The following is a 288358-nucleotide window of genomic DNA, read 5'->3' as shown; positions in this document are numbered from 1 at the left end:
CATTCGGCTAACTGAGCTGAGAAGGGAACCTAATGGAAAGATTTGGGGGAAGCTCAATGAATTGCAGAAAAATTTAAACCAAGACTCAGAAAGGACCAGAACTGAGAAGTTTCAGGGACCTCAACAGCAGGAGTGAACACAGCACATGAGCGGGGCACCTTCAGTAGGATGGATTGTGTTGTCCAACACTTGAATGCTTACTTGCAAAAATGAAAAGGGAGATGTTCCCTGAACATTGCAGGCCAAATTATAGAAGTTTTGTTGTTGTTTACTGTTTTTTTGTTCTGTTTTGTTTTCTAGAAGTTGTGGTGTGAGATCACCTTGATTCAGTCCTTCAGGTTCACACTTCTCTAACGATGGCTGGCAGCCTGCAGCTTGATGTGAATGGAGAGCTAGGAGAGAATATTGTCTTCCATTATCATTCAAATGGACTGAACAGGAAACCGAGGTCTTGGCCCCAATCTCTGTTTAAACATGAAATCAAGGCTAGAACCTCTAAAAACATCTACGACTGGAGCTGTTTCTTTGTATCTTGGAGCTCCCTTCTGGGAAATCTGCCTGCCTCTTTCATAACCTGCTTCCATGTAGGAGGACCCTTGGGCACACTCCTTAGTTCTGCTTGACTCCTGGACGTCTAGGCCTATTGGGTCTTTGAGAGAGCCCAACACAGGGTAATCCTCTTCCCCAGCAAGTTGTGAGCCAATTTAGAAATAAAAGTAGACAGCAAATGAAAGCAAAGGCGCCTTCCTGTTTAATGATAAAATTGATCTAAGAGACTGTGGCTTAAATCTAGGGGAGAGAGGCTGAGGTCTTCTTAATAGTGAGCACCAGAATCACAGATATACCAGTCTCAGTTTCATGCAGCATCTAATCACATCAGGCTTCTTCTCCAAATAAGTCCCTCTTGATTTGGGGGAAAGGCCAATTGCACCTGTTAAAAAAAACAAAAAACAAAAAAAAAACCTACCTCAAGAAGGAACAGAGGAGAATGTATGCTGCCTAAAGGCAGCTTGTTCCAAAGAGGAAGGTTAAGGATGGAAACACATCCATCGGAGAAGTCACTGCACTTCTCCTGGGGAGGAGTTATTAAAAGGGTAGGGAATGACCTATCGATGGGCATCGCCAAGTGGAGGCTAAATTTCATCCCCCTCCAACAAGACCCTAGAACAGTCTAGAGAGAGAGAGAATCCTCTCTTGTCTCCCGAAAGCCTAACTTCACCAGTTTCCTTCTTGAGGGTACACCTTATGTTGTGATGATCAACATGAGGAATGTCTTTCAAGACTGTGGCTACTTAGAACAGCGTGCCCTTAACGTACAACTTCCATCCTAGAGACATATAACCCAGAGTAGGAATGGTGTCTTGTTTTGATTTGCTGTTTTTATCATTTTTCGGCTTGCAAGGGTATCCAGTGGACGTATTTCTTACTTCACCCATTTTTCTGTTCTTCATCTGCCTACCTGCCTCCAGTTCCCAAGCAATCAACACCATTGTCTGCCTATAAAGGATTCTTTAATATGTTTCTAATGTATTAGTTTTTTGCTTTTTAAAAACAGCTTAATGAGATATAATTGACATCATGACCTCACGTTCATCATGACACAATGTATAAAGTGAACAATCAGATCAGTTCTGACAATGTATATACCTATGCAACCGTCACCACGATCATGATAGTGTGCATCACCTGAAGGATACAAAACCAATATTCCTCATACATCTTTGTAATCCCTCCCTCTTACCCTTTCTATCCCCTGCTCCAGGCAATCACTGATCTGCTTTCCGTTGCTATAGATGTGTTGCCATCAGACTGTTTTGTTAGCTTCTTTCACTCTGCAAAATTATTTTGAGGCTCACCTATGTTGTTGCGTATACCAATGGTTCATCTTTTACGTTGCTGACTAGTATTCCGTGGCATGGATATGTAAGTATCTCCTACTTTTCAAAGGTTCCCATTCTGCCCCTTCACTTTTATGAAAGACCTACTTTTCTACTCGTTTTTGCTAACCGAAAGAAACCTGAAGAGAACTTTTGCTTTTACGAAAAAAGGAGAAAAGCAAAAATCGCATTCTGTGTTTGTTTTGCGGTGAGCTGTTACAGAGGCAATGCACACCCTGATCAGCTAGAGGGGCCCGGCAACTACACTCTGTGTCTCAGCGTCAAGCCACCAGACCTTTGAACTGTGTCTGTGAGCATCTGTGCTTTATCTTGATTATTGTGTGCATCCGTTAGCAAGATGCGTCCTAAGGTATCAGAAAAGCGTAAGAGAAGTTATTTTGGGGTCTGGGAAAACTCAAAAATGTTTCCCTATAAATGAATGGAAATTGCTTCTTCCCTTTACTCCATTTTGGCATATGAAACAATTCGTAGGAATGCTCCACTCTCGGATAGCAAGGGAAACCTGCACCACAATATGTTTATCCATTTACCTGTTGATGGACATTTGGCTTTCACAAATGAAGGAGCTACGAACATTCAAGTACAGGTCCTTGCACACGCGTATGCTTTCTTTTCTCTTGAGTAAATACCCAGGAGTAGAATAGCTAGATCATATGGTGGGTTTATGTTTAAGTTTTTAAGAAACTGACAAACTATTTTCCAAAGTGGTTCTAACATTTTACATTCTCACCAACAATGCATGAGGGTTCTCATTCCTACGTATCTTTCTCAACCCTGGATATAGTCAGCCTTTTTAATTTTAGCTATTGTAATTGGTGTAACTGGGTATCTCATGGTTTTATTTTGCATTCCCTAAGGAAAAGTGCTCATTTGCCATTCCTATATCATCTGTTCACCTCTTGTTCCCATCTCTTAACCAGGTTTTAAGGTGGGTTATTTGTGTCTATTATTGTCCTGAGGGTTTAAAAATATATTCTGGACACAAGTCCTTTACAAGATACAAATATTTCCTCTCAGTCTATGGCTTGTGCTTTCATGCTCTGAGCAATGCCTTTCTTTCTTTTTTTTTTTTTAAATATAATTTATTGTCAAATTGGTTTCCATACAACACCCAGTGCTCATCCCAACAAGTGCCCTCCTCAATGCCCATCACCCACTTTCCCCTTTCCCCCACCCCCCATCAACCTTCAGTTTGTTCTCAGTCCTTAAGAGTCTCTTATGGTTTGCCTCCCTCCCTCTCTGAAACTTTTTTTCCCCCTTCCTCTCCCTCATGGTCTTCTGTTAAGTTTCTCAAGATCCACATATGAGTGAAAACATATGGTATCTGTCCTTTTCTGATTGACTTATTTCACTCAGCATAATACCTTCCAGTTCCATCCATGTTGCAGCAAATGGCCAGATTTCATTCTTTCTCGTTGCCAAGTAGTATTCCATTGTATATATAAACCACATCTTCTTTATCCATTCATCAGTTGATGGACATTTAGGCTCTTTCCATAATTTGGCTATTGTTGAAAGTGCTGCTATAAACCCTGGGGTACAAGTGCCCCTATGCATCAGCACTCCTGTATCTCTTGGATAAATTCCTAGCAGTGCTATTGCTGGGTCATAGGGTAGGTCTATTTTTAATTTTCTGAGGAACCTCCACACTGTTGAGCAATGATTTTCAAAGAGTAAAAGTTTTTAATGCTGAAACTTTAATGATTCATCATTCCCCATTTTTTCTTCTCCAGATCATGTGTTTGATGTTGTATCTAAAATATCTTTGCCTGTGGTTTATACTTTTATAGTTTTAGGTTTACTTGAAGTCTATAATCTATTTTGAGTTAATTTTTATATGGTTCTAGGTATAAATTCAAGTTATTGTTATTGATTTTGTGTATGTCTTCCAGCATCGTTCTTTGAAAAAAATGATTCTTTCTCCACTAAATTGCCTGTGTTGAATATTACTTGTCTGTATGTGTTTTGTTCAAATACCCATCAGTTGTTATATGTGTGATCAATTTTTGTACTTTCTATTCTGTTCCATTGACCTATTTGTCTATACCTATATTAATGCCCCAGTGTCCTGATTACTTTAACTATCATGTGTATAAAGACTTTATAGTAAGTCTCTATAACATAGTAGTGTAAGTCCTTCAACGTTGTTCTTTTTCAACGATGTTTTGGTTATTCTAGGTTATTTGCATTTCCATATGAACTTTAGAATTGATTTTCTAATTTCTATTCCCCCAAAGCTTGCTAGAACTTTGATTGCTATTGCATTGAATCCACAGATACATTTGCCATCTTAATAATATTTTTAAACTAAATTAATTTTTTTTTTAGAGAGACAGAGAGAGAGACAGAGTGAGAGCAAGTGAGGGGCAGAGAGAGAAAGAGACACAGAATCCGAAGCAGGCTCCAGGCTCTGAGCTGTCAGCACAGAGCCCGACGCGGGGCTCGAACCCATGAACTGTGAGATAGGACCTGAGCTGAAGTCGGACACTTAACTGACTGAGCCACCCAGGCGCCCCACCATCTTAATCATATTAAACCTTGGGGCACATGGATGGCTTGGTCAGTTAAGCATCCAACCCTTGATTTCAGCTCAGGTCATGATCTCACAGGTTTGTGGGATCAAGCCCCACATTGGGCTCTGTGCTGACAGTGGTAGAGTCTGGCTCTCTGCACCTCCATCTCTCTCTCTCTCTTTCTCTCTCTCACTCGAAACAAACAAATAAACATTTTTAAAAGATGATATTGAACCTTAAGACCCATGACAAACATATCTCTCTCTATCTCTTTAGGTCACAATTCATTTCCCTCAGAAATATTTTGTAGTTTTCAATGTACGAGGCTTGCTAATCTTTTGCCAGATTTATTCCTAATATGTTATGTTCTTCATGCTATTATAAATAATATTTTTAAATTTCAATTTCAATTTGCTGACTTATAGAAACACAATTGATTTTGCTATTGATCTTTTACCCTTCAAATGTGCTAAATTTGCTTATTCAAGGAGTTTTTTGCAGATGCCTCCAGGTTTTCTGCAGAGACAGTCATGCACTCTACAAAGAAAAACATTTTTGCTTCTTCTGCTCCAAGATGAATGCCATTTTGCTTGCCTTACTGCTCTGCCTAAACCACCAGTGCAATGTTGAATAGGAGTATGAAAAGTACATCTTTTTCTTCTTCTGGAACTTAAGGGGAAACCATTAAGTCTTTCACCATTAAGTATTGTGTTGGCTCTAGGTTTTTCTTAGATGTTCTTTATTAGATTGAGCAGAAATTCTCTGCTTAGTTTGCTGAGAGCTTTTACCAGGAATGCACATTGGATTTGGTCAAATGCTATTTTTGCATGCATTCAGATGATGTGGTTTTTCTTTTTTTAGTGTGTTCGTGTGATTAATTACCTGGGCTGATTTCAATGTCAAACTAAACTTGCATTCTTAGGATAAACCTCACTTGGTCATAATGTATTATTCCTTTCGTATATTCTTGTATTTGATCTCCTGAAATTTAGTTTCAAAACGAGGTGATAAATATCTATGTTCATGAGGAATACTGATCTGTACTTTTCTTATTTTGTAACGTTTTTGTTTGGTTGGGGAATAAAGGTAATAGTGGGCTTACAGAATAAGATGGGAAGTATTTCCTTCCATTCAATTTTCTGGAAGAGGTTGTGTAGAATTAGGATTACTTATTCCCTAAATATTTGGTGGAATTCATTACTGATGCCATCTAAACTCAGAATTTGTTTTCTAAGTTTTCTTTCTAAGCATAGAGGGTTTTTAACTATAAATTCAATTTTTTTAAATAGATATAGTGCTAAGAGCAGGCTATATATTTCTTCTTTGGTGAGCTTCAGTAGTTTGTGTCTTTCAAGGAATTTATCCATTTCATCTGTGTTGTTGAAGTTCTTGAAATAGAGTTGTTGAATACATTCCCATTATCCCATTATCCAGATCTATAATAGGCTTTCATTTCTGCCTTCCTGGCCTTTATGGTATTGTTTTCATCATTTTACTTATACATAGGTCATAAACCCAATAGTACATTGCTATAATTTTCATTTAAATAGTAAAGTGTTTTAAAAAGAAATTTAAATAATAACATAATAAATCTCACGTATTTTTCTTTAGTTTCTTCATTCTTTTGAGTAGATCTACATTTTCATCTGGTAACATTTTCCTTCTACTTGAAGGATTTCCTTTAACATTTCTTGCACTGGGGTGCTGCTGGTGATACATCCTTTCAGCTTTTGTATGATTGAAAAGGTATTTCATTGAGTGTGGACTTCTGGGTTGAGAGTCATTTTTCCTGTAGTATTTTAAGCATGTTGCCTCACTGGCTTCTCATTTGCATAGTTTCAGTTGATGGATTTGCTATCTACCTTGTTTTTGTTTGTATGTAACATGTGGCTTTTTTCTACCTGCTTGTAAGCTTTTCTATTTATCACTGCTTTCGGAAAGTTTGATTATTGTATGTCTTGGTACAGTCTTATGTTTCTTGTGCTTGGAATTCATTGGGATATTTGGATGACTTTTGTGGGAAGATATTTTGAGACAATGCCAGTATTGTTTCCTAATTAAACCTCTACACACGGGCCTTGACATCCATGGATGGCTCGAGCTGAATCCCATAGAAGTTGGTCTTAACACATAATCCGTTTTATTTTCCAAAGGCATCAGTTATCCTATGGAAGATTAGTTGTTCTGGCAGTAACTGCCCTAATCTCCATTGAAGATCAATATCAGAAGGAAAACCATATTATAAAAAAGTAATTCTACTCATTTAACCATCCATCCATCCATCCATCCATCCATATGTACATACAAATTCCATTCATCCAGTGAATATTTATAATACTTTTATATGTGACAGGCAGTGGAAACACAAAAATCATGAGACAGTGCTGACATCTAATAATGTCTGGCTTTAGCAGGGGAAAATAATGTCAACAATTATTTACAGTTCGGTGTGATTGCAACAATGTATTATAATGTAGGTAGGTATAAAATATATGAAGTTTCAAAGGCATATAAACTTTATTAGCATATAAAGGAAGGTTTCCTAGAGAGGTAATATTGGAGCTTGGCTCTTTAAGGTGAGTAGAAGCTTGGGAGATATTTGATGAGAGTGAGAATAAGCAGAATGTTCCAGTTAGAAGAAGCAGCATGGGATAATGCAGGGTAAAAGGACATGGAAGTAGTTCCTGGTCTGCAGGAGGGGGAGAGTAGGGAGGGAGGAAAGAAGACTGGTGGTAGGGCAGGAGGAAGAGACTGGAAGAAGCCAAGCTGGTGGGGAGGAAAATTGCTTTGATCATGCTAAAGAGTGTGGTTCTTACTCACCAGGGTTCCCTCTAAAAATACACATTCCTGGGTCCTGTCCTAAAGCTATTAAATTAGAACCCCCAAAGCAGATCTGGGAATCTGTATCTTAAGAAACACTGAAGGTTTGGGAGTTAACTGCTATAAGTCAAAGGGTGCTACTTAATGCTTTAAAACAGAGTACAATAATCATGTTGGTGTCTCAGAAAGATCACTGCAGGACTCATGGAGGATGACTTTAAAAGCAGAGCAAGTGGACACAAACATGTGGAGCACAGTCACAGCACTTCGCCACTTATTTGCCACATGCAGAGTGCTAAGCCCTAGCTTTGCTGGAGCTGATCCTGGCCGAATTTAAGGAATTTGTGGAGAAGACTTGATCGAAACCGCCCTCATTGTCTCTTGCCTCTGATTAAGTCAGGCTGAAAAGATGATCTGGGCATGAAGATGCTCGAGAGGGGGCTGTTAGAAGACACTGGCCAACAAGGCTTGCCAAATGTCCCTTTGTTGACTCTGTGTATTACTCGATGTTCACTAGTAAGAGCTGTGGATTAGCACTCAACATCTGCTTCACTCTCTTTCTCACGTGATGGCTTTCAAACCTCTCCTCCAACTCAATCCACAGTAAGAAAATCATCGTACGTGCTGTCCAGCGCCCACAAATGCTTGTGTTGCACAAACCAATACTCAACCTTACTGAGTTGATGCCCTCCACGATTTCTATTCTGTTCTATTTCATTTCTTCCAGGGCTTTTATGATTAATGAACGATGGGTCCTTAGCCCCCACGCGAAGGCAACTGTTGTAACGTGATTTCCCATATAACAGAGGCTGGAAGGCAAAAGACATTTTACTGCTTACTGTGGCTAGAATTCCAGATATTTCTAGGCTCTACAAACCAAATGCTTTCATAGTGCTCTTGTTACTTCTGCTGGGCAAGCACGTGACAGAAGTGGTTTGTCCTTCTTGCACTGCCAGCAGAGGTTTTGTCGTGAGCATAATCATCTTTCACAGGTACCAAGAAGAAAGACGAGGGGGCCTGTTTTTGCTGGTGACATTTGTATCAGGCACAGAATGGTTCTTGGGTCTGTAGCATTTATGACTTCGTAAGCATAATCAGAAAAGTTTCTAACTGCAGTGGCTTCAAGACCAAGGCCTGAAGAGTCCTGATCTTAGAGTGGTGGCTGTTACTATGGGGTGCTTGGGGAGAGGAGAGGAAGGTTACCAAAAACTCCCCCCAAAGACTTTCTGTCTGCCCTTCCAATGATTCTGTGTGCCTTAAAACAAAACAAAACAAAACAAAACAAAACAAAACAAAACAAAACAAAAACAACCAAGCAAAACAACCTGCGGTAAATCTCTACCTGTCTCAATTATCTAGAGGAGATTCTATTCTCTGCCAGGGACTTTGGACACCGAGTAATCAGTCTACTAAAGTACGAATGAAATACTAAGACATGGGTGCTCAGGACTTTCCTAAGGTTTCACCCATCAAAAATGATCTGAGTCCAGTCACAAAATGAAAGAGAAACAGCTGTATCTAACATCATGAGTCCATCTTAGACACACAAGGTTGAACAAAAGTAGCAAAACATACAAGTGTGTGGTTCTGTTTATATAAAGTTGAGAACATAGGCAAATGGGGCCATATTGCTCATAGATCCATCTATACTTAGGGGCTAGATCAATAAAGAAAAGATGTCCACCATAAAAGTGGGGAGAGTGGGCATGTGATTGGTAAGGGTCATGGAGAGACGTCTCGGATGCTGGCTATGTTCTATTTTTGACCCAAATGGTGATTTCACAGGTGTTTGGTTTGTGTACTTTCCTGTATGTGCGCTGCATCTTATCTTCTCTCACTCACACAAAGGATGAACATCTGAATAAACAAAAATTTTAATAGGGATTTACACACCTTCAGGGTTAAAAAATAATTGATGATCATCCAGGCCATCTACTCATTTGATGCTTGAATCTCCCTAAGACTTCTTCTGTCCTCTGCTTGACCTCTTCTGAAGAGCTAGACTTGGGTAGATGGTACTCATGAGAGCAGTAACACAACCAGGCAAGTAACAGGCGAGCCCCCTAGCTTTGTTGTCATGTAATTGTGATTGTCCACCCTCTTCCTTCAATTCCCAACTGCCAGGTCACTGCAGAGCATATTGAAAGACCTTGGAATGCTCAGCAAATCTCACAGTGAACCTTTGCACCCTCAGGACATAACTTACTTCTCCCGGATCCTTAGGTATCGGAACTTCTTTTATTCAGCAGGGGATACCCATTTTTATTAGGATTTGTTATCCATTTGTTATCCATCCAACAAATATCCATTGTTATTTGGTATTGCTGACAAGAGGCAAGTAAGACAGCAATTACCAATACAATTAAAGAGAAAGGGATACAAAACCTATGCGTTACCTTGAAGTATGTATTGCTTTCTTTTTCAAATGAGCTACTGAGTTTGGGAAGGGGTTTCGGGAGAGCAGAAATGAAGGATGAGACAGAAAGAATACTCCACTCTGAATATAGTCTCATTTTCTATTTTCGGACTCTACAGGATGACCTGGTGAATTGAGTAGGTAAGAGACAAGTGGCCTGGATCTAAATGATCGTCCAGTGGAGGGAAAGATACAACAGAAAGGTTTTTACTGCTCTGGTCTTCAGAGAGAGATGCAATCTATTTTGGGGCGGGGGGGGGGGGGGGAACCAATGTTGTCAGGATTAAAGGTTAATGCCCTAAATCTTTTCAAGCAAAAGGTGTTATGTCGGCTTTAAATAATACATTCTTTTTACAAGTTCAATTTTTTGTTTTTAAGGAAACATAGCCTTTGCAAGAGAATTTTTCCAAAAATTTTTCACCTTTTCCTCCTGCCTCACAATAATTTAAAGATTTTTCTGCTGATTAGAGATTCCTTAATAAACGGGCATGATACATAAGGATAATATGTCTTTAGTTTGTCCATCAAATATCTGCTAAGTGAGTAACAGTGTACAAACGAAAAAAAATTATGAAAGAATAAATAACCATTTGGAACTAGGTAGTTCTTTTTGATATATACAAAGGTTACACATTTTCATGAGAATGACTTTTGACTTCTGAATTACAGGTAATGATTCTGTTATAACAAAAGATAAAACTAAGTAAGTAAAGCTGCCTCTCTCCTCTATGCAGGCAAAAGAAAGTTGAAAAATGAAACAATTATCTGGATAATTCAGACAAAAAATCAACTATTGAGGGAAAGGAGGCCCTTTTTTCCTGGCCCAAATTAATTTGAGCCATCCAATAACATGACCCGCTAGAGTGGAATTTGGCATTAAAGAGGCTTGTCTTGGCTCCTGTCCAGCAGGGTTTAGTTACTGAATTCCTTAAAGGACATTGTTCAAACATGGTCTCCCATGTAACTGGGTTCCAAAGCATGAGCTGCAAGAACCTTGACATCACCAGGCGACTCCAGGGTATTACTCCCTTGGATCGAATTATCCAGAAAATCACTCTCATTCCAGTTCACCTTTCTGCCTTAGACAAAAGTTAAGTGTATTGCCCCAAATCTGCTACATAATAATTACAGGCGAAAGCTTTGCCTGCGAAGTCTGTTCATAAATATGATCTCAGTTCCTAGACTGCATAGATAGAAACCAATGGGCAAAGGGTGACGGCTATTTGGTAACCCCTCTCTCACTACCTTGATCTTCCACATTTCCATTCCTCTGAATGCACATTTGATTAGTGAAATAATTGCATCGATTTCATGAAGGGTAGAAATCACGGCACTTGAACTGCCTACTATTCTAACGTGTCTTGCACGACTCTTAATTTGTTCCCTGAACCCTCGCTTACCAACTGGAGAAAACACAGGGCGGTCTTGCTGAGAGTAACCAAGTTGCAGAAATAGCAACTGTGGCCTTTTGCTTGCTTTCCTAGGGTTTGCACAGCTTTGCTGGCCACGTCTGAGCAAGGTTTTTTTGTAAAATGACCTGGGGTTAGGCATTCTGCCCATGTGCACACCTGGCAGATCGAATCCTCCTATGCTTGGGAACTCGGATCCATGCTGAGTTCCCATTTTCTCTGACTGCAAAACAGACAGGGACCAGCTGGTGAGTGCTGACACGACTCACACTACTGGCGAGAACACTACTTCAGTGTTCTGCGTTTGCTCATTATTTATCAATGGGGAGATATTTCTCCGGAGAAAAGCATGTCCTTTGTCTTCCGACGGAAAGTCCGTTCTTCCAATGGGAGATGACCTAGAGAGGAAAAACTGATAATTCATTTCCCATGTGGAAGTTTTCATTTTAAAGGTTTGAGTTCAAATAAAAGAAGTGAATTGTGGGCCTAGAAAGATCAGATACCTAACTTTTTGCCAAAGCGATGTGATTTCTAATAGCTGATCATGCCATCTCTCATCAAGCAGGCTGCTTTTATCACCAAGCACATATTATTGTTGTAAGTACCATTAACTAAGCGAATGTAACTTCACACCGGAAATAGTTACTCACATCGTCAGCCTCAAGGCAGCAAATAATTCAGCGCTGTGCTTGAAGTGTTCATGTAGACAAAGCACTTTCCTACATGACCCCATGGGCCTCTCCTGAGCCTGGGGAATGTGGGGGATAGAAAAGTGGGGAATCAGGCACTTAGCTAATAAAGCGGTGAGAAGGATATTTTAATGCCGGCCCTTTCCTTTTCGATCTTCCACAGACTTTCCATTCTTAGGTGGGATAACATTTTAAACGTGTAAAAAAAAAAAAAAAAAAAAAAAAAAAAAAAGGATTTTTTTTTTTATCCTTTACCTGAAATTAAAAACTCTCAAGATCTTATTCTTTCCTCCTCTTCTTTTTCTTCTTTCCCTCCCCTACTCTGTCTCCTTTTCTTCTTTTCTTTTCTTGTTCTTCTTGGTCTTGCTAGATCGAATATCAGGGTCCCTTTGCTCTTTGAATTATTCATGCTACTCTGATTAACATTGTATTCATATTCATCCAAAGAAGCTTATTGCGCTTAAGTTTTCCAACCATGAAACTAATGGAGCATAATGGAAATGTAACGGATACTTAGCTATTGTCCTGAAAATAGGTCTCATTACAATTGTAAGTAAGAGATATTAAAAATAACCGTAAAGCGGGAGGCATATTTATGCTCTTCTGAAGAAGAATAGACTTATTTATAGGTGGGGAGACATTCCGTAAGATAAGCGGAAATTAATCACATTGCTGAAGTTTTCAAAGAGGTTAGAGTCCAAATTAAATATAGAAGGGCAAACCAGTTTCTTCCTCTTGCGTGTTTTAATGAAGACTAGAGAGGCTGGAGAAATATTTATATTCTTTTATTCATATTTTCAGGATTGCCTCATGTCTCGATTCTTTTTCAAATCACTCATTTAAGTGAGGGTACTTCAAAGCGAGTATGGGTATTGTCAACTCCTCGTATCTTAAAAAAAAAAAAAGAAAAAGAAAAAAAAGGGGAGATTTAATGGGGCTGGAAATTTAAAAACAACAGATGTACTCAAAGCGTGATTACTGCCATGAGTAAGACATAACGGGGGAGTTTCACCACTTTCCGTAGCTTCGGTTGACGGCTGATTGTATCGTAGAGAAACTGGAGCCCCAGAGTAGCGCTAAGACCATCTCTAGGAAACTGCTGATTTCCCTTGGAGTGCAACAGATAAGGAGCTGTTTCTCTCTAAACATAGCTATCTAACTGCTTTGTGGTTAACAAGAGACCCTGCAAAGAATGATGGGTAATGCATTTAAGGATGAATATCAAAATGTGCTCTGTGGTGAGAGAAGACATTGTGCTCCCAAATGCCAGCTGTGTCACGCTGATGGAGTTCAAGGGTACAGGGGGACTTCGAGTCCTCCACCAATGGACGACGTGGAGAAGTGAGCCGGACTCCAGAATCCAAGGTCAGAAAGAGACTCCCAACAGCACAAGTGTGCTGAAGTCAGATCTCTTCCCTTCTGGCCCCAGATTTTTTTTTTTTTTTCTCTCCGCAGAGCTACATAGCTCAGTCATGACGCCTTGAGCGAGAAAACAACGTCTTCAGACAGTGGCTGAGATAAGAAAAACGGGGCGAAGCTGAGTCCCAGGCACAATGGTGTGCATGTTGATATCACTGAATTATGAACTATTTCCTTTTAATCCAGTTTCAAAAGATGACTTCCTCCATATGCAATTAATTCCCCATATAACTAGAAGGAACTGCATATTTTAGAACAGTTGTGTCATCAGGATGAATGTTTAAACAATCTCTGTGGTCTCTTTCCCACAAACTGATTTAACATGTATATAAAGAGGCTTTTGGAATGAGCACTTTACATTTGCTTCTCAAACTTCAGCGTCTGTTTTCAGTAAATATTGAAGATGAAACTTCCCTCATTCATGCCTGGAGGACTGGCCAATTGCAACCGAGGAATGCAGTTCTTGGGCTCTCATGAATAAAATTCTTCAGTTGTGAACCTAGTCTTTCTCAGGCCATGTCAACAGGGCCACAACAGAACGGATGTAGGATAAAGCATTCATGGCAGTTGACCGAGCTAGTCACAGATTAATATTCTAATTAATACCCAAAACAGTGAGAGTCACACAGACCTGGGTTTAAATCCTGACTCTGGCACTTACAGATTGGATGACCACATACCCTTGTTTGCCCGTGGTGGCCCCAGTTCACTCTTACTGCTCTGAGGTAAATGAATGGCCCCCCTTTCAAAAGTGCCCCAGCTTGAGCCAGAATGTCTATGGTCACCCTACTAAAAGCGATACCCAGCTTAGGTCTCTATGCCCTCACTTTCTACGGGTGCACCCGTATGTGTTGGGGATCTATCCTAGAGACATATCGCATAGGCCAAAATCATCCAAACTGATGATGCAAATAACTCACCGTTAATTCAAATGCAACCGTATGCGTAACAACATAATTCACCGAATTTTGAAGGTGTGGGTTTTCTCCCCGCATACTGGTTTTCTCTTCTTTTCCCATTTCAAGTAGGAACCAGTTCCTTCCTTCAGGGAGTTGTGCAGGATGAAAGGCAGAAGCCCCAGAAATCTGTGGCTTTTCCTGTTTTTTCTTTGCTTTCTCTTTTTGTAAATACCTACAGCCATTGAGGAAATGAGTGCCCCAGACTCTAAGGAAGAGGGACAAAGCATGGGGGGGTGGGGAGGGGAGGGAGTCAGAGAGAAGCTCTTCTACAGAATGGGGTGGCGGAGGATTGCAAACACCACAGAGAAGGTGAGCGGAGGGGGTGGTAACTAAAGCCACGGGCAGGACCGCCAAGGAATTTGCAGGACACAGTGGAAAATGAAACCATGGGTCCCTTGTTCCAGTCTGAAGATGGCAACAGCAGAGCATTAAAACAAATCCGGGGTTCTTCTGAGCACCAGGTGGTGTGAAACTACACGGGTCCCGTGGCCATGCAGCTGCAAAGGAGGTGACTTCTTGGTGTGCCGAGAGGGAGGCATCCTCCACAAAGCCCCCTAACCCCCAATGGTGCCACCAAAATCCAGGGTACCACGGCGGGCCTCATGGTGCAGATGTCAGCGGTGCCTTGACAGATAGGACATCCCTTCCTCAATCGTCCTCATTTCCCGAGTAAACCTTCTGGTGTGACTTTGGGTAGGAGAGGGCGCCCTAACAAGGACGAGATGGATGCTCTTGCCACTTTAGAGGAAGGATGGAGGCTGAGAGTCAGAAAACAAAGTTGATTTAAAGAAATAAAGAAATTGATATGTTTTGCACACTTCAGTTTGTGGACTAAAATTTATTCCACATATGCTTTTATAAATATTTAAGCATATAAAACCAAATGTTTAATATAAGATCCACATTGTAAATATTCCTTTGAGAGTCTTTTTCTGCATGGACTGGAATGGCTGAGCTTCTTAAAATATAAGTTCATGAAGTGGAGGCAAAGATGCCCGCTTTCTTGGTAAACCTCCATGAAATACCCACAGGCTTTCTTCGCTGCTGCAAGGACTTTGATCTGCATTTAAAATTCAGATTGTTTGTCTCAGACATTTTCCTTATCCGTTTCATGTGCAAAAAGCTCTGGGAGTCACTGAATGGTAGGTTCTGTGGGATGAGAAGTTCCATGGTTTTGGTTAACTGTGTATGTGAACACCTTACGTATGACGGTAAATGCTTTTTGGTTTTTGTTGTTTTAAAGAAAAGGCGATTCTTTGTATGATATTTGAGCAAGTTAGTTAACGTGCTACAGTATTTTTGTCTATGAAACGAGGATCATACCTGCTTCTTGGGGCGTTGTCAGAGCTCACTGGACATGACTCCGCCATGTTGGCCACACAGTGGTAACACAATTTCTAGCTCATATTTAGCTCATGGTTCCTGGGTTGTTACCTCGAACGTACCTGCTCACGCTCTCTGTCTCTCTGTCTCTCTGTCTCTCTCTCTCTCTCTCTCTGTCTCTTTTTCTTAGTTGTAAACAACAGAATCCCCAGCCACCATAGAGTTCTGGGAATTTTTTGGTTTTAACACCAAGATAATTGATTTGTCCCCAAAAGGACAAATTAGCACCAATTTCCTCAGATACCCAGGGATGACAGAACAGATTATTTCATGCTCCTGCCAGCCACTCCAGGCCTTGGGCAGAGAGTGAATCATTGAGGATTAGAATAAAAAAAAAAAAAAAAAAAAAACACAGAGATTGTAGTCTTTAATGACTTTAGAGACTTCTGGGGATGCCCAAGGAACTCCCTCATGCATGGGGTCCCAGACGCCTCCTCCCCATTCTGCCAGAGGAAACTCCAGAGGAAACTCAACTCTGTTTTATATATTGTCCATCTAAGTAAGATTTTGTTTAATGGAATGGCACAGCTAAAAAACGAAATAAAAACATTTGAATATCACTGATCTGGTCCAACCCCCACCTCTTAGAGTTGATGAAATTGAGAACTAGAAAATTACGTGTTTAATCAAGATCACACAGCTAGTTAGTAGCAGAGGTAGGAGTAAATGGAGGTCAGCTCCAGCCCTGTGCAGTTTTCCTTCTAGCAGACTGCCTCTTGCAGAAAGATGAAGCTAAAATCACAGATGTTTCGGGGTCAGGATTTACACCTTATGAATCAGCTGTACAAAAACAGTAGCTTATTTGTTTTCTATAACTGATTTAATCTTGCTCTGAAGCTCTCGTTCCTACAGATGGCAGGAATAAACTTGCTAAGGAACAGTCTCTTCCAGGGTGAATAAAAGGGGAGGGGGGCTGAATTTGCTCTTGTCCATGGTGAAATTCCCTATCAGAGCCGATTCTCCACCTTCTAAGGACCTTCCCTCCTCCCTTCTTTCCAAGATGGTGACTGGATAATGGGGGGATTGATCCTCAGGGAACAGGAGGAGGCAGGTCTTTCTCAGATTGTCTTTCTCCGCCGGCTCCTGCTGTTCTACAGCTGAGTTGTGACTCCTCTCCATCTTTGGGCACCAGCCTCTGCCCTCCCTTCATGTGCTTTGTAAGTGTCTGCAGCTGGTGTAATTTGTGGTCTACTCTCAGCGAGGGCCATCTATGGTGACAGCTCCCAGGGAGCAAGGCCATCTCTCCCTGGGAAAATTCTAACCATGGTACCAGTGCCATGGGAAGGCCGTCATCAGAACAGAACTGACCCCCGTTGAGGAAAGCTCCTCTTTATCAGGCACCTAAAAAACTGGAAATTCATTACATTTCACATACATCCTTCCCTTAACTCTTCCTTGAAGTAAAAAATCAAAAGCAGACATGTAATTATTTTAAAAGGTAGATCTTCTTGTTAAAGGCAAGTGAGTAAAAACATTTATGCCCTTCCTCTTCCTAAAAATCCAATGAAAACAATAAAAGGAACAAAAATAGGAGGGAAAAATGTCTCCAACATGAATGAAACAAGGAACCAGCTACAATCCCAAACCACAGACTATATTGTTTGGGGTTTTGCCAAATATTGTGGGCATGGATGGAGATGAGGGAGGCACTTAATGCTGACAAATGCCTCCTTGGATCTCAAATAGGATCTATATTTCTCTAAAATTGAGTGGGACGGCCCTGAAAACTCAAGCCACTGATCCTTTGTTTGGAGAGGGGAGATTGAAGTACGTGAATGAGACATGGGAGAAATGGGGACTTTCCTTAAGAGATACCGAGTTTGGGATGTTACAGATTTTTCACTTCTTTGCGCCTTTCTGAGTTTTCTGAAACTTGTTATATGAGTGCTTTTCGCCAAAAGGATAGCCATTCTAGTAAGCAAAAGCCAAACACAAACCAAAACAAACAGAAAACCCCAAAGCAACTAGTTTTATCAGTTGTGGGTAAAAGGATTAAAGGATAATTAACAGCTACATCAGAATTCTTCTTGGGGAGAGACAGTCTCTATTATAATACCTTTATGGGTAATTGAGTATAAAAGACAAATCAGATCCAGAGTCTGGAAGAAGATGGAAGGCTAGAGTGAAAACCAAATTGTTCTGCATTCAAATCTGGGCACAACTAGTAGGGCTTGGTGGAGATTATGACACCTGAGAGGCAAGCAGGAAAAGAAGAGGGAAGGGACCCAAGAAACAGTGGGCGTGGTGCCAGGGGTTGTGGTGCTGTTAGAATCTCTGTTAGTAGAAGTGGCCAAGAGTCTTCCTAACCTTGAGAATGGGGAGGTCTTTAAGTTATTGTCCTTACCGTGACACAAAGACCTCCTTCAACCTTCTGCTACACCCACAAGGGTCTTGGCTTTGTTTCCTCTGTTATTTATCTATCTATCTATCATCTATCTACCTACCTATCTAATCTATCTCATGAGGTGGGGTAGAAATAAAGGGAACCAAAAAGATGAGATAGCACTTGTGGATAGGAAATGATGGTAGAATTATAAGCTCTAAATCAGGGCTGATTTGGAAAAGCCACAAGCTCCTCCCACTCCACAACCCCACCCACCCACAGTCTATTCCAAACTGCTTCTACATACCTGCAAAGGGGTTTGAGCTATTTTCATTGGTACCATACTATAAGCTTTGGGTTGAGAAGAAGGGTGGGACCATTTGGATAGAGATCAAGTAAGAAGTCATTATAAGGACATCCTATCTACACACTCACCTTAATCCTTTCTAGACCACTTCTCCTCTCCTCTCCCAGTTCATTCACCACATGTAAAAATAAGGAAAAAAAAAAAAAATCCAACAGATGATTCTTACTGGTATCTGGAGACTGTTCAAGATCTCAGTCCTTGCTAAGATATCTGACTACTATTTTGAGTCCAGAACATATTCCTTCTCATTATAGTCTTTCTTCCTCTGAAGAATCTTCTATTTAAATAGTAAGGACTTCTAGTAACACTAATTTTTCAAACTATTATCTATTGAAAGCCCAAAGTTCCAAGACAAATTGTCTCTCAACACACCCATTAAAAAAATAGTGGAGAAAAAAAACAGGACAACCAAAGATTTGTAAAATTTCCAGTTTAAAAAATAGAAGAATGGGAGACCTCGGCAGTCATTAAGCAATAAGGAAATAATCAGTCCTGTTGAATAAGAATAGCGATGACTTCCAGCTCAGGTATTTACTTGGTTGGTGATTCTAGAAGCTGCCCTCTGGGATGAACTCCCTGCTAATTATCCCATGTTAATTCATGCTTGGTGAGTAATAAAGAACATAGCTTTCTTGGAAAATACACACCTTCCATACACTTCTTCATGCTGGTGCAGAACTAGTGGCCTAGGATTAGTTTTAAGGATAAAATCACAGGCGGTTGGCAGCCAGGCTTGAGGTGTCTTTGACAATGGGTTTCCTAAAAATCTTAGTTGCCCTCTCTTCCACTTCCTGTCAACTGCATGTGCATACAGACACAGCCAGAGATCCTGTGTGGACTGTGTTTAAATAGGAAGATTCCCTCTCTTTACATGTGACATTAGTGATCTGTCTCTTCCTACTCCTTCTTCGATGCCTGCTTCTTTGAGACAATTTGAAATCATAACTTTTCATGGTGAGACACCCCTGAACCTGAAATTTTCCAATGGGTCTGAACAAGGTTTTTTTCTGAGAACTTTTCTTTTTTTAATTTTTATTTTAGAGAGACAGAGAAAGAGTGCGAGTGGGGGAAGGGCAGAAGGAGAGAGAGAGAGAGAGAGAGAGAATCCTAAGCAGTCTCCATACTCCACATGGAGCCCAACTCATGATGCCACAACCCCAGGATCACAACCTGAGTCAAAAATCAAGAGACACTCAACTGACTGAGCCATCCAGGTGCCCCTCTTACAGAGAACTCTTAATTGATGAGATAAAGTCACACAGCATTTCCAGCTGAGGCTACTAGCTTGATGTCATTGTTTCTAAGTGCTTTTTGGGGGGATAAAGAAGTGGTTGTCTTTGTCAGCCTTTCAAAGCTCCAGATCTTGGGGATTTTCTCCACCTTAGGTTGTGGCCACAGTCAGAGGGCACCTCCTTTAGGAAAGCAGTAATGGCTAACCCTAGCACTTGGTGCATGACAAAAGATACCTCACCTCTACCCAACTGTGGCTCCCATCCCCAAACCCAATTCCACGTTTTTAGATTTACCTTACTTTCACTGACCAAATGTGTTTATTAGTGTTTCTTTTCTTTTGCCTGCCTGCCTGCTTTCTTTCTTTCTCTTTCTTTCTTTCTCTTTCTTTCTCTTTCTTTACTTCTTTCTCTCTCTTTCTTTCTTTCTTTTAATTGCAAACTATAAAATCCATGCTGCTTTAAGCAAAATTCATTAAAAGTTATTTATTAAGATGCATTGGGAGATCTGAAGAAGAAGAAGCTCAAGGCTAAACCCCGAGGAATGCAGCTCAGAACCTCATACTGAAGGGATATTGCTGCCACCACCACCTTCACCTGCTCAGAATCCAATCTGTTTCCTCATGTTGCTGACTTCCGGGTCAGAGTTTCATGTGGGTGTTTGATTGGTGGATCTTAGGGCACATGCCTGCTCTTTGGCTGCAAGGGATGCTGGGAAGTTCTTACCTGGGAAAGTAAGACTGGTGTAAGAAACTAGGAAAATGTAGAGCAGGGGTATGACAGAATGGCAGGTATCTGTTAACGGAAAATTTCTTGTTAAAGTTTATTTACTTATTGTGAGAGAGAGAGAGAGAGCGCGCGCGCGCACACACAAGTGGGGGAGGGGCAGAGAGTGAGCAGAAGAGAGAAACCCAAGCGGGCTCCTGTGCTGTTGGCATAGAGCCTGACTCAGGGCTTGGGGCTCAAACTCACGAACCATGAGATCATGACCTGAGCAGAGATCAAGAGTCAGACGCTTAACCAACTGACTGAGCCATCCAGGCACGCTGAGAATTTTTGTTTTTTTTTTCATGAACAATTTTTTCACAAGACCCCCAGAAAGATTCAGGCTTCAGAGCCACTACGTACCGCAGAGAGTGAAGATGAAGCATGAGGCTAAAACACAGTTTGGTTGAAGGTCTATAGAAGGTAGATCTCTGGGTTCCCTCATCCACCTCTGTGCAGCCAGGCATTTATATTTCCACCCTTCCGGTCCTCTTCTCTCTCTTCTTAGAAGACTAGACATTTGTTCTCTGCTGAAGTCCCATGCTCAGGGATGCCAGGCCGAGAGGAGGACCAGGCCAAGGTGCTAAACTGAAAACAAGGAGATGAAGTTAAATCTTGCTTGGTAAGTGTGGAAATGATCTATTTTCAAACCCTGAAGTGATACTTTCGGCTATCTCCAGCTATATTCCTGATGCAGGCATATTAGGAAACTCCGCTCTAATTCCAGGCATCTTCGCTGTGGGCTGGGGGAAGGGGGATGGAGTGGGTTGTATTGATCATTTGCTTCTTCTCTCACAACACACAGGGATGGAGTTCTCATTCTTTTCTTCCAGGAATCTGTCCTCTGCCTGTCCTGCTATTCCATTCCACGCCACCCGGTGAGGCTCCCAAGAGTGTTCTGCACAAGCCTGTTTCCAGTTTAAGACGCAAGCAAAATGGTGTCCGGGTTATATTTAGTTTTGTTTCCACCACAGGTAACCTAGACATCCTAGAAAGACAGCCAAATTATCAAGCACAATAGCTAATAGCTGAAATAAGCACACTTCTCTTCCTAACTAAAGTTCAGAATTTTATGGGAGAGAAAAGATGGCTTTCCCAGGTTCCAAGTGTCCAGGATCCTGACGCCGCATGCCATCTGGTGGTCTTAATCTGTATAGCTCCGGAGTAACTCCAGAGAGGGAACAAAGGGAGCCCTCACCTCCTTCAGAGGCGGAGACTCCAACAGGCCTTCTGCTACCCGTTTTAGACATGAACACGTCCAGACCACCACCTTAAGAGGAATGAGGAAAATGAGGGCTATCCTATTTGGGCACGTATCTCAAAATTGTCATCATCCGCTTAAGGTTCATTACCACAATGACATTCCTACTTATTTTCCCAGGTGTTGTAAAGTTTTGGGATGGGAATAAAATATCACTTCTAGAAACATAAGTTAGAGCACCCTGTATTTTACACCAACCCTCCTCTTTGAAACACAGGGCGTCTTTTAAGGAATTGTGTCTCAGAGTCTATCCCAGCCTAATGTTGTAAGACTGCATCCTACCGAACGATCTTCCTTGGGTTTCAATCTTTTGTTTCCTGCTGTGGCTTTTTCAGTGGCTGCCAGATAGCAGAGACATGCAACCCACACCTTCTTAAATAGAAAATATCACTAAATAATCTTAAATAATGGAGGCCAATTCTACTTTTTTCCCTGTTCCTTGTATTAAATTGCCTTTCTGAGAACAAATAGGGTTGATGGGGGGTGGGAGGGAGGGATAAGCATGGGTGTTGTATGGAAACCAATTTGACAGTAAATTTCATATTTAAAAAAATAATAAAAATAAATTGCCTTTGATCAAAATTAAATTATTTGAGCAAAGCAGTGCTGGCCCAGTCTCAATGGGGTACCTAGAAAGACATGGTAAGGCAGCAACAGGTTTACTTTCAAAGTTTACTGCCAACCTTTTAGAAACCCAAACACAGGGGCGCCTGGGTGGCGCAGTCGGTTAAGCGTCCGACTTCAGCCAGGTCACGATCTCGCGGTCCGTGAGTTCGAGCCCCGCGTCAGGCTCTGGGCTGATGGCTCGGAGCCTGGAGCCTGTTTCCGATTCTGTGTCTCCCTCTCTCTCTGCCCCTCCCCCGTTCATGCTCTGTCTCTCTCTGTCCCAAAAATAAAAAAAAAAAAAAAAAAATGTTAAAAAAAAAAAAAGAAACCCAAACACAAACAAACAAAAGTTTCTTTCACGGGGCACACATTTCTATTTGATCCAATAATCCATCAAAATGAGTGACAGAAAAATCACAGATATTCCTGCATATGAAAAAATATACTTAAGTCTGACCATTGTTTGCAAAATTGTAGCACCAAAATACACTATCAACGCTGAAAAGAAAAGAAAAGAAAAGAAAATGGTAAAAACAGTGTTTTCATAGAGTCTATGGCCAACCTACATGCAAAAACTTAGAATTCCAGAAACTAAGCCATTAGCCCAGAAGTGGAGAAAATTCCTGAGTCTTGTTCAATCAAGTCACTTTGATAACACGCACTCACTAGCTTGTATAAAACTAAAATATCCAATAGATTCTTTCCCTTACATCTTGTACAGTGGATACAATGAGCCATTAATCGGTAAAGTAATTGGCTTGGCATCTGCCCTGGCTGTTCCCTGCAAGAACATGCAGGTCTAGAAAACACCACAAGAAGGCTTGGTAGTTGGGGAAGAGGCGCAGTGGAGGGCAGGCGGTGGCACATGGATGTTTTCCAATCCTGCACAGACCACTGATAGAGCCTTCGATAGGCCATCCTTATTCCACACTCAATGTATGGCGACCATAATGGCCAAAATGCAGATTCTGAATTCTTGGGTCAGTTTTGCTGTTTTGGTCTCCAGGTACAGAGAGACAATAGCAGGTGGGAATAAAGAGGTATTGAGGTCTAGGTTGGATATCCTGAAAGCTGAGTTCCAGACCCAGTGTTGCCAAAAGTTAGCGGAGAGCCTTTCAGAAGCTGATTTACCTTTCCAAGTTGCAATTTTCTCGTCTTCCAACTCCTACTCGTACCCCTTTCTCACTTTCCCCTGCCCGCCCCCTGCACCTTTCCAGGCTGGGGAGAGGATGGGGAGCAGCAGAAAGTTCCGTGAGCTCCCTTCTCAAGGTGCTAGAGTAGTGGGCCCAAGTCCAATGGAGTAATTTTTAAAAACACATGACTGACCCGTCCCCCTCCCTGAATTTGGGCCAACCCATTACTTGTCCCTTCCTTTCTCAGTTTTCCTTCTCCCTCCCTTGGGTTCTTTCCTGTCCTTCTGTGTCTATATCCACAACCTCCTTTCCTGGTACCCAACAAATGCTCCCAATTCTGTTTCACTTTGTTGGCCTAAGATGCAATATTCCCATGGCTGTATGTTATGCCTTTTTAAAAATGTTGTGTGGATGGGTAGTTGAACTTACAGCAGAAAGTAGGGAAAATATAGAAAGGCCCATAATAATGACAATGATAATGATGATGATGATAGCCATGGTTTTATCGAGCACTTGCTCTTTGCCAGGCAATGTGGAAAGCATTTCACATGTATTCATTCATTTAATTCTCCACTAGATAAGTGCTGCTATTATCTGCATTTTGCAGGTAAGGAAACTGAGGCACCGAGATGTTAAATGACATAAAAGAGAAAGTTAAAAGTTACCCACAAAATCATGCTGAGAATAACAATAACCACCCTGAAATCCTTATTTCTGCGTGAATGGAAGGCCCCTTGCCTCATGCATACATTTATTCTCTAAAAGCAATTTTGAAGCAATTCTGTGCTGCCCTGGGGCCAGCTGTGGATTTAAGGACCTTTCCTGATAACACATTTGAGGCATGACCTTTTTTCATTAAATGCAGAGGGGACTTCTGGCCAGTGGAAGGAAGACGTAGACTGAAATTCACCGCCATCCTACATCCTACATCCTTACTCCCATCTGGTCATTCCAAAGACAAAACTCCAAAGAAGAACACAAGATCTTGCCAATAGCCAGCCTTGGAAATGAAGGTATTATAAATAGCAATCAAAAAGTGCCTACTACGTCTGCCCTGAGAGCAGTCACTTCAGTAACTGATATGTGTCCCAGGAGAACAAGTGTTGTCTTACTCCCATTAGTGATGGCAGAAACTGTAACACACACACACACACACACACACACATACCCACACACACTATGCGTGTCTGAGAACAGGGAAGTGCTCATGATGGAGGAGAATGAGAACCACTGAACAGAATGTGTGTGTGTGGTATGATGGCAAACATTGTTTAAAAAAGGGGGGCGGGGGGACCCATATGCATTGCAAAAGTACTGGAATTTAAAAAAAATAGAAAAATGAGTGATTCTGCCTGAGGAAAAGTTATAGGGGATTTTTCTTTTATCTTTTTTTTTTGTTTTTTTTTCTTTTCTCTTCTCTTTTCTTTTAGATCCCCAAATTTCTACAAAGAACGCATATTATTTTTAAGCTCAAAATGGAGGTCAATGAGGTCATCTTAAAAAAAAAAGGCTCTACAAGTCGATTAACAGTTGAGTCAGTAGATTATATTCAAGCGAAATTCAGAGTTCTTATTTTGTAAAAGGGAAGAAAACTAATATTTAGTAGCTAAGCATTTTCTCTTACATTACCTTAAGCAAGCTTTGTAAGGCTTTGTTTTTTTGAAGGTTTGTTTGTTTGTTTTTTAAATTTTTTTCATGTTTATTTATTTTTGAGAGAGAGAAACAGAGACAGAGCATGAGAGGGGGAAGGGCAGAGAGAGAGGAAGACACAGAATCTGAAGCAGGCTCCAGGCTGTGAGCTGTCATCACAGAGTCCGATGTGGGGCTCAAATGAACTCACGACCGTGTGAGGTCGTGTGAGATCATGACCTGAGCCGAAGTTGGACGTTTAACTGACTGAGCCACCCAGGCGCCCCTGGCTTTGTAAGGCTTTGTAAAATCAGTATTCTGTAGCTGTGGGGACATTAAGTAATGTGCCCAAGGTCACTCCCTGAGAAGGGGCAGAATGTCCAATTCCTACTGACTCCCAAACTCAGATTCTGTTCTCCAGACCAATGGTGTTCCACTATTTTATCTTCTAACACAAGTATAGTAACTATTTTCCTCTATGGTTCTTGGAAGCAGCAATGGAGAGAGAGTAAGGATGGGGAGTGAGGCAGGCGGTACCTCTCAGAACTAGCTGAAGGCTCCCACGTGATCTGGATTTGCTCTGACTCTATCCTCTGTCCCCCCGAAGATGTGGAAGTCTCAGGGGACCCATTGAGTCACGAACATGATTTCCAGGACAAGTGAGAAGGACCATCAGCAAAACACGTCTCCAGAGACATCCTTTGGCTTAAGAATCTCTGTGCCTTTGGCTAAAATGCGCTCGGCTGGTGTAAAACTGAATTATCCAATAGATTTCTTTCTCTGAGCATAAAGATGCCTTAAACCCTATCACTTTTAGCAACAAATAAGTTTGCCAACTTCTCTCCCAAGTGGACAAGAGGGTGACTATGAACTCCAAGGAAGACACATACATGGAAGGCAAGAAGGGCACCGAAAAGCCACGAGATCTACATGCCCTTCTTCACAGCCCTGCCAATGGCTGGCCTTGATTATAATATTTAGGTTTCTGTGTTTATATCTTGTCAAAGGAAAGCAGAATATCACATTCTATCAAGTCACTTGAAAAGAACCACTGATTTACAACTCCGAGGCACTAACAGAGTGTTTGATTTAAAGAAGTGTATCTATGTAACTGAAATAAACATACCACACTCCAGAAAGTCTGTAGAGAGCTTCTCTGGGAGTAAATGGCAAAGAAGAACCACGACTTGTTTATATTCCTTCCCTTGCCTACGGGTTATCAGGGCCTTTTTCATCACCTTGGAGGGAAAACAAATGATCAAAAGATGGGTGACCCCTGTCCCTTCCCTATCTCCTTCCTGGTATGTCAAAAGGCTTTCCAGCAAGGCAGGGCAAGCTAATTATTTTCTTCTAATCAATCAGCTATTTTAATGATGTGTGACACTCCTGATCTATCAGTGCCATTAAGATAATGTCTGCTCTGTTGGGTGGCAGCGAGTTTACACACAGTTGACTAGCCAGCCTGGACCCTCTACAAATCCAAACTCATATTCATCTGGGTATGTATTCCAGGGTCTCAAGAGGGAAAATCAGACTCAGATTCCCCTGTCTAGGTGGAAATGACTTGAGGAATTATTGAAATGTAAATCTGCCTCCAAAGGCCTACCACAGAATCTGAAATTTCCACTTATTCCTTTGAGGATTTTTAAAAAATTGTTACATGCATGTATGCACGTACATCGGTACGTAAGTATGTACGTATGTACTTATGTATGTATTTTTGGGTCTTCGAGAGAAGTCACTGTTAAAAAAAAAAAAAATCCCCGAACGTACTGAGGTGTTACCATTTCTTTCCAAAGTACCTCAGAAATCTTTGTCAGAACAGCCGCCTTTCAGAATGCAAAGACACAAAAAGAAAGATCCGGAATACAGTCTTGGTGTCCCAGCTGTACTACTCCGGGGAAGGCGGATATCAGTGGGAGAGCAGGAGGATCCTTGGGGAAGGAGTGGGAGACACAGTGTTAAGAGAAGGTGGGAAATTCTGACAGGAACAGGGACCTTAGTTAACACGAACACAAACTCAGTTCTGCTCACCAGGTTGCTAGAAGTCTGCCCTTCAGATCGTCCATATACTAAGCAGAGAGTGAGTCCTCATTCTCACGGGCCTGAGTTCACAAGCACAGGCCAAGCAGAAGTCTACTGGTGGCCACCGGGGAGAGAAAGAGTGGAGAGAGTGAGCGTGGCTGTGCCACAGGCCTCGGCCTTCCTGACAGCCTCACCCCAGGGCAGGCCGCTCCTCCTCCTCCTCACTTTCTCTTTGGCTTCGGCACTCTAGCAGTCTCAGGAAATCAGATGGGGAACTCGCTGGTCTCCGTCTCGCCAGCTGACAGTGGCCCCGACCAGATGTTTCGCCGGAAGTTTTCACACCCCTCTCCCATTAGGCGGTAATGGCACTGGGGCTGCAGGGGGAGGGGGGGGGGTGCTGGGCTGCTGGGCCACAGCTGGCAAGCAGCTTTTGTTCTGGATGACTTCAGCTTGAAAATCTGCCTTGAGAATGTTCTCCTCTCAAAGGAAGGGAAAACCCTATCAAGGCATGGACACAGGCTGCTTTCACCTCTGAATGGGGCCGGTGCGGGGGAAGGGTGCCATCCTCCCTGTTCATAGGCAGCTCTTTGTTCGACGGTGGGGGGTGGGGGGAAGGATTTGGGACACCACCATCAACCCTGCCGCTTGGCAGAATTCACCAGGAGTGGCCAGCTTGCCCTGCATCCTGTCTCTCTCTGTGGTGTGTGTAAAACTCTGTGGGCTCCTTGTAAAGGTATGTATACTCAATGTCTCCTGTCCTCAGAGAGCTCCCCATTACAGCATAGGGGTACAGAAATATGAACACAGAATTACAACAAGGTGTCAAAAATGCTAATAGGGATCTATGTGTGTGGTGTGGAGACACAAAAGAGAGATAAGAGAAAGCCTCACAGAAGAAGAAAGAGTGGTATGGGTCTTAAGGCAGAATGAGTAGGAGTTTGGAAATCGGGTGAGGGGAACAGGAAGTCCAGACAGAAGGAGCTATGTGTGCAAAGACACGGAGGAAGGGGGAAACTGTGGCCTATACAACTGCCTGTACTTTCTGTGAGAATGAAGGGGAAAGAAGTTCAAAATTTATTTACTGCTTTCCTCAGGAGGCCTGGAAATGCCTAGCGGGAGGCCCAGGACTCCCACCTGGAGAACCTGTGGCTGCCAGGGCCTGAACAGATCTTACCTCCTCCCTCAGGCAGCCCTCCAGCCCAGGCCCCTTCCTCTTCACAGACCTAGCGAAAGAAGCATATCGGTTCTAAGACACTACGACTGCCACTGCTTGGGCTGGAGCATTTGGCTACGTTCCTGGCCTCTCGCCCCCTTCACTCCCAACTCCCTGATAAACCACAGACAGCCAGCCCGGGTTTTTTGCAGGGTTGGGGAGCGGTGGAATTGATTCCCCCACAGTCAGGGAGAGTTGGGGGCTACCATGTCCCCTTCGCAGACTGCACGAACCCCCATCTTGGGTTAGGGGGGCTCCGTCAGCAAATGACTAGGAAACAAATGGAAAAAGATACTCACCTTTATGAGAGCTCAAAGAAATGGTAATTTCACTGCAGAACGTCCTCAGAGCCAAAGGTGGCTGGGTTGGTGGAGACCCTGGGAGACTGAAGCGGTGTGTCTGGAGAGCAGTTCCAGAATCTGTAGCTTGAAAAATGCTCATTTGCTTTTGCTCAGTAATTTCCCTTCTGGGAATGGGTCCTAAGGTAACCAGCAGACATGGCGGAAGAAAAGATTTGTGTACAAAGCTGTATCTCATAGCCTGTTACAACTGGGGAAATGGAAACAGTCTAACAATAGGGCAGTGGTTATGGAATTCAGCGTCCCCTGTAGGAAGATTACGAGGCTTTAAAAAAAGATGCTTGAAAAAAAAAAGCCTTAATGATGTGGGAAAATATGCATAACGTTATATCATGCCCAATTGTCTTAATGGTAGAAACAACTCCACCGAGGAAAATTGCAAAGAAAGAAATTTAAAAGCAATGTGCCAAAGTGACACCTTGATTGGCTATAAATCTGGCACGTTGGGCTTTTTGTTTTATTTTTGTTATTTTGTTCTCTCTTTTCTTGCTTCTCTGTGACTTTCTGAATTTTCTACGTTTTTCTTTCACAGAAAGAAAAAATAATAATAAACCAAAAAAAAATCTATTGGAAAAAAAAATTTATTTACTGCTTTGGCAAATATTTCCTGGACACCGTCTTATGTTTCAAGCAAGTATGGTGGGGAAACACAAATGAATGTGAACTTCCTGGAGCTTATGGGTGGACAAAAGAAAATAAATAAGTACATAAATTATAAACCAGGGCAGCTGCTTTGAAGGAAGTACAGTAGTCCCCCCTTATCCACAGTTGCATTTTCTGTGCTTTCGGTTACCCGAGGTCAACTGTGATCTAGAAGCAGACGACCCTCCTTCTGACAGACTGGCGTGTCAATAGCAGCCTAATGCTATGTCACAACGCCTACACCATTCACCTCACTTTGTCTCATCACGTAGGCATTTAATCATCTCACATCATCCCAAGAAGAAGCATGTGGGGCGCCTGGGTGGCTCAGTCGGTTGGGCGGCCGACTTCGGCTCAGGTCATGATCTCGCGGTCCGTGAGTTCGAGCCCCGCGTCGGGCTCTGTGCTGACAGCTCAGAGCCTGGAGCCTACTTCAGATTCTGTGTTCTCCCTTCTCTCTGACCCTCCCCTGTTCATGCTCTGTCTCTCCCTGTCTCAAAAATAAATAAACATTAAAAAAAAAATTAAAAAAAAAAAAAGAAGCATGAGTACAGAACATTAAGGTATTTTGAAAGAAACCACATTCACATAACTTTTAGTACAGTGTATTATTATAATTGTTTTATTATTAATGTTAGTCTCTTACTGTGCCTAATTTATAAATTAAATTTTATCATAGGTATGTACATATAGGAAAAAATAGTCTGTATAAAGTTCAGTCCTATCCACAGTTTTAGGCATCCAGTGGAGAGCTTGGGAACATATCCCCTACAGATTAGGGGCGACTACTGTAATCAGAGTTTATAATAGAGAAAAAGAAAGCAAGGGAGGGTTTGCCTTAGACAGGATGCTAGGGAGGCCTCTTGGAGGTGAGGGGGGATAATCAGCCAGAGAAGAGCCTTCCCAGCTGCAGAAACAGCCCATGCAAAGGTCCTGAGGCAGACAGAGGTTTGGAAAATTTGGGAATCAGAAAAAGTCACTACGGTAGGGAGAGAAGAAAAAGGTAGGAGATACCTTTGATGAGTTCTTAAAGGGCTAGATCATGCAGCGTTTTGTAGATCAAAGCAAAGGGTTTGGAGTCTTTTTAAAGCACAAGGAGAAGATACAGCATTGTTCTAAACAGAAGAGAGACATAATGTGAATTTAGCTGAGAAAAAACTTCTGACTTTTGTGTGACGAATATATTGAAGGAAGTCAAGAATAAAAAGAATAAGAATAAGAATAAGAAGAATAAGAATAAGAATAAGAATGAAAATTCCCCCTAGCCCGCTAAGAGCTTATGGTGACTCAGCCAACAGTGGTAGCAATAGATATGGGAGAGGTGCATGGATTTGTGGTATTAGTTTGTCATTTTGGTTCTGTTTCCTGTCTCACAGTACTTTCTCTCTTTTGGGTGTCATAATTTAAGCTCCTCCAAGAACACTACACCATTTACCTTTATCCTTTCACTGTAACAAGTACGTGATAAGTGTCCTTGGTCTAGAAAAGAAGGAGGAGCCACAGAGAGCTGAGGTGGAGACTCCAGCCCAATGACCCCTCATCACAAGAGACTCTTGGAGCTTCCCCGGCCTTCTTTGCCCATCCATCTCCTTGTCCAGCCCTGTCTAGCGTGCCCACCTCAGGCTGAAATTAGAGAACTGTTCCTGGAGAAGAGTAGCTGAAGCCAATCTCCCGCCTCCCAGACACAAAGTACTCATTAAAAGCCATTCCTCCCATAGTCTTTCTTGCTTCCTGGCGTCTGGGTAGAAGACACTCACAGGCATTTCTGCGCATGAGCAGCGTTGGCACATTTCCGGGATGTGTTACATTGTCTCGTCTCCATCCTTGACCCTGAGGTCTGGCAGATTACCCATTTACTGCTGCTCCACATGTCCAGGGACATGTCTGCAGAAGGAGATCAGATTGCTTTATAATTTATAAGGTGCCTCCCTCTAAAAATCTTTGAGGGAAGCCTCGGTCATTGTCAGGATCCTAATTCAGTCTTCAGAAAGTCTCCACACAACCTCCCCTTTTGAGAAATAGGAAGATTTATGTCATATTCTCTTGTACGAGACTTCATCGATTCTTTAAATATGCTTTGCTGTGACTAGAAAATGATTATCCCAATGTGCGTGTGTGTAATTGCCAATACGTAACACATTAGCGTTTATAAATCAGTTTCGCATACATCTTCTTTTACTACAACCCCATTTTACAGATGAGATGAGTCTCAGAGAGGTAAGGTTATGTAGTTATTGGCATATAACTTGTAAGTTCCAACAAGTATAGACTGTGTCTGAATTTTCTCCATTATATCTCTGAAGCCTAACAGAGTGCCTGGCACATAGTAAGTGTTTGATAAGTATTTGAGGAATTAACCAATAAATGAATTAGCGATACCTTCACACGGCTGGAATTAAAATTCTGAATTCTAGGGGCGCCTGGGTGGCTCAGTCGTTAAGCATCTGACCTCAGCTGAGGTCATGGTCTCACAGCTCATGGGTTCGAGCCCCTCGTCGGGCTCCGTGCCGACAGCACAGAGCCTGCTTGGGATCCTCTGTCTCCCTCTCTCTCTGCGCCCCCCCCCCCCCCACTTTCAGGCACATGCACTCTTTCTCTCTCTCAAAAATAAACTTTTTTTTTTAATTCTAAATTCTAAGTAACACATGTCCAGGCTGTATCATGTTTTAGTGGCTTTACCCATTTGGCTTATCGTGGACTGAATGCAGCCATGCAGAGAGGAATTCCCAGACTAATAAGGGTTTCCCACCCTGCTTTAGCTCCATGTCCCTTTGCAGTGCTCCCCACCCCCCACACACACCCCCACATCCCAGCCCTGTAAAATGTGCATGTGTTCCCACAGGCCGTTTGCACACCATTTTGTGGAGCTCACAGTCAAAATCCCTACCCAAGTTCAAGACTGTCTTTGGAGAACCTTTTGCCAAAACGGATGTGTCACGGATAGTAAGTGCCTCTGATAAACTACGTGTCCCTGCCTCCTGCTGGGCTTCCAGGAGGAAGCCAGGAAGGAAGGAGACACAGAAGTCCCCCCAACGTGGTGCTCTTTGTTGCATCCACAGGGAGACAACAAGTCCCCCCACGAGGATTTCCAGTTGGCTTGGAAAGCCACGGGATAGCCAAGTTTGGTGAAACGATTCTTTCAGACCCTCCGACTCAAGAAACCCCAGAGCAGCCTGCTGTTTAGCTGACTAGCTTTTCATTGATTTCTGAGGAATGAGAGAAGGTTGATTGTACATTTAAATCCTTGCTGACCCATGGCGAGGAGCTGAATAGCCTGGCATGCTAGGCTGTTCGTGTAAATACGATCTACGTCGTGACTGATTTATCCTCGGAGAGGTTTGAAACCCAGGCCATCTTTTTGCCCCTTCCCCCCACTACTCTTCTTGGTAAACACAAATAGAGTGGTTTTATAAACACTCTTTTAATAAACCCCAGAAACCGCGCCAAAACTAGCATCCACAATCCCGCTTTCGGGAACCGGCCCCCTTCCCTCAGATCATTATTCCTTGTGAAAATACCACATTCGGTTAAACAGACTTGCTGGTGTGGTCACATAAAATGGTAAGACGCAAAATAAAAAACCTTTTGTGTGCGGGAATGAATGAAGTAAAATAATTCTCCTGCCAGCTCAAATACATCTGAACATCTCCGGAGTTCCCTGACCTTCAAAATAAAGATGAATTTGTGAAGATTAGCAGTGACAGCCATGGGAAGCAGAGACAGATAGCAGAGCCCAGCCGAGCTTTTAATGAGGAAAAAAGAATTCAACCATTGAGAAGTCGGGGGGCCCCAAATCCTGTATATAGCAACTGAACATAATGTAAGCTTCCCATATCCTGCCTGCTACCACTGTGCCCTCACTTTAGAGAGGCCAAATTTTTCCAACAGAATGAAAATCGTGGGCTAGCCTTATATAGTATATATACTTTTAAGCTATCAGAGAAAATGTACAAATACGTGTGTAATGTAACAAAAATAGGTACTTGGCAAAATAACGCGTAATGAAAACATGCGTTCGTAAGTCCCTGTATGTATAACGTGTTACAGAAACTTTTAATACTGGCGCAAGCTTGAAAGCAAGAAATACTGACAGTCCTTAAGGCTCGTCGTGTGCCAGGCACCGTTCTCAGCATTTCACATGTGTCATCTCGCTTGATTTCCACAACGCCCCCAGTTATTATCGCCATTTCGCAGTTGAGGAAACAGAGGCACAGAGAGGGTAGGCAACTTGCCCAAAGTTATACAGCCAGTAAGTGGCAGAGCCGCTTTAATTCCAAGCTGTCGGAATCTAGACTCTGTGCTTTTGATCATTACTCTAAAACAGAGCTCGAGGTCCAGGTGAAGACGGAATTCTCCATGGGCATGTTGGAGCCGGAGGAGCATCATTTGTGTAGGATGGGTATTAAAAGCACATACCCTATATGTACTGCAAAGCGGAAGCCCAAATTCTGCCCAAAACCGGACACCGGGATATTCTGTTTTGATGTAGCCCTGGGAAAATTCTGTCCACAGGTTAGGGCCACAGGATATGGCACCAAAGAGAGGAAAGTCGTTTGTGCGCAACAGAAACCCTGAAACCACTCTATTCAGGAGCGGGTTCTGAATTCCCACTGCGTAACACGGGGATGAGGCATTAACGTGAAAACCATTCCACAAGCGCACTTTTGACCTCCCCCAAAGAGATGCCTCCAGTGGAAAGCAAGGCTTCCCGAGGATGAGCTCAAAAGCACAAAAGGAAACAAACTCCCATGACAGACAGTGAGCAAACAAATACACAACAATAGCGATACCTGTGCAATCTGAAAGAGATTTTAATTAGTGTTTTCTAAATATTCAAGGCAAAAAGAGAGAAATGGGCAAAAAAGAAATGCTTTGGAGAAATCATGGGAATTTTTTTAAAAAGCAAATATAAGTTCTAGCTAGGAAAAATACTGCCATTAAAAAATGTATACAGGGGTGCCCGGGGGGCTCAGTCGGTTAAGTGTCCGACTTTGGCTCAGGTCATGATCTCACGGTCCGTGAGTTCGAGCCCCACGTCGGGCTCTGTGCTGACAGCTCAGAGCCTGGAGCCTGTTTCAGATTCTGTGTCTCCTCCTCTCTCTGCCCCTTCCCTGTTCATGCTCTGTCTCTCTCTGTCTCAAAAGTAAATAAATGTTAAAAAAAAAAAATGCGTACAGCCTTAGCATATGCGTCAAACAGCAAAATAGAGCTGAGGAGAAAATTAGTAAATTAGAGATTGTGAGGAGACCATCCAGAACGCAGTTCAAAGGGAAAAAGAGCTGGGGCACACAAGAGGGAAGAGGAAAGATACGGAGGTACAGTGAAAGGTCTGACATGGGGTAAAAATGTTTTCAGACATAAAGGCATAAAGAAAATTCTGAATCCTCACATTGAAAAAGAACATGGAATCCAAGGGCACCTGGGTGGTTCAGTTGGTTGAGCATCTGACTCTTGGTTTCGGCTCAGGTCACAATCTCACAGTCGTGAGATCGAGCCCCACGTTGGGCTCTGCACTGACAGTGAGGAACCCGCTTGGAATCCTCTCTGCCCCTCCCCCACTGGCGTGCACTCAAGCTCTCTCTCTCTTTCTTTCAAAATAAATAAATAAGTTTAAAAAAAAAAGAACATGGAATCCAAATATCATAATCAAGTACAAATCCATACCTAAATGCATACTGCTGAAACTGCTTTTATATAAAAAATAAAGAGAGAGGCCACCAGACAGAAAAGACATATTACCTTAAAAGGAATGATAGTCAAATTAAAATGATGACTGACTTCTCATCATCAGTAATGGATTCCAGAAGACAATTGCATAATCTCTAAGGGCCAATGGGACATAGTTGTCAATTTAGGTTTCCAAGGGACCACTCTTAAACGATAGCAAAAAAAAAAAAACCTTTTCAGACTTCCAAAAACTGAAGCAGTTTTCTACTCAGATCTTCATGGAAAGAATTACCAAAGGAGATACTTCAGTGGGAACAAAATGTAAAGCAGAGGAAAGAGATGCAGGAGAAAGCACGAACAGAGAAATAAGCAAAATACATAAGGGAATGCAAATGAGTATCGACCTGGGACATTCAGTGCTCTGGCCAGCAGTAATAACCAGAAGAGACAGTGACACTGTGGAATTAGGGAGTTCTCGTGTACTTGCCTAATTCAGGAGAAACACAGACACGGATGAAATTCACACTTTGAAAACTACGTCATAAATATAACAGTATAAAATACGCTAATCAAATGGGTGCTATTTACTATTTTCTAGTCTGTTAACCAGTCGTTCCTAAATCCCTTGAGATGCTTTTTAAAAACAGATTTACAGCCCCCACCCCTCCGCCTTTGATAATTCTGGTTCAATGTATCTAGAGGGAGCCTTTGCTTCTGTATTTTTTAGTTTACACTTCTATTTTTTTTTTACACTATTTACACTTCTCTTTTTTTTTTAATTTTTTTAACGTTTATTTATTTTTGAGACAGACAGAGCATGAATGGGGGAGGGTGAGAGAGAGAGAGGGAGACACAGAATCTGAAACAGGCTCCAGGCTCCGCACTGTCAGCACAGAGCCCGAAGCGGGGCTCGAACTCACGGACGTGAGATCATGACCTGGGCCGAAGTCGGATGCTCAACGGACTGAGCCACCCAGGCGCCCCCTCCCCCTTTTTTTTTTTTTTTTTTTTTGAGAAAGAGAGAGAGAGCACGCGCGCGCATACGGGGGAAGGGCAGAGAGAGAATGAGACACAGAATCTGAAGCAGGCTCCAGGCTCTGAACTGTCAGCGCACAACCGGACGCGGGGCTCCAACTCACGAACCCGTGAGATCATGACCTGAACCGAAGTCGAAGCCTAAATGACTGAGCCACCCAGGCACCCCTGCTTCTTTATTTTGTAAAAGCTACCCAGATAATCTTGCTGGGCAGTAATAGCTATTACTGACTAGCCCAGTAGGCCTTACTCTACAGGTTTTTTCTCCTTGGGTCTCCAAGATGGAGAAACAAAGCGGGGGGGGGGGGGGGGGGGGGGGGGGGCACGGGTTTTACCCTTTCCAAAGGGTTCCACCCTTTGGAAACTCAATGCACCACAAAAGAAGCTCCTGCACCATAAAAGAATCCCTGTCCTGGGATTATAATGGGAAAAGCCTCTTTAGTCTCTCTGGCATGTAATGTTTTTTCCAGGTGATTGGTTTGAGGAGGTAATTTAGTAGATCCTGATAACTGAAAACAAACTATTTTGAAGTGATGATTTAAATTGTGTATTGGCAAGAATTAAATATTTAGGCACAACGACTGTGTGAGTCAGAAAGTGATTTTTGCAATGACGTAACAACTGCCAGCATTCTGCATGCAATAGCCCAGAGGTTTAAATGCTTGAAGGGATGAGCAGTGCTGCTTGTGAGAAAGCGCTTTTTAAAACTAGGTAAGAGCTCTCAGCTCCTTCTTTAGCCTGGGTGAAAAGTATAGGTCAATATCTGAGAGTCCCAGGAAAATACAGTGTGGCTGTAATAAAAATGGGATATCACTTACCAGATCCTTGTGTTGAGGTCCCATGATCTATTTTTGAAGAATATTTATCAGTGGAGCCCAGTTCCCCAAACTCAGCAATAGATGCCCTACGTATAAAGAGCCAAAGTCTAGGGAAATGCAAATTTGCCTCTTTTTCTAACACCTGTTCTACTGAATTTACAGGATTAAAAAAAAAAAAAAAAAGATGTGTAGTGTGTTATGTTAAAGCCCTCCGCCTTTTGTTTGAAAACCTTGGGGTATGGGAATAGTTAGAATTTAGGAATCATTGGGGTGCCTGGGTGGCTCAGTTGGTTGAGTATCCAACTCTTGAATTTGGCTCAGGACATGATCCCAGGGTCCTGGGATCGAGCCCTGCGTAGGACATGGAGCCTGACTGAGATTCTCTCTATCTCTCCCTCTGCCCCTCTCTGCTGCTCATGCTCTCTTTCTAAATTAAAAAAAAAAAAAAAAAAAGAATTTAGGAATTTAAGAATCAGGAGCTCTGCCTGTAAAGTTTAGCATACCCAGCATTGAGTAAGAAGAGAATTATCCCTCAGTTCTTCCTATTGACAGCAACCATTTTAAGAGCAAGATCTGGTCACCCAAGTCACAGTGCAGTGTCTTAGTCCTTTGAGCCGGTTCCCTCTGTTACACCGTAAATTCCTCAAGAGCGCTGGCTCGTTCTTATTCATCAGGGAATCTCCCGGTCTAGCCTTGTGTATAGCATATAGTGGGTGCACAATGTATTTTTGGTTTTCAGTGAGTGAGAAAATGAATAAATGAAGTCCCTGAGGTCAATGTGCTTAACAGCACCTCAGAAGAACACTTCCTCCCCTATCCAATGACACTCGGCCCCATGTAACCTGGGCTAGTTCAACACTTGGCTCACAACTTTCCAATATGGTAGCCACACGTAGCTATTTACATTTAAGTTCATTAAAATTAAATACCATTTCAGTTCCTCAGGCACACTAGCCATAGTTCAAGTCCTCGATAGCCATATACGGCTACTGGCTACTATCTTAGAATAGCCAGAGTATATCCGAGATAATAGAAAGTTCTATTGGACAGGGCTAGTATAGACTCATGCTGGGACTCCTGGAGCTCTATGCTCATCTCTGACTTTACCAGTTATTAACCCCGTGCATGCTATTCCCTCTGCCTAAAGAGCGCTTTCCTCATGGAGTGGTCTAATTAACTCCTTCTTTCCTTTCAGGTTTCAGCTTAGTTAATATCCCAAGCTAGGTCAAGGCATCTCACAGTACCTTGTACAATTCCTTATCAAGGCTGACATTTTATACAGTTTTAGGTGATCGCTTGATTAATACCTGTCTCTCATAACAAATTGTCAGCTTCTGGAGGACAGGAGCACGTCTGATTTTGTTTAGCATCGTACCCTCCGTGACCAGCAAATGAGTGACACTATGTGAGCTTGCAGTATTTGTTGAACAAACCAATGAATGAATGAACTGTCAGTTTCAATGTCTGTACCATAGCCATTGTAAGTGGTTGGTCCTCCAGTAGACTGATGCTCAGCTGAGACACACAGTTAAGGCTGCATCTGTTGTTCGTGGCCATCATTCCTTTGATTGCTAATTGCTGCCGGTGCTGAACATTTTCAAAACCGCCCCAGTGATTTGCCGGCACAATTAAAACTCTCAAGGTGAATATACTGAGCGTACCAATGACACATTCACAAAGTAAAAGAAGAACACGACATTTCACGTAGGCATTGAGACAGGCACTGTTAATCTTTGTATCTACAGGCCACTCATCAAACTCTCCATCAATCAAATCAAAAACCTGGCACTGAAACCCTGGATAGTTTTCTGAACAGTAATTGTCCTCCAGAAACCTCCCACCTCCAGAGGTTAGCATCCAGCTCAACTATTAGGATTATATATGGAAAGTTCGAAAATACGCATGTCACGGCTTCAAAATTCTAGCTACGTTTCTCCCAATGGCCTCAGAGGTTTGCAACTGCCGGGCTACCCTGTGCATCATCCCAGTCCTCTTGTTTCCATGGAAACTTCAGGGAGTGGGGGCAGGGACCGTCCCCTGAAGGGGTTCGGGTCTGCACATACCACAACCATTGAGTCCAGGCGAACCAAAACAGCAACAAAAAAGTCCGCCCACTCGGGCTCCTGTGAGCCTTCATGTCTGAGTTCATGTGGCTCTCACTTAGAAACGGAAGTGGAAAACCAAATAAAGTCAACTCCATGGAGGTCCTGGGGACTTAACACTGAGCAGCCACACAAATACCAGAGCGATGCATCATGACTCATGTTCTTACAATAAATGCCTAAGAAAGTAATAAGGATTTGGCACTTAGTATAAAGCATTGGCAAGACAACCCAAAGTTTTCTGCCTGTCGTAAAGTAGCCTGGGACATTTTCTCTCATTGAGCTATAGGCATTAGCAACGTTATCTGCAGCGGCAAAGGAGTTACTCATAAAGCTTTATTAAGTGATATCAAGACTTCTTTTTTTTAACGTTTGTTTCTGTTGTGGGAGAGGCTTTAGAGAAGGCCCTAAGTTGTTTTTCCCCAATGTGTCTATTCCAGCCCAATATTGGAAGATGAAACACATACCTGGAAGATTAGCAATCTCGAAATCACCTTTCCCAAAGTGATTCATTTTGGGAAAGACGTGCTGAAAAGTTAAACAAGTACCCTCTTGACTTAATCCTGTTCACATTTACAGAATAGATTCTGCAAAGGACAGAAACAAGTTGAGGCAAAGATCATCCCTATAGAGCAAGCATTTGGGGAATAACCAAAAGGCAAAAAGAAAAGAAAAAGACCAGATGGTTCTCCGGACCCTCACAGTGTGATGCACAAAGGAGAGGGGCTTTTTCATTTAGAAAAATAAAATAAATAAAACTTGCATCTCTATGGAGGCTCGTCCAGCACTTCCATCCTGGTCCACTTCAGAGTGGACAAGGCTTTTGCTGGCAAGTCAGTTGTGTGATAACCTGTATTGCTCATGAAGGCAGCTGAAATAGATAGGAAAGGTGCAGGCCATTTCTCTGGTACATCCGCCATTTCTTCCTGGTGGATGGGCTGATGGTGTGGATTCTTGGTTTAAGAAAGAAAAGCTGGGGGCGCCTGGGTGGCTCGGTTGGTTGAGCGTCCGACCTCAGCTCAGGTCATGATCTCACGGTTCATGAGTTCGAGCCCTTTGTCGGGCTCTGTGCTGACAGCTCAGAGCCTGGAGCCTGCTTCGGATTCTGTCTTCCTCTCTCTCCGCTGTTCCCCTGCTCACATTCTGCCTCTCTCTCTCTCTCTCTCAAGCATAAATAAACATTAAAAAGAAAGAAAGAAAGAAAGAAAGAAAGAAAGAAAGAAAGAAAGAAAGAGAGAAAAGGTGGAAGAGGCCTTGGGAAGAGCTAGTCTTCTCTGCTCTCCTGCTTCATGTGAGAGGTGCCTAGATAGCATCTCTACTGGTGTTCCAGATTTACGTTGTCAAGCACCGTGTATCTGAGGGGAGATCAAAGGGCAGGGGGACACATTTGCAGGACAACATGGGCCTATGACAGGAGAAGGCCCTCCACCATCTGTCCCTCAGTCTCCCGACTTCCTCATGATCTCTCCTGCCTCTGGGTCTTTGCACACATGGTTCCTTTGGCTTGGGACCCTCTTCACTCCCCACCCTTCACCAACCATGCCTGGCTCACTCCAACATCTCCTTGTTCAGAGTCATCCCTTCTGCCAAGAAGCCCTCCTCTGGACTTGGCAAGACTAGGTCAGACGCCATTCCTCGAAGTCCTTCCACCCATCAGGGTGACCAACCACTCCAGTTTGCCTGGGCCTGAGGCGCTTCCTGGGATGTGGGACTTTTAGTGCTAAAATCAAGATGGTCCTAGGCAAAGCAGAGCAGTCACCTGACCTCCCGTGCTCCCCGCACTCGCTTTCCCCAGATGTAGGGTCTTCCATTGTATCTGCCCATTTACTTGTAGTGCTGGAGACTCTCAGTTCCCTGAGGTCAGGGACGGCCTCAGTTCCCTGAGGCCAGGTCATTCTTTTCTGTGATCTCGCTGCACACCTAGCACAGGTCTGGCACATGGCAAACACTCAAGAACCATAATTGGAATAAGTACTTAGTACTGAATGAGTCCATATAAAATCGACATTCTTTTACAGATGGTTCACTCATCCCTGCTTCCTGCAGCCTCCTTCGTCTTTCCTTGAATCCAGGCATAGATCCTGCTATTTGCTATGGTACCTTTCCCACCAGCATCCGAGCGGCTAATATATGCCTAGCAGAGACTCCTGCATACAGATTAGACACCTTCCCTTCTGCTCCCGGCCACCATTTACCTTCAGCTACTGCTATAAAGAGACCAAAGCCCAGAAAACATACTTTCGTTACTGCTGATTTCTTTGGCTGTCATTAACTGAGAGCTTACATGTCAAGCACCATGTGGGGCCCCTACATTCATTTTCGGACTTACAACTCAAAATATCCCTATGAGATACTTCTCCCACCACTTTCCAGATAAAGATCCTGAGTTCCAGAGAAGTTAAAGAACTTGCCCAAAGTCCCACAGTTGGTTATGGGGGACCCAGGTCGAGAACCCACACTGAAGGCGTGGCTCCAAAGCCTATGCTTTAAATCACTACCCTGTACTGCCAGAGGCTTTCCATGGAAGGCTTTACTGTCCAGTTTACAGCACAGTAAACTGAAGCAAGACACACACTGGACTGTTGTGTCCATTGCCCAGTGTCCACCCTGAGCCTGGCCCCCATCTGAGCGAAAGGAAGCAGCGTTCAGGCAGGTGTGTTCCTGAATTTCAGGGAAGACTGGCCCAGTGGTTTTATGAGAGAGCCGAATGAATAGCTGATAAACTGTAAAGACTCTCAAACTCTTTATGCGATCAGTGAGAAACCAGGATCAAGAGAGGGTTGTCCTCTTGTCCAAGGTAACACAGCCAGACAGTGGCAACACCAGCCTGAGACCCTAATCCCCCGACTTCCTGTCCACGTTGGGTCCCCACTTCCTTCCCCCATTCTGTGTCTGTTAAAAACACACAAGGCTCTCTTTACCACATTCCTTGGATTTTAAAACAGCTGCTCCTACTATCGTCCCTCCTCACTCAATCCTACCAGCTTTTTCTTTCTTTCTAACATCTGAGGAAGAAGGTGTTATGGTTAACAGCATTTGAATTCCAGTGTCCCTGTAACATGTAATACTTTTGATTCTTTATTATCAAAATGCTTAAGAGCTGCGGAAGATGGAAGGCTTTTCTCTTCCTTCTGATGCAGAGCTAACAGGTTTCCTCCCATCATTGGCTGGGGGGAGAAGGGACTCACCTAACCCTCTCAGTGCCCACAGGAGGGGCCTCCACGATTATGCTGGAATTGCGCGTGAATGCCAGATTTGTTTTCACGCGGCCTTTGCCGTCCTGAGAAAGGCATGCTCTCAGAAACACCTATGCAGCGACCCAGGACCAGCTGAGTGAGCTAAGGGGGAAAGTGGACCAAGAGTCTGGTTACCCCAGAATCCACAGTAATCGGAAAATTCTGTCCCAACATAAGGGCTGCAGAAAGCATGGCACTTTCGAAACCGGTTTGGCAAACTAACCTTGGGGATGCTTCTAGTACTTTTTAAGACTGTGGCTAAAAGAACCAGACACTCTAAACCTTCCCCAGTCACCTCCATTGTGCTCCATACCTGCAACCCAGGAATTTCGCTTGCACTAAAAAGACACCTTCCAGAAGGACCTATGAACTTAAAAACAAACGCTGTTTCATTTGCCATTCATTAGGGGTATATCTGGCTTGATTTACTGCGGCCTTCTGACCCCGAGTCTTTGCAACAGCATTCCTTCACGATTAAGCGGAAATAGGATTCACGCGTGACTTTCAGGCATAAGCGCAGAAGGTACAATACTTCACATTTCTCTGTATCAGGTAACCCAGAGGAAACGCTCGACCCAATTCAGCAATGAAAGCTCATGAGCCGGACAGGAGTTTGCAAGCTTTCTGACCCAGGTTTCCCGAGCCTTTTCCTAAGGGGATGTGGCCGATGCCGAGCCACATACAATTGATCGAAGAAATTGCAATCCCCTTTGATGCCGAGGAAGTCGGCTCTTCCTGGTCACTACTCAGGAGGGGGGGGGGGGGAGAAAAAGAAAAGAGAGAGAGAAAGAGAAAGAGAAAGAAAAAGAAAGGGGGGGGGGCAAGACCAGTGCACCAGGGAGAATAAACTGGTACTGTCAGCTCAGTAGCCAGTGGTCATCAGAAAATGAGAAAAACCCTCAAAAACACTCAGGGCGGAGGGCCAGCAATTGTCCTTTAGAAATGACATGGGCAGCCTCTGGGGTGGGGGGAGGAAGTGCGGGGGGGGGGGGCAGGGACAAGCGTAATTACGGCAATTAAGAGGAAAGACTGCAGTCCCTTTTTGCTCTTAATGTGTAAACAAACCATTCCGGGACTTGTAAGCCAAAGAGAATTGGTACATCGTTTAATTTTTATCTACTACTGTGGCTCCCCTGGCTTTAACTGGCTTCCAGGAAAATTCCAAGGGCTGGGGCCCTTGTGGTTGTGGTTGTAGTTAAATACACAGATTTACCTGGAGCCTGGGTGGGGGAGGGAGAGCGGAGTGCTTTCACTGGCTACTCAGCTCCCTACAGACCAGTGAGCCCCCAGGCTACCCCTCCGGACCTACTGACCTACCGGAGGGAAGTGAGGCCACCTGAGGGAAAGGGATTCAGGATGAGGGCACCCTGGGCTCCAGCTCTTCCTGTGAGGCCCTGAATACCGTGTCCCCCTGGAGCAGCTATGAGTGGATCTGACCTCCACTTCCTGCGGTCCTCTCCCCTTTACCATCCTCCCACCCCAAAGTGGCATAAGTCCGGGTGGCTAACAAGCATCCGAACTCTGTTTTGTTTTCCCGTTGAAGCCCAGTGGACATGGAAGAAATACGAAGAGTCGGGGGAGGTAGATTGGGCTGGGAAGTTGCTCAGTTCCTGTGGTTCGGGAGGTTACTAGAAAGTCCTCGGATCCAGCCTTCTCACCCAGGGCTGACATCCCACCATCTGCGAGTGTCTGGCTTCCCTAAGGATTGCTTAGGATTTATGAACGCAACTACATACAGGAATCCCTGGCTACTAACCGTGGAGCTCAGCTACATGGAATTACTGCTGTGAAAAGCAGCTTGATTGCAAATCAAGGCCTGAAAATTCTCCAGAGGATGACTTTCTACCTCTCCCCAAAGAATTTGGTCTAGTCTAGCTGTAAGTCAGACCATCCTAAACATAGCCTCTGAACATAGCGACGAGCCACGCAGCTATTTTCTCACGATGCAATCACAGGCCAACAGACAGAAACTGAATTTTGTTGATAGGGATTCATTTCTTCGCTTTAAGAGTTCCCTTACATTGCTCTTTCGAACGCAAGTGGGTTTGCTCCCCTATTTTGGTATGCATGCAAAAGGAGGGGATCTTATCTTCAGATGAGGCTCACGGAGGAACTGTTCATGGGTAGGAGCTGGGAGACTGGAGCCCTCCCACCAGCTCTGGGGCTATTTGTCTGGAGAATCAAGAAGCTTTCTGGTTAGGCTCTCTCACTGTCTTGTAGACCTGAGCTCTCTTGCTGCTCATGCCTTCCAAACTCAGTCTCTGCAGGAAGCCCTCACCCTACCTCAGGACCTCACAAAGCCTGCCTGGTCTGAAAGGGGCTAGAGCTACCCATGAAACCTGGAGGAGGCTGCCGACAGCTTCCCAAATTGAGAGGGGAGCTAAGTCAGCGCAGCCCCTCCAGAAGGTTCCTCAGGGGTGGGTGTTTGTGGAAAACCACTTACCGATGCTTCCAAAAGCCTGGGCCCAGGGTGAGGGCCTGGGGCTGAGCCAGCAGCTCAGAGGAAGGAGAAACCAGAGGCCCGGCGGAAACTAAGAGTCGCTTGTAGGAAAATTATGTTTATTCGGTGGTTTTTCCCTCCACACCATTCATGAATGTCCCGGCGGCAATATGGCGGTCAGCTCACTCTGGCCCACCTCCCAGTTATCACCATTCTCCAGTGATGACCCAATGTGGTGGTTGGGGAGAGGGAAAGCCGCAAGGTACAGTTCTGCATGTTCCTGACTGCCCCAGCTAAGCCCCTCCCCATGAGTACCTCATTCTTTCCTTGCTGGCTTTACCTTCAAACTCTTCTGCCACTCAGCCACTCAAGCCCTCTTGGCTCATAACCTTTGTCTCCTTTGCTCTGCATCATTCAAATGAAAAATCTTCACATCCTCGGACACTTACTGTCCTTTCTCCGTCCAAGCTGCCCAGAGCCCTGACCTTGGAGAGGTCCTCAGTTTCACCGGGTCTTTGTAAATGGTGCCCGTTTACACCACAAGGGGGCCAACAACCCTCACTAGGTTATTGAGAGTTGACAAAATCTAGTGAAGTGTGTGAAATAATGTCTAGAAAAGGGTTAACACAAGTAAACCCTCCATTAGAATCAGCATTAACACATACGCTACGCTGCCTTTCGTTTTGTTTCCTCTGAAGAGAACCATTTGTGAGAGGATGCTGAAACTACGTTGGCTTCAAAAGACCATCCTTTTCCTTAAAAGTTGTTTAGAAGATCTGCCTGGATTTCTGTCAGGCACTGCTTCCGGGAATTACAGTCTGAGACATTCCCTAAAGCTTCTAGCTGACTGATGGCAGTCGCTTGGCATAAAGGGAAACAAAGAAGGCACAGAGCAGGCAGAGGGGAGCATATTTCTGAAAGTTCCCTACCTAGTGCTAGGAAGAAAAAAGAGGTGGAAATAATAGAAGAAAAGCAGTAAAAAAAAAAAAAAAAAATTGCAGACGAGGCTTGGAAATACATGGGGGGCCGGGGGGAGGGGCAAAGGGACGTTGAGTGGACAGCGTATTTAAAGGGTTAGCGATCTTAGAAACCATTTACACAGCTGTTCTGTAAGATTGACCCCGAGGGTCCCAGGTGAGTGCTCCTTGCCCCGGCGTGGAAGAGGCGTCGAAGGATTCCACTTTCCAAACTGCTCTGAGGTCTGGTGCGGAGTTCAGTTGGGTGACCTCTGGAGCACCTGATAAGCTTTTCGCTTTAAGGAGACCTGCACTTCATCAGGCAGAGGAATACTTAATACAAGGCGAAAGGACAAAGCTATTTAGTGTCAGGCTGTTGCCAGATCTTTTCATTTGGAAGCACAGGGTTGAGCCAGGGCCAGAAAGAAAGAATGGTTGTTGGGTGGGGAGAGTGCCGGGGAGGCGGGGAAGCAGGAGCATAGGTGTGATTCTTAGTCCCACCTCAGGACAGAGGGTCTCTCAGAGTCTCCGTTTCTGACGGCAAAGCTAGAGACAAAAGTCTTCCGTGCGTAGGAAATGCATGATCATTCCAAACGGTTTATGATGGTTTTTCTGGGAAAATAATGTACAGTCAAAATGCCACGAGAGAATCAATGGGAAAATGCATAAGTACACAAGACGCTCCACCTCCCCACCGCCGTATAATGTCGTATCCCATCACGGAGGAGAAAATAGAAAGAATAATGTGTCCCTAGAGGGTTTAACAACATCTCAAGCCTATCTGTCCCATGAACGCAAATGTTTACATTACAGAGCCAGAGTGCCATATTAGGAAATTGCTTTTCTGCAAGGTTCTCTCAACTGGGTAATGGGCAAATGGATCCAAACTGATAAGAGAAGCATTACTTCTGTGGTTCTCCAAAGCGTCCTTATGACCGTCAGACCCCACCTCCTTAATGACCATCAGACCCCACCTCCTTAATGTGTAAGCAGGACGGGGGTGTCTGAATAACGCTTGCCCTTTATGGGAACATGGCAGGAATGGCCCCTGGGACTCTAACAACATCTATGGCAGGTCTGGGCATCACAGGCGCCACTGACAAAGTCCCGCGTCCCTGTTCATGGAAGCTCTACTCAGCGTGCAACTCTTCCCAGTGAACATCTCCATGACCAGCAATTACAGAGATAACTCCCTGCCAACTCAGGGACGGTCCCTCCGGCTCCTCCTTTGGGTTTGACTCGGCCTCCACCAAAGAGCAACTGCATTATCTCTGGCAAGTTACTAGGCTTTGGGTGAGGACAGTGACACCTACCTCGTGGAGCGACTTTAAAGGTTAAATGGGCTAATAAATATAAGGCACTGGAAACTGACTAATGCTTGTAACAGTGACTCTCTCATCTGTAACAAACACTCCATGAAAGCTCACAATGGTACTATTGTTTCTCCTGTGAAGGTTAGTATTGTTCTTGCAAGAGTATACCGGCTGGCTTTCCAAAATGTCCAAAAGTGTATGTTAAAAACCTTGGTTTGGGTGAGTCCAGTATCACTGTCAAGTAGGTGAACGTGGTCTCCGGGTCCCCTTCCTTGGGGCCAAGATCTGTTTTCTATTAACCGTCGAAAACACTTGACCGGACTCAAACATCTCTCCGAGCCCCGAAAGGCCCAGCACGCTCCTCCCCACCCCTGACAACACGCACGTCACCAACGACGACCGCACACAAACACCACTGTGCTTATTGATGCGGCCCTGGAGGCCGCTGGTTTGTGGCCACGCCGGACCCACCCAACTTCGGGATACAAGGAATCAGGAAACTGGTCTCTATGAGGCAGCCCACATTACCGTGACAGAAGGCTTCTGCACGTAAGACCATCTCCCACCTTTCTGATCTTGCAAAGACAGAGGGGAGGGACTGGCTTTCAGTCAGTCAGGAGCTTACAACCCGGGCTCCTTGCTAGGCGCTCACAGCGGCTTTCTCTGCGGCCTGCCATGTTCTCCTCTGCTAACAGAGAATGCACTACGAGGGTCAGGGCCAATCCTTAGTATTACAAGATCCTTTGCAGTGAGAGCCCTGCTTAATCATTCCAGCCAACTCCCCAGCAATCCTCCCCACAGACGGGCCCTGCTCTTGAGGCTCTGCCCGTGGTGCGTCTTATACCGCTTCCTGGCAAACTCTATTCAAAAGCCGCATTCCCTGGTGTACTTTCCTAGACTCCTGAGGGTACAATTAGACCCCTGCTTTGCTCCCGTAACACTTCTTATTCATCTGTATGTCTGTCCTCCCAATCAGACCCCGTCTTGACACTATTTTGAAAACCCACCATTCCTACTAAGAACATAATAGATGTTAACCAGGGGTTAATAACTTGTTGTTATTGTTTTGGCTTGTTTTGAAACAGTTGTTTGTAATTCAGAATTCAGATCCTCCTTTATGGGCAGGATTATTATATGTCTAACCCATCTCTCAGCTTCTGGTCTGTTCTTGCCACCCAGTTGTGTTACTTCCGTGTACAGAAACTATCAGCGGCCACACATTGTCTGTAGATTAAAGCCTGAACTCCACAGTTTGGTGTTCAGGGCTGCTCATGTCTTGCTTCACGCTTTGTTTCTATCCTCCCCACACGTCATTCGCCACTGGTCACTCTGGTCACTCATGCCATCTGTAGCAGTCTGGAGTTTTTAACCCTACTGCCCATAATCCCCTTGTCCCCTTCCCAGCCTTCAGAGCAGAGCTGAAACGTCACTTCCTGAAGTCTTCTCTGATCTCCCTCAGCAGCACCAACTGCTTCCTTCTCTGGGCTTTCACACACCTGTTATATGTGGTTTTGTCCGTTGAGAAGCTCCTGGTCTCCGTGAACAGCGCTCACCGGAGCTGTATGGTGCCCAGCTTATGGGATCATTTGCGCAAGCTCCTGGGAACAGGGAACTTCCTGGGACCTCCAAATGCACCACACAGGAGGCATCTCTGCTTTCTGTAAGAGAGAGCTTCTCTGCAAACAACATGCAGCCTGTACAGAACAAGGGCCTCTCACTTTCAAAGGAGATTATATTTTAGGGACCAGAAGCTAGAAATTGACTCCGCCAAATTAAACTTCTCTTCTCCTGATAATTGTTGCATTTAAAAGTCTTCAACTTACCCCCGACCACAAATGACATTGTTCTCTTGCACTCCCCACTTTTCCAGGGGATGGGGAGAATTTTTCTGTTACAAAAGAACATGTAATTGATGGTTCATTCACAAGCCAGTGAATGCCATCAGCTCTGGCAAATCTACTGCTACTTTAAGTTCATTCATTCATGCATTCATTCAACCCAGGTTCATCTGGGCAGGGACTGTGCTGGGGGCAGGAGGCAGACAGGCATACATCTCCCTGCCCTGAAGATGCTCACTGCCCGTGGCTTTCCTTTGGCTGCCGTTAGTCCTTCCATCCCTTCAAGGCAGCTGGCTCACCAGATTCCAGACCTGGGAGGGAAAAGCTTTCACGCTAGTGAAGGGAGACACCTCATCAGGAGAAACTCTGTAGAGCATGGTATCTTTACCCAAGACTGAGCCAATGGTGTGCCTGCAAAAGCAGTACTGAGCTGAGGTCAAAAGCCCAGTATTTTCTTTAAAAAAAAATTTATGTTTATTCATTTTTGAGGGAGAGAGAGAGCAGGACAGGGCACAGAGAGAGGAAGACACAGAACTCGAAGCAGTCTCCAGGCTCCAGCACAGATTCCCGACCTGGGGCTCAAACCCACAAACCATGAGATCATGACCTGAGCCAAAGTCGGATGCCCAACTGACTGAGCCACCCAGGCACCCCCAAAAGCCCAGTATTTTCTAATGGAAAAGAGAATGTATGAGTCAGAGGACCAGGAATGGTAGGGGCAGTCAGGCCAAAATCGTGCACAGTTTCTGGTCCCGGGGAGTCGACCTGGACCAAGCGGCCAGCACAGAGCTGACTCCTCTCCGAGAAACACACACAGAGGTCCCCCCATGCGAGGTGCTCCACTAGCATCCCAGCCGCTGTGACAGCTGAACAAATCACCCTGAAACTTAGTGGCTTAGAAGTCGTTTTATTATCATCTCCCAAGGCTCTGGCTCAGCTGAAGGGTTCTCCCGTACACTCTCTCATGTGGCTGCAGTTTGACAGCCGCAGGGCTGGCGCTGTCTCAAGGCTTGCTCAGGGAAGTCTGAGATCGCCGGATGCTGTGGGTGGCGGCTTGGATGGGGTGTGGGTATCAGCTGAGCACCCACACGTGGCTTTCCTGTGTGACCGGGGCCCGTGCACAGACTGGTGGCTGGGTTCCAAAAAGAAGTACCCCTGGAGAACCAGGTGGAAGCTGTATTAACTTTTATGACTCAGCCTCAGAATCGTGTAGACTCACTTGTACTACATGCTACGGGTTGACCAGATTCAAGAGGAGGGCACAGAGCCCAGCTTGATGGAGCATTCGAAGAATTTGTAGATGTTTTTAGACCACCGCAGCTAAGCGGAGGAGCACAGTAAGCTGTCACGGGGTGACTATGACCGCATTTTTTGTATCAGTGGTAAAATGAGACCAAACACGTTGCTTGGAGCAGGGGCTTCAGACTGTAATGGATGATACGCGTCACCGTAAGTCCTCGCGGGCTGGGACAACGGCATGAGCACTGGACTGGGCATCCGAATATGTTTGTTCCAACTCTGCTATCTGCACTTCCTGTTCACTGAACTTGGGCAAGTAACGTAACAGCTAAAAACCTCAATTTCTTCATCTCTGAGAAAAGGATAATAATACTGAATCATTCATGGTTGATGGACATTTACAGGAAAGCAATGGGATGAAGAATACAAAAGGACAGGGGCACCTGGGTGGCTCAGTTGGTTGAGCGTCCGACTTCAGCTCAGGTCATGATCTCATGGTCTGTGACTTCGAGCTCCCCCCGTTGGGCTCTGTGCTGACAGCTCAGAGCCTGGAGCCTGCTTCGGATTCTGTCTCCCCCTCTCTCTGTCCCTCCCTCCCTCTCTCTCTCTCTCTCAAAAATCAATAAACATTAGAAAAAAAAAATGAATACAAAAGGACCTGCAAAACTAAAATCACAAATTAATATATCATAAATATTGTAAGAACTTTATTTTTTCCCTTTCTAAGCCTTGGTTTTATTATCTATAGTAGTGAGGTGCTGGAATAAATTAGTTTCTCAAACTTGGTGACCTAAGGACAAATTTTAATGGAAAAAAAAATTCTCACAAACATAACCTGAAACATAACCTGAAAATATATCTGTGGGCCCTCAAGTCTCCATGAACCCCAGTTTGACAAACACTGACTTAAGAAACTAACTCCATGATATATCCTCTGATTTTAAATCATTAGTGTGAACAAGAGGACCTTATTTTTTTTTTAACTGGTAAAATTTATTTTAGATTGTAATCAAAATGAAAACGACAAAATTAGAAGACAACTACCGTGCGAGCTCTCCCGAGCCTGGATCGGATGGTCGTTAAGATGCTGTCCACTTCTCTGCGTGATTCTGTGGTTTGTGGGGTGACTCACAGAGCCAGCTCCTGTTCTGAGTTATACGCTGTGAGAGAAAAGGGATGTGTCGGCCATTTCTTTGAATCCTTCAAGGCATTTTGCATATAGGATGTACTCGGTAATTTTTGATCGAGTAGCAGTAAAAATGGACATTGGTAGTGAAAACTATAAACAGGACAATAAATTCACATTTGAATCCCATCTTTCTGCCGAACTAGTGCTTTATTATTGACCGTCTTACTACTCCCCAGTGGAGGATGACAGTGGCCTTGTGTGTTTTAGGATCTAATTAGCTCAATAGGTTCTTGCTTCTAATTAAACTGACAGTGATAGAAAGTGGTTTAAACAAAACTGATTGGAAGGAGGATTGAAAACATAAGATTCTTCTCTTGGCATTCAGGTCCTGCCTTATCTGGGCTGTCTCTTTCTCTTGAACCCCCTCTGAGCCATTTGCCCTCACCTTTGCTGTTCCCTCTGTTTGGAACACTGTTCTCTCCACTCTGCTTAGATCTCTCCTTTCTCTCCTGCAGGTCTCTGTTTGAGTGTCTCTTCCTTGGCACCTGTCTGAGCCCTTCCATCTAAGTCAAGCCTACTCTCAAACTGCCTCCTGGCACCTGTATCTTTCCTTTACAGCAACTATTTATATTAGTTTTTGAGTTTGTTCAATTGCTGTATTTTCCAACTTGACCATAATCTTCATGAGGGCATCTAGTTTGTACATGATTGTCTCCCGAATACTAAGTATAATACCTGGCACAAAGCAGACAACTTTATAAATAAGCGAACATTTACCGAATACCTAAACGGAACAAGCAAACAGATTTTTTTTTTTTAAGTATTTTGTGGCCGTTCAGCACTGTGTTAGCCACAAGCAACTGGTAAGTTTCTCAGCCTATCGAAAGAAAAAAAAAAATCTTCCCCTAAAACTAAGATTTCTCTTTTAAAACCACGCAGCCCAGCCCCTGCTGCCTGTCAAACATGGCCACATAAGCCAGAGTGACTAAAACCAGATCTACTCCAGGACCCTGTTTCACACCGTTTCCAATAGGATATGAATCAGACAAGATACCATCAACCAAGCATTCAGTCAGGAAACAGGACCTTGGTAAACCTTTCGGGGTGACCCGTCCGTCTTCCACTGCCAGGATCCAGCCCGACTGACAGCATCTATTAGAATGCTGTGGAATGAAACCCCCTTAAGCCCCACAAAATGGGCTTTGGAGCCAGGCGGCAGCCAGCCACGGGAAGTGTGCTAAGTGTGGAAATTCCCTGCAAGCTTTTCAAGCAGCTCGAAGCCGTGAGCTCAGGAGGGACTTCAAAACTCCGAAGAGAAATTCCACTTTCCTTTTCCTCGGCCCCGGGTCTTTCCATTCCAAACACAGCCTCGCCGGTTGGAGCCACTTCATGAATGTGGGATTGTTAGGGGTGGTGCGGAGACGAGCCATTATTTTTCTTAGGTTAACACACACACACACACACACACACACACACACACACAATTTGGCATCCATGTTCTCTTTCATTTGCCCTGAAGAAATCAATATCCCAGTCTGGGGTTACCAGCTGTGGTTCATATATATCCTGAGGCATAATTGCTTTATTTTATAGCTGCCGACATTCTTTTCTGGAGCCCAAGGCTTCTCTCTGCTCCATGCTCAAAAATGGACTTAACTGTGTAGTCGGTGCCTTCACGAGGCCCTTCTTTTGCACCGTGGTGAGGACTTCCCCTAGGACCCAACCTTCCTTGTCTCCACTCACTTTGCCCTGTGTGCCCGGAAGCCATTTCTAAGTACGCAGCATGTTATCTGCTTGTTTTACAAACTTAAGGAAATTGAATTTTAATTTGTTACCGACTCCACCACTAAGCTCTGTGTTCGGGGGAAGTTAATTTTCCTCAAAACTTTAATTTCTTGATCTGTGAAATGGAAACAAATAATTGCATCTGTTCATAGGGTTGTCAGAGGATTAAAAAAACATTCTGCAAGTACAGCACTTATCACACAGCCTACTTATAGTGGGGTAGATTAAAGATGGCCACAATTTTTTTTTTTTTTTTTTTTTTTTGCTATCCCTTCTACTGAGAGGTACAGTCTAATTCCTCTCTCTTGGGATATGGGTATTAGTGACTTGCTTGATGAATGGAATTCAGTTCAATTGATTTTCCGAGACTCCCAAGTGTAGGTCATAAGAAAACTTCTGGCTTCTGTCTAGTCTCTTGGAAGGCTGATTCTGGGAGATACGGCTGGCATGTAAGAAGTCCAACTGCTCTGAGACCACCATGCTGTGAGGAAGCTCAAGCTAGTCACAAGAAGCATCTGTGTGGACAAAAAAAAAAAAAAAGATACCAAGCCGGCCCTAGCCCTTCCAGCTGTGTCCAGGCACCAGTCGCGTGAGTGAAGAATGTTCATTTCAGATCCAGAAGGATATAACTTGGAGAAGAACCAAGGAACCAGACCACTTTCAAAACCAAGTCCCCAGCAGATGGCCCTAGGCAAGACAAATATTCTCCAGCCATTTGAGCCACCCAGCTGAAGCCCCATCAAATGTGAAGGTGACACAAGGGCCGTGGAACTTCCCAATTTCCAACTGCCCAAATTCCTGACTTGCCAGATTGTGCTATTTCACACCACTAAGTTTTGGGGTGGTTTCGTATGCCACAACAGAAAATCAGAACACGTAGTGAAACGCTAAAAAATGATGATTATTACTTAATAAAAACACTGTCGTCAGCATTTGGAGAAGAATGTCACAATTGCTCCTTAAACTCTGAGTTTTGTAGTCTACAGAACACATTCTTCTTGGGGGCAGGTGGTCCTAGAAGGATCACAAAGCGACAGAAGAGAGGGTGTAGCATGGGGAGGTAAAGGCAGAAGAGAGGATATATCCTTCCATCTCCTGGTGCCCTGCACCTCACAGGCACTCAACAAATGCTTTCTTCATGAATGAATGACATCATACATCTTTTTAGAATATCAGTTTTACTCCAGGATTATCTTTCTTATCTCACAGATTTTATAAGCGAATATCTCACAGCAGTGTTTAAAATTTTAAAGATGGGGCGCCTGGGTGGCTCAGTCGGTTAAGCGTCCGACTTCGGCTCAGGTCACGATCTCACGGTATGTGAGTTTGAGCCCCGCGTCAGGCTCTGTGCTGACTGCTCAGAGCCTGGAGCCTGTTTCAGATTCTGTGTCTCCCTCTCTCTCTGACCCTCCCCCGTTCATGCTCTGTCTCTCTCTGTCTCGAAAATAAATAAACGTTAAAAAAAAATAATTAAAAAAAATAATAAATAAAATTTTAAAGATGAAATATGAGACTTCCCCCCAAAATTATAGCTCAGGTTAGCCATTCAGGTTCTGACGCCACTCCTCTGGCTTTGAATTCCCCCTTCTCTGCCATTAGGTGTAACTAACTGATTTGTTCATTGAACAAATACGTGAGTGTCGGGCACTGTTCTAGGTACAGGAGATAAATAGTGAACAACAACAAAAAAATTACCTGTCTCTTGGAGCTAACATTCTAGTTGGGGGAGACAGTGAACAAAAAGATTACGTGTGTGTTGTTGAATGCTATGGGAGAAAATTAGAGCAAAGTGAGGGGGATCCGAAGTGCTAAGAAGGGGTAAGAGTCACCCTTGTTAAAAGGATGGAGAACAAGGAATGCCTGGGTGGCTCTGTCAGTTAAGCATTGGACTCTTGGTTTTGGCTCAGGTCATGATTCGTGAGATCGAGCCCCACACCAGACTTGGCACTGGGCATGGAACCTGCTTGGGATTGTCTCTCTCTCCCTTTCTCTCTGCCCCTCCTGCACTCACACTTACTCTCTCTCAAAAAAAGAAACTAAAAAACAAAAAAAAAGGATGGAGAACAAAAACGTCACAGAGAAGATGACATTGGAACAGAGACTAGAGATAGTGGAGGAGTAAATCACATGCGTACTTAAGGGGAGACAGTACCAGGCAGAGGGAACAGCGTGTGTACAGGCTTATTCAAAGAAGGTCAGGGGAGCAATGTGCCCAAAGTGAGAAACATCTCCATGAGAATGCTAAGAGATAAGGTCAGAGAATTGGCTGGCAACCAGGGGCAGACCTTGAGGCACCTCATGGAAGATTGCAAAGACTTGGGCTTTTTATTCTGAGAGAAGTGGGGACCCACTAGAGGGTTCTGAGCAGAGAGATGTGATTTGATATTTCATTTTAAAGAAAAATGGGGTGCCTGGGTGGCTCAGTCAGTTGAGCGTTCAACTCTTGATTCTGGCTCAGGTCATGATCCCAGGGTGATGGGATTGAGCCCCAAATCAGGCTCTGCTCTGAGTGTGGGCTCTCTGCCCCTCCACCCTGCTCATGTTCTCTCTCTATAAAATAAAATAAAATAAAATAAAATAAAATAAAATAAAATAAAAGAACTCTTCTGACAGCTGGCTGCAGAATAAACTGGTGGAAAGTGGACAAGAACAGAAGCAAAGAGACCACCTAGGATGGAGACTTGGTACAAAAATTGAAGAATGGAGCTCTGAGCAATAAGAACCCCAACTCTGGTGTGGTGAAACCAAAAAGGGATTCTCTTTTTGGCCTTTCCACCTGGCTTACACCTATCTTGGCCTAGTGTCTAGGTTTCTAGGAGAAGCATCCCAAGAGTGAGTAACCCAAGACGCAGGAAGTAGAAGCTTCCAGTTCTCTCAAATCTGTGCTAGGTGCAGAATTGGTACAATGTCACTTCTGCTATATTCTATCGATCAACACAGTTACAAGTTAGCCCATATTTTAGCAGATGGAAGGCAGAGAAAGGGAAGAAATGACAGCCATCTTTAAAGGCAATCTACTATATGGAGTATCTCTAGAAAGTATCTTCTAGATTCAGTGGAAGCAAAGGGCCTTCCCCTATTTAGTGGAAATCAACTGGAATTGATTGCAAGACAATTGAACAGTTATGGAGGGGGGAAAAGTACATAAATAAATAGATTTAAATAAACCTATTTGTAAAAACAACAACTACAACAAAAAACCCACGACCAACCCATCTCCACACCTCCTCTGTCCACACTAATGTTGCTCCCTTCTCCCCACACATACACCTGGAGGCAGAATGAGGCAGTTCAGAATTCTAGCAAACCAGCTGGTAGGGTTGAGCTGTGGAGTAATGGGCTTATGTCACTGTTTTCTCATTAAACTATTCCCCCAGCTTGGTATGGCCTGGAAAATTACCTGTTACACATAAGTAAAAATTCAGACCCCAAGGACTAAGATTTACCCATCATCAAGGCAATTCAAAAGAATATGCTGTAGGTTTGAAGACAATTTCCAGAGAGACATGCATTCCCAGAATATTTTTAGTAATGGCAAAATCATTGGAATAAGCAGTTGACCTCCTCCCTGGGGGACCATGCTCATTAAGATGTATGCGTTCGGGACTGTTAAAATTCCAACTCATTACCTAATAGTTGCACCTTATGCACTTGGATACCTCTGAAAATGCTTCCAGCCCTTCCATGTCAGTTGTAACAACCAACTGACGGTCTCCTATACCTTCGAGGGGCTTCAACAGAATGTTGCTGTAGCAACGTTTAAAAGGAAAAGGAAAAAACGCAACAAGGAAGTACTATTGATTATCCTCTCTATCCATTTTCTTTGAATTAATCTAAGATGCATGAGGAATGAATGTTTCCCAGTTTGGGGGTCAGCGCTCAAATCTTCATTCACTCCTTTCTCTCATTAATTCCTACACGCCACCAGGGAAAAAGGTAATCCAACCTCAAGAACAATTCCATAGCCCAAGCCAACAGAATCTTGGAGGCAACGTCAACCAACATTCACTGATTACTAACACTTGTCCTTCAGGATCTACCTCAAGTATCCCTTGTGGAAGTTTCCTCTAATCCTTTCCTTGGGATAGTCATGTCATTCCGGCCATGTTCCCTTCACCCTTCTGTTAAAGTATTTGCATCTTTCTTCCCCCTATATTTAATTCTTTGTTTTTCCTCTTTCTCTCTTACTAAATTGGAGCAGCTTGATATCAGGGACCACATCGCATCCATCTCTAGGTACTCAGTACCTAGCACAGTGCCTGACACTGTGGGGAGCACTCAGTCAATGTTTGCTGAATGAATAAATGTGGTGGGTAGTTCTACGATCAATTTGCCAATCAGGTACACGGAGAAACCAACAAGGTCGGTTTAATTACAACCACAATAAAAGAGGCCTGACCTTAAGGAGGTTGCCCTCAAGAACAAAAAAATAAAGGGGCGCCTGGGTGGCTCAGTCGGTTGAGCGGCCGACTTCGGCTCAGGTCACGATCTCGCAGTCCGTGACAGCTCGGAGCCTGGAGCCCGTTTCGGATTCTGTGTCTCCCTCTCTCTGACCCTCCCCCGTTCATGCTCTGTCTCTCTCTGTCTCAAAAATAAATAAACGTTAAAAAATAAATAAATAAATAAATAAATAAATAAAATTTGTGGGTGAATAATTATCAATTTAGTCAGGTCAGAATAAGGTATATAGAAAACATACTGGCTTATGAAATTTGGGTTCTAGGCCAAGCTCAGGGAATAAGGAGCTTTGATTTGTCCCCTTGACTATTTATTGACTGCCTTCTACAAACCATGTATATCCTTCTTCCCTTCACTTAAAACCTTAATTTATTCCTGAAAATCCTTCCATGAAACGGAAAACGGTTGAATGCAAAAGTATTCATATTAATATTAAATTAAAGGGAAAAAGTATGATGTGCTCCACTTCTGAGATAACTAACAATTTTTCACAGGTATAAAAATACACAATTGGACCACAAAAAGAGGTATTGATAATAAACTTGGAAAGGAAAGAAATGCAATGTAATGTAAGGATTACATTATAGTAGGTGGTGGGAGGGACTCATTCTTTGGATGCTACATTGTACATCATCATAGTTGCCATTTTTAATTCGGGGGAGCTTATAATTTCCTTATGCTCCAACTGTACTTATAAGTAAAGTTTTACATGAAAAAGCATTTGAGGGGCACAATTTTAACATGTCTAAACCCAAAAGCGCTTCAAAGTGCCTGGAAATAAGGCATGCTCACAACAGCCTAAAGAGCTGTAGGTGACACCCATCTGTCTCGCTTAAGTACAGCAAATAAAATGCCTTGGTTTATCCAAACACAGCATACAATTCAAATTAGTTCACATAACATTCCCTAACTAGGAACTGTTGGGTTGAATAAGTTGTTGTGTTTTTCTCTGCCTGAAATTGGAACATTGAAAAGCACTTCTTATGGTGTATTTATTGTGTTCTTGGACAAGGAAAAAAAGCATTATAATGACAACAACAATAAGCCAGCAGTTGTTGCGTAATATTTAGTGCCTCATAACAAATTATCTCAAAATGTAGCAGCTTAAAACTACATATGAACTTTTTAAAATTGGGGAGCCTGGGTGGCTCAGTCAGTTAAGTGTCTGACTTTGGCTCAGGTCATGACCTCACAGTTCGTGGGTTTGAGCCCCACGTCGGGCTCTGTGGTGACAGCTCAGAGCCTGGAGCCTGCTTCAGATTCTTTCTCTCTCTCTCTCTCTCTCTCTCTCTCTCTCCTCCTCCCTTGCTCACGCTCTGTCTCTCTCTGTCTCTCAAAAATAAATAAACATTAAAAAGATTTTTTTTTAATATTTTAAAATATATTTGTTATCTCACACAGTTCCTATAGGTCAGGAATTCAGGCGCATTTTAGCTGGATAGTTCTAGCTTGGGGTCCCTTGAGAGGCTGCAGTCAAGATGTTGCTTGGGGCTCCAGTCATCTGAAGGCTTGACTGGGGCTGGAGGATCCATGTACCAGATGTACTCACAAGGCTGCCAACTTAGTGCTGGCTATCAGCAGGGGGTCTCAGTTTCTTGCCACATGGTCTTCATAGGGTTGCTGAGTGTTCTTACATGACAGCTGGCTTTCCCCAGAATGAGTCATCCATGAAAACAAGGCAGAAGTCGTATCTTTTATGATCCAGTCTCAGAAGTTTATGCTTCACCATTCTTGAAATATCCTATTGTTTAAAGTTTATTTATTTTCACACAGAAAGAGAGAGAGAGCACGAGCAGGGGAGGAGCCAGAGATAGAGGAGAGAGAAAATTCCAAGCAGGCTCTATGTGCTGTCAGCACAGAGTCCAACATGGGGCTTCAAGTCACAAACCATGAGATCATGACCTGAGCCAAAACCAAGAGGCGGAAGCTTAACCAAGTGAGCCACCCAGATGCCCCAGAAATATCCCTATTGGTTACATAGGTCATTCCTATTTGTTGCAGGAATGGACTGTGCTTGAGTGTGAATACTAGAAGAAGAGAATCATCATGGACTATTTTGGAGGTTGAAACAACCAACAGGTGGTATGATTTTTCAAGAGCCATGAGATGGAAAGTTTGTTAGCTACACAGGTAGGTTTCCTCCTTTTATGGAGCTCATACTCAAGAGGAAAGGAGACAAAAAACAAAGGAACAAGTAAGTTGGGGACTTCATTCAGCATTCATTGTTGTGAAGAATATAAAGCCAAGTGAGATGAAGTGAGGCGAGAAAGGGTCTTTTTTTCTAGTAGACAGTCAGGGAAGGCCTCTCTGAGAAGCTGACGTGTGACTTGAGAGATGGATGAAGAGAAGGGGCTGGATCTGGGAAAGAGTGTCTCAGATAAGAGGAAGAAGAGGAAAGATCCTGAGGCAGAAGCATGTTTGATATATTCAAGGAAAGGATAAAAAGAGCAAGGAAAGCAAAGAGGACATAGTAGAATATGAAGTCAGAGATCCACTTAGGGGCTAGACCATACATAGAGCTTTGGAGGACGGAGTAAAGAATTTGAATTTTATTCAAAGCGTGATGAAAAGCCTTTGGAGGGTATTCAGCAGGTCAATGACATGATCTCATTTACATTTTCTATGAAACACTTTATCAAGGAGATTCTGTAAGAGTCGATTGCAATAATCGTGACCAGACGTTAGTTTACGCTAAGATAATAACGGGGTAACGGGAAGTTGGTAAGTCAGGATATATTCTGGAAGTAAAAGCATTCGCTGGATTGGATAAGAACGAAGGTGAGGAATCCATGATAAATCCATGGTTAGTTTGACACATAAAGAGAATCATGCAACCATTTACAAAATGGGGAAGGCAGGTGGATTAACAGGTCTTAAGTGGAAAAAGCAAGAATTCTCTTTGGGCATGTTAACTTGAGGTGTGGATATGTTATCCAAGTGGATAGGGAAGTTGATCACATTGGACAGATTTCTACGGAGCACAGAGGACATAATATAAATATCTGGGATGTATCTTCTTCATGTACACAAGCTAAGATAAATTTTGGTTGTGTGATGTCAGAAGAGGAAGAGCCCATGTCTCACTGGGCATATTTTGGATGATTCATGGAGGAAACGGTGGCCTTTGGGCTGCCCTTTCAAAGAAATTTCGCCAGTGGGGATAATGGAGGAAAGTTTAAAGAATAGAGGAACAGTCTGAAGGAGGGCAAGAAGGCCAGTTAGGGGCGGCTGCAGCGAAGCATCTGAGGGGTGGAAGGGGCAGTGCCGGCCGTGACTGGACAGGGGAGAAAGGGCATCTTCCACACACTTGGTACAGGTAGTCGAAAACAACATGGTAGTTGGCTGGACTGGGAGGAAGAGAGAGGAGTCAAAGGAGAGGGAATCTTTGATCCCCACAAGTGAAGAATAATGCTGAGTCAAGGAGCTGCTTTGGGGTTTTGTCTGTTCATGGGGAAGAGGGGAGAAGAGATGGCTGTAGGAAGATGATGATTCTAAAATGCCAGTGAGATACCCAAATGGAGATGTCCATTTCTGTGCTCTAGAAAGAGGAATGGAAATACAAATTAGGGTTTTTGCTATCTAATGGTATTCCTAAGGATGACAGGGAAAGACATGGTTAGGAGAAGAGAGAGAAGAAAAAGAATGGGGTTGCCCCTGGCTAGTACTCATGGGCAGGGTAGTCCTTCAAATACTCAGATGACAAGTAACATTTAAAGGCTGATGCTTCGGCTCTTCTTCCCAGAGCCTCATCCTCTTAGTGTGGATTAGGTGCCCAATAAATCAGTGAATTCCCCTGAGTGGTGACTATCCCTTATGTGGCTGCAACTGTCCCCCAGGGTCCTCTCTTCTTAGCTGTAGCTTCTCCCATTGCCCCTCCTATAGACCCCAGGGTGCCCTTTGCCCTCCTGAGGCGCAACTCATGTGGATCGGCTCTGAGTTGTTTCCCTAAGCGTGGGGCAAGGCGACTTGTTGTGGGTGAGGGTGGAAATACTTATTGTATAATTTAAACCCTAGTTCTCTCTTATCTTTCATTGTTTGCTACTTGTCCTACCCCTGTAAAGTTCTGGGCATATGACGGGGGTGAGCTGGGGGGGGGGGGGGAGGGGTGGGGAGAGGGTGTGTGGAGCTCCACAAGTCAAGTTGAAAGAGAGAGGCCTAAAGTCATGTTAGGTACACTGGGCAACGTGGTCTCACCTCGGAGACATTAAAAAGAGGTACATCCATGAAGGGTGTATGTTTGGGTGGGGAGATTTATCCTTAGAAACCCCACACATTTCTATTGTTTACATAAAAATGAAAAAAAAAGTGCTTTAGCAGGAAACTGCCCCTCAGTATGTCAAAAAACACCAGGGTAAATAACGCAATTTCATGAAATGTTTTACGTTAGGGAGATGATTTGGGCATTAAGATATTGCAGCCCCTGCCTAGGGTATTGGTGAGCTCCCCAACGGACACAATTTGCTATAATGTAGTATCTGTCACAGACTGACTTCATTTGTCCCCAGGAAAGTGACTGGATCATCACATCACACCCTCCAAGTTAAAACTGCTCACGTTTCTTGGTTCTGACCCAGGGCCAATGAAGCCTTCCTTTCCAGCAATGTCAGCTGTGAGTTTGAGGTATCACTCGGCCTTTTCTCAGGAATTCTCATTTCATGTCTCTCAGGGGCCAAAGCAAGGCTTCATATGAGTTGCTATTTAGGTTCTAGTCCCCAGGCATGTCCTTCTTCTCGCCTCATTTTTCTTCCTTTTGGACTGCAGTGCGATCGATCTACCCTGACTCTGATTGGACGGGCCTGCTCTATTTTTAGTCCAGCGAAATAATTTATCTTGCTTCCCAATAGCATCGGTGCCTTCAAATCCAAAGGCCAAGAGTGTGTCTTTCCCATTTTCTGCGTTTGAAGCTTCTGAGAGCTGTGTTCTTCGGTCAATTCTTCCTCATTCTGCATGACCAAGTGCTCATTGTGGTAAGCCTGGCTTTCTGCTTTTCCTCAGGCCTCACTTTCCCTGCTCTCTCTCCCATGGTCAAAGGTTAATCCCCAGCTCTCTGGGAAAGAAAAAGACCATCTTTACCCACTCACCACACCGTTAAGGTTGAGAGCAGAATGGGGCCAGATCCTATCTCCAAGGAAGGGGAGAAAAAGGATTCTTATAGTAGTCTGCTTGGGCTACAATACAAAGTACCACAGACTGGGAGGCTTAAGCAACAAAGATTTTATTGTCTCATAATTTGGGAGGCCGGACATCCAAGACCAGGGTGTTGCCAAGGTTAGTTCCTTCTGAGGGCCATGAGGGAAGGATCCGCTCCAGGCCTCTCTCTCTCTGGCTTGTAGCTGAACATCTTCCCTCGGTGTCTGTTCACATGATCTTCTCTCTCTGTGCATCTCTATCTCTGAATTTCCTCTTCTTGTAAGGGGACCAGTCATACTGGATGAGGGCCTACCTTAATGATTTCACTCTAACTTGATTACCCCCATTAAGACCAAATACAGTCACATTCTGAGGTACTTGAGGGTTAGGAATTCAACCTATGAATTTTGGGAGGAGACACAATTCAGCCTAGAGTAGATCCCACTTGATTATAAAAGCTGGATCTAGGGTCAGGCTGAGCCCAGTCGAGTACCAGGAACGCCTCCATAGTACGCATCTCGCATCCTTGCTGCTGCACCACGGTGGCCTCTCGAACTAACAACAGTTGTCTTCCAACAGGGACGAGTTCATGACATTTGTGCTTCTTTCAATTTGGCGACGCGGAATATGTCTCAAATCTGTGGCGGATAATTACTGCTACTTTACAGCTGTTGTAAAAGGCAGTGAAGGCAGGGGGAAACCCATCAAATTATATGATGTTAAATCTCTTACGGGCTCCTGTTCTTCCTTTTTATTTATCACTTGGGTCATACTGAAGATAGGACGTGAGAGGGTGGGATATCTTCTGCCAGAATTCCAGTATCCTTCTTTCAGGAAGTCTTTCTTGTCCATCTCCAGCCCCCCCACCCCCCCAACCCTGGTAAAGTGAAACACTTCCTCCTGTGACCACTCACATCCTTAATTTGAATATTAACCATATTATTCTGATTGTTTGTGTACATATCTATCAATGCACCCCAACTCGCCAGCCCATCAATGAGAGTATCTAGTCCATTCAGGCTGCTATAACAAAAGTCCGCACACCGGGTGGCTTATAAACGACAGAAATTTATTTCTTGCAGTTCTAGAGGTTGAGAAGTCCAAGATCACGATGTCAGCAGATTCAGTGTCTGGTAAGGACCCACTTCCTGGTTCACAGGCAGCCATCTTGTGACAGTGTCCTCACATGGCAGAAGGAGCAAGGCAGCTTTCTAAGGTCTCTTTTATAAGCGAATTAATTCCTGTCATGAGGGCTCCACCCTCCACATACCATTGTTACGGAAAACGCATCTGGATCACCCGGCAGAAGAACCAAGCGGCACTCAGAGATCTTGGAAGGAAGGAGCTTTATTTTACACCGGTGGGCCCAGAGGAGATCATTCTCCAGAGATCTGAGCCCAGAGCGTCAACAGAGGGGACAATTTATAGTCTGTTACTTCCGCCTCCCTCATTAATAGTAATTTGGCACCTGCGGCAGGGGGGTAGGAAGGAAATCCCGGAAGGGGAGCCTTCTAGCAAGGACTGGAATTCCCTCATCAGTCCTGTCGGTCATCTAATAACAGATTTTTCCCTAACACCATCACATCAGGGGTTAGATTTCAACATAGAAACTTGGGAGGCGAATGAGGCATAAACAAACATTCAATCTATAACATCTCTGTCTCCTCAGCATCACTCACGGCATACCTAGTCAATGTTTTTATTCAAGGTTGAGTGACTAAGTAAAAGAGCCAGCACGCGTCTGTACATCAGAAAAGTTGCTGATACTATACAACATAGAATAATAGCCCACTTAGTATATGTGTCAGGTCAGGTCCCCCAAAGCAGACACCAAAACAGGGATTTAGACACATAGCAAATGACTGCTGTTATTTGAGGGGAATTGTCTGTAGGAGAAAATGGGCTGTGGGGTAGGGGGTGGTAAGCAGACAAGGCAGGGAGAGAGCCTTCAGACCCAGTGTGGTTCTGACCCCCGTCGAGGAGATGGGGTAAGAGAGTCTCGGGCACCAGTTCAGTTCCCAGAAACGGATCCACGCTAAACTCCTGGGGGTGTCCTTGAGAGGAAGTTGCCAACAGAGAAGTCCCAGGTCTTCTCGAGAATGAGCACACGTGGGCATCCCTGCCTCTTCTGCATCAACGACTTAGAGCGGCCAGCAGGAAGTGTGGCCTTGGGGCGAGCACGGTGCAAACTTGGATTTAGAGCACAGCGGCTGGGGCCATGTATTGTGCACACACGCTATTTACTTATTTACTTACTTCATTACTTATTTATTTTAGGACCACCTTCCTCCAATTCCTCTGCCCTCCAACTCCTGCCTCTGGTAGCCACAAATCCAATCTCTGTACACAGTTTTTTTTATTTTGTGTATTTTATAACGTTTTGACATTTTAAAAAAACCTTTTCTGGCTGGAGAGGGACTGCTCCTGCAGGGGCTGGCCAGTTCTGGGATAACAAAGACCTCAGCCAGGAGCATGCCTCCGATGTGCAAGCTAACCAATCCAGAGCACGAAGCTCTTTCTCTGGCCTGAACGGCCCAGGAGGCAATGATCCCCTGCCTTAATTATGCCAGGACCAGGTCGGAGGCAATTAGAGCCCACGCTACGGCCCAGAATCCACCGAAATTATTCTTACTCGTCAAAATCCTAAACTGTTTCCTCTGCCCTGCCTTGCTTGCAGAAACCCCAACGAAGGTCATGGTGTAGGCTTTCCTGTCTTCTGTCACTTGACCAGAACCGGGGTCTTCCCCTACCCCCCACCCCCCACCATGGCCTTGCATGCCCTACGGTAACCTCCTGTCTAGGTCCCGTGAGTATAACACACTGTTTTCTTGTGTCTCCCCTGAGGTCCCTTTTGTGGCGCACCTGACCGATCGTGACCTGCAAGAACATAGACCAGTCCCTCGGTCAAGTACTGTCACTGCAGCAGGAGGTCTGAGCGGCCCCATTGGTGGCAGCCGCAATATAGATCGATAATAATCATCAGCAGGTGTCAGCTTTGCGTTCCACGTGTCCTACGCTTCTCTCCTTACTGCTATCAAGACTCTGAGGTGGCCTCAGCTAACATGAGGAAAGGGAGGCATTAGAATGTATCTCTTCCCCCTTTGGCGAGCTGGCCAGAACCCAGGTGGCACCCATGGGTCGCTCAGCGGTCCGACACCAAGAACAAAGAGGGGCGCTAACCATCTTGCGGCCAGGCCCTGGGGGCGACCACGGCAGCGGCCTGTGCCTCTGCCCACCTCTTGATGCTCAGAGCCCTTCGGTGGCTCAGCTGAGGCCTGAGGTCAGTGTAGACCCTTTTGTGTCCGACCCGAGTTTGTGCTTCCCTGGACATGTGCCTGTTGGGGTCCGCCGACAGGGAGCGTGCGCGGCTGTCTGAGCGCTGTGTGACAGGAAGACGGCCGGCCCGGGGCCATGTGCTGCTGGCCGCGCAGTGTGGATGCTCTTTGTTAAGCTCCCAGGGTCTGGAAGGAAGCAGCTATGCTCTTGTTTAATTCCATATGAGCAGCTTTTTTATTTTTACAAATAGTCCTCTTGCTGTTAGGGAGTGAGTGAGCGACATAAATCATCATCATGTCTTTGGCAGCCGGGATTTCTCGGGCATGGTCCTCATTAAAGTCTTTAGTTGCAGGGTTCCTGGAGACCTTCCTTTGATACCTAAAAACATCAAACTGAAAAAGCCGTGGTGAGGAGGAGGAGGAGGAGAAGGAGGAGGAGGAGGAGGGGAGGGGGTGGGCGGGGAGGAGGGGAAGGGGCGGAAGCTCGCAAGGATCCCAGAATCACGGTTGGGAAAGGCAAGGCAAAGCTAGACTGGTTATTATTCACAGCTTAAAAAAACAAAAGAAGAAGCAGAAGAAAGAACTGCAGGAGCCGAGCGGCAGAAGCAGTGAGCCTTCCCTGCTGAACGGAATCCAACAAGCCCGTACAAAGAAGACGGAGCGACGCGGGCGGGAGGGGAAGCTTCTCGGAGGTGATTCACGGAAAGGGAAAGGCTCCCTGAGCCCCTTCCTCCGCAGACCTCAGCCCAGCAGGCTGTGGCAATCAAGGAACTCACCTTTTCCTAGGGCCCCGGTCTCCCTGCTGGGCGGGAATCCAATCCCCGGGCAAAGGTCACTGGGAATACCAACGTGCTGCTGGCGGCGGCTGTTCATTCACAAAATGAGCTCCTTTGTGATAAAAGGAGGGAGCGCAGCCCCGGGGTTTGTGTGCATTCCAGGCTGGTGGAGGGAGCTGCCAACACGCTTGGTCAGTGGGAACCCAGCAGCACATGCATCTCAGTTTACACGATTGATGTGGCCTCGCAGGGCCTTGTATGTTGAATTCCTATAAATCAAGTCACATTTTAAATGCACTAGGGGAGCTGGCCATTTAAAGGAACCCTGCAGCGAATCTTTTGGGGAAGTGAAAAATCACGGCTGAATTGATCTCTTTTGGCAGGCAGTAACAAATATTTAGGAGCCCTTATCATGTGCCAGGCAAAATGCTAGGTGCCATGGGCGGTGTTTAACATGAGGTGTCGTCCCCCAGCTCGAGGACAAGGCTTTGGGAGGGAGGTTTTTGTCTTTGGCGAAACCAGGACGAGCTGAGTACAGCAGTGGGAAGAGAGACTCCAGCTGGAGCCGCTTCCTGTCATTGCCATAGGACATGTACCAGTTGGTCTCCCTCAGAGTAACCACAGGCAATATTTCTCATTCAGGAAGACAAGCGAGGCTCAGTGTCTTTTTAAGGCCCGAAGCAGGAGGCTAAGGGCAGGGGCTCTGGGAAAAGACCAGGGCCTTCTGCAACCTGAGTCAGGCTTTCAAATCAATACCCACGGTAGTGGCCATAATCTCTATCTCTGGTTCTCTCCGGAAATCTCAAATGTCCAATTTATTCATTCTAGGCTCTGGCATGTATAGTTTGGTGTTACACAGATTTGCATATCCCTAAAGTCATATCCTATGCTGAAGACGTGTAAGTGCTAGCCTCTAGCACTTGAGAAACGTATTGTGCTTGAAAACAGATCCTAAAATAATCGAGGCTGTGGGGAAAACAAAACAAAATCAAACAACATTTGCGTGAATCCAGATTTAGCTGGCGGGCAAGAGCACAGACTCAAGTGTTAGCCCCAGTGGAATCCGGTTCTACCGTGTTGTTACATGACCTTGGGCAAGGTGTTTAATCAGCTTTGTGTGTTGGTTTGCTCACCTGTAAAACGGGCATAAATAATAGAATGTACCTCCTAGGCTATTTGTAAGGATTAAATCAAAAGTGATTTTACATCTGAAGGCTTAGAAGCATAACTAGAATATAGTACATACTCAGTAACATTATATTATGATGTTGGAGTTCATTTAAAAAACAAAACCCTACGGGGCGCCTGGGTGGCTCAGTCAGTTAAGCGTCCGACTTCGGCTCAGGTCATGATCTCGCGATCCGTGAGTTCAAGCCCTGCATCGGGCTCTGTGCTGACAGCTCAGAGCCTGGAGCCTGTTTCAGATTCTGTGTCTCCCTCTCTCTCTGCCCCTCCCCCACTCGTGCTCTGTCTCTCTCTGTCTCAGAAATAAATAAACATTAAAAAAAAATTAAAAAAAAGCAAAATCCTAGACATAGATTACATGGTTTAAGAAGTCCGCCGTCTGGTATTAGCTGGTTGTCACCTGGATGAAGCATCATAAAGAAGGGACTGTGCATACACTAAAGTCTTACCACCGTTGGAAGCATATTCAGTATCTCCAAGGGGAAAGGAACTCTAAGTAAGCCAGGGAATATCTTTGCAGATACTATTCAGAGAAGCAACTTTGGCATTCAGGATGGAAAACAGACCTTGTAAAGGAATCATTGGGTCCATCCCAATGATTTGTAGTGAGGACAAATAAAAAACTCAGATGAAGTCAGAGACTCAGCCAGGATATACATCTTCTTGGTTAAAAAAAAAAAAAAAAAAGACAAAAATTTAAGTCTCTGACCCTTCAAACCACCACGCGGGCTTCCCAGTAAGAAAGGGACTTTCTCTGCAGCTAGAATAACACATGATGTGCTTCATCAAACAAAGCAGATGGTTATCACCTTTCTTTTGGGAAGAAGCTGGGCCGGGGGAGGGGAACAATAATATATCTTGTCCAAATAGAGACGCAGATAGGTGACAGGTTTAGTAATAAAGTTCTTGTTTTTAGGGCTTGAAGTGTGTCCCAAAGTTCTAAGGAGATCTTTGAAGGCGATCGTGTCCTCATGTGACAAAAACTGTAGAGTACAAGATGTGTGGGGGCCTCGGACGCAGCATGGCCGTTTCCGATGCCCGGAGGACATTCGTCCTTGGATCAACCGGGATGACGCCCCCGGACCACCACACCCAGTGGGAGATCAGAGCACAGGTAAGAATTCCTCTATGAGGTGGACCCCTCCAATAGCATACCGGCCCTGCTCCTGTGAACCAGCATAGAGGCGGGATCCTTACCTCTCCCTTTGAGGCTCTTCCCTTTGAGGCTCTTCCCCCGAAGATTTAGTGGCAAGAAATCCATGTTGACCAAGCAGTTGCGGATTTACCACAGGCAAAAAGAATTCTTTTTACCTATATCAGTTCTGTAGGCTGCACATGCTTCCCAGATGCCGTCTTCTTCCATGTTCTTTATTAAAATGGAATGTACTGAGATAATGTCTCTTGGAAGCCTCTCAAGCTGAGCACAGATCCTAGGGAATTCCCAGAGACTTTCCCTGGCATCTGGGATAGAGTCCACACTGACGGGAGGAATCTCCTTCCCTAAGTCTTCTCAAACCTGTCTTCCCCAGCTCCGAAGCAGAGACTTGCACTTGCTCATAACCAATGACAAGGCCGTCTTTGTCCTGGGGCTCTTCTTCCAGATCCCAGCCCCCACTCCACTAGCCTATGAGACCCACGGTAAAAGCACCCCGGCTGCACGTGACCATGTTTCAAAGTTAAAGCTGCAGCGTCCCAGATACCCACTGATGTGAAGAGTAAACGAAAAGCTGTCTCAAGTCAAAATAGGAAAAAATAAATAAAAAAATAAGGCTTGGACAACCTGGTCTCGAGGTGAGATGAAATCAGAATACAGATGACGGCATCCAGAGTGGGACAACAAAATGACGGTGCTATTCAAAAGTGTCAATGGTAAAACCTCAAAGGCAGTTGGAAATGCCGCGGAAAGCAAGCGAGACAGCCACGATCCTCCCCCCCGTGAGGGCTGCCAGGAGGTGACCAGCAGAACAGCTGAGACAGAGAAATAGTAAACTGTGTCGACCTCCCTCCGTCTGCAAGATGATCCAGGTGCAGAAGCTTGAGAAGGGAAAACAGGTGGAGAAAGATGGGCTGAGTCCGGGAGAGAGTTAGGCAGTGCAGTGAGGCTGTGAAATTCTTTCGGTTGATATCCAAAGAACAGAAATCGTAGGCCAAGCCTGATGTCGCTCCTGCCCTTGGTACTAACAGGAAGCAGGAGAGCAAAACTCACCGAGTTTTGATCGAATTTTACATTGCATTCAAAGCTCTACATTCGCAGAGAACCAGACGGAGACTTGCACTGAAAGGCACATGGCAGGTCCCTGGGTTCTTGCCTATGTTTTCGTCCTGCCCTCAGGGAAGGAGATAAGACCACTGGCCTGGTGATGGGACTCAGTGCCTCCTTCAAGAAGACAGTGACCCAGCTGGGAAAAACAAATGACAAGTCTCTCCAATCCTCAGAAGGAGCTTTGGTGCCAAATGGTATGGGCTTCATGCAACGAAGAAATAGACGTGAGGACTTCTGGAAGCGTCTCTGGACTATAAGCTTATGAAAAGTAACGGTGGTGTCATTCTCGTTTTTGTACGCCCCTGCTGAAGCCGGCTTACTGTTGGTGCATCGTGAGGGGCTGTTGAATGAGGTAGCAGGACACTGCGTGCATCTTCGAGACAGTCTGGGGGAGGTGGGGTCTGTCCTTGCACTGACTAGCCCATGGCCTTAGGCAAGCTCGTTTGGATCCCTGAGCCTCAACTGTCTCATCTGGAAAGTAACAACAACAATGTCCACCACGCAGAGCGGCGAAGAGGCTGGCAGGGGAAGCCTCTCGTGGATCCAGCTGGCTGGCTGCCTGGCGCTCAGAAAACTCAAGGAGAGGCAGCCTTCTTCGTCCTTATTTTCATCGTCGTCCTCCCCTTCTAGTTCTCACCCAAGTCTGTGAGCAATGCATGTCCAGGCTGTGACCGATATTTCTAGTCACCGAGGCAGCCAGGCCAATCTTCCACCTATCCCTTATGCAATAACTGCAATGATCATCAAGTTCCTCTGTCTCCTCCGCTGAGTTCTAGAAGGAACTCTCTCTCTCCTCCCAGATTGCTAGCGTCTGAAATTTCCATCGCTTCTCCTGTCCTTCTGTGGCCCTCTCCCTGGGGCACACTGTGCCTTGTCTGGGAGCCCTGCCCCTTCAGCCTACACCCACTAAGGGGCAGGACTAGCAGCAAAGGGGAAGGGAAAGAGGGAAAACGCTAGAAAGGGTCATCCCTAACACCAGCCCATGAACATACCCCTGCCTCAGCTTCTCTCCCTCCTCACCCCTTCACTCCCATCCGCTCCGGTGAGCAAAGGCCCGGGAGACAATCAAGTCTGGGTTTTCCGCTTCTGTGAGGAAAGGCCCCCTAAACAGCACTGCATGCAACCTCAAGCCTTCACGTCTCCAAAACCCCACTATTATTCCTCAGGTAGCTTTTCTCCTTCCTGAGGGGGTCTAAGCGGAAAAGACGAGTCAGTGGGGTTGAGGACGAAGGCTTCTTATGGCTTGTCTGTTTCATGTCTTTGTTAGAGGTACAAACCCTTATACAACCTCAACAATGAGTACATTCTGTCTCCTCAGGGAGGGGAGAGTAAAGCGTAAGGCTGGCTTCCGTTTCTCCTCATCTCAGAGTGGAGTGAGGATCCGTCTGAATCAACAGGTAGGGGCAGCATGAAGAGGAGCAGGCCATTCATTCCTTGTGGTCCAGAGGAGAAAGGGGAGCAGAAGACAAGGGCTGAGCAGGGCACTCACTTCCACAGAATTCTCCTCATCCGCCCTCACCTCCCACTGCCTCTGCTGCCATTGGAGTTCCCACCGTCAGCCCTTAGATTCACCACCCATGACCTCTGAGCTAATAGAGTCCCCATTCTCACCGTCCAGTTTGATGCATCAGGATGGGGAAGGGGGGAGGCTGCCAAGGTTGGGAGGCCATGGGGGCAAAAAAACATTTATTCCTGTTGCCTGGGTTGAACTCAAGAACTTATGTGCCAGGGAGATGTTGGGAGTCATGGTAATCGGGCTCGATTACCAGGATCCCAAGATACAGGAAACCCAAGCATGCTTGAAACAGCATGTCCTCTTGAAAATAAAGAAAATCCAGAAATCCACGAGAAGCCGTGTTTTCTAGTCTACTAAGCACGCGGAAAAGAGGGCCAATCCACAGAGTTTTCGGAAAACAAAAAGGCCAGAGGGAGGAATGCTGCTTTATGAAAGAATCTGGTGTGGCCGCCATCATATGTCTAGGGATGCCTCCTTAGTAATAATCAGAAAAGCACAGACTGATATAAAAGAAGAAGAAAGCAAGCTTTATTTGTTAGAGAGAAAACCCGGGAGCAACGTAAGAGTTTATCGATGGGGGCATGATCCAGTGAGCCTTGACATACCCAAACAGCGGGGTATTGTTCAGTCACTACCGTGGAAAAACATCTGATGGCATGGAGAAATGCCCAGAAGGTGTTAATAAAATATATAAAGCTATATAATTAGTATGATCCCAATTATGTAAATATATGCACACAAAGACAAGACTGGAAAGAGAAAAATGTTAATAGCGGTTATCTGTAGGGCATGGGTTTGTACTAGCTCTTTTCCACCTTTCTAATTCCTTTGCATTTAAATTTTTTCCTATGAATAGCACATTTATTTTTTTGCAGCTACGAATGCATTTTAATTGTAATTAAATAAATAACTTGAAAATAAAAGTTTTTAAAAAGAGACAGGAAAGCCCTCCCTCTTATGACCAAACAGGGCTTGATTGCTTTCCTCCCTCAACCACTAACCTGCTAAAAAAATAGGGGCAAATCATTTAACCCCCTCGATAAAAATAAACAGCATTGTCTTTATGGAACTATTTTGTATCTTAATCACTTTTGAGGTCTGTGTTTGAATTCTGCTGCCATAAGGAAAAGCCAAGATTTTCTACAGAGAGGGAGAGTTAGCACCCAGGTCATTTCTAAATCCTCTTCATCTCAATTCTTTGATGCAAAACCCGAGTGCCAGGCCACTGAGCTAAGCACCATGGCATCTCTGTCCTCTGTGCGTTACCCCCAGAGAAGACTGAAGAAAGGCAGGCCCTCAGCATAGGAGCTGTGGAGAGGTCCCAGGAGATGTCTACACGGGGTCCCCTGAGGTGCTTAAACTTTTTTTTGGTCAAGGTCCAATGTCAGAATTGCACCTTTGTGAGTCTCAGAAACTCGGAATGGGCCCATCTCCAGAGAGGGCAGGTGAAGACGGAGACAGGCAGAGGTGGGGCAGGGGAGTGAAGTAGACAGGGCGTGGAAGGTTGTGACCATTTTCACACGGCTTTTAATTATCCCTTCTTCCACCTTGTCTTTCATTCACTCCCCACACCCCCACCACACAACCCCACCGCCATATACACCCCAGCTGAAGTGGCTGCAATTTTCACTGTCTTTTCATAAATTACTTAAAAGCCTTTCTGTTGCTACTGGGAAATGCCAGCTTTGGGAGCCTTTCTCTGCAAAAGGGACCCTCCAGATCAAAACGATACTTGGAAACTAAGATAATACAAATGTCAATGTTTACCTGAAGTTCTGTGATTTCCAGGGAAGATGCTAAGGGCACATCTGCAAACCTGGGACATCCCCCTTGGGCATCGAGACAGCTTGAGCCAGTGAGCAGCAGGCTCTTCAGGAAGCAGACAATTCCAGAACCCTGAGGGATCACAGCAATGAACAGCAATAGCAGACACTGCTCATGTTTCTTTTTCCAACCCGAAAGGAACAAAAAAAAATTTTTTTTAAGTCCTTTCCTCCTCTTTCTGCCCTGGACTTTCCTAGCCTTCCTCACCTATCTCCCCCAGTGTAATTCTAGTAAAATATAAAATCCCAGTTAAATGTGAGTTTCAGATAAACAACTAGTAATTTTTAGTATCAGCGTACCCTAAATATTGCATGTGACATACTTACACTAAAAAATTATTCATTGTTCATCTGAAATTTTACTGGGTATCCTGTATTTTTACTTGCTAAATCTGGAAACCTACCCCCCCCCCCCCCCCCCCCCCCCCCCCCGCCCAGTCATACCTATTTTGAGAAATCACAAGAAAAAAAGATTAAAGGAAGCCAACCATTTGCCTGAGACACAAAAGAAGGAGAAGGAAAAAATATCCCTTTACTGGTCAGGAACCCTTATGACTTGGGGTTTTAAACTTTGGACTTCCGGAAGAGGGAGAAATAAGTTCTAAAATGGACACTTGCTGATCATGTTTAAGCTAGCATTAACATTAGTTTGAATTTAAGGAGAAAGAGCTAGAATCATTGTTTGCATTGTTAACCTTAAAGTAGTATTGTGGTCCAGCTGGCACATTTGGGGCTGCTTTGAATTAACTCCTCCTTTATTAGGAGCAGTTCTTAGGTCTGCTTCCCAGTTCAGAGTTTAGAAAACACCAACTCTTGCTTACCTGCGCTCCTGAAGTCTAAAACCTGGGCATATGGATTCTGTCTCGGGCCAACAGCAGCCACCTCAGACCACAGATAGGTTTTCTTGAGAGAGAGAGAAACTTGTTTTGGAGAAATACTTCTGTTGTTTTTAATAACGATGCTTTATCCCCTCCCATATGTAAAGTTATAAGAAATATTTCAGTTACCCGCACCAAATACCCTGAGTTTTTGGTAAGACTTCGCCTTGCTAAGAGGACTGAACAACCTCAGCTGGGCCTTCTGCTTCTGGGTAAGACTGCACTTAGGTCATGCCAGCAGAAATAGATTTTCTTTGAACCTTGCTTAACTCAAAAATTCCAATTGTGGGGTGCCTGGGTGGCTCAGTCGGTTAAGCGTCCGACTTCAGCTCAGGTCACGATCTCACAGTCCGTGAGTTTGAGCCCCGCGTCGGGCTCTGGGCTGATGGCTCAGAGCCTGGAGCCTGCTTCTGATTCTGTGTCTCCCTCTCTCTCTGCCCCTCCCCTGTTCATGCTCTGTCTCCCTCTGTCTCAAAAATAAATAAACGTTAAAAAAAAATTAAAACAAAAACAAAAACAAAAACAAAAATTCCAATTGTATTCCAAGTTATTGAAGCCACAGCAAAGTATTTTAGGGGAGCAGGGTAGGTGAATGGATTCAGATCCAGGATTCGCCTAGTGTCTGTGGCATGGTTTTGGTCAATTTAGTTACCCACCGTGTGCTTTGGTTTCCTCAGCAATAAAAGAAGGGTCTGGGGAGGATGACATGAGCTAATGTATGTCAAGTTCTTAGAACTGTGCCTGGAGCAGAAACAAATCCACAAGGAATGGTGATAATTAATATTATTATTTTATAGTACTGAGGGGGATGCAAATAAAAAATAATTACCAGGAAACAACACAGCAATAGTATCAAGAACTTTATTTTATTTTATTTTTAACGTTTATTTATTTTTGAGACAGAAAGAGACAGAGCATGAACGGGAGAGGGGCAGAGAGAGAGGGAGACACAGAACCGGAAGCAGGCTCCAGGCTCTGAACCATCAGCCCAGAGCCCGATGCGGGGCTCGAACTCACGGACCGCGAGATCGTGACCTGACCTGAAGTTGGACGCTTAACCGACTGAGCCACCCAGGCACCCCGACAAGAACTTTAAAGTTGTTCTTCCGTTGGACACAATGATTCCGATTTCTAGAAATCCCACCCTCGGAAGCTAACTGGAGATGTAGACACACACGTAGATACAAAGAGACACATCACAGGCTGATTTATCATAGCCAGATACCAATAGCTGCTGAGCATCAGGTCCAACACCAGGGAACCTGTTAAATAAACAGAAGTGTATCGATTTGACAGACTATATGCGCTGTCACTAAATATCTCATTTTTAAGGAATTCTTATTAAATGTCACAGGAAATTATTATGATTAACTAGAAAAAGGAAAAGCATACTAAAACAGTTTAGTTTTATTGCATAACCTACAGTGACAGCCCCTAGTTATAGCTGAAAGGCAAGGGCTACCGGCCATGTGTTTATCCTTTTAGATGGAGTTAGACTAATGGCCAATAGGAGAACCCTCAAAAGTAACATATGTATATTCAGTCTAATGGAGTAGACAGGAGAAGCACAGATGACTACAAACAAGGATCATAATAACATGCTCATGAGTCCAAGAGAGGGAACACATAAAATGTGCAGAGAGATGGCCTGACGTCCGCCAAGTGACTGAGACTCTGGCCCAGCTCACGGAAAACATGGTGGGATCCATTAGTGATATCTGGGGATGTCTAGGCAGTATGCGTAATATACATGTGTCATCCCTGACACGAGTGATGAGCGTGCCCAAGGAATCAAAGAATGGTGAATTTGTCCAAGAAAATTTCAAGGAAGAATCTTAATGAAATGGGCCTAGACTCTTTAACTTGTAAATACGTAACATGTCACACTTAACCAGGGGTAGCCACAAGTAAAGGATGGACCGGATAAGAAAGAAAAGCTGGGGAGCCAAATACGTTGGACTGGAGATCCAGTGATCTCCAGTGACTAGATCTGTGTGACTAGAGCAAGATCACATAATTCACTCCATTTGTTGGAAGGTCATGAAAAGCCAGGGCCCGGGGACATCTTGGTCGGGACCAAGGAGCATGCTGGTACCAGAAGTCAAAACAAGGATTGTCAAGTGTTTATCAAGCATTGGAGGCATTTAATCATCCCAACTCCCTCATATGGTAGGAAGTGTGGTCCTTATTTTACCAACAAGGAAACGGGTTCAAAGATTTTGGGGTCCCACAGCTAGAAAGGGCAGAGCTCTCTTCAACCACAGGTTTGTCAGATGCTAAAGACTGGAAGTGTATCTAAGTCCCCAGCCCTCTTGTCTCTGACGGTGAGGCAGAACCTGCTACCCCGTGAGTCATGGGAGGATTTTACCGTAAGGTTAAAAACCAAGGAAGAAACGAGAGGCCCAAAGATTCCCAGCTTGACTGTTTCTCGAATTTGCTGTCACACCGCGTTCCTCCTCAGGGTTATCTGATTTGTCTGGATCCACTGATAATCAATAATTTTCAAATGGCCAAACACTGAGCTAAATAGTTACCTCACTGAATCTTTACCACCTTCCTAGGTGGTAGGTACTATGACTGTGTCCATTTCACAGATGAGGAAAATGAAGCTTACGATAGTCTTCTGTCAAACGCCTAGGGATACAATGATGGTAAAGAACATCCTGTGAGGGTTTTTGTCCTCCAGGGTGCACTGAGAATGTCAGAGAGAGAGAGAGAGAGCCCGACATGCCCACAGGTGCTAAACAAGCCCAGGATAGACCTGAGACCTGGCCCAGCTCCGAGCTTTCCTCACTGCGGACTCAGCAGCGGGGTCGACAGAGGCTAAATCCAATTCCGTAAACACAGACTTCTGGTAAGCAAGTGCTCTCCCTTTTGCTCAGTGTCAGCTGGAGGTTGCATACGGCTTGAGTACTAAACAGTTCTGCAGGGAGGCCAAGTGCAGAAATCCGTGCCTGAGATTTTCTACATTTACAAGAAGACTGACCATGTGGGGCTCTCAGCCAAGGTCAACCTGGAACTGGAAGGCTGAGCCCAGGCTCAGAGGAGCCAGAGCCAAGGTGGAAAGCTCCAGGCGCTGGGAGGGCAGGGACGGAGCGGCTAGAGTAAAAGGCCAAGTGTGGGAATGTTTCTTGAAAAGAACGTGCCGGCGAGGACCCAGCCCTCACACCTCAGGGATTTGGGAGCTGGCCGTCTGCAGAGGACAGTCCTGCCAGATGAGTTCAGCCATTCCCACTTCATAAAGTTCTTGGTACAAAACTGAATGGCAAACCCAGCCGTGAATGTAATTTCTGAAAGGAGATGATTGGGAAGGTGGTTCTGCTTTTTCAAAGTTCTATTCTGGCGGTCAGGAGAAGGGCAACGGGGAGAAAAGTTCCTGGACATTTGCCAACACCCCCATCGCGTCCCAGAGCCCCACTATGCCCTAGCAGCAGGACGAGGGGGAGCCCTGTCTTCAAAGATCTCTCAAGAGGAGGAGGGGGCTGCAGTCTGGGCCAAAATGAACCCAAGAGTCTGGATCTGGTTGCCAGAAGAGGGTGGAAGAATGGCAGGGTCAGTAAAGAGGACAGGTCATGCATTGGTGTCCTCACACACTGACCCTGAAATAACACAGCCCCGGATTGCCCTCTGGGTGACGGAACTTCAAGGCATACATTAGGCAGCTCGAGGAAGAGACACACTGATTACATATCTAATTTGCTGTCACTGTCCCCACGACATCACATATGTCACTGTGGTTTTCCGGATTACTCTCGACTCTGAACACCCGAATCTATTTTCCCTGATGAGTCAGTTTGAATTTTTTTTCTTGGCCCTGGTTTTATTTTCTTCCTTCCCGTCGGCATCCCTTCTCAGATCTTTGCCAGTGTTTTTGGTGTCTCCCAAACTCCCGAACGTACAGGAGCTTTTTCTAGACTGCAGACTCTTCTGGCCTTTCTCTCGCCTTATCACTCAAAATGATATCAAACCTCACCAAACTGTCTGTCACTGCTGCCTCCGGGTAGATGTGGCCCAGCTTTTCCCCCTTGATGTTTTGCACTGTGTTCAGGGCGAGGGTAAAGTGAAGTCATCACAAGTGCTCTTTTAAGCTTAAGGAATTTGATAAATGAAGTTGTGTGGGGTCCTGGCAGGCAACATGTTTCAGCAAAGTACAGTGACCATCTGTGGACCAGTCTCCTGGTTTATTATAGGCACATATTCCAGTTCAAATTGCTTTGTGAAACTTTTTTTGTGCGTCTCTCTCTTTTTATATTTCAGCTTTATACAATTATTCCCAAATCCTCAAAACTGACAGTGAGGGAGAGTAATTTGAAAGGACTGCTCAACGTAAGTCTTTTGAAGATTTGCATCATAGCTACATTTTTCTAATTTCCTGGCATCTCCTCTGTTCTCCTGGGCTTTTCGAAAACAATTACAAGTGGGCGAATACGTTTAGTAACCGATTCCATCGAGACTTCTGGACCATCTTTTGGACTTTCTGTCTCTGGACATTTTAGATTTTAAAATTCATTTGGCACCCATCCGCGTTTCCAGAACAAGGAAAACGAGTGCATATTCTCAAGGATCTCATGATCTAATGAAGGGCAAGGAAGAGGTCCAGATTCATATGTCGTTTCTGAATATAGAGAATAACGTCTGGAGGAAAGAAGAAAGTTAGTAAATTAATTACCCTCATGTTCAGAATCACAGAATTTCTTTCATCCGCTTTATCGGCTTGGGAAACAAAGTCATTCATTTGTAAGTTTTCCAGATAAAATGTCCTGTCTTGATCTCTAGAGAGCAACTTTCCTTTTTCCCATCCCTAGATTCTTTCCCTTCTTGTGACAAATGAAAAAGATGTGAGGGCCAGTTCTGATCCTAACTGCTCCAGTAAAATTTGGCTTCGTCATCAGAGGAGATCTGGGCTCTTGAACTACTGAGGACGTCCACCAGAGTGCTGCCGGGAGCGCTGAGGACGCGAATTGTCACCTCCGGTACAATGAGAACTGGGGTGTGCTCCTTTGAAATGGAAGTTCTGCCACTACCCCCCAAAAGCTTGGGAGGGGGGACTCATGTGCTGCTTTTATAAACCGAAACCCTTCCCCCTCTGCCAGGGAAAGCCAGAACTGCTCCTTGCTTTGACTAGAATTTCCCTGAATTAACAGGTTAATTTGGGAAGAATTGGCATCTTTTCAGTGTTGAAGAACATCGGACTCTTGGTTTATTCAAGGTTTCTAGTAACATATTATCCTTCTCTTCATGCAGGTCTTGCCCATTTATTGCGACATCTGTTCCTATGTACTTGAGAGTTTTTGTTGCTACTATGAATAGGGTCTTTCTTCCCTTTAAATTTTCTAATTGAGCATCTACTGATCAGATCTCTTTTTTTTTAAAGTATTTTTTTAAAGTTTTTATTTATTTACTTTGAGATACAGAGAGAACACAAGAGGGGGTAGGGGCAGAGAGGAAGAATCCCAAGCAGGCTCCACACTGTCAGCACAGAGCCTGAAGCGGGGCTTGACGTCATGAACTGTGAGATCATGACCTGAGCCAAAATCAAGTGTTCACGCTTAACCAGCTGAGCCCCCAGGCACCCCATTGACCAGATCTCTTATATCTGACTACCTTGCTGGACTATGTTAGTTCTAATGGTTTTTCACTCCAGCGTCTTGGATTTTCTACGTACATAGTGCTCTCTTTATTTCCAACCTTTGTACATTTTTTTTTCTTGTTGCATTGGCCAAGGCCTTCAATGCTATGAGCAGTGATAGCTGGCATCATTGTCTTATTTCTACATTTAGGGGTCTGCTTTAGTATTTCATCAGTAAATACAGTGTCTGTTGTAATTTTAGGGTAGACAGATACTCTTCAGGTAGAGTTAAGAAAAGAGAAAAATTTTTATCCCAAGTTTGCTAAGGTTTCTTGCCAGGAAAGATGTTGAATTTCATCAGATGCAAAATCTCATGAAGCATAAGATTTCCATAACAACTTTTGATGATTCAGAACAAGCTTATCTTACCACAACTCTTATGCTTTTACAGCCTTTCCAAATTGATCAATATCATAGCCAAATATCTATAAGCAAATGTCCTTCTCAGGATTTTTAAAAAATCACGGTGGGATCCCATTTTTAGAGCTGTTAGCAGAGCACAATGTATAATGTAAGTCATTGTTCTGAAACAAAGTCCGCATTACAGAATACTATTTTAAAGTTTTTTTGTTTTTTGTGTTTTTTTGAGAAAGACAGAGATAGCACAAATAGGGGAGGGGCAGAGAGAAACAGGGAGAGAGAATCCCAAGTAGGCTCCGCGTTGCCAGCTCAGAGCCCAACGCGGGGCTTGAACCCACGGAAGTGTGAGATCATGATCTGAGCCGAAACCAAGAGTCGGATGCTTAACCGACTGAGCCACCCAGGCGCCCACAGAATACTACTTTAAAAATGATCAAAATTGTGAGTACCAAACCCCAAGCTACAGGTGTCATTTCATGCTCTGATGAAGAGAAGAAAACCTCAAATCTTACCTTTATAGATCTAATCAATTCCTCACTCTAGGTCTTAACAGACTTCCATCTTTCACGATATATCTTGTCTCTCAGTCCCAGTCTCAACAAAGGAACAGCAGGAACAAAGATCGTAGTTCTCCACACCTCGGAATCATACTTCACTTAAAACACACAACTGGTAAAAATCCAGACCCAACAGGGATGGAACGCTCCACAGCTTTGCCTTTCGTGTGGAGGAGAGGGAAATAGGCTGTGTTCTAGAATGGGGACCGATATTAGTTGATGTCTGGAAATGTCAAAACAATTAACATGAAGTACCAAACCCATGTGACACCAGGGGCCTGGGGGTGGGGCTCCTGAATGTTGTCTCTACCGTGCTGCACACCAGGACCTTGTGGCTGACCTCGTGTGCTTCCCTAAGTCCTTGACTCTGCCACTTGCAGCATCCCTGTCTCTGTGGATTTATGATGTGTTGCCAGTGTTATTACTTTCCCTGCTCCCACCCCTTCCACCCCAAACATTTTCAGCACTGTAAGTAACACATTTCCACATAAAGGCGCTGAAAAGTCAAGAAGCAGAATTTCTCCGCCAGAGGAGCTGTAGGTAAAGGGCCTCCCCCACCTCATCACCTTCGAAGCTGGCACCCAGGAGGCTCTGTCCACTAGTGAGAAAGACGGAGTAGAGAGAATGGGAGGAGAAGGATGCTCAAGGGAGATTGACCCATCTGGGGTCATTTCCCATCATGGTCAGTGCCAGGCCAGCCCCGGGAGCAGAGAGCTCCTCCCAGTTTGTAGGGGTACCCTTGATTCTCTTAACAAGAACCGAATGCCTCTTCTTCTCGTCCTGTGGGATAGTTGGTACAGTGAAAAGTTTTATTCCTATATGCTGTCACCATAGGAACCTGTACGTTGGGGAACCGACCAGGGCTTCTAGTCTGCTATCGCTTTTGTAAGAAGTAAAGCATTGATGGTGACGTGGCTTTTCATGACAAATTTCTCCTGTCTCTTCTGGAACAGAACTGCTATTGTCACTCTTATGTCTCTCTAATTATTTAAATATGGGATCCTTTTGTCCCCTCCCCATGTTAAATACATGCATGCTGACTGACTGATTATTCCTCCCTGGTTGATAATACAAAGCAAAAGTAGGCCAATAATGACTGCTGAGGACATACTCTTTCTCACCCGTTACGTAATTCCAGCCAGAATCCATCCCAATCCCTGGCTACTGTGCTGCCCCACCCAGACTACCATGCATTCCCTTCAGGATCAAGACTCTCAACTTCCCAGCTGCCAGGGGTTTGGGCTCCTAGCTGAGTCTCTTCAGCAATTCCCTTCAGCTAACGGGAGCTGCCTCACCCGCGGTTAAATGATGCCTCTTTGAGGCCAGGCTACATCCAATGCCTAGTCTGGCTTCCTTATACGTCCATGGGACAAGTCAGAGGGGCCATCCCAGCTTCAGGGGATCCCCTGAGTTCTCTCATGCAAGACACATTGCAGTTCAACTTCTCCCTTGGTCCCATTCTGATTGTCTTCCTGTCTCGGGTATTGCTCCTACCTGAGTATTCACTCCTCAGTATTCTGCCCATAAATCTCCACCTCAGAATCTATATCACAGGGAATTAAGCATAAGCCCCTTCCTCCCCCTGTTGGTCAGTTTCTAATTGTTTCTTCATATAAACAGATATCTCTATCTACATATGGGATGTGTATATGTTGGATGTGTTTGTCGTACAGGGACATATAGTCTGTATTCACGTTTAGTCTGTATTCCGTTCCATCAGGGCCTGCCTCCAAGGACAAAACCCTGTGCTGGAGATGGCTTGGGATCTACTGGCTCACAGAATGGAAAAGTTCAAGAAGTAGTCCAGCTCCAAGAACAGCTTGCTCAGGGGTTGAATGATGTCACCACGACCTATGTTGTTCCCTCCCTCAGTCTCTTAGCCCTGTGACTGCCATGTTGGCCTCATGCTGAAAGAGGCTGTATCAGTTAGCTGTTATCATAATGTGTGGCTGAACCAACAACCACAAAGTATCAGATGGTGTTCAACAAGGAGCATTTCTTTCTCAGACACCTGCTGGTCAGCTGACGTCAGCTGGGCTTATTCACCCCCTTGGGGGTCAATTGAGTTAGATTCTGGGTGGCTCTACTTCACATGGGGGTCCATTTGAATGAACTTGGCTTCTCAACGCAGGCTGGGGATTCATCCTGGGGTTGGGCTGTGGGGGGGTAGCCACTACTCTGGGAGGTTCTTCTTATGGTTGTGGTAAAAGCACAAAGCAAGCCCACTGCACAAGCACACTCCATGCCTCTGTTTTTGTTCCATCTGCTAACATCTCATCGGCCAAAGCAAGTCACATGGCCAAGTCCAAACTGAAGGGCTGCCCACCCGCAGGCCAGTCACATGGTCAAACCCGTGTCTTCACAGTGAAGAACCATATTCCTCTTAGGGAGGTAAGGGGGCTGGGAGGGGGGCGGGAGGGTAAATATTTGAATGGATAATCAAACCTAAAACAGAATCCTTCCCCCGTCACAGTCCCAACACAGATACAGTCTCTTCAGTATCCACTTTTTCTCAACCTCACGTCTAAGGAGAAGCGTGCCTGCCTCAAATCCCAGCAGAAGTCATGGTGTTTCTCCCTGGCCCTGGTGCATTCTCACCTGTCCCTGCACCAGTTACTGTGCCAAACGTGGACTAGAGCTAGGAGGTGGGTCACCTGACTCAAGTTGCACGGGTTAAATTCTACACACAGAAACCAGGGCACAGTTCTAAGAATGAGAGTCAAACGATCCTGGGCTGCAGGAAACCTCATCTGTCCGCTGTGGGGACCTCTCTCCCCACCCCCCGCTGTCTCTCCTCCTGTTCTTGCTCTTAGCACTGGAGCTGTTCCTCATGGTCTTGTGCCCATTACACACCCTGCCCCTCTCTCGGGTTCTACACTCGAGAGTCTTGCTTTGGCCTCTGGAGCGCTGCCCTCGGCCTCCCTCGGGCTTGCCTCTCTGAGTGCTCTCCAAATTGTCTTTCCCCGGAGCATCAGTCTCAAGACAGCCATTTCTCCATAGGTGCCCATCTTGTTCGCAGGCTCGGAAATCAAAGACCTCCCTGGCATCACCCTCCTCTTCCCTGGGCCGTGTTGACACTCCCCACCCTCCGACCCCAGCCAGGGGCTGCAACCTGCCAGGCCACATACTGGTCACCATGACGGCCAAATTGCTAGACCTGTTGGGTCTCATGCGGCTATTCTGGGGCCTCTCTCGGGTCTGTTCTGAGGAGAGAGATTTATTTACCTGAAGTTTTAGGGCAGGAAAAGACTGGCTTCCTGGAGGCATGCCAAGAAGGAGGCAATCCACCCAGGAAACAAACAAGACCCTTTTCTCTATAGTCTTTCCTGTTTCCCCATGGCAGACCTTCCCTGCTCCTCCTGAGTGAAAGGAAAGCTGTCAGGATCAAAGCCACGTATTTGTGATGAACGGCTGCTGGCTGGACCCGCCCAGGAAGGACTGTCAGCACTTTAACTCCTTCTTACCCAAGATGTGCTTGCTGGCTGCCTGCATATGGCTTCTGGAGTCGCGTTTCAGTAAATGAAACGTCTTTTTATGAGCAGAGAGCCATGCCAAGTGGAGGGTTCGAAAGAATGTCTAGGGACTCAAAAGACAACAAAATCTGCCTTGGAGGATTTCTTGATCTTTTTGCAATTGCTTCATAATACATGATCTAACATATTTGCCCCAGGAGAATGAAAAGACTGAGAACGTGGGCCCTGGAGGCAGACTGGTTGTATTATTTTCTTTTCTACCTCTCTCTACCTGGGAGAGCTCAAATAAGCTCCTTAGCCTTTCTGCACCTCAGTATCCTCATCTGTATAATGGAGCGAAGAATTATTAAGGACCTCACGGTGTTATTGGAGGGAATAAATAAGATAGTGCATAAGCTGCATTTAACCTAGTGACTGGCACATAGCACGGGCATCATTAACTTTCACTGTGGTCCTCATTGTTACCATTTTTATTCTTCCAAAGGAGAGGAGACAGCACCCAGGCTCGCTGAAAGCCAAGTGTCAAAATTTCAAGATGTGCTCTGCATAATCAAAACTCAGCCTCAGAGTCTGTTAAATAAGCACGCGACAGACTCTTTGCCACACCTCCCAAGATAATGAAATGTGATCATTTACAGAGAAAAATGAGTTAGAACCTAAGATTACTGAGCAATCAATTGTATAGGCAGAACTGGGTAGATTATTCCCCAAACAGCTTCTAAGGACCCCGGCTTCAAGATGCAACAGTGAACAACAGGGGTTTGCAAACAAACGAGAGGAACAAAGCTATACATTGCTAGTATCCCTCTGTGCTAAGTGCCCAAAAATATAAATAAAACATTCTGGAAGGATTTTGCAACTCTGCATTTCCTGACTCCACACTTCCTTATGGACACTTTAAAGTCTGTTGTGGAGCCCATCTTAGGTTACTTCTGACTCATGGCAAAGTTAAGACATTGAGAAAGCACCTGGTGCTTTTGAGATTCTAGAGTGTTCCACTGAATATATAAATAAGAACATGCTAGGGCTTTGGTATTTGGCCCTGACAGTTTCTAAGCCGTACAAGCTGCCAAATAAATTTTATGAATTTACGTAAATGGGGTCACAGCCATGAGACTTTCTGATACCTGCCACTATCACCCAACCTGGATCTGGAACCGTTGTAAACCATAATATCCCAAGTAGGATGGTCGCAATGCCCGAGGAAACCACGGTGAAAGAAAGTGTCACTTGTGGTTTATTTTTGTAAAGCCATATTAAGGAGTAACAGGGCCGTTTCAAGAAAGAAACTATTAAATTTATAGAGTCAAGAAAAATCTTAGTCTTAATTAAAGTCTAGACTGCCTCTCTTGGCAGCCATCTCACCCAACACAGAGTAATTTGTAGAAATGTGGGGTCAAGAAGACAGCAAAAAATGAGGAGTAGCTTATCTGAGCATGATGTAGGAAACCCACTTCCTCTCCACTTGCCCAACAAGCCAAGTGGATAGAAAATTAATGAAGGACAAAATACTGAGATAAGACTCTTATCTAAAAATCCAGTAGACATAGCAATGGTAGGGCTTCCAGATTCTTTATTTATCCCTATGGTATTTATATGAGAGGGAGAACTTCCGTCATTACTGGCCTTAAAATGCTGTTAACTGAAATAACATTCTTTGTTGACCGTAAGGAAACCACGGGTCCAACTACGCTTTAAAGCCTCCCAATCCTCTTTTGCACAAATAAGTTTTAAAGTGTTGGAGGATAAAAGGGGTTGATCTATTTAAAGAATTCCGATAGAAAAATCAGATTTGAAAAATGTTCGACACCGTAGGTTTGGGCAAAATAGATATCGATGAAGAGGGAAGGGGTTGTAGAGAAAAGGGAATGACATGGTAATAGGTTCCCAAGGGAAACCTTCTCTTACAAAAATGGAGGAAGAGGGGCAGAAGAGTGACATTTTTTTTCACATTGCCGATTTAAAAGAAGAAAGATGTGATGAAAGGCATTGTGAAGTCTTCCTCATTGCTACGAAAGAAGTCTCTTACAAATAAGAGACCTGTGATTTAGACAGAGAGAGAGAGAAACACGAGCATGGACTTACAACACAAGGAAAATGGAACCATCCTTGATTTAATGCTGCTGGACAGCCAGTCAAAGCCACAGTGGCAAGAGAGGAGGCCCCTGAGACCAGCCAAAGCTCCTCACGGACTTACATGGTGTGTACGTGAGAGAAAACTGTGCTCAGAACTGCCTTTAACTTGTGCAGGGCCCAAAGCAAGAGTGTAAATACAGGCACTTCTATGTTATGTATAAAGATTTTAAACTCTTCAGTCAAGCTCACAGACTCCTAAATAGACATTTTTTTCCTATCTAACAAATGTATTCTATTGGACAAATATTTTTTCATAACAATAAAATTAAATAATAGATGTAAGTATATGGTTTTTATATGAGTGAAAATCAGTAAAATAGCAAAAGACTAAATTGCTTTATTATTGCTCTGGTCGGGGCATTCTGTTGGTGGTCAGTGATGTCCAGTGACATCCAGATGAGTAATAAAATAAAAACATACATGATTCATGACTTATATATTCATTCTATAAAATAGTCTTTTCCTTCATTTAAGTTAAATTTATGCTCAACTGACAATAATGATATGAAGGATTAAAATACAAAGAAAATTATATTCAATGTGCACAACATTTGCACATATCTTATTAAAATGTAAACTAGGCTAAAAGTGAAAAATAAAGTAATTAAAATTATGTTTCATTTAGGAATTCAAAGGTTATTTTCCACCTAAAATATCGAAAATTAGCTCTTAAAATTAAAATTTTATAATTATATACATTTATATAATTACATAATTATATAATTCACAAATTATAATTAATAAATACAAAAATATTAAATCATACTTACTTAAATAAAGCTAAATATTTATTTAACTTTTTGAAAACCTTCATTAAGTCTTATTCGACATTTTTCTATAAAATCAAACTGTTTCCAGTTCTAGATAATCCAATGTGCATTACCTATCATTGTAAAGAATCAGTACTTTGTTAAATGCATTTCAAGTCTAGATGTGTGTGTGTGTGCACAAATTCAATAGTAATATGAGTTGTTTAATGTCACAAAATATTCCTTAGCCACCATGTACAACTCTTGTGAATACACAATAATTCATGAGTACTTCTGGAACATTTTTAGAATACAAAATGAAGCAACTAAATGCACTCTTGGGACTATAACAATGACTTTTTGCTTTCTTTTTTAATTTTTAAAAGTTTATTTTGAGAGAGGAAGGGAGGGAGAGGCGCAGAGAGAGGGGAGAGAGAGAATCCCAAGCAGGCTCTATGCCATTAGCACAGAGCCTGACTCCGGGCCTGAAGTCACGAACCGTGAGATCATGACCTAAGCCGAAACCAAGAGTCCATCCCTTAACCGACTGAGCCACCCAGGCGCCCCTACAACAGTGATTTTTTAAAAAAAAAATTTTTTTTTAACTTTTATTTATTTTTGAGACAGAGAGAGACAGAGCATGAACGGGGGAGGGTCAGAGAGAGAGGGAGACACAGAATGCGAAACAGGCTCCAGGCTCTGAGCCATCAGCACAGAGCCCGACGCGGGGCTCGAACTTACGGACCGCGAGATCGTGACCTGAGCCGAAGTCGGACGCTTAACCGACTGAGCCACCCAGGCGCCCCTGATTTTTTTTTTTTTTAAATGCAAAATCTGTTGCATCTGCGCAGTGAAAGAAAAGAAGGATTTGACACGTTCATAAAAAAATGTGCTTTTCTCTAACTGGGGGCTTCTGCTGCCCCAATTCTTCCTGCACTCAGACACAGTGCCTGCCTCAATCTCAGAAGTACAAGGAACCGCAGACCTTCATGGCATTTGGGCTATCACCCTTTGTCCACAGCTAAGGGCAAACTAATATGGAGAATCGGTTCTCCAGGTCCTCAACATTGCAAGGCGTGAGAAAGAGCTCAGTTTGGGGTGTTGGGTTGTATAAGCACTCAGGGCCAGATTCCAAGAGGTCAGCGTGCTATTTGTGATATGCGGGGAACGTCTAAAGACCCAAAGCAGGACCATTTCACCTGGGGGTGAGAAAGATGCCGGTTGTGTTTCATCCTCAAGGCAAAACAAAGGAAATTTATGTTAGGTTGTAAAACTGTAATTAATAGTACAAACACACCATGCTCAATTTATTCTTTTGCAGTTATTGAAACTTTGTTCTTGCTTGTCTATTTTTACTTACATATTTATTACAGTGAATAGTTAATACGTGAAATGGCCACCATCATGGGGTCTTGGGCCCGTCATTGTCTGTCTGTTTTCTCATCTGTAAACAGAAGTGGATGGACTGTATAATATCTGCATTTAACATGCTATAGTTCTCGAGTTCTATTCTTGCTTAAGGAGAAGGAAGCTTTAGTAATGGGGAAAGAACAAAGGCTCTGGAGTCAATAAAACCTGGTTGGTTCTGTGATTTGGGACAAGTTACTTAATCTCTCTGGACCTCAGTCTCTTCACCTGTAACAATTATGTATATAGATAGTTATGTCTATATATGTCTTATGTCTTCATATGGAGACAATTATAGCTGCCTTATAGGATGACATGCAGGATTAAATGAATTAATGCATATTAAGTTCCCAACAGAGTACCTTCCATACAGAAATGGATTAGCTAAAGTTAAACTCAGATTTGGAGGAGAAAGCAAGAGGGAACATGCATGTGTATACACACATGCATACGTGTGTGCTTGTATGTGTGCATTTATTGAAAAAATTTAGGATGTGTAGCGTAGATTCTGGGGTGGGGATGATGGGGGAATGGGTTGGAATTCTTGGAACCAGAAAAGAAATTGCTGATTTCTGAACTGGATTTGGTAATTGGAGAAAATGAATTTCTCTGGAATTCATAGGGAGAAACATCTATGTCTGAGAGTAAGCTCTTTATTGAAGTGTAACATACACAGAGAAAAGTTAATGGTTCAAAGAATGTTCAGAGCGTGCACACTCATGCATCCAGCATGTAATGAGGAAATAAAACACTAGGAGAACCTACACAAGCTCCCCCATGACACCTCCCACCCACCGACTAATCACCGCCACACCCCCTGGCAAAGGGAAACTCTTGTCTGATTTCTAGCTCAAAGAGTCCTTGGCCCATGTTTGAACTTTATATAAGTGGAATATGTAATTTGAACTCTTTGGTGTCTGGCTTCTTTCTCTGATTATTGTGTTTGTGAGGTCCATCCGTGTTTCTGGGTACAGATGTAGTTTGTTCATCCTCAGCGCTGTCTAGTATTTCAGTGTGTGAACATACCTCAGTTTACTTACTCATTGCACTCTTGCTGCTTGGAACATTCTAGTGTATGTCTTTTGGTGAACATTTCTGCTGAAGGTGTACATAAGAGGGCAACGGGTGGGCCATAAGGTATGCACGTGTTCACCTGTTATAGATACTGCCAAGCAGGTTCCCCAAAGGACTATAGTAATTTACACTTCCAACAGCAGCGCCCCCACCGGAAAGTCCCAACATCTATTGTAAGATACTTACCAAAGAAAGGACCGGATAGCTTGGCTTCTTCTGTGGTGTCGGGTTTTGGCGAGAAATTATAAACAACTTCTCTTCTTCCAGAGCTCTACTTTGGTTCACTTTGCAATGTGATGCCACCTTCACTACAAACCTTCCCACACTCTCTGGTGCACGGTCCACTGCTGGGTGTATTCGATAGGGCCCTCTCCAACTTTCCACAAATTGAAGGTCTTTTTCGGTGACCAGTGCAAGCTGATGGTCCAAATTGACCATGATGATTAAGACATACATATATGCACACAGAGTAGAAATGACCTTGCGCAAAGCAAATAGAAAGATTTGTTGAGCAAAGGCATTTGAAGGACAAATTCACACCAAGTACAATCTACTTCACCAAGGGAGAGTGAATTTTTGGCCCAAAGTCTCCCCGTCTCCCCTCGGCTAAAATTTCTGTGTTAATATACAATGCCAGGGGCTTTCCCATTACTGTCACCCCCATTGAGCTCAGGCATGACCCCAAATCTGCTCCCTGTTGCCATGTGGAGAAAGTTGAAACAAACTAGCCATCCCTCCCCCATCTGAGCCATTCTGGCTCCTGGAGAACTGGTGACGCCAAAGCGTGAAGCTGACACTGTCTAATTGTCTTTGAGCAAGAAAGTCTGAATGACCCCATTTGAATCTCTCACTTTCATGTGGCAATGGGAAAAGCAGGCCGTTTGCACATGACGGATAGAGTGCAAGACTTGCTGTAAATGTTGTTTATATTGCCTGGGGCAGATCAAATGACTTGAAGGATTAACATATCAGAATAAAAAAACTCAGATGCATGAGGAAAAGCCAGAAAACCCCACTCTCCTCAACACTGAGTCATTTTTTGACAGATTCAACTTGGCAAAAAAAAACCCCACAAAACTATGTTGGGCTATAGTCCCTGCTCTGTTATAGGAGACTTTGTATGGAAGCAAAATGTAAAAAAGGCAACTGTTGCATGAAACCATTAGACCCTAGATCCAATGCTCTTTTTCTGTCCACTCTTTCAGGGATCTCCAAGCCAGGGAGGTCTGCAGACAGAGCCTGTGCTGGCCCATAGGTATGGCCTTCTCCTGGCCCATTGCTTTTCTTCTTACAGTCTCAAGGAGGTAGATACCCAGAGCTTGTACTAAGTCGGGATCATAATCAGCAGCACATGCAGTGATGAGCCCAGTACTGAGCCATTTACACATTCTGGCCATTCACACATCTGCAGATTACTGGGAGAATGTGGGGATGGCCCGGGTGGGTCATTTCTGGAAAGCCATTCTTCACACACCATGCTTGTCTGCCATACCCCAGCAGTCAGTCCCAGGCCTGGTATTTATGTTCGCTTTCAAATCCCTGTGTCATATTACAAACAGCACTAAATTCCTACTGCTGCCTTTTTGGGGTGGGGGTTATAGTATTTTTCCAGCACTGTTTATTTTAAATTTCGAGTTATTATTGTTATTTCTTCTTGGTGGTTAAAAGTCCAGTTGGAAAAGTTTTCCACAAGACTGAAAATTCCTAAGAAACCCTGACAATATTCAGCATTCATGATTACCTAGACGGACATATTTTATGAAAATTGCATTGCCTTTGAATGACTTCCTATGAATGAGCTTGAATGTTGGGATTCTGTTGGATTGGATTTCAGAACATATTTAACATATTTCCATCTGGCAACCTTGGGATGTCTCTCAATAACAGTGATTATGAAAGGATTGTTATTTGGTATAAAAACATTTGCTCAGGTTGGACAAGGCTTCCTGAAAAATGTTGTACATCTTTATGGCTGACGTTTTTGTTGTTTTGAAATCGGTGGGTTTTTTCTACCACCAGTTTGAAATATTTCACCATAAAACCCTCCCTATCCCACCTTGAACAAAGCTGGCAATTTTCCCTCAGAATTGTAAGAACTCAAATTAAATCAAATCCATGAAAATACTTTTATTAGTGGGAAGCTCAAGTTTCCCATGTTTGTATAAAAATACTGATGCTTGTATAGTTTCTCATTTCTTAGGCTGGAGACGCAAGGAGCTGAAAGCAGGAGTACTCCTAAAATTTAATTTTTTAATGATGGACTTCATGTTCAAAGGAAGTTAAGATTTTTTTTCTTTTAAGTCTTCAAAATATCTCTTAAATAATTTGTGATATTCAGAGCACTTAGAAATATCCAAATAAAACAATACTAAAGGTCCAATCTTTTGTGCCTAAGGGAGAGAACTGACATGAAAAGGCACAGTCAAGTACAAGGATGATGTAAGAATAACTGGCACACAATCCTGGAGAAAAAGGTGGGAACTTATGGAAGGCATCAATATTTATATGAAATATGAAAATATGAAAGTCTTTACTCACAGGTCTGTTTAGAGATAAGAAAACCAAAGACCCAGAAGACCGTAATGACAGAAAAGCTCCATGAAGAAAAGATGTTTGCTCTCACTTCTCTCTTGATGGCTCTGTCTCAATGGGTCACTTAGACGTGTCCAGTGTTGATCACCATTCAGAAGTTCAAAAATCTCATCAATGAAATCCAAAACATGTCCTCTTACTTGACCAGCTATCCACCTCTCACTGAAAAGGACCTCAAAGTTGAAGAAGGTACTCTTTGGGAATATGAGCTATATGGAGGCTACAATAATTCTTTTAAGCTATGTGAGCAATCAATTTTGAGGGACTTTTAAGTTAAAGCACTATTTTGAACATGGCACTATTTCCTTCTCTTTCTCCTCTCAAAAATTACCCTAGGAGAAAAAGAAGAACAAGAAATGGAAAAACAGATTCCATCTTTGATAAAACTATAAAACGTATGCAAACACAAACTACATTATATAAAAACTGAAAGTAGATGGAGAAAGGTTAAATGACATAGCAGAGTGGAGGAAAGTCGAATCTAAGGATTCTCAGAGGAGATATTGACAAACGTTGTCCTGAAAGAAAAGACACAAGCCCTGGAAGCTCTAGGTACTCCAAATGATGGTATTCTTATTCAGAGATGGGAATGGGGCAACAGGGGAATTGGTTAAGAAGCCCAATAGGAGGAGACTTTTGCTTCTAGCAGTGTGGCAGATTTGATACAATAAAAAGTTCCCTCCTGACAAAATGCAATTAGAGCCTGGATAAACTACAACAAGTATTTTAATACATTTTGGGATTACTAAAAAGTAAGAGAAATCTTCAGTTTCCTTCCCTCACCTTCTTCTGAGGAGGAAAAAGAAGAGGTAGCTGAAACTTGAGTACAGAACCACAGTACCAAATAAACTCCAGTAAGTAAATTCCTGAGTTGCTTGCCCTGGGGTAGGAAAAGCAAAAGTGTCAATACTTGAGTTGGGGTTGATAGACTAATCATGGCCTCATGTGAAGATAAGAGAGATGAACATGAATGGATGGAGACAAATCCACACATGTAAGAAAAATCGTGTATACTAAGCAGGATTTGAAAAAAAACGATGTAGTGCAATTGAAGAATTATAAGGAAAAAGGCAATTTAAAAGCACTCATAGAGAGGAGAGAGGCCACCTACAAGCGAATAAGAATTAGGACAGCTAAAAAAGAGAAAACAACACGTTCAAGTACTCTAATATATGAGCTCACCAGTTAAAAGAGATTGTGAGGTTGGATTAAAAAGATTCCACTATATGATGTTTAAAAGAGACCCACTAAAATATAAGTTTATGGCAAGGCTGAATATAAAAGGTACATTCAAAAATATATATGCTGAGCCATAAAATCTGGAATTGTTATCTTCTTTTTTACGAATCAAAATAGATACTAATCAAAACCATTATTTGGGATAAAGGGGATCATTACATATTGATAATATTTAATTTACCTGGAAGAAATAATTATACTAAACTTGTATCACCAAAAACTAGCCTCAAAATATACAAAATTCAAGAAGATAGAACTACAGAGAGATCCTGAAAATCTGCAATTATACGGGAAGATTTCAAACTATTTCTGCCAGTTATTGCAGGTCAAGCAGAAAAAAAAAATTAGTGAAGATAGAGAAGAATTGAATGATGCAATTAATAACTGTCACATAACAGAATTAGTAATTAGAATAGACATCTTTTTCTTAAGTACACAGGATATTTATAAAGATTGGTCACATCATAGGCTATAAAATACACCCCAGCCAATCTTAAAGAATAATTATCATGCAGGCTTTGTTTTCTGACCACAGTGAAATTAAGATAAAAATCAGTAATAAAAATATATATGAGAAATCACACTCCTAAATAATTCATAACTCAAAGAGGCAATCATAATGGATTTTTTTAATTGAATGATAATGAACATGTAGAAACAAAATTTCGTAGGATGCAAAAAAATACTATTTTAATATTAAATTCTTAGAGTAGAAAAGAAGTAAGAAATTAGTAAGTTAAGCATCCAATTTAAGAAGTTAGAAAAAAGAACCCAAATAAAGTAGATGAAAGGGAAAATACAAAATAAGGGCAGGAATGTACTAAATAGGAAACAAAGATACAATACAGAGGCTCACCAAAACCAAAACTGTTTGTTTCAAAAACTAAAATAAAATAGACAAATCTTTGGTTATCTTAGTCAAGAAAAAAACATGTCACAATTAAAATGTAATAAAAATGAAAAGGGGCCCATAAATGTAGGCATGGCAAATATTAAAAACAGTTAGTGACTAGTGTGAACTTGATGTCTATAAATCTTAAAACAAAATCACAGTAAACAAATTCTTAGAAAAATTAAGCCTAATAAAAATGAAATCAAGAAGTAGAAAGTCTGAAGAGTGTTATAACCACTGAAGAAATAAAATCAGTAGTTAAAATAATCCCACAAAGAAAGCATTAGGCCCAAATGTTATTACAGGTGAACTCTACCAACTACCAAAGAACAAATCATTCCAATCTAATGCAAACTCTTCTGGAGAATTGTAAAATACCCTAGCTAACTGTATAAAATCTATATACTGTAAGGGGAGAACGAGGTAAGGACAGAATGAATGAAAAGGAAAAACTATGAGGGACTCTAACTCATGAGCCCAGATGGCAAAATCTCACCCAAAAGACTAAGGAACCGATTCCACAAGTTGAATTTATCTTAGAAACAAAACACTGGTTTAACAGTAGAAAACCTATACACGTAAGTTGCCAAAATAACATTTTAAAACCTTCAAATTTAACAGATGCAGAAAAAGCATTGAATAAAAGCCAACACCAATTCATGATAAAAAATTGTCACCGGGGCGCCTGGGTGGCGTAGTCGGTTAAGCGTCCGACTTCAGCCAGGTCACGATCTCGCGGTCTGTGAGTTCGAGCCCCGCGTCAGGCTCTGGGCTGATGGCTCGGAGCCTGGAGCCTGTTTCCGGTTCTGTGTCTCCCTCTCTCTCTGCCCCTCCCCCGTTCATGCTCTGTCTCTCTCTGTCCCAAAAATAAATAAAAAACGTTGAAAAAAAAAAAAATTGTCACCAAACAGAGGGGGATATCTGTAAGTTGATCATCTCCCAAACCAACGATAGTATTTTTAGAGGTGAAAGTAAGAATCATTTCCCTTAAAATCAGGACCAACACAAAGATTTTTGCCAACACTGTAATGTTCAACTTTGCATTGGGCATTCTTGCCAATATAGTAGAAAAGGGGGGGAAATGGTAACCATGGAAGAAAAGATTGATAAATTTACTACATTAAAATTAAGAATAACTGTTCACCAGAGGCAAAGTATAAAAGTCACCATAAAGAAAGTGAAAAGATAAGCAACAAACTAGGAAAATGATTGCCACACATATAAAATAAAGGATTTTAATATCCCAAATGGAGAAAGAATGCCTATAAATAATTTTTTTTAAGGATAGCCATAAAAAATTGGGGAGAAAATGGCCAAACATCATGGATAAGCGTTTTTCACAGCAGAAGGAACACATATGGCAATCACATAGGAAATACTCGCCCAGTGCCCATCAGAATAAGTGGCAAAAGGCCCTCCCAGTGGCATAGCAACTTTTCCAAACTCTAGTGGCAGAGAAAGAGCTCATAATCAAAAGATTAGAATCTCCACTGGATAACATAACAGCAACTCTAGAAAATAGAAGTCAATAGAACAGTGCTTCCAAATTTGAAGGGAAAATGACTTTCACCTTGGAGTTCTAGACTGCCAAAATATTAATAAGGTGTGAGCAGAATAGAGTTATTTTCAAACACACCAAGTCTCAAAAGTTTAACACTGGGCACGCCTTTTCATAGGAAACCAAAGATCTGCCTGAATGAAATGAGGATGTAAATGAAGGGATCCAGTACCAAAGGAACCAGCACAGGAAAAATGTGATGGGGATCCTCAGAATGATGACCCAATTAGGATCTAGGGCATCAGGAGTGCAGAAGGTCTAGAGAGCAAGTGATCCAAACCAGAACAGGGAATTTCAGAGGTGTGAGTAGGCACACGTAAGCGCACTAGACTTCATTATGGATATTTCTAAGAAAAAGGTGTAACTAATATATTATCTGATGTATTTGAGAAAATGGAAAATTGTTTTAAAGTTATTTTACGAAGCTGTTGGAAGATGTAGAAAAGCTTCAGTAGAGAATCAATGAGATAAATGAATAAATGAACAAGTGAGAACATAAGACAGTGATTAAATCCAAGGAAAATCAGAAGTTGTACAGAAGAAAAATGTAATAATACTATCCTAACTTGGCTCAACAGTAAACAATTATTTTCATTGTTATAATAATGGAGACCCTAAATGTGGATGTAACCAAAAATTGTGATAGAGCTTTGTTGGATGGATGAGGGGAGAGAAAAGAGGGATGTAGGAGTTAAAATAATAAGCCAATAAATGATGTCTAAAATTAATGAATTGGGGCGCCTGGGTGGCTCAGTCGGTTGAGTGTCCGACTTCAGCTCAGGTCACGATCTCATGGTCCGTGAGTTCGAGCCCCGCGTCAGGCTCTGGGCTGACGGCCCAGAGTCTGGAGCCTGCTTCTGATTCTGTGTCTCCCTCTCTCTCTGCCCCTCCCCTGTTCATGCTCTGTCTCTCTCTGTCTCAAAAATAAATAAACGTTAAAAAAAATAATAATAAATAAAAAAAATAAAAAAAAAATAAAATTAATGAATTAATAGATGGCAACCTGTAATATCATTTCAGAGCATGAATAAGATGTCAGCAGAGACAGTAAGAAGGATTAAAGTGACCATGCCTAGGGAATATGATAGAAGGGGAAGAAGGGCCAAGATCTCTTTTTCGTTATGTCTTTTAGCACTGTTGTGCTTTTTAAATCCGCACATATATTTCTTTAGTTTAACAAATGTTTTGAGAAACATATCAAAAGCTAAGTCACAACAAAGTAATTGAGGCTCAGAGGTATTTAAGGAACTTTCTTAAGATGGTGGCCGGGAAATAGGATGGCCAGGACTTACAGTGTTCCCTACTGATTTGACTGATTCCATTAATGGCTCTCAATTTTCATATCTTTTGCTGTCTATCCCTTTGGTAGGGATTGCTTACACTAGTTCCAGATGTGGTCATGTAACCCGCTTATGCCAGAGGGACAGTAACAAATAAGACAACCAGAGGTGTGAATAGCATTTGCACACTCCCACTTTATCTCCTAATCCCTAATGAGAACACGCACAGGCCAGCTAGTGGGAGGGATGTGTGGGGATATAGAGGAGAACCCTGTTGTCTCAGCGGTGGCCAGCCCCCAGCCAGCCCTCCGGCGGACTGTGGACCTGTGGCATAGGACATGTGTCACCACTGTATAGGAAAGATGCTCTCTGAGTCTTAAACAATGAGAAGGCAAGTGCTAGCCAAACTACTTTTTTTACAGGGAAATAAAACACTTTCACTCTCAATATTTGTAATGTTTTAAATTATAGCATACTAAATAAGTGTTTGTTTTACACTTTTTTTTTCATTGCCCAATACATTTATGATTGGGACTGTAAGAGAGCTTTCAGTGTCTCAACCAAAATTTTTAAGGATCACAGAACAGCTGGAATTTTCCCAGGTGATTATGAAGGCCACTTTGCATCGTTTCAGCTGGCATGGTTACTTTTATGGTCTCACACTATCACGCAAAGAATTACCTGTGTCTAATGTACAGATTGTCACTGGTGCCCTCACTGGACCCACGGGTCCAGTGGTCACGTGTCACACACAGTGTCGGGGGGAACGCGGGAGGTTTTCACCTCCGGTGTCGACCAGAGGCACCTGACGTGCGCCTGCTCAAGATTTTTGGATATCTGTAGTTGGGGAAATGAGCCCTCAGAGTACTGACAAGTGAGTAAAAGATGATTTTCACAACTGAAGTGCGGACTGAAGCTAATAAAAATGTAAGTCTAAACAAGCTGCAAGTAAATAACAGGGATGCCACTTCTGATTAGAGTGTCAGCCACTCAAGAGGACGAAGTGATGGTCAGATCCATTGTAGAGTCAGCCAAAAATGTGAAGTGATTAGGATGAGTATATGAAATATCAATGTGTCCCCATGCTGTTAACAAACCACCTGCTCCGAGTGTATCTTGTACCGTGTATTATTAGCAACTGATAAGGCGACCATCACAGCGAGCCCAGCATTTAGTTACCAAGTGCTCAGGACATGGAAACCAACTTTACGATTTTTTTTTTCAGTGAGGTTTAGCATCGCATAATGCTCAACACACTGCTTTATCAACTTTCAATAAGCGTAGTGATTCATGTTTAGTAAACTATGAAAGACCACATACCAATTGTTTTTTCCGCCCTGATGAACGTATCTAAAGTAACATGAAAAGAAGATAGTAACAAACTAAAACGTGTTTACAGAAAGTAAATGTCATTGGAAGACACAGAGGAAGTATGCTGAAGATGCGAAAGAAACTAGTGATAGAACAAATTCCACCGTGTGGAGATTCTCTTCAAAGTCACGTTTAAGTATAGATGTTTCTAGGGTCACCTGGGTGGTTCAGTCAGTTGAGCATCCGACGTTGGCTCAGGTCATGATCTTGTGGTTCATGAATTTGAGCCGCGAATGGGGCTTTGCACTGACAGTAAGGGACCTGCTTTGGGTTCTCTGCCTCTCTCTCTCTCTCTGCCCCCACCCCATTCACGTGCGCGTGTGTGCACACGCACGCACACACGCGCATTCTCTCTCTCTCTCTCAAAGATGAATGTTTTTTAAATTATTTTAAACATATACATAAAAAAGGATATGTTTCTATCACGTCTCAGCTTATGGTATTTGCTAGATGAAGAACTACTTGTGTGTATGTGTGCGAGCCCATAAAGGGAAGGTGGAAATAACATGTTCAATAAACGTGTTCCATGGCAAACCATCAATGCCATGGCTGCTTTGACTAGAGTATTAGAGAAAGAATGGATTCCACGAGAAGGTTACAGAAAGACCTCTGCACATGATAGTCATCCCCTGCACTATTTTATGCATGGACAAGCCCTCTCACTAAGGGACTGAAGCCACAATGACGTGCTACAGCATGTCATTGGTGTGGTTAATTTTATAAAAATAAAGCATGGAAATACGGTCAATCTTTATAATACCTTGCAAGGAGATAGCTAATAGCTACGACAATATTTTATACTTACTAGTGACTTCATGAAAATGTTATCAATCTTAAAGATGAGGTTTATTTTTAAGTTCCAAATTTTCCAACCATTTCTGTGAGGACAAGTGTTGGTTAGTAGTATGCAATCTAACTATTATCTAGAAGAAATATACTCAATCCATTCCTTCAAGGTAAGAGTGACATCTCAACAATGAGTAAGTGCCTTTTAAAAGAAATTCAGGTCTTGGAGGGAGCATTTTGAAAATGGGTATTTGGAACTGGTACCCTTTTTGTGTGATGTTTATTTTTTTTAATGTTTATTTATTTTTGAAGGAGAGGGAGACAGAGTGTGAGTGGGGAGGGACACAGAGAGAGGGAGACACAGAATCCAAAGTGGGCTTCAGGCTCCGAGCTGTCAGCACGGAGCCCAACACAGGCCTCGAACTCACAAACCGTGAGATCATGATCTGAGCCAAAGTCAGACACTTAACAGACCGAGCCACCCAGGCGCCCCACTTTGTGTGATGTTTATTGCCAAAAAGGTATGTGTCTTACCTTAAAGAATAGTTTAAAATCAAATGCTTTTTAAAAAAAAACGAGGATTCAGATTTTAAAAGCTAAATACGACCCAGTTCAACAGATTTTTCACATTTGCTAAATATTTTTCTAAATATCTAAATAATTTTCAATAATACTTTATTGACATCTGGGAATATGAAGATCTACTAACCAAGATTTTACAGACACCTTTGTATACCAGCAGTTGGGATTTAAAAAATGAGTATCACGATCTATAAGTGAACCTACAGTGCACCTTTCCATAGGGATGTCATTGTGGAATGTAGTTTTCAGGGATGTCATTCACTTAAGCAAGTATTTAAAATAAACTGAATTTAGATCCAGACCTGAAACACTGCTTCACCAAACTGTTAAACCGAAAGTTTAGAAAATTAATGATGGATTCCAATCACACCTCTTTCACTAAAAATTTTACTTAAAATCTTAATATTTTAGTAAAAGCAAAAAAAAAAAAAAAAGCTTGGGTACCATTAAGCTAACATTTAAATGCGTTTTAAACTTATGTTTTATATTTTTATCCCATCATTTAAAATGACCCATCTTCCTGTATAGTTTAGAACGTGGACACTATATCGCTACAGTGATGGATGTACATAAATTAAAAGTAAGTGTTGATACTAGATGTACATCTGTAAGAATTTTATATTTCTGGAGCTGCAGGACCAAAAAGTCTCCCCATGTAAGAGCAAGAGCTTTGAAGTCAAATGGCCCCGTCTTTGCCATGATATTTTCTAGATACATTATCATGGTGAAGTTATTTAACCTGCCTGTGCCCCTGTTCTCTCCTCTGTAAAATAAAGATAACAATATTACCTACCTCGGGGTCACAAACCCAACGCCTACAAGAAACAAGTAGGTTAAAAAAGAGTCACATGGCTTCCAGAGTCTGTATTTTATGTTCCCATCTTGGTAACGAAAAGGATACAAAAATATTTGTCTTTTGTAAGAAACAATAAAGCAGCACACGTAGGAAGATAATTGGGAGCCCATAGGAAGCAGTGAGGCTTGCAGCAGTCCAGGAATGTCATCACCTCAAGTACGAGGTACCACTCGGCACAGTCTGATAGCGACCCAGAACCGCTGGGTTCCACCTCTGTCAAAATAATCTGGAAGTGGGTTATTATGTAAGGTCTCCTAATTTTTAAATATTGGCTCATAGGTTTTTTGAAAAGGTGTAGGTGAAGAAAACACACCCTCAGCCTCCAGTCTGTGACTTCTCTCTCACCCAGATCGAATGAGATAATGAATTTTAAGAGTCTAGCCTCGGGGCGCCTGGGTGGCTCAGTCGGTTAAGCGGCCGACTTCGGCTCAGGTCATGATCACACGGTCCGTGAGTTCGAGCCCCGCGTCGGGATCTGTGCTGACAGCTCAGAGCCTGGAGCCTGTTTCGGGATCTGTGCTGACAGCTCAGAGCCTGGAGCCTGTTTCGGATTCTGTGTCTCCCTCTCTCTGACCCTCCCCCGTTCATGCTCTGTCTCTCTCTGTCTCAAAAATAAATAAACGTTAAAAAAATAAAAATAAAAAATAAAGAGTCTAGCCTCTGAGAGGCCCCTGGGTGGCTCAGTTGGTTGAATGTCCAACTCTTGGTTTCAGATTGGGTCAAGATTCCAGGGTCGTGGGATTGAGCCCTGCATTGGGCTCCATGCTGAGTATGGAACCTGCTTAAGATTCTCTCTCTCTCTCTCTCTCTCTCTCTCTCTCTCTCTCTCTCCCTCCTTCTGCCCTGCTCCCAACTCATGATCTCTCTCTCTAAAATAAAAAAATAAAAATTATAAATATAAATACTCTAGCCTTTAGTAAGTGCTGGGGGCAAGTGGGCAGTAGCTGTTACCTATCAGGTGAAGGTTCTAGAAGGATCATGAAGGGGAAAGAGGCTTGGGGACATGGGCATTGCCCGGATGACAGATCTAGGTGGATGTTAGAAGAAATGATGGAGCAAGACAGAGAAAATGGGAGAGGAGTGGAAATGAATATCACCATCTCTTTTGTTTAGGCCTGATTCTAGCTTTGTTCCATCTACTAAGATAATTATTCCAAGCGTCTGTCCTCAAGAGGAACTCCAAATCTACAGCCAAGGCATAGATAGTGATAATGGAGGTCCGTTTGTGCTAGGGGAAGAAAGGAAATTGGCAATGTACTTTAGCAAAGCAATTCTATGCCTGGATTTAAAGGATGACTCAAGTCTACCACTCAGAAAAGGCAGGAAGGACATTTTAGGCAAAAAGTATGTGCCCTGAAAATGTGGCAGAAATCTGAACGGCTGGGGGTAGGGTGAGGAAGCAGATGTGAGGCTGGAAGGGGCGGGCCGTAGCTGGATCGTGAAGGGCCTCTCTGTAGGCCCTGCTACCTGGTGCTTGGACCACATCCCAGGGTGGATGCCGCCGAATGATTAGCTTTATGTTTTCAAAAGATCATCGGTGGCCTCGTGGCCTCTGAAAGAAATGGAGAGACCCTGAGAGACAGAAAGCCAGTTGGCAACTACTGGCATCGTCCAGATGAGCTCAGGATGGCCTGCCCTTGAGCAGAGCAAGCAGAGTAGAGGTGGAAACAGGAAAGACTTTGCAGAAGCTGCTTTCTTCTTAGATGTGCTGGACCCAGAGAAAGCAGAAATAATTACTGAGACCTCCTTCCAAGAACCTCTACCTCCTCAGGGCGCCTGGGTGACTCAGTGGGTTGAGCATCTGACTCTTGATTTGGGCTCAGGTCATGATCTCACGGTTCGTGGGATCGAGCCCTGACGTCAGACTCTGCGCTGACAATGCAGAGCCTGCTTGGGATTCTCTCTCTGTCCCTCTTTCTCTCTGCCCCTCCCCTGCTCACACACTCTCTCTCTCTCTCAAAATAAATAAATTACAATGTGGAAAAAAAAGGAATCACCCTCTCCTCTTTCCCCTTCTTCTCCCCTTTCTCCCCTCCCTCTTTCTCTCCCCCCTTCTCCTCCTCCCTCTCCTTCCCCTTCCTCCCCTCTGTCTTTCTCTCCCTCCTCCCCCTCCTCCCCCTCCTCCTCTTGGTTCTCTCATATATATATATATATATATATATATATACGTATGTATATATATATATATATACGTATATATATATATATATATATATATATATATATATATATTCTCACAGAGGAGAAATGTTTTTAACAAGAGAGAGGAGGTATATGAAAAAGCATTGCATCATGGGACGATTTTGGAAAACCACTACTTTTCAAAGTAACCAGAAGTATATTTGGAAAAAGTCACAGCCCATACAAGTCCCTTACTAAACTAACTGCCTCCCTCTCTCTTGTGTCTCTGGACTCTTTATTCTCTTCTCTGGGAAACACCACGTACTCCCCAAAACACTACGTCTCGTCTCCAAATGAAGTCTCCCCTGATTGTGCCCCTGTCTCTGCTATACCCCCTTCTCCCAGCTGAGAGGAGGTGAACACAGCGCTCACACTTCTGTGTACCCCCACACAACATGCCGGCATAATGTGGAATTAGCTGCGTGTCTGTTTCCCCAACTAACTGCAGGTACTGAGTCTTACTCAGCTTTCGGTTTCCTGTGCCTCTCCCATCAAGGGCTCAATAAATGTGTGTTGAATGGACGAACCCTGTCCAAGGGAGATAAGCAGGACACGGCAAAAGTAGAAAAATGTTTTGATGTTCTTACTTGGCAAGGTAAACGTTGTGATCGCATCTAGTAGGGAAAAGACTTGGCATTTGTAAAATCTGACATGACCTGTAATACATGTTAGAATTCTGGGACTTGGTACTAAGGAAAAACTCCGGGAGAGATTTGAGGAGATCTTTACGTTTTTTTCCCCCAAAATCTCTTTGCCTTTTCCCTAAGGGCATAAATAGAAGTTTCGGGTGTAGAGAACCAGGAACCCCACTGGCCATGTGTGGGGAAAAGGCCCCTCCTATGTAATTGGATGTAAAAAAAAAAAAAAGAAAATTTCTTTTAGACAGGCACAGGATCTTGGCTGAAGTTCAGCCACATACCTATTCTAAGCTGAATTTGGGTATAACCCTAATAATTACAGTTACTCTTTAGAAAAAGAGCCCAAGAGGTTTACCTGGAGATTTTTTCCAGATGTAAGCAGGTATGTGAGAAGCGCAGTAATGAAGATGTAAACCGGATGAGGCCATTTTGTGCCCCGTGGTCCTCCCTCCAATCGCTCGAATGCTAGGAGATGTTCCCCAGCAATCATAAGGATGATGCAACGCAGCCATCTAACAAACACCAGATGCCTGACTGGCCTTACAAGCTGTGGTGTTAAAGAGAAGGGGGGCACGAAACACCAAATTTGAATGCCTCTGCAGTTATCAATCTGTCATAAATTGTAATCAAACAGAAACAAACCTCTTTATTCCATCAGTTCCTGGGATAGGTCCCTCATATGCCTTGCAGGCCTGCTCTGGGTGTGGTTGGAGCCCTCGGGAATCTGTCCCCCTTCTTCAGTCTCTGCAGAGTCTCACTGACTGGGTGACGTTGCTCAGGACACCTCATCTCCACCCCCCAGGGCTCTACATCTTTCTAGATGAGGAGCCATTAAGTGGCTCAGCTATGCCAGAAATGGAAGATTTTCATCAAGTGCATCTTTAGTATAATCTCTATTCTTCCTTTTTTCCATTTGGATTCAAAGGTGGCTTCGTGTGTGTGTGTGTGTGTGTGTGTGTGTGTGTGTGTGCGCGCGCGCGTTTGGTAGAAATCACTAGGAACATCAATGTTAGCCCTTGGGGGGCGGGGAAGAAAACTCTCCATCATTGAAGTGTAAAAAGATCAAGGTGTACGATGACTAATTAGCCCTGTCTGAAATAAAGCATTCACATGGCAGATTATACTTTGGAAGGACAACTTGCAATTAATTTGAAATAAGAAGTGATATAGCCACATTTCTCTACTTGTGTAAAACCTACTGAGCACGATCCGAACAGCCAATGTCCTACGTTGGAGGCACTTTAGTGCTGAGGGGGAAGCCTTCGAACAAACTTGGGCTTCAATCTGGCCACGTGCTGGCTGTGTAACGTGCCTCAACTGTTCTGAGCTTTAGCTCCACCATCTGTAAAACGGGCAGACGACTACCCACCTCCTACTAGAGATAACGGATCGAGTGCCTGACTTCTAGAGATGACTTCATACACAACGTCATCAAGGTAAAAAGAAATCCCATGGTGAAGCTGAGGGCCTTGGGGATAGAGCTTCGGGAAACCACAGCTTAACTCTTACCAACTATCTCCTGTGCTAATACAGACACCCTGCCTCACTTTGCTTTCTAGTTATGGCTACAGCTTTCTACACCCTCATCCTGCCAGTACAGTGCTGAAGTAAGCACTCAGTCGCTACTAGCTGACTTGCCTGCTGCTTATTCCTGCAAATCTGTCAGGCTCCTGCCCAGCCGGGATGATAACATGGGAGTGTATTTGCTGAGACTATCGGTGGTGGACACTGCGGGGGAGGGGGGGGGTGGAGTGCAAAGCTTGAAATAAGAATGAGGCTCCCCGGCACGTAATCCCACAAGTTAGTGTGGTTCCACAGCCAGCCTAACATTTGGAAAAGTCTCATGTGGGCCTGGGGATCTAATCTGGTTCCCAGATCTCAGGTCATTGTGGCCCTAACCTGTGATGGTTGCGTGATGGCACAGCAGGCTCTTGGTCCAGAACCTGCAGTCGTTGTCTGGCTGATCCTTCTCCAGGTTGGTCCAGGATGAGGCTAGCCTCCGGGAGCAAGTGCATGGGAAGAGTTCTGGCTAGAACATTCTGCTGTGGCATGTGCACCACTTCAAAATGGTGCACTATCTATCGGTTATGCAGTGTATAATAAACTTTAGTTAGAAGTCAGTACAGGTGCTTGGAAATCTGTCCCCAAGTGTTTTGGGTTTTTTTTTAATGTTTATTTAGAGAGAGAGAGAGGACAGAGAGCGAGCATGAGCAGGGGAGCGGCAGAGAGCGAGGGAGACACACACTCTGAAGCAGGCTTCAGGCTCTGAGCTGTCAACACAGAGCCCAACGCGGGGCTTGAGCTCGGGAACTGTGAGATCATGACCTGAGCCAAACTCAGACCCTCAACTAACTGAGTCACCCAGGCGCCCCGGACACATGTTGTTTTTTTTTTTTTTTTTTTTTTAATGTTTATTTTTGAGAGACAGAGACAGACCAGGAGCAGGGAAGAAGGGTCAGAGAGAGAGTGAGACACAGAATCTGAAGCAGGCTCCAGATTCTGAGCTGTCAGCACAGAGCCCGACGCAGGGCTCGAACTCACGAACCATGAGATCATGACCTGAGCCATAGTTGGGACACTTAACCGACTGAGCCACCCAGGCACCCCTCCCCAAGGGCAAGTTTTAATTCAACCTTTCTTGTATGCTAACATCTCTTAGAATTCATTTCGTGATTAAGATACGGGTAATGACAGCAGTTTTCTGACAAAAAAAAAAAAGTCACGATTCGAATACATGGCCACCTTGTAAAAAAATCTCTTGATGGTTTTAAATAAAACCCGTGTTGGTGATGATAAAAGGTACAGGGACAAGGAAATGGGGGGGATGGGAAAGGTCATGTGTCAATTTGTGCACTGAGGTCTGTTCTCTAGCTCCTGGAATTGCTGGGCCGAGCCCCGCCACAGACACCCTGCAGTTCTAGAGAAGCGCTGGGCAGCCCGGCTTCAACCCACAAATGCAAACTGGGGTTCAGGTGTTGGCTGCGGACGAGGACACACTGGGGCTCCAGAACAAGACGAACGAGTGGGCGGCGAAGGACGAGAGCAGCTGACCGCCATGACACTTTGGGAAAACCATTTGACCTCTCTCTATAGAAAGACAACCAGTGACGATAATACAAGGCATGTTTGAGTCATCAAGAAATGCTTTTGAAATGAATACTGTTTGCCTTTTTCTCACGAAGAGTCCCAGGGCAGTGGCTGTCAAACTAGAACAAGCACCCTCATCACACAGAGGGCTTGCTAAGGCACAAACTGTGGAGGCTCCGTTCCAGAACTGCTGTTGTGGTGAGTCTGGGGGGAAGGCCTGAATATCTGTCTGCATAGCAAGCTCCCGGGTCATGCCAGCGCTGCAGTCTGGGAAGCACTTTTCGAGAAGCACAGTTCTCAGGTCCGCTCCACGAAACTGCCGGCTTGTGAATTTTAGGGTCCCAGGAATTGGCTGAAAACCAAGGTCTTCGCCACCTCACCACCTCTGCAGAATCAACAGGTCAACCAAACAAACCAAAACAATTTAAAGATTTCCACCACAAATACGCCTATACTGAAACGCTTCTGTACAGATGACTTTGAAAGGTGATTTCATCTGTGAGCAGCGGGGAACTCCTAATGGGCTACCCCAGAGACCCATCCTTGACGACGGTGTGAGTTTCCCGGCAAAGTATTTAACAGAAGCCAAGGCATCAGCATGGCATCATTCCTACATTTTTATCCACAGAGTTGTCATGAAGGAACTCCCCCAAGTCCGTATTTTAAGCACACGAGCTGCTAAAGATGCTGCTGAGGTGAAGGCTGGGTAATTCTGCAAACGTATCCCTTTCCTCCAATCTTTCCGACCCCTGCAGGCCTTTCCTGGGGCCTGGGGTATGGACAGTGGCACTCGACCCTGTGATGAGAGCCCCTGCGAGCAGAGGCCACATCAGATAAAAGGCCCTCTCTACAAACTACAGACGTATCAGCCGGTAGGAGGTCGACAGAGCGGGCTGGCAAACTCCAATGGATGGTCCATGTGTCCGGGCTACAATAAGAGGAGACTTCAGGAGTCAGAGAAGAAAACATTTTTATAAAGAAATTTTATTGCATAATTTCTGTATACAATAAACATAGGAAAAGGGTTTTTTAATGAAAATTTCATAACGTTTTTCAAAAGTTTTGAACCGTTTGGAGAAAAATCATTACAAAGCTGTCTAAGACAAAAATACCTGACCTTCGGAACAAACGAGAATCCCTTTCAGAATAGTCCGCGTTTGAAGCAGGGCATCTCAATTCAATGAACATGGAGAGGCTTTTGAGTTGCTATGGCATTTGCAATAAGTATTTAAATGCATCTAAGAAGTGAAAAGTTTAAATGTGTAGAAATGTTCTCTAATACAAGACAGGCTGCTGCTTTCTTCAGATCCGTTCTGCACGACGGGACAGATGTACTTTATACACACCAGCAGAAGCCCACGTCTCCTAATGGTAGAGCAAGAGCTGGAGTGCAGAGGGGGAAAGTCCCATGCATTTCCTATGTTAAATGGCACAACTCTCACCGATCACCTACACCTTGCCATATTGACTCAGTTCATTGCACTCCATATCCTGCAAAAATAAATCTAGTGCTCGACAGCTGACATTACTGCTCACCGACGTTTTAGTAATATATTTCTTTAACATAAGACAGAAATACACTGAAATTTTATACCACTTAAACTCAAAAGCAATCTGGAATTAAACCACATGCATATACCCCGCTTTTTTTTTTTTTTTCTTTTCCAGTGGATGCTGCATTTTTCTTCAAGTTGATGCTGGAAAATGTGGTAGAAGAAAAACCGGCCTTCCTTGAAACAAAGACAAAGGGTTAGAAAAGAAGGAGCTGTTGAGGGCAATGTTAGGCCCCATAATAAAAATGAAAGGACAATGAGAATTCAGAATCTCTGGGCGGAAGGGAAGAAGCTCCTCATCTTCCTTGTCTACCCAGATATGGTCGCTAGTGTCCAGCAGACCCTGGGGCAGGCTACCACGCACAGCTGGAGTGATGGGAGAGGGGCTGGGTGACCCAAAGGGTGGGTGTGCCCTGGGGCAGGGAAGTCTCAGGAGGCCCCCGTCTTTAGCCGACCCCCCATGGGATCCTCCAGTCTCTGGGAAAGGATGGGGCTCCCTCTGTGAGCTCAGGGCAGGCTGCCAGGATGGTCCGGGAGCTGAGGCTTCAGTGGTCTTGAATTTTACACCTCATTTCCAGAAAAATCCCAGGGCCCGAGGCGAATCAGCCAGGAGCTGGGAAAGGAAGAGCGTGACTTATCTGGAAGAGCGTAGGCTACGTGGAGCTGTGGCCCACGTGACGACACAGTCACCAGAGTATCAGGGCCTCTCCCAGGACGTGGTGTAGACACATGGAAGAATGCGGACGTGACCCCACTGCCATTTTGATTTGTCACTTCCCATTTTAACTCCTCGTCGTTTCTCATTGTAAAACTGTCAAGGGTCCCTCTTTCTTATTTTTGTCTTGGTGCTTACAAGGAAAGATGTCAGTTTTCATCAGCCTTCAAAGATTTACAGAAGGAAATTTTTTTCAGGACTGCATTTCAGGATTCGCGGTCAAGGCTACAAACACAATATACACCAGTCATAAGCTGTACCTTCGCACCTGGCTACGGCAATGTCATCTGAAAGCACCACCGTTCATACCTTTGGAAACCTAATTGTGCACAGCGCCCCCCACTCCACCAGGCTAAATGCTACACAGCAACTGAGCAGCGCTTCTCGGAGTGAAACCAGCCACATTGCTACAAAGAAAACTTTCTGGCCCTTGGCCCAACTGTTTCCATTACCAATCAGCTAAGTCAACCTTCTCTCCACTTCTTTCCATTTCAAATGCTTGGGCTTCAGCCTTTGAGGCAATTAGAACCAGATCAGTTTAATTTTACAACACTGATCTTAACTGTACAGCAATATAGTGACTTTGCCCTGAGAGTGTCGGTTATCTTATAAATATTGTAAGTCCCAGTTTACACATGAAGAGTAGGCATGGAGAGGCTAAACGGCTGGTCCCGTGTCACACAGCAGAGAAGTGTCAAGGGTGGGACTTGAGCTCCTGCTTCTTCCCGTTTTACCCCTAGCCTCCTTCCAGAGGTCATGTGAACCTCTGTGTGCAACGTCCCCCCACTTTGGGCTCTGTTACTTGCAGTATCTCATCAGCTTTTCTGCTCAGCTCTGGGTATTTTAAGACCCAGGACTTCCTCCTTGGTCCTCCCTGCTCCCTTCCTTCCGCTGCCCTGATGAAGTGTATTGTCCCCAGTATTTTCTTTTACACAGTGGAATTCACCAAAATGCCTTTCCAGCTGCAGCTGGCATTAGGTGCGGAGGCACGGACTTATAAAAGGCAATGGCAGGTGTTCCTCTTTGTGGACTTTGGACAAAATGGGGCTCAGCATTTTACAGTTGTCTTACATTCCAATGTTTTCAATGGAAAATAAAATAAAATAAAGGCCTAACCGTGAGGTAATGTTTACTCTCTGCCACAACACTCGGCGCACCCCCTCGGATCTGGCAACAATTTAACATAAGGAAAGACTTTAGACCTTCACACCCCTTTAGTGAGAATAAACGACCTTAGCTCAAACTTTCCACAGAGCTGAGAAGTCTCACAAGGCACCAGGCCGCCCTTATCTCAGGTGGGCCTGCACAAATGCCGCAGGGCCATGTGTCTAGAGGTCTGGGTGCCCGGCCCCCCGCTGCTGCGCCCTCTCTGCTGCACAGGGGATCTCGATCTTCACGTTAGAAGGCCAAGCGCCTTCTACCTCGTAAGCAAGGGTGGGGGCAGGGAATCTCAAAAGAAGCTATGTGCTCAAAGAAAATAATGCCAAATGATACTCAAGTGGCTTGTGAAGACGTTTGCCACAGCTATCTCCGTTCGCTGAAGTTATAAACAGTTCTGGATCTAGTCAATAGCAAAATACATTGATGGCCAGGGCCTCTGTTTAAGCAAAAGAAGAAAAATATCGATAGCACAAAACTGCCCTTCTATTTTTTGAAAAAATATATCTAAGACAATTCTGAGTATTTTTTTTTTTTTAACAAGCTGTGCATTAAGTACACTTGTTTCCATCACTCCCCTCTCCCCTACAGCTCCGCGTTGTCTGCCTGGGCTGGGCTGCCCGCCCCACGGCCTCCCTCGGCGCCGCGGCCGCTATCTGCAGGCGTGAACGACAAGGAAGCCGAATTTATGCAGTATCTTTTGCCGGTTGGACGAGGTCCGTCATCAAAAATGTGCCCAAGGTGAGCACCACACTGAAAGAGAAGAGCAAAACATTAAGGGAGAGCGCGCACAAAGCGGGCTTTGAGAGGAACTCACATTCAGCAGTTTAAATGGATGACCAGCCTGTAGAGAAACGATGGAAACCATCATGGATGATTTCTAATCCGCCTGTCAATAGCTGCAAAGATGGTTTCTGGCAGGCTTTGCACCACATGCTGAGAATAAAAAACACCAGAACTGTGCATATCAGAAATCATTTCGGAGCCACTGTATTTTTTGATCTATGAAGTCTCTCAGCCAGCTGAAAAAGGACTGCAGTAATTTTATGAATTGAGTTGACCCTTGATCTCCCCTTGTAAGAAACATGGCAGAAGAAAATCCACCCCCCCCCCCTCAACTGGCATTACTTTTGGCTTTGGATGGGTGGGTTTCAGATATGCAGAAGTCCACTGTAAAAGATACTGTTTAACTGGCCATGACGGAGGTGATGTTTGCTTTCATGGGCAGTAAAACTTAACATCAGACAAGCACTGGATGTTCTTGGAACCCAGCAAAGCAATGGCAAGGCTCAACAGATTTATGTCATGGTCACCAGGACTGCAAGTAAGGCAAATAGAAATGTCGCTAGCCCACACAATCGTTTTATTCTGGCTTCCAGTAGGTGGAGTGCCGCTGGCTTCTTTACCCACGTGAACTCTCTTACGTGCAGAAGGAATAAGCTCAAATCCATGCTACAGACTATCCAAAAAACCTGGGAAGGAGAAGAGGCCCAGAATCCAGATGGAAGGAGAAGGAGGGACGACTGGCTATCACAGGGTTTAACAGAAATCCAGCCCAGAGATAGCTTCTCCAGGAAGGCTGGCTCGGTGAATAGAGCCCTGCGCTAACCACTCCGATGCCGGGTACGGCTCCAGGTGACAACAGTGTTATGTCATACTTACCTATCCCACACCCCTTCTCAGCAGGGACAGGAGTGAGGGATATGGAGACGTCAGTGCACCATATTCAAACAGGCTATGAAAACACATCATCCATCATGTAACTAGGAAACTAAAACCCGGGGCAGATGACTTCCATTCATTCATTTAACAAATATTTATGGAGCACCTACTACCTGCCAGGTGCTGTCTCAGACACTGGAGATATGGGCAACAGTCCCTGGCCTCACGGAGCTTACTTTTTCTAGCGGGAGAGACAGGTAACAGGCAAAGAAATAAGCCAACTGTCAAGTGTGGTAGGCGGAAATAAATGCTAAGGAGAGGGGAAAAAAAGAGGCAGTGATATGAAGTGTTCACGGTTGGGGGCTGACGTTGCAGGCAAGACGAGGTGGGGCTGCTTTCCTGGGGTAGTCTGGAATACTCTGGAATAAGAAGCCAAAGGAAGTGAAGCAGTGGGTGTCTCGAGGAACATTTCAAGCAGATGGCAGAGTCAAGATTTAGGGAAGAACGGGAGAGAAAAGGCCTATAAGGTGATTTATTAATTCCTCTCATTGTGCTTGTTTGGTGTGCACAATACTTATCAATTATAGGGAGAGAAAGTAGGAATTGACACGGGAGTTGGGCTAATGGCCCAAATGGAGATGATGAGAGAGAAGTGAAGGACGGTGCTCATTACGATGGAAAGAACTAGAATCTCAGTTTCTCTACTCAAAGTGCTACACTCAAATCTCGGGGGTTCTCTAGTTATTAATAAATAGCACAAATAGCAACTTTGACTATATGGCACTTCCATGTTAAAAGTGCATTCTTATTTTACTGCCAACATACTGTGTCAGCTTATTAAAGAACTAAAAATGAACCCTGAACTGATTTGATCTATTGCCTGGAAAATATGAAACAGGCCTAAAAAACAAATCTTGCACTATTTTACCGCATTCTATGCAGGTTTAGGTAATATCAAGGCTGACAGCTCAGATTGCTTTTCCTTTCTATAAACAATTGAGGCCAAACTTTCAGGCACCAGCAGCTAAGATGCACCAGTAAAAATCCATATGCTTACCCAATGGACGCAGGAAAACACCTATTTCTGCCTGCCAGAGCAGTCAGTGTGCAGGCCAAGAGTAGGAACTGGTGCTCTCGGTGACCAGTATGTGTGCACAATTACTGATCTCACACACAGCTCTGGCACTTTGATCACTTGGCATCTGAGAGGCGGACTTTTCACATAAGAGCCTCCAATAGGTTTTCTGGTTTTGTCTCTTAATGAGAGAATACAGCTCTCTGGCAAAATAAATGATATTACCTTTATTAATCCTCTCTTGGGCATATTTAGAAAATGGTTCTGTTTACCTTACTCTAAAAATAAAGCACCGCAAGGATAGACTTGAAGCTATGCAGGAGTGTTTATATGGTCTTCACTTCCCAAATCATCTTGAAAAACTCCAAATTAGAGTAATTGAATCTACTGAAATGAGTTGGCCATTGGTCTGCAGTTTCTTTTGCTAAATCTGGAACCGGTGTTTTGGTTACACAGAAAGAGAAACACAGATTCTAGATGTCCTTAATCCAAAATGAAGACGGAGGGGGGTGAGGAAGAGAACTTACAGTCAGAAAAGAAAAAGGCAACAAAAATGGTTTGCGGACAACTCTATGGGTTGGGGAGGGGGTAGGGAAATCCTCAGAAAAGGTGGGAGTCCCCTAAACACCACAGTGATAGCTTCATCATGCTTGCCACAGGGTGTTCTGGAAGATTCACACCGGGCTCAGAAAACTGAGGGAGGAGCGGCATTTGCAAACATGGCCAGGTGGTCGTTTATACGACGTACCTGCCCGCTCCGATGCCTGCAAGGCTGCAGCGCCATTTGTCTGCAGGAAGCCTAACACAGCGCCATTTCTGCTTTCTCCCAGGTACACCCAGTCTCCCATAGAAGGGTATGAGCGGGTTTCTTTTAAAAGTGCCTGAGGCCCGAAGGTTCCTCCCTGAGGGGAGCGCACATGGAGCCCATTCTTTCCAGCTTCTACCCCTGGCCGAAGGCTGGGATGATGAATGGAAGTTGTCAGTGATGCATTGTTTCTTTAGCCGCCTTCGAGCTCTGCCTCCCCAGCCCCAGCCAACTGGCAATGTGTTGGGATCTCAGCACACCTGGTTGTAACTGAAACAAACTGGCTGCCCAATGAAGAAATCTGTGAGACCTGCTGTTAATGATTTATTTCAGGGTAAAATCTTTAGTGTGCATTTTGAAAGTTGTTTTAAAGTGGTTATGCATTTATTTTATAGGTAAAATACAAACTACAACTGAATATTCTAGCTCGAGTTCTGAAAAACACAGGAGATAATTGTTCAAAAGAAAAATTTCAAATTCCCAAAGGAATCCTTTATCACCGAAGCCTCCCACTCAGAAAAGCTGGCAACTAAAGAACCTAGGGAGAACCGAGGCAAAGGGGACCCCACCACACACACACACACACACACACACACACACACACACACAAAGGGAACATCAAATTTAACATAATTCCTTAAAATCTGATCGCAACTCCCAATTGTATGCATAAGAAACACAAATAGTGCATTCAACACAGTTACATATTTGCGCACTGATGTATTTCCAACTGTCCTAGAGGGTTTTCTCCTAGCTATTCCTAGGATGTTTTGGGCTTTATTATTGTCATTTTCTCTTAAGTGTTTGATCTACAAGATGAAGCAGTTTCAAAGCAGGGCTTTTACACTTGGGCACATGGGGCAGGATGAGAAGGAGAAAAGAGTTTAAGAAGAAAAGCAATTTACTTTGCCAGTAGTATCCTGTTTTCTCCCACCGTTATTGAAGACACTTGTGTGTAAGTAGGGCTCTTTTCCTCTGTGCTAGTGATATTAATCTTTTGCCAAGGAAATGATTGTGAAGTCACCAGTCTAGCATTATGATTTTACTGAAAGATCAAGAAAAAGAGAGATGGGCTGTGAGTCTGAAACCCTATTGTAACACATGGGTATCTTTAATCATCAGCAATATATGAGTTGTCATCTGCAAAAGATTAATAAGGCTTGGGGTTTTACCAAAAACTGTTTAACTTTCGAAAAATACTCTGTATTGGTGGATATTTACCTTTCTGTTGCTTTGGCTGCCTTAGAACAAATTAAGGATGATCGAAAACAAACTTAAGGGACTCTACCATAGATTCCAGCAGTAACAGCAGCAGTCATAAATGGACTCCAACGTAGGTAAACTCCAGGAATCTGATGGCTTCCTTAAGGATGATAACGAAAAGTTCGGTGATTTACTGGTCGCCCATTTGCTGCACATGTAGAATTTGGGTCTAAAGAAGGGAGAATTCCCCAAGTGTCACCAGGAGGGACTTACTCCTCTGCACTACAGCTTAAACCATGCAACTCTTACCTCTTTGCACTGAATTTAAACTCCTGACAAAGCACTGCTTAACAGGCTGGGGGTGGGGGACTAGGGAGAAACTGTCAAACAATTATTCATAGTCGTCAGTGAAACTGGGATAGACACAACATATTTTATCACTAGCTGAAAAATGTAAATTCAGTAACATTTTTAAGAATTCTTTAAAACTGAAAATTTGCTGAAAATTGCCACAGCAAGGAAGAAGAGACACATGCCCACTAAAATGTGCAGATTTAAGATAAAGACCCTCTTTGAAAGAGACAACTAGAATACAATTCAGTAGGTAAAATAGTAAAAGAAAACAAATATGGTTGCAACAAAAATCAGAATGTAGCCAGGCAACCTATTTCCTCCACAAGCAGGAATCCTAACAGAAGGCAATGAAGAATCTCTACCACCCTTGCTTGTTTTCTGCTCTGTTAACTCAAAGATCAGGCAGTGTGCTAGGTTTCTTACGGAGCAATTCTTTTAGAAGGACCTGACTGCAAGGTTTCTCTGAAAAGTGATGACAGTACTGAATCAATCTTAATTTTCCCAGTAAAATCTTACTAAGATATTATTACCAAAGAAGTCATGGGACACACGGAAAAACTATAGCGTGGTATAAAAAGTTATGGCTCCCAACATGTTTACAATTCCTACCCATATATGTAAGGCCTAATTCGCTGCATAGAAAGATCCATGTCACAATTTTAAAAAACAAAAGAAAGAAGAAGAATCCTAAGTACTAAGGTTAGAATTAGGGGCCAATAAACCAAAACAAACAAACAAAAAAAATGCCATACTGCCCAGCAAGCAGGTTAAGCATACTGGTTTTGCCCATGGAATCTCAGTCCATTTGTATAACATGGCAGTAAGACAGTCTTCTTGTGAACCCCATCAGTGAATTCAGTTCAGAGTAAGGACCAGCCACGTGAACTCAAAATGTAACAAGAATTTTAGAAAGAGGAGAAGCAAATCAGATAGGTTTCCTACCCCACTTCCCCCAACAATGATGGGAAGAGTGTGAGTAGGGGGAAAGGCTATGTAAACCGAAAGAACAGAAAGTTTAAGAAAAGATAAACTGATGATGAAAACTAGTGGTAAGAATGAGAAACTAGGAAATAAAATGCAAGTGATTACTCTGGTATGGAAACCATTCAATCAGTTACTTTTTTCCAAGCCAAGATAAAAAGGATGAATGAGAAAATGGAAAAGAAAAATACTAAATAAAAAGGTAGAACAAAAAGAAAATAAATGTGTGAATGAAACACACATTAAAAGAAAGAAAGACACCCAGCACACTTGAATTCAGTGAGCTATTACTGCACTCATGAGGCAGACATCTCCCACTCTGCCCCCATGGAGAAGAATCTGGCAAACATATCATTCTTTAGTGCTGGAAGCCGATTATTTTCTCCATGAAACTTACTTCCCAAAGCATGTGGTTTTACACATGCCTTAATAGAACAAATTTCCCTCCCTCTTCCCTTTAAATGTAAGACTTTAAGAAAGAATCAAACATTTTCCAAATATGAGAAGTAAAAGCAGTGGGTAAAGAAGCCGAAAGGAATAGCTAGCTCAGTGTCAGTTCCTCACCCGCTGGGAAAGGACCCAAAGGTACAGTGACAGTCACCAACGCCTTTGACCGAAGGGCTGGGAGCTGGGCCTGGAGGGGCTTAATATTTTTTATTAATGTTGCCTGATTTGGGCGGTTTGTAGGTTTCATCTGTCTTTGGTCACTGTAGAACAGATTCATAATGTTTTTTTTCTTGGCCAGTACTAATATTATCTCTGTGGTTGGCACAGAGAAAGGAGGAAGTTTTTCTAACCGTGAATTTTAAGAATTAGTCACAGAGACATTAGAGAATAGGGCATAAGGAAAGTTATTATCTTATGCCTCCCTTTTTCTGTGCCTTTTTTACTTGGTTTTCATAGGACTCAATGTTTGAAAGTGGGTTCTGAGGAAAAAGGAGAGTAGCAGTCACATAAGAGCCTTTAAGGTAGCTTAAAACAACAACAACAACAACAACAACAACAACAACAACTGTGAGTCTTACAAGAGGTTTATTAAGTGCTACATATACCTAAGTTATACATTACTATATACCATCCTATTCAGTTCCTTTTTTGTCAAATATTTCGGAATCCTGGAGAAATAATCATAATTAGTTTTTGTGGCCGTTATAAACACATCAATTAAAATTCAATTGAATTCAAAACTGAGTTGAATTAAACTAACTGCTGGAGATCACAGAATTTTTTTTTTTAATGTGACTCTTTCTGCCTGGCCTATCTATCTGTATACCTACCTCCCTGCCTGCCTGTCTAAGCACCGTAGAGCCCTGGAGCTAGATGCCCAAATCTGAGTCTCAGTTCTGCCGCTTAAATCTATGTAATTTACACTAGCATAACTGCCCTCTTTGTGCCTCAGTTTTCTCAACTTCAAATGTAAGAAAGAATAAGAGTATCTACTTCACAAGGTTCTTGTGAGCATTAACCAGGGCAGCTTTTAAAAACGCCGATAGGGGCGCCTGGGTGGCTCAGTCGGTTAAGCGTCCGACTTCAGCTCAGGTCACGATCTCACGGTCCGTGAGTTCGAGCCCTGCCTTGGGCTCTGGGCTGATGGCTCAGAGCCTGGAGCCTGCTTCCGATTCTGTGTCTCCCTCTCTCTCTGGCCCTTCCCCATTCATGCTCTGTCTCTCTCTGTCTCAAAAATAAATAAACGTTAAAAAAAAAAAGATTAAAAAAAAAAACAAAACGCCGACAGGCAGGCCTCACACAAGCCAACTAAACTAGAATCTCTGGGGGTGAGACCCAGGATCAGAAAGTTCCACTATTGCCCTCAGAGACTTAGATCTTAGAAATAAGAGTGAGCTGAAAATATGACTTAGATAAAATATGAAGTCTGTTTTTCAAGGGAGAGAGTGGTCTTCGTAGTTAGAAGACAGTAAACTTGCCAGCTTTATTTTTTTAAAAAAAGAAAGTACAAATTCATCAGATGGTTAGGTTCTAACCAGTCCCCCTCCCTGCTTGGTAGTAAATATGCCACCTGCTCCCTAAAACCCTTGTGCTTGATGAAGGGGGTTAAAGGGCAGGTAGAAGAATGTCGAGGGAGGCCCACGTGGCAATCGCTTTGCTATTTCAGCTGCCTGATGGTGCCCCCTTTACCTCTGACATGCACAACTGACATTCCCCAACAAAATACTAGGTAGTACCAATGAATTTCAGTGCCACAATACTCAGACTTTACATTTCACTTATTTAAAGCAGACTAGAACAGTACTTTCTACTCTAGAGTAGAATGGTCAGTTGCTCCTATTCTGTGTACAGACGGTCCTGGCTATGTCTCTGGGTTTAAATACAAAATACTCTATGAGTTGAAGTCCCTTGATTGTGAGAGATTAACTATTTTTGCCTCCTCAACACATGCTCATTTTCTCCCTGAGAGCCAGTCCTAATCTGAGTAGAGAAGAGTGATAGGAACTAATTAGAACATCCTTGGGAAACGAAGAGAGGTCTATCTACTAAGAGAAGTAGAGAAGGCATGACCTTATCACGTATCCTCGCTCTGGCTTCTTACAGCCTACCACGGAACTTCCTCTTCCCACTTCCATTCCCCAACCTCCCACCTCTCACCCACACAGGGAAAGCTGTTTCTGGGGTCTTTACTGACCACGTTTGGATCATTACCATTAGAGGTATTACAACTGAACGGGTGCACAGAACTGCAGAGAGAGGGCTATTACCTAACATCAGATTATATAAAGCCACATAGTGAAATCTTCATATGCCCTAAGAATAGCCCATTTCCCAGCGCACTGAGTCAACTGAAGACGATTTTCCCTACCAATGTTTTGGGGTTTTTTTAAATAGTGTTGAAGCCAATGACTGGCATTTAACTGGACTTGCTAAACACCTGAAGACCGAGATATCATTAAGACGTAGAGACTTCATTGCGCTCCTCTGTCGGTGTTGTGATCGGTCACTTGGCCTCAGTTGCTATATTTAGCACAACCAGGGGTCCTGAAAGTGTTTTCAGTGCAGAGTGGACAGCATACTGGCTTTTCAGGTGGGGTTAACTGACCTGAGAGCAGCTTGTTTCCACCCTGTGCATCCCGTAGGAAAAGTCATCCGTGAACGTGATTGCGTCAGAACTGATCACATCGTGGAAGGAAGGCCAACCTGGGGCAGAGCAGCACGAGAGCAAAACAGAGAGGAGAGATACACAGCCTTGGGTTAGAATACAGTTTTAAAGAATTACTGTGCAAAAAAAGACAATCTTTAGTATATGAATCATGTGAACTTTTTCAACCTGAAAAAAAAAAGTCAAAAGCTGAAGGATAACGTATTTCCTAAGAGTGCAACTATTTTTTAAGAATAACCTTTTCCTCACATTCAGATTACAGTTGCATTGGGATTTTATGTTTCAAGAAGCATTCTTAGCCCATCCAGTAGTTTTTTGGAGCATTCCTGAATTTATAAAGCTGTGTCTTGCCACTTTGTCTTGTCTCTCTTCTTCAGAGTCACTGGGCACTCATGATGGGTCTTACGGTGTGACATTTTCCAAAACACAATCCAATTGTTCTGGCTGTTAACTTTTGGACTATTCCGTGCCTTTTTAGGAAGCATTCTTTTTTAGTACTTAGTTTGTATGGTTAAAATATTTACAAAATGGTATTCCACAGTTTCCATCTTTATCTAATTTCTTGGGACAGAGGTATCTGGAAATCACAGCTTCTACCTATTTTATGGGCAAGAGGCTTGCTCACTTCCTAGAAAAAAGTCAGAGAGCAGTGTTCTTCAGGCATCTCTAGGGTGCATCTTCTCTCAAATAGCATCTTGTTCCAATTTTCATTTATTCTCATGATTTGTAAAATATGCACACTGCTTTAAGAAACTCAGTGATAAGGGCCTTAAGATTGTACAAATGTTTATGAGTGTACAGTCAGGATTTTTATGTTCAGTACCTATAGGCCTGTTTTTACATATTTCCAGAAAATTTGTCTGGAGTTACTGAGCTGAAGCCCAAAATGATGGAAGAGGTGCGATGTTGCTGAACTGCTGGTACATTTTTTTTTTTCTCTTTCAGAAGCCAAATTTATTCCTGCAGAAAGGAGGAGGCCCTTTAAAAACACGGTGCTTTGTGTTAATACAACAACTGAAGGAAAACAGAATGCAGACTTCAACAATATGATTTCCAGTTTCAAACAAAACAAATTAGCTCAGGCCAAGTTTTTATAAGAAGCTCCCCCCAAGCTCCCCATCCACCACCATGCAACAGTACAGCTTTCACAGTTGATGCTGGGTTTAACAGCACCAACACTTTCCAATTCCTTGATCTGAGTTCAAGATTGCTGCAAATCGCCAGAAAAACCTTAACTTTCCAGATATGATAGCACTCCTCAGAAAGCCATTATGCCAAGACACATCAATATTCTCAGGACAACTTTTTCTTCCTGTTCTCTAAATTCTAAAGAGAATCTCAACTTACTCTAGGCTATGGGTTTTGGTTTATAATGACTACTGGAAACCTTTAAGTCTTCTTCTTGTTCAATGGCAGAGGTGCCAATAGCTAGCAACGAGAGGTTTAAAGGCGGTGTTTGAAGACATTGGAAAATAACTTAGCTGTGAAAAGAAAGAAGAGAACATTCTATGTTTTTTTTTTTGTTTTTTTTTTGTTTTTTTTTTTTTATTTATTTTTGAGACAGAGAGAGAGACAGAGCATGAACGGGGGAGGAGCAGAGAGAGAGGGAGACACAGAATCGGAAGCAGGCTCCAGGCTCTGAGGCATCAGCCCAGAGCCCGACGCGGGGCTCGAACCCACGGACCGCGAGATCGTGACCTGAGCTGAAGTCGGAAGCTTAACCGACTGAGCCACCCAGGCGCCCCTCTATGTTTTTTAACCTCCCAGGCTACATACCACTCATTCGACCGCAGTTTTATGGCAACTAATATCGTGGAGGGACATGTTTGATTCAGTGGGAAACAGATAAAGAGTTAGCAATGTTGTTGTCGTCACGAATTTACCATAAAGCTACCCCCAACACACATACATTTTCCTATTTCTAGGATTCAAAATAGGTCTGGAGAAATGTACATAAAATATATACACTTCCCCCTCCCAAGTTACCTCTTCAGTTTTTAAAATGTTTATTCAATTTTGAGAGAGAGAGAGAGAGAGCACACCAGTGGGGCAGGGGCAGAGAGAGGGGGAGACAGAGGATCTGAAGCGGGCTCTGTGCTGACAGCAGAGAGTCCGATGTGGGGTTCGAACTCACAAACTGTGAGATCATGACCTGAGCCGAAGTTGGACGCTTAACTGACTGAGCTATCCAGGTGCCCCGCCTCTTCATCTTATATACACTTATCTTCTTCTACTGATCATACTGGATTTTTGACGTATTTGTTTTCATGCTTTCCTCTCTGACTAGATGGTGAACACTTAGAAGGCAGAGTCTGTACAAATAAGAAAATGGGGTGAATATTTATGGTACATTACAGAGTCCCACAGGAGAGAGAAAATATAATCACATTCCTTTTTTACAGGCTAGATTAAGAAATAAGAATGCTGTTTTTTCAGTGGAGTAAACAACTTGGCTCAAACATCATAATTAAGCCTCTCTTTATAGGTAGAGGGAGCTTATTATTTATTTAGGATGGTAAATCCATGAAGATCATCTAGGTCACTGGCTTAAACAGAAGTTTTTGTGGGGAGAGGCGGGAGAGGGAGCAAAAGGACACGGTACTTGCCGATAGTGGCAGGGGCCAAAGCTAGAATCTGTGTATTCTGACTCTGGTCTAGGGTTCTCTTCTCATGTTCCACTTTCTTCATCCACAAAAGGCCAAGACATCATTCACTTCAATACTCCAACAGGAAGGAGGCTGCAGGTTTTAAGACTGGATGGTAGTTAACGTTGTCCCACTCAGGAGCTTCTAGGTTGAAGTGGATAATGAATGCACCCTACACAACACCGATTCTGTCACTAACAACCAAACTGTTCCAGGAGAAAGTCCAAGAATAATGGCACAAATGTGTAACCTAGTTTGGGACATGGGTAACTTTTTATTCATTTATCTAAAACAACTGCAAATACTTAGAAGCTCACTTTATGTAATAATATTGAGAAAGCTGTCGATCCTATTTGGGGTTTCTTAATTCTAATTCTTTCCTAACAACTGTGAATCATTGCCTATTAAAATTTTGGAGAGGGAAAGGAACTGCTTTTGAATGAATGAGCTATTAAACCACACAGCTATACATTTTGTCTCCATGAATTAAATATTTGTAGAATTTTCCAGAAAACCGTATTCAAGATTAGACAAGGATGAGGTATAGTGACACAGAGTAGAGGCTCTCAAAAGATTTCAGTGTTTCTGGGAAAATTGTTGACACCTGAATAGTGTATTAATTATTTCTCATGGCATTGTTTAAACATCAGAAGAGACATTAAAAAAACCAAACAAAAAAATTTTTTTTTTCAAAACTCCCCAAAATTCAGTGTCTCTCTGCGCTGTAGAAGAAATGCAGTTTTCAAGATGGAACGTTTGATACGTCATTCAAATCTTCATTAGTGGAGACTGACAAGGGCAACTATGTTGAAGACTATAAATAACCCAGTGTGGCGGAACACATTTCAAAAGAGAATCATGGCCAAGTTCATTAAGGTCAACACAGGAGAACACTGAATTCTTTCGCTAGGTCTCCCAGAAAAAGCAGAGCTCTACAGAAGGAGAATCCATCAGAAAAGTAAGTCCTTATTGACAATCAAACTAAGAAGGACCTTTACCCAAGAATAAATTGTCTCATGGCAGAGAAGCCACAGAGATGACAGCACTTTGAAAGCGGAATTCCCTCATCATGTGAAAGTATTTAAAGGACGAACTCTTCACTGCTGCAAAAATCCTCAAAGGAAACCCTGCCCCCACTCCTAATAATAAGGAAAGTGCTTCAAAGGGTGATAGGCAAGACTGAAGCAATCTGGGTCTTGTTGAGAAAATTATCTTGAGCAAAAGGGGGAGGGGGGTGTGTTTATGTCAGTTTTGACATTAAAGAAAGATCATCCATTCTCCTTTCTCTAGGATTTCCCTTTTGGTCTTCTCATCTAACAAAACATTATTTGTTTTGGATGCATTCCATGCACTTTTTACAAGAACAGTCATTTGAAAACCTGTATAAACAGTTGGTTCGCCCCACCCCCAACACATCCCTTTGTTTCTATTTGATGAGGTTGGATTTGGGTGTATTATCATTTTATTTCTAAAAGTATACACTGTACTTTTTAGATATTAGCCTGTTATCACCAGGAACGTCCTCTATTCAATAAATAGATTCTCCCCTCAAAGACTTCTCGCCTCCTGACAGCATACAGATACAAGTACCAAAACTAAATCAGCCAAGGCGGTCTGTAGGCAGTCCTGCTTCAGTGTGACCAGCCAGCAGGCCACATTAATCTGCACACATAACTTCACAGTACTGGCATAATAGGAAGCAAATCCAGGATATGTTCATTTACATCTCAAATAGAAGAGCAAGGGATTCAGTTTAATGGAAGATCCTTGGGGCTTGCTACCATCTACATTAGTATGGATTTTTTTTTTTTAAGACTACAGTAAAAAGAAGTTTTCCTTCGGACTCAGAATGTGGCTCACCGAAGCTGCTCAGAGTCTACTTGAACCCATCCCTGAATAGTGACATAGCTTTCCACAGTGGTGTTCTACTGACGAGTTGTAAGTGTTTCGTTCTAACTGCCTCCTGAGAAAAGCTTTCTCATCGCTCCATGCCAACCTTTTCCTCCTCCCTTTCAAAAATCTTTGAAACGAGTTGTCAAAACCAGCAACACACTATAAACAAGTTGAAGCCAACCCCATCTGTACCACGTCTAGAAAATGGGGTCCTCCTACCTCTACTCTTAATTTAACAAGGATTGCTATACAGCTGCCGTGTTCCCCGTATCTTCCCCCAACCCTCAAATAAAAATGAGAAACCTCAGTAAGTTAGCTGCATGACCCAGCAACAGAACACAACAGAAACTACCCATGACCAAGAATTCATTACACTGAAATGTAATTCCAAATATTTTATTATCTTCAAGTGCAAAATCAGCTTGGACACAATAAATCTCAGCTGGGCTTAGATGATGTTTTAATAATGATAAATATTTGAGGGGCGCCTGGGTGGGTCAGTCGGTTAAGCGTCCGACTTCGGCTCAGGTCATGATCTCGGGGTCCGTGAGTTCGAGCCCCATGTCGGGCTCTGTGCTGACAGCTCAGAGCCTGGAGCCTGTTTCAGATTCTGTGTCTCCCTCTCTCCGACCCTCCCCCTTTCATGCTCTGTCTCTCTCTGTCTTAAAAATAAATAAACATTTAAAAAATTTTTTTAAAAATGCCTCTTTAAAAAAAATGATAAATATTTGAGCACGGTTTTGGTGAGACACAGCGGACATTTACAGATCTGTATTTTTTCTGTATGTACCGATTCCCAAAGATCTATAATTCTAGGACCATATTTCAGAATTTGTAGCCTTTAGTATCTCTGAAGCCAGAATCTGTTAACCTCACTGACCACGATTTCCCTAATTAGCTACCTCAAGCCAAATAATACAACTCTGTACGAAGACGCCCTGCTAACGAGAACCATTTGAAGTTTAGAGTTCTGATTCTTGCCCAGCTATTCACTTCAATTGACACGTCAAACATTAACTTCTATCTCATCTTTAAATGTTGGTTCTCTATTCCCCCTCAAAGACCCAAAAGTTTAAGTAGTAGTCAACCAAATGTATGTATGTAGTAGAATATCAAATAGTGCAAGGTGACTCGTAGTGAAATATTCCCTTTCAATTCACCCCACCCCTGCAAACAACCATGTTTAACAGGTGTTAGCTTTAATTCTAAAAAATAAGCTTATGCTGCTACCTTAATGCCTTCATTTTCAATCCGTGCTGTCCAATACAGAAGCTACCAGCCACATGTTGCAACTTAAATTTAAACCAATTAAGATTAAATAAAATTTCAGTTCTTCAGTCATGCTAGCCATATTTCAAGTGGTCAACAGTTACATGTCGTTAACATGGCTACTATACTGGACAACACAGGTACAGACATAGAACATTTCCAACCTCATTTCCACAGATATAGAAATTCCCACCATTGGACAGGGCTATTTTGACATTATAAATTGATTCCCTCCTGTCAATGATGAAGATAGAGTATTCATACTTCCACCAATCTCCCCTCCCTTCCCCCTTGCAATTTCTGATAGTTGTATTATTTTTAATTCTTTTAAAACTTTGCTTAATGTCTTCCTCTTGAACTAGAATGTAAGTTCAATAAGAGCAGAGAATTTGTCAGTTTTGTCCACCCATGTATTGCCAATCACCTAAAACAGCGCCCGTGACATAAAAGGTGTTCCAAAACTATCTGACAGATGAACAAATGAATGCGTGACTATCCTATAGCTTAGTATCGTTTGACTCTTCACTCTCTAAGATGGCCTTAGCCCCCTGACCCTCCTTCTACCTTTTTCTCCCCATTCCAATGCTCAGCCATAGTGAAGTCTTCTATGCTTTTCTATAGATTGGTTCTGAGAGTTGAAAACTAGTAAACAGTGTTAGTATTATTATGGCTATATACGTGGTGCTTACTGAACAACTAAAGAGTGCTGGGATTAAATCCCCTTCTCCAATGATCCAACTGGCATAACCCCAGGCTGCCTAAAGTCAGACAGATTTCCCTTCTTTTATACTGCATCACTATTAAAAGGCATGTCACGTTTTCTTTTCTTTTTCGTTTGGACCATGACTTTCCTACACAATTGTACAAACATGCTCTATAATTCAATATTTTAATTTTCAAATTTTAATTAGAAATATTTCAACCATGCAACCATATGCAAAAATATTTAGGATATATAGACATCCATGTTTAACAGATATTAACTACCCCAATTTAACAGATAATATTTTTTCTGTATTTGCTTCAGCTTTTTCTCTTTTTCTAACAAAATAAAATGTTACAGTTACAGCCAGATCTGCCTCCAGCCTTCTCCTCTACCCTCACACTTGCTGGTGCCCCAGAGATAATTGTTTATGTACCATTCCCACACTTCCTTTGATTCATTTTCTACATATGTCTATATTCATAAGCAATATACAATGTTTTAAATTTTTAAAAAGCCACATGAATGACACTGCATCATAGGTATCTTTTGGCCACATATTTTTTTCACATTATTCCTGGTCTCTAGTTTTGGTTTTTTGGTTTTTTTTTTTTTTTTAAACAACATCATCTTCTTATTTTATAAGTGAAAGATTTCAAATACCTCTGAGAATATGAATCAGAGAATTGTTGTAATTTTGGTGTTTCTATTATTCTCTAAAATATCTCTGCTTCCTCTGGGGGCATTTGTTCTCTTTTTCTTGGTTTTTGTCTTTCTTGCTGTTGGTTTTCTTCGTTCGACCGTTTCTATTTAAGAATGGAGGTCTGGGTCAGTTGTCCCATGCAGCGGACATACGCTTCCTCTGCTATCAGGTACAGTACAGGTTTGTTTCCTGACTAGCTCTTAGCCCTGAACAGAAAAGCTGATGGGGAGCTCTGGGGACACTGTTGTCTCTTGCTGAGGGACAAGGGTATGTCCCAGAGTTCCCTGAATACCTGTCTGGGGAATGGCTCACTCTGGAGCACAACACCGCACGAGCAGTCCCAACTCTCCCAGACAGGCTGTTTAATATCTTTAGAGAGCAGTCTTCCAGGTTTGTTTGTTTTTTTCCCCTCCTGTGGGTAATTGATGATCTGCCATTCTAACTATGAAAGTGAGAAAGCTGTAAAACTGGTCCAGCTGTTCTTTAGACTTTCAGGTAAACAACTTGTTGTCAGCCCCCCATTTTGCTCTTGACAATTTGTTCTTGACTCTGAGCCTCTCCGTAATTCTGCTGGGCACCTGGGCCGTAAGTCCTGTACGTATTTTGGGCTGCTGCTTTCTTTAATCAGTCATGCCCAATAATGCATTGCCAGCCATTTTTTTCTTGGAAAAAATTGGTTAAAATTTTTGTCTGCTCAACACCCCACCCCTACTCCGATTCTCTTTGCAGTGGGGTTCTTCTTCTTTTATGCCTCCTCCTCCTCTTTCTTTGTCTTTTCCTTAGGCTCACTTTATAGGGTTCTCCTGGGAGAGAGGGTAACGAACATGTATGCTCAGTCTATCATCTTGAACAAGAAGCCGAGATTTCTTTTTAATAAACTGCAGATTTTGGTCTCTTGATCTAATATTTTATGGGGAGAAGCAACAGATTTCAGGCATCATAATTTTTCTACTAACCACCATTATATTATTTTTTGCCTTACTAACCCAAAATCAATGTAAGGTTTAGCAGCTTTAACTGGCTCAGACTTGACGCTGGCTACAAAGTGATTCTGGACTCACTGCATGAGAGGATGACGTCTGCAATGCCCTCTGAGTTAGAACTGCAGCAGGCCAGGACTGTCTCGTCCTGGAGCTGGTTCGGTGGAAAAAACTTTATAGAACACTGTTCAACTCTATACTTGGTCATTCCTTATGGTGTGAGGATGTATTCTATTTCTGCCCTCTTGCCACTGCAAATATAAAGACAAGTATCCCCCTATGTGCTGATGACATGATTTTATTACTGCAAACAAGCAGTGAGTCTCAAGAGGCAAACTATTCTAGTCAAGAAAATGGTTCAACAGCAATTAGGACAAAAAGAAAACCATCGGTTTTGTCAAACATTCTCCCATGCTTCATTCAGCTTTATTAAGCAGTACCTCAAATAAAAATAATACTTAAAACACTTCTCTTGAAAAACAGGAAGTTTAGAATATAAAAAATAGCATAGATCTACAGACTCTAAAAATTCATGAAGATACAAAATGCTCAAATGCATTTTCAAGCATTCATTTTATTTTGGTTACTGATTGCCTTGCTTTTTCATCTTGTCAAGTAACCCTGTTATGTAGTTCTAAGTGGCAGTGGCATTTTGAATGTCAGGAACATGTTAAATGGCATGATGACTGGGTCACCTGAAACAGTCTAGTAACATAAGCAGACTGATACTTTAGGAAGATGGCTCTGGAAGCAGACTGAGGGTGGGGGTAAGAAGGCGAAAACAGGTACATCAAATGCAAGACTGTGTGGGAACAGAAGCGATGAAGCTCTAAATGAAAGCATTTGCAATGGGACTGGACAGCAGGTGAGAAATTATAGAGAGATTAAGAGACCACAATTCACTGATTTGGGTGGTACCTGCTGGGGAGTGACGGAGAAGAGTAGGGTCGAATTACTACTAGGTTTCCTGCTTGTATGACTAGCTGGATCATGCTAGTCATACATGTTCCAGGGAAAATAAGAAAATCAGTTTAGTGTGGAACTATCTAGGCGGCTTAGGGAGATGTGGGCTCAGAAGTGAGACCCTGGCTAAAGATACAGATGTGAAAGTCATCAGAGCACAGAAGACAGTAAGGTTATGGATGAGGATATGCAGGAGGCAATAAGGGAGAGCCAGACAGGTATTTGAAAGGTGAACTGAGGAATAAGAGTCAGTAAAGGAAAATAAAAGAGAGCATTTCAAGAAATAGGAGGAGGACAAGGGAACCAGGACAGAGTCAGATAAGGGAAAACTGTTTCAAGTTGGAGGACAGTCGCCAATGACATAATCTACCGAAAGGACAAATCAAATAAGATCAGGGAGGAGACTGCTGAATTCAACAATTAGGAAGTCTGGTGGACTTTAGGCAGAGCCATTTCAACGCACTGACAGAAGCCCAACTCTGTTGGGCTGAAAATCTTACGTGAAGTGGGGCACCTAAACAAAGCTGCTCTTTACAGAGCCTGGCAGGGAAGGAAGGTATGGGAGGTGAACGACTAGCAGGAGAGCATAATGATATATACGTTAACATACTTGGATACTGGGGCTCGATTCCCACCTTTCTGTGTTTTCTAAGGTGTTTAAAATTTCACTGTATTTTCTAATGGGATTTGCACAATAAAATGAGTAATATGCTAAAAATCTTAAGCATGACTCAAATGCTCTTTAGGATATTGAACAGAAGCCATATTTGAAGAAAGACTAAAATAAAATTCCACCTCCGGGATCTTTTTTATCTTTATTTTTAAGTGGTTTGTTGCTGCTGTTCCTAATATCTTTCAATCTACCAAACTGAGAGTGATGAGTGTACTCTTTTAAATGGCTATGATAATCTGTTTTGCCTTTTGGCACACAGTAGGTGCTCAACAAATATGATTAAACACAGGAATCCAGAACTTTAACGCTAGGTCAAGTTCTCCTGCCAAACATGTTCACAGCACCCAATATTTTCTCTTCAAAGCATGTATCACGGTTTGTAATTACTTATTTAAATAAATATGGGTAACTTTTGATTAATGCCTGCTTCTTTCCCCAAGCTCCGTGAGACCATGATTGCTCTTTTTTGTTTACTTATTTGTTTGCTACTATATCTTCAACACTTCACTCATAAAAATGTTTGTTCAGTGAATTAATAAAGAATGTATCATATTTCATTACTTAACAACAAAACTGGACTTTATTAAAAGATCATCACTTAGTTTAGATACACCTATCTCTAGGCCAATCAAAGAAATTTTTTTAAAAAGGCAAAGAATTTCTACTATTTTGCTTTAGGCAATTTTTTACAAATATCAAATTTAACATCTTGTTTATTTTCCTACCAAAAATAGTGTCTTTCTTCAAACTGATTATCAGTAACTTCTTCTGTAGAAACCACATCGTCTTATCAATCATAATCATGTTGGGCATTTGAATCTCTTGAAGGACAAGATGACCAAAGACTGTCGAGAACACTGAGGTGTCCTTTGGGCAGTGTGAACATCTGGTATCTATTCTCTCTGGAGATTAATAATGTAGCTGTCCTGCAGCAGGCTTGACTAATTCCTTTGAGCCCTGCACAGCATTTTTAAATAGTTCCAAACACACAAGATCTCTAATTGGTACGGATTTCATCCACAGTTTTCTTGCAATCTCAAAAAACTCAGAAACTCCTAAGCAGGAATTGACAGGGGCAAGCTTCTCTGTTTCCCTTTGAGGAGGCAGCTATTAATAATTTTTTTTCAGGTTCAATAAAATTACTGAACTCAAACCATTTCGACCAAAAAGCTGAGGAAGGGGACTTTATTTTCCCTGGCCTGAACACTGTCTCTTGCTACTTTAAATCATAGTTAATGTTTTAAAAAGTGTATCTTACACATAAGGCAGTTGTAGACTTTTAGCATCAAAGGATCTGAGCAACATCACATGTAACGACCTGGCCTTTGACTATAATTTCTAAGTGCCATTAAAAAATGTCTCTCAAACTGGTTTTAAATTTAGTGTTGACCTAGTAACCTTGATCTAAAAACATTCAACTTTAGATGATTATTTTATTTTGCTTCCAAAAGCTCTTCAGTCCAGTGAGGCATCCATTAGGAAGCTTCACAGAGAGTTGAGTTTGCTCAGAATTTATTGGCTACATCGAACAGGAAGATGGTGATTTGGGTTGCTCGCTGAGTGAAGATTATTTACTGTGCTTCACTGACCTTAAGAATGCCAGGAGGGATATAGGACGGGGAAATTCAAAGAAATAACAGATTCTATTCTCAGCGACATACAACCCAGACTAAAAGTGAAATAATGTTCCATTCAACTGCAGTCCTGAATTAGGTCTATTCACTACATAGCATCATTTGGGACTGTAAAACTATTACTTACATTCTTTAGTTGAGTACCTATCAAGATTTTCAAATAATTTCTTTCTTACATACATGTGCCTGATAAAAAAAAAATGTTAGATTAACTCCTCTGAGAGACTTGTCTTGAAATTCTTTTACTTATCTAATTTTCCTCCTGATATTTTTCTCTAACTGAAACCTCTCTAACTTTTGGAATAGACTTTAGATTGTTATTCTATTATATACTTCTAAGTACTACAATCTGAATAAAATACTTCCTTGTTTTCATAAATGTATGATCCTTCACTGGTCTACATCACCTTTTTATGATGCATCAAAACTTAGTTCACCTACTACAATTTAAATTTCTGACAACCCATCCTGAAAAAAATATTTTGAAACAGAACAGATTACTAAGGAAAGCTTTTAAACACATATATTTTAGAACAAAATAATTGTTTATACAACAAAAGATGTTTTGCCCTTGTAGCAGACACATGGCAAAGTTTAAGAAATTAAACACTGTATATTCTCTAGCATGTTAAAATTTTTAAATAAATTACGTCAAAAAGGCACGAAGCAAACTACATCAAACCAAGGCATACTCTGATAACTATATGTTCTTTTTAAAGTCCTTTAGGGAAAACTTGCCGACACTCAATCCTCATTATTCTGCTCTTCTTTTTCATACATTTAATCACATTCTAATACACTATAACTTACTGTTTACATTTCCTGTTGTTGTTTATTGTCTGTATTCTCCCAACCAGAATGAAAGCTTCAAGGGGGCAGAGAATTCTTTTGTTCCTGATGCATTTGAAGCTCCCAGAAGGATGCCTAGTTACTCTGGAAATCTGGGATTTAAAACTAATCCTTGGTTTTGTCTTAAAAGACACAGTCACAAAAGTCTTTGTTACAGAATTACTTATAGAATCTCTAGGTCACTTACTAATATTTAATGATGATTTTGGCACCTGGCTGACAGTTTTCTATCGAAAATTCCTACCTACATTCTAACTCATTTAATACCCCTTATAGCAACAGCTCTTTGAGCCCCTCAGAGAGGTGAAACTAAACTATTCTATGTAGCCAAGGTCCTGTACCAAGCAAGACCCATGGGTACAAGTGGTCTTTGTAATTTGAAAGTCTCAACGGCTTTGCTTCTGACCACAGGCAAGCTTAATGCATTAAAAATTAGATGTGATCACGTGAAGAAAGTTGAACTTCAGATGGATGAAATTGGTTAAAGTGGTATCGTACTGCATAGATATTTTAATTTGGCCCTGGACAACCATAACAAAAAACAAATGAGAAAAATTCCATAAAGGTCTAAGCACATCCATAGTATATTCCATGGCTTATAGGTTGACATATTATTCTGTCAGTTGTGCAATAATACTCGTCTTGCTCCTCTAAACCACTTGTTGTTTTAAAAAAAATTTTTTTAACATTTACTTATTTTTGAGAGAGAGAGAGAGAGAGAGCGAGCATAAGCCGGGGAGGGGCAGAGAGAGAGAGGGAGACACAGAATCTGAAGCAGGCTCCAGGCTCTGAGCTGTCAGCACAGAACAGGACGTGGGGTTCGAACAAACAAACCGTGAGATCATGACCTGAACCAAAGTCCGATGCTCAACCCACTGAGCCACCCAGGCACCCCTCGACTACTGGTAAATGAAGCAAGGTGCAGGTACAAGATTTAGCTACTTAGTACTGAGTAGGCACTAAATAAATGTTAGCTGAAAAAGTGAACCAAATTGAGGCTGAAGAAAATATTAACAAAAGCTATGAAAATGGTATCACACTACATCAACGTCTGTATTGCAGACATTTTTGACAAAGATCACCTCTCAAGCATTTATTGTTCTTTCATCACTACAGACCAGAGTATAGCACTCAATGGGTTACTATCTCTTGATAATATGTCATGGACACCTATGCAATTTCTTTGATCTTTTCTAGTTTGAATAGCATAAGATTGCGGAAGGCATGGTCAGCATCCATAAACATAAAGCACCCTGGCACTGTTGCAGCAGCAAATAGTCTCCTTTTATTGAGATACTTGGCCTCCTTTCAGTATAACAAAAATTTTTTGAAGTCTCAATCATGTATTATTAAAATCATGGTCTTAAAAGCGAGGTGAAAATTAAATTATATTCCCCATATTAGAAAACTCCCTTCAGAAAAATCCCTTAAGGGGAATTTTGCCAAAATCTAGTGCTATACAAAAGACTTTTAAAAAGCATGTACTTTGACTTAAGGTGTAAATCAAGAGCCAACGTAATAGCTGTTTGCTCTTAACGGTTTTTCTTTCTGCGCGTGTTTGTAATGTATCTTCCATACAAATAATTTTTACCTCTCACTTGCTCTGAACTTTATGTTCAGTTCCAGGTATTGCCCTGAGTGTCTGGCTTACAAGATATCTTAATGCTATTAGTCTTTCAATGCCTCGCTGCTTTGCTTAGCTCCCATTGCTTTTGAAAAATGTCACACACACATTTTATTAACCATATATAAATGCATAAATGGGAATATATCATACGTACTTTAAGTGCAACTGTTTCTCCCTATTTTCTTTGCTCCTTTCCGCATCCTTCAGGAAAGCTTATGGTAACAACTTAATAAGGGTTCTACCACATTTTTTCCATGTTCTATTAGCCTCACAAAATCATAGGTATCCACACACACATAAATGTAAATGTTCTAGTAGCTGCATAATATTCCACTGTGCAACCATCCCCCAAATGACAGGAATGACTTTGTGTCCAATTATTTTCCTCTGTGAAAGAAACATACTGCTCTAACGACCTTGCATATATGCTCCTATCTCTGGTAGAGTTTTTCTTCCTATGGGATAGATTCTAGGAAGAGGAATTCATAGGATTGCTATGTCAAAAGATAAATGCATTTTTATGTTTAGTAAATATTTCTAGATGGCTTTCCAAAACAAATATAGTTAAATACCTTTTTCTCCATACCCTCCATCAAAAATAGGTGTTGCAGCTTTTTATTTAAAGTTTATTTATTTATTTTTGAGAGAGAGAGACAGAGGGAGAGGGAGCAGAGGAGGGGCAGAGGGATGGAGAGAGAGAATCCCAAGTAGGCTCCATGCTGTCAGCAGCAGAGTTCCACATGTGGCTTCAACCCACAAACCATGAGATCATGACCTAAGCCAAGATCAAGAGTTGGGCGCTCAACCAACTGGACCACCCAGGCACTGCAGGTGTTGCAGCTTTGAAAAACTTCCAGTAAATTATTGCCAGTAGCTCATTTAAGCAAAATTTGTATTTCAGTGACTATCTGTAAGATAGCTAACTTTTATTGGGGGGGGGAGGGTCGGAGGGAGAGAGGGACAGAGCGAGAGAGAGAGAAACAGAGAGAGAGAGAGAGAGAGAGAGAGGGAGGGAGAATCCCAAGTAGGCTCAACGCTCACCTCAAAGCACGATACAGGGCTCCCTCCCATGACTCTGGGGTCATGACCTGAGCCAAAATAAAGAGTCGGATGCTCAACCGACTGAGCCACCCAGATGCCCCAAGGTAGCCAACTTTTAATGCTTGTTGGCTATTTGCTTTTCTGAGACTTGCATCTTCATATTCTTTGCCCTTTTCCTACTGGGTTATTTATTGTTGTTATTTTTCTTTGCAATTGGTAACCGTTCTTTGTATATTGCAGATGTTAATTAGTAGCCTCTGCATTACAGCTACCCTTTTATATTTGTTGTTTCTGTACTGACTTTATGATTCTTTTTAGTCAAGAATGTCTATCCCTTTCTTTTGTGCTTTCTGGTCTCCTAGCTCAGTTATTAAGAGCTCCCTGCCTCTGGACTATACACATGGTATCCTATATTTTGTGCAGGATTTTTGTTTTGTTTTGCTTTAGATCTCAATTCATCTGCAATTTCTTTCTGTATATGAAATAATATTTCAATTTTATCTCCTTCCAAATGCAAGAGCAACGGGATCATCAACAATATTTAAATTGTCCATCCTTGACTGAATTGAAATACTATGTTTAACTGATATTTATTTACATATTCTCTAGTTTACTCCACTAATCTATTTATCTATTGCTATACAAATATAATTTTATTATTATGGCTTCACAACATGTTCTTATATTAGGAAAAGCAAGTATCTACTTACTGGTTTTCTTTTTCATAAACATTTCTGTTTGTTTTTGTTTTGTTTTGTTTTCCTTAAATGGGTTCATTGTAAGTTAATCGGGGTTCTTTTTTGATCTTCAAAAAAATCATCTTTAATTCACTTTTTCTTTCCACAATTGTTTAATATTTTCTATTTAATTGACTTCAGCTTTTATCTTTATTCCATCTTCCTAGAGTTTTTATTGTTTCTTTTATAAAGTTCCTTTATTTTTCATCTTTTTTTCCCTTTAATAACAAAGGTATGCAAGGCTATAAATTTTCCTCTAAATATAATGTTTAGTGTCTCCCATAGAGTTAGATATTTACTGCTAATTTCATTGGATTATTATAAAAATATGGCCTCTGCTTTCTAAAATTTATTAAATTTAATAATACTTATTAATATTTTCTTTGTGACCAAGTAAATGATCTATTTTTTAATGTTCCATGAAAATATAGAATTATGTTTTTTATTTGAGGGTTTTTTTTAATTTGAAAGATACTTTGTATATCTACTAAATCAAGTTTATTGATTATATTATTTGCTTATTCAACCTCCTTAGTTTTGACTACTCATATGTCTCAATCTGAAAGAAACATAGTGAAGTTATCCATGATAACTCTGTATTTTAAAATTAAGTTTTCTTTAAAGATTTTGATTCATATGTTTAGTTGTTAAGTTACTTTACACCTACAAGTTTATGATTGCTCTATACTCTTCATGAATAATGCCCTTTTATGATCACAAATTTGCCATTTTATCCTTTTGTGTTTTTAGCTTAAAGTCCACTTTGTCTGATGGTAATATGGCCATTTCTCCTTTTCTTTTTGTTTACTTTGGTCTGATGTCTTTTTGACAATGCCTGTATTTTCAAGCTTCCTTTATACTTTGTTTTTGTAAGTGGCAAATGCTAGATTTTAACTCAGTCTCTGACCACTTTTGTCTTTTATTGGGGGAATTCAATCCACTGATACTTAACAACTGACATACCTATCTTCCCCTCATCTTGCTTTGTATTTATTATTCATTTTTTGCTGTATTTTTCCCCTTGTTTCTGCTGTTTGTATCAAATTCATATTCATTCCATTCCCTCCCCCCCCCCTTATTATGTCATTTTTCCTTTTTCTGTGCTCACAAACACTGAATTATCTACAATACACTACATCAAGACACAATTTCCTCCACAAAGACCCATTGTTTTCCAAATCAATACCCTATATCCTCCTTCTCTTGCTTCCCCTTTCTCCCACCCATGTGAAATAAAGCCTGTAGAAAACTTTTATTCTCCTCCTTTCCCCATCTATACATACGATGTATCCTGCCATCTTCCAGCTTCCAGGGTTGCAAATGAGAAATCTAACACTAACCTGATATTTCTATTGTGAATTTGGAAGCCTATACAAGTTCCCCTTTATCCTTGAAATGCAGGGGTAGCATCACCAGGCTAGGCTTTTTAGGTACCTCTGCTTTCTAGTTAATCCTACATAGAATGTGGCTCTAAAATTAAGAACACTATTAACTTACAAAACAAGGACCACATAATATTTATGTGGTTCCCTGTTGGTCACGTAGGTGACACAATGTGTTTTCCTTTCTGCCCTCTTTAACAGTGTCAGTGATCGTCACACATGTGTCCTCATGGTCACACAATGGCTGCAGCAATTCCAGACACCAAAGGCAGACAGGACAACATCCAGTGAAAATGGAAGCATTTCAACTAGTGTGTCTTTTTTTATTAGTGAGGAGAACTTTTACCAGAAACCTCCAATTAGATGTTCTCTGAGATGCAACCGACCAAGAATGGGGCATCTGTCCAAGCTGAAACCAATCACTGACAAGGGGAGTGGAATTTTATGATTAGCTTAGGTCAAGTATTATTCACCTAGAAGGGAGTTACTCTGCCCTGAATAAAAAGGATGACTATACGTGCGTAGATTAGGCAACCAGTGTCATCACAGTTGGTTTCTTTGTTTTGGTTTAGCTACAAGTTCTCTTTCATCAGATATGTGACTATTTGTTTTGAGTGATCCTGAGGGCTGAATTCCCTTAGATGTATTATTTTTCTTTGTTGGCTCACTTGGGCTCAGGACTCATTGTTAATGTAATCCAAAAGCGGGTAGTCCTGAAGACTTTGGAAACACCGACACGGGTGAGCTGCCAGATCTTGATGAGGGTATGAATAAGAGAAAGTCTCCCTGTTTCCTAGTGTCCTTTAAGGGACAGAGACTAAGCTCAGATACTTAGCTTCTTCTTAGCCTCTTGGCAGCAAGAAAGCCAGTTACATTTATGAGTGGCTATGTTCATCTTTATTCCTAGAGTCCATGAATCTCAAACACTTGCAATGATCTGCCACATTCAAGATCTCACCGTCATGCTTTATGACACTGCTTTCTGGTCCCTCAGTCCATAAGGCCAAAAGCTTTACCCAAGTTGTCCCTGCCAAGATTCCCATCACTATTCAGCTCATGAGATGCAGAGAGACTGGAATGGAGAGTATAGAGTAGTGAGTCATATGCAGGACCATCTTCAATGAATGTGATTGTTATTATTTGTCAGATGCTATACTAACTGGTTTACATTCTTTGTCTTACATATACCTCACAGCAACCCTATTTATCCCCATTTTACAGGTAGAGAGACTGAGGTTTAGAGATTATCATGTATCTTGACAAGGTCACTTTCCTATGCGCTATTAAGTGGTGAAGTGAGCATGTGAACCAAGATTATCTCCAAGCTTTTACTCTTAGACACTACACCAAACTGTCCCCATGGCAGCCCAGAGAGCTGTCAGGTAAGGACAGTTTATGACAGAATACAACTAGTGATGACAAGAAATAAAATAGAGAAGAAGCTACAAACATTTCCTGGAAGCCAAAAAGTCCATGTTCTCCCAGATGATTAATGATTTTTGTAAATTTTCTTTTCAATAAGTATTATTATATGTATGAAATCTTGACCTGCATGTCCCATGCTCAATACACTAAAAAAAATTCTTTGGAAATGCTGAAATGATGATGTAATGCCCAAAGCAGGGTGCTTAAACTTTTTTGTTCCATGGACTTTTTGGAAATCTAGTGAAGCCTATGGACTCCGCAGGATAATGTTTTTAAATGAATGAGAGGAAATACATGGCATTACAAAGAAAAAACACAGGGGCACCTGGGTGGCTCAGTTGGTTGAGCAGCCAACTTCGGCTCAGGTCATGTTCTCACAGTTCATGAGTTCAGCCCCTTATGAGGCTCTGTGCTGACAGCTCGGAGCCTGGAGCCTACTTCGGATTCTGTACCTCCCTCTCTTTCTGTCCCTCGCCCACTCACACTCTGTCTTTCTCTCTCTCGAAACTAAATAAAACACATTTTTAAAAAAGGAAAAAAAAAAACCCAACCAACAATGTAATGAAATGCTGAAAAAAATAAAAACCCACAAACCTGTGACACAGTAATGAATGCACTTTTTTAATAAAAAGCTCTAATAGTGGCTCTAATAATTGCTATAATTTAGAAGTAGTTATGAGTATAAATGTTATTTTGAGATATCTGTGACAACTATAATATGATATGAAAATATGATTTCTATTGGTGATAAAGTCACAAATACTACTGCAGGTTGTTTTCTATATTCATAATTGAAAGAAATTGTGGTTAGTTAAAACAAATTTGGATTTTTTTCCTCATCCAACTTCATGGACCCTCCAAATTCAATCCAACGACCCTAAATTAAGAACTCCTGATCCAAAGCCTATGCCTAAATAGTTCACTGACACTATTTTGAAACTTTTCAATCCTCCCTGGTTTTCTTATCATGACTTTTCCTAGAATAGAATCATTTTTTACTACCCACCTTTTCTAAGTAGAATGTATTAAGTGGAAAACACGGAATTTAAAGTTTAATTTACACACACACACACACACACACACACACACACAACTAGGTTCAAATCCCAGCTCTGAAATTTGCTGTCTGTGAAATCTCTGACAAGTAATACAACCTCACTGAACCTGTTTCTTCTTCTATAATTTGAAATTTAAAAAATCTACTTCCTGAGATTACTGGAGATAATTGAAAAATGGATGAAATATCTAGACCCTTTCCAGAAAAATATTAATCCAAATACATATACTAAAACTTCAGGAGTTCACAAACCGGGGGTTACTACCCCTTGCCTTATCTTTTACTGCGAACTTGATAAATTCCTTTCTTATCAGAAAGGAAGGTCAAGACCTCTACCTTCCAGAAAAGGAGGAAGGTTGCCTAGAAGTCCATCAACACTGTGCTAGAAACTTTCACAAAATGTTACCAAAATGTTTCAAAGTGCTTAACAGGAAACATGATACGCTGAGCCTGGGTCATCAGTGTAGTGTAACACTATAATAGTGTGAATAAGCAGGTGTACACATTTTAAGAAACCTGATGTACCGTTCTTTATTGAAAATCAGTACTGTTCAAGCTATAACTATGATGAAGTATTATTACCAAATCTGAATTTAACACCCAGAGAGATATGTGGAAAATTGGAAAAGATTCAGAAGACAATCACAAATACAATAAAAGGGTTAAAAGAAATAGCCTATACAAATGGTTAAATAAACCAGTAATTAAAATTATGTAGTCTGGCAATAAGAAAGGTAAAGAGTAAACTCAAAATAGTCTTGAAATACATAAAAACATTTTTAAATGTAGACTTGGTCTTGGCCAAAAGATAGAGAAACAACAACAAAATTTTAAACAGGAAAGTGCAATGGGTATTGAGGAGGGCACCTTTTGGGATGAGCACTGGGTGTTGTATGGAAACCAATTTGACAATAAATTTCATATATTTTTTAAAAATTAAAAACAATAAACAGGAAAGTGCAAAAAATCAGAAAGAGTTCTTTATCTCATCTTACAAAAAAAAAAAAAAGTGAGTGGATTCAAAGTAAGAATCAGACTGGACTTGCATATATTTTGCTGATAATGGCATCAGCATTGTTTAGTTACCAATATTCAAAACTCATCTGTTATACTCCCATATCCACTTATTCATAAACTACTGTGATTACTACTACCTCTAATTTCTATCCCTTGTCCATTCCTCAGCTACCATCAAAATTGGGGGCCTCACTATTTTTATCTGATAACATCTAACTTGCCTCCCAGACATGAGGCTCTTCCAGCCCAAATCACCCCCCAGTTCTACCATTTGTTAGCTATATAAAACTTTGAGCAAGATAATTAGAATCTGACTACCTCATCTGTTACTTCACAAGGTTGTTATGAGGGCCAAATGATATATAAGAGTGCTTTAAAAATATTTAATCACCACACAAATGTAAGGAATTTATATCATAGAAGCCTACAGACAGGAAAAAAAAAAACTTAGGGGGAAAAAACCTTCCATAGCCCCATATTTGCTATCTCCTTTATGGAAAGAAGATGGGAGTATGCAGAGGAGTACTTTCATGGTTGCATCAATATACTCAAGTTCACTACCCGTTCTTTTTTTCATGTGCTTTCATTTGACTGGAATTTTGCCATCTCCAAATCTCAACCGTTCATTAATAATATCTTGCAGGGGCACCTGGGTGGCTCAGTCTGTTAAATGCCTGACTCTTGATTTTAGTTCAGGTCATGATCTCACATTCGTGGGATCCAGCCCCAAGTCAGGCTCTATGCTTACAATGGGGCCTGCTTGGTATCCTTTCTCTCCCTTTCTCTGCCCCTCCCCTGCTCACTCTCTCTCCTTCTCAAAAGAATAAACGAACATTTTAATAATAGTAATAATAATACCTTGTAAAAGTCCCATATGTTCCCCAAAGCTTTTCATAACTTTTCCCCACTACTTCTGATTGTCAATGACACCTACCAACTCTGTTATACAACCTAAAGCTTACTCAATGATACTTTAAATTACTGTTTGTTATTTTATTATGTTAAGCTTATCTTCCCAACTAGATATTAAACTCTCTGCATACTGGGTGCTCTAAAGGATATACTAGAACAGACTCAGAGGAGCGGATAAAAAGATCACAGTAGGAATGTCAATTCCAAAGAAGCAGGACTGAAGTATAGGGATAGAGCCAAGAGCTTGAAGTCAGATGTTGACATGAATGGGTAGATCGAACTCACAGGTGTAGGTACACAGTAGACAATAAAAATCCATTTTCAGAAAGAAAGAAAGAAAGAAAGAAAGAAAGAAAGAAAGAAAGAAAGAAAAGAAGGAAGGAAGGAAGGAAGGAAGGAAGGAAGGAAGGAAGGAAAGGGGAGGGGAGGGCAGGGGAGGGGAGGGAAGGGCAGGGCAGGGCAGGGCAGGGCAGGGAAGGGAAGGGAAGAGAAGGGAAGGGAGAAAGAGTGAGTAGAACCCACACAGGCTGTAAATAAGTAGCCTTTAAACCAAGGAAGATTCTACATAAAACTGCTGCAAATATAATTTGAGCATACTTAGAAAAGTGAGCACCTCAAAGGCAAAGATTCTCCATTACTGAAGACTTTCAAAAGGATATGCCCATCCTTTTTAAGAATCTGGCGAAATGATCAAGTTTCTCCCAGCAGATACGGTAACCCAGAAAGCCTGTGATGCTGTCTCTGGCTGGGCACCAGGGCAATACAAGTGGAGTGGGTCATTTATCGTGGGGCTACAGTATGTGGATCTGAGAGAATATCAGAGAGAAGCAAAAGCAAAAGCCAAGAAGCACACTCTGGGAAAGGAAGTAGCATAGATGCAGACTTGAAGATTTCCCTTAGCAGAAACCAAATGAAGTAAGCTTTTGAAAAAGCCAAGAATATTTTTTTCAGTCCTGAAAAGTAGGAAAATTATCAGTATCAAACAACAACCTTTGAGAAGTGTTATCAGTGGAGCAGAAGGGTGATGAAATTCAGAAACCCCCAAGCAGCCCTGTGACAGTACCCAGGTGTGTGGGCCACAGTGTGAGGGGTGGAAGCAGACCCTTCGGGTCTCATTCTGTACATGACGGCTGAAGAAAAGATGGCCGTGAGGGGAACTACCGAAACTGGACATCCAACATCTCTGGTAAGGGTAGGTGGGACTTGGAGAACGATTTGGAGGACGGTAATTGTCCTCACTGACAAACAGGGCTGGAGAGAGAATGAATAAGAGGGAATCACTCTCCCCAAGCATAAAAAACAGTGGACCACATTAAATGTATAATCGAAGGCCTTTGGGGCCTTTGTGTCAGAGTGCCCCAAGGGTCCACTCTGAAGTGGGAGCACAGTTTAAACCTGGAAGGTGTCCTCAGAGTCAGCGAGTGCCAAATGTAGGGGCTTCTAGATGCAGAAGACCAAACAAACCAGTCACACAGTTAGAAGGGACCTCCCCCTGCTCCTCCCCCAGTGCTCCTAAACCATTAAGGACTACAAACCATTGTAGTCCTTGCTCCTCCTGCTGAGACTACAGACAAAGCCCCAGTAAACAGGGAGGAGCCTGAAGGACAAAACACCTACCACTATTTTTGGACAAAAAAAATTTAGAATTGCCTTTCTTAAATGGGTAGGCTAAAAAAGAAAAGAAAACTTTTAACAATGGAAGAAGTCTAAGTATCCAAACGGCAAATAATGTTTGGGTTTTTTTTCCTGGAAGTTTTATCCCACAAAACAGAGAAAGAAATTAAAACACAAACGGTTCGTAACTCTCAAGGAAATTAAAGAGAATATGAACACCATGAAATATTTTAAAAGCAGATAAGTGGACAACAGAACGAAATGAAAAGTCATTAGCAGAGTCGAGGAAAAAGTCCCTATTATTTCAGAAATAGGAAATGCATTAGAAATATCAAAGAGCAGAACTGACACAGAAAAAAAAAATGAATCTCTGGCAAGAAAACATAGCTCGAGAAAAGTGAATATGGAAGAAAACACACAAATGGAAGTAATCATGCAAGTATATGTAGGATATAATTGGAGAGCAAACAACAAACCAGGGAGACCCTGAAACAGAAAGCAAAATGAATAAAAGCCATTTTCCCAGTTAAAACAGAAGGAATGTTTCCTAAAATGAATAACTAAATCTATAGATCGTAAGGTTTAAAACAGTTAAACACTTAAAACGGAACGTTTCTTAAAATGAATAACTAAATCTATAGATCGTAAGGTTTAAAACAGTTAAACACTTAAAACAGAAGGAACGTTTCTTAAAATGAATAACTAAATCTATAGATCGTAAGGTTTCAAGACGTTTCAGGAAAAATTAATACAGACCCTCAAAACAGAATTATTTAAACACTCAAAATATAAACTCCTATGAGCCTCTAGGTAGAAAAATCAGTTGCCCACAAGAAAAAAGAGTTGTGTAATTGTAGTTCTGTTTGCTTATTTCATTCAAGGGCCATTCAAAAAGTTCTATTTTTAAAAAGTTGTTGGAATTTTTGCTTCCCCATTATTATTAATTTCTACTTTCCTATATTTTACTCAGATTATGATTTGTACCATGGTTTGGAATAATCAGTGTTTATACTCTAAGGCTTTCATATTTTCTTAACTCTTTGGCTACCTGCAAATAGGTTGGTTGTATCCTCAAGTTACCCTCACTAAATTGATGTATTTACTTCAGCAATGTTGTGGATTGTGTAGTCAGAGCCCCATGTTCTCTTTTTCCCAATATGGTATGTCACACACTGAGAGACACTGAAGTCTCTCATGACATTTGTGTTTCAATTTCTTCTATCTCTAAAAGTTTTTACATGTGTACTTTGAAGCTGTGTTATTGGCATTTACAGTTTCTTTTTTTTTTTTTTAACATTTATTTATTTTTGAGACAGAGAGAGACAGAGCATGAACGGGGAAGGGCCAGAGAGAGAGGGAGACACAGAATCGGAAGCAGGCTCCAGGCTCTGAGCCATCAGCCCAGAGCCCTAGGCAGGGCTCGAACTCACAGACTCTGTGAGATCGTGACCTGAGCTGAAGTCGGACGCTTAACCGACTGAGCCACCCAGGAGCCCCTGGCATATACAGTTTCAAGATCGATATATCTTCACTGTGGATTGTAGCCTTAGCCAATTTTTTAAAAAAACCTCTTTTAGAAATGTTTGGGGTTTTTTGCCTTTAATTTCATTTTGATAGTAAAATGTGACTCCTCTTTTCATTTAGTTTGCCATTCTTGTATTTTTAAAAAAAGTGTTGTTAATGTTTATTTACTTTTGAGAGAGAGAGAGAGTATAAGTGAGGGAGGGGCAGAGAGAGAGAGAGACAGAGACAGAGACAGAATCTGAAGCAGGCCCCAGGCTCTGAGCTGTCAGCACAGAGCCCAACGCGGGCTCAAACACGTTGAAGAGAGATCATGACCTGAGCTGAAGTCAGACACTTAACCGCTTAACTGACTGAGCCACTCTGGCGCCCCTCCATCCTTCTATTTTTAACTTAACTTCTCTGTGTCATTTTGCTTTGAGTATCCCTTTTAGATAGAGTATGCCTTTTACAAAGTTGAATTCTTTAAGCTAATCTTGAGGACTTCTGTCTCCTAAAAGGAAAGTTTATCCCATTTACATTTATATAAAAGCTTTTCCCTAAAGTAGGTGTTTCCTTTGACTTTTTCTCTAGCGGATCAGTAGATTATCTAGTATTTTTAGTTTTAGATGGATTAAACCTTCCATTTTTCAAATGCTTTTTAATTTGCCTGTATTAATTACATGCAATGAAAGTGCACCCGTTGAAAGTCTTATGTGTAAGATGAAGAAATCAGCACAAATTTACCTACCCTTGCACCTTTATTTCCTAATTCTAACTTGTTTGGTTGGCATAAACTGGGACTTTTGGCCCAAGTTACTATTGGTGAAATTATCCATTTTTTACTCGATATAACTGTCCTTTCAAAAATCATTTTGACTTTGCATTTTGTGGTGATACCATCTTTGAAACAGTGATTTTAAAGTTAATCCTATGTTTATTGTTTCATGCTCACAAATAGTCCTTATATAGTATACTTTCCCTGTAATCAAGTTCTCTATTTTGGTTCATTTCTCAGCAGCTTGGAATACTTCACTAAGTATTAACTATGTGAACAATATGCTTCCCAAATCATCATGCATTGAGAAGATCTTCCTGCTTCTTTCATAGAGAATGGCAGTTGACCGGCTATAGAATTTGAGTCCCAGTCTTCTCACAACTCTAAAGCCAAATGGTTTCATTGTCTTTTTTAAAAAGAAAAATGTTTATTATTTTTGTGAGGCGGAGGTGGGTTGGGGTGTGTGTGTGTGTGTGTGTGTGTGTGTGAGTCGGGGAAGTGCAGAAAGAGGAGGGAACAGAGGACCTGAAGCAGGCTCTGCACTGACAGCAGCAAGCCTGATGCAGGGCTTCAACTGACAAAATGTGAGATCATGACCTGAGCCAAAGTCAGACACTCAACTGACTCAGTCACCCAGGCAGCCCATCTGCCTTTTTTTTTCTTTTAACATTTATTTATTTTTGACAGATAGAGGCAGAGCATTAGCACGGGGGGGGGGGGGGGGGGTGGGGGGTGGGGGGGGGAGAGAGAGAGAGAGAGAGAGAGAGAGAGAGAGAGAGAGAATCCAAAGCAGGCTCCAGGTTCTGAGCTGTCAGCACAGAGCCCGATGTGGGGCTCGAACTCACAACCTGGGAGAACATGACCCGAGCTGAAGGTGGATGCTCAAACCGACTGAGCCACCCAGGGGTCCCCATCTGCCTTTTGATGGACAAGGCTGAGATGATGTCTGGGACAGAACTGATTGTTGTTCCTTCAGAGACTTCCTTTCTCTGTTTAGATGCTTAGAATATATTTTCGTGAGTACTCCTTTTTGTTTTACCTGAATGCTGGATGTCTAGATGCTGGTATTGTTTCACCAATTCTAGCAGGAACACAGTAAATGTGGTCTTCGAAACATGCAGTTCCTGTCTTTCTTAATATACCTCTTACCGTTCTTTTCTTTGCTGTTTTGTCTTTTCCACTCTCTTCCTGAGGAAAATCATTTGCTCTGTTGCATCACTGTTTTCTCTCATCTATGTCTGTCATCTTAGGACCGAAACTCTTCGATTATTTTTTCTTTTTCCTCAGCATTACAAAATAGTTTGTCAGGTGGCTCTCCAGATTTCTATGCATATATTTAAGAGATTCAATTTGCTTCATCACTGCTTCTAATGAAGTTTTCAATTCAGCTACAACATTGTTAGTTTCCTTGCAGGATTTTCTTCGTTCTACCAGCTGTGTTACATCTCGGTCTGTGATGACATTTCATCTTTCATCTCTTTTATAAAGATTTTTTTTATCTCTCACTGAGAACGCAAATATTTTTTCAATAAAAATATTTTTTAACATGTATGCTTTTCCCCAGAGCTTTGTTATTTTCATTTGCTCACACTGCCAAATATTTTGTAGTTCCACGCTTATTCATTTTCTGCTTCCCACACCAAATGAAAGAAGTGCACTTTGGCCTGCTATCGGCCCCAAACCATCATGAACATATATTCCTCTTCAATCCTTTCACTGTCCACCTAAGTGCTGTTACAAGTCTCCTCTTACACAGAGAGCTGAAGACCTCACTCATCTTTGTATTACCAGGTCAGTGATCCAGTACACTGAGGAAACAGGAAGGGGCAGGTGTTACAGGTTGTCCTCCTTGTGGACATCTATCCTTCTATACTTTTCACTGACTTTGGCCAATCTTTTATGCCAGGGACCATTTTTCCCACATGGAATTTACTCTGTGGCCTGTCCTCCTACCCAAATATATGAAGGGACTGTGACTGGTGTCCACCTGAATGCTGGTTACTGCCTGGTCCAGCAAGGATAGGTTCTAATTCTTACCTATATTGTATAATGACAGTTGCCTTTAGACCCAACGCATTCAACTGCTTTTGAATTTGATTGTTCCATAGTAGTGAAGGATTTCCAAAATGGAAGGTTCCCCACCTGTCGTGAGCACTACCCTGGCCTTTAAGTTCTCACAACTCTCCAGTTCAGAAGTATTATTTAGGTTCAGACGGGATCGCCTCTAACTTACAACCATACCACTTTCTCATAAGGGAGAATGACAAATCTTCCCCTGGTATCATCCATCAATCACATCCTAATCTACCTTATCTGGCAGGAATTCTCAAAGTTTAGGAAGTCCTTTCACATTACTTTGGTTATTTTAATTAGGATTTGGGAAGGTAGGGAAGGAACACATATCTTTTCATCTTGCCGGTTGTAGCTCAGTCTAACTTCCTCATCTTTAATCTCTAATTACGATGGTTTGAAAAAACTCTTAGAGAGTACTTTTAAAAATAAAAACTATTCAATAATAGTGAAGATAAATAACATTAGATAATATATATTTATATACGGTGATATTGTGATTTATAAGCAATACATATTTTGTCTTCACTCCTGTTCCTGACACGATCCCGCTGGAAACAATGCAAACCTAAGTGGTCTCTCCCTGGGACGCACATTTATTCTTTTTTTTTTTTTTTTTAATTTATTGATTTATTTTGAGAAAGAGAGAGAGCACAAGCAGGGGAGGGGCAGAGAAAGAGGGAGAGAGAATCCCAAGCAGGCTCTGGGCTTACGTGGGGCATGGGGCTCCATCTCAAGAACTGAACCCTGAGATCATGATGCTTAACCGACTGAGCCACCCAGGAGTCCCTGACCTACATTATTCTTAACGATTAAATGAGATCTTAATAATATGTCAGTACCTTTTGACTTTTATGATTGTTTTGCTGTAAGGGATCCAGGTTTGAAGATTAGGTGGTAGACTGGTAATTCTACTTGTCATAAGAAATATAGGCAGTGTTTGGTCTTTGCCCCCTCTTGGCACAGACTCCTAAAAATCTTGGAATTTCCTAAATGATTACAGTGACAAACGTGTCTTTTGTTCTTCATAACAAGCCCCTGTCAACCACACTTGAGTCTATGTTAATGAGATGACTTTTGGAAAGCCCCTAGGTGACATAAGGATGGGGGCTGGTTGCCACAAGAACCAACCTTGTGATTAGACAGTTGAAACTCCCAAAATTCCTGGGAGGGGAAGCCTCTGGAGATTGGGTTAAGTCTTCCAGGTTGATCAACATGAGGAAGTGCTGGGAGAATCGCGCTCCCAGAGAGGTCATAGAAGCTTTGCACGAGCTTCCCACATAAATGCCCTGCGCATCTCTTCCATCTGGCTGTTCTTGAGTTACATTCCTCTACGACAAAATGGGCATCTAGTTAAGAAAACTTCTTCCTGAGTTTTGTGAGCCGCTCTAGCAAATTAATTGAACCTGAGGAGGAGGTTAGAGGAACCTTCAACTTATAGCTATAGGTCCATCAAAAGCACAGGTAACAACAACTTGGCCTTGTAATTGGCATCTGAAGGGGAGGTGGGGGGTGGGGGAGTCTTGTGGGACTGACCCCTTAACCAACATGCGGGATGTGATATTAACTCCAGGTAGACAATGTTAGAATTGAGTCAAATAGTAAGATACCCAGGGGGTGCAGAATTGCTTCATACGTGGAAAACCCACATGTCTGGTATCAGAAGTGAAGTGGCATTGGGGAGCATTAAGAACAGAGTAGATAGACACACAGGCATATGTTTTTTCTTGTTTTTCATATATATGTATATATAGTAGTAAAATATGCATAATATAAAATGTATCATTTTAATCATTTGTAGGTATACAGCTCAGCGGCATTAAGTACATTCATACTGCCGGGCAACCATCACCACTAACCATCTCCCAGAATTTTTTTATCTTCCCAAACTGAAACTTTGTACCCAATTAAACAGTACCTCCCCCCGGCAAACCCCCCTCCGCCCCGGTCCCTAGCAACGGCCGTTCTACTTTCTTTCTGTCTCCAGGACTCTAGGTCTTTATGAATTTAACTACTCTAGGTACCTCATATAAACGGAATCGTATAATATTTGTCCTTTTGTGCCTGGCTTATTTCACTTAGCATAATGTTTTCAAGATCCATCAATGTTGTGGCATGTATCAGAATTTCACCTGTTTTTAAGGCTGAATAACACTCCATTTTAGGTATATAGCTTAGTCTGTTTACCCATTCATCTTCCAATGGGTGTTTCAGCCGTTTCTACCTTTTGGCTACTGTGAATAATGCTGCTGTGAACACCGGTGTACAAATATACCTGTTCAAGTCCCTTTCAATTTGTTTGAGCTCATACCTAAACGTGGAGTTGCTATGAATTGCTGTACAGTTTTCCATTACCAGCTGCACCATTTTACATTCTTACTAGTAGTTGCTGATTTCTCCACATCCTTTCCAACACTCCTTATTTTGTTTTTTGTTTCTTAATAGTAGCCATTCTAATGAGTTCAGAACATATTTTTAATGGGTCATTTCCATATTCACACATCTCCTTATCTCAAATTTATATAAGAAAGGGTGTGGGGAACAATAGATGTCTGGATAAAGGCCTTCTGGCTGTACCGAAATACTCACACTGGCAATCAAGCGCGTGGCCCTAGCATCATCAGCAACATGCTTACAGCAACTAAGGCAACAGACTCCAACCACCGTGTCACTGGCTAACACAGAGCTGCTTCTGTTAGGAAAACGACTGTTAAGGAAGGACCGCATCAGCGGATGAGGGAAGAGGCTGGGGAGAGGTTACAATGCCAGACATCTTTTCTCCTATCTCCACCTGCTAAGTAGGTGAGCCAGTGCATTTACCTAAGTCAGGATCAGAAGAGCTGGAGGAGCACACAGACGAAGAAGGAAATTAACTGTTTTCAGTATCAGCTTATGCTAACGTATATATCTCCAAACCCCATGTCAGCTCTCTTGTTTTACTGTGGAACCATCAAGCTTTAAAAAAAAAAAAAAAAAAAAAAAAAAAAAAATATATATATATATATATATATATATATATATATATATATATTTTATTTTGGAATCCATTCCTCTTTCTTTACCACAAAACAGTCCTGTGCCAGAATCTGGTTCTTTTCTCATGGGTCTAACATTTCAGCTTGTTATAAACAGCATATGGATATAGATTATGCAATGATAATGTGTGCTACATTCCAAGGACTTATATCTTCTGTATGTATATATAAATAGCAAGTAATTATTGCATTGATTTTTTCTCTACTCTAAAAATAAATCATATACTAATCAACCAAGTAAAACACTAACCTGGTACATATATGCTTTTATGCTTTATAAATAGAATGAATCCCTTCTTTCACTGACTTCAAATTTTTGAAAAAGCCTTGTGCTGAAAAATGAGAAAGTAGCCATGAAAGAAGTATTATGCAAGTACCTAGCTTTTTGGATAAAACTCTAGATTTGTCCTTAAAGGCACCAAACATATTGAAGTCTAGTAAAAGATTTCCTAGTAATCAACTTCTGAATAATTTGTTAGTGTCAATGTTCTACTAGCCTTACATTTTTCGTTTGTCCCATGATAGATGAATCTTGCCAAACAGCATATCCAGACTTAGACGTCAGTTGTCTCTGTGCATGCTCAGCTGCCATTTATTATCAGAACACTGCTCGGCATTATCTTTTAAAACACACAGAGACGTGCGCACGCAGATGACGCTGTTCACATTAGCGAAGTGTGTGTTCGCAATAATCACCAAGAATTTCTGAAACTCAAATGTCAAAAAGTATCATCTTTACTTCCCTGGACCCTTCAGATGAGAACACACAGGGTTCTGCCTCACTATAACCTGACTTTCACCTTCTTCAAAAAGAGCTTATAAAAGAAGAAAAGAAAGAAAAGAAAGAAAGAAAGAAAGAAAGAAAGAAAGAAAGAAAGAAAGAAAGAAAAAGAGAAAAGAAAAAAAGAAAAAGAATACCCAAAGGCATGTCTCATCAATTACTAAATGGTCCAATATATTTGTAACTCTATCTCCTTTTCCTTTACACCAAGCGAGTGATGAAAACCTGATGGGACAGGCGAGCAACCCAACAACATCAAGTCACTGGGATGTATTCACAGAAACAGACAAAAGCAGGCCCAAGTGGGCACATAAAGATTAATGCTGGGAACTGCAGGAGCACCAAGTAAAAACATCTCCATCACGAGAGGAAGAGGTTAAAAAGTTTAAGAAAATGTCTGAATACAGTTACTAAGACTAAGGCAGTGAAAGGGATTAATTTTTCAATTTTCTTGAAAAGCGGGAGTCAATCTGTGACCCGGCTCCCCAGGTATTACACACAGACCTCAAGAGCACAGTCATTTAGAGAGTAACTGCTTCAAGGAGTCCAGCTAAAACTACAAAGACATGAAATTCCAGGCAGACACAGGAAATTCTCTGGGGAATAAAAGAATTTTATGACTCATAAGATTAAAATCTCCTCAATACTCACTAAAGTAATCTAATGAAGTATTGTCACCAGGAAAGGAGTTTGATAAATTTATGTGTTGTACAGGAAAATTTAAAGCAAAACAGGAAATTGGACCAACGTGAACCTATATTCATTTGTAATTTTTCCTTTTCAGGGTAAAACTAACCTCAAGGAAGGACACCAGAATTTTTTTATATAGTGTGACATTCTATAGGATGCCATACTTTTCACTACTGGGGTTTTAAGCAACATTTCGTATCCGTATTAAGATAAAAAAAGATCGAGTTGGCCCGGGATTCAAACGTGGGTCATTTTGAAGGCTCTTAGACTTCAAAGTTAATACAATTTGAAAGCAGTTGTAAGAGTTGAAGGTAGAGGCATGGGCCAGATGCCAATGTAAAGAGAAGGAAGGAGGTCACATTTTTCCCGGGGAGATCGACAACACCACAAACTGGAGATGGTATTGTTTCTTGACTTCAAACAATGCTGAGGCCATGGTAGGAAATCAGCATCAAGAAGGCTATCCTTACTTCACAACATGTTCCTTTTTTTTTTTTTTTTTTCTAATTTAATCCTAATTCAAAATTTTGTCTGTTCTGTACGGAATTCCCTTCTGGTAACAGGTTGTAAAAACAAAGCAAGCAACGAGAGCCTCTGTCTAATCTTTCCCCAGAACAAACACAGGAGTAACGTATGATATGTAACTATGAGTTGGATTGCAAATTACTTTTATTTAATTTAGTCCAGTGTTTAGTTTCACCTCTGAGATATCAGTCTTCATCCTTCTATTTCGGTTTGATTCTATAGTCCACTTAAAACAGTAAATGTTTACATTGAAAGGACAAGAGAATGTGTGATGTATTTTAACTGTCAATGTGTTGTGAACAGCAGCAGCTGGAAGAAGCATGTGTAGTCCACTTCCCTGTTATTCTGAAGCCTTTTAGATTCTTCAATCAGCAGTTACATCCTTCAGTGCTCATATATATCATATATGAGCTACCATCTTGGAAGAAAAGGTAGTTAAATTTCTAGAGTTCACTTGTGGTCTTTGCACTGGGTTCTGCACTAACTTTCTGCTGGTGTAGGGAGTGAACTCATCACTGGACTTGGGAGCTTTTCTTTCATTTTTTAGGTCACTGCTTCAGATGGAGACGAAGGCCAGGGGCAAAAGAAAGGAGCTCCGTCCTGGCTATTACCTAGAGAGCTCCACGAAGTGTACTTAGTCTAGTTCCTCTTGCCATCGTCATTCACATCATCCTGAATTCATTACAATATGGCTCCTGTCAAAGGCCTGCTTAGAAGACCAAACACTGAAAACAAGTTGATTCCCTTAATGTTTCCAAATCTGGTGCAATTCCACCGAGAAAACTGGAGAAACGTATGACCCTCTTGCTCTTATTGCTGTGCTATGAGGTTCAGTGGGAACACAGCTGGGGAGAAGCAGAGCCTCACGCCGTGCTGGAGGATGAGGACAACCGACACATGCATAGTTAGATGACACATTCAACTCAAGAATACCTGAAGTAGACAAGAGCCTCCATGGTCAGCCTCCCACCTATCGCCCTAAACACATCTCGAAACACACTCTCCCTTTGCACTCCACCCACACTAGTGTTCTCTCTGTTCCTCTAACATGTTAAGTTCTTTGCCATCTCAGGGTGCGTTGCATTTGCTCTCTCCTCTGCTTTCAACACTGCCCCAAACTCTCTGTTAGGATGGTCATACTTCAGACCTTAGCTCAGATACCGCCTTCTCAGTGAGACTTTCCCCCAAACCCTCTTTCTAAATTAGTGCTTCCCTCTATTACCACGACCACCCTCCCCTACTATCTGATCCTTTCTATTTCCTCTTCACCTCTTATGAGGGGTCATCATGTTTGCTTACTTATTTAGTGCCACACACACACATTAGAATATAAATAAATTCCTTAAGAGCAGGAGCCCTGCCTGTTTACCACTGTTTCTACTGTTCCCTTACAAGGCAGTAAATATTTAGTGAGTGGATGTGACACACTACTAGAGGCTGAGACTAAAACAAAATGAAAAGATACAGACTTGCTCTCAAAACCTTATAAAGAGAATGGAGACTGGCAAGTTACCATAGTATAATTGTTTGGCAGGGGGTGCATAAGTCTAGTAGAAAGAGCCTCCATATATCTTAACAGAAAAAAAAAAAAGTCTATTCCAAGGGTGTGGACTGTGTGTGCAAAGGCACAGAAAGAGCTATAACAGCACAATTCTGTTTGGGGAGGTGGGGGGTGGGGGAGTTAGTTTAGATCTTACAAACTATAAAATGCTAGGGGTGGAGGTGGGGAGAGGAAGAATTAAACAGAGAACAGGATCTAGGTCATGACAGCCTCTCCTTGCCATACAAAGGGGGAGGGATTTCATCCTATAGCCAGTGGGAAGCCATTGAAAAGCTCTGGGCAGAGGAGAACCATGATCAGATTTACATTGTAGAAAAATAACTGATAACAGATTTAGGTGATTCAGAAGATCAATTATAGGTAGGTAGCAGAGGGACAGCCAACAGCTGCACAATATATAGACAGGTATCAGAGAGGAAAAGGGACTCGATACAGAAAGAGCTCACACAAATTTTGCTGAACACTCATCTCGTCTCTGGATGGTTTTATTAGGCCATATGCTGCGGCATTCATCCATGGTGCCGTCCTGACAGGCGGGTCTAGATACCAGTGTCTATTCTAAGAAGTGTTATCTACAGGGGCTCAACTGGTCACTGGATAGGGAGCTTTTTAGCCAATGCTTCGGTATTTAACGGTCCCAGACATTCTCCCCCCTGAATACAGGCAGGACTTGGAAGGACACTGCTGCCAATAAGCAGGGAATTCTGTTTCATGGGTGTAGGGACATTTCTCATCCTTCAGACCCAAATTCTCTAGCTCCAGCGCCAGTAGAAATAGTGTGACCTACACAATGTATTCAAGCAACCTGTCTATGCAAGGCTGAAACGTAGTGGCAAGAGGCTTGTTAGTCCTACCAGGTCAAGCACAGGAAAACCAGTGAAGGGGGGGGGGGGGTATGGCTATCGCTTCAAGCACTTGAGCTTGCAAAAACATAATTAACGCTTACGACCATCAGGCACCTGTCACAGAACTTCTGGGATGACCAAGCACTCTGGAGGTGAAATGAGATCGTGATGTCATCTGCAACTCGGAGGAGAGCCCTATGGATCCATGACCCATCAGCGGTGATCTTCCACACTCACGGCCTTTCTCAACCAGAGTGCCCAGAGAATTAAGCTTGAGAGTCCTGATGTAAGACCTAACCTAAGGCATCCAGTGGATGTAACTAACTTTTCTCCTGAGCATCTAGAATAATACTTGGTATGTATCATCCTTGGGAAAACTGAGACAACTGATACTCAAATCATTTTCTGTGGCCTATGGTTCAGGTGAGAAATCCAGGGTAAAAAAACCAACAGGGGTTTTGCTCTGTTCTCTCATGCCTCAAGACTTGCACTTAGTCTCATTCCAGTGCTTGAGACTATTCTCACCCCACCACACCCCCCGCCTGTCCAGCTGTCTCCTACTCATCCTCCAGGTTTCAGCTTAAAGCCAGAGGCCTTCCTTGACCACTTATACTAAGTGAGTTTGCCCGGGACATGAAGGGTCCAGGCCGTGAAACCCCTTATATGCCATGGGAGAGAAATGTCATCCTGTAGCCAATGGGAAGCCCTTGAAAAACTCTGGACAAAGGGGTGACATGATCAGATTTGCCAGTTCCAAAACCTCATACCTCTTCTGTGTAATCTTATTTTAAAAACTCATTCAAGCTATAAGATGAATAAGGTCTGAGGATCTAATATATAACATGTTTGTATCAACACAGTTGTTAATACTTATTTTATAATTGAATTTGCTAAAACAGCAGAAATAAATATTCTCACCAAAAAAAAAAAGGTAAATTAATTAACTCAATACGGGAAATATTTTCACAATGTATATACATATGTCAAATCACAACAATGTATACTTTAAATATTTTAGCATTTTGTCAATCATACCACAATAAAGCTGAAAAACATCTGCAAAAAAAAAAAAAATGCTCCAAAAAAATTCACTCAATTAAGGCAGGGCCTGAATCTATGCTGCATCATATATACTCAGTATCCAACCCATTAGAACAAGTGTTGAAATAGTGTTTCAATGAAGAAAGAGAGAGAGAGAGAGAGAAAGAGAGAAAAGGAGGGAGGAAGGGAAAGAACGAACCATCTAATATTTGAACAACCGTGCCTTGATTGGATACGAAAGAAAGCATTTTAGCAGTTTAAAGAGGCATTGTTAATAAATGGAAAACTATCAAGGGCTACTTACCAAAAATAGCACTGAATACCTCACAAGGAGTGGGGAAAGAAAATTAGTATTATCCAGGGCTACCATGAGCAATCCAATAAGACAGAGCAAGCTACAATTCTAATATGTTGTTGCATGAAAAGGCACATCCATTGGAAACATCATTTTCAGGCCTAACTATTAAGCCTGTCCGTTAATTATGATGATCTTGGCTATTTGGAAACCTTTGAACATGGCACACAATTTCAAAGCTCACAACAGGCAGAATGAAAGGCAAAAGAATCACTTATCCCTCTACTGGGGCTTTGAGACAGGAATATACAGAACATACTTCAGGGAAAAGATAAAATTAAATAATTTTATTGAGTTGAATGAAAATATGACTATAGTAATGGTATCAGTAAATAGCCCTGAATACTTGACTAGGTTCCTGCACATGAAACCTTGGGTAATCCATGTGCTGCCTTTCTGAGCTTGTATTATTTGTAAACTAACAGCATTAGACCACATGATCCTTAATGTTTGTTTTTTAAGTGGTAACATTCTGCTCTTATAAAACCAAGTCATGACAAATCACATCCTTCATTTTATATATGTGTATGTATAACATATTTTTAGTATACACTAAATATAAATATATAAACATACATTATAAATAATCTAGTTTATAAAGGTTTCATCAATAAATTACAGAGTACCAATACAACGATTCTTTCTTCCCTTCCATAAATAAGCACTTTTGTTTTTGCCTTTCTAAAAGGCATGTGTGATTGAATATCTTTAAACTAAAAGCAGCTTATAAAGGGAAGTTTGTGAGAATTTAAGCATCTTCCATTCTCATGATCATGTAGATATGATGATCGTTACAAATTTTTCAAAGGTGAAAGAGTACAAAGTTTGCATTTGTTTGTACACGCAGGGTTTTAAGGAGACTTGAATATAATGGGTAACGTACGTACAATGGTTGCACCAGTGACCATAGAGAGAACGTACTTTATTTAAACACAGAGTATACAGATACACAAAACTGATATAAAAAGAAACAACACAATGAAGATATCCCTATGGAAAGCTCACATTCCTATTCCTCCTAGCATTTGGGAGAGAAAAATGTCACAATCAAAAAAGAACTAAAGTCTCCATGGCATATTCAGAGGTAGAAACACGCTTTTGTTCACTTGGTACATCTTTTACCTGTACAACTGCCATTATTATGGAAGTAGGAAAAACAGACTTAATGAAGTATGCTGTATCTGAAAACAGTACTCTATTTTTGCTGAGCTTTATTTATTTGAAAAGTACACTTAATTGAAAACCTACATAATGAATACCCAACAAATACTCAAGTTGTTGAAACAAAATAAGAATGAGATTGCCTATCAAATATGCTACCTAATAAAAGGGAGGGTACATGCCCAGGACATGACCACTGGCAGCAGTTCTGATAAGCAGGACCCAAATGCTACATTGTAAAACAGTCTTCAGCAAACTTTCACCTTGGGGAAGGTTAATTGTCAGAAGCCAGATAGAGCAACAAATATAACTCATACACTCATTCATTCCACACCATTCTCTTTATCTCTGTTCAGCTAATCTGTTAAAAAGAACACAAATAGTAACAGCCAGAAATAATTGAATGTTACTAAATTATGACAGGTATTATGCTAAGCCTTTTAAGTCACTGAATCCTCTCAACAATCCTCTCAAGTTAGCACTATTGTTTTGTATCAGTTTTAGCAGTTAAGAGAAATTCAGCCTTTTCCCAAGATTGTACACAGTGAACAAGTGGCTAAACTGGGATTTGAATCCAGAGTGCATGCTTTTAACCATCTCCCTAATGAATTCCCAACAACTGTTCTGGTACCAACCAGAAAACAGCATAAATAAACCTATTAAAATAGCAACTGGGTAAATTATTTGTAACATAGATGATGACATCCTTCATATACAAAGAGAATTTACAAAGCAACAAAATATATATAAATATACCAATAGAAAAATACATAAATTACATAATCTGGCAATACATAAAAGGAAAAATGTTCAATAATTATATTTAAAAATTTAAACTCATTAATAAGGAATGTAAATTAAAACATTAATGAGATATTAGGTTTCAAATATGACATACATTATCAGGTACTAAATAGGATGAAAATATTCAGTATTGAAGAAATAGGGCAGGAAAATAGAAACACCCACAAATCCACGTGGAAATTACATAAGCACAACTTTTCTAGAAAGCAATTTGGCAATTATAGCAAAAGCCTTTAAAATGTTCATAATAAGACCAGGAAACACTCAGAAAGTATACCATTCCTATTCTGGGATGTTCTAAACATTGTTCTTTAAAAAAAAAAAAAAAGAAAAAGAAAGCTCAAGGTAAGGGATGACTTACTATCTAATAAATAGTTATGATAAACAAAACTTATAAAAGTTATTTCAATGTTAAATCCACATAATTGTTGATAATATGGTTTGAAGTATAATGTAACATATAAAAAGGATTTTATAAATGGATGAGGAATTTTATAAGAAAAAAATTACTAATAATTTGAAACACAAATTCCCCAAATTCCCAATTATTTCAATGAATCTGTAAAGGTACAAGTGAGAAAAAAAGCATATATATATATATATATATATATATATATATATATATATATATATCACACACACACACACACACACACACACACACACATATATATTTCCAATATATATTTCCATTAGCAGTGACTTCCTATTTCCCCTCAGAGAGTCCAGCCCTAAGAAACCACTATTTTATTTTCTGTCTCTATAGATTTTTCTCTTCTGGATATTTCATATCAATGGAATAATGTAATATGTCCTCTTTTATTACTGACTTTCTTATATAAGATAATGTTTCCAAGGTTCATCAGATTGTAGCATGCTTCAGTATTTCATTTGTTTTTCTGGCTAAGTAATATTCCATTAAATAAATATATCACGTTTTATTTATCTACTTATTAGTTGATGGACATTTGGATTTTTCCATCTTTGGGCTATCATGAACAATGCTACTATGAATATTTGTGTACAAATTTTTATGTGAACATATGTTTTCAGTTCTCTTAGTTTTATCCTAGGAGTGATAAAGCCAGCAGGGTCATATGCTTGCTCTGTGTTGAATGTTTGAAGAACTGCCAAACTATTTTCCAAAGAGGCTGTACCATTTTACATTTCCTCCAGCAATGCATGAGGGTTTCGATTTTTCTACATCCTTGCCAACATTTGTTATTGTCTTTTTTATTATAACCATCCTATTCGGTGGAAAGTGGTTTCTTATTGTGGTTTCACTTGCATTTTCCAAATGGCTAATGTTTTGCATTTTTTCAAAAATGCATATTGCCCATTTGTATATCTTTTTTCAAGAAATGTCTATTCAGATCCTTTGCCCATATTTTTTCTCCTGGTCAATAAATGAGGTTTATTTTTCTAAACTCATGAAAATCAGACTAAATTTGTATAATTCTTGAAGTTTTGTCTAAATTGAAATTATTTTTAAAGCAGAATTATATGCAAGTGAAGAGCTAAGAGAAATTCCCATTGAAACACATTTTCTGTATCATCCTTTTTTAAAAATAATGATTTACTAAACCAGTACGTTCAGTAACATCATAAACGAGTACTAACAAGAAATTTCTGAGCTATCACTATTAACACCAGTAGACACAAATCTATTTTTGACAAATAAAATTGTATCTATTCAAAGTGTAAGTGTGATGATTTGACATACATATACTTTGTGAAATGACCACAGCAGGTTAATTAACACATCCATCACCTTGCAGTTATCTTGTCTCTCTGTGTGTGTGTGTGTGTGTGTGTGTGTGTGTGTGTGTGTGTGTGTTAAGAGCACTTAAGGTCTACTCTCTTAGGAAATTTCAAATACAAACACAGTATTATTACCTGTGTAATAGTCACCATATTGTACATAGATCCCTAGAGCTTACTCATCTTTAACTGAAGGCTAATACCTTTTGACCGGCATCTCCCCATCTCCCCCACCTCCTAGCCCTTGGTAACCACCATTCTACTTTCTATGAGTTCAACTTTTACTTTTAGATTCCACATCTAAGTGAAATCACACAGTATTTTTTCTTCCCTCTGGCTAATTTCATTTAGGATAATGTGCCACCATGATGAACATGGTTCATCCATGTTGTTAGTAATAGCAGAACTTCCTTCTTCCTCATGGATAAACAATAATATATATATATATATATACATACATACATATATATATATGTATGTATACACACACACACACACACACACACACACACACACACACACCCCACAATCCTCTTTATCCATGTATCCATCAACAGACACTTAGCTTGCTTCCATATTCTGGACTATTATGAATAGTCCTCCAATGAACATGGGAGTGTGGATAGCTCATTTCCTTTGGATATACACCCAGAAGTGGGATTGCTGGATCATATGGTAGTTCTGTTTTTAATTTTTTGAGGAACCTCCATGGTGTTTTCCATAGTAGCTGCACCATCTTACATACCCTCCAACAGTGCACTAGCATTCCATTTTCTCCACGTACTCATCAACATTTGCCTCTTGTTTTTTTAATCACAGCCATTCTAATGGAGTTAGAATGAGTTAATATCTCATTATGGTTTTGATTTTTATTTCCCTGATGATTAGTGATGTTGAGCATCTTTTCACGTACCTTTGCCATCAGTATGTCTTCTTTAGAAAAATATCTATCAGGTTCTTTGTCCATTTTTAAATTCAATTGTTTGTTATTTGGCTATTGAGTTATAGGAGTTCCTTATATATTTTGGATATTGACCCCTGATCAGACATATGGTTTGCAAATATTTTCCCCCATTCTGTAGGTTGCCTTTAGTTTTTGCTGATTGTTTCTTTTGCTATGCGGAAGATTTTTAGTTTAATGTAGCTCTATCAGTTTATTTTTGCTTTTGTTGCATGCCATTGTGGTGTCCTATCCAAAACTGCCAAGACCCGTGCCAAGAAGCTTATTCTCTATTTCTTCTTCTAGTCATTTTACAGTGTCAGGCCTTACATTTTTATAGTTTCAGGTTTTACATTTAAGACTTAGATCTAGTTCAAGTTAATTTTTGCGAGTGGTGTAAGATAGACGCCCAGTATCATTATTTTGCATGTGAATATCTAGTTTTCTTAGCACCATCTATTGAAATGACTATCCCTTCCCTATTGTGCATTCTTGACATCCTTGTCAAATATTAGTTGACTGTATAATGTGTGAGTTTATACCTGGGCTCTTCTGTTCCATTTGTCTATATGCCTGTTTTTATGCCAGTACCACATTTATTTGATTACTATAGCTCTGTAATACATTTTGAGATCAAGAAGTGAGATACCTCAGCTTTATTCTTCTTTCTAGGGATTTCTGCACCTATTTGGATTTTTTGTGGTTCCACATGAATTTGGGGAATGTTTTTTCTATTTCTGTGAAAAATGGCATTGGAATCTTCATAGGTATTGCATTGAATCAGATCACTTTGGGTAGTAGGGACATTTTAACATTACATTCTTCTGATCCGTGAGCATAGGATATCTTTCCATATACTTGTATCTTCTTCAACTTCTTTTAGCAGTGTCTTAGAGTTTTCAGTGTACAGATCTTTCACCTCCTGGTTAAATTTATTCCTAAGTATTTTATTATTTTTGATGCAATTGTAAGTGGAATTATTTCATTTCTTTTCCATATAGTTAGTTCATTGCTAGTATATAGAAAAGCAACTGATTGTTGAATATTGATTTTGTATCCTGCAACTTTACTGAATTTATTAGTTCTAATAGTTTTTTAGTGGAGTCTTTAGAGTTTTCTATATATAAGATCATGTTGTCTGTGAACAGATATCATTTTATTTCTTCCTTTCTTATTTGGATGCCTTTTATTTCTTTTGCTTGCCTAACTGTTTTGAAAATTAATTCCAACATTATGCTGAATAAGAATGGTGAGATTGGGCACCCTTGTCTAATTCCTCATCTTAGTGGGAAAGCTTTCAATCTTTCACCATTCTGTATGATGTTAACTGTAAGTTTCTAATGTGTGACCATCCTTATGTTGAGGTACATTCACTCAATTTATTGAGAGTTTTTATCATGAAAGGATGTTGCGTTTTGTCAAAGGCATTGCTGCATCTATTGGGACGATCATATAATTTCTACTCTTCATTCTATTAATGTGTATGTCATATTTATTGATTTGCCAATGTTGAAACATCCTTGCATGCCAGGAACAAGTGTAAATTGATTATGGTATGTGATCCTCTTAATGTCCTTTTGAATTTAGTTTACTAGTATTTTGTTGAGAATTTTTGTCTCTGTACTCATCAAGGATATTGGCCTGTAGTTTCCTTTTTGTAGTGCCCTTATCTGGCTTTGGTAACAGGGTAATGCTGGCCTTGTAAAGTGAGTTTGAGAGCATTCTCTCCTCTTTAATTTTCTGGAAGAGTTTGAGAAGAATAGGCATTAACTCTTTTAAATATTTGGCAAAATTCATCAGTGAAACCATCCATCTGGTTTGGGCTTTTTTGTCAGAAGGTTTGCCTGTTTTGTCTGTTTGCTTGCTGTCTCTTTTTATTTAGTGTTTGTAATAATTGCTGTTTTGTTCTAGTGGTATTTTTATACTACTTTAAGTACCCTACTTACTATCTTTTTAAAAAATTTTAATTTCAATGTAGTTAACACAGTGTTACATTAATTTCAGGTGTACAATATGGTGACTCAACAATTCCATAAATGACTCAGTGCTCATCAAGAGAAGTGTATTCTTAATTCCCTTCACTCATTTCACCCATCTCTGCCCCCCACTTTGCCTTTGGTAACCATCTGTTTGTTCTCTATAGTTATGTTGAGAGATTTTTTATTAGTTTCACTGTCTTGTATTGGTCTATTCAAATTTTCTATTTCTTCATGATTCAGTATAGTAGGCTGTAAATTTCTGGGAATTTGTCCATTTCTACTAGTTTATCTAATTACTAGCAAGTAATTATTTGTAGTAATCTCTTACTACCCTTTGTATTTCTGTGCTGATTGTAATGTCTCATTTTGCATTTCTGATTTTATTTATTTGAGTCTTCTCTCCTTTTTAAATTTGTCTAGCTAAACATTTATCAATTTTGTTTATATTTTCAAAACCAGCTCTTAGTTTTGTTAACTGATTTTTTCTACTGTTTTTCTGAGAAATCCACTTTAAATATAAAGACACAGATGCATTAAAAATAAAGGAAGAGAGAAAGATATACCATAACAACACTAATCAAAAGAAATCTGGAATAGCTATATTCATTTCAGACAAGACAGACTTCAGAGCAAACAAAATTAACAGGGATAAAGATGGGATATCATTATATAATGATAAAGGGGTTGATTCTTCAAAAAGACACAGCAATCTTTAATGTTAATACTTTTAAGAACATAGAGGCAAAATACATGAGGGAAAAACTGATAGAACTTCAAAGAGAAAAATAGACAAATCCACTATTATAGCTAGAAACTTCAATACCCCTCCACCAGTAATTGATAAGTTCAGCAGGCAGAAAATCAGTAAGGACATAGTACAACTAAATAGTACCATCAATCAGCTGGATCTCGTTAACAATTACAGAATCGTTTGTCCAGCAACAGCAGAATACATGTTCTCAAGCTCACATGGAACATTCACCAAGATCTGGGCCACAGAGTATACCTTAACAAATTAAAAAAAATAAATAACTCACACAAAGTACACATTTAGACCACAATGGAACTAAATTAGAAACCATACCAGAAAGAGAGCTAGAAACCCCAAATACCTGGAGATTAAACAACACACTATTAAATAACACATGGGTCAAAGAAGAAGTGTCAAGAGAAATTTTAAAATATTTCTTTAAAAAAATTTTTTTTTCAACGTTTATTTATTTTTGAGACAGAGAGAGACAGAGCATGAACAGGGGAGGGGCAGAGACAGAGGGAGACACAGAATCTGAAACAGGCTGCAGGCTCTGAGAGGTCAGCACAGAGCCCGACGCGGGGCTCGAACTCACGGGCCGTGAGATCATGACCTGAGCCGAAGTCGGACGCTTAACCGGCCAAGCCACCCAGGCGCCCCAAGAGAAATTTTAAAATATTTCTAATTAAATGAGAGTGAAAGTCCAACTTTTCAAAATTTGTGAGATACAGCAAAAGCAGTAGAGGGAGATTTATAGCATTAAATGCATACAGAAAAGAAGAAAAAACTAAAATCAATAATCTAAGCTTCCACTTTGGAAAATTAAGATTGTATTGGAGAAGGAAGAGAAAATTAAATCCAGTACAAGGAAAAAAAGGGGGAGAGAGACAGAGAGACAGAGAGAGAGAGAGAAATAATAAAAATTAGAACAGAAGCCAATGAAATTGATGACACGAAATAAACAAACAAACAAAAAAACAATAAAACCAATGGCTGATTCTTTGAAAATGCCAATACGATTCATATACCTCTAGTCAGGTTAACTAAGAACACAGAATAACAAATTTCTAATATTGGTAATAAAAGAGAAGCCATCATTGCTAATCTCATGGGCACTAATAGGATAATAGAGGAATATTATGAACAATTCTGTACTCACAAATTCGATAACCTAGCTGAAACAGACCACTTCCTTGAAAGACAAAATCTACCAAAACCCACACAAGGAGAAATAGATAATCCGAATAGGTCTATATCTATTTAAAAAGTTGAATCAGGGGCGCCTGGGTGGCGCAGTCGGTTAAGCGTCCGACTTCAGCCAGGTCACGATCTCGCAGTCCGTGAGTTCGAGCCCCGCGTCAGGCTCCGGGCTGATGGCTCGGAGCCTGGAGCCTGTTTCCGATTCTGTGTCTCCCTCTCTCTCTGCCCCTCCCCCGTTCATGCTCTGTCTCTCTCTGTCCCAAAAATAAATAAAAAACGTTGAAAAAAAAAAAAAAAAAAAAAAAAAAAAAAAAAAAAAAAAAGTTGAATCAATAATAACCTTCCAAAACAGAAAGGGTTCACTGGTACATTCTACCAAACATTTAAGGAAGAAATGAGACCTCAAATCTTTTCCAGAAATACAAAGGATTTTGTATATTGATCTTGAACCCTGCAACTTTAATGAATTTTTTATTCGTTTATTTTTTATGTTTACTGGATTCCTTAGGATTTTCAATATACAAGATCATACCATTTGCAAACACAGATAGTTTTACATACTCCTTTCCAATTTGGATACCTGCCTGCCCTCCCTCCCTCTTTCTTTTCTCCCTTCCTTCTTTCTTTCTTTCTTTCTTTCCTTCCTTCCTTCCTTCCTTCCTTCCTTCCTTCCTTCCTTCCTTTTGTCTAACTGCCCTGGCTAAAACTGCAAGTACAATGTGAAATACAAGAGGTGAGAGTGAACATCCTTGTCGTGTAGGAAAGCATTCAACCTTTTGACCATTAACTATGTTGTTAGCTTTGGTTTTTTCATAAAGGCCATTTATCAGGTTGAAGGAGTTTCCTTCTATTCCTAGAGTGTAGGAATGCTGAGTTTATTCATCAGGAAAAATTGTTGGACTTTTGTCAAATGGCTTTTCTGTGTCCATTGAGACGATTATGTGGTTTTTGTCCTTTATTCTATTAGTGTAGTATTTTATATTAACTGCTTCTTAAATGTTAAACCAACTTTGCATTCCTGAGATAAATCCCACTTGATTATATCTCATATATTGCTGTATTTGGTTTAGTAGGGTTTTGTGGAAAAGTTTGTGTATGTATTTATAAAAGATACTGTTCTATAGTTTTCTTTTCTTGCGATATTTGACTATTTTTGCTATCAGGATAATACTGGCCTTGTAGAATGAGATGGGAAGTGTTCCTTCCCTTTCTATTTTTTGAAAGAGTTTGTGAAGAACTGATACTAATTTTTCTTTAAATATTTCACAGAATTTACAGTGAACCCATCTTGGCCTAGACTTACCTTTGTGGGTAGTTTTCTGAGTGATAATTTAATCCCTTTACTTGTTTATTCAGATTTTTCTTCTTTTATTTATTTCTATGCACTTATTTTTATTCTTGTTTATTCATATATTTCTTCTTGAGTCAGTGTCAATGGTTTGTGTCTTTCTAGGAATTTGTCCATTTCATCTCAGCTACCTAATTTATTGGCATTTGCTGGAATATTTTAAAATAAATATGTTAATTTTATCTTTTATTACTTAAATAAAGCATATATTTTTATTTAAAATTGTCCATCATACAGAGATATTTAATACATAAACATATTTAAGCATATATAAGCATTCAATCTATATATATGTATATATGCATATATTTTATATAAATGGCATCATATTCCACATATACTTCTGTAAATTAAAAACCTTTCCACAAGCCTACATAATCATACTTAATCAGAGGATGGAATAATTTACTTATTTACTTATAAATACTTTGTATTAAAATGTATTTTAAAATAATAAAAATATATTATAGATAAATATTTAGTGGCAGGCAAAGTGTTCATAATACCTCTCTGTTCAGTGGGGAAAAAACGAGGTTACAAAGCAGCATAATCATGATATGCTCATTTTTATTTAAAAAAATTAAAGGAAGACACTGGAATTATACATATCTATACACATCAACAATAAGATTGATGAGCATTGATGGGAGGGGGGGAATGAGGGGGGGTTGGGTTAAATGTGTGACAGGTATTATGGAGGGCAGTTTTCAGGATAAGCACTGGGTGTTATATATAAGCGATAAATCACTGGGTTCTACTCCTGAAGCCAAGACTATACTGTATGTTAACTAACTTGAATACAAAAAAAAAACAAAAAAACAATAAGATTGAGTAATAGTACTACTAGAGATTTTTACTCTCTTTGTGATTTCCACATTTTATAATATCTGTATATATTTGTATTTACGTATGTATGTTTTTTCTTTATGAGCAAGTGTATACACACATACATATAAGACAAGAATAGCAAACAAACAATAAAATAAGATAGTAGGTACTTTAAAAGGTGTCTCCCTAATAAAAAAAAAGGGAAAGGTTTAAATTCTTCAATTTAAAAATATTCTCAGATTTTAAAAAAGCAAAAATTCAGTTGTAAGATGCACACATAAGGTAATAGGACAAAAGAAATTTAAATATAAAGACATAGCAAAGATATACAAGGCAAACACAACATAAGGAAAGCAGGGATGATACTGTTACTCAGACCAAAAAAATTCCATTCTAAAAATGTTAACTAGGATAAAAAGGAACATTTTTAATAAGAAATGATTCTCAAAAACAGAACTCATGAACTTTTATGTACTATAAAGCAGTAAACTATATAAAACAAAAACTATTAGAAATACACAGGGGCACCTGGGTGATTCAGTCAGTTAGGCTTCCTACTTCGGCTCAGGTCATGATCTCACAGTTTGTGAGTTTGGGTCCTGTGTCAGGCTCTGTGCCGACAGCGTGGATCCTGGAGCCTGCTTCGGATTCTGTGTCTCCCTCTCTCTCTGCCCCTTCCCTGCTCGCATTGTTTCTCTCTCTCTCTCTCTCAAAAGTAAATAAACATTAAAAAATTTTTAAAAAGAAATACATAAAAACTTAGTAACCCTCAAATATTGTGTAAGCTATTCATGTGCATCTTTCGAAACAAAAAATAAAATATGGAAGAAGAAAATGATACAAATAATATAACTGATGAGGCTTACTGAACAAAAAAACTGTTTCTGTGCATTTACAAACTACAATTCATTCCAGAGCAAGAGGGAGTATACAATGGCAGGACATGAGTACACCGAGGGAGAATCTGGGGAAAGCGGTACTGAAGAATTTGAAGTGTTGGCCAAATTTACAGGCCCTCAGCAGTTTGGCTGAAATTCTGGGGCAACATTCTGGGCCTTAAGACAGTGAGTCTGACTTGAGAGGGTGACAATTCTTAATAGGTTCCTGACAACAAGGATTGAGAAACAGGGACCAAAGAAGAAGACATGAATTAGGGACCAAAAAGCACCTCTTAGGAATCAGAGGATCAGTTGTCCGAATTGATGCAAAGTCAGAAAGAGACTATTGTGGGCCACAAATGTGACCTGAAGCTGAATTATAATATGTGGAATTTGCACTAATTAAATTCATTCATTCCTCATTAATTCTTTTACTCAAGCAAATATTCACTGAGTTCCTATTAAATGTCAAGCACTATGCTGGATGCAGCGGTACGATGGTGAATAAAATAGACACTCACTGGAACTTCTGAAAGACGATAGAGTAGGAGGATCTCAAGCTCACCTTGCCCTATGGTACACCTAGATAACACCCACATCAGTGTAACTGACCACGAGAACAACCCAAAGACTGGCAGAACAGACTTTCCACAGTTAACCATAGAGAGCAGGCCACATTGGAAATGGTAGGACAGGTGGGGACCCAGTTGGAAATCAAATGCCTGGCCAGTCTAACCACAAATGGGAGGGACACTACAAGCACAGAGAAGGGAGAGGAGCAGAGCCCCAACCAGGGACCCCAGACATAGGGAACCTGCACTGGGAAATGAGTCTCCACAATATTGGGCTTTGAAAATCAGTTTTCAGTGAAGTTTTGAAAACTTCATGAGTTTTACAACCAGTGAGGCTTAACTCTGGGTACTTTAAAAATCACAGGCTTCAGCTCTGGGACAGCCAGAGGGTGAAGGAAAAGGAGTCCTAACCCTTAAAGGGCCAGCATAATAAACCATCCCATTGAGATATATCACAGAAACAGCAGTTTGAAAACCACAGATTTATTTATTAATCTCCGGATGTGTGCTGGAGGGGCAGGGATCTTCAGGAGACTTCTCCAAGAACAAAAAAGCTGGCAGCCACCATTTATTACTCCTACTACCCAAGATGGATAGCCAGACACTTGTGGGAACCAGCATGAGCACCCACCACCTTGCTTGCTAACACCACACACCCCACCTACATTGTCCTCCTGCAGATCCACCCCCATCCAGTCCACCCCACTCAGGAGGAGTCCCTCGCTACCATGTCACATCCTGCAAGCGGCCCTGGCAGGGACCAGCGCCACTCCAAAGTGACTCCTGCCCTGGGGAGAGGGGAAAATAACCACACATACCGGTACCCTTGCAGCCCCAGCAGCGGAACTTTATTAGCAGTGTGGAGAGTGCCCTGCCAATTAGTGTGTCTGAAGCCCCAGCAGGCATCTGGCCTGACTGCTGCCCCTGCCCACCAACAAAAGTCTCTCAGGGGACAAGGCAGGCAGAGTACCCTGCAGGTTGGTACTACAGCAGCTTCAACGGACAGACTGAGGACAGACTTCAGGTTTGCCTGTAGGCCTCTCCCACCAATGAAAACCTCTCAGGAGACAAGACAGGGGGAACTTTCTGTAGTTCAGTGCGACCGCAGCCCTGGAAAATGAACTGAGGGCAGGCATCCGGTCTGACTGCTGACACTACCCACATCTACCAGCCCATGACAGCCCCAGACTGGCCCGTAACAGCACAGGGACAAAATCCTCCCTACAACAGGCAAAATGGACCACTGCAGATGACTGGACTGAAGGCAAATGAATCTCAACCACAATAGTAGGACACATGCAATACACATAGGTGACACTCCTGAAATGCCTGGTTCCAAAGAACAAAGGGAATTGTGCTGCAGAGCACTAGAAATCTCCTCTTCATAAGGCCATTACTTTCCATCAGGTAACACAGTCAACTTTCCAAATACATAAAACAAACACAGAGAGTTAGACAAAATGAGGAGACAGAGGAATATGTCCCAAATGAAAGAACAAGACAACACCACAGCAAAAGAGCTAAATATGAAATGGAAATAAGCAATATGCCTGATAAATCATTCAACGTAATGGTTTAAGATACTTAGTGTCCTTGAGAAAAGAGTGGAGGATCTCAGTGAGACCTTCAACAAAGAGATAGAAAATATTAAAAAGAACCAACCAGAGATGAATACTCAATAACTTGAATTCCAAGTACATTAGAGGAAATAATAGCAGATTAGAGGAGGCAGAGTATGGATCAGTGACCTGGGAGACAGGGCAATGGAAGCAACCAAGCTGAAGAGCAAAATGCAAAAAGAATAATGAAAAATAGGAATAGGTTAAGGGAACTCAGTGAAATCATCAACTACAATAACATCCATATTATAGGGATCCCAAAAGGAGAAGAGAAAAGAAAGGGGGCAGAAAATTTACTTGAAGAAATAATAACTGAAAGCTTCCCTAATCTGAGGAAGGAAACAGACATTCAGATCGAGGAGACACAGAGAGCCCTCAACAAATCAACCCAAAAAGGCACACACCAAGACACACAATATTTAAAGTAGGAGAAAGTAGTGATAAAGAAGAGAATTTTAAAGGCAGCAAGAGAAACGAAAACCCAGCAAGAAATCAAAACCCCATAAGGCTATCAGCTGATTTTTCAGCAGAAACTTTGCAGGCCTAAGAGAGTGGCATTATATACTGCAAGTGTGGGAAGGAAAAAACCTCCAACTAAGAATACTCCACCCAGCAAGGCTAATCATTCAGAATAGAAGGAGAGAGAAAGAGTTTCCCAGACAAACAAAAGTTAAAGGAGTTCAGCATCACTAAACCAGCCTTATAAGAAATGTTACAGGGAATTCTTTGAGTGGAAGGAAAAGGTCATAATCAGGAGTAAGAAAATTATTAAAGGAAAAAATTTCACAGGTAAACATAAACATAATAAAAGTAGTAGATTTCACAAGTAAATACAAACATGATAAAGGTAGTAGATTAATCTACTATTGAACCAGCGCAGAGGTTAAAGCACAAAAACAGTAAAATCAATTGTATCTATAAAAATCAGTCTAGGAATTCATAAAATAAAAAAAAATGTAAAGAATGTCATCATATACATAACATGTTGGAGAGAGAGGGGAATAAACATTTGGTGCTTGTAGAATGGGTTCAAACTTAAGGAACCACCAACCTAATATAGACTGCTATATGCATAAGATGTTATATATGAACCTAATGGTAACTACAAATCAAAAACCTGTAATAGATATGCAAAAAATAAGTAAGTAAGTAAATAAATAAATAAATAAATAAGGAATCCAAGCATATCACTGAAGAAAGCCATCAAACCACAATGGAAGAGAGCAAGAGAAGACAGGAACAAAGATTTACAAAAACAACTATAAAACAAGTTACAAAATGGCAATAAGTACATATCTATCAGTAATTACTTTGAATGTAAATGTACTAAATTCTCCAATCAAAAGACACAGTGTAACCAAATGGGTAAAAAAGCAAGACCCATCTGTACACAGCCTAGGAGAGACCAGCTTCAGACCTAAAGACATATGAAAGTGAAAGGATGGAAAAACACTGACCATGCAAATGAAAGTGAAAAAAAAAGCTAGGGTAGCAATACTTATGTTGGACAAAACCGACTTTAAAACAAAGACTGTAACAAGACACAAAGAAGGACTCAACATAATGATAAAGGGAACATATTGGGTGCATAAATATTTATAATTGTTATCAAGAGGATAACTTGACATAACAATTGTAAATATATATGCACCCAACATGAAAGCACCTAAGTACATAAAGCAATTATTAACAGACATAAAGAAAGAAATTGACAGTAATACAATAATAGTAGGGGACTTTAACATCCCGCTTACATCAGTGAATAGATCATCTAGGCAGAAAGTCAACAAGGAAACAGTGGCTTTATATGAAACATTAAACCAGATGGACCTAACATATATTCAACATTTCATCCCAAAACAGTGGAATACACACATTCTTTCAAGTGCACATGGAACATTATCCAGAACAGATCACATGTTAGGCCACAAAACAAATCTCAATAAATTCAAAAAGACCTAAATCATATCATGCATCTTTTCTGACCACAACAGTATGAAACTACAAATTAAAAAAAAACAAAAAACAAAAAACAACTTCTGGAGAGAACACAAATATGATGAATACATGAAGGCTGAATAACATGTTACTAAACAATGAATGAGTCAATATGACCCATTTCATGGAGACATGAAAATAAAAACACTTCCCTTGTGAAGGGAATCGTTCAAAAATCTTTGGATACAGCAAAATCTATTCTAAGAGGAAGATTATGGTCTAATTCCAGAAGCAAGACAAATCTCAAATAAACAACTTAACCTTACACCTAAAGGACCTAGAGAAAGAAGAACAAGGCCCAAAAGCAGTAGAAGGAAGGTAATGATAAAGATTAGAACAGAAATAAATAGAGACTAAAAAATAATAGAATGGGTTAATGAAACCAGCGGCTAGCTCTTTTAAAAGATCAACAAAATTGATAAACCTTTAGCCAGACGCATAAAAGAAGAGAAAAAAAAAAAGAGAACCAAAGGTTTATCAATTTCGTTGATAAAATCAGAACTGAAGGGAAATAACAACTGACATACACAAACACAAAGGATTATAAGAGAATATTATGAAAAATTACAGGTCAAATTGGACAACCTAGAAGAAATGGATAAATTCCTAGAAACACATAACCTTCCAAAACAGAATCAGGAAAAAATTGAAAATTTGAACAAACTGATTACTAGCAATGAAACTGAATTAGTAATACAAAACTACCAACAAACAAAAATCCAACACCAGATGGCTTCACAAGGGAATTCTACCAAACATTTAAAGATGAGTTAATACATACTCTTCTCAAACTATTCCAAAAAATAAAAGATGAAGGAAAGCTTCTAAATTCATTCTACAAAGCCAGCATTACCCTGAAACCAAAACTAGGTAAAGACACCACAAAAAAAAGATAGGCCAATATCTCTAATGAACATAGATGCAAAAATCCTTCACGTATTAGCAAATCAAATCCAACAATACGTTGAAAAAAGGTCATTCACCACACACAAAAACAAACAAACAAAAACAAAACAAAAAAACAATCACCACAATTAAGTGGGATTTATTTCAGGAGTGCAAGGGTGGTTCACTATTCACAAATCAATCAACATGATACATCATATTAACAAGGGAAAGCATTCAAACCACATGATCATTTCAACAGATGCAGAAAAAGCATTTGACAAAGCACAACATCCATTCATGATAAAAACTCTCAAAAAAGTAGGTTTAGAGGCAACATACATCAACATAATAAAGGCCATACATGAAAAATCCACAGCTAACATCATCCTTAATGGGGGAAAAACTAAGAGTTTTCCCCTGAAGTCAGGAACAAGACAAGGATGTCCACACTCACCACTTTTATTAAACATAGTACTGGAAGTCCTAGCCATAGCAGAGAGCAAAAAGAAATAACAGGCATCCAAAGTAGTAAGGAAGAAGTAAAATTTTCACTATTTGCAGATGACATGATACTATATACAGGAAATCTTAAAAATGCCATCAAAAAACTACTAGAACTGATCAATGAATTTGGTAAAGTCACAGGATATAAAATTAACATACAGAAATCTGTTGCATTTCTATCTACTAATAATGAAGTAGCAGAAAAAGAAATTAAGAAAGCGCTCCCATTTACAACTGCACCAAAAAGAATAAAATACCTAGAAATAAACGTAACCAAGGAGGTAAAAGACCTGTACCCTAAACACTATATAACACTGATGAAAGAAACTGAAGATGACCCAAACAAATGGAAAGATACTCCATGCTCACTGATTGGAAAAACCAATATTGGGACACCTGGCTGGCTCAGTCAGTAACGCATGCAACACTCGATCTCAGGGTCATGATTTCAAGCCCCACATTGAGCATAGAGTTTACTTTAAAAAAACAAACAAAAAAACCCACAAATATTGTTAAAATATCTATATTATCTAAAATAATCTACAGATTTAATGCAATCCCTATCAAAATATCAATAGCATATTTCGCGAACTAGAACAAATAATCCCTAAAATTTGTATGGAATCACAAAAGACCCTGAATAGCCAAAGCAATCTAGACAAAGAACAAAGCTGGAGGTATCACAATCCCAGATTTCAAGATAGAGTATAAAGCTTGTAGTAATGAAAATAGTATGGTGCTGGCACAAAAACAGTCACATTGATCAATGGAATAGAATAGAGTCCAGAAATAAACTCACATTTTTATGGCCAATTAATCTATGACAAAGGAGGCAAAAATATCCAATGGGAAAAAGATCTCTTCAACAAATGGTGTTGGGAAAACTGGACAGCTTCATGCAAAAGAATGAAGCTAGACCAACATCTTAAACCATACACAAAAATAAACTCAAAATGGATTAAAGACCTAAATTTAAGACCTGAAACCATAATATTCCTAGAAGAAAACATAAGGAGTAATTTCTTTGACACAGGCCATAGAAACAGTTTTCTAGATATGTCTTCTCTGACAGAGGAAACAACAGCAAAATTAAACCATTGGAACTATACCAAAATAAAAAGCATTTTCACAGCAAAAGAAACCATCAACCAAACAAAAAGGCAACCTACTGAATAAGAAAAGACCTCTACAAATGACATATCTGATAATGGGTTAATATCCAAAATATATAAAAAAAACTCAGCACACACACACACACACACACACACACACACACACACACTAATCCAATTAAAATTGGGCAGTGGACCTGAATAGACATTTTCCCAAAGAAGACATACAGATGGTTAACAGACATATGAAAAGATGCTCAACATCACTAATCATCAGTGAAATGCAAATTAAAACCACAATGAGCTATCACTTTACACTTTACATCAGAATGGCTAAAATCAGGGTGTCCACATGGCTCAGTCAGTTAAGCCTCTGACTTTGGCTCAGGTCATGATCTCAAGGTTTGTGAGTTCGAGCCCCACGTCGGACTCTGTGCCGACAGCTCAGAGCCTGGAGTCTGCTTCAGGTTCTGTACCTCCTTCTCTCTCTGCCCCTCCCCTACTCGTGCTCTGTCTCTGTCTCTCAAAAATAAATAAATGTAAAAAAATTTAAAAAAAAGAATGGCTAAAATAAAAAACACAACAAATAAGTGTTGGTGATGATGTGGGGAAAAAGGAACCCTTGTGCACTGGTGGTGGGAATGCAAACTGGTACAGCCACTGTGGGTACAGAGGTTCCTCAAAAAATTAAAAATAGAACTACCATGCAACCCAGGAATTCCACTACTGGGTACTTAACCAAAGAAAATGAAAACTCTAATTTGAAAAGATATATGCAGCCCTCTGTTCACTGCAGAATTATTTACAATAGCCAAATTCTGGAAGCAGCCCAAATGTCCATCAGTGGATAGATGGATAAAGAAGATGTGGTATATATATATACACAATGGAATACTACTTAGCCATAAGCAAGAATGAGATCTTGTCATTTGCAACAACATGGATGGACCAAGAGGGCATAACGCTAAGTGAAATAAGTCTGAGAAAGACAAATGCCATATGATTTCACTCCTATGTGGAATTTAAGGAACAAAATAAAACAAAAGCAAAAAAAAAAAAAAAGAGAGAGAGAGAGAGAGACAGAGAGACCATGAGAAAAACAGTCTCTTAAATGTAGAGAACAAACTGGTGGCTATCAGAGGGCAGGTGGGTGGATGGGGGATGGGGCAAACAGGTGAAGGGGATTAAGAGTACAATTATACTAAGAAATATATAGAAGTGTTGAATCACTATACTGTACACCTGAAACTAATATAACATTGTATGTTAACTATATTTGAATAAAAAATAATTGTTCTTTAAAAAAAATAGGCACTCACTATTTCTACCCATGTAATTGACTCCTGACGCTAACCAGCAGTTCTCCACTCTAATTTCACATTAGAATCATATGGGAAGCTTTTAAAATACCAGTGCCTGGGCCCCAACTGCAGAGATTTTGAGTTAATTGGCCTAACATGGGCCTAGGCACCTATATATTATTTTTTTAGTTGTTTTTTTTTTTTTTTTTTTGAGAGGGAAAGAGATAGCACAAGTGGGGAGAGGCAGAGAAATGGAGAGAGAATCCCAAGCAGGCTCCACACTGCCAGTGCAGAGCACGACGTGGGGCTCAAACCCACAAACTGTGAGATCGTGACCTGAGCCAAAATCAAGAGTTGGACGCTTCACCTACTGAGCCACCCAGGCACTCCAGTCACCTATATTTTTTAAAAAGTTCCTCAGATAACTCATATGCATGGCTACGATTGAGAAAAACTGATCTAAATGAAATTGTACCTGATAACCAGATCTAGGGTTGGGCTTACAGTGAGTGCAAATAACTCCAGGTGTGGGTAGCTGGACTACTGTCGCTAGAAAATCAGGCAGGCTCTTTAGAGCTTCATCACTCAAGAAACTCCACTTTTGAAGTCCTCAATTATCCTCTTCTCCCCTCCATATGTAGATTCCTGGGATACTCTTCCATTTTCTTTTAGCACCTGGCTCAAATTTTCTCTCTAATCCAACTTTTCGTGATCTTGTATAACGTCCAAAACACACTGAGAATTCTTCCAGCAGCCGCCTTCACGTTCCTCAATGTCCGCAACTCCAAAAACATTCCTTTTCATTCCTCCATTGTGACTGACCAGCTCGGGCCATCTTGTAGCTAATCACCTTTAAAAACTGCTCAAAACTCCTATACGAGCTTACAGCTGAAGGACTCCTTTTTAACTTACCATAAAATAGGGGAATGGGAATTTTATTCTTGGCATCCCAACCTGAAATTCTGGATGAATTTTTCACTGAGACTATTATGCATCCTCATGTACATTATAGGCTAAATGTGTTTGGTAAACTGGCCTTGAAATCTAATTTTTCTATAGTGAAGAATGAATTCTCCTTTCAAAACAACCAAACTACAAATGAACTTCTAACAAACAACCTATTCATCTCTTTGAGAATGATCTGCATATTATATTCTGTTCTGTGCCCGATATGACAGCATCATGTGTATGAATATGAGTTATGAGCAAAGGACAGAGACTGAGGATGCACACAATTAGTTTTAGCCTATATATGTAATGTCACAAATTAAAAGTCTCCAGCTAGAAGCATATATCCTGGTTTACTCATTTTCTGGAGAAGGAGACAAACCATCCCTATTTTCAACTAAATAATGTTTTGGTTGTCAGTCTTAACATTCAGGGAAATTACGGGACAACCTACCCAACACTGATGAGCACCCACCAACTATTAGCTTAAGATGACGTGGTTCCTTTGTTTCCAGTTGGTTCTCTTTCCTCCCCTTTACTGCTTCCACACATCTTCCATTGGTGAGTTCCTCTTCTCCCTTCTCTAACATTCTGTACTGGTCAATATGTTCCTATCATTGTTCACTTGATGGGAAAATCATGTTCCCCCTCCTTTCCATAATGTACTCCAATATTTCATGAAAGCAAATTAAGGAATAACTGGAACACCCTGAAAGCTTATAGACATATAAACACCTGTTTACAAAAATCTCTGTTCTTTGGCCAGAGACAGAGAAGGAGCAGGGGTGAGGGGTTTAAGGGTTAATATATGTAGTTATATTTTTTAACCTTTCATTTTCTCTGGTTACAAATTCAATCAGTGTTCTTATAAATTAAACTAGAATTTTACAGGAAAGTGTAAGGAAGATAATAAAATCACCTGTAATATTACCACTCTGAAGCAACTACCATTATCATTTTGGTATATTTACTTTTGGACTTTTCTCTACGTAGAGAGTGTAGTAACTTGCCTCCATTATTGGACATTTAGGCTGTATCTCTCTCTCTCTTTTTTCTTTTGCTACTATAAATAATGCTTCATTAATGTTCTTTCACATTAATCTTTGAATATTTTCTTTATAATGTTCCCTAAAGTAGAATTATTGGATTAAATTGTTTTTCTGGAAGATTGCATCAATTTATACCTCCACTAGTGATATTCAAGAGTAAACATCTCCATACTCTTGAAGCTCTAATTTTTTTAGTAAACATTTTTGTGGCTGATATAACTTACATTTATATGATTAATAATGAAGTTAAATTTTTGCAAATGCTTATGGGCCTTTAATAATTCTTTTTATTTTTTTTAATTTGAGTGAAAGAAAGAGAGAGAGAGAGAGAGAGAGAGAGAGGAACAGAGAGTGTGGGGGAGGGGCAGAGAGAGAGGGCTCCAGGCTCCACCCTGTCAGCACAGAGTCCCACACAGGGCTCAATCTCACAAACCCTGAGATCATGACCTGAGCTGAAATCAAGAGCTGGATGCTTAACCAACTGAGCCACCCAGGTGCCCCCTGGCCTTTAATAATCCTACTCTCCTCTGAAGAGGAGAAAGTAGGAACGGTAGTGTACTGAGAACCTTGACTCCAGTGGAAAGATCCAACTGGTAAAGGAGTAAAGATTTCAATGGAAAGAAAAGAACAATGTTGAAGGAGTTATGTTTTGTTTGATTTTTTTTAAATGGGATGATTTGAGCTCACCTCCAGGTTGAGGGGAAGAAGTAAGCAGTATCAAAGAGCTTCAGAATTCAAGAATTAGAGTAAATAAGTGACGGAGTAACATTCTATAAGAGTAGAATTGATGGGATCACTGGAAGAAAGAGCCTATGTTTTTCATCCTCCAATCTCTTCACAAAATGTTTCCTTTATTTCCTGGCTTCAGTCATGTAGGAAAGGAGGTAAGTGTGGGTAGAGATGCTTGCTTGCAGTCACAGGAGGGAAGAGCTGGAAGAACTCAAGCTTCATAGCCTTAGATTTCTCTGTGAAATAGGAGGCAAGATTGTTGCTGAGACAGAAAAGGGTAGTAGAAAGGGGATTTGAGAAAAGTGGTGAAGACTTAGACGGACTGCAGAGTAGTGGCAAGAGGTGATCTGAAATTAAAGGCCATAAATCTCTAGAGGCCACTAACCCATAATTATACTCTTTTCTTTAGCAGAGCTATGTAGACTCTGCGAAGGAGCTACAACTGAAAACAGATGGTTGGGGGATTTTCTGGGGAATTCAACATAAGGAAAACAAATCTAGAACCCAGAGGATACTGGCAAAAATGACAAAATGATCACCAAAGAGTACAGGATGGATGGGGAAGAAAGTAAAACAATGAGAGGCATCATAGACGGGGAAGAAAAGGAAGGGGCCAAGACATGGAGGCTGGAGAAACCAGTTGTGGGCTGGGCTGGCCACATGGTCACTAAAATCACCCATGAGGAGGACAAGAATTCGAGTGGAAGACTAAAATCCTCAGTAAATGAAAGGCATTACCAGGAGCTAATAGATCACAGCAATGATGAAAGGCAGTAAGTGGCTGAATAAGATGGCAACCTCAAAAGGGCAGTTCTTACCTGAGCAAAGAAAGCTAAGACTCTGAAGAAGGTAATGAAGAGTTATTACTGACACTGTGTCTAGGTATGAGGAAAAAGTGCAGTTGCATGGACAGACCTTGGGAGAGAGACAAATCTCAAAGCCAGGAAATGAAGTAAACATTTTGTGAAGAGATTGGAGGATGGGGGGGGGGGGGGAGAAGAAAACCCCACAACTTACAATGAAATGAGAACTGCCTAGTAAGAAAGAATCGTAACTAATAAGTTACAGAGGGAATCTAGGGGGAAGAGAGAGGAGCTTCGTAGGGTGGTTAAGCACAATTAGAGGGGGCGATTTCTGCAAAGCACACTTTGCTGAAAATTTAATCTAATACCTATCAATTTTCCCATAACAAGAAAAACATTCAAAAAGATATGTCTCAGATGGGTCATTAACATTACTATTTACTACTATTTACTAGGAGGAAGAAATCAACCCTTACCAGCACATGAATTAATACCCAGGGTAGACAAATAGAAAGCTGTATGATCGGTGCCAGTGCTCTCTTATTTTTCTGTTCACAATATTCAAACAAAAAGGCTTTTCTTTTATAAAAAGTACGTGTATAAAAGATTGCTCAATTAAGTTGAATTATGCAGGCAGATTTAGATCCATTAATCATTAATTTCTTAATCTGATTCCAAAGGCCATTTGCGATAACGCTGAAACATGGGGCCACCTCATAACATGGTGTAACGTGGGCAATACTAACAGAACTTGGTGGAATAGGCAAGCGGGAGCTAAACTCTAGCTCACACTTTCTTCACTTCCAGGCCTGTGTGTTTGCTTTGACTCAGGAAAGTCATTCAGCTGCATTGTGGGGGAAAGGTAGAAGGAGGGGAATTTTTCTAATTCATTGCCCCAAGGACGGCACCATTTTCTAATGGACACAAAGGCATGGCATAAAATAGTAGAGGCCCTTCCAAATAATTCAGATGTACTGTCAAAGTCTTCAGGCATTTTTTTTTTTTAAATAGGCCTCATGCCCAGCACAGAACGCAATGTGGGGCCTGAACTCATAACCCTGAGATCAAGACCTGAGCTGAGATCAAGAATCAGATGCTGGGGCGCCTGGGTGGCTCAGTCAGTTAAGCTTCCGACTTCGGCTCAGGTCATGATCTCACAGTCCGTGAGTTCGAGCCCCGCGTCGGGCTCTGTGCTGACAGCTCAGAGCCTGGAGCCTGTTTCAGATTCTGTGTCTCTCTCTCTCTCTGCCCCTCCCCTGTTCATGCTCTGTCTCTGTCTCAGAAATCAATAAACGTTAAAAAAAAAAATTAAAAAAAAAAATCAGATGCTTAGCCAACTGAGCCATCCAGGTGCCTCTTAAGGCATTTTTAAAAATAATAACTTGTTAACTTATTAAATAATGTTTTCTGAGTTAATTTGACCAGAGTAAATGTTAAAAATTTCCCAAAGATATGAAAAAATCATATTATTGGTTCACTTAGTCTGAGTCACTAAAATTAATAATTCCATTTACAGCTCAGTCACATTCAAAAATATTCCCATCATATTTTTATAATATCACATGTGAAGAAAGTTTTCTCAACAAAATCTCAAAGTAAAAATCATAAAAAAGACTGACATGATACTAATAAATTTTTTTTAATTTCTGTAAAGAAAAAAAGTCTTAAACATCAATTGGGAAAAATATTTGACACATTATGACTTTTTATCAGCAGCATCACTGATGTGTTTTTCTAGGCACTTTAACTATATATTATTTTATTTAGTTCTCACAATATTAAGGTAGGTATAATAAGTGTTCTTGTTCTACAAATGAAAGCTCAGAGAGATTACACGATTGCCCCAAAACACACAGCGCTTAAGAGATAAAGCCAAGATCCAAATGACAGTCTGTCTCATGTAAGCTCTGCTCTTACTCCTAGCCTCAAAAAATAATAATAACAGGGGCATATGGCTCGCTCTGTCAGTGGAGCATGTGACTGACTCTTGATCTTGGGGTTGTGAGTTTGAGCCCCATGTTGAGTGTAGAGATCACTTAAAAATAAAATCTTTAAAATAATAATAATAATAACAATAATAAATATTAACAAAGGAAGTATAAATGATCAGTAACACAGAAGAAAAATGTTCAATATCTCTATTAAAAATGCAAATTAAAACAATGAGAAACTACTTTTCACCTATCAGACTGGTAAAGAAAATAAGAGAATAATAATACTCAGAGTAGGTCAGTGTCCAGGAAAAAAAAATACTATATACAACTGAGGAGAGTATAAACAGGTACAATTTTTCTGGAAGGCGATTTCACACACACACACAAAAAAACCTTCAAAAGTCTTAAAAATGTGCAGCAGTCTTTACTTCCATTCATTTTATTTTTATTTATTCACATTGCCAAATTTTTCCTTTATTTCCCTTTGTTCACTGCCCTCCATTTTCAAACTATATTCTTTATTGCATCAAACTAACGATCGCTGAATGCTTTTAAAATGAGATACTGATGTTGTATTGTAATCCTTTCATCCATTAACTCTACAATAGCCTTACATAAATAAATCCAAAAGTTGAAATAATGAAATAAGACTGAGAAATATCAGAAAATATAGTCTATATTAAAAGTACATACATCTGGGGGCACCTGGTGGCCCAGTTGGTTAAGCAGCCTACTTCAGCTTAGGTCATGATCTTATGGTTCTTGAGTTCAAGCCCTGCATCTGGCTCTATGCTGACAGCTCAGATCCTGGAGTCTGCTTTGGATTCTGTGACTCTCCCTGCCCCTCCCCCGCTCACTCTCGGTTTCTCAAAAAATAAAAGTTAAAAAAAAAAAAGTATATATATCTGCGTAACAGATAATTCTATGCCTTTACTTACAACAAAACTGACATGAAAGATCTTTGTCACATTAATCTTTGTGAACTAGAAAAACAAAGTGAAATCCTCTCATGCCTTGAACTGCTCTAACATGTAGTTAATTTAGCTAAGTATCTGAAAATGGATAATGACATTGAAAAAGTGGTGCCACTTATACCCCGATTTGATCAAAGATAGTAATATATCTTTAAATTTTGCCTTCCATCTATTTAATTCTAAAGTACGCTTAAAGCAAAAGTTAAGAATTATAAGCCATAACATGAAAAATTTCAACTATAACATGAAAAAAAACCCCATCTCAGCACATTTAACCAAGTATTGTATTTACCATGCTCCTCCTCAATACTGGATATTTGTTGCATAGAAAGGATGCTTATCAAGTATTTGTTGAAGTGCATATTTTTAACTGAATGATACCTAACAAATTCCCTTGTTTGCCTCTAAGAGGAAATTCTTAGCAAATGAGTTATAAACTAAAATCATACCTAAAAAAGTTTAGCATGTAAAAGAGAAAAGAAAAGTCCACCATTAACGAAAGCACACCCAAAGATCTCAGAATCACACAAGTTCTATTTACCAACTGCCATGCCTCAAGAATAAATTTACAATGGTGCATCTTCTGCCTTGAATCCTTTTTGACATTCAAAGTGTGAATAAATGATCTATATATAAAGTAACTCAAATAGTTTGCTGTCTTGAATCAATTCTGAAAGAATACCTAAAAAAGTACTATAGCAAAATGAAAAATAGATCCAAGATCAGGACACAAGAAACAATGATGAGTAGATAAAGATGTAAAATTGCATAATTAAATCTAGGTAGTAATTAATAATGCAGCTTTAACACAATGGCTTCTTGAGATATGATTTTTAAGGAAGTAGATAGAGGCATAATGAGAAGTGTCTTAAAAATTCCAGATTGAAGTCAGCCCATGGGCGTAGGCATCAGAAACAAATTAAAAGTACTAAAGTTCTTATACTAGGAGAAGCAGAAAGAAGTTATACATTTTAATTAATTCCCAACATTAACAGAAAAATACAAGGTCAAATATGTTCCTTAAAATTAAATTGTAGACGTAAATAGAAATAGTATGTTTAATTATAACCAGAAGTTTTCTTTTTTAAATGATAAAAATTTACTCAATCTAACCAAAGGAAAAACAGGAAAGAAAAGGAGAGAAAGGACAAGCATAATACAGAGAAAACAAGATGGCAGGAACAATACCAAAGATGCCAGTTTTCATAATAAATGTAAGCAAACGTAAGCAATAAAAGATTGATTCATTTGGCACGAGCTTAGTAAACATTTATTCAGTCATCACTTGTGACTTAGTGCTGGAATTAAACAGAGCTCTGTCTCTAGAGAGTTCACAATATAAAAGTTAAAGTTATTTTGTTCCATTTTGTGAGGTTTCAAAATAGGAAATAATTAAAATAACATATTCCTTTTCCTAAATTCATATACATGGCATTTCTAGAAAACTGTTCTGTAAGATATCTAAGGATTAGCATAGGTTTCTGGCAGAAATCAATGCAAGTCTTCATAAAAATGGTATGCCAATGATGATGGAAATTCAGAAGCAATGCAACTGCATGTGCGGCTGGGGGGGGGGGCGCGGGCAGGGAGGGTGATTCCCTCAAGTAGATACAATCAGAAAAAATTATCCAATTTTTAAAGGGGCTTAATACCAGTTGATATAATTTGCAACATATTTTTGCTTTGGTCTTATCCATCGTCCTCCTCCCACCAAACAAAACTCGTATCACTATGCTTTCAAAGACAGATTGTGTTTGTTTAACATGAATGGTATCTTTAGACAAAACAGACTTTCTTCCATTTGCCATTTCATGTAGTATTTACACATAACCTCAGTGAAGGAGAAAAATGAGGGATTAAAAAGACTTCCTCTAGGTAAATATGACAGAGACTGAATATACATCATTATCTCTGGATAAAAAAAGACAGAACAACTAGAATCAATGGGCAAAACTCCAACATTAATAGTTGTACTTGTCACCACGTATATACATAGAAAACATTTATAGTTAAATTTACTAAAATGGCCTATTTCCAAATGATGAAGATCTGCCTAGTTGTAAAGATAAATTTTAAAAATTATGTACTGACTGAACTGCCTAATTGAAAACAATAAGCTTAGCTCTTTTATGCTGAACCTAATAAATATTAACACTTCAATGAATGTATTTAATAACAGCACACAAGCTATATTTCAGCTAAAATTTGTTTTTAATTTATGCTGTTTTGGCTAAAAAGCAGGCACAATCTGATAAGGTAAAACACAACTTCAAGTGGCTTATAAATGATATATTTTGCCTGTAATATTTTACTAGTTATAAATTTCAAGAGTAGACACTTAAAGATATCGGTCATTAAAAACAGAATGTGAAAATATTTTAATCTTTTTCTGTCATTAATCACGTCATTTTTACCACATTGCCCTGCTAAGTTATTTCACACAGATTAAAACATTTCCTAAACCACAGCTCTCCCATTTCTGTTCATCCTATATAAAATCAACTTATTGACTCTTAGTGAGAAATGCAGATAACAAGAGAAGCGTTCGTCTTTCTATTCCATAGACCAATGACTTGTGTGGTGATATATCATATCTAGCAAAATTCATATGAATTGGGAAAAAAGCTTTTTGAAAAATTATGCCAAAAGAGAAAGATTATTAAATCTAGCAGTAAGGAGAATAAAGTAGGAAAGTAAGTTCTTACCAATCATTTTATAAAAGTAAGACATGGTATCTCCTAGATTTCTAATAAAAAAATTTGAAGTACTTTCAAAGAATATAAAAGATTGCTTTCTTATGAACTGGTTACAAGATAGAGATGACAATCGAATTACTTTTTAAACTGGGGAATTTCTAAAACGCAATTTAAAAAATAATTGCTAAAACATGATACACTTCAAATTTCTACAAAATGAATCAGAGTATTTTGAAAAACCGTAAAAGATCTTTTTTTTAAAAAAACTGGTTACAAAATAGAGATCAGAATTAACTACACATAAGAATTTAATTAAGCCGTCTTTAAACATTCCCCTCAAATCTAAAGAGTCACGTTTATTAAGTAATAAAGTTGGTTACAATTGAGCTGCATATCTTCACATTTAAAATAATCTTACTAACAATGCATCTTTGTTCATTTATATAATGTTCCATTTTAGGAAAAAATATTGTCACCTGTACTACCAAGAAGTTTACAAATACTAAAATAATGTAAAAATAACCAGCTGTTGAATCAAGGGTTAAAAAATCAGCTGCATAATTAAACTGACACTGGGATCTGTGATAATTTTTTCTTTTGGTATGTGTTAGGCACACAAGCACAAAATAATCAAAAGCCCTCTCTGACCTTGTTAACTGCAAAATAAATACCAGCAGAGAGGCGACTGTCTTTCATGCTAATCCCAATCATGTGTGAATACCCTAACAGTAGTAAATTTCTATGCTGAGAGTTATCTCTGTTAGAAACTAAATTATTCTACAATAATTTACAAATAGTTTGCTCAAGGCAAAGCTTTACCTTAGTGCGCAATCAACAAACATTTGTGGAACTGAACACAGTTTCATTAAACTTCCAAATTGATAAAATGGCAATATTTTGACATTAATATTTCCCTTTTTATTTATTGTTCATTCATAAAATTTTGTATCATTTTAGCAAAACATCATAATGTTTTGTCTATATCTGACATGGCTATATTTGCCAGTTTACAAAAATGCATTCTAGTTTTACACAGAAAAACTTTTGGAAAAAAATTATATTTTGTCATAAATGAATCTAACATAATTTTTAATCTAGATTTTGGGGGGTTATTTTTTATTTTTCACATGTGAACATATATACTGGGAACTACAGGCAATTTTAAGCGCTAGTTATGCAGTATTCTTCAACGATCTCCCCCAAAAAATCTAAAATACGATAGGCTACAAAAATAAATGTATTGGTGCACTGCTTAGAATTTTAAACCAACAAATTTCCAAATAAATAAATCAGCAAAAGCCACATATCTAGGCATTATTTTAAGGAATACTGATAATTAAAAAGTAGGTCATGATAAAAAGTATAAGTATGACTTAAAAGGTAAATTATGTACAAGATTAATATAAAGCAAACCACAAAATACAATAAATTTAAATAAATTCCTATAAGGATAGCTCTAAGGCATTACATTTGAGTTTCAATGCTACTTTCATTCATACGGTAAAAGTGGAGTTTATTGACTATTAGCATACAGCAACACAAAGGAAAAACTGAATTAATTTTAATACAGCATAGAAATAAATTTAAATCTAAAATGTTAGAATAATATCCCAAACTCTGGGGAGGCTGAGGCTTATCATTTTTGATAGGAAAAATACTGATGGGCTATATAATTTCAGTCTTCACATTACTGTTTTGTGCTGCTATGCTCTGCCACAACATATCTCCATTGTTATTGAATTTTATTGTCCTTCACATCTCTCACCTTCTACATGATGGTCTTCTATCCATGATGTAAATGATTTGGATGACAAGGTAATTTATAGACACACTTTTTGAAGAAAAATGCAATTTAGTAAGTATTCTATATTATTTTGGAAATGGCAAAAATACATTTCTTTGCAAAACTCAACATCATCCCACTTATCAATCATTCACTCATCACTTATTCAGTGAACATTACCACATGTTATTGTGTGAAAATATGATGTCGACTAAATATGCCTTTAATATATATCAATATGTCCTGAATTTCAACAAAAACAAAAAAAGTACAACTAGAATAGAAGATTACTAATTCCAACATCGAATATCACGTAAGGCATCTGGCCACTTAAGTTCTTAATTAAGAAACAGTACTGGAATCTCCAAAACATATATATTGAAAATCACTAAAAGACCCATGATAATCAAGCAAAAATTTACTTTAATTTTTATCTTTGATTATCTTTGATTTATCTTTGATTCCTATCCAGGGAATTAATGAAAAATTGAAAGAACCTCTTGTAAAATGTTCTTTCCTATAGCATAGCTCTAGAATACAAAAGATAGAACCAAAAAATTGCTGAGACATAAAAAAAGAACTAAATGTCACTGGCATTTTAAACTATTTTTATCAGAACATTTTGACATAATAAGCAAATAATTGATAGTTTGCTTACTGCGTTTGTACTTGTTCTCTAAACAAAATATTTTCATACTGCAGCAAAATGTTAAAAATCTTAAGCCTGCAACCAAGTAATGTGTTCAAAACAAAATTTCTACCCTTCGTAGTTAAATGGGTCTTATTTCTGCCCAGGAATGAGCAAGATATGTCAATTAACATGAATGGACAAATAACCCATGTGCTATCTCTCCAGAAGGTAACAACGACTACCAATTCATTCCACTTGATGGATATCTACCGATCTAAGGTAAGCATTTCACTTCCTATAGCAACTACAGTCAACTATATTAATTGAATTATCTTAATTTTGAACTGTATTAAAAATAAGGTGCTGTCCAAAACAAAATTATTATCAATTCTCTAGAGACTGTTAATTCTTCATCAATCATTTCTTTACAACAAATCCCGTATGAGTGTCTTTTTCCACAGGTGATTTAATGTTGTGGGGACAATCTGCTTTTAGAAATTAAAACTCAACATCACCTTTAAAACCTGTTTCTCAACAGATTCCTGCATGAACTTTTTGGGGGGGAAAATTTCTACAACCATGTGTGACTGTATGGACAAATATGTCATGTGTATGAGTAAGAACGGTCATGTGTATGAATAAGAAGTCGTATCAGTAAAAATTCATAAATATTTTTTCATCACGTCGACCCATATTCTAGGGGTTTTACTGCATAATGGTTAAGACTGTGGGTTCTGTGATTAGGCTACTTAGGATCAAATCTCAGTTCTGTCATGTACTAGCTATGTAACTTTGGGCAAAATACCCAAGCTCTCTGTGCCTTACTCTACTCAATTTATAAAATGGGAGTAATAGTGCATGATTTGTACAAATTCAATGAATTAGTCAACATAAAGCACTTGGTACAGTGCCTGTCACATAGTAAGCATAAAATCAGTGTTGGCGATTGTTACTATTATCTGTAGAGTGAAGTCCAAATTCTTTAACCTGTGGTCTCTAATAGACGCCCAACTGTACCATTACTTCCCAACAAAAGTCCTCTACTTACTGTTCCTCAAATACTTTTTGCACTTTGCCTCTGTGCCTGACTTTAAGTGGCTCTCTATTTAAAAACCATCTCTTTTATCTCTATCCAAATTTGACCTCTGAAGATCTAAATTGTACCTCCAACAAGGAACCCGCCTAATCAGTCACTGTAGCCTACAGTAATTTCCCTTCTAAATTCCAGTAGGACTCCATTACTGGAAACTGCACCTACAGGTATTTTTGTGTATATGTGTATGCATGTATCTCATCTCTTCAATTACATGACAAGCTCCATGAGGGCAGAAACTGTGTCACACTCCTATATCCTCCACCACGTCTTAGAGTAAGTGTTCTACATGCACAATGCATTACACTGACTGATCATGAAGCGTCAAAGTAAAAATGTCTACATACTGCCTCAGTGCATTAACAACAGTATTCTGGGCCTGAGAATTTCAGAAACAGAGATAGCTCAGGAAACCTAACTGCATGAAGGGTAGCCTGACTTAGACCAAAATATGCATCCCAACTTAATACTACACAGCAGTAACTGCTGGTACTTACAAATAACATGATTAAATCTCAAAAACATTATATAGAGTAAAAGATACCACGCACAAGAGAGTACACACTGTATGATTTTATTGTATATGAAGTTCAAGAACAGACTAATCTCATCAATGGTGACTAAAGTCAGAACAATGGTTGCCTCTGAGAAGTGGGAGTTGACTGAAGGAAAATATGAGGGAACATTCTAGGTAATAGAAATGTTCTATATCTTGATCTATATATTGACCTTGTTCTGCATCTTAATTTTAGTATGCTGACGTGGTATGTTAAACCATTAAAATTTTAATACGTGCTTCAATAGCTAAGAAAAATTTAAACTATAAATTTTAAGTTCTAAAGTTTCCACACATGGTCTCCTGCTCCAAGAACTTGGAAACAAAGTCTCAGGTAATGGACTTGTAGTATGTTTTCCAAGCCCAAAGGCAAAGCTGTCTTTCATAAGGATGGATGGGTAGATGGATGGATGAAGGTGAAGTCAATGAATGTTAAATTATATCAAGTCTCACTGGCCAGGACGACCCCTATTTTGAGATAGATAATTCATGTTAACTTAAACTCACCAAAGCTAAATATTTCAATCTGTTTATTTCCCTTTTTTTCTTATTTTGTGCTCAACAGAGCAACTTTTTGGTTATGATCTGACTCCCCATGTAGGTGCCTGCCTTTAGGGTGCTAATATGCTATGGTAAGGAAATTTCAGTCCCAATATGTACTGATTTAGTTCGGTCAATTGATAAAGTGAGTTCTTACTGTGAGTTTTGTGAGTCACATAGCCTCACTAAGAGAAAGAAGACGCTGATCATGCACATGTAAGTATTCTGAGGCATGGGAAAATTGTATTTATCATCATACACAAATACATTGGCATTCTAGCTTAATCCATTAGTATTGTGGGTTTGTCAATATGAGTCCATCCCTAAAAGATACTAAAACATCTAAGTTTCTGGGCCTGGAAGTTTAAGACTAGATACTAGAACACAGAAAATTCACCAAGGCAATTAATGTTATCTTTTGAGGCCTCTTGGGAAACTGCCAGCAACCTTTCAATGGCCTACTAAAAGCCACATTGAAACCATATATAAATCTGTATTACACTTTATATTTTCAAGGCATGTTTATAATCATATTATGTTTAATTTGAGAAAAATACATTTTATAATGTATAACAGTTGCTAAATCGGGGCACCTGGGTGGCTCAACTGGTTAAGCATCCAACTCTTGATTTCAACTCAGGTCATGATCTCACATTTCATGAGCTGGAGTCCTGCATTGGGCTCTGCACTGACAGCATGGAGCCTGCTGGGGATTCTCTCTCTCCCTCTCTCTCTCTGCCCTTCCCCTGCTCACACACACACATGCATGCTCTCTCTCTCAAAATAAATAAACTTAAAAAACAAACAAGCAAACAACTAACTAACCCATGATCTAATAAAAAGGACACAGTCCTTGTAAGTTGGAGATCTGAAGTCCAATCCCAGATTGGCCATTTACTGGCCACGTGGCCTTAAACAAGTCATTTAACCTTTCTGTACTTCAACTCCTACACTGGTAAAAAAATATCCCTGTGTATCTTGCTAACTTTTGAGTCTCAAACTTGGTACGATTTATCAAAGTACCATTTAAATGGCAAAGCATTATACAAATATTTTCATTATCATATACTATTAATACTACATCCAAAGTTAGGTTACTGTAATGTGATTATAAAGAAGGAATTGGATTCAATTTAGAAATATAATATTTCCAACTCTATAAACATTTTACCAAAGAATTGATCCAAGTACAGGATGTGCTAATGTAGTAGATTCCATTATAGGCTCCTATTCTTTTCCCCTTCCCATCTCTACACCTTTTGCCATGTGACGCAGCAGTTCTTCCCACCAGAAGGAAGAGAGAATACTTACATCTGCATGATTAGTGAGGAGGAAGGGCAGAATTCTTTCCCCTTCCTTCGCTTTCAGCTTGGACATGTGACTTGCTTGGCCAATAAGATGTTGGCAGGTCTGATGCAAACAAAGGCTTGAAATGTGCTCGCATAGTGAAGTCTGCCCTCTTCTCTTTTATCATCAATGACAATACCCGTGGAGCAGGCCTGGACCCAGCCTGTGACCAACCTATGTCAGCCAACTCCCAACCAATCCACAGACATATGAGCAAGAATATATTATTGTTGTTTTAAGTCACTGCTTTTTATTTATTTTTTTTTTTTTTTATTTTTTTTTTTTTTAATTTTTATTTTTGGGACAGAGAGAGACAGAGCATGAACGGGGGAGGGGCAGAGAGAGAGGGAGACACAGAATCGGAAACAGGCTCCAGGCTCCGAGCCATCAGCCCAGAGCCTGACGCGGGGCTCGAACTCACGGACCGCGAGATCGTGACCTGGCTGAAGTCGGACGCTTAACCGACTGCGCCACCCAGGCGCCCCTTAAGTCACTGCTTTTTAAAGTGACTTCTTAAAGTCACAATAATGTATGATTGTGACAATTGACAAGTGATAGGCTTGGTGATTATACAGAACACAGTATACTATATTTCTATGATCCCTCATTTAAAGGATCATCTTTGGGTTAGACAATATAATCCCTAGCCATTAATTTTATCATTTATCCAACAATAATCAATGAGCACCAACTCTCTGCCAGGAAGTATTCTAGGCACTGGGCTAATCAGGGTTTGTAACTTTAGCTGCCATAATAAACAATGGCAAAATCTCAGTGGCTTATTACAATAAAAGTTTATTTCCTTCTGCATAAAGGCCACTGAAGATGCTCTGAGGTGAAGGGCTCTCCTGAGTGAATCTCTTCCAAGCATGACTCTGGGATACAGACTCCTTCCATACTGTGATGCCATCATGTTCAACATGTACCTCTGACATAACTTCAGAAGAGAGAGGTGGAGTATACTGGATACTTAATCCCCTAACCCAGAAATGACACATACTCCACCGGAGAATTAGTCACATGCCCCCACATTGGTGGAGAGGGATGGGAAATTGCCATCTCTCACTGCGTAGCCACTTCCCCGTGACTCTGAAAGGGGAGAGTAAATCTTTGGTAGTTAGTTAAGCATTTCTATTGCAAGTGAAGAACAGAACTCCCAACCTCACGGAATTTTTGTTTATGAACTAATTATTCATACCAGATACCAAGGCTATAAAGGTGAATAAGACACGGTTCTTTCTTCAAAACACTCACAGACTTAGAGAGAAAGAAAAGATTCACACAAATAAGTATAGCAGAGCATAAATGCTGTAATAAATCCAAGTATAAGATCCAGTGTTTGCCCACAGGAAGGAATGATTAACTGCTGGGGAGGTGTAAAAGATGGCTAGATTTAATTGAGGGGGCAATGTTTGGGCTGAACCTTAAAACCTAAAGGCTTGGAGCCACTTTCCTTACAAAGCTATGGGATGATGTTGAGGGCAAAAAGGAAGGGGAAAGCATCAGTGTTTACAGGTAGTATAACAACTTCTTGCTTCACATATGAATTTGGAATAGCATAAGTTTCCTTTTTGGAGGAGCCTTCATTTCTTTGGGCACTGCTTTGGAATAACGTTCTCTACAGGAAGGCAAGTACAATACATGACCCAAGCAAGGTGGCTAATGCCGGAAAACACATAGTACCTGAAGCTGAAAACACAGGGATGGTGATATCTAAAGAGGTAGAATTCAGGTTAAAATATATATTTTTTTCAGGTTAAAAAAAAATATATATATATATATATTTTTTTTGACAGAGTATCTCTCTTCTCAAAGTCCTTATCAGATAAAAGAGAAACCAAATAAATAATGATATAAATCATGACTCAGACTGATCTAATAAATTTACATGAAATCCTTTATATTTCAGAGAATATAGTTTTTGTATCACCCACAGAAGAGTTATAAAAATTAAATATATATTAGGCCAAAACTACAACTTTAATAAGTACCAGATAATAGACTTACTAAAAAATAGTAAGACTACATTCTCTGACCACCAAGCAATGAAACTGAAAATTACAAACAAAAGTAGAAAATAGTACATATGGAAAGGTAAAACACTTTCCTAAATAATCATTGTGTCCAAAAGAAAGTCAAAACTGCAACTATTTACAATACAATATAAAAAATATCTGGGACCCGGCTAAAGCTTTAATGAAGGAAATTTGTAGCTTTAAATACTCTAGTTCTAAATTAGAAGAAAAGAAAAAAAATTAAGTATGTAACATAATGGTATATATGAAATCCAAGAAAGCCAACAGAAAATTATTAGACATAAGAAGAGTCTTCATTTAGATCTATCTAATGCAAAACCTCTGCACTTAGCTGCTATGCCTTGCTGCTTCCTGGTGTGTAAATCACTTTATAAAAGGTGATGAAAGGCTAGGTGCCCTCTACTTGCTTCTACACAATCCAGTGAAACTGTTCTAAAGAAGATGGCCTGATTTTTCAGGCCAACCCTGATTAGGATGCAGTAAAAGAACACATCAAAAGTTCAATAAAAGTGAAGAAGAGAACAGTATTCCCAAACATTTGTCATTGTCCTCTTGTAAATTACTCTCTTTTAATGACAATCAAATGTGAAAAGTCACTCCTTATTAAAAGCTATAGAAAAATTACACACTAACCAGTAGTATTATTAGGCTGGTTTCTTACAAGTCAAAGTAGAAACCAAAGTGATACCGTTTGAATAAATTAAAGAAAGATAAATATGTCAAAACCTAAAATAGATTAGCTTATCTTTAAACATCAAGAGTTCTTTAATTCACCATCTGGATCTAAATTTAACCTTGTTAGCCCTTTTTAGCTAAATATGCAGAGAAATCCATGTGAATCTGTAAAACGGCCCAACTAGCTGTAAGATTCTGGAAAATGAATTGTATCCACCCTGTTCACAGCCATAACCTCAGCATCTGGGTATGGCATACAGCATGCGTGATAAATGTAGACTGAACGAATGAACAGATGAGTAGACAATATTTTTCCTATTTCTATTAATGAACGATGCCCAACAATAGAGATTTACATTGTATTTCCTTGCTCTTCGTTTGTCACAAGCCATTCAAAAATAAGAAACTGAAAATGACAACATTGATTTGAAGCAACTGAAAAGTATTACCAATATAATGTCACATAGATAAGATCTGAAAATGTTTCCTTTATTAATATTTCTTAAGAAAGCCTCACTGTGTTAGGCAGACTGTCTCATTTGTCGCAAGCTTTCAACACCCTAAGTTCTACACCATTCAGATTCCTCATTTCCCTTCAACCTAGTGACCACCATTAGCAGCCCACTGTATTTTTCACTGCCCTTATGTTTTTGCCTCAAGCTTTAACTGATTATATTCTTTGATTTCCTTACCCTGGCGTAGAGTCCCTTTTAACTACAGATCTTAAAAGCGACACTAGCTGCTTTTTGTTCCTTGGGTTTTTTTTTTTCCCCCTTCAGGATAATTATATTCCGTTGTGCCTTTTATTATCGTGTCTTTTAGGATCTCCTAACCTTGTACACTCTTGGGCTTTATTTAATAGTAAGCTCCCTCCTCTACTCTCCACGCTAAACCATGCTCATTAGGTTTCTTAATCCTCCATAATTTGCTTTCATGAAATCTTATACCTTTGAGTTGCTGTGTTCTGCGAGCCCATATCTTTAGTATAGCTATTCCAAGCAGCCGAGAATCAACAAGCACCAAACATAAGCTTATTCACTTTCTCAGCCAACATGACTCTACAGAAAAGGAAAAAAAAAAATCCTTGTTTTGAATGTTTATGGACCATGAAACCATCATTTTAACTTGGTATTTCATTTTCTCATTCAAACATGGCCTGAGAAGGTTAACACCACAGATTTAGACTCCGGGCAGTCCTTGATGTATAGTTATTAACTTATAGGCTTCAGGTTCTTCTTGGTCAGAAAACTATCCTATTTTAACAGAACAGAAATAACAATATCCTGATGTTAACATAGTGACTAGTAAATTCCAACTATATGTTTGCCTTATATTCAGGATTCAGGAGAAGAGAAAAACATCTTTTTTCAGTTATTCTCCAAGAGCTCTGCTTTTCCAAATGGTTTTTTTTTTTTTAAAAGACATGTGCATGTTCCTGAAATCTGACTATACACTCAACTCTGCTCTTTCCAGCAGTTCATCCTCTGCTTTCTCTTCAGTTCTACTCATCACTCACACCTTTGCTAATGGATATGTACAGGAGGGCAAAGACAGCATATATTCGGTTTTTGTTTTTAACTTCTTTCGGTGAAATTAAAAAAAAAAAACAATTTAGTAGAGAACTGAAAGAGTTAACGAAGTTTCCAAAGGTGCCTTGCTTATTCAAGCAAAGTTTACACTTCAACCCTGTGCATGTTAACTTGTGATCCTCCCCATCCAGATGACAGAAAGCAAAGCCAGTAATTTCTTTATTTAATTGGTTTGCATCCACACACTGACCTCCAGGGCTCTGTTTACATAGCCTATCATGCAATATGCTCCACAGTTCCCTGCCTCTTTCCAAAGCATGTTTCTCCTGAGATTTGATATATAGCTTTCATGTTTAATCACTGCATTAGACTCAATGCTCTGCTTCCTCCACATCAACTGACTTCCCTTCTTGGGAGGTGGGGAGAAGAGCACGGCTTCTTGCTACTCCTGAACATAAAAGGAAGTCTGTTTCACTCTATTAATAAAATCACCAGCTACACACGAATGCAGGCAAGCAACAGCAGTGCATCAACTAGGAAACGGCATTAAAATGGAAACCCTAAAACTGCATGAGAAAAAAGGTGGCCTGATTGCTCTCCATCGGCAAAGCCAAAAGCTTGACGTGACTGAGTTATAAACCAACAGAAACAAACTTTAATCAGTATATAACTCAGTACATAGAGGACACAGCTAGAGGGCAGCTAAAGTGTTAATCAAATTAATCTCCAGGACAGAACATTCCTGGGGTTCTCGGATCAGAATTAATTCAGTGCCTCTACCTTCTGGTTAAAGGTTTTCTTAACCTTCACCACAAATAGAACTTTTGAGGACCCTTTAACTGATGTGGACATGGTAATGCCACAACCCTTTCCAGAAGAATCTGTATGTGACCCACATTTCTGAGACAGACAAAAAAAAACTCAAAAAAATAGTTGATCTCTTTCAGTAAATCAAGACAATCCATAACCTTCAGGCTTCAAAAATGACATGAAATGGACGTATTTTACTTTAAAATATTTCAAGCAAAGAAAGGAAAGTGAAATAAATATGGCAAATTATTAACAATAGTAAAATCTAGATGATGGATTATGTGGATGTCCACTATACCACACTCTCTAATTTTATAGAGAGTTGAAATTTTTCATTATAAAATTTTTTGAAACTTTAAAAAACACAAGTTTGTTTGCAGATGCTTTTATAGAAAAAAAATGATATAATTTTGATAAGAAAAAATTTAAATCTCTCTCTAGGCTGATCATTCAACAACTGACATTTTTCCCCATGTGATGACAGTGAAAACCTCCCTTCCTTCCTCATGAATCTCACTCCACAGTCAGAAACTTGGTTACACACACTACAAATGTGCATAAGCCCTGCATGAATTGGGTTCCTCACTTGGGAGGGGAGCTATAGGTACATACATATACATGTAACATTTTACTTTGAAATCCTTTCCTTTATGGCTAGTCACTGACCATACTGTTTATTTTTTAAGTGTTTTTGTTTTGTTTTGTTTTGCCTTGGTAAGATTGGCATCCTCCTTCATTTACAAAGCTTACTCTGTCAGGAACACTCTTACAGCTGTATACAACATTAAGCAGAGCAAGTTCACTTTCTGTATTTGATGAACAATAGAGAATCTGAACCTATTAAAGTCATACATTTAATTGTTCCAATATGCTATCTTATTTCTGACCAAAATTTGCATGATAGAGCGTGCCAAAGAATACAGGTCCAGCTTCCTCTGCCATGATTCCCTCATTCGATACTAAGCTAAAAGAGCTTATAAGAAAACATAATTACCTGTTTCTTAATTTGAAACCATCTGAATTCTTTCCATAACATATCTAAATTCTAAATTAAAAGAATAAATAAACTTTTCATCAGTATTCCCCGTAAGATTTTTCAGGGTACAGAACTTTGTACTTTTCAAAGACATGCAGATGTGGTCCGTGATAAACCTGCTTAAAAAAATTAGGACTTAGAAAAAATAAGGATCATGAACAAAATCTTTGGTCACTAGAGTGAAAGATGTATGCCTGTACAGATGTTATAACTATCACTACAGGAGTTTAGCGGCATATTTTAATTTGGATTTCAAAATTCAACGTAAATTTTCTGACTTTGACAATAGCTGCCTAATATTTCAATTTTGTACACTATTTCCAGGTTTTACCTTCAAAATGAACCTGGTGGACTTTTTCATTTTTGAGAACTATGTTCCAGATACTATACCCTAAAATCAGTTTCTGACTGATGTTTAGGGAATTAAATCGGATCATAACAAAGTAGGCCCTTAATATGACACTTGGTGACTTACTGGCAAATGATAAAAAGACATCCCACTTCTATGTAAAAATTCATTCTCTATCAAGTCTATTCATTTATTTTTTTATCATACTTAAATATTTTTCTGTTTAAAAAATGACAAAGACTTTTCACCTTATTTTGAGTCACCTCCTATGAATCAATAAAAAGTCAAGTCACTGATATAAGGCCACCATGACTTCAGTCTCCATGTAGTCAATATTGTAAACGAGAAATGTTGGTTTTATGCTATTAATGTCAGATGTGATTCAGAAGCCCAAGAACACACAGAATGGAAAGATTTCTGGTGAAATTGTTAACTCACATGTACCAACTTCATATTAAAGAGGCTCACCAAATTGGAGACATTCATAAAGGAATACAATAAAAGAAAGATGAAGCTTTTAACGAAACAGCATGTTGGCTCCTTAACACCACTACCAAAAAGAATATATAGTCCTTAGCTCCCTTGGGAGCATAATAAACAAAAAAGTGTTTTTAAGTTAAAACATAATGGAACTCAAACCAGAGTCAGAATGTTACTTTTAAATTCAATAAATTCTATGTTTCTCTGAAAATTATTTTCTCCTGGAAAAATAAAAAATAATCAACGTTTATTTATCTATTAACAGTTCACTAAAGGGCATCAGGCCTTTGTACTGAATAAGAGGAAATTTTTGTGCTTTAATTATAAACACCATTAGAAATTCTGGAACACATAAATCTCAGAAAATGACATAGAGCCTCAGTCAAACCTAAGGATTATATGGCTACATTCATGCTTAATGAAAAGAAAGCATCTAATGAGGCTGATATGCCACTGTTTGTGAGAATGTGAATTTTGTCTTGATAGATACAAAAGTAATGGCTTAAGGTGACCTTAGTTTTGCATTATCCACTCCCACAACAAAACAAATTTTTTAAAAAACTAATAAATCATAAAGAAATTTCCATTTCTACTGGCTAAAACTCCTTACAGTTTGCTGGATTAAATGTATTTATTATCCACATTTGACGACAAGTCCCTTGCACATAATCTTCAAATTATTCAGGATGCTTTGCCTACTGAGAGAATAATATTGTATTTTGAGTGGCAAGAATGTACAACCCCCACTTCTGCTCTTAAAATGGAACTCTGCAGATAGAGAGCATTTAATGCTTATTGCAGAACTATCGAGAATCCCAAAGTGAACATCTCAAGTTCTGATTCCAGGCAGCCAATCGCCCTGCTTTGAGGTGGGGTTCATATTTTGAAAAGAGGCTGCCTCGTCTGTTTAAAATCAAAATGGCTCTTGATCTGATGAGTTGCTCCTCAGAGAATAATGTAAATAAAATATACTCAGAATAACATCACTAATGTAAACATACCTGAGCCGGAGTCAAATTTGCTTTCTGACCTGCAAAGAGAAAGAAATGTTTTACAATACAAAAATTGCATATTAAAGAACAACTGGTACTTTACGGGAGGGGATGTAGTGGTTACAGATTTCAGTTCAATGGCCAACAAGGAAAACAGCTTTTTAAAATGTAAATACATATCTCTTTTAACTATTTTAAACGTATGCATTATCCTACGTCCCCTGAACATGCACATATCTGCAGAGATAGCAAGCATGAAAAAGATACTAACTTTTTAACTTGTTTTGAGAGAAGGAGCATAAATTGCGTTAAAAAAAAAAAAGAGGTAGATTAACTTGTTTCCGTAATATAATAAAGCAATAAAAAACTCAAATTTAAATTTATCCTCTTTACTTATTATTAAAGATTTCCAATTATTCAACACCAGGTAATTTTTCACTAAGTTGTGCGCTGAGTAAATGAACCTGGTAACCCCATACATTTAACAAGAGGGAGAAAAAAAATCTGAGCCCTTGTGGGAACATTATGTTTCAGATATAGGCTAATACTGGTTGTAAATTCAGAAGCCTTTGAAGCTCTCAGTTCGGCTGTGGGAAAACTTCTGTTGGGTAATTACTCTCAAGATGCTGCTGATGTGCTGTCAGGCAGAATTAACCCTATGACTAGGCCTATCTACACAAGCTACTATAAGACAGCATTGTCTATATCTAGCTCTCAAACCAATTAGTGGGCATGCTCCAGTCGGATTTATATCACACATTAACAATCAATAGTATATATGTTCACAGCTGCCACAGCAAGATACAAGAACCCACCAGCAGGAGTCCTGTTAAGGGATGTTACATTGACAGAGAAGATTTTTTTTTTTTTTCCTGGGGAAATGTAGTTAACTAAGTGGGAAAGGAGATTTCTTTGAAATTATGCCAGGGTACCAAAGCACTTTTGGAAGCGGTGGCTTTCTTTACCTAAATTAGTTTCAAGAGAAGTCATCAAAGGGGAGAGGGGGAGAGGATAAGCAAGAGGCAGCTTTCTTTGTCATAAAAACCCATTTTCTCAAGTATTCCTAAATGAGGTTTCACCTGATACTTAGAGTCAATAATGGTAAAAACAAAAAAGTGTTGTCACGGCCACGGTTGCCGACAACCAGCAGTGCGATGCAGGCCCGCTCTCCCAAGCCCTAGCCTGACCGCACTCCTCATCCCACTCCTTCACTTAGACGGCCCCGACTGCTCTTCCAGGTGCAAACCACTTTTGCTTTTTGTCCTCTCTCCTCTTCTGGAAAGGCTTGCCTCGCGCCCCCTTCTTTGTTCCCAGCATCCCTGAGCACAGCTCGAAATGGCGTTGGCCCCACATCCTGCTGGTTTCCTTGCCTATCTTCCCCACTACACCTTCCTCATCTCTGCAGCCACAGCGGTTGCACGGCACCTGCTGCTTATTATACCCAACAACTGTCTGTGGAGGGGAACTTCCACCAACAAACACACATCCTTCTCACCTGGATAGGAGGTGTTCTTCCTTCTGTCTGGGCTTTTCTCCACTTATGTGCTAAAATGCATTCTCTCATCTGCCCTGGAACCGGGCTGGATGAATGACTCCTCTCTGCTGTATCTTTCTTTTTTTTTTTTTTTAAGTTTATCGGTTTATTTTGAGAGAGACACAGAGAGAGCAACAGCAAGGGAGGGGCAGAGAGAGGGGAAGAGAGAGAATCCCAAGCAGGCTCTGTTCTGTCAGCGCAGAGCCGGACGCAGGGCTCCAACTCACGAACCGTGAGATCATGACCTGAGCCGAGATCCAGAGTCTGACGCTTAAAACCGACTGAGCCACCCAGGTGCCCCTCTCTTGTGTCTTCAATATCCAGGTTTCCCGCAGGTTTCTCCTCCCTTCTGAAGAGGAGTGCTAAGGAATTAAATAAATGTCCTCCTTCAAGTAGGTGCCCTATTCTTGTTATCTGCTTTCTTCCTATGCTCACAATCGAGCCTATGGGAAAGGATAAACTATACCGTATGGTGTATGTTTTCTTCTCCTGACCTCCCAACACATTCGCTGTTTGAGCCACCACGATCTGTCCTTGCTAAGGTTTATCAGTGGCTTCCCGTTGCTAAACCAAAAGCTAAATGTATTGCTAAACCAAAAGCTAAACGTATTGCTAAACCAAAAGCCCTCTTACCATCCCTACTTTACTAAACCTCTCTCCGACTAACAAGCAATACTACCTGAATGTTGCACTGGGACCTCAAATGACCTATGTACCAAGCTCAATTCAATGTATTGTCCTTCAAATATAATTCTCTGCTATATTCCCTATCACTGAAATTGGGCATCATGATATTGTCCTAGTTTTCTTCTGCACACCCTGTATCAAATTTGTCACCAAGACCTGTTGATTTCACTACCTTCCCCTTCTCTCTGTTCTTACTCTTACCACCTTTGGGCCTATCTTTGACTCAGAATCTCATACCCAGAAATCCCACCCACCCATCCAATCCGTCACCCCATCAGCTGCCAGATGTTTCCAAAACACGAATCTGATCACATTACCACCACCTCAAAAACTAGAGCAGGCCTCTCCAAACTTGGGTCACAAATTGACCCATTAGTGGATTATAAAATTAATTTAATACAACTAGTATTTTTTTTAAACCTGAACTGGAATAGAAAAGAAGACAAATGCACTCCACATATTGAGAGTCTGGGCAATTTTGCACAACTTTTGGGTACATGTACGTGCATTTGTGTCTGCGCGTGATGGCACACGTGTGTGCTATGCAGCAATAGCCTTACAAGTGAACAAAAGGCTCTGCTTTGGTCTTCCTCTGGCTGTGCCCTCCTCCCCACCAGGCAGGGAGTCCCCTCCTGTATCCGAAGCTCCAAGTACCAGGGTCTGTGGCATTCTTCACCCAAAGGGCCCTGCCTGAGCCAGCTTCCTCACCCTAGATGGGCCCTTTCTTCAAGTCAGGTTGTTCTACTAGTGTATGTACCTCAAGCCCGAGGGGCGGCCAAAAGCTGCTGCTTGAAGGAGGGAGCTTGGACCCAAGGGCAGAAGGAAGGGGACACAAAGAAGACAGGGCAAAATGCTATTTCTGCTCAGAGAATTCTTAATTCAAACCCTTCCGTGAGAGTGGAGGATCGGAGCACCTAGGGGCCAGAGGTTGCCCCTTGGACCAGACCGGCAAGGTCTACACAGCCTTGGAACTCAGGTGCAGGGCCGGTGGAGATGGGGAAGGGGCGATGATAGGACAGAGGCTGGCAGAAACGAAAGAGCTCCTCCCCCCAGAAAAGAAGAAAACAAAGGAGGTGTTCTCTTATGGATTCCACAGCCTTTGGAAGAGAAGGCTGAGGGAGACGTCCCCTCCTCTTCTCCCACTCTTGGCCCACTTGCCATTGTCTCTGCATTTCCCCAGGATGAATAATGAATAATAGTCTTTTGGTGGAAGTCTAAATTAACTTTATTTGCACTGTTCTCAGTTATTTGGTATCAATGGTTTTACACACAGTTTTCACTGCTTTTGTCAAGATTGATTGGTATATCCTTTTCTAACAGTTTATTGCCTTGATTTATAACTTCTTAAATGACTAGCTATCTTGTATTCCCATGTGTCCTCTTGCCCAGGTCCTGCAAGTGGTAGGACCAGGCCTGGTAATAAATCGTCATGTAAAAAGGTACTCAGTCCAGGCTCCTCCACCCCATCTCTAATCCACACCGTATCCTTCACTCTCACCAAATAAAGAACCATTACCACATTATAAGCCTGCATCCAGTACTCTCAGGCTAGAATGCCCTCCCCCCAGCTCATCACTGACAAACTCTTACTCAACTATGAAGACTCCCCTCCATCCCATCAGCACCCTGCCTGCCCCCCTTGCCTCCCAGACACTAACCTCAGCAAGATGCAGACTGGGTTTCATCCATCTGCATATTCCCAACACTTACTGAAGCATGTGACATTTAAGAGTTTTTAAAATTTTACAGTAGGGGGTGCCTGGGTGGCTCAGTCAGTTCAGCGTCCGACTCTTGGTTTCAGCTCGGGTCATGATCCCACAGTTTGTGCGTTCAAGCCCTGCGTCAGGCTCTGTGCCATGGCAGGAGCAGGCATGGCACGGAGTCTGCTTACGACTCTCTCTCTCTCTCCACCCCCACCTCCCCCCCCAGCTCTCCCCTGCTTGCACTCTCTCTTTCTCTCAAAATAAATAAGTAAACTTTAAAGAAATTAATTAATAGGAATTAATTACATGAATTAATACATGAACAAATGAATCTGTAATTAATTAATTAATTAGTAGGAATTACTACATGAACAAATGAATCTGTAAACTAAAAGAAAGCTAAAAATAAGGTACAGTGGCCCAAACCTCTATAAAATGCATCTTTTGAGACATGAAAAATCATATCAAAAAACTTTTATCCCTCAGACCATCTTATCTTCTCCAGAGATAGCTGGCCAATATGTAAAATATACCCATAAAGTGCAGAGAAAACATCTTCACAAACTAATTAATGATGTTAGGTATCAGTTTAAAAACAAGAGTATTTTTAGAATTCTCAAACATAGTACTGAACCTTCAAAAAACTCACAACTACTCTATTAATAATTAAGACATCATAATAGAGTTAATACTATCAGTTTGAGGGTTAAGGAAAATTGGTCCTATAGTATAAGTTAAATCAGATTTCTCAGATTTTCTACACACACATGGAATCAATACACACGTACACATTCAAGACACAAAGTATGTACTATGGACTATGATCATCCCTCCTTCTAAATCCTCTTTAAGAAAGTAAGTAAAATATAGATCGCAACAAACAAATGGCAAATGTGGGAAAAAAAAGGATTCACACATAATACAGATTATACAAGAAAAGCAAAGAACGGATGTTCATTCATTCATTCCAAACCATGTATGATGTGCTTTTTTTCAGTAATTCACTAAGCTTATACGGCAGGGATATGAAAATGCAAAAAGTAAGGTTATACGGGATATAAGATGCGTAAGTAGAATTGTCTCCACAGACACCCATTTTACCCCTTGATTACACACTCGCATCTAAGCTTAAAGCCACTCAACCAGTCCCTTTGGCAACTGCCAAAAGACGGTGAGTACCGCCCAGACTGCTACCGTCTCTCAGCATCCGTTCTCCACTTCTTAATTTTATTTTTAATTTTTTTTAAAGTTTTATTTATTTTTGAGACAGGGAGAGACAGAGCATGAACGGGGGAGGGTCAGAGAGAGAGGGAGACACAGAATCCGAAACAGGCTCCAGGCTCTGAGCTGTCAGCACAGAGCCCGACGCGGGGCTCGAACCCACGGACCGCGAGATCATGACCTGAGCCGATGTCGGCCACTTAACCGACTGAGCCCACCCAGGCGCCCCACTTCTTAATTTTAGAAATAGACTAAGTTTTAGATGGGTACACGGGCTTCCTAGGTAAAACAATTTTCCCACACTATATCCCACCTCTCTTGTAGCTAGTTGTGACCCTGTGACTAAGTTCTTGCCAAAAGGATGCAGGCAGAACTGATGTGTCGAGCACCTGATTATGCCCCTCAATAGAACTGCATCCCTCTCTTCTTCCCCCTGGCTGGAATGTCAATGCGATTCCAGGGGCTGAAGCAGCCATTCTTAGATCATGAGACGGAAGCTGACACCAGAGCATCGGCCTTTCACCACTCCTTGTACTGAAAGTACACACACACACTAGTAGCCCGTATCAATCCTGTTACATGTTTAAGCCACTATTATTTTAGAGCACTTGTAACAATATTATCACAGTAAAAGAGGCTTACACTAAATCTCCCAAATTTTTAAACCTGAACAGCTCTCATGAATTTGTAGTTGCTAGGAGAATTTCAGTATCATTACTACGTTTTAAATAATTAAAACATATGATATATGCATTCTTTCGATAACAGAACTATAGATTTTCAGAAGAGGGCAGTTTTAGTCTTTGGTTACAGTTCTATAGTCCTGAACAAATTTATAAAACTACTAATCTCTATTTATAGGAAATTAACCCAGTGTCCATGAAAGTTCTGTGTATTGAAGTCAAAAGCTTTTACCTTATTATTTTTCAAAACTTTATTTTCTCTTATGAGGAATGCACAAAGTCTCAGAGAAACTGCTTTTTGCTTAATGTTCCATGCTATCAATTTTTTTTTTTTTTTTTAATGAGACCACGTAAGTATGAGCTACATGAAGTTAATGCAGGCAGTATGCCAAAAGGTTTCAGGTAACATGTAGAAAAATGAGGGTGATGTTCTTATTGGTTTTCTTTTTCAGTTTATTTATTTATTTATTTTGAGAGAGACAGAGAGCACGAGCAAGGGTGAAGCAGAGACAGAGAGAGAGAGACGTGGAACTGGACACAGGGTTTGAACTGACAAACCATGGGATCATGACCAGAGTCCAAATCAAAAGTTAAATGCCTAACCAACTGAGCCACACAGGGGCCCCTGTTCTTATTGTTTTTAATTGATGTCAATATAAGATTCTAGCTGCAGAAAATTTTTAGAAGGAAGAAGAAGGTGTAACAGACTGATTTTTGTCTATAAGGTCATTATATATGTCAACTCCATACCCAGGATTTTCTAAGACAATCCAGGTCAAATAACCTATACTGTTCTCCCCTTAAATTTTTTTTTAAGTTTATTTATTTATTTTGAGAGAGAGACAAAGCACACAAGTGAGTGGGAGAGGGGAAGAGAGGGGGAGAGAGAATCCTAAGCAACATAGGGCTTGATCTCACAAACCATGAGATCAGGACCTGAGCCAAAATAAAGAGTCAGATGCTTCACTGACTGAGCCACCCAGGTGCCCCTGTTGTCCCCTTAAAGCACAGAACATCTTCAGAAATTTTAACACTTCAGGATCCTACTTATAAGCCTAAGAATTTCTTCTTACTCTAAAAGTAATTCAGGGGCACCTGGGTGGCTCAGTCGGTTGAGCGGCCGACTTCGGCTCAGGTCACGATCTCGCGGTCCGTGAGTTCGAGCCCCACGTTGGGCTCTAGGCTGACAGCTCAGAGCCTGGAGCCTGCTTCATATTCTGGGTCTCCCTCTCTCTCTCTCTGCCCTCTCCGGCTCGTGCTGTCTCTCTCTGTCTCTCAAAAATAAATAAACACTAAAAAAAAAAAAAAAATTAAAAGTAATTCAGAGGCCACTCCATTACCAGTGGCAGTAATAATAGCGGTGAATATCTGTGCCCCTTCTTTCAGCTACAGAAACATAATATGCTTCCTCTGCTTGGAACGTCCCCTCCTTCCCCCCCTCCACCCCCATTCTAGCATCCCTTAACCCCTATGCCTACTTAACGTCTAAAACTCACTCCACATGTTAGCTTAATTATCAGTTCTTTGAAGAAGAGTGGCCAGACTACATTAAGTTCCTTTACTTTATACTTGCACAGCACCAACTGCTCCTTCTTTGCACTCATCAGAGTTGTCATTCTACATTCATCGGTGTGGTTATTTGACCATATTGAAAGAGTTCAATAATTGTGGCAGACGCTATTTGTTACCCATCTAATGGCCAGTCTTCCTTTTCCCTGAAGAGAGAATTTTGATTTTTGAAGAGTGTTAAAGATGTGTCCACTCCAGGAATAGATCATAATTAGGCTCTGCCAACTCTGGCAATCCTACTCTCCTTTGTCAGTGGCTGGTTCCGGGACAGGCATGTGACCCGGTTCTCAGCAGTGAGAGGTATAGGGAGGACAGCTGGGACACTTCTTGGAAAGGTTTTTTCCCCATGAGAAGGACAGGAGGGATTTAGGGAGAAGGCCCTTTTCCTACTCTCTCTCTCTCTCTCTCTCTCTCTCTCTCTGTTTCCTGCCTTTGAAGTTACTGTGTAAGGATATGACACCTAGAATAAGATTGTTATAACAATCTTGTAACCACGAGAGGAAGGCCAAGAGAATCACAGAAATGCCAACACAGAACTTTGATATCATTCCAGTTCGAGAACAGCCTTTCTCTTCTAGAGTCCTTGTTGAGTTAGTCAAGTCTGTCATTGTTAGGCCACTTTGACTTGGGTATTTCTGTTACTTTTAACCCAACATATTCTGATATTGTTGCCAAAGCAGTACTAGGTTATGATCTATCTACTTTTGTGTTTAATACACAGAAAGGAAAAGAATAGATTTAAGCATTTAAAGCCACGTTAGCTACCACAACTAAAAACCGAGAAAAATGGACAAATAAAAGGTGTCCATTAACTGCACACTTATTTTTTTTTTTTAACTGACAGATATGGGGATACCTGGGTGGCTCAGTCGGTTAAGCGTACAACTCTTGGTTTTGGCTCAGGACGTGATCTCACAGCTTCATGGGTTCATGCCCCACATCGGGCTCTATCCTGACAGTGCAGAGCCTGTTTGGGATTCTCTCTCTCCTCTCTCCCTGTCCCTCCCCAACTCATACTATCTCTGTCTCTCTCAAAATAAATAAATAAACTTAAAAAAAAATAACTGAAGAAACTGGAAATATTTAAGAGGGAAGGAAGACTAATGCAAAATAATATAAATGATTTGTTTACACAACATAGAGAAGAAATCTTATTTGTCCTTAAAAGATAAATGAGGGGCGCCTGGGTGGCTCGGTCGGTGAAGCATCCGACTTCGGCTCAGGTCACGATCTCGCGGTCCGTGAGTTCGAGCCCCGCGTCGGGCTCTGGGCTGATGGCTCAGAGCCTGGAGCCTGCTTCCAATTCTGTGTCTCCCTCTCTCTCTGCCCCTCCCCCATTCGTGCTCTGTCTCTCTCTGTCTCAAAAATAAATAAACGTTAAAAAAAATAAAATAAAATAATAAAAAATGAAATATAAATGAAACATTCTCTAACTAAAATAGTTACACAATGTACTCGACAACACATTGCAGGATGAATCAAGAGACCCACGAATCTAGTTCAGAAAGCAGAACAAGTCATTTCACTTGTGAGCTCCATTTTCCTCATTAGTAAAATGAGGCATCTGAAAGAAATCAGTGTTGTTCCACACAAACTATTCCATGGAGAGGTAGCTGCCTGAAGTTTTCTGTAGTTCCCAAGAATAAAGAAAAGGAGATGGGGAAAGGAGAGCACAGAGGAAAAGTGAGTGTGAGGTGACAAAAAGTTGCATCTATAGACCTCAAGCCTATGGACAAGGAAGACTGAAAAAACAGATAATTCTTAAGGCCCTTTCTGGCTCCCAAGTTCCACAACTGCTCCCCAGACCATACTGGTAACTGCCTTCTTCAAATTCCAGGATCATTTCCGGTCTGCATCATTTACAGCACTTTAATCGTATGTTTCCCTGAAAATAATTCAATTGTTTCTTCTGTATATTTATATCTCTAGGGAGAATAAAGCTTTCAAACTAAAGACACCCTTAGCTACTGAAAATAAATTCAAAACGCTAAGGAAAAACAGTGGTAAAGAGAACAGAATACACCTTCTTCGTATTATGAACTGAACTGTCCTCCCCAGATTCTTATGTTGAAGTTCTAACCCCTGGTGCTGTGACTGTATTTGAAAATAGGGTTTTTGAAGAGGTAATTAAGTTAAAATGAAGTCATTCAAGTGGACCCTAATCCAATATGGCTGGTGTCCTTACGAGAAAGGGAATCAGAGGGCAGACAGCCACCCACAAGCTAAGAGGGGAAGCCTCAGGAGAAAGCAGCACTGCTGACACCTTGATCGGGGACTTGCAGCCTGCAGAGCCGCGAGACGATACACGCCTGTTGCTTACGCCACCCAGGCTGCGGTACTTTGTTATGGCGGCCCTAGCGGACCACCGCCCTCCGTTTCTTCTTCAGCCAGATGTTCAGCAACCTCAAACCTCCAGCACAAGCCCAAAACCCAGAAGTTAGTCGGAAATAACAGTGTCACCGCTCTTATACACTTTAACCCATTTTAGGTACAATGTCATTTTGATCTCTCTATTATCCCTCACTATTTTTAACCACTTTCAGCCAAAGTGCTTTACCTGCATTTTGAGCATGGGGCAGCTGCTCCTGCAAATTACCAGAGGCCACCAGTAGGCAGACATAAGACCCTGACCAATGGGCTCTTTGTCTCGTCATATCGCGGCGGGAGAATGTTTCCAATGGTTTTGCCTGGTTCTTTAACACCGGTTTGTGTACAGATTTGGCACGTGCTCTCTGGGGGATGAGGCAGACTTGGGAGGTGGTAAAATTTATTGCCCGACATCAGTTTTACACTTCATATTTGTGTTCTTATTTTCCCTGGAGATTTTCATTTCTACTCTAGGTTGTAATCAGAAGTAGAACAACAGAAGTTGTGGCTAGCAGGTTAGTGCTAGACACAAGAATTGGCAGATCCTAACATTTTAGAGAGAGACAACAAAAGAAACTCAAACAAGGGCAATCCAAACTTGATGAGTGTAGAGGCAAAGACTTTACTCACCTCAGCGGCCGATGGGAGCTGTCAATGGGAGATGAAAAGATAAAAGAATATCATCCTCTACATTTTCCAGAACTCTATAAGAATTCTTTAAAGGGATAAGCAGAGCCATATGTACCTCATTAGGGCCTCACTGGTTTAATAACTAATATTAATAATGATGGCTACAAGTCATGAAAGCAACCTTTTAAGTATGCTATTTAGTAAGATACGGAAGTACATTCCTTAGGGGCTCTTGGGTGGCTCAGTTGGTTAAGTGTCCTTCTTTGGCTCAGGTCATGATCTTGCGGTTCGTGGGTTTGAGCCCCGCTTTGGGCTCTGTGCTGACAGCTCAGAGCGTGGAGGCTGCTTTGGATTCTGTGTCTCCCTCTTTCTCTGCCCCTCCCCTGCTCACACTCTATCTCTTTCTCTCTCAAAAATAAATAAACATTAAAAAAATTAATAAAAAAGAAGTATATTACTTAGCATTTTCTTTTTAAAATCATTAGCTAAAACTTTTAAGGTTAAAATAGATGTTTTAGTTGTCTAAAGAATATGTTTACAAAGCCATTCATTTCCTAGATATTGCTATACACAAACAGAAGAAGCAACACAAAATTAGGAATAGAAAAGCACAAATTAAGAATAAAGAGACCATGGCAAAAAGATCTAACTGCCAGTCTTAAGGGTACTTCTGTTTCTACAAAGCACCAAAAAAGTCATTTAGATCTTAAAAAAATCAGTTGTGTTTCCATTTGCAGAGTAAAGATAATAATATCTGCTACTCTATACAGTTCTTTTTTAGAACAAAATGAGTAATGGCTGAAGCACAGGAAAATGCTATAAGGATAAATTTTCCTTGAGAATTTTAGGATTAAACAGTTCAATAATTAAACTAAATATAGTAACTAATTTTCATGACATTCATTATTTCACTTAAAAATTTTGCATTTCTAGTTGAAGCCATTAAAACTCAGCCTAAGGCAAACTTTCAAGGGCAAAATGGGTGAGAAAGTCATCGATTCCTTTCCCCATTCATCCATTACACATATGAATTGAGCACTGACTATATACAGGTACTGCTTTAGGCCTTGGGATATAGCAGAGACTAAGTCAGACAAGGTTCCTGCTCCCAAGGAGCTCACACTCTGGTGAAGAGAGTCAGATGGCAAATCACATAAATAAGACTATTTCATATAGAGGCTGAAATAGAATGCCTTCCATCATAAACTCTAGAGGGTACTGGGATAGAAAGTTCCTGAGGTGGGGGTGGGGGGAGTGGGGAGGCGACCTGTTTTAAATAAACTGTCAGAGAGATGCTGTAGGAGGATATGACATTTCAGTTGCCACAAGAATGAGAAAGAGCCCACACCAATGTGGGTGCAAAACAGAATTTTGGTACCAATTCCCAAGGAAAAGGCAAATGTAAGAACCCAAGATTAGCATGGAGAAAAAAGAATAGGAGCAGGAGGGGGGCAGAAAGGAGGAAGGAGAGAAGAAGGGGCAAATAAAGGCCAATGTATCTAGAAAGAAGTGAGTGAGAGAACGGCAACAGATGGAAATCAGAAAAGTAAACAAGGGCCAGATCTCAACTTTAAAAGCCACTGCCAGAAGTTGTGATTTTTAAGCATAAATCATCAGAGTTTTTAAAGAACGAATTATAGTCTAATCACAATTATGTAAATTTTCACTCTACTATGTGAGAAATGCACCACAATGGAACAACAACCAAAACAGAGAGGCCACCTGGCACCTGACCTTGGTGGTGGTGGTGGTGTTCTTTTAAGTAGGCTTCATGCCCAGTGTGAAACCCAACATGGGGCTTGAATTCACAAGCCCAAGATCAGAACCCGAAGTGAGGTCAAGAGCCGGATGCGTTAACTGACTAAGCCACCCAGGCACCCCGAGATCTTGGTTTTTAATACCATTCTCTAATAAAAGGAGCCAAAGCTCCTTGGAGAAATGACTGATTCTAGAACTGGGGTAGGAAATACACAAGATAAACCTGGATTATCAAGTAGTGCTATAAAACAAAGAAGGGCTCAAAAATAAACAAATAAAAACCCTACATTGATGGAGGTATGTCAAACAGACATAGGAGCCAAAGCTGGAACAATATGAACAATAAAATAAAGTAGTATTGAATTATAAGCCAAAGTATAAACTAAATATCCATGTGTCCACATTGATATAAATAAATGATTAATCAAACAAATGAGAGAAAAGGCACGCATTTCTCTTGGCAGAAGAATTCCAGATAACTTATGTAGCTACTCTGCCCTCAAGATGAGGGACATAACTCTCCACTCCTTAAGTGTGGGCTGTGCATAGTGACTTCCTTCCAAACAGTACAGAAAGTGGAAAACAGAGTAACTTTACAGTGGGGAAACCTAACAAATACTGCCTCAGCCATGTGACCAAGTCAATATTAAATGTGATATCATGTTGATAGTATGTACCGTTGATATGATGTGATTGAAATGGCACTTTATCTCTGTGATCTTCCTCGCCAAAACCCATAACCACAGTCTAATCATGAGAAAAACATCAGACAACTTCCAATAGAGGGGCATCCTACAAAATACCTGACCAATATTCCTCAAAACTTTCAAAGTTATCAAAAATAAGGAAAGTCTGAGAAACTGTCACAGTCAAGAGAAATCTGAGGAGACGTGACGAGTAAATGTAAGGTGGTTCCCTGGATAAGATTCTGGAAGAGAAAAAGGACATTAGGTATAACCTAAGGAAATCTGAATAAAGTATGGATTCTAGTTAATAAACATGTATCAATATTAGTTTATAACTTATAACAAATATACTATACAAATGTAAGATATTAATAATAGGAGAAACTGCATAAGAGAGTATATGGGATCTCTCTGTACAATCTCTTCAATTTTCCTGCAAATCCAAAACTGTTCAAAAAAATAAAATATATTAAGAAAGCCACAGCAGAAAAACCATCACAGAAGTTCAGGTAACAGATGATAAAGATGATGGTAAAGCAGTGAATATGGTGAGGACTCAGAATCCAAATGTGTTTTGAAAGCGCACAGTGCAAAATGTGTTGGTAGATTAGGGAGGGTGAAGGAAAGAAGAATTAAGGATGACTCTTGGAATTTTTGTTCAAGTAACTAGGTAAATAATGAATAGTACCTTTATTTAGTATATGGGGGGGGGGGGCGCGCAAGAGAATAGGCTGCTTCTGAATCATTTGCCACATCTATTTGTTGCTAATTCCGGATTTACTCTTGTGACTTGGTAGGGTCGATAAAGTTTCAGGCTGTATGGTCCCTCACAGGATCTCAGGTTACTATATATATATGTAATATATATATATTTATATTTTTTTAACCAAAGACACAAAAAGTCTACTTTCTAATAGAAAAGTATATAACTGCCTTGAAAAGAGATGACAGAAGATGTTTCTTGACCTAACTTTGAAATAAAAATTAGGACTAAACCATTATGTTACCCAAATAAATGAATCTGGAAGATATAGGATTTTCTGAATTATATCAAGCTTTTACAAAACACAGATCGAAGAGTTTGGAAATCTATACTTTTCAGTTCTCCAGATGATCCTAAGAACCACTGACCTGGATGGCATTCCTTTAAAGCAAAGGAAATTTCTATTTAAAATAGCAAGGCATCCCACTTTTCTTCTTTTTATATATATATTTGTTTATATATAAACAAATTTTAATTTGTTTATATTAGTAATTTCCAAAGTAACTTTTTGCCCAATAAAGAAGTAAAAAATTTCCCAGGGCTTTTGTATGAATTCCATACTCAGAAATTATTAACACATCCCTGTTATAAAGTTATCTTTGTGGGAAATAATGAACTAAGCACCAAACTAGTGAAAAATCTGTTAGAAAAGATTCAGTTCCCAGGCAAAATAACAACAACAACAACAACAACAACAACAACAACAACAATACATTTGCTACTTTCTTGGTGAACTTACTAAAAATATTTTCTTTTACAGCTATTGTCCCTGCCCACACAAATGAAATGATAAATCCTTAGATTCCATGAATTACTCAGACTGGGCTGGCAAATTAGCTAAAAAGATTATCACTAAGGTGATGTGTCTTGCGTAGTCAGTAAATTTACGCTCCATTACACTCCCAAGTAAAAATAATATGAAAGACAAACATTCGATATCAAAAAGCCTTCCCTCAAAGCTGGAGACCATGAAAAGAAGTTCACCAGAAGATGTGAACTTTCACGAAGTCATAGTCAAAAGCATTTATGGAGTGCTCACTATGTGCAAAGCACTTGATTTGAAGGAAGAAGTCTTGTTTAAAGTAGCCATAATTCAGCCCATAAAGCCCTTTATAGTTTAAGATCAACAATTTGAACCTCAGTCAGAAGCAAATGGGTAGCTGGTTCATACTGGAGGATGCAGGTGTAATTTGGTCAGTGCCACTCAGTTTCTTAAATTGAATGGACCTTTGCAGTTTGTGTAAATTCCACTTCTGGGTGGTCCTCCAGAGCAATCTCAAAGAGGGCACACCACAGAGGTACTGGAGTTAATTTATGCTTATGCAGACTATGAGTCATGCAACGGCCATTAACACTATATACTTAAGTGAGTACATAGAAGTAAAACGTGCAAATCTCCAGCAGCATAAAGCCAACTTCCCTCAGGGCAGAAAAACTTCAAGTAGGATGAGCACTGAAAAATCTGTCAAGGCGCTAATGAACAAGTGTAGCTTGTTCCAAGCACGTTGCAAGATAATAAGAGAGAAAATATAAATGGCAGAAGAATTCGTGGGTTACATCCAGCTAATTCATGATTATGAAATACAGTAATGACGTAAGGTAACAAATACAGTTATCTGCTTTGACTTTGACTCTCCTTTCCTTTGTCTACTCACTGGTGGTGGTGTAAGGCAGTAAAGTGTTCAAATAGTAGAAGCGACAGCGACACGAACAAGAGTCGCCACGTGTTGAACTCCTGCTCTACGGCAAGCATACTTTAACATACACAGGCAAAAAAAATCTAGACAACCCAAAAAATTGAATATTAAACACTTATCTCAGAGATGGACAATCACTAATCTAAAAGAGTTCCTTTTGGGGTACCTGGGTGGCTCAGTCGGTTAAGCGTCCAACTTCAGCTCAGGTCATGAACTCGCGGTTCACGGGTTCGATCGAGCCCCAAGTCGGGTTCTGTGCTGACAACTCGGAGCCTGGAGCCTGGAGCCTGCTTTGGATTCTGTGTCTCCCTCTCTCTCTGTTCCTCCCTCACTCGTACTCCGTGTCTCTTTCTCTCTCTCTCTCTCAAAAATGAATAAATATTTAAAAAAAATAAAAAAAGAATTCCTTTTACCTATTTCCTAAAAGGGGAAAAATTAATCTTCTGTTTTAAAGTTTACTCTATCTGGTCTTTAAATCTCTTTCCCTCATTTCTAATACCTTAAATATATCCTTCTTTATGCCTTTCTTCAGTGTATCAAAAAACATAAGATAAAATTTTCCCTTGAGTTTGCTTTCCCTCTAGTTACAAGGGGTTAGCCTTACCATTCCTACCTTAACTATAATGATGTGACTATGATGACTATGTTTTCTGGGATCATCCCAATTTCAAATATTTTACATTATCTCCACTTTGGTTTGTGGTTTGAAACCATAAGATTGCATCCAAAAAATTGCATTCACAATCTTTGCTCTCACTACTACTTCTAAAGAAATTGTTCTCTCACAATTGCCAAGCCCAATGACTGGTTCTTAGTCTTCTGAGTCTTAGCATTTCATAGCCTAGGTTCATCCCTTCTGTGATTTCTATATACTTTGCTCTACATACTAAACTTAAATATCTTCTTTGTCTACTGTGGCATTTCTCAATGTGTCTCAGCGGTAATATCAGCTGCACAGTACATCCCTAGGTTAAGATTCTGAGGTCAGAATCTTTTTTTGAATCATTTTTTGAATCATTTTTGAAAATGCTACCTACAACAATCCACTTCCGGAGCTCTACAGTGAACATGAGTGAATTGTGCACTCCTTGATTTTTATGATGAACCAACCATGCAATTCATTGTAACTCTGTTTCCCAGAGAGCAATCCTGTGTATTTAGAGTACACAGAACCCTCTTTATTTTTCATGGAACACATATCAACATGTCACAGAGCTAGTCTTTTGCAGGAGTAGTATTCTGATCGAACAAATATTCACTAGAAACATGCTGTGGGGAATATTGATACACCTGAAATTTTAGGTTACAACCTGAAATCTATCAGACTTCCAAAGTTGAAGTAATCATCTTTTTCCCCAAGCCACATTTAAAACAGCAAATTAATCTTTAGTAACAGCTTTTTCTCAACAGACGGTTGAGAAATCTTTGCAGCTCTTACTGTCTGTAGTGTTTGTTGTCTGTAGTGCTGTTCCCTCCTTCTCATGGCTATTGACATCACCCTAAGGCAAATCCTTCTTAAGTCTCATCTAGATTCACGGCAACCAAGCATAAGAATTAGAGGAAAGCTTTAAAAAACAGACTCCGGGCTCCACCACAATCTTGCTAAAAATCAGAATTTGGAGGGGGGACAGGCTTGGAATTTGTGGTTCTAATGGGCAGCTAGATTTACAAACTACAGACCACAAAGGCTCCATGCCTTCTCTCCTCCCCTTGAGCTGAGCATTTTCAGTTCCCTTCCATCATCTGTTCAAGTGACACAGTTTTGAGATTCCTAACCATCAGTCAGTCACTCTTCCCTGCATGTGGTCCATTCGGCCTATGAGCCTTTTAAGGCGAGGGTCTTACACTGAACCACAGAGCACAGCACTCCAGAAATAGGCTGGCCAATTTGTGAGAGAAGTAGGGCTATCGATGATCTATTGTCTCCGGGGTTTATGCTGGACAAGCAAAATCAGTCTCCTCCTTATCCCACCCCTGCAGCAAATCACCACTCACTGTCATCAACACCAGTCTGCAATAACCACTAGGCAGTGATCGCCAAGCAGACAAACTTGCCAGAAGCTTAAAGCATTACTTACTAACTGACCTTCTGGTCTCTGTTCTAAATACGTGGCATGCTTCCTGTTCTCTAATGAACTTTCATTGTGAAAGCTGCAATGTATGCCAATCCTTAAAATGCTTTAGTATCAATGCTTCACATGTGTAGTGTTTTTTACACTTACAAAACATTTCAACACTGTTTACTTAATCCTCTCAAAAGTTTTCATGACACAGGTATTATCTTCATCTTGCAAATGAGGAAATTAAGGCTCATAGAGGTTAAGTCGCTTATTTAAGGTCGCACACATTAAATGGGGAAAATTGTGACTTTAACCTCACATGTCTTACACCTTAATCATAGCTTGCTCCACTTTAAAATGCAAGCATAGTCACTCGGCTATCATTAGAAAATTAGCACCAATTAACGCCAGAGCGTGACAGCTACCAGATGGTGAATTACTCAGCAAAAAGAATACTCAGCCAGAATACAAGGAGGCATTACAACATAATATAGGAGCGAAGGAGTGCTGCCTCTAGGAAGAGCCAGACCCGAATTTGGGTCCTAGTTGCACCTCTTACTGCCAGTGTTCCCTTGAATAAACTGCACACCTTTTGTGAGCTTTGATTTTCTGTTTCAGTTAAGAAGAATAAAGGAGACAATTTTCTTTAGAGTGCTTAGCATAATGCCTGGTACATAGTAAGCTCTCAATCAATGGTTGCTTTTTTTTTTTTTTTTTTAATCCCAATTCAAACATGACAGTTTATGAAAATAAGTCTGGAATACCTCTTCTAAAACTGGTGTCCCATCCTTCATCAGTTACCTCCAGGTGTCTGGAAACAAGAGCAGGTGAGGGCTAGAGGCAGATGGAAGACAGTCATGAGAAGGGAGAAAACCTGAAATAATGTTTGAAGTGTAGGCCAAGAGAAGGTTTGCAAATAGGTTTTAGCGAACCTATTTAGATCCCAGTGGTCACCTTTCCTGGAATCGTATCATTATTACCAGTCATTTAGGGATAAAAGAGAAGGCAGTGGGTAACGTATCTACTTGGGTTATGAGTAAATTATTAAATGGACAAGATGAATTTGGGCTCTAGAAAATAAATTTGGAATTGCATTCTATTTCATTCTTTCCAGTTATCACTGGGGAAAGATAAATTTGGGGATAGAAGAATGACATTTCTAAGGTAAGTTTTTAAAATAAATTGTTCAGGGGTGCCTGAGTGGCTCAGTTGGTTAAATGTCTGATGATCTTGTGGCTCATGAATTTGAGCCCCGCATCGGGCTGTCTGCTGTCAGCACAGAGCCCACTTTGAGTCCTTTGTACCCCCATCTCACTGCCACTCCCCTGCTTGTACTCTCTCTTTCTCTCTCTAAAATAAACTGTAAATAAATAAATAAATAGTTCAATGTTTGTAACACATAAAGACAAAATATTTAATATTTTTTTCTTATCACCCCCTAAAATACATGTTCATCTTTAAAACAAATAAAAAGGTCAGATAAAAAAAATTACCTATAATCTAATGACCCAGAAATAACTACTATTGACATTTGGCACACAACCTTATTCTAAGCTGTTTTATGTTCATGTATTTATAGATATTTGTATTTTATAAGTATGGAGTCACATGTAATTATTACTTTGTAAACTTTTAAATTTGTTTTAAATTTCTTTCCAGATCATTAAGCTTTCTTTTGCAATATTATTTGAAATGTCACATACGTTTTCACTAGGGAGTTCATTTAGCTAGATATTCAAATTAATTTTTGCTCTCATAAAGAGTGATTAAACACATTCTTGTAGCCTTATTTTAATGCATTAACATGATGTTTAGCATAAATTGCTAGCAGCGTATTTGCTAGATTAATGGCATTCAGAATCATAAGACTTCTGACATAAATCATTAAGTTATTGTCCAGAAACTTACTACCAATCCACACTCCACCTAGCAGTAAAGTGCTAATTTCCCAGACCTTGACCGACACTGAATTTGATGATATTACAAGTAAAAACTATCTCTCCTTTTACTTCATTTTTTACTGTTTTTCTTTTTTTTCTTAGAGAGAGAGAGAAAGAGACAGCGTGAGCAGGGGAGGGGGCAGAGGGAGAAAGAGAGAGAGAGAGAGACAGAGACAGAGAGAGAGAATCTTAGGCAGGCTCCATGGAGCCTCACGCGGGGCTCAATCCCACAACCCTGGGATAATGACTTGAGCCAAAATCAAGAGTTGGACGCTCAAACGACTGAGCCACTCAGGCACCCCTTCATTTTTTTTTTTATTCTAAGAGGTGGAAGGTTTTTCATCTTCTACTCATCTCCCAATGCTTGTCTTTCTCAATTCATTTGAATATTAATCTTCCGTTTCTCACATGAGTCGCATATATTCCTCCCAGGTGGCTTGTTTGCCAGTTTTTTAAAAGTGTTTTTGAGCTATAGAAATGTAAAATATTTAGGTAATCCAAACATTTTTTTTTTTTTTTATTTCTGCCTTGGGAATCTTGTTTAGAAAGATTTACCTCACCCCAATGTTATACAAATTTACCTTTATATTTTCCCCTAGGACTTGTATGGTCTTATTGTTAATATTTAAAATTTTTATTTAACCTAGAATTTTATTGGGGTGTAAGATACTGGGTTGTAAGATATTGAGGGTAGGATCTAAATTTATTTTTTAAATATTTAGCTGGTTACCCCAATACCAATTGTGGTACTTCATTGATTTGATTGGGTACTTTTTATATTTAGCATGTTCACATCTCTGAAACCTAGATGTGTCTATGATCAGTAAGTAGCATTTCACAATTTATATGGCAGGTTTTTTTCCTTGGTGTTGAATAATAATTGAATAATAATTCTTTCAATCAATCTTAGATTTGATGAAACACAATATTTAATCATATCCCTATTTCACTAAGAGGTTTTTTTTTAATTAAGGAATGTAGTTTAAATTTTTATAAAACCTCTTCTGGGCACAATTACAATGATCATAGTTTTTCCTAAGATGTTCCAGTATTGAACTATCCATACATTCCTGAAGTAAATCTTACCTTGCCATGGCGTATTACTCATTCAACACATGGCTACATTTCTTTTACTAGTATCTTATTTAATGGGGCGCCTGGGTGGCTCAGTCAGTTGAGTGTCTGACTTCAGCTCAGGTCACGATCTCACAGTCCGTGAGTTTGAGCCCCGCGTCGGGCTCTGGGCTGATGGCTCAGAGCCTGGAGCTTGCTTCCAATTCTGTGTCTCCCTCTCTCTCTGCTCCTCCCCCGTTCATGCTCTGTCTCTCTCTGTCTCAAAAATAAATAAACGTTAAAAAAAAATTAAGAAAAAAAAAAAATAAAATAAAATAAAAAAATAAAATAAAATCCTTACATCTAGGTCCCTCCTCCCCCAACGTGGCTCAGTCTGTTGAGCATCTGACTCTTGATTTCAGCTCAGGTCATGATCCCAGGGTCATGGGATTGAGCCTCACATCGGGCTCCACACTGAGCGTGTAGCCTGCTTAAGATTCTCTCTACCCCTCAGCCCCTCTCCCCTGCTCACACACACTCTCTCTCTAAAAAAATAAAATAAAATTAGTAAATAAAATAAAATCCTTATACCTGTTTTTATAATTCCATTTGGTCTATATATTTTCCTTGGAATATCTTTGTCAGGTCTTGGTTTTTGAGGCATTTTACATTGGTCAAAGAAGTTGGTAAGCTTTCATCTATTTTCTGCGATTGACACAGTTTATAATTGCATAGGAGTAATGTTTTTTTCCTTTTTCTGTAAAAGACTAAGCTGGTTTGAGATAATTCTCAATTTTTTCTATGGTTACTGGTCAACTAAAGTATTATAACTCTCCTATAGTGAAATTTTGTATCTTACCTAATTAAAAAAAATTACGCTGAGATTTTTAATTAGAATAGGAATACATAGCATATTACATTAATTTTTTTTCCATGTCTTTGGTTTTATCCAATTTTCATTCCTAGTGTTTGGGACCTATGTTCTTTTCTTTCTCCCTCTCTTTCTTGATTGGGCCTGAAAGAAATGGTCAACTTTATTGGTCTTTTTGACCCCTTGGTTTTATTTAATAGGTCTAATTGTTTTTATTTTTCAAGTTAATTTATCTGAGTGCTTTTAAGACCTTCTCCTTGCCTTTGATTTTCATCAGATTTGCTGTGATGTACCCAGATGTGGTTTTTTTGTTTTGTTTTGTTTTTTGTATTCACCCTGTTTCAGATTTATAGCACTTTTTAAATCTTGACTTGAGGTGTTTTTTTTTTTTTTTTTCCCTCCGTTTGGGAAAATCCTTGGCTATTATCTCTTCAAATATTGCTTCTTTCCCATTACCTGTTTCTTCCCTTTCTATGGCTGTAATATGTCATTCCTGAAACTGTAATTCTTGTATTAGCTTCTCAATAACTTTTCATTTTTTTTAGCTCCCTTAGCTTCAGTCTGAATATTTTCTACTTACCTGTTTTTCTGTTCACTAATCCTGCTTCTTTTTTCTCTTGTATTTATATTTCATGTATGGCATTTTTCAGCCCTAAAACTACTTTATACTTTAAAATAGATTCTAGTTCTCCATTGAAATTCATTTTGTCATCTATTTTTTTTTAAATATGTTCATCAGAATTATTTTAAAGTCTGTGTCTGATGACTTAAATATCTGGATATCTGGGCCATCTGTAGACCTGTTTCTTTTGTTAGTTTTTTTCCCTTAGTCCTTCACTTTGGTATACCTGGTAATTTTTGATGAATGCCAGACATTGTGTATGAAACACTGGATGCTGGATAATGTCACCTTCTTTTATAGATGGTTCATCCTATCTTCTGATAGGTAGCTAGAGTGGGGAGGGGAAAGGGAAGACTACCTTAATCTAATCATGGACTTGAGGCTGGGCTGAAGGTTTTGATATATTTGGTTTTCCCTTGCTTTGCACCCATAATTTGGTGTGCTGAAGCTTGAGAGAGCATATTGCTAAAATTCTAGGAATGTAAGAGTCAGTTGCTAAGTATAGGCATTATTAAAAATAAGTTATATAAATTAACAATTAAATAAATTATATTAAAAGCAAAAGTAATACTCCCAAACTCACCATTTCTAATTTTTTTTTACTAAATTTAACTGTTATCTGTGTTCTTTACATCTGTTGTAGGTGTATACAGAAAAATTATATAATGAATGGTGTTACTACGCATCTCTTCCCAACTCCACATTCGGTGAGGTCACATTTGTAGCTTGAAATATGGCCCATGGTAGAAGTATTTGCACACAGAAATCAGCAAACACTACAAATCAGAGCTTGACTTACTGTTCTTTTGGTTGTTAAGATCAGTTGTTCTCAAATGGAGGTGATTTTGCACCCCACCCCCCCGCCCCTGCCCTGTGGGTATTTGATATTATCTGGAGAAATTTTTCTTTGTCAGCTTGTGGGGATGGGGTGGGAGGGCTGGGGAATGAGACTAGTGCTACTGGCATCTAGTGAGTACAGGTCAGGGATGCTGCTACACATCCTACAGTGTATAAGGCAGCCCCCTGTAGCAAAGAATTATCCAGTCCAAATGTCAATAGTGCCGAGGATGAAACACCCAGGTCTGCTGGTATCTCTCCTTGTGAATGTCTGGCAATTCCCTGGAAGGAAAGGTAGGCACTTTACCCTAGTTTATTTTATTGTTTTTGTTATTTTTCTAGCATTTTGAGTTGACTATTTAGTTCAGTTATTTTTACTCTTTCTTATATTTAATAATAAAAAATATTTGACTATGAACTTCTCTTTTGATACAGCTTTGGGTAGCTGACTCTTATTTTTTTTGTCACTTTTTGCTCTTTTAATGTTTCCTTGTATAAGTTTCCAGCCATAGACATTTCCATCTCTTCCTTAGTTGGGACAAATATGCCTTTGCAGTTGCAAGCAATGCTATTGTTGAAATAAGCATCCAAAGAAAGTTCTATGAGTGATCTACAGAAAACACTTTAGAAAGTGTGGTAGGAGATAACAATTAGGGGAGTCTATCACCAAGTATCTACTTATACTTCCCCCATTCCAGTATCAACTTGAATCATTTAATGCTACAATTATTCTTGACTTAACTGGAATTAAACTATTTATCTCACAAATAGTTGAGTACCAAGGATAAGCAAAGTCCTATGCCCCTGCACTGGGTGGAGATGTGGATTACAAAAATCCTAAATCATGACCTACTCTCTCAAAAGTTTATAGATTTGTTAAGGAGAGACTTTCCGCTAACTAATGTATTTAAACTCTCAGCTACTCATGTAAGTCACATTATTTGGGGAATTTAGAATCTATACTAAATTTGTTTTTAATTATTCAGCAGAAACTAAAACTATTTTGGGTATGGATCACTAGGTCCAACGATATTATAAAACGTGGTAATGCTGGAATCAAAAGCAAACTATACTGACTTAATTTTGAGAACTTTAGATTTGCCTGCTGTTTATACTTTACCATGCAAATTTGCTTAAAGCTGCACAGTTTTTTACAAACCTTACTTTTTATACTTGTATCTTTATATCTTTTACAGCATGCTTATGTAATTATTTCATTTGCTACAGCAGTGCCATGAGTTAGAAAGGGTTGATATTATTTTCACCATCTTAAGATGAGAAAAATGAGATGAACACTTAAGGAACCTGCATATGGTTATACAGCAAGTCCACACGGGAACCTCCACCACCTTCCATCTGGTACTCTGGATGGCTTCTGCACTTGTGTTTGATAATGTGATGGGTTACTTATCCACGTAGAAGACACACTGAGGACATGAATCTGAATGAAAATTTATGCAGTCTCCTTGAATCAGTGACCACGTTTTGAAAGAATTATTCATTCACAGGAAGAGGCAGCTTTGTGGATGGCCTTGGAATCACTCGCTAAAACTTGCACATTATTTTTCAGAAGATGTCCTTCCATAGTTTCAAAGTCTGTGAACTGTCATAATAATTACTCATTAATATTCTGGTTCATATTCATGCAAACAAGATAATTTACATGAATCATAGTTAAAACTTTGCCTACTGTTTTTCCCAGTTTAATCTAACTATCCATTCTAGTTCATTAAGAAGAATCTAAGCTATTTCTGTCCATATTTGGAAAATGAATGAAAGAACTGGGATTGTGATTTAAGTAATAAAGGGCAAGATTGCTCTGCCCCCACTTTTCTTCTTGCAAAACACAGATACACACACACGCACCCAAACTCCCTTCCAGCTATCCAGGGATTTTATGTGTAGGCATTGCTCCAATTCCTTTCTGTGTCAGGAAATGCAGTTATAATTACCTTTGCATATTGTTAAACTCTGAATCATGACTTGCTATAGTTTTCTGGTTTCTCAAATGGAGTTGTTCTTTGTTTTATGTATGCTTTTATGCTATTTATGCTTTTCTTTCTTGTCTTGTCTTTCTTTCTTCCCCCACCCCCACCCCCAGCAGTTTAACGAGTCAGGCATTAGCAATGTTTTTTTGCTCCCTATCTTTGCCAGTAGCTCCAGGAAGTACATTTCTTTCAATCTAGCTGTGGTCTTGCCCTAAGCTTTCAGATGAAATGTAGATAGAAAAGTTAACTCCCTCTGTTACAGATACTTGTCCTGTAAATCACTGTTTGTGGGGACAAGACAGGAAGGGTCAATGGGATGAGAGAAGTCAATTTTACATTCTCTTCAAAATAATATATGAGTTATGTAGATATAACTCCAGTTTAAGCCACTATTCAGAAATCTAGTTCATTTCAGAGCAGTTTCATTGTACTGAAAAGTTTACTTGGATTAAGGATTTAGAATGAGGTGAAGGGCAATTCGAATCTTCTAAATTCAAGTTAAATGCACTTTGTTAAAGGTTAGAAAACATTTGCTGGAATCATGAGCAATTTCTAGCTAGAGTTCATAAAAAGAAAGCTAGAAGTTAAGTTCCTATTACTCTTCCTGGTAGGATTCCATAGTGACCGGAATGGTTTATGAATAAATACTATACGGATAGCATTTTAAAGGGTTGAGAGAATAGGATTTGAATAGACAGTAAGAATGGAAAATGCCCCTCCCTTTTACATCTCCTCCACTCACAACCACAACACACACATGTTCCCATATGCACACAGGCACACCCGCAGACACAATATTGTAGCAGAAGGGGAAAAGTTTATGTGGAAAATCTCCTTTAATGCTAAGTGGAATAGCATCCGTGGAATAGCATAGCTGAGTAAATTGTGTGTGGCACCGAACTGGAATTTCTTCAGTGAAAAGGCTTATGTTCTTAAAGAGTTGAAAAACTGCTTAAATTTTCTAGTAGCCTAGAATAAAATTGCACAGGAGGCTCATGTGAAATGTAGCATGTGTGAATACTTTGGCAGCAGAGTTCCATTTGAAATGTAGCAACACAGCTGAAGCAGTGACTCATCACACTAATATCTACTGTTAACAGACAGACTCCCTCTCAGAAAGCCTGTACTTTCTCACATTTTAAGGAGCTTCTTAGGCTGCTGTGATAGCAGGATATGTTCCCAAAACTTTGTCAGGCCACTTGACTTTAACATTTGTTGAATATCGGCCATAGGCCTTTTCCTGTATTCAGTTCTTACACCTGTTCGGTTTTATTTTGCCCCTTTTCATAGGTGATAAGGCTGAGGTCACACATCTGGGCTAATATTCAGTTGGTGCCACCCGTTGCTTTTAGCCCTTGCCTGTTCTGAATTTTTGATGAAGGGGCACCTGGGTGGTAAGCGACTGATTTCGGCTCAGGTCGTGATCTCACAGTTCATGAGTTCAAGCCCCTCATCTGGTCTATGCTGACAGCTCAGAGCCTGGAGCCTGCTTCAGATTCTGTCTCTCTCTCTTTCTGCCCCTCCCCTGCTCTCTCTCACCCTCTCTCAAAAATAAATAAACATTAAAAAAATTTTCGAGATAGAAGGAAAAGACATTTAAGATAGCTCATGTCAGGGAGCCCGGGTGGCTCAGTTGGTTAAGCATCGACTCTTGACTTTGGTTCAGGTCATGATGTCACGGTTTCATAAAATTCTCTCTCTCCCTCTGCCTTTCCCCGCCTCCCCCCCGCCCCCCCGCCGCCCCGCTCCACCTCTGCTAGTGCTCTCTCTCAAAATAAATAAATAACATTAAAAAAAAAAAAAGATAGCTCATGTCAGTTGGCCTCAGCTTCTCAGAAACGTATAGAGAGAATTCAAAAAAAGTGGTGAAAATCTGGAATACAGTTACTTGAGAAAATGTAATGGGGGCGGTCAATGTGAAAATAAAATGACCTTCAAGTTTCAATAACTAGAATCCTGCCCATGAACCCTGCTGCTGTTCTACCTCACAGATGCTGAATGGCCTGATGGCTTCCTGGACATTACTACATCTTCCTGTCGGGATTCCAAGGGACTTCCCTAAAAACAACCAGTGTGAAGCTGAGTCCTTACTGATGGCCTGCCATGATGGGTCTACCTTTGGTTCAGCCCTCCCTGGATTGGAATGGTCTTCAACTGTCAATTCAACTACTACAACGAAGAGCAGATTTTTCAAGGAACTGAGGTGGGCGTGTGGGTGGGCGCACGCACATGTGTGTGTGTTCCATTCATTCCATTCATTTCTATTCAGGAAAATAATGAGACTAGAGTGACCAAAATAAATTATTAAAACTTTATCTTCCTTTAATTCTTTACCTTTCTTCTTGCCTAAAAGTTTGAGTGTTACTATTCTAAATCTATTTGTATACTGGTATGTGATCTTCTCAAAGCATTTATCCTCTCTCAGTTTCTTCAACTGTAAAATGTGCTGTTGTTATGAAGATTAAAAAGTTGAATTTACATAAAGCACTTATAACCATGCCTGCCATATTAAGTGCTATGTAAATGTTAGTTCTTGTATTATTATTATTATTATTATTATTATTATCATTCATGACTCTGTATAAAATGAGCTATTTATTCAGTGAGAGGCCTGATAAGTTAATGCATACAGAATAAAAACTATCCTATATGTTTCTTCCAAGTCTTAAACAAAATTATTAGGAGTTGATTATACATGGATAATGCTGAGGTTTATTAGCTACCAAGGAAAAAAGTTTCCACTGAGGCTGTCATACCCTTATTGCCTTCTCTTTTCACCCCCAGAAAGCTATCTTCTACCCTGTTGTGGCTTACTTCCCATTTTCATCACGCTACTGACTTATCTGAAATTTCTCCATAACCCATCTAACAAAGTTTAGACATGAATCTGACCAACAAACAAATACTTAGTGATTATTACATGCTAAGGGCTAGAGATAGAAACATGAGTAAGGCCTGGCCTTGCTGTGGGAGTTCCCTTACTAGTGGGCAGACAGGCATATAGACAGGTAACTGCAAAACAACATGGGAAGTACATGGATGGAGGTGGACACAAGGTGTCGTGGGAGCAGAGATAAAGGACACCAAAGTTCACCCTGGAAGGCTGAGTCTGGGCTTCCTAGAGGAAGAGATCCCAGGGCTTAAAGGGTTTTAGTAGGAATTTAAACGTCCTCTCTGGTATCTCAGGGCCTTCTTAATTGGTCCCTTCTAACCCTCCAGCCAAATCTCCCACTATTCCCAACATAACTCACCTCCCCACTCCTACTGGACCAGTCTCCTAACTGTTTCCTTGCAAAATCCACTTTTGATCCTATCTCCAATTCTTCTTCTCCATGGCATTCTCTATCGGGCATCCTCCACCTGGAAAAAACGAAACCCTTCTCTGCCTGGTAAAGTGTGGTCTCATCAACTCTGCGACAACTGGTCCAACTCTGATGCAGTCATATACCCCTCCTATTACACATGAACTCATTTCTAACAGACACATCCAGATAGACAGTGGCATTATTTTTCCATATTTTATCATTGTTCATTCTGTTTTTCCTATCACTCCAACAAAACTGTAAGTACCTTAAGGAAAAAATAGTTCATAAATTTATTTTATTTGTTCCACAACACCTGGCAAAGTGTCAGCCAAAGCAAATATAAGTGGTCAAAAATACATTCTGAATTACATTATTTCACCAATGCCTTCTCTGGTTTATCTGATGTGCAATAAATTCATTTTATGAAATTTTAGAAGTTCAAATAACCAGAGGGGAGAACATTCTTACTTCTGTCGGCTAATTTACTAACTGAAACCCAGGAATACTACATGAGAAATAAACTAGGTTGGTAGAGTTTGTGTATGTGAAGAAAATGTGAACCATGGAATAAATTACACATTTGGTTTATATGCAGTCCGTGAATAAGGTTCTTGTACTTGGTAAGCAGTAAGAAAGCAGTATATTGTTGAAAGGGAGCATACTCAGGGTAGAGCACAAGTTTGAAAATGAAAGGAGAATAATTGAATGGCCTTTTTTGTAAGGAAATATTATGTATACAGATATTAGTCAAATGAAAGAAGAGAATTATACGCATGTGAATGTGCATGCACATACACTATGAATACTGATAACAGAAATGGCAACTGGGAAAACAATCTTTTCACATTGCTAATGATTAGGCATTTTCAAACTCAGCACTTCTTTATTTTACCTTATTTTTTATCTGTTTCCCTCGCACTATTATCTCTCATGTTGTTACTTTATTTGGTCTCTTCTGCCCCATCTTCTTCCCTTACTCCCTGCTCCCTAACAATCAAACAAAAACCCCATACACTTTCTCACTCACACACCCCTTTGGTTCCCTGCACCTTGTCGTCCAAAGTATGAAACCAACTATCTCAACAAGTTGTCTGTTAGTGATGCCATTACTTCACTAAACTAGTGAGTGGCCTTGAAACTTACTCATGAAAGTCAATAAAAGAATTTTGGGAAAACACATATATTGGGATATATATATGTGTGTGTGTGTGTGTGTGTGTGTGTGTGTGTGTGTGTGTGTGTGTATAATCTGGGAAAATATGTATTTGTATATATACATTCTGTGCTTTTTATCAATTTATTGCCTCTCTGTCCTCTAACCTTCCCTACTCTGCTAAAAGGGAGCTGGGACCTTTAAACATTTTTTTCTTTGTCAGCTAACATGATATTAAACTTTGTCAGCAGAGGGCACAGGACAAAGACCATGGAAGAGCAAGGTGTGTTCCCCTCCTAGTTTCAGGATGTTTGCTCAGCAGGCTCCTGCAGAGCGTGTGGCTTCTCTAGCATCTGGCTTTTGCAGGGCACGTCGCTTCTCTTCTTCTGGGCCCTTGCTGTGTAGGTAGCTTCTCCAAAGCCAGGCTGCTGCAGAGTGAATGGCTCCTGCCGCAGCCGGCCCCTGACACAGACAGCTCTCCCAGCGCCCGGCCTCTGCCCCACACACCACTCTTCTGGTGACAGGCTCCTACAGCACAAGCAGCCTCTCTGGTGCCAGGTGCTGCTTTTGGGGCCAGGAATCAGCAGCACCTGGCAGCCAGCAGCTTCCCGTGGCGCCCCACCCCCCCCCCAACCCAGGTACTTTTGCAGTGGAGTATCTACAGTGAGATACCTCCCTATACACAGCTTTCCCCAGCACTTCAGAGGGCAGATTTCCAGAAAGTCACACAGTCATGGCACTGCGGTGATTTCTCTGCTATTTTAGGTACAGCCATGCCCTCTCCAATAAGACCCAGATCTCAGCCCCTGGGAGAGGAAAGTGGGGAGCGGGGCACACGGGGAGCTTTTCCCTGGGCTCTATCTCAGCCCTAGTGGTCATGATTCCTTCTTCTATTTGTGAGTTCTGTATTCTCTAGAATTTCTATTTACTCCCTGCCAGCCAATCCCTCATTACCCCAATCCTCTGTTAGAGGGAGTAATTCTTTAAATTATACTTTTCCTGTTCAAATTACTGTGTGGTTTACTGACATATACTCCCTTATATATTTTAAAGTAACCCCTAACATTTCTTATCAAAATTTCAATAATTGAAAAAATAAGTGACTTTTCTGGTGTCTGTAAATAGATTACATGCTTAAAATACATTTTTGTCAAAACCTTAAAAAGCTACATATTTAGATCATCTAGGAAGTGAAAAAGTCCACCATGCAACCTCATTGGCAAAGGTAGTCCTCTCTGTTGTATCGATCAATCAAATCAAACAATCAAAAAAAAGAGTTTCATTTTTAAAATTTAAAGAAATATGTGGATACGTATTCTCAGGACAACCATCTCACTTAAGGAGACAGGTAGAAAATGCATAGACAGACACCAGATAACAGATGGAGAGAAAGATAAGCAGATAGCAGTCTTACCAAAACTGTCATTTTGCTTGATGCCTTAGAGATGCTATCCCAGGACAATAAATCATAGTAAGATTTGGGATGGGTGAAAGGTATGATATCTTCTGTAACGCGGGAGAAGGGGATTATGATAGAGGAGATAGGAAGAAAGAGGCAGCTGAGCACAGACTCTCTCACGCACATGAGTTTCAGGGACGCATACATACAGAGGTTGAGGACCAGAAAACTGATTCCCTCAAAACTGTCTGTGCCCTGTGGCCCCTGGAAAGTGTTGGTGGACACCTTGCTGTCTCCAGTATGAAGACGGCAGCACTAGACCAATGAATGAATGCATTCTATAATAAAGGCTAAAGCATTCCCCCCTCCTTAAATTGACAAGATAAGAGGAAGCATACAATTTAAAAATAGGGTGAGGGAGAAATAGAATAAAAATATTAACCCATATTCCTTAGAAACTTAGAAAAATTAAAGGTTTCCCTACAAGAATGCTAAAGGAAATAGACATAATGTCACATCAAATGTGAAACTCCTTGAATCTCACCAGTACCTATGTTTAAATAAAGGTTTTCAGTATTTGTGACTCAAAATCTCACATGGGTTAAATCCTTCATTTATAGTGGTTCTGTTTCTTATTTAAAACAGTAAGCTCTCCTTAGATCCACTACTCTACTGAATCACATGATAGGGAAAGAGATGGGGAATCTTAAACAAAAGGCAAAGGGGATGTGGCCAATTTTTACCATTTGGGATATTAACAAGTTTAACATGGCTCAGCAACTATCTTAAGTGTTATATCAACTATTATGACACAAGCTAAAGGTGTTGAAATATAAAGATGTGTGTTTTCTGAGAGGAAATGGGTGACAATTTGAAGGGCTGGTTTTTTTTAACATGAAGAATAAATACATAAGAATTCAGAACAGATTCTCAACCAACACTAATGTACAATAAGGTTTATGCAAGTTAAGAAAGGTTTTATACTTTTTTAAAAAATTTCAAGGAAACTACTGTTTCCTGTTATTTCTGGAAAATCCGTAAATGCAAGTGCTTTAAAAGGGAAACATTTATGGAGAGATATTAAGTATGTTTTACATGCTACACATATCAGATTCTTGTTTGTTCAATTCCCCTAAGAAATTTGTAATTTTGCTTTAAATAAATGACATTTACCCTCAATTAAGGTTTCTGTCTTTTCATTCCCCTAAATCAGCATCCCGGTGGGAAGTACAGGGCTTCTAGGATTTTCTACACCTAGATAAATAAATTTTGGTGAAGATTTTCCTTTCTTGAATAAGATCCATAATCTCCAGAATACACTGTCTGAATTAACGATTTGGGCGACAAAGCCTATGCACTGCTTGTTTCATAGGAAACTACTGGGAATCTTTAAAATAAAGATTGTGGATCAGTGCAAAAACTGTCAAAATCTCATTACATAATCTGTTTACATATGTACAACTATCTGTTGGAAGTCCCGTGTTACTTTTGATACAGGTACTGCACTTCCTCGCAGAAGTATGAGTAATCGACTAGGTGGCTTATCACTCAATCTGAAGGATGCACACGAAGAACTTTCACCACGGCCCAACCAATAAATTCAGGGCCATCACTTGATAACGGAAAAATCAACAACGATATAAATGTTTCTATGCCCACCAAAATCTCTTTCATAGCCCTTGTAAGCACCATGGTTAATTGCGATGAACAAGTTAACACTGTGAATTTTAAAGGTCCAAACAGGGCAAAGTCAGCCAGCCTAGCAAGCTGGTAATTTATTATGAAAGTCAGTAATTACTCTTGTGGGGAGAAAACAGAAATAATAGAAATAAGAGAATTTAGTAGTATGAAGATTCTTTTTTTTTTTAGCAGTACTATAAAGATTTTAATGTGAATGAGCAATAACTAGCTTGTTACCATCTGTGAAGTGTCCATATCCATAGGTTTTTAACATACTTACTTGAACAATGGAGTTCCACAAACGACACATTTATATATTCCAGGATCTTTGTGATGTGTATATTCTCCTTCGAAGGCACTGATAAACAAATACACAGGGCATTAAAACAATTAAACAAAGTTCGCATTATTTCTTATAGAATGTATTTGCTTAAAATAGATTTCTCTAATAAATCTTTCAAGGGCTTTTTGTCCTAAAATGAGAACAGACCAAACATATGGAAATCTGAACATTACTAATATACTTCAAATCTATATAATAAAATGTGCATATAACTACTCCAAACCAGTGCAAGTTAAATAAAAAAAAAAAAACAAACCCAAGCCATCTAGTTATGTAATGCTTAGAAAAAATTTTTGCTATAAAAAAAAAAAAACAGCTTGTAGTTCAGATTCGCAGAAGAAAACATTACTACACAAGATTTCTGCCTACTCTACAGTGTCCAAGAGTGTATACCCCAAAATGCAGAAGGGTCCAAGACTTCAAGTGGAAGGAGACTTATTTTTTGGTTTGAAAAGGAATATTGCAGCTTTAAGGGAATATTTTTCTAAGTTAACAATCTTAAAGGCTAGGAGGTCATTCCACTAATGCAAATCAGCTGTGCTAGCCCAACAAAAAGTCTATGTGCTCTGCAGCTTGTTTTTATTATCCTTTCACCCTCTTTATGAGGTCCAATTTTTTTATAAACAGAATTTTTAAGAATGACCTAATCTCTAGTTGTTTGTGTGCATTCAATCATTTTGCTCGTCATGTACACAACAGGACGGGTAGAGGTCCTCCTGGACTGAGACTGAAGCCCACCGTCGGCTCATTGTGTGGTGAGGGTAGACTCTGTCAGAGATTCAACATTTGGCAAACTCAGTAAACAGTATATACTGTGACAGGAAGAGAGTGTTGCCTATTAACAAGGACCCCATGTGTGGTAAAGAGCTCTTTCAGTTCATGAATGAAAACAAGAAGTTACATCATTAATAAATTTGGATCAGAGGTAAGTCACGGCCTTATGCCAGCCTCCATGGTATAAATTAAACAACAAAATGGTTGGACCTTGGCAAGTTACCTTTGAGCTGGAATCAGCTGAGAGAGACTTTATTCACTAAAAACGTCTTGGAAGTGAACAGACTCTTTTTTCAGGACTTAGGGCGAATTTCCAAGGACCAAAGCCATGTGAGGGCAGTTATTGAAAATTTTTGACATTCCAACCACAAATGAGCCAATAAATACTTTCTCCACATGTGCTTCAAAAAGAAATTGGAGTGGGGTAGAAAGGAACTAAATTATGCTACCTTCTTTTTGCAGCCAAAACGTCTATACTTACAATGGCCACCTTCAAAATTTCAGCGTCCTGGCACAGCGCCATGTCCCTCGTGGTTTTGCTTACTGTGATGTCTTCCCCAAAAATGTACCTAACTCGCTATTACTTCCACACATTTTGTAGTAAACTAAAAACAGGCCCTTAATAAAAGCCTTGTGACTTTACATAAGATAGAGTGTTCATTGAATGGGGGAAAGAATAAATAAAACTTAGTCTTCACCTAAACAGTACCATTTTCAACCTTTTCAAGGATACCAATTTGTAGATGTTAGCAAAGAGGTGTAGCATTCTTTAAATTAAATGGCAAGGAACAGGATTCAAAGCAGGGGGTGGGGGCGGGGTGAAGAAAACTAGCTCTTACTTAATGACCTTTCCTCGCAGCTCATCTTACCTTTCGGTCCCTTTCTCCTGAGTGACATGGTACTGCAGGGGTGTCAGCCGCTTCCTTAGTTCCTGCTGGGAAAAGACCACCTTACAGTTCTTTTTATCCCTACATGACCCTGGAAAAAGAGAGGACATGGGAGAAGGAGGCTTTTTAGCTTGGATCCCGAATGCTTGCTTTGGCTGGCCGCCACAGCCCAGCTTTAGCAGTCACTGGTCAACCACCAGACCAGCCCCTCACGCACCAAACTTACTTCAACGCAGCTGACTATTTCTCTCCGTTTACAGAGAATCCTTCTCAAGGTTCAGGTGATTCCATGGGAGCACTGACAAGGTGCTAGAGCCAAGGATACTAGCATGTGATGGTAATGACTCACTGAACATTCACAAAGATGGTAGTACATCCTTTACGTCTCCTGAAACCATGACCTTGTTTTTTCAAATAAATTCCAAAAGCATAGCTCCATTTATAAGCATTTACACTGTATATAGATAAGATGATGGGCATATTAGGTTAAATAATAACTCCCCATTCAAAAACTTTGCAACTCAGTAGAATAGCTGGAAACTGTCATTTAATTTCCATTCTGGGTGATTTAAATACCATCCTATTTTTGTTTTTTAACCCTAAAGATGCATTTTTTCCCGTGACTAGGAATTGCTGTTCTCTGTGATTGTCAGATACTGCACTAGGTTCTGTGGAGCCCTTAAAAATGAATGTCTTTTAAAGATTGTATCTTACCAGGTTAAGCAGGCAGCAAGAAAATTTTAATAGACTCCAGAAGGCATTGACACTAATGTAGATTCAATAAGTTCCAAAGAAAAGGTGAGAAAAATAGGGAGGGGGGAAAGACAAAGAGAAGAAGAAAAGTGAATGTGATTTTACTTACAGACCTACATCTTCTGTTTGCAAAGTGTATCTAGGAAGACTTCACTGAGTATATTTGAATGGTGAAATGATTTTAATGTGATTTTAATAACAATGGCATCTTTTATTTCAACCTATACAGACTGCAGTAAAATGTTCAGACAACACCTGTTTATACGTAGTATTTTATTTTACCTACACAAATGAATTGGAAAAGAAATATAACTCTGAGACGGGGCAACCCTTACTCACTGCAGTCAAATTGCTTTTTTTTTTCCTTTTGTCATCCATCACAGTGGGAAAAAGGCTTGCAGTTGGCCCCATGTGCAAAAATCTCTTATCACGTTTTGAAGTTACTGAAAGAAAGCTTGCTTCGTTCCCTGAAGACTAAACTCAACTTCTGTGAAATAAAAAGAATTCTGATTTAGAATAGAAACATTTTCTACTTCTTTTACTTGTCAGTCCCCCAATGTCATAGTATGTGAGATCACTGAAATTCAACCAGGACAAAATTGACTAACCAGTTACCCTGATTGTGGGATTGAAGAAGCATATCAGCTTCCAGGATCAGGGCCACCAAGATAGAGCGGATGATTCTCTATGAGAAAATACAGAGGCGGGAAGAGAGCTAAGCAGAGCCAAAGAGAAAGTCGCACCTTGGAGCAGGCCTGTGGGTTGTCAAACAGCGCCTCTCCTGACCTTCCACAGAGCACGCTGGCCCTGCTCTGGCCTGGAAAGATCCGCAGGAACAGCTGGCATATCACTAATGGTGTGCTGGTCTCTCATCTCAGTGGAACCCATATTATACTAGGCTTTATCCAAACACCTACTCCTTACACTTGTAATATTTCCAAGGGGTAGATGAGAAGTGTTTGTCCTGTCAGAACAAGCCTCTCCAGAGCCTGAGTGCTGAGCTGCTCTTTGTTACGTATCAGTTGACTGGGATAGCTGAGTTTCTGCTCCGTTCACTCTAGACTTCTTAAAAATTATTATTATTTTTTTTTGTATTTCTTTATCAGTTGGAAGGGTTGTACCTTTGTGGATTTTGTTAGACTAACTGCATGTCTAACGTGACAAAATCTACTGGTTAAAAGTATTCCGTCCAGTGGCATGGTAATTAAAATCTATACAACTAGAATTAAACAATGCTGTCCAAAATATTTTTGTTAATATATGTTCATTCATACAAAAAGACCAATTGTGTTCCCAAAGTTGAGAGAACTAAGCTACCCATCTGTATGTCATTTAGTACAAGAGAAGCAAACTGCAGGTTTAAATTACATGGTATTGGATTGCAATTTCCTAACATTGGATGCTTTTCTGCTTTTTTACCTTGAGTCATTTACTAAGGAGTGTTCATAAAAAGTAGCTTAAAGCACAGATGCTTGCAAATCGTTTAGGCAAAGATGTTTCTCTCTTTTTCATTCTCCCTCTCTCAAAAAATCTCCCTTTTCTGAAGAAAGAATAAAATTGTTGGTCAGTATTGACGAACCATGTCAAGCATTTGTACAGAGAGAAAAGGTAAAATTGAAAACATCTGATTGAAGTAAATAATACAAACATAAAAGCTTTAGTCGTGAATGAAGGGTATTGAGGAGACCTTATTTCATAGATTAGAAATTACTTTTGATCTAAACATTCTTAAAAACAGATTGTTTTCCACTATGAACCATCTCATTAACTGTGCTACAGAGACCTCGTTTTAATGGCAAGCTCTGAAAGGGTGCTGCTGTACTCTTTTGTCAGACCCCATCTGATTTGGGAGGGGGATAAAGATTTCATTCCAGCTTTCTTTGTTTGTCTTTCAAGAACCACTAAAGCAGCATTCACACAAATTTTGTAGGAATGTGCCCTATGTCATAGCCTACAAATTATTTGGTTTTGGTGCACTTAAAGGTCATCTTCCAAATTAGCAAAATTTTCCTATATCCTGGCTTTTCAACCTTAAATATAAATATTGTTTCCTAACTGTAAGTGAGGTGTTTTTTTTTTTTCTTTAAGAAATGCTAGTGCTTATTTAAAGTTGTCAAACTTTGTACGTTTTCATTCTTTGGTCAGACCACGTTCTCAAAATAATTAGGCTTTTAAAGTGTACCTAATAGCAAAAAGAAGGATATGTAGACTAGAACAGCTATTGTGATTTTATATTAAACAACCCGGTGAGCAGTTAGTCAGATTTTAATCAATTTCTTGCCACATAGTTTAATAATACACTTCCTGGACAATTGAAAGCTCTACCATTACATTAGCTCTTCCAGCATCATAACTGAAAACTGACATGTATAAACACAGAAAGGCTTCTCTTTTGTCTCTGATTTCCCTTCTCCCTCTCAGACACACTTCCCTGAAGTCATATGGTGCCACTGTTAATTTTGAAGAAATTATTTCATTTTGAAATTCTACAATAATTCATTGGATGGTTTCCCTTTACTATCTTCACTTAGGAACTGTAATTTTCTTATTACACAGGGTAATTTAACATTAGTATTATATGACATCTGTTCAATGACCTCTAAATTGGCTTAGAAGTATGTTACGGAAAGATTTTTCCTTTATTTAAATGTTTAATAGAGTACTTTGAAGGCACAAGTGAGGCTGTGTGTATATACCTGCAACACAAAGTATATTTGAGAGGGTGACACTGCCACTTTGGTATCTAATCACCACACCATTCCCTACAGAGCAACTTTGGTATAGATAAAGATCCATCTTGAACGCCCTTCAAGGGTATTTATTTACTGAAAGACGCCCAAATTCTCTTTTATATTAACGCTTGTTCCATTGAGGCTTGCTGCCTCAGAGCCAGTATTATCTTGAAGCTCCAATGGAAAGCTCTTGCTCTAAGTAGAAACAGACTTTCAGCAGAACTCATGTTCTGGCTCTGCCTGCTTCCCACTCATGTGACCTTAGGCAAGTCGGTCTCTTAGCCATGTACTGACACCCTCACAGGCCTGCTGTAAGGATCATGGCAATTATCGCTTAGCAAACACTGTCCGAGTAAATGCAATATCACATTATCGTTCTGAATACAGTAAATTCTGAAGTCAAAAATGTATTCTGAAAGGTAGCCAGGTCAAGTATTTCAGTGTGCTGCAGTATCTTATTCATAATTATTTTTCTATAATAATTCCCTTAGAACAGTATTTTTCCCACAAATTGTCTTTAAGAATGATTAAAATAAGAATTAAAAGAAAACTAAAATTTGAGTATTTACTATGTGCCAGGCACATTTCTAAGCATTTTTACATAGCCACATTTAATCTTCTCAATAATTCTAAAATAGAGATATCATGCTCATTCTGCAGATACGAAAACTGAGGCTCAGAGAGGTTGTAACATAACTTAATAGGGACAAACAGTAAATAAAATTATCAACTCAAACCAGGGCTCTCTGACTGCAAAGCCCATAGTCATTATTCTGTGAGGAAAAATTATGCTACAACGTTCTTCTTTCTTCTTAAATTATGCAATAACTTTTAGCTCCAGAACTACCACTAACAAGATAATAAAGGAGAAAAGTAATAACTGCCTCAGTACATTCAGAAAAATACCTTTGTCTGCTAGCCAATGTCTGTTTTCCCTGTGTTCATTCCTTCAACATCGGGTCAGTGACAAGGTTCAAATGGGATTCTCACAAAGTCTATAAAACATTGAAAGGCTTTTTAACTTCCTGTTAAGAAGTAAATCAGATCTGTTACCTAAGTCTTAGAACACTTTTAAGTCATAAATCTTACATTCAGTGTGAAAAATCAAAACAAAACAAGACCCAAAGATCCCATAACTTTAATTTTGGTTCTAGGATCAGAAAAAAAAAAAATGAAACGATTAAATATTTCCCCAAGATAATAAATAAATAAAAGATGACAAGAGCATCTTGTTTTGCTTTGACCTTACCGGGTTTAAACAGTAAAATTCATGTTAAAATAGCTTGCTACTATATTTCAAAGTGGTATACTCTGATTTTCATTACAACGTTCAATTTTCTGTTGGTTATTAGTCTGTCATATTGGAAAGCTGAAAACTATCCGGATATGATAGTGTTAGAAATTTCTAAATTAAGTGGGCATTTATAAAAGCCAAATCTGGCTCATTTTAGAAGAGAATGTAAAATGTATTCCATGAACCACTTTTTCATATTTGTTTGTCTGTTTTGCATTCCAATAACCAATAAAGGAAATGTCAAGCACAGGGAAGAAAAGCTTCCATGCTAGCAGAAGCATACCCAGTTCTGGTTTTTCTCTCCTAGTGCACCTACACAAGAATAACATTCCCAGGATTAACATGCAGTCATGACACTTTTGCTACAACTGTGGCTTCCATGAAACTAGGGCGGCAGAGCTTACTTACAGGGACACTGATCCAGCGTTTTTTTTTTCTGTTTTTTTAAAGTCATCAAAAGTGTTGACTGTTAACACAGTGCCAGGTACTGTGCTAAGTAAAATATATTCAATCATTCCTTCAGTAAGTATTAAGCACCTACTATATGCCAGCATTATTCTAAATACTTAGGATATACCGGTGAACAAAATAAAGATCCTGTTCTCATGGAGCTCCCACGAAAGCAGCAGGGGTAGGGGAAGATAAAGAAAAACACAATGAAAACAAGTGAGTAAACTGGATAGCCTCTTACAAGGTGGTTAAGTACACAGGAAGGAAAAAAGCTGAACTGAGCACAGCAAAGACTGGGAATGCTAGAAGTTAAGGGCTATAACCTTAAGTATAGTGGTCAAAGTTGGCCTCACTGAGAAGATGATATTTGAGCAAAGTTCTGAAGGAAGGGAGGAAGTTGGTTGTACAGACGTCGGAGGGAAGGGCCGTCTGAATACATGCAGGACAGGCCCAATGCAAGAGATGGATATACTAAATTAACGCTCTAGCGGTAGAGACAGCATACATGGTGAAACCTGAATGTGAATGGAGCAGAAACCAACAATTTATAAACACGCGAAGTAAATGTTTTTAAAACCAGGAGATTTACAATTAACATATCAGGCCAGACGTTGTCTGGCATCACTTCTTACTCCCAAGAGAAAAATGTTAGTGAATGTCCTTTTTAGCAAAGTACTATCCTCAAAATAGCTCTCAGAGAGTATCTGTCTGGCTGAACTTTGAACCCAGCATCGGAGTGCAGCCTCTGCTAATTTGCTCTGTGTAATTAACGTCATCCCTTTCAGACTATAGATTGTCATTCCAATCTGGAGTCATGTGTAAGAGGATACTCAGATGTTTTTCAGTGATAAATTTTTGATGGACCCAGAGAGCAAAATCCTATGGCCAAAAAATGATGCTTTTACCCTCCTGGAACACCCCAGTCACTCTCCCCTTCAGAATGTTCTTGTAGGTGATGTCAGGGAACATCCATAACTAAAAAGAGTATAAAATTTGTACCTCAACTTGGTTTCCATCTTTAAAAAAGATACTTAGTTTCTACGCTTAGGTTCAGTTTAATTTTATCTATCCTCCAAGTCCTAAATATAATACAGAGAAAATAAAATTCCAGGTCTTAGGAGTCAGAAAGCAAGACAATAGTTTCTTCTTAAGTTAAAGATTTTTTTCTTTTCTATATGTGAGAAAAATCATGTCTTTGTCATAGAAGTTATCGCATTTCATGCCTTCTCACTGCTTTTCTATTACTTCACATAAGACAGTTCTACACATCAGTTTCAGTTATATTCTACTGATGCATGCGCAGAGTTCTAATTAACATCAATGGATATTATAAGCATGCCAAAGCAATATGCCATTTTAAACTTCTTGAATTAAACAAGACCATATGTTTTTGTGGAGCATAGTTGAATGATAAAATTAGTCTTCTGGTTTCCATACTAAAGGTTTGAATAGATAAACTGAGAATATACTTTCAAGCAAGTTTTCCTTCCAAATCTACCTACCTAATAAATTAATCCCTACTCTGATAACTCCATTCCTCTGGATACCCTTAGTACCAGTGCATTTACTCTGAGAGGTGCTGTTTACACAGGCTAAGATAGCATTTTACAATTATTTTCAAATGCCTTTAGGCGTTTCTGCTTTATTTTCCCAGACTATAAATTCTTTGACAATATGTTGAGCCTCATATTAATTCATACTTTCTACAACCACTTACTAAACATCTACAGTGAATCAAGAACTAAGATGCTGGAAAGTTAAAACATGAACAAGTCGAGGAGAGCACCCGTTCCAGCACGAAAGATAAGAAAAGCAATCAACACAATGTATAGTCCTACGGTGAAAGTATGTGCAAACTTCTGTGCATGGAGAATTGACAAAGAAGACATCAATACTCTTAAACTTTGCCCATCTAGACTGGCTAGGTCCAGTTGTAATGAGATATGGAAAGCTCATAATTTGTAGAAACAGCATCTAAGGATCAGAGGGCCAGGGAAGATTCAAATAGGACAGAGACCCTCCATCTACACAAGCTGAGATGTAGGGTGATCCAATGTGCCCATGTCAAGATGGTAACTACCCTGCCCTGATGAAAGGAATGCAGACGGTCTTTCTTGTAAGTGGTATCGGCCAACTTACCAAAGTAAAAACAGCCAGGATAAAGTTGTAGATTTAGATTTGGAAGAGGAGAAATTGGGGAGCTAAGAAATAAGGCAGTTTTAATATTAAGGGGAACGTGTGCAAGCATTTTCTCACTGGAAGTCAACGGGAGTAAGTTTATTTCCCACAGCTTCCAAAGCCTATTAATATGGTTTAAAACTCTAGCCTCTAATAGTAAGTTCTCCTACGTGGAGATGTGTGACTTTCTTGAGAGGAGACATGGAGAGTTTTACCATTACGTGCATTCTGATGAAACATTCACCTGAATGACTCCATAAGATAGAAACCACATTTTGCATTTCTTTTACTTGTGGGTTACAAATTTTTAATTGTTGAATTCAGGCATGGTAATAATTATATCAACATTCTTTAAGTACTAAAAGAATTAAACAGTACTTTATCAACTCTTCAGAATGTAATGCAAATATCAACAGCAATCATTTTTATATTAATGTGGACCAAAAGCCTAGAGTTTAGGAAAATATTTAAAACATGTCTTGATCCAAAAGCATTTTCTTGCTTGCAAAGCATATGAGTAGAAAGAGAATTTTTAAAGGAACTGCCATCATCAAGTGACAAGAGTGGAAGAGAAAGTCACTTAACTTCAAGTCTATCTGATTGCATGTGAAATGTCTGACAAAGTTGGAGTTCCCTGTTTTTAATTCTTTTTTTTTTTTTTTTTTTTTTCTAGTATGGGTCTTCACTAGAACATCATAGCCCATACAGGGAAAGAAAAAAAAAAATTAAAAACAGACAGGCTCATTTCCATTCTGCATTTCACATGCAATCAAAAAAGACTTGCAAAAAATAGCTCACTCCCCCATTCTCCCTCACCCCCTTGGGAGCACAGACTGCAGGGAAGATGAGGGGTAACCATCCACAAGAAGGAAGGATAGGATCCCTAGCTTAGATGATCATGCAGAATTTTGTTTAAATGTAACATTAAGAATACTTCATTAGAAAGAAAATAAAATGTATATTGTCTAAGAGCTCAGCTTCGTAAATTTCCAAAATTACATTACTGTTCAAATCAAATTTAAAATCTAAATTAATTCTAAAACAATGGGCAGAAAACAAGTCTACAATTGCCACTCAATGGTCAGCTGAATTTGAGTCCATATGTTTCAGAAAAAAATGTGAAAGTGTCTGGACAAAAAAGTCAAAAAAATCTCACATTTTTCTTTGTCACCCGGACAAGTAAAGGAAAGCCATAAGGCTTCTTCTGAACTATACAATCTCCTTGAAAGACAGTGTACATATATATGTTGGTTATCTTTGTACTCCTAGCACCTAGCGCCATGCCTGGGAAAGAGTAAGTACTAAGTAAGTATATGTTGTATTTAAAGATTTATACAACTCTCCATTTTAATTAATTATATTTAAATCTTCTTCCTAAAAGATGTGTTCTAACTGATGCCTTTGGCTATGTTTCTTGGAATTTAGTTTAAAAACTACAACAGGGGCGCCTGGGTGGCTCAGTCGGTTAAGCGTCTGACTCTCGATCTCGCCTCAGGTCATGATCTCACAGTTCGTGAGATATTGCGCTGACAGCACAGAGCCTGCTTTGGATTCTCTCTCTCCCTCTCTCTGCCCCTCCCTTGCTCGCTCGCTCTGTCTCTGTCTCTGTCTCTCTCTCAAAAATAAATAAGTAAACTTTTAAAAAAACTGCAATAAATAGGGGTACCTGGTTGGTTCAGTCAGTGGAGCATGTGACTTTTGATCTCTGGGTTATAGATTCAAGCCCCACATTGAGTGGAGAAATTACTTAAAAAGAAAGAAAGAAAGAAAGAAAGAAAGAAAGAAAGAAAGAAAGAGAAAAAGAAAGAAAAAGAAAGAAAAAAAAAGAAAGAAAGGAAAAGAAAAAAAGAAAAAAACCCTACAATATTTAAAATCAGTGAAAAAAAATGATGATGGATTAAAATATTTTTGCCTTTATTACTACTCTGAATCCTTTATTACCTCTCTCGAGTTCTACATTTGAATCTATTATTATGGCTAATACTCCATTAAATCTCCGGATTTAAGACTATGAGATTACCTAATCCAGCATTCCCCAAAATGTAATCTGTAAAACACTGGCTCTAAAAAAAACGCTAACAGGTTGTTCTTGTGGGGAGCAGGGGGGGATTGGCAAGAATAAGTTTCCACAGTCCAACCAGACTGGAAAAATCAACATTACGTGGGCTTTTTAATGAAGATCTCAGAGATTTTCTTAATGCTGATGTGCATTATTAAGAATGTGGTATTCTGACACACCATTATTTTATGCTCCACTAGAAAAGTTAAAAAGTTGCCAATGACACAATATTTTCTCACACAATGGTTTAAACTGCATCCTGATTAACAAGATGATAAAATGTGAGAATAGAATTGATACAATATGGTAGTATGCAGTTTCTCAATTTGACAATGAGATCAGTTTACATGGCTTTAGTAGAACCAGTGTTCCTCCGGTTACAATTCGGAAAGTGATAAACTCCTAGTCCAAAGTTCTCATGAGGAGACCAAGGCCTAACAAAGTTACTGGACGTGGTCACACACCTGGTTAATGAGAGCCAGGCTCTCTGGTCTGCAGTGTTCCTGCTTTAATTTAGTCATTCATTACATTTCTTTCTTGAACTCATGCTTTGTTGTGCTTTAACATGCCCATTTTTTACTCACCCATGTGCTCACAGTCCATTCCCACCCCCATGCCGCCATCCCCCCACCCCCACCACTTCCTGCTAATTACATCTACACATTCCTTCAATATCCTTCAGAAGAACTGTCATTGCTTCAGATCCTATTCCAAGAAGCCAGTCTGCCATTCTGTGCAGAAAGAGAGAGGCACCGCGCTTCTCACTTCTTTTACTCCCTCCCACCAGAGCAAAACAAAGGAGGAAATATTTATATAGAATCATAAAACCATCAACTATATAACTTCTTTCATCCTATAGATAACAAAACTGCGACTAAAATGGCCATCTTTCTCACCAGAATGTACATTCCTTAAAAACAGAGATCACATTACTTACAATGTGCCATTATTTTGATACACAAGCTGATGCTACTTATTTACACCCATTCATTCATTCCACAAATATTTATTGAACGCTTATTATGTGACAGACACAATTCGACTTGCTGAGATGCAGTTGTGAACTAAAGAGACAAAAAATTTCTGCCTTTCCAGGGATCACTTGGCGGGAACCAAGGATTTCCTACATTAGAAATAGACTTTGGCTGCTCACCTTTCCCAGACTTTTTGGACATCCCACCCCCCTCCTTTTTTAATTTGTCCAGCTTATTCCCCTTACAGCCAGGGATTAAAGTCACACAGAATAAATTCTGGGAAATGTGAAATATTGTTAACACCTGAGGGTTATATCTAATTGTGAAAGGTTTGACAAGAAAGTTCTATCATTCTTAGTTTACAGATGAAGGAAAGAATAAAGGACACAAAACAGATTCATGGGGCCAGAAAGCAAATTGGTGGTAGAAATAAACTAGTAAGTACAGACTAAGCTTCTAATCTGTTTCTTCAAATACTCTAATGATTTAAATTAACACTCCATTCTGTTTGTAATTATGTGGCTAAATATAATAAATGTATCTATTGTTGAAGGAAATGCTTACCCTAACAGTTGAGTGAATTTAAATTCTATAAATGTATAGGTCTTACAAATCACTTAAATAACTGGTATCTTCATCATTTCATGGTATATTTTTTATAGCATGCATTTTTAAGTGACTAACACAAGTGCAAACATACTAAATGTAAAAAAAGAAAAGAGAAAAATATTAGGGAGTTGAAAATAAACAAATGGAAATTTTCATCTTTTAAATAAATGCTTGATTTTTAATGCAAAGGCACAAAAAGTAATTAGAAATAATTTGCCATTGCATCTCAGTGAAATCTTTTTATTTCAAAGCACTTTAAATTAAACTGTATCTGGCAAAAACAGTCATGGAAATTTAATTCCTAATTAAAATGTTTAGGATGAAGCTATAAACTGGAAGAGACCGACGATGACAGTCCATCAAGTATGTAACCTCAATATTAGAGAGTCTCCGGGAACTGCCATGCAGTCCTCATTCCTTCATTAAACATATGTTTAATGACAGCAAAAGGTGGCTCAGGCTTATCTGAATAAATCCTTCTATGATCTGATAGGTAACATTACTGTGAACATGTTCAGATGGACAAACATCTAATAACTTCACTTATAAGAGTCCCCCAAAGTCCATACTGTCTAGATAATCTAACCCTGTAGAATTATCATTTGTTTTCAGAACTCATATGTTTTATATTCTTTGCAGTCATTGTTAATTAGCTGACCAGTGAATTTCTCAAACTAAAATTTGTTCTTTTGTTTGTCCCCATTTTCATCTCTGTTGCTACTAGATGTTGCTACATATTTTGTAATTACTAATGTACATATGAAGAATTTATTCCATATTTACCAACAAATTAACAAAATCTACATTTAACAAACCATATGCCCAACACCTTATTCATACAGATGTATTGTTCTATAATTTAGCCTTGTGCGCAAATAACTTTTAAAACTCATGTGGGAATTGGATGTCATACAGCAAGTTTTCAACATTAACATTAAAACTTTATTATGTCATAGAGCTACTAAAACATTTTTTTAGAAAAAAAATAGCTGCATCAGAGCACTCATTAGTCAACATTTTAAATATAATTTTTCTTAGTTTCCAAAAATATTTTAATTCATGTAAAAAACTATTCATGCTTAACAATCAACATGTTAAACTAATAACATTTTCAAGATTATATAAAAATTTGAAACACAGCAAAACAAAATGTGAAATTTTCTTTCATTCTTGGGTGGTCTGCTGAAGAAAATTTAGTTGCATATAATACTATAAATTACTGTTAAATCACTATTTGGATTTAAGATAAGTTAATTTATGAAAACTTGTTTCAGTTTATAGAAAGTCCACACATGAAAGACAATTTCGATGAGATGTCCAAGCATAAGGGACTTGGATCCTAATGAAAATGGAAAAAGGTTTTGCACTCTACAAATATTGTTTGAACATTATATAAGCAGAAAAATTTGTGGTTTGTAAATCCACGTTCTTAACGTAATATTCTTGACATACTTTTGTTTAAGTTTTCACAATGCACCTATGTGCTAATGAGAGCAGTACACGTTCATGCTTGTGAAAGAATGTAAACCTAGCGCCATCTACTGGAAAAGTAGGTACCATTCAATCAATCAATTGCGAATTCTTTTGTGAATTGTGTGAGTTGAAATTTGTATGTCTATTTTTTAAACACTATGTTCCCTAAAAAGAAATCTCCCTCAAAGCATTTTTAATGTAATCAAAGAAGTTAGGTAAGATGAACATGTAAGACAATGGTGAAACTGAAGAATGGAGGGCATTCATCCAAATACGTGGCCGAGAATTCCACTGGTGATATGAATAAAGAAATCAGGAATACTGTGTTCTAATCAGAGTTTTTTATGTTGGTCTCACGTGTATCTTTTAGAACACAGGCTCTGAACCTGTGGTCAAAGAGCCCTTCCCTTACGAGTTTCAGAATATCTAACAAAAACCTTTGAATTACATACAAAATTGTGTGTAGGTGCACATAAGTACTTTCTGGGAGAGAAGAGTCATAACTTTTATCAAAGAATCATGAAGATAGTTCATCTTTTCTTAACCATAAAAGGTTAAAAAATAAAACTGGAATAGAAGGCCAGCCTATGCAGTAGATGAACAGCACACTGATGATTTCAATTATTTTTTTTTCAAGGTAAGTAAATATAATATTAGATGCCATTAATGAACTATTGCCAGCTCAAACTTGGACAGTAATTATTCTTACGTGTGGATGGTGCTTTGGTGCGTATCTGTTGTAGTTCCTCTTTACAAATGGAAATTTTAAAGCACAGCAAACACCATTAATTTGCTCCAGAGAAAAGTGATCAAAAGAGCCGGAATTCCTAATTCTCATAATAAGCATAGTATGTACTTCTTCTCTTCCTCAAAATTTTATCTACCACCAAAACTCCAACTGTTTGAGAGAAAAAAAAATAAAAACAAGTCTGGATAATATATATTGAATCTGTGTTACCCCTTTTTTGCTCTCTGTTAAGCTACAATGTGTTTTATATCTCAGGTATCAACTGCATTGGATAAAATGCAATAAAGTGAGAAAAGAGAAAGGAAATTGTTTTCCATAATATATTCAAAAGCCAACCAAAGTATAAACTTTACTTTTAATCCTCCCATGCAAAAGAGGCTCAAATAAATTTGTATTCTCTGTTTTAGCTATCACTTCACCTACATGTAAACTTTCCAAATGTTTATTCATTCACTTCACAAATATTTATTAAGTGCCAGGCATTGTGCTAAGCTCTAGAGAGTTCTAGTTATACAGATATTCTATGACTTGCAAACACCATTTGCAAAATATCTCTAAGGCTTGTAATTTCTACATTAGAATATTATGATACGGTATCTTTACGAGCTGCCCAAGAGCCATGTGGCTCTTCAATCCATGGTGACTGTAAAATACACCAATGAAGTCAAGTAACGACCACATATTATGTGTATGATGCTAAAGAAAAGCATGATTTATCACCATAATTAGTACTATTTAGACAAATACTTTCACTTGGCTGGAAGCTACCATGCTATCTAGTCTAAGCTACAATTAGACTTAATTTTTATCAAGCACTGAAACTATGTATAAAACTGTGCTCCCTAATCCCTCCTCAGATAATGCTTCAGTCTTGATTTAGTGGTAAGGAATTCTAATGTTCAAATGTGGAAAAGATTTCTGTCCTCCCACCACAACGTGGCAGATTTTTCTATAAATTCCTAGCCATTAATTAGTTTCCAGATTTGATTAAGCCAAAGCCAAAAATAAAAACAAGTAACAGTTAATAAAATCACAGAATCTCAGAACTGAATAGATGATCTAATCTGAATTCTTCGTTTTAAAGATAAAGAGACTGAGATCTGAAGAGGTTTACAGTCATGTTCAAGGTCACACAAGTTAACGACAGGGCTGTGGTTAGAGTTTTCTGACTCCTATCCCAGTGCTCTTTTAATACAAAATGAAACTGTTATAGGAAATTAAGACAAAATTCTGAGAGAGAAAGAAATTACCTTTAATTACAAACATGAATGAACCATAACTCAGATGCACTTAATGAGCTCTAAATTAAAATTATGCTTTATTTAAAAATAAGAAGTAAAAGAAGTCAAAGCTGAAAAATGATAGATCACTCTTCTGGGATGTGGCCTTCCTACAGGTCAATCCAGTTATAATCAATTTTAAGAGCCTGTTCCAATTATTTTTTAGTTCTGGAATTATTTTGTATTGAATAATACCTGAAATTAGTAGGGTACTGGCTAAGGGAGCAGAAATCTTTTTGATTTACAGAGAATTTTGTTGTAATGGGTTTTGACCAGGGAACAGTAAATTAAAGCAAGACTCCAGACTTTCACCTTAATTTCCCATATCTCCAGTATTGGCCTCTTCCCTCTGTACTTACACAAAGTAATAAGGACCAGAATGCCCACTTCAACTTCTCTTTTCAAAATATAAATAGTTGGTTTTATTGCTATTGAACTTTATTTCTTCAACATTTCTATATTTCTAACAGTAGAATTCTGTTAGAGAAGTGGATGGTAACAATTTTACTAATATTCAAGTCATAAAATATGTAAATGCTGGAAGACTGACTTTCATTAACACTGTAAAAAGTAAGTGGTGCTTGAATGGCTAAGGAATTATGGAATACTATTCTAGCCAATTCATCTAGCGAATTAAAATGGATTTGCAGGGGCGCCTGGGTGGCTCAGTCGGTTAAGCGTCCGACTTCAGCTCAGGTCACGATCTGGTGGTTTGTGAGTTCGAGCCCCGCGTCGGGCTCTGGGCTGATGGCCCGGAGCCTGGAGCCTGCTTCCGATTCTGTGTCTCCCTCTCTCTCTGCTCCTCCCCCGTTCATGCTCTGTCTCTCTCTGTCTCAAAAATAAATAAACATTAAAAAAATAATAATAATAATAATAAAATGGATTTGCAGGCCAGAAAAGCAAGAGACTGAGCTTCCATCAGTCCTGGATAGGTAGAATAAAAGAAACATGTATATAGGACTTGAATCCCGGTTCAGCAGGATGAATTAAGTAAAATAAAGATATAAAAACAGGTTGAGATGGTTATTTCTCAAACATTAAGTGCATTTGTGGTTCCTATTAAAGTGAAAATAGTTAAATGAAAGGTAGGACATATTTAAATGTTCTTAAAAGTCTATTATACTAGGAAAATTCATGATAGATCGATAGATAATAGATAAGATATAGATAGATAGATAGATAGATAGATAGACACAGAGACCTACAGTGAACTTAGTTAACATTTATATATTGTGCTTGCTGAATTCCAGCCATTGTCCTATGCACTTTTCACATCCTCATCTACTTCATCCCCTACAGCAACCTAATACTATTATTAACTCTCATATTACAAATGAGGAAGGCCTGGTACACAGCCAGTTAAGCGGCACGGCCAGCCTTCAAACTCAGACTCCAGAATCTGTGTTTAAGCCCTGTGCAGTAATGGTTACCGCTCAACAATTATCAGTTTTGTCGAATTTATTGTTGAATCATTTTGATACCAAAATTTAAAGACACTTATATCTCAATTAAACAATTCCATCATGAAATCCTTTAATTCCATGATTCTAATATCTCAAGGAATATATTATTAATTATTTATTAACTAATGAGGTGTTTCTGTAAATACTCAGCCTCCTCTGTGTATAGAAAACTCATGTTACAAGAACAATATTGGTGCTTTTCACACTCTGGGGTGTTACTCAGTGGGAAACCTGGTTATATATAAACTAAATAACTCTCATATATAATGCATAGTTAGGAAAAAGTTCCACATGGCACAGGGACTGCGTTAGTTGCTGTTCTCCCTCAAGCTCATATACAATTCAGCAGGTAAACCTTGTCCGTTCTACAACCTGAATCTCTCTCGAGTCCCTCCCCCCTTCTTTCCAAACCTGAGGCTCTCAGCACTTTCTGAGTCCCCTCCAGCCTCAAACTCAAATTCCCCCAGTGTTTTCTGTGGTGGTGTTTTGTGTGGTGATGCAGGGGCATGGCTGGCTCGGGGAGGAAAAAGTACTGACAGAGTGATTGGGGCCCTCAATGCATGAAGCTTCATTAGCCTCTCAAGTCACCACAAATAGACATAAAATCTATTTAACAACAACAACAAAAACAACAGCCATTTACTACTCAAATACAGCTTCAAAACAAAGGCCTTAGCCACCCTTCAAATCAGGTTGCCATCCCAGCCTTCTCAGAAACATCTGGAACCAGCATGGACTTTCCATCATACTAAATCAATAATCCTTATAAAATGCAAACCGAGTCATGTTATTTCACCTTCTTCCCCTTCTCCAGGATTTAAATTCCTTAAAACATCACCTAAGACATTTCATGATGTGGCTACCTTCCTTCTTCGCCTCGCGCTTGTACTCCCCCACCCGAGCTGGCCATATTAAATAACCTGCCTCTCACTGGACGTACCTTGCTCCTTCGGGCCTTCGTGTCTTGCCCACGCTAGTCCATACCGGACAGCTGTCCTTCCCACTCATTGGCCACCTGGCTAACTGCTGCTTATAGATTGAGATTTAGCTTAGAAACTATATCCTCCACGAAGCCCTCCTTTAAACTTCAGAGACCTTCCCTCCTTTCCAAATGTTTTACCCCCAACCAAAGAACGAGGACCACCCTTCTCTGAATTCCCCTAACGTCATTCAGCCCTATCACCACACAGTTCAACGGTCTTCACACAGCACCATTTCCACCCTGTGCTCATTAGAGAAATCAGCTTGATCTTCTGTATCATTATATCCTCACTGCCCCACACAATGCCCGGCACTCACAGTTAATATTCAGTGAATGTCTAATGAGCTGGAATTAAATTCTCTAGACAATATAGCAATAGAGATATGTATATTAATAGAAAATAGAAATAATGTTGATAATAATGTTCACACAAAATATCTGACCATTCTGACTTTCATAATAAAAGTAAAATATTAAGTTCATGCTATAGGCACATAAGGCAATTTTGGACTTTCATGCCTCACTTGTGTAACAAGCTGAAAATCACATTTTTTAAAAGTATAGTGAGTGGTTCTAAATTAAGAACCAGTTGACACATGCATGCTATGTATGTTCTGTTTATTTGGTCATTGTTAAGTACAACATCATTTCTTTTTGACTATAATAAATAAGTAACTGTATTATACTACGGTTGCTCATTTTCATTTTTCCGTTCCCAAAGTAATGACCACATGTGAAACGAAAACCATTTTCATTATCCTTTAACAAGAGATGAATATCCTATTTGGGTGATTTGGGGCAGTTTCTTATGAAGACTGCCAGCCTCTCATGAACATTATGATTTTCAGATGTGTAGTGTGCATTAAAGAACAAGAAGATATCATGAAATATTAGTGACAATTATAGACTGAACAAGGAAACTAGACAATGTTTCCAAGGGTTATAAGGATTGTGGAAATGAGTGTTACTCCAAGTAGAGTGGTGATTTATAACCAATTTCCGTCTTCAAATTAGGGCCCAAGTGAAAGAAAACGGAATTTAGCAAAACGTTCTGGTGTATCATTTCCTGCAGCAGAAACACCCACCCAGACCAGTGCCCTCACTAGGTACAGGACAAGAATCAGCAACCTGAGGGAAGCCCACAGGCTCGCAGGGCTACTGGCTGGCTCTTTGTCACCAAATGCAGCAGGTTGAATGCAGACATCACTGTGATATCTTCACCAACAAAACGAGAGGCAAAGAACAGGGGCAAGAGCTGAGTAGGAGAAAAAAAGAAAACAAAAACAAATTAAAACATCACAAATGTTAATTAACCACATTCATTGCACAATTGATGGTTACGGTTTTATCTGGAACTGAACACATACACACAGCGGTAATAAATTTCAAATGCCTATTTTTCAAACGGTGAGCTTACTTGCAACCCAGGCTTATTTACATCTTATGAAAAAAATATACAAGATATAAAAGTGTAATCTGTGAACACACTTTGCAAGAGGTCAGAAAAGAGACCAAGTTTAAAACAGTTGAAAAGAATCAGCATTTACTGAGTCCATACCATGTGAGAGGAACCGTCTGGGGCCTAATACACACATTGTATCATTTAATTCTTACAATGAACCTAGGAGGTAGGTTTTATCCCCCAGTACATATGTGAGGAAATCGAGGCTCAAAGGTCCAAGGGCACATAGCAAATAACCAGTGGAAAAGGTATTAGAAAACCCTGTTTTATCTCACTGCAAAGCCACGCTCTTTCCTTTACACCATGGTGCCTCCTTCCAGCAATTATTTGTAAATCTCCCTCCCTGAAGAAGACTGTAAAATATTGCAAGATGAAGAGAATCCTTTTGTTACAGTTTCTTTCTTAATCTTTTTTTTTTTTTTAAATACAGAGCCAAACACCCTACAGACAACCAGGAGACTTCACTTTAGAATGTGTTAAGTTTGAACAAAGCATAGCAAATAGGAATTTCCATTGGACCTTATCATTTATAATTTCTAGGCCAATTCTGTGAGTAATATTCACAACCTAGCCTTAAAAAGGCTAAAACTATTTTATAAAGTTTTGGAAATGAATCTATGTGGAAGAATCTCAAAACTGTGTAAGTGTTAAACTTTAGAGAAAAGTTCAGCTGGTATTTTCCTTCAAGTTTTGTACTATCCTGCCACTGATAAACTTCAAACGAAGCCTGGAAAATACTAGATTAATACTAACTTCTAATATTTTATTTTAAGTTGGCATCACAAGTGACCTTAACCACTAAATGTCCAAAAATGGACATAAAATGAAAGTCTTATTCATTTCCTGGCCCTCATCCCCCCAGAATAAAAGTCTGTTCCTGGTCTCTTCTGACATCCTTGAAGAACAAACACATAATAAACAGTAATGTATTTTACCAAATCACTCTGGAGTATATCTGACAGAAATCTGCTTGTATTAACATACCTGAACTCTGACTTCTTCAAACTAAACTCGCTACAAACCTAAAACATTTTTGTGTTATGAACTGGAGACAAAAGGGAGGAAGAGGGAAGGTAAGTATCACAATGCACAGCTGAAAAGAACCATTAAACATAAATAAACATGTCATTTTCACGAGTGACTGCAGAACAGGGAAAAGAGCATTCCTTTGGAGCAGACTACTGACTAATAAAAGATCAAAGGTCTATACCTCACAACGCTATAAATAAAAACGTATTTTTTTTTCCATGTGACCTTCTCCGAGAGGAATAAAGTGTGCACGATGAATGTAATTACTTAGCGAAGCTGCTGCCTCATTGTGCTCCCACAGCTGACCATAAAACGTCTTCCTATCCTGTTTCATCAACTGCGGTACCAGGCGGCCTGTGCGCCTACCGATGGCCTCGGCCATCTGGCTTGTGTCAAAGCCAGCACACAGGAAGAAAGGGAGTGATGTCACTCTGCAGGTCAGGCAAAGAACAAAGATGCATTCTACAATTAAAAGCTGGGGGCCTCGAATACCGGGGGGCCCTCCAGCGTGATATGACTGTGTGATTTAACTTCCAGACTGGTGCATTTCTTTCTACCCAAAGAGCCAGGGCTCCATCTAGTGGCAAATTAGTTTTGCCCAGTTTTCTTTAAAAGCAAACCCCTGAAGTGTTACATTCGCATCAAGAAAGTAGAACAACTAAAATGATCAACTTTTAGAGCAGTCTAGTATTTTTGCACTGAAGAATGCAAAAAGCATATTCATCACAATGCTCTCCGTTTTAAAATCCTACGAAGCACACATCTCATAGGTGAGGATTTGATAGAACCCTTATATTTTTAAAGCTCTAACCCTAATTATAGCAGAAAAACCAGCTAATTTTGCAAACTGCATGTAAAGTGACATTACTTACACACTACTCTGAAAATATGTAGCTAAGATATAAGGTGAAAAACAGTTCTAAAGAACGGACACGTGCATCCAGATGCCTTGGTGAAATCCAACTCAATCTTCTACATCAACTTAACACAAGAATCACAGTCAATATGGCTCTAACGTGATGCCAAGAGCAACTCTAGGACAGAAAAAGAACTATCTTCAGGCTGAACTGATTTATGTTTTAATTAATGTTTTCCACTTACATTTGCAGTAAATGGAATTAAATATTTTGACAAAGTGATCTAAAATACAGAACACATTTGCACAAAAGATGGGCTAGCACAGCGGATGCGTGAGCTATGGGGTCAGATGACCTGGGTTTGAACCTGACCCTGCTCCTAACTAGCTGTGTTATCTGGGACAAATTGCTCACCCCCTCGGTGCCTCAGTTTCAACTCTAAAATAAATGAACTGATAAAAAGCACTTGGAACAACTTCTGGCACAGAGTCTATGCTTGGCAAATGTTAGCTGTTATTATTATTGTTGTTTACATGCACAAATATTCACCGTATTTTAAAATTACATGAATTAGATATTTCTAACAGCCCACTTACACCCAATCCTATTTAGATATAGCAGGCCATTCTCCAAAGACAGAATCTTTTTTAGGCCAGAAAAACTTACCACTCTTTGATGCATTTCCACAGTAAATTATTACCCTAGCAAAAATGGTAGGATCAAGATATCCTAAGGCTAACCGTTGATGAAACCCTTGGCGTGTGGCAGGCACTGCTCTAAGCACTTCAATTTACTGGCTCTTTTAACCCTCGTGGCCTTAAGAGATACATACGATCATTTTCCCATTGTTAGATGTAGAGGCATAGAGAGGTTAAGTAATTTGGCTAAAATCCTACATCCACTAAGGACTAGGGCACTTAAGTAATTGGACTGAAATGATTTAATAGATTTGAACACAGGCCATCTAGTTCCAGGGCCAGTGCTCTTAACCACACAATACAAGTGACAATGAAAGCCTGAGGCTGTACCAACCCACTCCTAATACTTGATTCCATGTTTCCCTACTAGATAATGTGACTGACAATAAACATTCAATAAGGATTCAATTAATTCAAGAACATTATTTGAAGATTCTCTCCCTTGACACTGAGTGAAACAAGTAAGGACTTACGGAAGAAAAAAAGTCCAAGACGTTCTCAGATTTCTAGATTTGCTCTTTCTGTCCACCAGGTGCAACTTCCCTTTCTCTTTCACTTTCATTATTTTTTCTCCAAACCCCTTGGATACACCTTCAGGATATCTCCTAAAGACGTCTAGAATTGACTCCCCTTGAATCTACCAAAGCTTCAATATGTTGATAATATAGTACTTTTGAGGGCCAAGAAACTCAATAGCTACACCTCCCCACACGCCCGGAAAAAAAACAAGTTTCCCTTTGGCAGCTTTCTTCCCTTTACACTCCCTGAGCTGCCTGGGTGAGGGCCCTAGCCAGAAACAACCCTAGTCCAAAAAGAGGCAAAAGAAGCACATGCATCTGAGGAGTGACAATCTTTGGGGAAAGAATTGACATTAAACACCCTGAAGAAATTAGCACTGAGCAAAAATCTAATTCTCCAAGTTTCTTCTCAACTTCCTCACTTTGGTATTGCCTCTGATTCAAATAATTGCCTAGCAGAATAACATTTATAAGTAATCAACATGTTGTGTTTTTAATGCCAGACACACGCCCTATGCATCTTTCTAATTTCCCAGAATATCTAGCACATCATTTTGAAAATATCTGGTGTTTAAAAACACTGGTTGAACAACATCTAATGCACTATCACACCATGCATTAAGAATAGAATCAGATTACATGATAGTCCATAACTTTCTGATTAAAACTTTTTGTTGATTCCCCAATGCGTATTTCAGGTTTCCCAAACCATGTTCTGAGAAACAGGAGATACCCTTCCAAACAAGTCTGTAGTCAAATAGTTGTGGAAATGCTATCCAATATAAAGAATCCAAGAGGTTTCACAGTAAATACCCGCTTAACTGTCTCAACTGGTGCTTCTCAAATCGTTTTGACCATACAAAACCCTTTCTTTCCTATCACCACCCCACAAAACACATTCTGGTAAATCTTCTGGGTGAAGTCCAAATTCGTAAACAAAGCATCTGAAGTTCCACATCTATCTGTCACCTAACTCTTGAGACTTTTCTTTTACCATACCTCTGCATCCCACCCTGCCCCATGCTCCTGCCACACCGGGATACTCATAATTTCCCCCAAGTAAGTTCACTGTTTCTTCCCACTTTTACCTTCACGTCCTTCTTCATTCCATATCCTTACTCTCCTCGTCACCATTCCTAACCTCTCCCATCTGGCCTCCACTCAGGGGCCAATACGCTATCACATCCCCTAAAACAATTTTCAGGGCACTAATTGCTTATGTCTCTGTCTCCCTCTTCTGGATTATAGAGTTCCTAAGCATAGTGATGGTATCTTTCTTATCTTGGTATCCTAGTATCTGGCACCCAATAGCCACTCATGTACTGAGTGACAGAATGACTCCATGAATGACTGACTCCATGGATCATCATTTCCCACCTTGCTATTTGTCTCTGCTGTCTCAACTGCTAACAGTGCTTAAAGGTGAGAATTTGAATTAAAACCAGTTGGTTCTTTCACAGGAATCAGCAGTTCCTACAAAGAGGTGAGAAGTTGAAAACACAATCTGACTTGAGAGCCAAAGATAATTCAAATGCCCTACTTTGGTCAAAAATTTTTACTTCTTCCCCATTTTTTTTTCCCCCCAGAACTCTGCCATCCAAAAATTTGACTAAAATTAGTTTGTTGGTTTTTTGGTTTGGGTTTATTTTTATTTCCTTTTACTTTTTTCCTTGCAGTTGAACAATAAACTGCCAAAGAGAGACGGTATAAACGGAATCCAGAGAACTCACGAAGTTGATAATTAGCCCCAGAATAAATGAGCTGATTGTCCTAGTGGATTTAAAATGTCAAACCTAAAGGTCAAATCTCTTTCCAATAAATACCAAAAGAATGTCTACATCAGTGGTTTTCCACAGGCTGATAAAATATCCCCCGAAAACTGCTGGGATCAACAAAGAGCAGACAAATTTGAATTTTGTCAAATAAAAATAAAATAAAAACAAAAGCCCAAACCCTAATCTCACCATACTATCAGAAAAGAAAGACTGTTAACACCAAGACTAGAAAAAGAAATATTCTGAATAGAATATAGTTAGTTTTGTGGGAAAATTTTTTCATTGTTGCTGCCTTTGTTTCATTATGAAAAGAAGAAACATCATGGGCCACCAGTTGAGAACCACTAATCTAAATATCTACCATAAAGTTCTATAAAAATATTGTTGTTCTTATTAGCACAGTGCCTAGCACAGTTTATGTTCAGCTAATGTTTGTTGAATGAAGTGTTCAATTACGTCATTTACTTCCTGCAGTCAATAGGCCATTAGCTAGAACTGGACATCCCTTTTGTTAAGCAAAGATCTGTTTGCATTTGTTACAAGAAACAGCCAGAACCCTGGCTATTCAGAATCCTAAGTCAATCTTCCAAACCATTTAGAGATAACACTTTGAAGATAAGGAATTTTTTTTAATTTATTTAATTATTTATTACCATTATTTTTAAATCCAAGTTAGTTAACATATAGTGTAATAATGGTTTCAGGAGTAGGATTTAGTGATTGATCACTTACGTATAATACCCAGTGCTCATCCCAACAAGTGCCCTCCTTTTTTTTTTTAATGTTTGTTTATTCTCGACAGAGAGAGACAGAGAGAGAGACAGAGAGAGAGAGAGAGAGACAGAGAGAGAGAGAGAGAGAGAGAGAGAGAGAGAGAGAATGAGTGGGGGAGGGGCAGAGAGAGAGAGTGGAAGAGAGGATCTGAAGCAGGCTCTGTGCTGACTGGCAGAGAGCCCGATGCAGGGCTCAAATTTATGAACCGGGAGACCATGACCTGAGCTGAAGCTAGACGCTTAACTGACTGAGCCACCCAGGCACCCCCCAACAAGTGCCCTCCTTAGTACCCATCACCCATTTAATCCATCCCCTCACCCAACACCCCTCCAGCAACCTTCAGTTTGTTCTCTAAGAGTCTCTTATGGTTTGCCTCCCTGTTTTTATCTTATTTTTCCTTCCCTTCCCCTATGTTCATCTGTGAAACAAGTCAGTCAGAGAAAGACAAATATCATGACTTCACTCATATGTGGAATTTAAAAAACAAATATGATAAGGAATTTTAAAAAGTTACTCAGTTCATCTATATACATTCCTGGGGAAAACAATGTGCTAAGAGCTGATGAATACGCAAAGATGTAAGATATAGTCTGTGCTACCAAAAAATATACTAACCTAGATGGAAACATAAGACATGCACTAAATGCCTTCCTTAGTAGAAGTGGAAATAAAGTACATGGAATTATAGAGAAAGGAATATTGCTTCTAACTTCGAAGGAGGGAGTGGCAGAGAACCAGGGGTGTTGAGAACCAAAGAAAAGCTACATAAAGAGCTTTTTTTTTTCCCCCTTAAATAACTCTGGGGTTAGTAATTTTTTAATTTTTGATCTCAGGATCTCTTTACACTCCTAAAAACTATCAAGGACTCAGGATGTCTTTTGTTTATATGGTCATACCTATCAATACTTAGCATATTGAAAATTAAAATGAGTAATTTCAAAAATATTTGCATATTCAATTAAAAAAATAAATTTTCTAAATGACATTTTTAGTGAAAAATAACTGCATTATCCAAAACATGAGTTTTTTACTTTTGCAAATCTTTTCTATCTGGCTTAACAAAAAAAAAAAAAACTGGATTTTCATGTGTCCTGTGTTCAATCTGTTGTGATATGTTGTTTTGGCTAAACTATGCATATATGAATATCTTGCCTCACTCAGGTAAGTTCTTGGGAAGGGAGGAATATTTTAATAACTTTTTCAGAGAATTATAGGTACTCTTCTTTGATATTATACCAAAACTCAACGAAATGATCATCTGAAACTATTATCAATAAACTTTTCACACAATTACATTAAACTCCATGGTCTATCTTGCATTTTGAATGGATCGTCTAACTTTGCATGATTTTGTAACATCATGCAATGTTCATTTGGGTTATGCAGATCTTTCCTAAGTTGACACATTTCATTATCAATATCAAAAATTATATTCATTAATATCACTGCTGATTTCATCAGAAAAGTCTTTAAACACTGAGAAGCTGTCAAACAAGCTCATGGTGGCAGGCACAAGTTTTCCAAACTTTTATTTTTTACCTTGAAAGCTCGAATTTATCATTACCAACAATGCTGTCGGCTGTTTTCCTTAAAGTGGCAGCAGCACTTCATTCACTAAGAAAATGCATGCCAAACCCAAGTCGAAATGAGCACAATTTGTCTGTTGGTCATTCTGTCAAGCAAAATGGTGTTCCAAACAATTGCACAAGTGCTCTGCCCGGAGACAACCATTGTTCTTTGGTGTGCAGAAACACTTTATAAAATGTATTTCCCATTACTTCACACAGAATATTACAAAGATATGTAATCAAGGTCAAGATTTAATAAAATTAATATAAATTTTACTACTTCATCAAGGACATTCTTATGTGAAAATGGCTTTTTCCTCGCATGGGTATGTTAATAAAGCATAAAATGATTACTAATAAAGTTTGTTGCCACAAAACCTTGATTCATACTAAGATACCAGCAGTGTTATCCGCTTTGGCTTTTCCAACATCAGTGCAAATGTCAGCACAATGAAAACAGGAAGTAATATCTTGGTACTAGTAGGAAAATAGTTTTCACTTCATGAATCCCTTGAAAGGGTCTAAGAGACTCTAAGGGTCCTCAGCCCACACTTCAAGAACTGCTAGTCTGGCATATTGCTTGGCACATAGCCAGCACAACAAATCTTCAATAAATATTTGTGGAATAAATGAACAATGAACAGAGAAATACATGTATAATTTATCCCATGATGTTTAAGAAACAACAAGTGGTTAGAAAATAATATCAGTAGTCTATTTAGACTTCTCACTACTTCTAGAGGTAATTAGTACATTTTCTATTTCATATAGTCTGTGGACAAATGCAAAATGTTCAACTGTCTTATCAAAATGAAGAGGGTAGTCATGACAGGTTTCAGAAAGTAAGAATCAGAATGTTACAACCCAATTTTCTCAGCACCAATCTTTGAAATTCACAAAATCATGTGTGCTGGTAAAGGAGAAGAAAACAAATTCTGAATTAGTGTTATAGCTACAAAAGGGAAAATAACTTGTTGATAAAGTCACTCAACATTTCTGAACGTATATCATACACATGGTACTATTAATCCATGTAATGCCTACCAATAAAAACCTGCAAGTAGAATAAGCAAAGAATTAGACCTTTTGGAAAAGCTTGACAGTAACAGAAATGTATCATTACATAGGTTTAGAACTAGGAAAAAATCTTAGAGAACACCTAACACATCAGTTTTTGAACATGAACTCACCACCCACCACGGGTAAAATATGAGTTATGAAGTGTTTCACAAGTAATTTGTTAAAAATTTACTTACTTAAAAGTTTAATGGGAGACAGAGCATGAGTGGGGGAAGGAGCAGTGAGAGAGGGAGACACAGAATCCAAAGCAGGCTCCAGGATCTGAGCTGTCAGCAGAGAGCCGGACACGGGGCTCAAACTCATGAACCATGAGATCATGACCGGAGTTGAAGTCAGAGGCTTAACCCAACTGAGCCACCCAGGCGCCTCAAAATTAACTTTAGATGTCAAAGTTTGAGAATAAGATTCTTAAGAAAACTAGGATGTATTTAGAGTTATCTCTTTAACAACGTCACCCTGGTTTTACTAGTTTTCTGACATGTTTTCTTGAGTGGGAGAGAGAAGAGTGGAGTTAGAACTTGAACCAGGAATGTGTGGCCTAGACCATCTGTTCCTCGAGTCTATAATCACAATCTGCCGTATGACTATGTGACTATGCTGCTCACAAAGTATCAGCCATCATGTGTATCTCAGTGGGAAAAAAAAAAAAAAAAATGGGAGAAACAATGAACTGATCCAAATCTCTTATTCTGTAAACAGCAAAACAGACATAAAGAGACTTATCAAAGGTCAGACGGCCAGCTGGAGACAACGTTAAGCTAAAATCCCTCTTGTCTACATTCTGCAGCATCTACATTTTATTATTCAGTTCACATAAAAAGTAAGAAAGGGACATAAAGAAGTGTACCTAATATTGGCAATGCAAAGGTTACACTGTGTCCATTAGGGTACATCAATGGTATAATTAAAACAGAAATATGGACAAAAGCCCATCTTCTGATGTCAATTATAACTTTACTGAATGCTATTTTTTTCAGGATTCCTGTTTTGAAAAGCATCTGGTCAAATACAGGGATTTATTCATTCTCACAGTAACATTTTATGACTTCTATCTCCAATATAAAACATAAATCTTTTTATTCTAAAATGTACACTGATTTCATAGCTCATAGCATCTACATTATATATGTTTCATCTAAAAAGTATTTCTTCATATTTAAAAAGTGCCAATGAGAAAGCAAAACCCGCATCAATCATTTTTGATTACTACCAAAAATGCCTTCAGAATTTTTCAGTGTGGTATGACTATTTCATTTTGTTGTGTTTACATAGTACAGTTTCCTTTTGCTTTTCTGGTACTAGAGTTCAAATTCAAACTTTCTCACTGATGAGTTAGGTTTCATTTGGCAAGTTTCGTTCTGAGCTTTGAGAATCTTATCTGTAAACACGGAATTTATAAAAGCTTCCTTGCAAGACTGCTACTAGAGGAGCACCTGGCACAGAGACACTTCTCAATTAAGACTACCATTCCTTCCTTAAGTAACATTCTCTATTGATTATTCGTTAATATCACCCCCCCCCATGGAATTTGCAGAACTGAATGTCAATGCCTCTTCGTGACATCTTATATAGTCGATTTTCCTTACTGAAACATTCTTCACTTGTTCTTTCTTTTTTTAACCTTTCTAAGTTTATTAATTTTGAGAGAGAATGTGAGGGCAGGAGCAGACAGAGAGAGAGAGAGAGAGAGAGATTCTCAGGCAGGCTCTGCACTGTCAGGGCAGAGCCCAATGCAGGGCTCAAACTCACCAACCATGAGATCATGGCCTGAGCTGAAGTCAGATGCTTAACCCAGGCGACCCTTTGCTTGACTTTTCTATGACACTACACAGTATCATTTTCTTCCTCCCTTTCCAGAAATCACTTCTCTATCTCTTGTTGTATTTCCTTCTGATTTCCAAACTGTGGTTATGCTTCAAAGCTACCTGTTCAGTGCCCTGTGTATTTCTATTTAATCTCTTTCTTGCACATCTCACCTACTCTTACGACTTCAACCATGTGAAGATGTAGCTCCAACACTGAATCAAGCTCTAATGCTGCATCTCTAATATCTATTAGATAATAGCACCAGCTTGCATCTGTGCACTGTGTTCTAATTTATAAGACAATTTCATATAAATGGTGATATAGTCTTATATAGCTTACAAGAAAAAATCTTTAGTCACACTTTATAATATCATTCAAATATTTTGCACCCATACATCTTACTTGATATTACTATTAATGATAATCATTTTTGAGCACCTGCACTAGGTCATTTTGTATGTAGGTATGTATCATTTAATCCTCTTATCAACCCTCAGGCAGGCATTCCTATATGTTGTAGTCATTGGTGCTATTTGCCGAGCATTTCTGACTCTCCGTTTTCCAGGCAAATTAAGAATGCACTTCCTGACCCCCTGTGATCGAGTGAGAGCAGGTCATTAGTTCTGGGCAATAAGTTGTGAACATAAATGATAATGTATGTCACCTCTGAGACACAGCACTTAATTGTTGCTATGAGACTCTCCAGAACTTTCTTTCCCTCTCCAAAAGTGACCAGTAATTTCTATTAATTAGATAGTGGCTGCTCCATTAACGATGATCCTAGAGTCCCCCCACTGACAATGAATGTGCAATACAAGCACGAAATAAACCTTCAGTGTTTTAAACCACTGGGATTTGAGGATTATACATTCCAGCAGAATCTCTGGTTCAGAGAATAATTTGCTTGAGGTCATAAGGCCAGTAAATGATGCAGCCAGAATTTGAACTGTGGTCTCTATTAATCTCTTCTACCACATGAAAAATTCTTCAAGGGCGGGGACCCTTGTGCTCCAGATTGTGTCCTTGTTTGGGAAAATAACTGGGTCTGGAATGATTAGAAGTCCAATACGAAAAACAACGAGACCACCTTGAAAAGCCCAGAATCTCTCTCATTAGTCAGCCCTTCTATTCCTAAATACCCCAAAGAGATTCTTACCTTGGTCAGAAAACACAGCTCTCCTCTCATACTCAGATATTAAAGGAGAGACCTACTTCACCTTGGATCACCTGGAGATAACAAACCAGTCTCAGTCCTTCAAGACAAAAGTTTTCACTCAGCTGCAAAACTAACTGAGTAGTTCCTGGTCACAATAAAATTCCTGAATACAATGAACCTAATTCCTGAAGTGACTGAAAGAAAGCTCCCTGAGCACTAACCATATTCCTTCGGTGCTGCTTCTCTTATGGAATAAACAAGTCAGTGCCTAGATGCAGACCTTAGAAATACAGTGCCCTGATTTTAATCAATCTATGAAAAAAGAAAAAGAAAAAACAATCCATTTGCCATGATGTATATCCTTTCCAGTGGCCCAGAGATCATGACCCTGAACCTAAGAAGAAGGAACTATGGCAACAGCTCATTTTTTTTTACCTGAAAGTAAATAAGTATGGAAGTAACAATATGAGCTTTTAGAGACCAGCTACACACAGCGATTTGGCTGCAGTTTCAGAAGAGAAGGCAAACATTAGTAACATCACGTTTTAAAACAAAAAGAACATTTATATTGTGGACAAAATGTACAGAAGGCCAGAAAGAAAGGTAGAGGAAGGGGTAAGAGTTATCAGGACTTCATAAAGTAACATCAAGAGATACTAACTAGACCAGAAAATGCTAATTGACTCTTAGAATCCACTCTTCCTTCTTTGTGTTAGTAATAGAACCCTCTGCAATTTTAGCTGAACATACTGCTACCTTTCTCAGCCTCCCTTGCTGAGACCATGATATTAAGTTTTGGCTGATGGAAAATAATTCGAAAGATCGCGTCACCTCCTTTACAAAGTCACTTACTTCAGCCGTCCACTTCCTTGGGAAATGGCAACGACTGTAGCAGCATGCCTGGACCGGGCCATGGAAGCTACTTGAATGGGAAGGCAAGCCACCTGTGGGCTATTACCTACCCTGGGCTACTGTGGGAGAAAAAAGAAACTTTTGCTCACGTAAGTCACTCTCCTTGGAATCTTTGTCACAACTGCTTGGCATGTAGCCTACCAACAGCCGATGAACAAATATTTATTGTTACAAAAGTGAATAGTAAGGGAATTTCAAAGTCAACAGCGGTAGACAGATTGGAGAAGAGAGAGCAGATAGATCCTTATTTTTCATGACTGGATATCACACAAAACAGATGAATTAAGAAGCAGTGCTATAACTATATTGACTAAAATTAGGGAACTACCAGAACGATTTAAAAACATTACTCCAGAAGAATGACACAGAGATGGAGACGGGGGTGGAGTTGGAGATGGTTCCCATGTACCAAGAACCATGTGCAGGTTTTTCATAAAAATAAAGCTTATACGTGCAAAAAAGATGGAATGCCTTAACGGACCATTTCATCTAAAGAAAGAGTTGCTAATGTAGGCTGACTAAATCCTACGCCTGGGACTATAAACTACAGTATCTACATCTATCACTAAAAGAGTATTTTTAATGAGTTGAATATAAGCCCTAAACATATGTGTCCTTAAATCATGTCTCAAATATTTTAAGTTAGAACTCTGCCACCATTCCAGGAAAATAGAAAGTTTTAGCACCGGAAACTGCAAATAAATATTTGCTCTTGTACCAGAATTTTAGCATTCCTCCCCTCCAAGTTTATGTTCTGCTGCAGATCGTAAGAAAAAAAATTATACGATGAAATTCTCATGATGGTATGTGTTGTGGCTTGAATTTGATAGCGCAGATAAAGGAGAAGTTTTATGAAAATGGACTCCTATCACACTGAAAGATAAATCTTCACGGCTTCTATCAACTACCCTTTGATCCCAAGTTGGGACTTAGGAGAGAGGAGAAGACATGAATGAAATCATAGAGCGAAAGATATATAATATTTTACAAAATGTCTTTCTACTTTGTCCCACAGTAGTTTTCTTTACTAATTTTAGGTGGTCAAATCATGTTTTTAAAAGAATTTGGGTTTTCCATATGCATCTCAAACTATTCATTTGTTTGTTTCTTTACCAACTTATTATTGGTAAACTCAATTTGTTTCTTTCTGTACTAATTTGTTATTCTTTCTGTATTCCTGATCCTGTTAAAAACTACTTCCATCCACCCAGTCACTAAACTCCAAATCTGAGAGTCATCCTCATTTTTTTTTCATTTTAACCATTCATATCTAATTGACACTAAGTGCTGTCAAATTTATTTCCAAGATACTGCTCAAATACATCCTTTTCTTCTCATCTTTCATCTAGAATGCAGTAATGGCCCCTTATGGTCTTCCTGCCTCTAACCTGAGTCCCCTCACACCTACCCTCCCTACTGCTGCAAAAGTGCTGTGTACTAGTTCTGACCATGTCAATAGCCCTGCTTCAAGTGCTTCCATGCTCACTAGCACCTACAAGGGAAAATTCAGCCAATCTGGCCAGGCATTCAAGACCTATCAGCTTCACTTCTTTTCCTGCCTGTATAACTTCTGCCCTCAACACTCCCTGGTACACGATAGGCTCCATGAACTCTCTTGTCCTTTACTTTGACTCTAGTACCTTACACAGTGCCTAACCCCTGGTAGGCATTCAATAAGTATTTTTTGATAAATAAATACTCTGTTCTGATGTTTATCCTATTTATCCTACCCTCGCCACACCACCCACAGACTCATAAAAGGAATGAACTCTTCATTTTTAGCCTTCAAGACCAGTTTAGTCATCATTTCCTCCAGGAAACTTTCCCTTATGGTGGTTCCACACACTCCTCTCCCTATCCCTTCCATTAGAAAGGAATCAACTCTTCTTCATAGTAGTTCTTACTTCAGTGCCTCTATTATATTATAACTACTTCTGCACGTTAGAGTTTCAGGCTTATATATACGCCTCTCCTACAACCTCCTTGAGAATAGTCAGTGGTATTTGCCACTGTAAAATAAAGGCTCAATAAATGTTTTCACGGAACCAAACTCAAATGTCACTTCCTCTGTCTTCCCTCATCTCTGTACATAACATCCCAGTTCCCGTAAGACTAGAGTCCTATGCTGTATCTAGTCAATGTGGTATACAGGAAAGAGGCAGAGCTGGGTTCAAATTCTGACTCCATCACTTAGCCCACGTGATAAATCTTGAGCAAATTAGTTACTTTCTCTGATCCTCAGTTTCCTTACTTACATAATGTAGATCATAACACTTACTTCATTAGGTTTTGGAAGGATTAAATGAGATAATATTTTTGAGAGCAATTAGCAGACTGCTCAATGAATTTTGCTCCCCTTACTGAGAAGAAAAAAAGTCAGAGCTATCGTGTAGAGACAGAAATAGAACATTAAAGAGTGTGTATGTATGTGTGATGTGTGTGCATGTGCATATATGTGCATATATGGCAGCGTTTAATTAGCTTAGTTTTGGACCAGGTTAAGAATGAGGTGCTTGTCTAACAGACAACTAAGATTAATTTGAGATTAGTTTTTCTATTACAGCAGTATGTTTCAGTGACTGCCAAAAAAAAAAATCATATCTTTGACAAAAAAATTTCAAGTTTTGCAATCAACTGTTTCAGTCATTCACACAGAGTGATCTAACTTTATGCGTGAGTGAGACTAATGTACTAATAAAACAGAAATCTGACAAAGTAAACTTTTGGTCAACTCTAATTTCAACATTTCAGTAAGAGTTAGAAAATACTGTTGCAATGCACCTAAAAACTGTCAATGCCACTCACAAAGATAAAACTGTTCTAGAACTTATAATGAATTTTGCATCACGACTCAGAATTAGAGGTACTGAATTCCCAGTACTAACCTTGTGACTGATACTAATTTGTCACTTGAATGCCGGTAAATTCTATTATTCCTAGGCTCTTCTTCCAAACAGATGTTAGCAACTTTTTATATTTCATAATTATACTATTATTTACATTCGGGTTATTCTATAAGCATTTCAAAGCCTCCTAATTATGTTTTATTGGATTCCTCTTATCAGTTAAATGTTGTTTTGCAAATAAAGGGCTTACATGTTATATAACACTCTGTAATTCCTTTGGATAACAAGAGAGCTCAGGAAACATGCATGCATATATTCTGCATGCAGGGGAAAAAAAGGCCTCAAGGATGAACTCTAGCCAAATGATACAATGATCATAATATCCTTAAGAATGGTAAAATTGAGGGGCGCCTGGGTGGCTCAGTCGGTTAAGCGTCTGACTTCGGCTCAGGTCATGACTTCGGCTCAGGTCATGATCTCACAGTCCGTGAGTTCAAGCCCCGTGTCGGGCTCTGTGCTGACAGCTCAGAGCCTGGAGCCTGTTTCAGATTCTGTGTCTCCCTCTCTCTCTGCCCCTCCCCTATTCATGCTCTGTCTTTCTCTGTCTCAAAAATAAATAAACGTTAAAAAATTTTTTTTTAAAATAAAAAAATAAAAAATAAACAAAAAAATAATTAAAAAATTTTTAAAAAATAGTAAAATTGAGGTAGAAAAGGTATGATGGTAATCACTAAAGGCAGTAGATGTTATATAATTAAGTGAAATATGTTCTCTCCTTAAAAGAGAGAACATATAAAAATAACACTTCTACAATAACCATGTGGATCTATAGCCCCACTTTCGTTAACAAAGGCAGAGCAGAAAAAATAAAAGAATCCCAGACTTCTCCTGCAGAGAAGAGACAAATGCTATTTATTGTATCCTGGTTTTTTTTTCAAATTTAGTATTTAAATCAGTTTAGGCTCAATGATGTTTCTAAACACTTTTTCAAGGTTATAGAAGTTAAAATATGTCAACCTTTCAAATCCCTATGAAATGTAAAAGCAAATAAAACACAGAAACCATATGGCAAAATACTGGAAACTAAGAGGAAAAGATCATAAAAAGAGGATAAAACAATAGGACAAGGAATGCCATCATAGATGTCCATGATAACATAAAATATAAAGGATTTAAATGCACCTACTAAAAAATGATTTTCATATAGAGTTACAAAACAAAGAAATGACAGGGAGGGAATTTTTAAAAAGCAGAGATAAAGAGAGCCTGCACACTTGCATACACATGCACACCACACACACAAAGGCGGCAATACAAGTAAATATCTTTTAAAGAGAACAGAGGAAGATGTGCATCCGCACTGGAAAGTGAAATGGATAAACCCACTCTGAAACACTTCTGCTAAACAAAGTGCAGAGCAAACGTACTGGAGAAAAAGCCAATCCCAACTCCTCTCATGTGCAAACATTGTTCCTGCAAGTTAGTGAAAGAGAATCCAGCAGATTCCTGCCAGGATTGTAAATAGGCGCCAGGGCCAGAGAGCAGGTAGGTCACAAGTATAAAGAGCTTAATAACTGGCACAGAGTATATGTAGAGCCAACAGTTAACTCTGGCAAGCACTTCTGGCATGGAGGCCACACTAAACAGGGGTTCTGAGGTAATGCGCATGCCTAGCATACCACAGATTTGGGAAGCACTGCCATGGCTGACTTCTGAAAAAGACAGGCAAATGTAGGGAACGAGGGGCACTGCCCTGGAAATTCTGGGCGCTTCAATAAGGAAAAGACACCGAACCCTAAGGCACCACTTCTTGCTCCAGTCACCTCCAGTTCTGATGCTCCTTCCCCTCTCTCTACACTGTGGCCACTGGAGTCAGAAAATTAAACTACAGTAAACCTAAACTGTTCTCTTCTTCTCTTTATCACCCTGAAAGATTAGGAAAAGCACACATCAAACTCAGCTACAAGGCTTCTCACTTCCCAAACTGGACAAGCCCACACTGCATTCACCCTTTACTCTATTTAACAAACAGATGCTGGGGACAAAGTGAGAAACAATATGCCATGGTCCCCGCCTCTGTGAAGCTAACATATTGTGAGAAAGATACTATTAGCAAGTGCAGTAAGGATCACAGAGAAACAAAGGGGGTATAAATACCCTTTATCACAGAGGGAAGCAGTCTAGTTGTCGGGGGAGGGAGGGGGGGGCAGGGGATAGGGAGGGCATAAGAAAGCCTTCCTGAAGGTAGTAACATTTAAACTAAGAATAAAAGATAAAGCTGTTGCCCATATTAAGAATGAAGAAACAAGTGTCCCAGACAAAGAAAATGATGAGCAGTGGCAGATAAGAATGAGTGTAGTCTGTTGGCGGTTATGAAAGAAGAGCATGTCTGGATGCTGTAGGTGAGAAGTACAGGGGGGAGATGATAAGGCTCACAAAGTAGGCAGAAACAAATCCTGGAAGCCATTATAGGAATATGGAACTTCAGGGGCGCCTGGGTGGTTCAGTCGGTTAAGCATCTGACTCTTGATTTCAGCTCACATCATGATCTCATGGTGTGTCAGATCAAGACGCATGTCTTGATAAGCACAGAGCCTACCTGGGATTCTCTTTCTCCCTCTCTCTGCGGGTCTCTCTCTCTCTCTCTCTCATTCATTTTTTTAAACATATTAAAGGGGCTTAAGACACAGCCAGCCAAGCAGAGATAATACAGAAGCAAGTGATATACAGGACTGTGGCTTGGGAAATAGATCTGATTTATGGCTAGATTTAGGGGGAGTTAACTTTATACAAATGGAACTAAAGCAATGGAACAAATTAGATTGCCTCAGAAAAGGTGTAAAATGAGAAGAGAAAATGTCAGAGCCCTGAGGAACTTCAACATTTATAGGTGAGCTGGAGGAGAAAGAGTTAGCAAAGAAGACCAAGAACAAGCACGGGCCAAAGAAGGAAGGGGTCAAGGAAAGTGTTGTTCCAGAAAAACAATGATAATGATGGTTAGGACAATGATAAGGATGTTGCTAGCTAACATTTACTGTGAATGAACTCTGTGGAAAGCACTGCACTAAGTAATCAACATTTATTATCTAATTCAACGATTATAACCATCTATGTGGTAGGAACAATACTATCACCATTCTACAAGTGAGGAAAACTAAGGCACACATACTTTAATTAATTTGCCTAGGATCACATATGTAACAATAACAGTGCTACAAATCAGTAGAAAAGACTATTTCTAGAAGTAAACAATGTATCAAACGCCCTGAAGTCAGGAAGATAGGTACCCAAATTGAGTCCACTAAGTTTAGTGATATGGACATGATTAATGGCTCCAATCAAAGAAATCTCAGTGGAATAGCATGGAAGGTTCCTCTCATTTTCTTAGATCCTATAGCCAATCCATCGGCAATCCATGAGTTTTGCCACCAGCACCATTATCAAGTACAGTAGACTTTAATGGTTTACCTGTTTCCATTTGATCCCTACAATCCATTCTCCACACAGCTGCCAGACTGATTATTTTAAAATGCAAATCAGATCTTGTCACTGCCTGCTTAAAACTCACTAATGGCTTCCATCACACAGAATAATATCTAAGCTCCTCATTATGGTCCAAAAGCCCCATATGATCTCACCATCCTCTTTGCCCTCACCTATAACCATCTTCCCTCCTGCTCCTACCACAGAATGGTCTTCTCACTCCTTCTACAACAGGCTATGCTGGTTCCAAACTGAGAATGAAAGTAACTAGTCTCTCTAGCTCATGCTACGTCCCCAGAGATTAGAGAAGTTAGTTCCTGACACATAACACAGATTTAATACATATTTTTGGATGGATAGGAGATAGACAGCAAGGACACAGACAACTTGTAAAACAACTTGGTCACAGAGGATGATGGCAAGTGGAGTAGGCTTTTTGTTTGGTTATATGAGAGAAATATGAGCATGTTTAAATAAAGGATATTAGGAGATTATCCAAGACCCTGGGAAAACCTGAAGACCTCATCAACTCACAATGTAAGAGAAAAAAAATCAGTTAGGAAATTAATCAATTTAGGAAAAAATTAAAGTTATACAAGAAAGTTACAGTACAAAGGGATTTCACTCTCTATGCTGAAGTTTTTTGTTCTGCAATTTGAGGGGTTGAGGAAAATCAGTAATTTCCAACCACTACCAAGGACTTCTCTTTACTTAATTATTTTCCTTCATGATCGCCCATGGTTACTTCACACTGAAAGGAGGTTCTGAATAGCAGTTACATATGTCTGATTAATGAAATAATTACACTTAACAAATGCAACTTAGTTGGCAAGTCCAAGGCTCAGGAAGATTAACTGATTCATTTAAGGTCACAGAAATATTTTTTAAAAGAGGATGCCGTTGTCTAAAAATGAAGAAAATGGTCCAAATTAGTGCAGGAAATCAATGGAACCAATTCCAAGCCACATACTAAAGGAAATGACTGAAAGATTTTAGAAGAATAATGAAGAAGGTATATTTTTTAATTAGGGGAAAAAGCAATAATAAATCCCAGAGAATTCTTTAAAACTTACATTAAAAAGTCATGGTCAAACCATGAAGGAAATTAAACTATAGCATGACATTAAAAACTGGTGTTGTGCAGGAGAACCAGCTTGAAGCTCACACTAGGGTCATTCTTTTTTGAAAGTCACAAAAATGCTTTAATACCTTAAAAAGTTAAATGGGAAAAAATATAACTAAAAAAAAAAAAAAGACTACATAGGAGTCACAATAGTATAATGAGTAGGAACATAAACTCTGCAGCCAGACTGCCACGATTCAAATCATAGTCATGCAAATTATTGAGTTCCTCGCACCAACGGGCCTCATCTCAAATATGAGCTCTCATGGTAACATGCTACCTCCTTGATAAAGGTGCCATGGACAGTAAATAAGTTAATATATGTAAAGGGTAAACACTTAGACCAGTGTCTGGCACAAATAGTAAATACACTAGTAACATCTATATGTGAGTATTTGCCATTATCATTATCACTATCATTATTATCATTATTGGGATATATGGATGGTGAAGCATAGAAGCAGTGGGAGAAAATACAACTATTTGACTTCACAGGAAAATAGAAGCACCCTACCAGATAAGTGTGAAAGGAGCAGAAATAAATAAAAAGTAGAAAAACATATGGATAACAAAAGAAATGGTCATCTTTAAAAATGAGTTACAGACACCAATATGGATAACACGAATATAATGTGATGGGGGGAAAAAGCAAGTCACAGAAGTTACACAGCAGATGACACCATTGACAGACCTCCAAACATGCAAAAGTAAATAATAAAATATGTAGATTTAGATACATCTATGGTTTAACTATAAAAAAAAGAAGCAAGAGTGTATTAGTTATTTGTATGAAGTGATCATCATGGAATGCAGGACTGTGGGTACTCTGAGCAGAGAGGGAAGCTGTGAATGAAGGTCACACAGGCAGCTTTTACCATTCCACTGAGTGGGGACACCTAGATTTTTAAAAATTACTCTGCATGTCTTATATAGAGATGTGATATATTCTTTGTGCATGTGAAATATTTTATAATAAAAAAGGGCAAATGTTTACTAATACGTTTTAAAGGCAAGAGAAGTTTGTTGTTTTTTTTGTTTTTTTTGGTTTTTTTTTTGTTTTACCTAACTAGTAAAGTTGTTTTTCTTCCTTAAAGCTCAATGGAGATTTTCTTCTTTAATGATAAGAGCAAATTAACTAGTTTAAGAATTAAATATATTTCAGGGCGCCTAGGTGGCTCAGTCACTTGAGCGTCTGACTTTGGGCTCAGGTCATGATCTCACGGTTCCTGAGTTTGAACCCCGGGTCGGACTCTGTGCTGATGGCTGGGAGCCTGAAGTCTGCTTTGGATTCTCTGTCTCCCTCTCTCTCTCCTCCCCTCCCCCACTCATGCTCTGTCTCTCTCTCTCTCTCTCTCTTTCAAATGAATAAATGTTAATTTTTTTTTCATTAAAAAAAAAGAATTAAATATGTTTCTAGAATGGTCAAAAGCAAATTCTACTAGCAGTGTACCCTAATTAAAAGAAGACTGTTCTTATCTGAGATATATCATCAAGCCTAAATAAGCAATTCTTAGCTATACATTTAGGACAACCAATATAATTCCTAGTGCTTACTGCCATTACTTCAAATGGGATAGCTAATATGATGCTTCTAATTCACTGTAACCTATCCTCTAAATAAATACTAAATCTTTAAAAGGGGTATATAACTTTGCTTATGGATCAAATTACTGAGCACATTAGGCTACAAAGTTCAAACAGAAGATCTTAGTCACAGAATAATATTTATACTTAGTTCCACAAAACAGACAACTTGAACCAAACATAACAAGACATAATTACGTATAATTAATTATGTCATTTCCATTAAAAATTATGAAAGATACTTGCAGACTTTTAGACAACCCATACACTCACTACAGAATCCATACATTACAGAATCTTATATATTAGGTATTACTCAGTCCAACCAATTCATTTTGCAGATGTGAAGACTGAGGCACAGAGAGCTTATGCCTTAGACAAGAAAAGGACTAGGAAAACCCAGTCTTCCAATTTGTTATCCAATGTTCTTTTTATCACAGTACACTGATTCCTTTGCAACATGAACATATGCACAAGGATGCAAATATATTAATGAGTCTGCAGTTTTTCAACTGGCTCTGCAAGTTGATAAACATCCCCACCTCAACTATGCTCATCCTGGCTCTCTACAGTGACCTAACTAGAGGGCATATAGATAGGAAAGATGGTAGTGTCTGCACTTTTTCCTTCTCAGTTACTGTGAGGCCAGGGCTCCCAGGGACCTGCGGTCCCTCAATTGCTGTCCTATCTAATCTTCTGGACTGTGTACAGGGAGATATGGCTCTGCCTTTCTTTCCTTATACACACTAATCTAAAATAAAATATCCACCTGTAATAGTCACTGTAGATCTCTCCCAACCCCAACCACGCCCAGATTCTCTATCAATCAAACTCGATATAAATTAAGAGAAATTAAATGAATAAACAGCAAATAAATAAATAAATAAAAGTCACGGCTCTCTGATTTACACAAAAGCTGTCCTGATATTTTTTAAAGACTCTAACATGCAGCATAGGCTTATCTTCAGTGTTGTCTTAAATTTAACGTAGGTACTGAGGGAGTGGTTGGTTTTGTTTGCAGGTTTTTTCCACTTTAAACAAAATAAACTGACCTAAAAAAACATAAAGATTCATCATGTAATTTACTGTAATAGAACACAGTTATGCCATAACAGAGACTGCTATAGGGATGTATTTGTATGCAAATCACCTATTAAATTTCATCCTAAAAACAGGAGGACAGCCCTAAGAATGATGCTCATATACTGAAAATATAATTATAAAATGTATTCATATACTAATCCCTGAGACTGCTTCACAGTCCAGTCTTAGCATAAAGTACATTGTCTGGCATAAAATAGTCAACTGCTGTTGCAGGAGCATGTTGAGAAGGGTTCTTGTCATTCCAAAATTTCAACCATGGTCAGATTCTCCACCCCATTCTAAAGTGAGGTGACAATGAGTCACTGAAAGCTGAGTCCAGAACCTCTCTGAGAGTTCCACAAAGCAAGAAATCAAGCTGTCCATAGACTCTCTATACCATAATTCCTACAAGTGTGTACTTTCCAAACATGAGAATGCTTTTTTTTTATATTAAAAAAAACTCATTTAAAACCTCAATAGTGGCTTTTTGCTAATAGGCATTTTCTCAGTCAAAAGCCATAAAAACACAAATACTACCATATGAGATGGTTCCTTTTTTTAAATTAAAGTAGAAATTATTCTTCATACTCTAGACTGAACATAAATATGTCATTTTGGACAAATGTAATGAACAGTGTACTATTTTTAGAAACAGAATCAGGTTATACCGTTGGTCAGGAAGCCAGGCCCTGAGAACACATGTCCTATACCAGCATTATTACTCTATTTCACTTGCAGTCATCTTCATATCTTACAAAACTCTACAGTTTGTGCAACTGAAGTCCTCTCAATGAAGTAAATCCCCTCTGCTTTCCTTCAGAAAGTCAGATACCAAGAAATTGTCTCGTGGTTTCCAAGTCAGCACTCAGCTGGGTAACCCATTCTTACAAATGCCAGGCAACAATGCCACACCAGGCTACCATGGCGAAATGTCAGAGATCGGGGTATGGTGGCCCAGGTGGCCAACTCAAGTGTTCAAGAATCGTGCAGGTGACATTTGAAAAGGTAAGAAAAACATGGCATTCTGTAAGAAAGAGGTAGGAATGTGATTTATTATACTTTTTTATTTTATTATAGTTTAGGAAATTGTCAACAATTATTTTATGGATAAGAACTTGACCATGGCAATAAAAAGTGCCCACAGAGAACAACAACCCAAAAAAAGCCAAAGAGTACTTCATCTGGTGGCAATCACATTGGCGTCACGTTCTTGGGGAAGGTAAAGGGAGGAATGAGGAGGAGACAGTGTAAAATGTGTGTTCAAGGCCAAATGAACCACTTGTGGGAAGCTCAGAGTACAGACAAATCAAGGCTTGGTGATGAGGAAGACATTTAAGGAGTTAGTTCCTTATCTTACCATAAGCCACTGGAGAGGTTAAAAAGGGAAGAAGGAGCAACAATTTTGCAGTTTGGGAAGGTCTTTCTGGGTGCAATATCCTTTGTTCAAGGCTTCCCATGTACTATTTGTGGAGTGCGTAAATGTGATGTCCCCTAAAAAAGGAAAGTTCATGGACAAAATGCCACATACTAACTGGGCATCTTTCAAAGCCAGATGAAACTGCATCTTCTTGATGATGCTTTTCCTGTCCCCTCCCTCTTATTCCAGTCAACAAAAATGTTTTGTTTTCTTCTCCCCTTTATTTTTAATCTTCCTTACTCAGATTTTTTTTAAACTGTACTGCTTCATTCTTTTTTTTTTTTTTTAAGTTTGTTTATTTTAGAGAGAAAGTGAGAAGCAGCAGGGGAGGGGCAGAGACAGAGGGAGAAAGAGAGAATCCCAAACAGGCTCCCCACCACCAGCGCAGAGTGGGATGTGGGGTCAAACACATGAACCATGAAATCCATGACCTGAGCCAAAACCAAGAGTCAGATGCTTAACAGAACTGAGCCACCCAGGTGTCGCATACGTTTGACCTCCAGACCTGAACCTTCCATTTCTGATTCAGCTACTTGTCTCCACATTAATATTCTACCAGCACCTCAAATGCAATAGATCTAAAATAAAACTCATTTTTTATCCTCACCCACAAACCTCCTGAGTTCACATTCTTGCAATCACCCAGGCCTAACGTCTTTCCATCATCTTTTATTCATCCCTCTCTTTCACCATCTCCAATTAATTGTTTATTTCTGTCCAATCTATATCAGCAACACTCCTCCAATCCCACAGTCACTAACCTAGCTCTTCAGTCTCTAAGAAAAACTCAGGGCACCTGGATGGCTCAGTCAGTTGAGCATCCGACTTCAGCTCAGATCATGATTTCACAATTTGTCAGTTCGAGCCCCACATAGGGATCACTGCTGTCAGCACAGAGCCTGCTTCAGATCCTATATCTCCCTCTCTCTCTGCCCCTCCCCTGCTTGTGCGCTCTCAAAAGTAAACATTAAAAAAAAATATATCTTATAACCCTTCTTTATTAGTCCAATGGTTTCTTTCCTGACTGAGTTCACCCTTTGGATTATTAGATAATATATCTTATACTCCAACTTTGATTATAATATTTTGAGGACACAAAAGACTTCTATCTCATAGCTTACTAACCCAGTCCAAATTTTCTGGCCTAGGATTAAAAGCCCTCCATGTAGGGGCGCCTGGGTGGCTCAGTCAGTTAAGTGTCCGACTTCGGCTCAGGTCATGATCTCACAGTTTGTGAGTTCGAGCTCCGCGTCAGGCTCTGCATCAGGCTCTGTGCTGACAGCTCAGAGCCTGGAGCCTGCTTTGGATTCTGTGTCTTGCTCTCTCTTTGCCCCTCCCCTGCTCACGCTCTGTCTCTCTGTCTCAAAAAATAAATAAAACATTTTTTAAAAAATTTTTTAATAAAAATAAAATAAAATTTTAAAAAAGTCCTCCACATTCCAGGCCACACCTAATCTTCAATCTTTTATCTTCACACTATTTCCCTTCAAATAGTCTCCAATGATTTTCTACACCCACCCTCTCTATCTGACCTGGTAAATACTGGGTGCTCAACACAAGTTGATTCCTTCCACATCAGTTTGCTATATTCTCTTTCCCCATCTATCTCGGTTTGCAGGAAAACACTCTATCATTCTATATATGTGATTATCACATAGGAAATTACAATGTTCATGGAAAAGCCTACAATATCTAAGAAACAGCAAGGACTGAGAAAGAAGAGCAGTGGCTGAACTCCAATATCTGAAGAAGAAGGCAGTGACAAGCAGGATGCCATACAAGCTTCAGAACATTTGAAAAAGCTGGGATCATTATACCTGGGATGATGGATGCTAACAGCCCATCCGAATTCTTCTACATGATCCATTTGTCTAATAGAACTTACAGTCTAGTGAAGAAGATGAATACATATGGATTTGATAATGCAAGATGGTAAAATCATGCTCCAATCAGGGTACAAAATGTCTTGAAAACACACGGAAATGACAATTCTAAGAGGTGAAGAAAGTTTCACAAAAGACCATGAGATGGAGCCTTAAGGACAGGTTCCAAGAGAAAAATATTCCAGACAGCAGAAGCAGTCTAAAGGAAAGTAGAGATGGAAAATGCTAGACATGTGAGAAACAGGAAAATACAGAACTCCCTCAGCTATTACTATTTTGAAAGTCTCTAATTATTACTTAAATAGTTTCAATGAATTCACCCTGAAGAGCTATTTGAGCTGAGCATTCTAATGCAGTGAATTCCTAAAAATATGCAGACGATTGTAGGATGGATCAGTTGTCATTAAAAAGGATTTTCAAGTCAGGTGGATCCTGAGCTGCGTTGTAACTCCTGAATGTAGTGCTAGCCCCCCCCTCCCCCCCATATACTCCCCAAAGGCTCCTCTTCAGCATTCCTGCCTCAGTATGAATGAACTGCTCTAACATCCTAGGATCCCAGTGAAGGTGGCTTTTCCACACACAGTGCAATCAAGAGAAAATTATACCTTTTAAGGACTAATAACCCCACAATACAAAATGTAAAAATGCAAAATCAAACCACGTAAATGTCTGCAGTCTCTACTACAAAGAATTCTAGAATTAAAAGAGACCTTAGGGGAAATCTGTGTCAACAATGTGACCCACACTATGTCTATTGCGTTCTTTCTCTCGGGAATTTAGGATCAAGTCTCAACGTATCAGTCTTTCCTTGTGCTTGGAACCAAGGGAACGTAAATACTCAGGGGCTGCTGAACAGTCACATTCAACCATGAACACAGGAAAGCGGAAAAAAAAATGGTCAGCAAAGAAAGAACAGTGAAGCAAAGAAAGGCAAACAGTAGAGAGCAGGAAAGTTCCAGGTTTTCCAGTCCCTGGTCCCTAATAAGGTCTGTCTGCATTTGGCTCCCATCAAATTTCTTTCTTTCGTTTTCTTAAAACTAGTTCATGTTCGTTTCTGTTACTTGCAACAGAAGCTTAAATGAGGCAATAACCAACTCCTCTATAAAGTCAATTGGTTGATTTATTACTGACCTACCTTTTCTATAATTTCTTTTCTCTTTATTTGCATTTCCTTAAAAGCCATAAACATGACTTTGGTATGCTATAGAGAAAATATGTGAACAAGGATCAGGAATCACGCTGAGCATTTTAAAAGAAAATCTCACTGTGCCCAGGAAGGAGAAAATATAGAAATACTCAAAGTAAAGCCTTGAGCAATTTGTACAGCAATCACAGATGCTAACTAACAAGTAGTAAATGAAATAGCTATCTGATTGCCCTCCTATCCAAACTCAATTTAATTCTGAGTAAACCAGATGGGTAGGTCCAAGTATGATCAATAGGGCATTTTGTAGGAATGTAGGGCATTTCATCTGGAATGCCTCCAAAGAACTAGTCACAGGCCTCCAACTACAGAAAAGTTTGGGTGCCCTACAGTGGTATCCCTAACCCAAACACAAATTCCAAAACTGAATACCAGACCATCTTAGGGCCTGGGCTTAGCTGTCCCCAAAGAGCAGTGAGACATTTACGCCATGACATAACCAGCACCTTCTGCTATTAGAGAGGGAAAGAGAAAGTAACAGAAGCTTACTGTCATGGAACTCTGTCAAGGTGTGTGCAACTGTGTGCATATGCCAGATATCAAGATGTTCCAGAGGCAGATTCAGGCTCCCCAAACCTGGATCCATACCAATCATTTCTGACTACAGGTAGACCAGTTTAACATGCATAGCAAGTAAGAGTTGACAATCAGAAGTTTGAATCAATGTAGTCTGGGTAACTGCAGCATTTTATAAACAAAAACAATATTTCAGGATCCTGGAGTGAGAAGGGACACGGAGACTATGTCCAACTTCATCACTTTACAGAGAAGAGAGCTAAACATCTGAACCGAATCCCCAACTATAATAAGTAACACGGCTGAGACAAAATCAAAGAATTGCAACCAGATAATAGAACCAAAAAGCATTATTTCCTAAAGTTCCTCTTTAATGGTTGAAATTTCATTTGTAACTTAAAAGAGATGAACGTATTCGAATAGGGAAAACCTATGAAACTATTGTTGGGATCTTCTTTGCATATTCTTGTTACTTGGGTTTAGCAAAACAGTAAAGATTTCTGACCTAATGGGTTAACACTTTAGCTAAGATATTAGAACAAGCACCTTTAAAAGCCACAAAACCGTGAGTTGATTCAAAATCTAAATTATGTTGTATGTTTGCAACCTTGGCAGACAGGCAGTTTAGGCACTGTGACAAAATTCTCCATGGCAGAGAGCTACTTATTTTAATATAAAAAAATTCCAGACGTTCACATAGGGCCCTAATAAAAGTCACCAGAAATTAGACTTATATGTCAGCAGGGACCAAAATTAAAAGAATGAATGTTTAAATGGTCCAAATATAAATTTGGTGTTCAAAATTGCTGGAAAGGGGCCACAGTACAGTGGATTTGGGTCTTCAAGGGCTGCTTTACCACAAGTATTAGGTAAGTCAACATATCACTGAAGGAAAAAGAAAAAAAAACCATATTCCCTGGCAGTACAATCCACTCTTTATCGTGCAGCACAGTATTTTCTAGAAGACCACTAATAAAAAGTGCTGTTAGAACCTGTTGTATTTCCCAAGAAGTACTATTAAAGGTACTCGTAAAATACAAATTCATAAAAGATCTTTAAAAAAAAAAACAGTACTAATCAACAGTACTGAAAACAGTACTGTTTTCAATCATGCAATTGATATCATTGCTTAAATTAGTATTTATAAACTGCACATTTAATAAAATTAAACATTTAAAAAGCTCCCGTTAACCTGAATTGGCAATGTTATAAGTTACCTGAATCCTGAAGATTTTTGTTATAGACGAGACCAACTTTCAAAATCTATTTTGCCACCAATGTTACAAATGGAAATATGAAGAAAAAGACCAGAGGGTTCTGAACATAATGTATGCTTAATAGAGTCAGCTTTCAACTAATTTATAAGTCCTAATTGTAAGCCATATCTAATGTTGACAGTTTAGTCTACTGGTAGCAAAACCAAAAGCAAACTAAAATTTTCTAATCTCAACTGAGGAACTAAAATTTTTGTTCTATCATTCCAGAAAAAAAAATTAAGAACTGAGAAGCTCTGATGATTAGTAAGTTAGATACTCATCACAAATAGCAACGTTCGTGCAATTTCACATTTACCTAAACCTACATTTGTAATCTCAAATCATTACTTTTTATAAATAACCTTACGTAAAAGAAAAAACCCTCACTAATATTAGAAGAAAACGATCTTCAAAAATTATCGTGTTAAGACCTCAGAATTACCACAATTATAGTCCTAAACTAAGGAATGCAGGAATGGTACCTTCCGTTCACACTTTCGTTCACTTTAAAACAGTCCACTGTAAAACTTACAAACCAGACTCGGATGCTTTTTTCCCCTTAAAAACAAGACTGGTACCTGGCATACTCGGGGTTTTGTTCGGTTTTGGCCTATTAGATACCAGCGGGGCCCGCGGGAGTCTGAGCCTGAGCCTGAGCCCGAGGCGCGGGCGACGCGGCGGGCGGGAGGGGGGGGGAGCGGCAGTGCGCCCCCGGTGTCCCCTCCTCGCCTCCCGCCGCTCCCGGCGCTTCCTCCCGGCGCGTCGGCGCCCCACGCCCCTCCTGGACGCCCGGCGGGAGGCGCGGGCCTGACCGGCGCATTCCCACGCGCCCCGGCCCGTTATCCGAGCGGGCACTTTGGCGGAGCGGTCCTGCGCCGAGCGGGGGCTCCGGGTGGCCCCCTGCGCGGCGCCCCTCCCCTGCCCCCTGCGGGCTGCCCCGCCAAGCCCCTCCCCGGGGGCCCGCGCCGGGCGAGAGCTTCCCTCGGGCTCAGGTTCGCGCCGGGGACGAGATAAGGTGTCAGCGAGGCGGCCAGACGCCTCCCGTAGGCGGGGGCGAAGCCAGCTTGACCTCCTTCCATCCACCCACCCCCCAACCCCACACACACACACACACACACCGCCCGCGCGGGGCGCTCCCCTTCCGCGCCCCTCCTGAGCTCAGGAAAGGGGGCGTCCCCGCAGCAGTCTGAAGGGGGCGCAGCCCGGCGCTGGGAGGGGATCAGGGGTCGGGGTCACACCTCAACTCGGCAGGGCTGGGGTGGGAAGGGGGAGGTGAGGCGGCGAAGGAGCCCGAACTTACCTGACTGCGCGGCTCCCCGCGCCGCAGTCGCGGCCAGCCAGAGGCAGAGGCAGAGCGAGAGGGGGCGCGGGAGGGTCCGCCGTGGGCGCATGGAAGGGCCGGGGAGCCGCCGCCGCCGCCGCCGCCGCCGCCGTCCGAGCCTCGCTCCCTCCCTCCCTCCCTCCCAGGCTCCGGGCGACGGACGGGGCGGCGGGAGGCATGACGGGAAATTCCTGGGCACGGGCAGCCGAGTCCAAATATGAGCATGGGAGACGAGCGAGGGAGGACCGCGGAGCGCGCCCGCCGCGGACGGGGCCCGCTGCCCGGCCTCGGCGGCCGCCAACTCCCTCCTCCTCCGAATCCTCCTCCTTCACCGCCGCCGCGAGGCCGCCGGCCGCCGAGCGCGAGCGGGAGGTGGAATCTGTCTGCCAGGGCGCATCCCTCTCCAGGGTTGAGGCCCAAGAGCAGAGCCGAGCACCCCACCCAGGTCCCACCTGAGACCCCTGAAGGGGCAGAAAAGAGAGAAACCACCACGAGGAGACCGGACAGCGAGCCAGGGACCCGCCGGAGGACGTTTAAGGGGTTTGAGGAGACTGTTGCGTTGCCCCTAATCAGTTGAGAGCTTTGGGTAACGAGGGGATGAAAAGATCTGGCAAATACTTCTCTAAGTGTGGGAGGGTGAGGCTGGCGCGGCACTGTGCATTCAGGTGAGCCATCCAGCACGCAACAAACAGGCGTTGTAATTCTTAAAACCACCCACCCGCATTCCAGGTGAGCGGTCCCTGGACACCAGGTGTGTGTGTTCCGCGGGGTGGGGGTGGGTGGGGGGGTGGAGGTTCTTAGACAAAATTACAAAGCGACTCTTCCCAAACTAGTATTTGAATACTATATATGGACTTTAGGCAAGCTACTGTGACATCAGTTTTCCTAACAGCTAAATGCTGATGTTGAGACCAGTCGGCCTTTCCTCCACCAACCTCTCTCCAGCCCTTACACTGGTTCTGTATTTGCTGTAGCTCCTCTAAAAGGCAGTGTTGAAATTTATTCCAAAGGTGCTACTTCTGATGACCGAAATGTCCGTCCCAGATGTTTAATTACAGGCCCAAGCCAGTAAGTAGTTCCCTGACTTTTCTTTGGCACTGATAACTCCTTCAGTAATCAAGTCCAAATGACCCTTAGCTTTTTAAGACAACATAATTATGTCTTGATTACTATAATTTATTATTTTTTTTATTCACACTAACGGGACAGGCCCTGGAGATGCAGGATGTTATATGATTACTTTTGTGCATTTTAAGATGCTACAGAAATGATTTATTGATGCAAAATTCTTACGGGGTAAATGTCAAACAGATTTAGAGTGGATTATTCTAATATGAACTGAAGGATGGTAATTTGCGCATCACACTGCTTGTTTTAAAATGCTTTGTTTGAAAATCAGAAACTTCGAAACAAATTTAATTCTGGCAAAGAATTAAGGCCCACATGTGAAAAGCCAGTCCATTTACAAGGGGCTCCCCTTAAATTATCTGGTACTGACAAGCACAACCTCCCATGAATTACTCCTGGCAAATGGGTGGATTTCAGCCTTCATGTACTAGCAGTGATAATGGGACTAAGGGCAGATGACCTAAGTAAGCTAGGGGTAAATAAACTGCAAGACAGTAAATGAGGGATTTAAAAGACACATGGTATTATCATTCAGTTTAGCTCCCCAGAAGCTGGGCAGTGGGAAGAGGATATTCAGGAAGACTGTCGAGTATTCCCTCCCTTTCCTCTTCTTTGTATCTTTAACTGTGTATTACATAAGCATCTGTTTTTCTTAATTCCCTTACAACACCTAACATAGTTCTTTGCCCAGAGTCTAAGGAGTTGTTTAAAAAGAAAAGGAAATGAGCACAGTAATTTGTGGACTGACTTACAGGAGCGCTGAGCTGAGTGTAAGGAAAAACTTGTTTAAAAGGACTGTAATAATCAAGCCATATGTAAAATAGTTTAGTTGGCCTTATATACAAACACGTAAACTCATAAAGAATGCATTGTCATACAACCTAGTTCATATTAGTGTGAGTGGAGAGTGAAGTAATTGTGTCGATTCTGCCGACTTGACAGAAAAGCAGCAGCTGTTGAAAAGGCCTCGAGAAGGCTGTTGAAGAGAGGAGAAAGAGCTAAGGTTACTTGAATGCATGACAAGTGCCAGGAGCTCTGCTGGTGTTTTACACCTGGTACTTTATGTAATCCCTACAAACATCTCTGAACTTATTATTTTTCATCCCTATTTTACAGCTAAGGAGACTGAGGCATAGATGATAAATTACACTACTAGGAAGGGGGGAAGTGGTATGGGGGGATCAAGCCTCATTCCAAAGTCATATCTAGTCTTTTGACTGTACTGATCTGTCCTATTCTCCCTACATTTAAAAGAAAAAAAAAAAGGCACTCAAAAACTGTATTCATCAGGCTCTTGCGGTTTGAAGTAACCGTGTGCCCTCAAGTTGCCTCAAGTCACAGGGGTAAAGGATACATGTGGAAATAAGACCTGAGGCTTAACCGGCTTGTCAGGTCGTCCTTTGTGGGCCTGGGAGGTGGGGGCCTGTGCCTTTGATAGGCATCAGGAACCAGAAAAGTACTACCACATTCTGACCACATTCCTATGAGCTTTGACCTGGACGACTGAGACTTAAATCACGTATTTCACCACGTTTTCTCTAATGTCTTTTTTATTATGATCTTAATACCAACCGCAGCAACATACTACCTTAAGCACTGTTTGCTTTTCAGACAAAGGACCCAGAAGAAGAGGTGACTGCTTCCCCTGCTCCCATCCCTCCCCCTGCCCAGCGATGTGCTGGTAAATAAATGTTGAACAACCAGATCTGGAGGCGGGAGATCTCAGCTGTAACAAAAACCAGTTTATGTGGTGCCAGTGTTCCCACCGACCCACGGCAGAGCTGGGAAGAGATGCGCGCACCAGCTCTCGGGCCTGTAAGGGCCAGCCCCGGCACACCTCTGCATCAGCTCTTTGTCAGATGCCTTCAGAATGCGGCCATAATTCAAGGTGCACAAACAACCGCAGCTCTTTCCGTCCTGTTCCCACTTGCTGCCAGTTCTCTGTCTACTATCAAATGTCCCCGAGGAGAGAATCTGTCACCGTTGTCCTTTTAGGGGAAAAGCTCTCCTTGGAGGCTATCTCGGAAGCCACTGAGCAGCCCATAGACTGGCTACCTCTGAGCCAGGTGTCCTCTCCTGCTCCATCTGTGGCTAGGATGGACGGCTCACATGCTAGACAACATGGTCACCCATGCTGAAGAAACAGACTGCGTTGCTACCTGCTTGGCGAGTTGTGGTCGGGGCGGCCTCTTTCGAAAGGAGTCTGTAAGCACGACAGGCTTTCAAGCGGTGGTCTCTCTGACATGCTGTTCTCAGCTCTTCAGTGAGATCCTCTCGGCCACTACACAGAGCTTTGGGACAGCTTCTCCTCCACATACCCCAAGGAACATCTTGGGTAGATGCCAACAACTGCAAACAGGAGAATGGACAGGTTAGGACTGGATAGGATTCAAAAGCCCCTAATTTAGGGGGAGAAACCCTAAGTTGGTACTTAAGTTCAGTGAACATTTATCAAGTGCCGTTGTTTCAAACCAATAGTGATGATTGGAGAGTAAGGAAATCATGTCATAGGAGGATGTCCTAGACGATCCAGGAGAAGGTGTTCCAGACTACACTCAATCCAAACTCCACAGATTCTGCTTTCCTAATCTGGGAAGTAGAACGGCGTGACTCAGCTCTGCCAAGAACACTTCTATATTGGTAGAAGCGTGCCCCTTGCCTCAATGTGCTCGGGTGGGAGTGGGGTCGAGGAGAACTATTCTCAACAACATGAGGGACACAGAGTCAACGCTGACTGGCTCACGGAGACACTTGAAATCTTCTTTTACACAGTGGAAGCCATCCCTTTTGTTAATTCTGGAGATAGTTGATGTATTCCCACGATGGATGCACTACCCAATTCTCCCAGCTTTGGATATGTGGCTGCGCTACAACAAACAATAACTATTTTGACAAGATTTTCAATATTGTAGACCATTAAATAATCCTCTCTAGACCAGCGAAGCTGCTTGACTGTTAGCAAGATCGTATCACGTAAAGTGATATATGCTACATCAACCATATACACCTACAGAAGAAAAGAGAGCGAAGGGGAAGGAGCGAGAATGAACAGTTGAAACTGCACAGGAAAATTCTGATGGGAGACTTGATTCTACTTTCATTCAGTCTCTTAGTGCTTCTTCTGTCGAGAGCATCTAACCCCACAGTGTGTGCATCCAGTGTTTACAGGTATTTTTCGAACCACGCACAACTTGCCCCTGACTGCAAACTACCTCCTTCATATGTTCAGCCAAAGCAGTTGCAACCTGATCCAGTAGTAGAGGAAATCCGGCTGTGCTGGGCTTTCTGGGAAATAGCATGTTGCTCTCCAAAATGGTCCCCTTACAGGATTTTCTGCAGTAGTTTAACCTCTGCCTAAATTTCACTCTGCGAGCTGCCATTAGAACTTAATCTCATAATCAGATACAGCTCCACTCAGTAGTCAGGGACTTGAGCTTCGGCATCAGATAGATCTAAATTCATGCATGGCCTCCACCATGAAAGCCCATGGGACAATAGGCAAGCTACTTAACTTTGCCTAAGCTTTGACATTCTTTGTTCTTTCTGTAGAATGAAAAAATAAAGATACCACCATGCATGACACTTAGCACAATCCCATGCTACCTATGTACCTATGTCCTTAATAAATATCAATATAATACTATTAACCTTTATCATCACTTAGCAACTTTCAATCACCAGAGTCACTCTTTGCCTTTCAGCTTTATCTGACATGATTTCCTGTGCCTGAAATGACTCATAGTTTCTCTGCACAGCTTAGAGTCCTACATTTGTATTCATAATCACCTCTTAAGGAAGTCAGTTCAGATTTAATAATACATTCAATATGTGTTTTCTTCCAATACTTTTTATATTTACATCCATGTTTGCTAATAGTAAATATGTTATCAAATATGTTTTTCAGTCTTTACTTCCTCAAAGTAATCATATTAGAAGGCTGCACACACTGATGGATGATTATTCAAACTGTTTTGTGAAAACCACTTTTAGATTTGCATCAAAATACATGATGAAATTTTTAAAATCTCTCCAACACAGGAAAATCATCTTCACATTCATTTATTCAAATATTTACTTATGCTTACCGTGAGCTGGGTAGAAAATAAGATAAGCTGGCAAAGTATTTAGTATGTTTTTTTAATGTTCAAAAACAAATTTTTTTTTTTTGGTTTAGTTTTGAGAGACAGAGGGAGGGAGAGAGAGAATGAGCGGGGGAGGGACCGAGAGAGAGACACATACAGAATCAGAAGCAGGCTCCAGGCCCTGAGCTGTCAGCACAGAGCCTGACTCAGGGCTTGAACTCATGGACCAAGAGATCATGACCTGAGCCGAAGTCAGACAGACACTCAATCGACTGAACCACCCAGGCACCCCTAAAATATTTAGTATGTTAAGGTGGTAACTGCAAATAAGAGAAATAAGGCAGGGAAGGTTGCTAAAAGTGTTGGGGAAGTAACATTAAAGACTTACAAGAAAGAAGTAAGTCATGCTGGTGTGTGAGAGAGGAGGAACAGCAAGCAAAAAGTCCACACCCAAAGCACCCTGCCCTGTAGGAGGACCATCCAGGAGGCTGGCATGGGGAGAAGAGGGTGAAAGGGGACTGTGGTGAGAGCATCAAAGGTTGTGGCCCCAGAGGCAATCGGGTAAGGTCTTATGGACCATTTATAAGGACTTTGGCTTCTTTGTAGTGAGATGGGAAGCTCTGATAGGCTTTACACACCGGAGTGACATAGTCTGATTTACATTTTAACAGAGAACTTAGGCTCTTCTGTCAAGGAGTGCAGAGACAAAAGGGGAGACCAGGTGAGAGATAATGGTGATTTGGGTAGGGAAGCAGTGGACGTAGCAAAAAGGGATCAAACTGAAGATATATTTGAAATGCGGGGCCCACAAGATTTGCTAATATACCAAATGTAAAGTTTAAAAGAAAGAAAAGAATGTCTCTAAACTTTTTTTTCTTTTTTTCCCCCCTGAGCATTACAGAATTGACATTTCATAAGATACATGTTAAGTGTGAAATGGCTTTTAGACACACAAGATAATGTTCATCTGGGTGATTAAATATGAAAGTTATATGTATAGAGGGTGGCTGGGCTGCAGATATAGAAATGATATTCAAGCCATGAGAAGTCCATAGATTTTCTTTTTAAACTGTTGGTGACTATGTAAATTGGTGCGGCCATTGTAGAAAACAGTATGGAGATTCCTCAAAAAATTAAAAATAGAACTACCCTATGACCCAGGAATTGCTCTACTGGGTATTTACTCAAAAAACACAGAAACATTAATTCAAAGGGTTACTTGCACTCTTATGTTTATTATACAATAATATACATTATACAATAGGCAAGCTATAAAAGCAGCCCAAATGCCCATCGATTGATAAACAGGAAAAGAAGAAGTGGCATATTTCAGCCATAAAAAAAAAAAAGAATAAATTCTTGCCATTTGCAACAACACGGATAGAGCTAGAGAGTATAATGCTGAGTAAAATAAGTCAGAGAAAGACAAATACCATATGATTTCACTGGAGTTTAAGAAACAAATGAGCAAGGGAGGGGGGGAGAAAAAATCATAGACTCTTAACTACAGATGGTTATCAGAGTGGGGGGGGTGGGAGTGGGATGGGGGGAAAAAGGGGCTGGAGATAAAGAGTGCACTTATAATGATGAAAAAAATAAATAAAATTATTTTTTTTTAAAGGTGAGGTTAAAGAGATAGGAAAAGTATGGAGGACTGGGAGGCAAATGAAATTTTATTTTTATTTTTTTGAGAACACATTTGTGGAAAAAGACAAAATTTAGAACCAAGCAGAATCGATGAATAACCAAATTAAGTTATTCCCTTTTTATGCTTTTAAGTGAGTAAACATAAAATATTAATGATTTTGTGACTTATAAATGAGCCCTGAAACACCCTGATAATCTCTAAATATTTGAGGAATAGTAGCAATGGAACACAGGTATATTCCACCATTGTGACCACATTAAAAAGCCATCCCTATAGGTCAAATGGCCAAACATCCAATTGTTGTGATATGTAACTGACAGCTAAATGACAAGGTCCACCAGACAGAAGGGAATGAGAACATCTCTTCAGGGTTGGGAGAGAAACCTTTCTGAGGCTTAAATATATACAAAGTTTATGGGGCACCTGGGTGGCTCAGTCGGTTAAGCATCCAACTTCAGGTCATGATCTCTTGGTTCCTGGGTTCGAGCCCCACGTTGGGCTCTGTGCTGCTGACAGCTCAGAGCCTGGAACCTGCTTTGGATTCTGTGTCTCCCTCTCTATCTGCTCCTCCCCCACTTGTGCTCTGTCTTTCTCTCTCTCAAAAATAAACATTAAAAAATTTTTTTTAAATATTGTTTAATATATTGTATCAAAGTTGATTTTATGTTTTTCAACACTGGTGGTCCATAAAAGTAGACAGAGAAATCAACTTCAGTTGGCAGATTGCTATTCAAACTCTGGCTATGCCATGTAATTGTTTTACAATTCACATCTCTGGGATTTAGTGACCTTATCTTTGAAATGAAAGTAATAATGCCTGACCTGCTGCCTATCCTGCAAGATGTTGGCAGGAGTTGAATGATATGAGGGGGCTTTCAACCTATTGATGTCTAAAGGAAAAGTCATCATTGAGGCAAGGTGCATGTTTCTAATCTCACCCACTTTTGTTTCTTTGTATAAGCCACAGTTCTTCACATAGCTCAAAGACACCTCTTTTTCTGTTAAAAGAGAAAGGTTCAC

At 40.3% G+C, this 288358-nt stretch overlaps 1 protein-coding gene and 1 long non-coding RNA gene across 7 annotated transcripts; both read right to left on the bottom strand.

Annotated features, from left to right (window-relative positions):
- Positions 1 to 14941: 14941 nt before the first annotated feature.
- Positions 14942 to 28615, bottom strand: LOC122224793. 2 transcript variants are annotated; one of them, XR_006204939.1, is made up of 8 exons: positions 28357 to 28615; positions 27070 to 27218; positions 26854 to 26958; positions 26622 to 26753; positions 21389 to 21460; positions 20554 to 21098; positions 20023 to 20151; positions 14942 to 15272 (listed from the first exon to the last, which is right to left on the bottom strand). It is a non-coding gene; the product is annotated as an uncharacterized LOC122224793 (long non-coding RNA). The 2 variants fall into 2 exon arrangements; XR_006204940.1 differs by lacking the exons at positions 21389 to 21460; positions 26622 to 26753; positions 27070 to 27218; positions 28357 to 28615 and having other exon boundaries at positions 20554 to 20778; positions 26854 to 27058.
- An 81694-nt stretch (positions 28616 to 110309) lies between these two features.
- On the bottom strand, positions 110310 to 280786 carry MSRB3 (methionine sulfoxide reductase B3). 5 transcript variants are annotated; one of them, XM_042947079.1, is made up of 7 exons: positions 280460 to 280595; positions 250258 to 250384; positions 232117 to 232225; positions 230411 to 230488; positions 197934 to 197962; positions 118926 to 119023; positions 110310 to 110546 (listed from the first exon to the last, which is right to left on the bottom strand). In XM_042947079.1, the coding sequence occupies exons 2-7, from the start codon at positions 250331 to 250333 to the stop codon at positions 110379 to 110381; spliced, it is 558 nt and encodes a 185-aa protein (XP_042803013.1). In that variant the 5' UTR covers positions 250334 to 250384; positions 280460 to 280595; the 3' UTR covers positions 110310 to 110378. The 5 variants fall into 5 exon arrangements, 4 of the variants coding, with proteins under 4 accessions (XP_042803013.1, XP_042803015.1, XP_042803016.1 ...); XM_042947081.1 differs by lacking the exon at positions 280460 to 280595 and adding an exon at positions 279738 to 279858; XM_042947082.1 differs by lacking the exon at positions 280460 to 280595 and adding an exon at positions 273552 to 273633.
- Positions 280787 to 288358: the final 7572 nt, after the last annotated feature.

The sequence above is a fragment of the Panthera leo genome, chromosome B4, assembly GCF_018350215.1.
Source record: "Panthera leo isolate Ple1 chromosome B4, P.leo_Ple1_pat1.1, whole genome shotgun sequence".
NCBI classification, from domain to species: Eukaryota; Metazoa; Chordata; class Mammalia; order Carnivora; family Felidae; genus Panthera; species Panthera leo.
The sequence above is the reverse complement of the archived record's forward strand: the minus strand, read 5'-3'. Positions and strand labels throughout refer to the sequence as shown.

Coding starts and splice junctions, on each gene's coding strand:
- MSRB3 (XM_042947080.1), bottom strand. CDS start 280,705: ATGCTCATATTTGGACTCGGCTGCCCGTGCCCAGGAATTTCCCGTCAT. Junction 232,226..250,257: donor AGCCTGTGGGCTTCCCTCAG/GTTGCTGATTCT, acceptor CTCTTTTTCCAG/GGTCATGTAGGGATAAAAAG. Junction 197,963..230,410: donor TGTGGAACTCCATTGTTCAA/GTAAGTATGTTA, acceptor TTCTCTTTGCAG/GTCAGAAAGCAAATTTGACT.